Below are 288358 nucleotides of genomic sequence, written 5' to 3'. Positions count from 1 at the left end.
ACAGTTTGTGGTTAAGTTTTATGGTTATCACTAGCTCGCGAGGTTAAATTTCTTCAGTCGTGATCAAACTGCGAGCTAGCAAGCGAAGTGCTAGCGGCAAAAAATTTGCCTTGTCGCCAACTCGCGAGGTCAAGAATTGCTAAGTGTTGTCAGATCGAGAAATGGAGATGTTGTGTCACTGGCACGTGTCTCATCTTTTTTCAATGGACATGCAGATGTTGTGCCACTGCCACGTGTCTCATCTTTTTTTAATGGACATGCAGATGTTGTGCCACTACTCACACATGTTTATGAAGGTAACATAAAACATTGGAGAGTGAGCAACTATCGATTTTTGTTGGTACTCGCTAGGTCGTTGCAGTTAAGAGATAAATAGTTTGAGATTTTATGGTTATCACTAGCTTGCAGGTCCTTTGTCATCAAGCCAATTTAAGTTGTGAGCTTGTAAGTACTAAAAGATTTTAGTTATCACTACCTCGCAAGATGTTCTTCACTTGACCATTTTATGTTGTGAGGTTGCGACTGGGTGTGATTTTATATTATCGCAAGGTCGCGAGGTGTCTGTGGTTAAGTCATTTTAATTTGCGATCATGTGATATGGTTGGTATCGCAACTTAGTTGGTTTGGTCACTTGCTCACAGGTTTTGAACTTGTTTAGCATTTTATGTTGCAATCTGGCGACAGGTAAGTTTGGGTCTGATTTTGTGGTCATCGCATGCTCGCGGGTTTGTAAGTCTTAAGTCAAAAAGTGTTGCGAGCATGCGATTGTGGTTAAGTGTCTTGTTATCGCAGGCTCACAAGGGTTTAAGTCAAGTTAAGTTTTGAGTTGCGAGCTTGCAATGAAATAAGTTGTTTTGTTAGATTTGCAGTGGTCGCCACCTCGCAGGTAAAGAAAGAATATTCCAAATGCTATTGTGAGGTTGCGACTGAAGGGCTTGATGAAGATCAATGGTTGTCGCTCACTCACAAAATTCTTTGAGGATTTATAAAAGGGGTTGCGAACTTGAAATTAAAAGGATTTGGTCTAATTTTGTGGTCATCGCATGCTTGCGAGTTTGTAAGTCTTAAGTCAAAAAGTGTTGCAAGCATGTGATGGCGGTGAAGTGTCTTGTTGTCGCGGGCTCGCAAGGGTTTAAGTCAAGTTAAGTTTTGAGTTGCGAGCTTGCGATGAAATAAGTTATTTTGTTAGATTTGCAGTGGTCGCCAGCTCACAGGTAAAGAAAGAATATTCCAAATGTTGTTGCAAGGTTGCAACTGAAGGGCTTGATGAAGATCAATGATTGTCGCTCACTCGCGAGATTCTTTGAGGATTTGTAAAAGGGGTTGCGATCTTGCGATTAAGAGGACTTGGTCTGATTTTGTGGTCATCGCATGCTTGTGGGTTTGTGAGTCTTAAGTCAAAAAGTGTTGCGAGCATGCAATGGTGGTTAAGTGTCTTGTTGTCGTAGGCTCACAAGGGTTTAAGTCAAGTTAAGTTTTGAGTTGCGAGCTTGCAATGAAATAAGTTGTTTTGTTAGATTTGTAGTGGTCGCCAACTCGCAGGTAAAGAATGAAAATTCTAAATGTTGTTGTGAGGTTGTGATTGAAGGGCTTGATGAAGATCAACAACTATCGCTCTCTCGTGAGATTCTTTGAGGAATTGTAAAAGGGGTTGCAAGCTTGCGATTAAGAGGTGATGCCTTCCTAAATGGGCAAGGTTAGCAAATGACAAACAACACACAAAAATCAAAAGATCGTTAGTGTTAGTCAATCAAAAACTAATCTAAAAAGACATACCAAGAGAGACACTAAAAACATGCTAATATATCTAACTAAAGAAACAAAGATAATGAGACATCTCCAAATGCCTCTTAGCATGGTCTTGGCTCCTTTCTCCCTTGTTCCTCTCCTCTCCAAGTTCCAAAATAGTGTAGCTCTCAGCAGCTTTTTGCACTATGGATGCTTATGGAGGATTGAGATTGTAGTATTGTGCTTCAAATGTGAAATGAAAAGCTAATACTATGCTATTGATGCTAAAATGATTTATTTTATCAAAAAGACAAGATATTAGATAATTATGCTAAAATGCTCTCTAAAAATGCCTATAGCTTAAATGCATACAAGTTTTCAGGATCTGGATTATGAAGAAATGGGCTCTATTTATAGGAAAAATGGAGCAATGGATGGTTGAGATTGAGTAATCTCAACAAGGGTCAGGATTGAATGATTTCAAATCCATGTGAGGGCTTTCAACCCAATCCCAGCATGACAAGTGTCAATGTGAGATAGGTTGAGAGGGGAGGGAATAAGCATTAAATGCCTGATATGACCTTGGGATTCTAGAGTCAAGGTTGGTTGAATGAATAAACTCTTTATTCAAAGAATAAAGCTTTTATCCAATGGATAAACTCTTGTGCAAATGTGAAATGGATGAATATGGTCAAAACAATAAATGTTTGGGGGGACAAGTTTGAAATAACCATAAATGGTTATGTAAGAGCCATAAATGGTTATGTAAGAGCCATTAGTGGTCTTGGAAGACTTTGGGGGTTAATTTGTTGAACACACAAAGCATTAAATGCTTTTCAAAGACTTTGGAGTCTTTGAGAAGTGACTCCATTTTGCTTAGGAATGTGACAATAATTAGGGGATGGATTAGGCTAATTAGGAAGGGGTTAGAAGAATCTAGAAGGGGATTAGATTTTTGCAAGTGGATTTGGTGGGTGAGGGAAAATAGGATTTTATTAAAATAAAAATTCATTTATTTCAATAAATGTGTGCAAGTTGCATTTGTAGGAAAATGCAAGTGGGGGGGGATAAATGATTTAAATAAATGTTTAATTTAATTTATTTAAAAGAGGAATAGGGGATTTTAATTAAATAAATAGATTTTATTTATTTAATTGATTTGACTTTGATTTAATGAATTAATTAAAATAAATTGAATAATTTATTTAATTAATAGAAGAATGTTTGGGGATGAATTAATTAAATATTTAATTAATTAATTGATGGCTAGTAGATTTTTAATCAAATAAATAGCGAATATTTATTTAATTAAGTTGGACAGATTTGTGTGACTACAAGAGGATTTGGTAGCATTGTCACTAACTCACCAGTTACTTTCTAAATTGTTATAACAGGTTGTGAGTGTGTGATTAAATATGGGGAATGGTTTGGTCACTATCTCACGAAGGAGATTGAAGGAAGTGTAGTTCATCATGCGAGATTGTGAGTTGTTGCCACATGCCTGAGTGACACTCCAAAAACTAACTGATATAAAAAAGAGAAAAAGGGGTGCTAAGCAATCAGGGATTGACACGTGGACTTGTTTGTCAAGTTTTGTAAAAGTTTTGAATGACAATAAGATAGAAGGACATGAATTCAAATTTCGCACCAGTACTTCAAATTTAAATTAATGCCATAGTAGCTAGTTCATGCAAGTGTGCCAATTAATGAGAGAAGTGACAGCGCCCAAATACCATAAATTGCATGATTGAGCAGAGATTTTGTATAATTACATTCTATCTTCGAGGTAATCCAGTGAATTGAGCTTTGTAGCAATGTTGGAGAATTCAGAGTGTTGGGTGGGGGAAAATTTCAGAAAACTGGTGAAAGGGGTGAAAACAGGATCATTTGTGACCATGACCAGTTGAAAACGAGAGCTCTGATAGTGACGTTTAGAGGAGCGAGCAGCAGCTAGAATGCCGATTCCGATCACCGAGCATAGATTCGAGCGAGTGCGACAGTTCCAGCGCCCAGATGACTACAGACCAACGGTACGCAAATTCAAAAACTTAATTTTTGTGCATTTTTGATAGGTTTTTAGCTGAGTCCAAGTCAAGTTGGAGCAAGAGCGTTGGAACTATGTTTTTGGTGCTTTTGCTCCATAAACTAGTGCTATTGTGCCGCAATAGCGCTATTGTCCCCTGGTTTGAGCGCTTTTGGTCGATATTAGCGCTATTGTGTGCAAGTTTTAGCGCTTTTGCAGTTTGAGCGCTTTTGTATAGCTGATTGAGCGCTGTTGTTAGGGTTGTAGCGCTATTGTTAGGAAACTAGCGTTGTTGATGGTAAAGTAGCGCTTTTGTCTTAGGATAAAAAGATGCCCCAGTTTGGATGAAGAAAAATCTCCCGATGCCAATGATTGATGGATGGCGAGGTGAAGTGGGAGTTGTTTTGAACCATAGCAGCCTAATGAGACTTAGGTCATTTGTTAGGATAAATGCCCGTTGAAGTCTAGGTGGCCATGATTGCTTACCTGTTGAGACCCGAAGATACTTGATCAAAGTATCTGTTGATAGTCTAGGTTTAAACTTAAGAAAGTTTGAAAACAAAACAACTGATGGTGATTGATGAATGTCCATGTGCAGGAGGACCTGCACGTGTTGCAGTTACACGAGTGCCATCCTGTGACACAGGGGTTGTGGGACCGATTGACTCAGGCGGAGATAGACTGTATTGCCGCGACTGGTTTATACGAGGTGATGCACATGCTCGTGATTCGTATGAATCACGGATTGATCACAACACTAGCAGAGCAGTGGCACAGTGAGACGTGCACCTTCCATTTGGCACAGGGGGAGATGACCATGACCTTAGAGGACGTGTGGCGCATCCTGTAGATTCCGATTCGAGGAGAGCTAGTCACATACGATAGATCCTAGGGGACTGTGGCAGTGCAGAGGATTTTTGATGAGGATGTATATATTGATGATGGCTCGATCGCGTGGGAGGATATAGCGGCACTATATGAGCCTCTTCTAGTAGTTTTGTCAGGGACTATGGGAGGTCTGCTGTGTCCAGACAGGCGGTCACATGGGTTGGCGGTGGGATGGGGGCAGGTTATCGAGATGATGATGATCGAGGGGACCCGATTTGCATGGGGGTCATGCGTGCTAGCGCACATGTATCAGGAGCTCCATGAGGTGGTTTACCAGGGGAGGGGTTCCTTAGCAGTGGGCATGACGCTGCTACATATTTGGGCGTGGGAGCATCTACCAGTGGCTCGACCGGTGAGTCTTAGATTCCATGCGGTGGATCAGCCATACATGTTTATGTACAATGGCATGATGAGTCAGCCCCACTTGGGGAAGTTAGAGTAGTGGCGGTGGGCATTGGACGACCTGGATGTAGTGATATGGCGGCCATACTTGGAGTGTGAGCCATGGGATGATGACGCAGAGGCACTGCCTTATGTGTTTATGACTCGATTTCTCATTGGGAGGACCTCCTACCATGTGGAGAGACAGGTGCCTGGGCGAGTGATGAGACAGTTTGGACGGCAGCAGGGACTGCCCAGTGGATCAGGAGAGTATGCTCGAGTTATTCGGGAGCGGTATGCATGGGGTCCAGTGCTACCATATGATCAGGCACTGGTAGAGTTCCGGAAACTACAGGTGAGGCCATGGGACATACGACTGAGGGTCATGGATGCAGGGGTGACAGATGAGTACACGCAGTACCGGGTGGCGCACCCGATCCCACGGATACCAGATCCAGCAGAGCCAATCCCAGCTTTTGAGGATGAGAGGGGACGGAGACGGAGGAGGGTAGGAGGTCAAGGAGATGGAGGAGGAGGAGGTGGAGGTGGAGGAGGTGGAGGAGATGGAGGAGGAGGAGGTCGTAGAGGAGATGGAGGAGGTGGAGGAGATGGAGGAGGAGGTGGAGGAGGATTGGGGATGCAGAGTTAGCGGAGAGGGAGAGGTGGACTGCCTTTACAGATATCACAGGGACCATTGATACCGAGAGGAGTTCAACTGAGTGGGAGGGGGATGGAGAGGGAGATCCCGATGGACAGAGGGGAGGGGACTACTGGAGAGGGTGGTGCAGGGGAGGCAGGTATGGATACCGGGGAGGGAGCCACTGGAGATCTGCGGGATCACATCATAGTGCGCTTGCAGACGTGGATAGAGGATTTGGAGGCAGAGGTGGCAGATAGGGATGTGCAGCTATTTGCACGGGAGTCAGAGCTGACGGTGGTGCTGTGGGAGAGAGATACTACAGTGGAGAGATTGGCGGAGCTGCAGGAGAGAGTCCGGGTTGGAGTAGGAGCACAGGGGCCTACAGGGGAGGTGATGAGGTAGTTTGGTCGAGCACAGGCTGAGATAGAGTACTGGCGGGGTTTATATGAGCAGGTGGTGCCAGTTAGTCAGCAAGCTCTCAGTTATACTCAGATGCGGCAGACTAGATCAGAGCGATCGCAGAGGATGCAGAGCAGTGGAGGAGTGATGGGTCCTTTGAGGTGGGAGAGATCAGGGGATGCAGGAGGGAGTGGTGGTTCGATGAGGCCTCCACGGAGAGATGGATCAGGTGGTGCAGGCACCAGTGGTGGAGCAGGTGGAGGTGTTGGGACAGCATCGGGCCAGAGTGGCATTTGAGAGAGCATTCATGCATAGATGTATTTGTATCATTGTTTATTTTTTGGACTATATCTTGGATGGCTCTTGGTAGCCGATTTTGTAGACTTCATTGTACTCTGATATATGAGATGAGATATATGAGGAGATCCCATATTTTGATGATATGCCTTTTGATTATGTATGGATGTTTATGTAGGATGATGAGTTTTTATGAGTTTATGCTTAGATGGATACGTGTATATGTATGCATTTATGAGATGATTCCTATATGCGTGTTTTTATGATGATTTATGATAATGGATATTGACATATGAATGCAGGTTTATACATGTGTGCTTTGTTTGATTTTTTTGATGTAATGCTTTATGTATGTAATGCCTACGATGATGATGTATACTTATGATAATTTATGAACAGGATTTTGGTGTTTCCTATTTTGATATAATGATGAGATGATTTATTGTGATGATGTTAATGCTATGGTCGAATGAATGATGTTATGTATGGATATGCATCTAGATGTTTTTTAGATGAATGTAACAAAATGTAAAGTACAAATGTTTATATGAGAATGTTTAAATGAATGCATATATAAATGGATATAAAAATGTTAAAAACCAATGTTTTATAAACAAGTGGATTTATGATTCTAAAATGCTTTAAATGTGATGTTTAAGTAAAAATGATAATGTGATGATATAATAACTAATGTTTTGAATAACTGCACCTTAATGCAATTAAAAAGAGGATAAATGAATGCAATGTGAATGAATCCTAAAATGAGCATAATATGATACTTAGTTAACGGATGACTGAATGCACTTTTTAAGTATAAATGAATGTATGCAATAATAAATGATAAAAGATGATAAAAATGATGATGGATAATTGATACTATGTGAATGCCTATTAAATGATTTAAAACGATCAAAGACAATTTGATCCCATGAATGAATCTAATTATTTATGATTGATGCAATGATGCAAATGTTTTAATGAAAACTAATGTCAAAAATGAACTATATGCCACGTTAAGTTTAAAAATGTCATGAATGTACTTAATGCAAGATGCAACTAAATGCGATGATGATATGACCATGAGGAATGCAAGGTTTTTAAGACTTTGCATGATGCATTGATGATGTATCAGAGTACTCAGTCGGGATTGTATCCAAGACCAGCTTTTATTTTCACATTTCGCATATAAAGCCTATATATGAATGCGTGAATGGATGGGTGATATGCAATGGAATGCAATTTATAAATAGATGAGATGAAGTGATGATCTATAGTGCTCTATTTTCATCATTGAGCTTTAAAATGTTGGAAGAGAATACAAGCATCTTGACATAATGATTCAAGATGACCTGAGTATTCCTTTCATGGATTTTATATAGCAAGTTAATACAAACGACTTGATATAAGGGTCAAGTCGGCCTGAGTATTGCTTGCGGAATAGACAAGGATTATCTTTGTTCATGCATGACTTGGATCGTCCTCCTTGATCTTAGGCTGATCATATCCTGAGACAAGTACATACCGTACTAAGAGATAAAAACCTTTATCTAGTTTGGATGAGGTAGGAGGAACCAAAGGAAGAGCATTGTACCTGCAAACAAACAGTATATACATAAAGAATAAAGAATATGGATCCTTGGTAATGGTTCATGCCCATATGGTCGAGGTATACGTTGTAGTCAGCAAGCTGTAGTGATCTATGACTGCATTTTGCATAAGATTACGTAGCTTGGTGAACTTCCCACGTAGACACCATTAGCACATGCCTCAGAACTTCATCGGAAATAATGCGCAAACGATACAAAACAATGCTGAAAGATCCCGATACAGATAAACGAATGATTGTACTCACAAATCAACCAAGTATTTGATAGCTTAACATAATTTTCTTGTCAAAGAAAACGTCACTTTTGTCTTTGTTTTGGTAAGGAAGGATGCATCCTTGTTGAAGACAGTTTTTGAGTGTTAATGTGGATTGTGTGGTCAATTGGTAAATGGTCATTGTGTGAGTATTTTGTCAATGCTTGTTTTGGTATCTGCATGGATGAGTATGTACAAGGTATTGCCATGTTTTTGTGTGATTTTTGATGTTTTGTCAATGTTTTTGGATTTTGAATTGTTTTGAATGTTTTTTTTGGATTTTGTGTTGAGACATTTTTGAATGTTTTTGGCATTTTGATGATTGCTTGAATGAAGAACTTAATGAATCATGAGACAATGTAGAATCCACTTCCATCAATAGTTTAAAGGCATTGCCCCTAGTTTTAGACATGACTATGAAAAAGCGGGATGCAAGACGCATGACGTATTATCACAATTGCAGACAAATAACAAGCCATGGTTTTGGATGGATGGATGTATGTATGAAGTAGATGTGATCACAAAAAGTCTGAAAGACAATGGAGCCATAGCCTTTACGAGTGGCACCTATTTGCCAGGTTTTCACCATCGTACTTACCCAAGGTGCCACCGGAGTGTTTGTTCACCGTTTGGATGCATGATTTTTCTTTACTTTTTTTTTTAATGTTTTTGTATTTTCTTCAGGACATTTTTCCGAATGTTTTTAGTATTTTCTGGTATGTAGGGGAGCCTGATGCTCTGTACAGCTTAGGTATAAAACCGTTTGAGGTGCATGTTGTTGATTGGATCTGCAAGTGGTTCTCCTTCTGATGTAGCCAACTGATATGCCCCGGACGCGAACACAACAGTGACAACATATGGGCCCAGCCAGTTTGATTCAAACTTGCCCTGATGTTCTCTGTTTGGTTGGTTGCGAGGATTCTCTCGTAGAACAAGATCACCTACCTCAAATGTGCGAGGTCTAACTCGGTGATTGTAGCTTATGCTCATGCACTGCTGATAGGCTTTGAGATGGTTGTATGCAGCTTGTCGCTTCTCATCAAGTAACTCTAAGTCCTGAAGACGGGATACTTTGTAGGCTTCGTCATCTATCAGATTATGCAAGGAAACTCGTAGTGATGGTATCTCGACCTCAATAGGCAAGATAGCTTCTGCACCATAGACCAATGAGTAAGGAGTTGCACCTGTAGGGGTTCGGATGCTAGTTCGATATGCCCATAGTGCTGGATTCAGTTGAACATGCCAATCACGACCGGCATCATTGACTGTCTTCTTGAGGATTCTTAATATATTTTTATTTGATACTTCGGCCTGACCATTGCCTTGTGGGTAATAGGGGGTGGAAAAGCGGTGTTGGATGTGAAATTTTTCACAAAGTTCACGGACATCCTGATTTTTGAAAGGAAGACCGTTATCTGTGATGATGGACATGGGTACACCATACCGGCAGATGATGTAGTTGAGGATGAATGAGGCGATCTTCTTGCCGGTGACTTGTGTAAGTGGAACAGCTTCAATCCACTTTGTGAAATATTCGGTGGCGATAATAATGAACTTATGGCCATTAGATGAAGATGGATGAATTTTACCCACAAGGTCAAGACCCCATTGACAAAAAGGCCATGGTGTCATGATTGGTTGTAGTTCCTGGGCTGGTGCATTTATCAGGTCGCCATGAACTTGACATTTCTTGCATTTTCTGACAAAGTAGTAGGAATCCTTTTCCATAGATGGCCAATAATATCCAGCTCGCAGGAGTTTCTTAGCTAGTGATGGACCACTTGAATGAGTCCCGCAAATTCCTTCATGGACTTCTTCCAAAGCCTTTGTTATCTCACCTTGTTCCAGACATCGAAGGAGAGTACCATTAAGACCGTATCGGTATAGGGTTTCGGCAATAATAGTATATCGAGCAGTTTGGCGAATGAAGGTTTTACATTGGTTATTTGATTGGTTGGGAGGAAGGGTGTGATCGCGGAGGTAGGTGTAGAATTCACCATACCATGGGGAGTCAGAACCGACAAGGCGACATATCATTTCGGATTCGAGGATATCATAAGCGGGAATCCAAAGTTGTTCGACCAAGAACTCGTAGCATGTTAAATTCTGTGGAAGATCTAGGAGAGATGCGATGGTAGCCATAGCGTCAACAGCTCGATTCTGATCTCTTGGTATCTGCTCAAAGGTGATAGTAGTAAATGATGTCTTTAGAGTGTCCACCATTTGCTTATATGGCATGAGTTTATCATCTTTGGTCTGATATTCATCTGTTGCTTGTCGAATGACTAGTTGGGAGTCGCCATATACTTGTAGTTCTTGTAATTTCCATTGTACGGCTAACCTGAGTCCTGTGATCAAGGCCTCATACTCTGCGATGTTGTTGGTGCATGGAAATGTGAGCCTGTAAGACTTCGGGATGCTGTCACCTTGAGGTGTGATAAACAGAATGCCTGCCCCCGAGCCATGCCTAGTGTATGAACCATCAAAGTAAAGTTTCCATGGTTGTGTTGTTGTGATCATGAATATCTCTTCATCTGGAAAATTGGAAATGAGAGGATGATCACCTATGAGAGGTGCATCGGCCAACTGATCTGCAATAACTTGCCCTTTGATAGATTTACGATCTACATACTCAATGTCAAATTCACTTAGAATCATTACCCATTTGGCCAAGCGACCTGTCAATGCTGCTTTGCTGAGTAAATACTTGAGTGGATCGATCTTTGCAATGAGTTGTACCTTGTGTGTTAATAGATAGTGCCTCAGTTTAGTAGCTGCTAAGATTACTGCTAGGCAAGCTCGCTCAATAGGTGTATAATTGAGTTCATAGCCCACCAGTGTGCGAGAGATGTAGTAAACAGCACACTCTTTTCCTTCTACATTATGTTGTGCCAGTAGTACACCCAATGCTGTACTTGTTGCTGAGATATAGAGTAACAATGATCTACTTGGATCTGGTGGCATCAGCAATGGTAGATTCATGAGATAGTCTTTAAGCATCTGAAATGCTTGCTGGCATTGGGCATCCCATTGAAAGCGAATGTTCTTGTGTAGCAAGTGTGTGAATGGGTGACACTTATCAGCCAATTGTGCAATGAATCTTCGGATGGATTGAAGTCGCCCTTGTAGTGTCCTTAGCTGACTGATATTCTTTGGAGGTGGCATGTCCATGATTGCCCTAACCTTTGCTGGATCGACCTCAATGCCTTTACTTGAGACAATGTATCCTAGAAGCTTCCTGGAGGTCACTCCAAAGACACATTTCTTGGGGTTGAGTCGAACATGGTATTGTTCCAGTCTATCAAAGATTTTATCTAAGATGTGGAGATGCCCTTCTCTGGTGAGTGATTTGGCTAGTAAGTCATCCACATAATCTTCCATCATGGTATGCATCATGTCATGGAAGATGGTGGTCATTGCTCTTTGATAGGTTACTCCTACATTCTTTAGACCGAAGGGCATTACATTCCAGCAATATGTGCCCCATGGACATGTGAAGGTTGTCTTATGTTGATCTTCTGGTGCGATCTTTATCTGATTGTATCCTGAAAAGCCATCCATGAGTGAAAGCATGGCATGTCCGGCTGTCAGATCCACTACGATGTCAATATTGGGAAGGGGGAAGTCATCCTTAGGACAGGCCTTATTCAGATCTCTGAAGTCAGTACAAATGCGGATGCCCCCTTTTGGTTTGCCGACAGGTACAATGTTGGAGATCCATTCTGCATAATCTATTGGCCTAATGAAACCAACATCTAGGAGTTTCTTGAGTTCTGTTTTGACTAGCACTGCAATCTGAGGATGCATCTTACAAAGCTTCTGCTTGACAGGTTTGGCTCCTTCTGCTACAGTGAGGTGATGAATGACTAAATCAGGATCAAGCCCAGGCATGTCTGCATATGACCATGCAAAGTTGATCTGACGCTTCTGGAAGAAGTCTATAAACTTAGGCTATTCCTTTGGAGTGAGAAGAGATTCTAGATGTATGAGATGAGGATTTTCAAGAGTTCCCACATTGTATTCTTTGGTTTCCTCGATGAGAATCGTTGATCATTCCTATTGTGTACTATCAGGGAGAATGTCAAACCCTTCATCCTCAGGCACCTCAGAGAGGTTTTCACCATTGGATACACTCTTTCTTTTTACTTTTGTTGGATCAAACAGTGCCACAGTGTGTTTTTCACTGGAAGATCCATGTTTTATTGTTATATTTTTGCAGCTGAAAGGTTTGGCATTCGCCCCGAAGTATGCTGTGCTATTAAGTTCTATGGCGAATCCAGCTTTGTGATCCCCACTTGGTAGGTTATCCCTTAATTCCAAAAAGTCAATGATGGCCTCATCATTTTGGAAAAAGTCAAGGCATGGGGGATTTGATTGGTTCCATTCAATGAGTTCAAGGTACATAATGGGCATTACTTCATCGATTAGGTTAAGTGCGTTAGATGTATCAGTGAGGGTTAAGACGTTATGGTGAAGGTCGTTAATGGTACTCTCCCTGTCAGAATCAGACATAGGATGAGATGTAGGGTCTGTGGAAGATGTTTCCAGCTCAGGAACCCAAGTGGTCTTTATCTATGCTTCTCCATAAACAGGGATGTCTTTGCGTGGTAGAGGTGGTGATGTGTCTTCCTCATCTGAAGTATTAAGCTGTACCGAATCAAATTCCCATTCATGTGAGTCGGTCTCTGAGTCACTTTCCAGCATCTGATTACTATACCATACTGGGATATCTTTTGAGTTAAATACTACAGGTGTGATTGGTTGATGTACCTTTGTAGTTATCGGTGTTGCAGGGCGGTTGATGGGGATCAAGGAATCTGGTATAGGGAGTATCGGTAATATTGACTCAGTGGTTTCTGCTGGAACTGTTGGTGCCATAGATGCTGCTGCGGGTTCTGATACAGTTGTTGCTGCTAATGGTGCTGCTGGTGGGTTTACGGGTTCATTTGGTGGAATAAATGGCTTTGGTGATGGTTGTGTTGGGGTTGTGAGCCTTGATGGGGCAGTTGGGATGGTGCTTGAGGCTGCTTTAATGATGAAAGGCGTCCTTTTTGCCGTAGGCAGACAAAATGGTTTGCTGGGTTTTCCTTTGAACCTGAGTTTAGGAAAGATCTCTTTTTCAAAGCCTAGGCCTGTATTACCTTTGGGCTTTAATCCTGGTAGAAGAGGTTCATGTCGTCCTTGTTTGCAATATCCCAAAGCACTCTGACCATCATACCCCATTCATTGCATAATGAGGAGACCTTTTCCATACTGATCCGTAGGAAGTGTAACTCGCGGTATATCAGTGGTGATGGGATCTTTATAGATCCATTTCGCTAGGTCCTCATCTTGTGTTTCTTCCTCTTGACTCTTTCCAAGGATGAAAGGCGTCAAAGCACATGCTGGTATGTTTAGTGTTTGTTGGAGTACCTGCTGTGGTTTACCATGTGTTCTAGGAGAAGTGGGCATTTGTCCCACACAAAAGAGTTGACTCAAGTTGTATTCCCCAGGACCTTCCTTTGCTATCTTCATTTTAAGATTTTCTTGCTTTGGTATAGTGGTGTTTGAACTGGCAAGAGAGGCGGGACTTATATATGATGTGGAAGAAATGGCTTCTCTATTATTAGGAACGGTAATCTCTGGTTGATGGCTAATATTATGGCAATATGCAAAGGGATTTGCATCGCCCAGGATTGTGATCTCTACACCGTTATGTGGGAACTTGATACATTGATGGTAGGTAGATGGAACGGCTTGCATGGCATGTATCCAAGGTCTTCCTAACAATAGATTATATGGCAGAGGAAGGTCCAGAACCTGACAGATGATGTGCTTTACCACAGGGCCCACTCGGATTGGTAGTACCACAGCTCCTTTGGATGACCGCTTTGCATCGTCATAGGCTTTGATTGTGATCTTCTTACGAGGATCCACTGATTCTACCGCATATCCCAATGTTGTGACCAACTGCAGTGTACAAATATTTAGGCCTGCTCCATTATCGATCAAGACTCGCTTGATCCTATGCTAGTTAATAAATCCTTCGATGTGGAGTGAGGCATTATGTGGTTGCTGGAAGGAAGAGTTGTCACTTTCAGAAAAAGTGAGACAAGGTGATGACTTTAGACTTCCAACCATGGCTTGAAATTGGTCTATATTCAGATTTGCAGGGACCGACGCCTCTTGGAGTGCTTGATCCAAGATAGTTTTATGAGATGGTGATAGACGCAAAAGCTCTAAAATGGATATAAGTGCAGGGGTTTTGTCTAATTGTTCCACAAGATTGTACTGCTTTGGGATGGAGGTGGTGCCTTGTGGAGCTGCCTTGATGGTAACTTTGCCGCGATGCGTAACAACATTGCAATTTGAGTTGGGATTTTTGAAGGTTATGGTTGCAACTTGTTCACTGGCATCATACAGATGATTTACAGTGTAATTATACGCAGCCTACGTATAATCAATAGTATCAGTGCCTCGCCTGGAAGTGGAAGGACCCCTTTGATCTTGTGATGGAAGTGGATTTTTGAACATCAGATGATCATTATTTGTTGTTTTTGGGTCATGTCCTTCAATTTCAATTTCTCCTCGATCAATAAGATCCTGAATGAGATCTTTCAATTGGTGACAATTACTTGTCTTGTGTCCTCTTCCTTGATGGAATTCACAGTGTTCAGTATCTCTCCACCATGCCGGTTTGACCTGAGGCTCATAGTTTGATAGTTTAGGTAGAGTGACCAAATTTTGAGAAATGAGTTGTCGCAATACTATTTCAATGGGTTCCCCTAAGGGAGTGTATGTTCGTTTCTGTTTTTGCTGACGAGGTCTAGGTTCATCATGAGATGTGATAAGACCTTGATTAGAAGGAACATTTGTGTTGTTTTGAGGTGGAGGATTTTGTCTTGCAAACCGAACCACAGGTTGTGCGTTTTGGATAGTCCGGGCATCCACAACCCCATCGTTGACGATATTCTTGTTTTTATTCCAGAAGTTTGGTTTATTGCTATTGAAGCGTGGGTGAGGACCATCTTTTGGTTCATTAAAGATTTTGATGAGTCCTTTCTTGATGAGTGCCCGTTCACATTTTAAACCCTTGGTGATCATATCATTAAAAGAGTCTGTGTCTTTGACATCCAGGTGAAATTCCATTTCTTCGTTTAAGTTGGAAATGAATATTTCCACTAGTTCTCGTTCAGGTAACTGAAAAGAATGTCTGCTAGACATTTGGCGCCATCGTTGTAGGAATACTAAGAATAGTTCACCTGGTTTTTGTTTGGTGTTGCACAGATCAGCCATGGTGATGTCGCGTTCAATGTTATGAGAGTAATGAACTAGGAACTTCTGGATGAGTTCCTCAAATGTTCTAATGCCACCTGATAGTCGGGAAAACCATGATGTGGTTGGTCCTCCCAAGCTTTGGGGAAAAGGGCGCATTAGGTAGGTGTCTTCATATGCCACTTCGAGGCAAGCAGAATGAAATTCTCTGACATGATCATGAGGATCTCCCTTTCCCCTATATTTTTCAAATTTGGGTGTTTCGAATCCTCTTGGAAAGGGTGGCATATAAAGATTCCTATCAAAAGGATAGGGACAGATGTCATTGAGTGAGAATTGGTTAGTCTTGACACCACTATGAAGTTGTTGGGCGAGATTTTCGACTTGTTGCCGCAACATCTCCATTTCATTTGGAGGAGGAGGTGGTGGGTTACCTCGAGGAATGTTATATCTGATGGGATCTCTACCTCTTTCTTCTTCATGGCGACTTTGTCTTTCTGATGCCTGTCTTAATTGGGCAAGATCAAAGTCTGAGGGGAGTTTGGCTCCTTCTTGAGCGAGTTTTAAGAAGTGAGCATCCACATTGCTCCTGAGTATTTCGTCAAACAATCTGTTAAAGAGAGGGTTATGCTGAGCCCTTTCTATTGTTGCAGGAGTAGGAGTACTTGGGTTTTCATCATTCGCATTTCCTCCAAGTGCTTCTTGGAATTCATTGAGATTTTCCTCTTCTTCTTCTTCTATTTCTATTTCTCGTTGCCGTGACTGTGATCGGGTTTGAGCCATTTTGTTTATGAGTCTTTGTTGAAATTGCATGAAAATGATGATGAGTTTTTGATGAAATGAGAGATTGATGGTTGGTGAATTGTGTTGCATGTGGATCTTTAGCACTTTTAAGGTGGATGTAACCGAAATTCCTTCTTTGAATTGCTTGTTTGTTTGATAAGTTTTGATGTGATAAGGTGTAGAGAAATCTGAGATGTGTTACAGATTTAACTACCTAGTAATGAGAGGATTCACTCATGAACTAGTTTTAACCTGCGTAGATGTGTCTCTTAGGATGAGCTTATCCTAGATGTAGAAACAATCTAAAAAAAGTGATGTGATGTGTTTGATTTCAAGCAATATCTGAAAGAGAACTTGGGACAAGAACCTCTTAATGTTTTGAGAGTTGGGATGGATTGATGATGAAGTGATGATGTATGAGTGATATGATGGATGAAAATGTTTTCAATTTCAATAAAAACTTTGTGTTACAAATGGAACAAACTCTATCTCTTCCCTTTCAGGTGTTGATGGTATTTCTCGAGCTGTGTTGTAGGTGATACAGACGTTTGGGAAGAATTTTGGATTAATCTTTCCTCCTTGATTTTTGTGATAACTCAAAGCTCTATATTGCATAAAAGCTCTGCGGTTCAATGATTATGAATCAAATTCATTTGTTTTGCCTTGAAGGTAGAGACGCATACGATGTAGAAAGACTCTATGTGAGACAAAGATTTGTCTATTAATATAGAAGAATTTCCCCCTTTTGATCAAAGCCTTTGAGCTCAATGGTCTTCTTTTCAAGTTGATATTCTGATGACGCTTCTTCTTTCGCAAGATGTGAAGAATGGTCATAAAAATTTTGATTCTTTGTTGTTTGTACTTTTTTTTTGATGTGTTTGTTTGTTTTTGGTAAGATGTTGGATGAATACTTTGTTTTTGATGCGTTTGTTTGTTTTTGGTAAGATGTTGGATGAATACTTTGTTTTTGGGGATTGATTTTCTAATTTGATGTTTCTTTGACCAGAAAACAAAGCAAGCACACAAACACAAGAATGTTGCCTAAAAGGCACAAATGAGTATGGGTCTAGATCAACCCAATCCTTGGACTTGTATATGACCCTTCCTTTAGATGTATTTTAAGGTGTATTTCCAAAGCCTGAAGTCGGCTCAATTTGCACTTGGTCTTTAAAATGAATGCACTTCAAACACTTCTTATCCCTAAGGTCGAATGGCCAGTTGTGATAAATTTAGCCCACATCTTGATATTTCTTCGACTTTGGTACTACATACCTTATGAATCTCGCCGTGGCAGGTAAGGATGTGATATACTAAGTCTTGCACGAGCATAACAAATAGATGATCCCTATGATGGGGGAGTCACCACTTTTATCAAGCCACAAGTGACTTTTTCAAAAAGCTATGTTTCTACTCAAGGAAATATGTATGGTGAGTATCTTGGGAGCAAAACCATCTATGCTCTTGCACTAAATTATATCGCAAATATTCTCAATCAATAGAATGGGTGGGCTACTACTTAAAGGTGTTTAGTCATGTTCGATGTTTTTGGACATAAGTTCATTCTGCAGTGACTCACTTAAGAGCCTTGTAACTGGTGGTGGGGCCCATTTTTCTTTTCGGCCAGTTACACTGTAGGAACAGCTATACCCAAGGCTACAGCTTTCGTTCTCACCTGATTTTTATAGCGGCTCGAAAGATTTACCGCTCGAGGTCGTTCCCAAGAGTATCGATCCCTTGGCAGGCCTCTCTTAAAAAGATAAAATTTTAAGTGTTACTAATACTTTTCTCTTGCACCTAGGACCACGAAAGCCAAGGGAGAGGATAGTGTGTGTTAGAGGTAGGACCACTCGACCAACTTTTTGCATAGGCGTGCTAAACACGTAAAACACTTGTTCTTTTTAATCCATCATTTCAAAATGTGGTCTAACTATTTGGAGATGTTGCTCCAACAGCCATGGTGTTCTTTTTAACTTCAAAGGCAATGTGTTTTGTAATCTAGAATTCGAAAATCCTGGTCAACTTAATGAAAAACACGTTTGCTTGAAGTAAAATTTGTTTTGCAAAAATCTAAAACAAATGGATTGTGCTTTTTATTTGCCCAAAAATTGAAGTGTGGCTTGTGATTTTTAAGTTTGATGCAAGGAAAGCAAATTTGTTTGTTGATTTTAAGCACCAAAATGAAGATGAATCCTAACTTGCAATGGAAATAAATGTTTGTTTTCAAGTGTTTTAAAAGCACCAAAGGAAAATTTGTGTTTTTTTTTTTTTTTTTAGTGATGAGTTTTTTTTTAAACCTGCAAAAACAATGAATAGTTAGTAAAATCTATGTCAAAGGGGGGGCTTCCACAAGCCTAAGATTTTCAATTTTTTGGTTACAAGGCAAGTTTTACAACATTCTGTTGCAATAGCGCTAGTCTGCGTTTAAACAGAAGCGCTATTTCACACAGAAGTGCTGAAATAACAGGAATGACAGAGAGTCAAAAGCGCTAAAAGAGTTTCAACAGCGCCAAAAGAAAGACAAAAGCGCCAAAACAAATCCAAAAGCGCTGAAACTTGGACAATAGCACTATTGTAAAAACAATAGCGCTAAAAGAAAAAGTGTCAGTAGCGCTAGAACGTGTTCAATAGCGCTAAAGCGCAACCTGTGTGACACTTTCAATAATCAAACATGTTAGTTTAAAAAAAAAAATGATATGTTTTTGGTGCTTGGATTCACGTCCGGTTCACCAAATGATGCCTTCCTAAATGGGCAAGGTTAGCAAATGACAAACAACACACAAAAACCAAAAGATCGCTAGTGTTAGTCAATCAAAAACTAATCTAAAAAGACATACCAAGAGAGACACTAAAAACATGATAATATATCTAACTAAAGAAACAAAGATAATGAGACATCTAAAAATGCCTCTTAGCATGGTCTTGGATCCTTTCTCCCTTGTTCCTCTCCTCTCCAAGTTCCAAAATAGTGTAGCTCTCAGCAGCTTTTTGCACTATGGATGCTTATGGAGGATTGAGATTGTAGTATTGTGCTTCAAATGTGAAATGAAAAGCTAATACTATGCTATTGATGCTAAAATGATTTATTTTATCAAAAAGACAAGATATTAGATAATTATGCTAAAATGCTCTCTAAAAATGCCTATAGCTTAAATGCATACAAGTTTTCAGGATCTGGATTATGAAGAAATGGGTTCTATTTATAGGAAAAATGGAGCAATGGATGGTTGAGATTGAGTAATCTCAACAAGGGTCAGGATTGAATGATTTCAAATCCATGTGAGGGCTTTCAACCCAATCCCAGCATGACAAGTGTCAATGTGAGATAGGTTGAGAGGGGAGGGAATAAGCATTAAATGCCTGATATGACCTTGGGATTCTAGAGTCAAGGTTGGTTGAATGAATAAACTCTTTATTCAAAGAATAAAGCTTTTATCCAATGGATAAACTCTTGTGCAAATGTGAAATGGATGAATATGGTCAAAACAATAAATGTTTGGGGGGACAAGTTGGAAATAACCATAAATGGTTATGTAAGAGCCATAAATGGTTATGTAAGAGCCGTTAGTGGTCTTGAAAGACTTTGGGGGTTAATTTGTTGAACACACAAAGCATTAAATGTTTTTCAAAGACTTTGGAGTCTTTGAGAAGTGACTCCATTTTGCTTAGGAATGTGACAATAATTAGGGGATGGATTAGGCTAATTAGGAAGGGGTTAGAAGAATCTAGAAGGGGATTAGATTTTTGCAAGTGGATTTGGTGGGTGAGGGAAAATAGGATTTTATTAAAATAAAAATTCATTTATTTCAATAAATGTGTGCAAGTTGCATTTGTAGGAAAATGCAAGTGGGGGGGGGTAAATGATTTAAATAAATGTTTAATTTAATTTATTTAAAAGAGGAATAGGGGATTTTAATTAAATAAATAGATTTTATTTATTTAATTGATTTGACTTTGATTTAATGTATTAATTAAAATAAATTGAATAATTTATTTAATTAATAGAAGAATGTTTGGGGATGAATTAATTAAATATTAATTTAATTAATTGATGGCTAGTGGATTTTTAATCAAATAAATAGCGAATATTTATTTAATTAAGCTGGACAGATTTGTGTGACTACAAGAGGATTTGGTAGCATTGTCACTAACTCACCAGTTACTTTCTAAATTGTTATAACAGGTTGTGAGTGTGTGATTAAATATGGGGAATGGTTTGGTCACTAGCTCACGAAGGAGATTGAAGGAAGTGTAGTTCATCATGCGAGATTGTGAGTTGTTGCCACGTGCCTGAGTGACACTCCAAAAACTAACTGATATAAAAAAGAGAAAAAGGGGTGCTAAGCAATCAGGGATTGACACATGGACTTGTTTGTCAAGTTTTGTAAAAGTTTTGAATGACAATAAGATAGAAGGACATGAATTCAAATTTCGCACCAGTACTTCAGATTTGAATTAATGCCATAGTAGCTAGTTCATGCAAGTGTGCCAATTAATGAGAGAAGTGACAGTGCCCAAATACCATAAATTGCATGATCGAGCAGAGATTTTGTATAATTACATTCTATCTTCAAGGTAATCCAGTGAATTGAGCTTTGTAGCAATGTTGAAGAATTCAGAGTGTTGGGTGGGGGAAAATTTCAAAAAATTGGTTAAGTTTTTCTCCTGCAGCTAAAATGAGCAAGGCGATGACAAGTGGAGGTTCCAAGCCCAAGGCCATTGAGGAAAAGAAGGATAAGAAATACAAAGAAGAATTTATAGATTTGCTATCAGGGACTTCCATTGCTTTCAATACAAATGAAATGGCATGGAAAGATTTATGGAGCCAATGCAGAAACCTGACCATGCTTTATATGTATGGTACTTCTTTGTTTCATTATTTCTGGAATAATAGGGTTAAGGGTGTGCTCATATCAAACCGTTGGGATTTAAATATGGCAAAGTTAATTTTGTCAGATGTGTACATTGATGTGGATTTGATCAAAGAGTTGGCCAAACGCTATTGCCTAGTATCTAGGGTAATCAGAAGAAAGAACCAGTATGCCCTAGTTTCAATTAACAGAGCTAGCTTTGTTGAACCTTTCCAGATTACTGGTGTTGTATGTACAGATATAGATTTGGAGTGGATTGCAGAGGATTATGACAAATACAATGGTGTTATCAAGAAGCATGCAATGCCTAGATACATGCCTAGGATGGATGGGAAACCAGTTAGAATTCCAGATAGTATCGAGCCACCATTTGACATCACACCTTTCCACCATTATATGCATTGCACAATCTATGGATTATGCAGAGTGTTGGGTTTTGATAGAGATTCCACAGTGTCATAATAGCTATGGAAATTCAACACCTAGAGGTTAACAAAGATTATGATTATGTGGGCTATGTGGTTGAACACATTCATAATTCTCTAGTTGAAATTCATAGTGGTGCACCCTGCCCTACATTTAAGCATTATTCATTGCTGATGCATTTAATCTTGTTCTATAATGTTGAGTTCATGGATAAAGAATTGGAATTATTCAAAGAAGAATTTGGTGTCTTAATGTCAATACAAAGATGGACCCAAGTTTGGGACAGTAGTTCTCCCCATTCTTCTTTCCTTTACTTTGAAAATTGGATTGTTTTTCCAATTATGGAAATGCTAGGTATAAATAGGCAAAGATTGTCAATTAATGTTAGGAGAGTTTTGAGACCTTACCAATTTGTTCCAAACTGGTCTATTTCACATAAATGGGGGGACTTTTTCTTTTTTGATAACTTTATTGTGATCAAATTCTATGGGTGTCCTTAGCCTCCCCATATTTTACCCAAAAAAATTCCAGTTAGGATTTCTTTTATGGAGTTTATTTGGCAATTGACCCTAGTTGAAAAAGAATTCCTTGAGAAACACAAGAAGGGTTCTTTTCTTCCTAGGCTTTGGGTTGTGTCTGAATTTACCATTGGTAGGAATTCCTTTGATGAAGTAAACAATTTCCTTAAACAGTATAGGCTGGTTAATGTTGTGTCTAGATTATGTGATCCTGAACAATTTATTAGACATGCATTGGCAAAAATGACACCTTGGGCCACATAAAGGACCATGAACCATTGGACGATGAAGATGTGGTTAGAAATTTGCTGAGAAAAGAGGAAGTACAAGAAAGGAAAATAAAATGGAATATGTGTGAGCTTGAATTTCATTCTCAGAATGCTACATGTAATAAATTAGTTTCACAAAATACAATGGAAATGCATACAGGAAATCCAAAATCCACCAATGAAACTACATGAAATATATATTAAAATAAAATATTATTTTACCTTCATGACTTATGTCTCATTGTGTCCTAACTCCATTGTTCCTGGTTGCAGATGGTGTGCTCTCAGACAATGCACTATTGGCTTCCAAGATGGCATATGAAGAATGGACTAATAACTTGTAGTTAACTAATAGTATGATATGCAAAGCTACATGAATATGCTAAAATTATACTATATGATAATATTGCTAAAATGATATTTGCTAATTGCTAATTGCTTCAAAAACTCACGGATGCATATGATTGATTGAAAACTATTTTGAAGACTAACTTCCTCTCAACTGAAGCTCTTGGTTTTATAGACTTTGAGAGGATAAGATGATGTGGCTCAGATCAATGGTCATGATCAGATCTGCAAATTTGAATGGTTGTGAGCAAAAGTGAAGGTTGAGAGAAAGGGGGAAGGAGAAGACAAGTGTCACTCATCTCACCTTGACTGGGTTGTTGACTGAGGGAATCTAGGGATGGTTGGAGAAAATTTAGGAATGGTAGGACAAGTGGACTCAAGTCCTTCCCAAGATGTAAGGGGGTGTTGGAGAGAATATAGGAAATGGTTATGAAATATGTGTATGTACACAATTTTCATTAAGTTTAGAAGTTGGAGATAAATGGTAAATTAATATTAAGGAATATTAATTTCTTTAGCCACATGTTTGATGAGTTGGCAAAGGGAAGATGAAGTGGAGATGGAGGGTGAGTTGGATAAGGGATTAAATAATTTAAGAATTATTTAATATTTGAGACTATAGGATAGGAGAATAACTATTAAATATTGGATATTTAATTGATTGGAGAAGATAATTAAATATTAGATATTTAAGTAACTTGGTTAAAAGGAATAATTAAATATTAGATATTTAATTAATTAGAGGAATAAGATAGATGAATTAATTAGTAAAATATTAATTAATAGAATGATATGAAAATGAATTAAATTAATTAATCTTTTCAAATTAACTATTTAATAGACGAATAATTATTAAATAAATATAAAATATTTATTTAATTACTCATAGCCAATTTTTAGGTGTATACATTTTGCCCCTCTTTGAAATGATGTCGAGACAACATTATTTCAAAGATTAAATCAAGTCTCGATAATGCTTGATAGAAATTGAAAATCCAGATTGTGTGCCCCCTCAAGAGATTGATCATGAAATTGTTGAAAATTTTGAATGATTAATCTCATGATTAATGTGATAAAACTTCAGTCAATTAAATTCATTTGTTAAAAACAAATTAAATTGCCCCATATTTGAAATTACTCTTGAAATAGTAAATATAAAATTAACGAAGGCTAATTTTAACTTCATTATTATCCTTGTCAGCTTTTGGAGAGAATATTCTTGCTGAAGTGACCAAAATGGTGATTCCCGTGGAGAACCATCGATTCGAGCGAGTTCGGCGATATCAGCAGCCAGCGGAGTATGGGTATCCGGTATGTATCTTAGCCCGAGCTTTGTTTTCAAGTTTTCGTTCAAATTTTCATGTTTTAGTCGCCTTTTTTTGAATTTTTGAAAATTTTGAATTTTTCATTTTTTAGTTTAGCGCATTTGCAGTTTAGGTTAGCGCATATGCAATTTTGGTTAGCGCATATGTTTGATTTAGCGCATATACTCTGTATGTTAGCGCATATGTTCAATAGGATAGCGCAAATGCATAAAGTAGCGCTTTTGTTTTATTTGTTAGCGCTTTTGTTTTATTTGTTAGCGCTTATGCATAGAATGTTAGCGCAAATGCTTAGAATAGCGCTTTTGTTTTATTTGTTAGCGCTTATGCATAGAATGTTAGCGCAAATGCATAAAGCAGCACATATGCATGGTCGATTAGTGCATATGATAAAAAAAGATAGCGTTTTTGCTTAAATTAGCGCATATGCATGGTCGATTAGCGCATATGCTCAAAAAGATAGCGCTTTTGCTTAAATTTGAGATTGTTGATTGATAAAAAAGCTAAATATCATTTTGATTTTTAAATTTAACATGTTTGATACGCATGTATGATGAAATAGAGTCATGATTAAGTGATTTGTATGATTGATAGATCGATAGATAGCTTTGATTACTGGATTAAGTAGCTCTGATTAGCTTGATTGATAAATTTGATGATTAGGTAGCTTTGTTTAGCTTGATTGATAGAGTAGCCCTAATTAGCTTGATTGATAGAGTTGAGAAACTGATTTAGTTTCTGATGCAAAGGCTTAGCAGAGTTTTTGATCAAACTCACTGATTGATAATAAACCATGATTGATAGGTTTAAAATGATTTGATAGCTTAAGTTGTTTCAATTTGATTTGATTGATTGAATTGATTGGTCGATAGCTTGATTGATTTGATTCTGTTTTATTTGATTTATTGGTAGATGATTGAGTTAGTTTGATTTGATTGATTGTTTTCTCTTGACAAACAGGAGAAACTTGATGTTCTCCAATGTCGGGAGAAATTACCAGCCATACATCATTTAGTTCCAGAGTTATCCCAGGCCGAGATTAGACACATAGATGCTTGTGGTTTACGTCATTTATTGTTTATGCCAGAGATTACACATAACAGAGGTTTGTTGACCGCATTAGCCGAGAGATGGCATAGTGAGCATAACACTTTCCACCTACCAACGGGTGAGATTAGTGTTACACTAGAGGATGTCTATAGGATTCTGCATATCCCGGTGACTGGTGAGCTAGTGCAGTATGATTATTAGGATCATGTTGGGACCGAGGCTTGCAAAGTCATTTTTGCTGATGAGAGTATTAGTAGAGGAGAGATCTGATGGACATGGTGATGTACTATGAGACTCTTCCTGTGATTCTTGTTGGTTTGATTGGTGGTTTTATATGTCTGGATAGGCGATCTCGAGGCTTTTCGGTTGGATGGGGTGAGGTGCTACTGAGCATGATGCAGCATCGAACGCGATATGCTTGGGGTGTTTGTATGCTAGCACATTTATATCATGATCTACACCAGGTTGTGTATGATGAGAGTGCGAGTTTATCGACAGGATGTACTTTATTACACATCTGGTGTTGGGAGCACATTGCTATTACACGGCCTATCCATCATAGAGTTCATGGAGAGAGGCAGCCATATGTTTATTTTTATGCAGGTGTTCTTACTCAGCCCAAGCTGGGTAAGATGGAGTATTGGCATTGGGTTCTTGATTCTTTGGATAGTATTATTTGGAAACCATATGTTGTTTGTGAGCCATGGATGGATGATGCACAGACATTACCATTTATCATGCAGAGTAGATATCTCATTGGTCATACCCCCTTCATTGTTGAGTGATAGTTGATTGGTCGGATTTTTAGACAGTTTGGTATCATTCAGCCTATGCCTACTGGTGTGACTATTTATGCTCAGCGATACAGAGATAGGTGGGATTGGGGACCATCTTTGTCATTTGAGATTGCTCGTGCAAAGTTTGTTGCTACTCCGAGAGTGGCTTATGATATGAGATTACACATTCTTGATCCTGGGGTTAATGCAGAGTATGCTCAGTATTAATTAGCTCATCCATTTCCTTGGATTACGGATCCAGTAGATCCTCCTCCTAGCTCGGGAGATGACGATGATGATCCAGATGATCCTGTTAGCAGGAGACGGAGATGGAGACGAGAGCTTAGAGCTACGCATGAGGCTAGAAGAGGTAGAGATGATGGTGGGGATGGTGGTGGTGGTGGTGGACCTGGACGGAGAGGACGTCGATTGAGAGTCCATGGAGGACCATTTGGACCAGCTAGCAGGATTGATATACCTCATCCTATGGGTGGGAGAGATGGTGGACGGATTGGGAGGGATACTGGCAGGGTAGGGATGAGATCACCTAGAGGATTGACAGTGACAAGGGGTAGGGTGACTAGACTAGATGGGGGTTGCGGGAGAGGTATTGATTTTGGACAAATTCAGCCAGATCCTAGAGTTATTACAGCTCATGGTGGTGATGATGAGGATCCAGAGGATCATATTCCCCTGATTAGATGACAGGTTCGGAGAGTTACTCGGACTGAGGTTCTAGCAGTTGGACAGGTGGGTGGTGAGGGGATTGGGATTCATGCACTATAGCAGGATCTACCAGAGCAGGTTGCACTAGTGCAGGATATGCCAGATATGGTTATACCAGAGCATGATGTGCCAGGGCATGATACTATTGACAGTCTGAGAGCACAGATTGATCAGCTTTGAGCACAGATACAGACTCTTATGACTGAGAGAGACACAACTGTTAGGAGACAACAGGATACTCAGGGTCTTCTAGATCATATTCAACAGGTTGGGACAGGTACTCTCTCAGCAGACACTGTTAGAGCATTATTTTGGGCCGGGAAGGAGACTTCCTACTAGCAACGACGATATGAGGAGGCAGTTGCAGAGAGCCAGAGAGTAGGTAGTTATCAGACCACTGTGTTGATGGATACTAGCAGTGGTGGGGTCATGGGACCTCCTCAGAGGAGTGGTGAGCATGGTAGACAGGCATCTAGAGGATCTTCTCGCCCACAGCCACAGAGATGGATAGATTCAGGTGGTAGTGGTACAGGAGAGTCATGACTTTGATTTGAGGCACTTGTATTGTTGTATTTGATATCATTATATACTTGGACTTTTATTGTTTTATGATGATCTATATATGTAGATATGGTTTCTATATGATGATGCTTTTATTTATGCATGTTACTTTATATGATGATGTTTTATATGCTTATATGTTTTAATTTTATGGATGCAAGTGAGTAGATGAATAATGATATGATGCAAATGATAAAATGTTTTTGATTTTTATGTTATGATGACCTTAGATGGAAATGCAAATGATTACTTAACTTAAATGATGCAAATGCAAATGATCTATATGAAAATGCAAATGAAATGATTACTTAATGCTTAGGATGATGTATATACAAATGAAATGTTTTTTTGGATTTTTTATGTATGCCACTAAATGATAAATGGAATGATAATGCAGATAATAATTATACACTATATGAAATGTACTTAATTGAATGCAATTAACGCCATGATTTATATAGATTTACACATGAATGATTTGTTTTTGATTTATATGTTATGCTTATAATGATTATGAATCTAAGTGAAATAGATGCAACTAAATGATTTTTATGAAATGATAATGTAGATAATAATGATTATACACTACATGAAATGCACTTAATTGAATGTAATGCAATGATAAAATGCAACTAAATTAAATGGACAATGATTAAAATGATTCTAAGAATGAATGCTCCTAATATGATAAAATGTAATTGTTTTTGTTGTCCAAGTATACTCAATCTTTATTTATGACCGTTGATCTGCTAATGAAATGATATGCTTATAATGCAACTGACAAATGAATGCTTATAATGCAACTGAATAATGAGCTAATGAAATGATCTAACTAGAATTTGTATTGCCATTCTTCATATGCGATCTTGTAACAGTGCTTGATTTCATCATTGAGCTTTAAAATGTTGTAAGAAAATACAAGCAACTTGACATAATGATTCAAGATGACCTGAGTATTTCTTACATGGATTTTGATATAGCAAGTTAATATAAGCAGCTTGATATAATGGATCAAGTTGACCTGAGTATTGCTTGCAGAACAGACAAGGAGTATCTCCTTTCATGCATGAATTGGAACGACCTCCTTGATCTTTTGTTGATCATATCCTGAGACAAGTTCATACCGTAGTAAGAGATAAACCACAGACAGCAATCAAAGAAAATAATCATGCCCCATCATAGCTCCTCTAGTCATGGACATCCTTGAGTTGCATAGAGTACATGATTAGCAATAAAATCGAGAAATAATCACCGAATCTTGTATGTCATTCACATGTTCTAATGGTCATTAACTGATATAATCATCTTGATGAATGATCTTTGATAATCCTTTTTATAGCTTTGCTAGTTGATTGATTCTTTATTTTCTAAGTTTCATGATTCAGTTGTTTATGAAATGCCTTGATTTTCGTTTCTTTGTTGCTTGTTATCTGTTTCAAAATCCTAGGTGTTTTTTGTTTTTCTAAGTTTTTCGAATGTTTTTGGATTTTCTAAATTTCAAAAGATCACCTTAGCAAAAGGAATTTAGGATTTTTCCCCCAGTGGAAACAAAAAGATTTTATTATGGATATATGAATTGATCAAGATCCAAACCATAGTGGGATACAAATGCAGATTGATTGATGCTGATAAAATCTTAGACAGTAACTACGACAAGTATGTCAAAGATTGATAATTGTTGGTAAGCTGCATATTTTTTTTGCTAAATGGTTCAGAGCAATGGATGCGAAAGATGGAATGGATAAGCTAAGATAGATGGAAATGATAAATGCAAGAGGATGGAGTGGATAGGTGCACAAAGCGATCTCATGGATGGAGGAACTCACTTTTTAGATAGTGCATGTTTACCAGGTTTTCACCATTTAAATTTATTGCATTTTTGTTGCTTTATATATTTTTAGGGATTTTTAGGGATTTTTACTGATTTCTTCAAGACTTTATATGTCTTTTTATTGATTTTTCCAGGACTTTAAATCTCAAGCATAGAATTTCTTGAGGTGGATAGAATTGATAGGTTCATCAAACCAATCACCTTCTGGGGTAGATAATTTGTATGCTTCTGATCCATATGTTGCTACTATGACAAAAGGTCCTAGCCAATTTGGTTCAAATTTGCCCTTTGTTTCCCAATCTTGCTGATTTCTCGGATTCTCCCTTAGAACTATGTCTCCAATCCGAAAAATGCGCGGCTTGACTCTGTGGTTATAGCTTCTTGCCATTCTTTGTTGATATACTTTTAAATGATCTGTTGCATTTTGGTGACGTTCCTGAATCAATTCTAGTTCCTGGAGTCAAGAGACTCTTTGTTCTTCTTCTGGTATAAGACCATGCAAGGATACTCGTAGAGAAGGTATCTCTACTTCTATAGGTAATATCGCTTCTGATCCATAGACCAAACAATATGGAGTTGCCCCTGTTGGAGTGCAAACACTAGTTCGATATGCCCAAAGAGCAGGATTCAGTTGAATGTGCCAATCTTTTCCAGCTTCATTGATTGTTTTCTTCAAGATTTTTAAGATAGTTTTATTTGATGCCTCAGCTTGACCATTACCTTGTGGATAATATGGAGTAGAGAACCTATGTTGGATATGAAATTTTTCACATAGCTCTTTTACATCTTGATTTTTGAATGGTCTTCCATTATCAGTGATAATGGTCATAGGAACTCCATAGCGACAAATTATGTAATTCAAGATGAATGATGATATTTGTTTTCCTGTCACTATTGTTAAAGGAACTACTTCAATCCACTTAGTAAAATATTTAGTAGCAACTAGAATGAATTTATGGCCATTAGAAGATGAGGGATTGATTTTTCCTACCAAATCCAAGCCCCATTGTGAAAATGGCCATGACCCTGTCATATGATATAACTCTTGTGCTGGTGCATGAATTAGATTTCCATGAATTTGACATTGTTTACACTTTTTAGCATAGGTGAATGAGTCTCTTTCCATAGTAGGCCAAAAGTAACCCATGCGAATAAGTTTCTTAGCCAATGTTAAACCACTTGAGTGTGTACCACAAATACCTGCATGAATGTCATTAAGAACTCGTTTAGATTCATCTTTTTCCAGACATCTCAATAATGTACCATCTAGACCATGCCTATATAGGATATAAGCAATAATGGTATAGCGAGAGGACTGACGGATAAATTTTCTGCATTGATTACGAGATAATTCCATAGGAAGGATATGATCTTTTAAATATTGGTAGGTTTGACCATATAAGGATTGACTGGTTCCTGATATATGGCAAATTCGATAGGTATACTGGGATTGAATGGTAGGGGTTAAGATATCTTCCACAAGAAACTCATAACATTGTTGATTCTCTTTATCTTGCAAGAGAGATGCTATTGTAGCCATTGCATCTGCTGCTTTATTTTCATTTCTAGGAATCTGGGTGAATATGATTTCTTTAAAATGTCCTTTAAATTCTTCCACTAGCTGTTTGTATGGCATGAGCTTATCATCCTTTGTTTGATATTCATCATTTATTTGATTAATGACAAGTTGTGAATCACCATAGACATGTAGTTCTTTGACATTCCATTCAATGGCCATTTTGAGCCCTATAGCCAATGCTTCATACTCTGCAGTATTATTGGTGCATGGAAATCTTAGTCTATATGATTTCAGAATTGTATGTCCTTGAGGTGTGATAAAAAATATTCCTGCACCTGATCCAAATTGAGTATAAGAACCATCAAAGTATAATTCCCAAAAGTTTTTACTTATTGTCAAGATATCTACATCAGGAAATTCGATATGCAAAGGCATGTCATTTTGTAGAGGTGCATCAGCTAATTGATCAGCAATGACTTGTCCCTTGATGGCTTTCTGGTCAACATATTCTATGTTGAATTCACTTAGTATCATAACCCATTTGGCTAGTCTCCCTGTTAATGTTGACTTACTCAATAAATATTTGAGAGGATCTATCTTTGCCATTAATTTTACATAATGAATCAACATATAATGTCATAGCTTCTGAGTTGCAAATACAACTGCCAGACATATCTTTTCAATTGATGAATAATTTAACTCATATCCAACAAGTGTTCTGCTGATATAATAAACTGCTCTTTCTTTTCCTTCATCATCGTGCTGAGCTAGGAGAGTGCCTAATGAGACACTTGTTGCTGAGACATAGAGTAACAAGGGTTTCCCTTTGGTTGGTGATATCATTACTGGAGGACTCATAAGATATTCTTTTATTTGCAAGAAATCTTCTTCACATGTTAGATCCCATTTGAATGGAACATTTTTACGTAGAAGATGGCTAAAGGGAAGACATCTATCAACCAGTTGGGACACAAATCTCCTGATTGATTGCAACCTTCCTTGCAAAGATCGCAACTGACTTATGTTCTTAGGTGATTCCATCTCCATGATAGCTTTAACTTTTCCAGGATCAACTTCAATGCCACAAGCTAATATAATGTACCCAAGGAGTTTTCCAAAGGTTACCCCGAATGCACATTTCTTTGGATTCAATCTCAATTGATATCTTTCCAGCTTGTCAAAAATCTTGCTTAAAATGTTCAAATGTTCTTTTCTTGTGTGAGATTTTGCAAGTATGTCATCGACATAATCTTCCATAAATGTATGCATCATGTCATGGAAAATTGTCATCATAGCCCTTTGATAAGTCGCTCTTGCATTCTTAAGCCCAAATGGCATAACATTCCAGCAGTATGTTCCCCATGCACAGGTGAAATTTGTCTTCTCTTGATCTTCAAGTGCGATTCTTATTTGATTATATCCTGAGAAGCCATCCATTAATGAAAACATCTCATGCCCTACTGACAAGTCTACTATGATATCAATGTTTGGTAGTGGGAAATCATCTTTTGGACATGCTTTATTTAGATCTTTGAAATCTATGCAGATTCTTATGCTCTTATCTGGTTTTGATACTAGTACAATACTTGAAACCCATTTTGGATAAGCGACTGGTCTTATGAATCCCACTTCTAATAATTTCTTGAGCTCAGTTTTGACAAGAAGAGCAATATGTGGGTGCATCTTTCTTAGCTTCTTCTTAACAAGTTTTGCTTTTAAATCCACATTGAGATGGTGCATGATAAGATCTAGGTTTAGCCCTGGCATATCTGCATAAGACCAAGCAAAATTTATTTGTCATTGTTTAAAGAATTCCATGTATTCTTTCCTCTCTTTTTCTGATAATGAGGCAGCAAAATGAAGTATTTTAAGATCCTTTGATGTATCAATGTTTACTGCTTCTGTTGGTTCTATCAGGATAGCAGATCTTTCTTGAAAATATGCAGGAAAAATGTCAAACTTTCCATCTTCTGACGCCTCAAGGAGGTTTTCATCATCAGATACGCCCTTTATTTTCTCTTTTGATTGATCTAATGTTGCCATGAAATGGTTTTCAACAATAGGTCTCTTTCATTGTTTTGTTTCACTTTTTCGACTGAAAAGTTTGGCATTTTCCTGAGTATGAAAAACTTTACTTGAATCTGTAGTAGAAGATATCTTAGGTGGGATGGGTTCAATAGCGTTAAGGTACATAGCTAAGTCATGATCATTGGAAAAGACATTTAGTTCGGGGTTGTCTAAATTATCCCAATCAATTAGTTCAGGATGAAGAAGGGGTAAATCATAATTACTGTCATTGTTAGGTGTTTCAACGTTCATGACATAATGATCACAATTTCTCATAGAATAGGTATTGTCATAGATTGAAAATTTTTGAGGATTGTCTTTCTCAAGAATTTTCGAATTAGTCTTAACAAGATTAATATTAGCATTTTGTAGTTCACACTCAAGTGGTTCTTCAATTGATGTTTGTCCCTTAAATGAATGGATTATATCAACACACGTCTTTGGTATTGCAAATTTCTTCCTGATTGACTCCATTTGCAGTTTTGAGTTTATAGACTTGTGGACATGTTAAATAGGATTCTTTTAACAGATTTTGTCTCCTTTCAAACTCATCTTCTTCTAGACTAATAGTTAATCCAACTTGACTATCTCTTATTTCTTCTATAGTTCTTGCATATCTGATTCTTGTATGCACTTCTTGAGGCATTGTATCACTGTTTTTGTCATTCTCTTTTCTTTTTGCATATGCCTCTTTTCTCTGAATTCTGAGTTTCTCTTGTCTCTTTTCTAATTTTATCTTTTGTTTTGTAATGGACAAGTCTTCTTTTGTAATGGCTGCTTGATCTTCATTGTGTTCATTACTTGATGTAGTAGATAAATTATCTGGTCCCCATTCATACTCATTGGAATCTGTTTCTGAATTATGATCTAAGATTACTCCACTATACCATACTGGAATGTCGTATGGTGCAAACAGTTCTCTGATTTCTGTCATTTCTATTTTTACTGCTTCTGGAATATTCTGTTCAGATTTTTCTTTTGTTTGTATTTTCAGAACTTGTTGACAAGATTTTTCTTCACCTTTGATAGTAGTCTCTTCTTCTTTCTTTTCATGATCTTCTTGCTTCTTTTTCTTATTGGCTACTGTTTTGGTTGCTTGATGTAGCTTTTCTTGCCAATTGTGTCCTTAAGAAACTGATTTCTTTCTCCATTTTTGCTATTGAGTATTGTGTTGCTTTTGATTAGACTTCAGATATTCTAACCCAGATTTATCTTCTGTTGATTGTGAATGTGGACAAATAGGTTCTGAAATACCTTGATGTTGCTTACCAATTGGTCCTTTCCCTTCATATCCCATCTTTTGCATGATTTCATATCCTTTGCCATATTGTTTTATGGGAATATTGACTTCTACTACTATTGCTATAGTTTTATCTTCATCTTTGTATAACCAACCAAGAATGTCCTTGTCTTCATTTTCTTCCTCAAGAGTTCCAGCACTAACAAAGGTTCCCTTAAACATACGTTTTGATTTTTCTGATGATTTTGATTGAATATCTGTAGGTTTTCCATATGACTTAGGGGAAAGAGGAAAATTATTCAAAGAATATTTTCCCATTCCTTCATCATTTAACTTGAGCTTTTCTTCAAAAGTTTCCCATAACTTTGCTTGAATTTCCTTGGTAGGATATATTGATTCTCTGTTATGTGGAACTGTGGTATCTTGTGTTGGCTTCAAATTATTGCAATATTGACTGGAATCTGTAATTATAGTGATTTATTTTCCTTTATGAGGAAATTTTACACATTGATGGTATGTAGAAGGAACTGCTTGCATCTTGTGAATCCAGGGTCTTCCCAGAAGAATGTTGTAGGAGAGATTCAAGTCTAAAACTTGACACAATGTATCCTTTTCCATAGGTCCTATCCTTATTGGTAGCATAACAGTTCCTTTAGAAGAACGTTCTGCTTCATCGTAAGCCTTGATGGTTATTTTCTTTTTCGGGTCCATTGCATTCTCTGAATACCCCAAAGCTTTTATCAAACTTAATGCACAAATGTTTAAACTAGCTCCTCCATCTATGAGTACATGTTTGACATGAGTTTTATTAATGGAGACTTCAACATGTAAAGGAGCATTGTGAGGATGTTGTAAGGAGGCATCATCATTTTTAGAAAATGATAAGCAATGAGGAGCTATAAGATGTCCCACCATGTTTTGGAAATGATCTATATCCAAATCCTTTGATATCGTTGTTTCCACTAAAGCTTTTTCCAAAATTTCCTTATGTATAGGTGAAATCTTGAGAAGTTCCAAAATTGACATTTGAGCTGGTATTCGTTGTAATTGCTCTACTAAATTGTATTGTTGTGATGTGGATGTTGAATCTTTTACTATACCTGGAAAGGTAACTTTTGCTTTGCTTCTTGTGATAACGTTGATTGGTTCTGAAGATGGATCATCGTATGTATAAGCGTAATTCACTTTGGCTTTCCCTTTGTCATTTTCCAATTGGGATGATTCACCTTTATCATAGTTTGGAAGTGGAGTTTTAAAAGCCAAGTGTGATTCATTTGTCTTATGGCTATCCACCATAATGGTTCCATTATCAATTAGATCTTGGATAATGTGTTTCAATCTTTGGCAATCATTTGTTAGGTGTCCTTTATTCCGATGATAATTGCAAAAATGATTGTCATTCCACCAGTTTGGCTTAACTAGTGGTTCATAAATTCTTGCTTCGGGTAAAACAATCAATTTGTTAGCAAGCAAAGTTTTTAGAGCCGATTCTAAAGATTCTCCAATATTTGTGAACTTTCTCCGAGGATTAGAGAAAAAGGACTTGACTTTCTTGTTTTCCAAATTGTCGTTGCTTGGGATTTGACTTGATAGATTGAAAATTGGTTGTTGTTGTTTTGTAGTATTGTTATCAACATTTCCTTCATTGCTAACATTCCTATTCTTTTACCAAAACTTGGGTTTATCATTGTTGTTGTTGTTGTTGTTGTTGTTGTTGTTGTTGTTGTTGTTGTTGTATGAATTATTGTAAAGTTTTAGTTCTCCTTTCTTTACCATTGCGTTCTCTATTTTCAGACCATTTTCGATCATTTTGGCAAAAGAGGGAGGACATTACATCCTTAGTCGATAACTCATTTCACTGATAAGATTATCAATGAATATGTCCATTTTTTCTTGATCAGGTACATCCCGGGGATACCTATTAAACATGCATTTCCATCGTTGTAAAAAGATCATAAAGGATTCTCCATTCTTTTGTTTAACATTGCAAAGATCTAGCATTGTTATTTCATTCCTTATATTGTAGGAATATTGTGAAATAAACCTATTCACAAGTTCTTCAAAGGATTTGATTCCAGATGGTAATCTTGAAAACCATTCCATTGATTGTCCATTTAAACTCCTAGGAAAAAGACGCATAAGGTAAGTCTCATCATGAGAAAATTCCATGCTCATAGTACAAAACTCCATAATGTGATCTTGAGGATCAGATCTTCCATCGTATTTGTCATAATTAGGAATCTTGCAATGTTGCGGAAATGGTATCATATTTAACTTTTTATCAAAGCGATATGGACATATGTCTTCTAATGAATACTTCTTGGAACTTGTCCCATTTTGCATGTCTTGTATCTGTTGTTGTAGAGTTTGTATTTGTTGAGTAAAGTTTGAAAATGGATTATCTGCATAGTCTCTCCTTGTTTCGTCATGAGTCTTTTTGTCACTACGCTCTTTTCTTTTATCATCCCTTTCTTTCCTTGTTTCTTCGTTGTTCATATCTTTGTTATTTTGCTCATCTGTGTTTTGGGTGTTACTTGTCTCCGCGTCTTGTTTTAAGCTTTCTATGTTAAAGTCTTGTGGTAGTTTAGCTCCAGATTTTGCCAATATCAAGAGATATTTCTCTTTTTGTTTTGTCAATAATTTTTCCATTAGCCTATCAAATTTGAAATCTTGTTCAAGGTCTCTAATCATGCTATTGATGGCTTCTTCATCGACAACGGTAAATCCAAAAGTAGTATCTTCTTCCTCCATTTGTTGTTTTCTAAGTTGTTCGTATTGGGCTCTAGTCCAAACTGGCATGTGTTTATCTCAAAGTTGTCGAAAAATTCCCAAGGACAAGATCAATAAGTAATTATTGGTTTAGGAAGATATGCTTTATTGATCTTACCACTATTGTTTGTTTGTTGGGATAAAGCGTCTCTTTGTTGAAAAGCACGTCTTTGTAGAGTTTCACCGTCAAATTTGGTACCGCAACCACGTAAGTAGTGACGAAAATGGTGTAGGAATGTCCTATGTTTCAGTAAGATCTTACGATTGATATACAAGAATCTTATTCTCTTTTGAGTAGCTTTGGAACTGGGTTTTCTTTTCTTAAGGTGACACTTAAAATTCATATAAGCATTTGACAGTTTACAAGTTTGATTCCAATGTTGGTGCAATTTTGGTTTTGATGTAACGTAAGTTCAAAATAGGAAAGATATATCCAAGATTAGGAACCTAGTATAGATTGATCAAGCTTCGTGATAGAGGATTTGATTATCCTGATGAGAGTCTTGAAAAGGATGTTGATTTTTGCACTTAAGATGTTTGAATCAATAGTTTGCTGAATGTGGATGTTTATAGAACCTTTTGGAAATAACCTATAGGATTAGCAACCTAGTTGTTTTGATCTATCTTGAAAATATGTGATGGTTTAGAGACAAACCTACTTCAAGGATTATTTTGATATCTTGATGTTTTGATACTTTGATTTTGAGTTGGTGCTTCAAGTGTTGGAATGCTTTTTGTTTTATCCCCTTGATCACACTTTTCAGAAATTTGTTGATTTTTTTTATCGCTTGTAGATGATAATATTCTTCAATTTTTGACCATTTGGAACATGTTACAGACATAGAAGACACAATGTTTAATAAATAAAATGCACAAGCAAGTACAAATCCATATGGCAGGCTGAGACAATAGTTGTTGAATCTCACATGGAGTTTCCCTCGAGGCTATGCTATTCAAAGTGGATATTTAGATGCTTGACCCCACTGGCTCCACCCTCGACACTCACTTCTTCGGGGCAGCCAAGCACCAGTTTCCATGAAATCTCCCCATGGCAAACTTTATATCTCTACTAGGAACTGTATGTGTGTGAGCTGCTTTAGAGGTCCAACCTCCTGCGCCAATAACTAGAAGGATTTTGACAACTAGTACAAGTGGTTTTTAGTAAAGGCTTCCGGTCATGTGGCACTTTCAGCTCTGTAAATATAGAAGGTTCCCAGCCTATAGAGGTTACGCTCCATAGGGTGTATGGGGAAACATAGTGTCAGTATGAACTTATCAACACATGTTGTTTGAACTTTCATCACAAACATGATTTATTTATAGTGGATTGGAAGGACTCAGTATTAGCCCGTTTCCACTTTAGGTCGTTCCCCTCTCATTGGCCCCCTCAAGGCAGCTCGGGAAGGCAGGCCCTCTACTGGATTAATTGCTTGAAAGTAAAGAAAGCGTAAAAGAGTGGGTTTGGCTTTTTGATCACCCAATTAAGGGGAGAGCATATACTTACCACTTTCGAGACACAGAATACAAGCGTTCTTTTTAACTTTTTCAAAGCAATTTGTTGGCTAAGTCCTATTTGGAGATGTTGCTCCAACAAGCATGGTATTTATTTTAGCTCCACATAACAAATGATTTTCTAAACTAGGAATTGAAAATCTTGGTCAACAAAATGAAAATCGTTGCAAAAAGTAACTTGCTTTGTAAGAATGGACAAGTTGATTGTTTTTTTTAACTTGCAAAATATAAGATTGATTGTGCTTTTTACCTTTGCAAGAAAATAAAAGATTGTTGTTCTTTTTAGAGCCCAAAATGTGAGGTGTGAATCCTAACTTTTCAAGAAAGTAAATGTTTGATTTGTTGTTCTTTTTACCTTGCAAATGTGATTATTTTTAGAGCCCAAAAATAAGCGAGGTACTTTTTAGAACACCAAATTAAAAATGAAGTTTTTTTTACCCAAAAGGAAATATGAGTTCTTTTTAACCAACTTTGAAAAAGCTAGGAAAGAAATCACTAAATCCTAAATTAACTTCTCCAAACCTGCAGAAAACTGTTAGAAACCTGCAAAATAGTAAAAAGTTAGTGAAAAACCTTAGGTGGGCTTCCACAAGCCTAATTTCAAATCGGTTACAAGCTTTTTGTCAAGTGCGCTATCCTACGATTCAAAAGCGCTAACCTGCGTTACACACGCGCTAACCTTCATTACAAAAGCGCTAATCTTTAGATAAAAGCGCTAACCTGCATGACATATACGCTAACCAATTGTGCAAAAGTGCTGATTTTCTGACAAAAGCGCTAACCTGCATGACATATGCGCTAACCTATTGTGCAAAAGCGCTGATTTTCTTACAAAAGCGCTAACCTATATGACACATGCGCTAACCTACAATGCAAAAGCGCTAACCTATAATGCAAAAGCGCTATCAAAATTGGCATATGCGTGAATCTGTTATTTTATTTTATTTTTTTGAGATTTTTAAAAGTATATGCGAGGTCCAGCCCCACGGTAAGCACCAAAATGTGTGAGTTTGAATTTCATCCTCAAAATGTTACCTTTAATAAGTTAGTTTCACAAAATACAATGGAAATGCATACAGGAAATCTAAAATCCACCAATGAAACTACATGAAATACATATTAAAATAAAATATTATTTTACCTTCATGACTTATGTCTCATTGTGTCCTAACTCCACTATTCCTGGTTGCAGATGGTGTGCTCTCAGACAATGCACTGTTGACTTCCAAGATGGCATATGAAGAATGGACTGATAACTTGTAGTTAACTGATAGTATGATATGCAAAGCTACATGATTATGCTAAAATGATACTATATGATAATATTGCTAAAATGATATTTGCTAATTGTTAATTGCTTCAAAAACTCATGGATGCATATGATTGATTGAAAACTATTTTGAAGACTAACTTCCTCTCAACTGAAGCTCTTGGTTTTCTAGACTTTGAGAGAATAAGATGATGTGGCTCAGATCAATGGTCATGATCAGATCTGAAGATTTGAATGGCTGTGAGCAAAAGTGAAGGTTGAGAGAAAGGGGGAAGGAGAAGACAAGTGTCACTCATCTCACCTTGACTGGGTTGCTGACTGAGGGAATCTAGGGATGGTTGGAGGAAATTTAGGCATGGTAGGACAAGTGGACTCAAGTCCTTCCCAAGATGTAGGGGGGTGTTGGAGAGAATATAGGAAATGGTTATGAAATGTGTACGTACACAATTTTCATTAAGTTTGGAAGTTGGAGATAAATGATAAATTAATATTAAGGAATATTAATTTCTTTAGCCACATGTTTGATGAGTTGGCAAAGGGAAGATGAAGTGGATATGGAGGGTGAGTTGGATAAGGAATTAAATAATTTAAGAATTATTTAATATTTGAGACTATAGGATAGGAGAATAACTATTAAATATTGGATATTTAATTGATTGGAGAAGATAATTAAATATTAGATATTTAATTAACTTGTGTAGAAGGAATAATTAAATATTAGATATTTAATTAATTAGAGGAATAAGATAGATGAATTAATTAATAGAAAGATATGAAAATGAATTAAATTAATTAATCTTTTCAAATTAACTATTTAATAGATGAATAATTATTAAATAAATATAAAATATTTATTTAATTGCTCATAGCCAATTTTTAGGTGTATACAGAACAATTTGATGAGAGTTGAAGCAGAATTGAAGGATGTTGACCCTATTTTCTCAGGTTTTTGCCCTGATAACCTGTACCTAGAGAGGATTAACATAATGTTGAATTTATATGAAACTCTAATGGATCAAATGCCTCGAATTCTAGAAGTGGTTGCTCAGTGGAAAGACCCCCAAGATGGACAATCTTCACATGGAAAAAGGCCACATATTGTGTCTGCTGATGATGTAGAGAGTGGGGATGAAGTTCAATCTGCCCAAGTGCCACCTGCAAAGAAACAAAAAACCAAAGAAGTGGGTGCAATTGTGAGGAGAGACCTTGCTAGAGCAATTGTTATAGAACAAGGACACTACTTTCGTCAAATAAGGACACATCTCAGAGAAGAAGGGCAGAATGAAGAACAGGGAGAAACAAATGAAGCCCTTTCTCAAGGCTTTGATGAGCGTGTGATGTTGTCAAATGAGTTCATGAAATATGATGACTTTATTAAGTCAGATGAATTTTAAAGTTTTTTAAGAAGGTTGAAACAAAATCAATTAAGACAAAATTTGATCATAGAGGAAGGAAATGTACAAAAGAATGAGGATATTGTCAAGGCAATGCAGGAATATCATCATGACAAGGAGCAAATAACTATGGATCAAGCAAGATAATTGGTTAAGAGTACTTGTATGATTGTGATGCCTGACTGGGATATCCAATCTATTTTTATTATTGATCAGATTAGGAAGCAAGAGGACCCATTTTCTAAAACTGAATTTGAAATTGGAGATGTAATAAAAGGATCAAGATTTAATCCTAAGTCAAAGACACTTGCTACTTGGTCTTTGGCCCCTTCCACTCAAAATCCCCACCTTGGAAATATCCAAGTAGAAAAGAAAGATGACAAAATGATCTAGAATTTGCAGAACACAAGTGACATGAAGATTGCCTCATTTTTTACTCAAGTTTCTTTCCTGAATTTATCAAAAATAGAGGATTTGTCAAGAAGATACAAATAAACATATAACCAATTGATTGCATTGGCTAAAAAATATGAAGAGACATTGATGAAGAAGTCTGTTCTGGAGGAAGGGTTAGTGGAGTTGAAAGAAAAAATTGCAAATGAGCCCCCTCCAATATAGATTACAGAACAAGTATAAGAAATACCAGCTGATGTGACAACAAAAATGGAGGAATACTCAAAGAAAATTGAAAAGCTTGAAAATGAACAAAATGGCAAGGCGATCTTTGTTGTGTCAGAAATTATGAAACACATGATTAATGTATTGAAAGGAAAATTGATGGTAGTGCATGAATTGCACATTTCTTTGAAAGAGGCAAGTAAAAAATCCTCTGAGGTTGTCGCTTTTCTTGGACCTTTGTTCAATGTTTGGTCAAGAAGAAGCAGATTAATGGATAAGCTAGATATTGCAATATTATATAGTGATGATTTCTCTCGCAAGATCGGGACACTAAAGACATGGTGGAGGTAATCAGTGCAACTTATGCATTTTTCACAAGGAAGGATATGCTTATAAATGAAAAATTGCAGACATTTGGGGAAGGTTATAGTACATTGGTGCGTTCAATTTATGGTAGTAATGGAGAATTGAAATCAGTTTCTGATTGGACCAACGAATTTGATTTGATTTTGGAGGGAGAAGAAATTATCAAGCATATAGATGATCAGGTTGATGTTGATTTCCTTAATAGTATGCTTGATTTGTTGTTCAAGGTTGAGGTTGACCATACAAAGTTTATTGTTGAGGCCAGGGCAGTTATAGATGCCAGATGGACAGAGTCAGTTGCAAAGTTGGAAAAGGTAAAGGCATTCAGTTGGCCAACAGACAAAGAGGTGGACAGGTGGCAAGCCATGCTAAAGCAAAAGAAGACATGCCAGGTTGTTACCCAAGATTCCTCAAAGTAATCCAAAGCTTGTTGCATCCTCATCTTATAAAAGGATTCCAAGATTAATTTGAGAGGGATGGCCACTTTTTTTTTTTTTTGATCGGTAGAGAGGGATGGCCACTTTTATTGATGTTGAAAACTCTGAAATAGATCAAGAGTTTGATAAGTGCATAGTTGAATCACATTTTGAATCTACTTTCTGATATCAATATGAATATAATATCATTTGCAGTTTGAAATCTTCACATAATTGTCTTTGTGTTGAATTTATGTTTTCACTATGAATTGAAAGATCAAGGGTTTTTTAATTTATGTGTCTACGAGGAAGATTATGGAATTGTTCCAGGATTTCTTTCAAGGAAATAATTAAAGTTCTTGGGGCAGTTTCAGTGAAATAATTTTATTTAATACAAATCTGATGATTATATCATTTGTATGAATCTGGGTTGTGTATGTAATGGCATATTCATTCTTGTTTATCTACAAATGAATATTATTGAATTTTATTATCAGGTTGTCTTTGAATTGTAAGTGACTCTATGCCCTAGAATAAGGCACTAGTTTGTTGTCTTGATGTTGTCTTGATGAAGTGACCTTCCAATTATAATAGTTGATTCATTGTGGGTAAATATGTTTTCTTGTTTGCCTTTGATTTATATTAGATTTGATTAGATTTTGGATCTGCCCTCATTTGTGTTTTATTATTACATGATACATCTTGTTTAGGGTTCATTCAATTTACTTGTCCATGAGCATTATACTGATCATACCTCTCTTATGGCTTGTGATAGTGATGATCATGCACCTAGTAAGGCTTTACCTTATGTCATTGAAAACTTCTCTTAATAAGGCTTTACCTTATGTCATGAATTGATTTAAAATTCTTCAATCAACTTTTCATTCCATGTCTGTAATGTTAGTGTGATAGTTTATCTCATGCTCCACTTTAAGTTGCAAATCAATGAATGATTTAATTCACCCACAAAATTAATTTAATGCTTTGAAAATTATTTTTATTTGCCAATATATATTTTTTACGTTTTCAAAGAAGGTTGAAATCGCCAATATTTTTTTTACGTTTTGAAAAAAGGTTGAAATCGCCAATATTTTTTTATGGTTTGAAAATAGGTTGAAATCACCAATATTTTTTTTTATGGTTTGAAAATAGGTTGAAATCGCCAATATATCTTTTTTATGGTTTGAAAATAGGTTGAAATCTCCAATGCAATTATTTTTTTGGTTTTAAAAACATTACAATTCGCCCATGCAAATATTTTTTTTTGTTTTAAAAACATTACAATTCACCAAGATTTTTCACAAACTTTGAGTGATCACAAATGATTCGCCAATGGAGATTATTATTTTTTCTTTGTAAACAATAAACTTTCGCCAGTAAAATTAATATTTTCCTCGGCAATTATACACCTTTCACCAGGTTTTTACACCTTGTCTGAAGGGGGGGGGGGGGGTTCTTAAAGTTTTCCCTGATTTGTACACTTTGCCCGCTTCTACAACACAGTCTCTCATATCCTCAATGTATTCTGATAATCTCTTTTGAGAATAGGCACACTTATTTTCCATGTCATCTTGAACTTAATATATTTGCAATAGATGCCTCAAGAGGTTGCTTCAAGTGATTTTTAAATACTTCACACAGAACATCCGACAAGATGTCTGCAAGATTACTTAGAGAAATATTGTTCTAGACCAATTAGTCAACTAGAACTTCTTCAATCTGATCCTGATCATAAGAGGGTCGCTCAAGCCACAAAAATCCAATCTTCTTCATTCCATCGACTTCCTTAAGCATACTCAAAATGTTCTCAACACTGCAGGGGTCATCTTCCTCTTTACTACCTTCAACTAAAGCCAATTTTCCCTTCTAGGGAAATAATCTCTTTTTTTTCTTCATCTTTCATCTTCTTCATCGGTTCTGAAGAAGACACAACAATTCTTCTTTTCTAACTTCTACTACTGGAGGAGGGACTAATAATTCTAGGAACCAGACCAAATTACAACTTCTTCTAATGGTTTATGAAGTGATTCTTACATGCCTGATCTTTATTAGCCAAACAAACTAGATATCTGTAAATTTGTTTTCCAACATAGACATTTGATTTCCATACTAAATTCTCCTTCAAGGGTAAAGATCTTGTGAAATAAAACATCAAGCACATAATCAAAAAACCAAACCGAAATGAATATCCCTAATCTTTTGTCATGTTAATATTTTCTACTAATTATTTTTGCAACAACTCACAAAGATCAAAGTTTTTGCCTTCGTTCACCATTTGATGAGTAATGTACACTGCAATTGTCGAAGTAGATCCTTCTTTGTTTCTGAAATATATTTTGTAAGAATTTTCATATGCAACATGTTGGTACCTTCAAATTCGAGAGAAATTTGAAGAGCCAATGTTGAAAATTCAATTGCAACACTCAAGGCACCTCTGAAAACATACCCAAGTAGCTCATTTTGGAGAGCTATATTTTGATGCCCGATGAATTTCATGCAAAATACCTTTGGGAATGGGTTCATCACCTTTCAATAAGCATATTAATCAAGTTGCAGCTTTCGAAAATCAGATTGGAAACATTTTTCAAGCACTTGATTTAAGGGGTTAACAAATCACTGTGTGTGCAATTTCAAAAAGGACTGAGTAGCCTACTTTGAAGGCTTGCATCTCGCACCCAGTTGACTATAATGTTAAGCCATTTCTTCCCCTATGTTCCCTGCAATTTTGTGTACCCCTATGCCCATTCTTATATTCCCAAGATCTCATTTGACATGTTTTCCAAGGTTAAATCATTTGCAATTTGTCAATTTCTGCACTTTGCACAGTGAAATGCTTTTCAGCAGAGCTCACTTTGAGCATTTATATCTTGCACCCAAATGATTATTTCATCAAGCCAACTAGTTCCTATGATTGTTTTTAACTAAATGAGATCGTATGCAGGATTCCAAACCCTCATGATCTCATTAGCTATTTTTTTCAAAATGGATTTGAAATAGGGTTTGAAGAGGGTTCTGGCATGTTTTAATGTAGAAGCAGCCAAGTTGTCATCTTTGGCGATTAAAATCTTGTAACCTAGGAAGAGTTAAGAGAATTATCTTCATAGAGTTGTTCCAAATATATCAGATTACACGCTGCTCAAGTTTCATGGCCTAACAAGGTCATTTGATTAGTTTTTGAAGGCAGTTTACACATGTTTGGAGCTTGTTTTGACCATTTTGCAAAGTGGTTAAAAATCAATTTTCAGTGATTGGATTTTGCATTTTTTTTATCCTGATGCATGCTGGAGTGATTTCAGATTAATTTCATGGGTTCAATGGTCTGAAAATGAAAAAAAATTAAGCCAGGCCCACGAGGGACCCAACTTGCCTCATCAAAATACTAGTTGTGTTTGCAAAGTTAATATTGATAATTTATTATTTAAGTCAAATTCACGATTTAAATAATAATGCATATATGAAAAATTAAGACATTATTTTTATATGGGGCCAACCTCTCATGAGAAAGGAAAGTTCGTTGAGTGTCGAGTTAATATAGTAATGTTAAGTAAATTCCAAGTCTTATGGAGCCCGTCGTGCTTTCACAAAGAAAAGGAATACTCGGGGGCCTGGGGCTTGACAAGATATAGAAAAGGTTTTCAATGAGCCCAGAGTAGGAGGTTACATTAGCAAAGGGAAAAAATCAAATCATGTCTTAGAGAATGTATATAACTTGGGCACTCGATAAAAATGAAAAATAGGCTTGGACGAGGCCCAAGTAGCTGAATGCTTGCCCTAATTCATATGTGCAAAACAAAATTGGGGTTTTGAGAATGCTTGAGGTGAAAATCATTTTTACTGGCAACAAAACATAAAGAAATAGAATAATAGATTTATCACCTGGGTGGAAATAGGTAAGAATACTCTACAAGGGAGGCAAAATGTGTAAAAGGGTAAAAATTTAAGTAGTCTCATGAGTAAATAATAGCTAGTTTGATCATTAGATAGATAACATTTTCAGAATTGCCTCCATGATTGTAAATTCAGTCTCATTTGAATACAATGCATTAAGGATTCTTTGGATTCATCCTTTCAAAATTCTTGATTTGTGTTAGTTGTTTTTTGCTTCCTTCCAAGAGAGGAACTAGATTGCTTTGAGCAACTTGCAGTGAGGTTGAGTGAGTAATATGGATCTGTAAAAAGAGTTTTGTGATAGCAAGAGAAGGTTTGTTAATGTCAAGCATTAACATAATAAAATCTAGTAGTTATAATGTGTTTACTAATGGGATTCCATTTTCCTCCTCTTGTTTGTCTCTTTGCCCTAGGATAGGAATTGTACTATTTATGGCTTAATTTATTTTTAGAATATATTCATTATCAAAATCATTTTTATTTTCATGTTTGTATGAGTAGAATTGGAATAAAGTCTTTACTCTTAGATATGTATAGATGAATCGTAACCAAAATAGAGCCAATTCTGGGAAATTCTTTATGTGTTCTGGGCAAACAAACTGAGAGTTATCTATTATATGCAACATTTGCCTTAATTTGTGTCAGATTTATAAATGTTGCTAGAGGTCTACCCACCTAGGTTTTATAGAGCCTGAAGTGTAGAAGGGTTCATTAGTTCATAGGAAACCTTTGTCAATTGGCCAATGAGCTCAAAATTCTATTGAAGGAAGAAGGCTAATTCTGAGGTAATTTTGAGATATCACTAGGAGAAACCAACATACCATACCTCACAATAGGGTTGATGATAGTATTAATTATTAATGTCCATTGATCACCTATGATGCCAGATAGCGTTTTTTGCTCTTAATTGATTTCTTCACTAGAATGGGTCCATTATCACACAGACCAGAAACAACAAGTATTGCTTCCTTCAAAATCTGGTAAGGCTTATCCAACATCACATGATCATCAACAATATAGTTCAAAATACATTTGATCGTATCCTCATCTGCAAACCACAGAAATTTGTTTGAAACATCCAAACCCTTATGCCTTAATTCACTGATTTTCTACGAATCAACATCTGACAAAGAACTTCCCAAATTTTTTATTTTCTCATGGTTATATTCCTCTAATTGCACATTTTCAATTTTTTGAATAATCTTATTACTAGATTCTCTTGTAACTAACTTCATAGGATCCATAGAAAAAATATGTAAAAATACCTTTTGTGCAAACTCTGCTCGGAAATTCCTTCTACTCTTTAACTGCTCTTCTCTTCAAATTCTTCAATGCACGATGCAAAAATGATCAAAAGATTAAATATTTACCTTGTTCGATGTGCCTAGGGTTTTGCCATCAAAAATTATCTTATCATAGTGACATCAATCGAACTTTGTACTTCAGCATATGCAATCAATCAAAGCATATAATAATAACAATACCAACAAAAAATCAACACGAGCCACCACATGCATTTCTTTCATGAAGGGGGGGACATATAGATCTTTCTTTGAAGCTCCCCCTAAGCCAAAGCTACCAGATTAATTTTCGGAGGAAGAAGCACCAACACCAGACTCAGGTGCAACAGACTCAACTATTTCTTTCTTTCTCGATACCATATAATTCTTCTTCTTAAGTTCACTAGATTTCACCAGGTCATTCACATTCCTGCATTTGTTAGCAAAATGTTCGTACTTGTTGCAATTGTAATGTTTTAAATTCCTCTGTCCTGAATTCACCGAATTTGTTCTAGAGTTGCACTGATTAGCTCTATGACCAAATTTATAGCATATGTGCCAATAACCTTGAAAGGGCTTATTCATGAGTGATCCATTTACTCTATTCACAAACCATCTATAACTTCTATTCATGACTTGATTACTACAATTATTAGCCTTGTGTCCAAAACTTCTACATGTAAAGCATTGAATATTCTGATTTACATTGCACCTGCAATCTATAGCTTTATGTCTAAAATAATTGCATTGAAAACAATAGCCATTAAATGATGAGTACCTTTGAGAATTAGTTTGTTGAACTGGAGGTAGATGTTTACAATAGGTCTGGGATTATGGACTTTGTTTGAATCTTCAAGTTTCTTCTCAACTTCTATTTTTTCTTTCCCTTTACTTTTGTTATTCGAACATTCACCGGAAAACCCTAATCCTTCCTTATCCTTGTGAGATTTCTGCATAGTTAATAGTTTGTCCAATAATGCACTACTTTCACTGACTTTTGCTTCTGACTTCAGCTTCAATAATTCTTGCTCCATATTCCCATTTTCTTTTGTCTTTAGATTGATTGTATCCTTCAAGTTTTCTTCAACTTTACTGCTTTTTTCAATATGCAACTTCAAATTCACAATAGTCTCATTCACTTTCTTCAATTCCTTGTTAACTTCTTCATGCCTTGCTTTCAACTTTTGGATCTGATCTCTTAGCTTCTTCACACATTTGTTTGCTACATTAACATTCTCTTTCAAGTCTTCATTCTCAGATTCCACACTTTCAAGATCTTCAAGGGTTGTCTTCAATTCTTCATCTAAATGATATTCTTCATCCATATCCATAGGATCCATCTATTCAAATCAAGATCTCCCTCAAGTGGTTAATGTTGGCATAGTGTTTTCATTGATATCAACATGCTCAGTGGGAGAAGAAATGGTTGCAAAGATAGAAGAGATGAGGTGCATATGACTTGGAATCATATGGTTCATAATCAGCTTCATAGTGTGTTTGGTGCCCTCACCGCTTTATTTTTCTATCGGGTCTTGTCGGTTTTGTTTCAAAAATGTGTTGTTGAAAATCCGCAGAGTTGAAGCATTTCGGTGTGTCACTTCATGTCTTGTCGACAACCTTTGAATGTAGTAGTGACCCTACACTTTGGTGTGAATTCTTTTGGGCTATGCAGTTCCTTTGTGTTATACCGATATCCCCCAATTTCATTGTGACACTTGGTAGGTCTTGCCAATATAGCTCCTTGTTCAGTGTGACTATGCCTTTCGGTAAGACTCTTTTTGCTTTCTACTGACCTTTGATGTTATTCTGATATGGTCCCTTTTTCGCTGTTGTGACATGTAAGATGTCTTGTCGATAATGTCTCTTTTTTGGAGTGACTCTACACTTTGGTAAGACACTTTTTCCTTCCTACCAACCCTTTAAGATATATCGACATGGAATTTTTTTGTTGTGACAAGTACCCTGTCTTGCCAATGATAATTCTATTTTGGCATGACTTAGTGTTTCGGCAAAACCAAAAATGCTTCTTGCAGGCCAGTTGATGCTATAGGGATAGGGTTTTGTAAGGAAGTTAAGTAGCAAAACAACTTCCTACACTAACCTTGAGAAGAGAGTAATGCAAAAAAATTGACAGATTGTTATATTGAACATCAATGTGCTTGGTCTGGGCATGAAATGTCGAGTTCTTAGCTAGGAAGATCGCCTCTAACTATCACAATAAATTGTCACTATACCTTTTTTTATTCCAATATCTAAACACAGTATCTTAAGCCAAATGGGTTCTTTACAAGCATGAGTAGCTGCCATATACTCTGCTTTTGTAGTGGACAAAGCAACCATGACCTGTTGCTTACTCAGCCAGCTAATTGTACAACCAAATAAAGTAAACACATAAGCACTGGTGTATCTTCTGCTATCAATATCACCTGCCCAATCTAAATCCACATAACCATGAATATCAAGGGAAATTACATCTCCAAGCAAATTACCATGATAACACAAAGAATACTCTAAGATACCCTTCAAATATTTGAAGACTCTTTTGATTGCATCCTAATGAACTCTACCAGGATTAGACATATATTTGGAAACAAATCCTACTACTTGGGCAATGGCTGGTCTAGTACAAACCATAGCATATATCAAACTTCCAACTGGACTATGGTAAGGCACTCTGCTCATGTATTTCATCTCTAATGGAGATGTAGGACAATCGGAAACAGGTAATTTCGTTCCAACTATAAAAGGGAACACCTAATGGTCTACAATCATGCATGTTGAACCTCCGTAAAACTGAATTCACATACTTACTCTAGCCTATCCATAGCTTTAGGTTCACTCTATATCTTTTAATTTCCATCCCAAGAATGTGTTTCGGTGCACCAAGATCTTTCATTTCAAATTTAGCAACAAGTTGAGACTTTAGTTCTAAAATCATACCTTTCCCTTTACCAATGAATAACATATCATCAACATATAATGCAATGTACAGGAAATGATCACCATCAAATTTATAATAAATAGAGTGATCTAATTTAGAATGCTCAAATCCCAAACTCAACACATATGTAACAATTTTTTGATATTACATCCTAGGACTCTGTTTGAGGGCATACAAATATTTCTTCAATTTATAGACCATATTACTTTTACCTTTCACCACATAGTGCTCTGGCTATGTCATATAGATATCCTCCTCCAAATCACCATGAAGGAAAGCATTTTTTACATCCATTTTCTCAACCTCTAAATCATAAGCAACAACAATAGAAAGCAAAAATCTAATGGATGTTATTTTTGCAATGGGAGAAAATATCTCACCATAATCAACACCCTAAACCTGAGAGTAGCCTTTTGCAACCAACCTTGCTTTATACTTCTCAATGCTTCTATTTGAACCAATCTTTTTCTTGAACACCCATTTGCAACCAACATGCTTCTATCCTTCAAGAAATGGTACAAGATTCCATGTATTATTCTTTTTCAAAGCTTCCATTTCTTCTTCCATAGCAATCTTCCAGGATTCTGCATCATTCATACCTAATGCCTCTTCTACAGATTTAGGTTCATCCAAATTAGTATTCAAAGAAAAAATACATCTCCAATCATCAAGTGAATACCTTTTAGGTGGCTATCTATGTCTTGTAGACCTTTGAACAAGCTGAGTTGGAGGTTCTTCCTCCTCTTCTTATGATTTAGAGCTAGATGAGCACTCCTCACCTTCTTGCCTATCAAGTGGTATTGATTCAACTCTTCAGGCGTAGAAGGGAATTGAATCATATCTTCATGTTTAGTCTATTCTGGATGCAATGTAATAGAAGGAGACTTTATTTCTCTAAAAACAACACTTCTACTATGAATTACCTTTTGTGCAACGGGATCTCAAAGCTTGTATCCTTTCATACCATAACTAAAACCGATGAAGATACATTTCACGGCCTTCTTCTCTAACTTTGTTCACTTCTCCTTTGGCACATGTGCATATGCCTCACAACAAAAAACTCTAAGACGTCTCAATGAAGGCTTGTGGCCTGACCATTCTTCCATAGGTGTTTTATCAACAAAAGTTGATGTAGGAAACCTATTAATCAGGTAGCAAGCAATGGCAACAACTTCAACCCAAAACTTTTGTTCTAGACCAGCACCATTCATCATACTCCTAGCCTTCTCCATCAGTGTCTTGTTCATTCTTTCTGCAACTCCTTTCAATTTTGGAGAATACAGAGTTGTCTTTAGTCTATTAATGCCACAATCTTTACATAATATATCAAAATCATTAGAGCAAAATTCACCACAATTATCAATCCTCAAAAATTTAATTTTCTTTCCAAACTGCAACTCAACCATTGCTTTAAATTCTTCAAAATTGCTAAAAACTTCAGATTTACTCTTTCAAAAATATACTCATGTCCTTCTACTAAAATCATCAATAAATGAAACATAATATGTGGATTTTCCAATCGAAGGAACATCTACAAGACCAAACACATCAGAACGAATAAGATCCAAAACACCACAAGATTTATGAGAACTCGAGTAAAACTGAACGTGGCTTTGTTTTCCATAAATGCAATTCTCACAAAAATCAAAGTGAAGATTACAATCATTCAAACCTTTAACAATGTTTTTTTATTTTTCAAGGTCCTTAGACCCTTTTCTCCAATGTGGCCAAGTCTCGAGTGCCATAACATAATCTTCTTTGCAAGTAACTTTTCTTTAGAAGAAAGAGCTCCCTTAGGTACCCAAAATCCATGTCCATCCGCTGAAGGTGAAACCCTCGAATCTTTCGATGAAGTATCCACAAATTTACTTTTTACAGAAGTTCTATTACACTCAATAGTGTATGCCTCTAGCTTATACAAAATGTCAAACCTAACACCTCTAGAAATCATCATAGCACCCTTAATCATCTTACATCCTATATTAGAAAAGACTACCTACACACCCACATCTATCAATTTGCTCACAGATAATAAATTTGGTTTTAATCCAGGGATATGCAAAACCCCGCTAATCCTTTTTATTCTACCACCAGAAAATCTGATCATACTTTTACCTCAACCAACAATGTCTAAATTTAAATCATCACCTAAGTACACCTTGCCTCCATTAAATTCTTCATATTCATAAAACCAATCTTTATTGGAAGCAATATGAAAAGATGCACTTGAGTCAATTAACCATGAATCATTACCTGCATGAGTAGCCAAAGCTGCAATGAATGCATCATTGTCTTCCTTCTCAAACTTAGAATCAGAATCAAACTTAATCTTTTTCTTCTTCTTTTCTTATTTGCAGTCCTTATAGATGTGACCTGAATTACCACAATTCAAGCAAATGGTTTGGACTTTCCAGGATATTTCGATCTCCCTTTGGATTTGGACTTGTTGCGCTTCTCATTCATCTTGCCTTTTTCCTTAGGTCTTCCATGAATAGTTAGGGCTTCCTTTGAACTAATGGATACCTTCGTTCACATCTCTTCACCAATTAGGGCACCCACCACATCTTCAGACTTCAAAACAACAAAAGTACTACCGATAGCCATAGTAAGAGAATCCCACGAACTAGGAAAAGAACAAAGTAAGATCTGGCATTTCTCCTCTTCATCCATCTTAACACCAACAGATACCAATCGAACCACCAACATATTAAATGCTTCCAAGTGGTCTGCAATTCGTCCGTCCTCTTCCATCTTCAAGGAATACAATTTCTTCCTCAAAAAAATCCGATTTAATAAAGATTTGGCTTGATACATCTCACCAAGCTTAATCCATAACTTGTTTGCAGAGTTCTCTTCATGGACATTGATTAGAACAGAGTCTATCAGGCACAATCTAATTAGACCCTTGGCTTTATGGTCCATAACATCATATTGAGTAGCCGCAATAGGATCTAAGGGTCTTTAGACATTTGGATCAATAACATCCAACAGATCTCGATCTATTAGCAAATCTTCCATCTTCAGCTCCCTCATCTCAAGATTACTTCCATTAACTTTCTCCACCTCTATTCTCCTTGATGAACATGCAATCTAAAAATTCCTACAACAAGATTAAAAAGTTTCTTATGCACAAGCTCCCCCTCAAATCTGGATTAGTTCAAAAAACCCAACAACCCACAACTGAAACCAAAGATGATCAAGCTCTGATACCACTTGTAAGGAAGTTAAGTAGTGGAAAAACTTCCTACACTAACCTTGAGAGGAGGGTAATGCAAAAAAAATTAAAGATCATTATAGCAATTATAAAAACTTAAGAGAAATAAATAAAATATCATGCATACCACAACTCGGCAACACAATGATTTACGTGGCGAAAACCCTTTCAGGAGAAAAACCCCACACTCCAAAAGCAACTAAATACATTATTCAACAATCAATAACAAATTATAATATACTTGTAGAGAAAGATCTTCACATGAGTACCACTAATGAGAGACTCAGAGGTAACTCAATAGCCATAAGACTCTTACACACAACCTCTATCTCACACACCTCATATATAGGAGATGCAATACAAGAAACCGTCAAACAATATCACAAAACCATGGACTAAAACCACCCAATAAAGTAGATTTGACTGCCCAATGACATGTCAAAACACACATCAATAGGTGTTCCTCCCTTTTACAGCTCATTTATGTGTCTGATGCAATTTATATTTCCTATTTCAAGAGTCCAAACTTCCAGAGGCCATAACTTGTGAATCATGTGTTAGATTGATGAACCGTTTGAAGCACTAGAAAACTCGCGAAGTGCTCTTTCACCTCGTAAACTGCTACGTTGTTTATGCCCACTTTTTTGGGCAATTTGAAGCCTCTAAAGTCTTCGAAATTAATTTTAAACCTTTTATCGCACCCTCCAAAAATGGAAACTTTAATATCTTTAAAACTAGCTATGATCTTGCGACAAAAAATTGCCGACATGCTCATCTAGTCAACCAGAGGCTTCGACGAGAATTTTGCACCATTTCATGCAAAAACGAAAACTTACTATAAATAGTAACCTCATATAAATGCAAGGTTGAGACACCATTTTCCCCACATGTTTCTTATCGTTGTGACGCATGCAATGTCTTGGCGAAATGTCTCAAATGTCGAGATAGACCAAAAATGACATGTTTTTCTTCCTGTCAATGCATGTCGATATGTGAGTGGTCCACGTGGGTGGTTGACTGAGATTGATTAGATGACATAGATGGAGATCTTGAGAATGTGGAGCATGCAAAATGAATATGTGTCCATTTGGATGAAAAAAGATTTTGCTTGTAGAGATAGTTTACACGAACACACCAAACATGGTAGGTTGAAGTCTAATATGATCTAATTGTATGTAGGAATGTGAGGTAGCTTCATTTAATGTAATATAAGTTACTAGTTGTTGAGTGGCTCTAGAAGATCCGATCCCACAACCATGAGAAAATTATAATATCTTTAGTTGACAAGACATCAAATCACAAAGCAGGTGAAGATTACTAAATGCAGAAATCTGATCTTAGAGGCTGATCTAAGAATGGAAGGAGATACAATTAATGAAATCAACCAATCTTCCTGTGAGGTAGATCTATTGGAAGCTCGAGAAGACTTATTTTTGAATTCATTTTGGAGGGAAATCCTGAGTGTACAGATATGACCAAAAATTGTAGATTGATGTGATGCGAATGGGGAATTGAGGTAGAGTGCAAAAGTGGAGAGAAAGAGAGAAGAGACAAGGGTCTGAATTATTAACTAAGAGAAGGTGTAGAGGAGAAAAGAAAAGTTTAGAAACCAAAGACAAGAGAATAGATAGAAGAGGCAGATATCACAGAAGGATAGTCATAGAGTGTGCCAGATATAGAGTATTATATCAAACATAGATCAATTAGTGTCATGCAAAGATAGGTAGGAGACAGAGAGAAGAAGATTGAGTTGAATAGCAAAGGATAGAGGGAAAAGAAGAAACCTTAGAGAGTCAACATAATAGAACAACAGGGTATGCATTGCAATTAGTTTTAAAGGGTTACAAAATCTGATTTGTAGCAAGGTGTCTCATTGTATTTGAAATTAAATCATCAATTCAATAAATGTCATCTGAGTGAGTGCTAAGATTAGGGGTAGGTTCTCCTTTGGGTTGTGCCCATAAAAATTGTAATGAAATACTTTTCACTATGAGGTTGGATTAGAGCAATAGACTCTAGCAGCATTTCTCACCAAGGTTTTTCCCCACTATGGGTTTTCCTCATACAATTGGTGTTATGTGTTTGTTCCATGTGTGAATGTGTCTTTGATCTTTTTGTATTTCTAATATTAGTGTTTTAATTGAGTAATAAGTTAAATTTTTATTACCATTGATTCACCCCACTCTCAGTGGTCATTTGTGTTCCTTCAATTGGTATCAGAGCCTTAGGTTCCCTATTAGATAAGCTTTCTCCGGCTTGGGTGGATTTTTGTTTGTGAACACAATGGATAGGAATGAATCCTCCTCTGCTAAAGCACCAATGTTTTATGGTACAGACTATGCATTTTGGAGTAGAATAATGGAAACCTATTTATCCTCCTTAGGCTTTGATGTCTGGATGCCAGTAAAAAATGGCTACACTGTTCCTCAAGTTCCTCCTACAAACCCTGATGCTAAAAGAAAATATGAGTACAATGCCAATGCTAAGAATGTAATTTTGAGTGGGCTATCTGATACAAAATTTGTCAAATTTATGCACTGCACATATGCAAAAGAAACATGGGACAAGCTACAAAGAATCTATGAAGGAGATGTAAAGGTAAAGGAGGCTAAATTGCAAAATCTTAGAGGATATTTTGAAGGACTGAAGATGAAGAAAGAAGAGAAGATTGTTGATTATCTTCAAAGAGTGGATGAAATAGTTAATAGTATAATAGGACTTGGAGAGGATGTTTCAGATGAAGTAATTGTCAAGAAGGTGCTAAGATAATTGACAATAAAGTATGACACAAAAGTCTTTGCCATTGAAGAATCCAAAGACTTAAAAACCTTCTCCACTGATGAATTATTTGGTTCATTATCAGCTTATGAAATGAGGAATGTCAGTGGTGAAACATCAAAAAGAGAGGTTACTTTCAACACAACTAAGACAGGGAAAGAAGTAGCTATAGGTGTAGAGGAAGATGACTCCGACACTACTGAAGAAAACTTTGTTAGGAAGTTAAAGAAAGGATCAGGAAAATACAAAGGTAAGTTTTCATTCAAATGTTTCAACTATGGAAAGATAGGACATTTTGTTGCAAGTGTCCATATGAAGAGAAGGGAGATGATGAGAGTCAAACTATGAAAAGCAATAGAAAAAAATCTTTTAGACCAAGAAGAATAAATTTCCATAAGAAGAAAAGTTTCTTTACCCTGGATAGTGATGCCACTAATGAGGAAAGTGAGTTAGATGTGGGCAACAGTGAGAAAGAAAGAGAAGTCAACCTTTTCATGGCACAAGAGGAATTAGATGAAGGACAAGCATAAAGAAGAAATCACAGGAATCAATCTAAAGATCACAACTCATATGGTAGCGATGAAGAAGATGAGATTGATGTTGAATTTGACTTAGAAGGAGAGTTAGTGTGTGCACTTGAAGAGATTAAGAGGTTGAGGAAGGAAAATAAAAAGTATAAGATTGCAGCTACAGAGGAACAAAATCGGTTAAATAAAAAAATTGAAGAGTCAAAGAAAAATATTATTAATCTAAAAACACAATTGGAAGATGCCAAAAGGATGAGTGAAGTAATAAAACCAGAATTGGAAGCCAAAGAAAAGGAGTGTCAAAAGTTAGATCAAGAAGTTGTGAATCTTAGGAAAGAACTTGAGAATTTCAAGGATGATCTCAAGCTGAGGATACAATATGAGGACAACACCAATGCACTGAATGATATGTTGAATAAGAAAAAATATTTAAAAGATTCTATAGGTGTGGGATATGAAGCTAGACAATGTTCTACCAAAGCTGAGTCATCAAAAGGAGATATAAAATTTGTATCTTCTACTGAAAATGATAATGAGAAAACTTTTACAGTTAGCAATGATCCAAGAAAAGAGATAAACTCAAATTTTGTTGCTTCATAGAAGGAAAAAGCTACTGCTACAAAACATCATCATGTTTTGATCACAAAGGAAAGACCAAAATGGACAATGATGGTTTCACCAATGTCAAGGACACAAGGAGGAGTTCTAAAAGACCAAGACATGTTGCTACAAGGAGGTCAACATGGAACTATTCCTTCAACAATGAATAATGTGTGCACAAAAGTGTGATCAGTCAATTAAACATAAAGTAAGTGACACACCAATGAAATATTATATTGAAGGATGTATTTAAGAAAAACAAATTAAACAAACAATCCTTCAAAAGAATTATGTTGTTCTCTATCTAAAAGGATTCTCAAAGTTATGGTTTTGCTCTCAGATCATTGAGCACTTAACTTTTAGAATGACAACCTAAAGAACAAGTGCTATGATGAAATGATCTACATTATATGCAATTAAGATCTTATATGATTATAACCATGCTACTAAAATTGATCTATTATAATGGAAATATTATGCTTATGATAATGAAAATTCTAAGCTAACATGGATAATTGCTATGCTAATGAAACTACTATTCTATGCTAAAATGCTTGAGTGAGAGAGACTTGTATGGCTTGATAATGAAAGAACCTTGATAATGAGAGCACAATGTGTGTAGAACCTTGATAATGAGAGCACAGTGTATGTAGCACCTTGATAATGAGAAAATGAGCCCTATTTATAGAAGAAATAAGCAATTGGATGGCTAAGATGGATTTGGGTTAGCAAGGGATAGGATTGCATGAGGAGGGCTTGATCCTCAATCCATGTTTAAAACTTCTATCAATCCCATGGTGACAGGTGACATCATGAGGAGGCTTGAGAGGAGAGGGAAGAGACATTAAATGTCCAAAGAGACATGATGGTTACCCTAGGTGGTTTGGTTAGGGTTAGGTTAATGGATAAAGCTTTTATCCAAGGGATAAATGAATGTGTGAGGGTTAAAGGGTTACCTTAGTCAAAGCATTAAATTCTTGAAGAGACTTGAGGGTTAGATGGATGGCTGAGTTAGAGAAAAAGTCTATAACCAAGGGTCAAAGGGGGGTTAGTTTGGTCAAGGACCCATGTGGGTTAACTTGTTGAAGGGATAAGGCCTTTAACGCTTTATAAGAGCCTTAGATATTTTGGAAAGTGACTATCAGCTAATCCCTTCATTAGGAATGTGCAAACACTTAGAAGAGGATTAAGGTAATTTAGAAGGGTTTAGAAGAAATTAGAAGAAAGGTTAGTGTGCAAGTGGGAATTGTAGGAGAATGCAAGTGTGTGAGGATAAATAGGATTTTAATAAAAATAAAATGGATTTATTTCAATTAAATGTGCAACTTGCATTGGATGGATATTTTAAATAAATATTCATTTATTTAAATGTGTGAGGGGGATTTAATTAAATGTTAGTTTAATTAATTGTGAAAGAGGGATTTAATTAAACAAATATGATTTATTTAATTAATGGTTTGAATTTGGCTAGGTGAATTAAATCAAATAAATTGAATAATTTATTTAATTAATAGTATAAGGGTGTTGGGATGAATTAATTAAATATTGATTTAATTAATAGTTGAAAAGGGGGAAAGGATTAATTAAATGTGAATTTAATTAATACTTAGATGAATGATTATTAAACAAATAAAAAATTCATTTAATTTGGTGGACAAAAATAGGTGTCTACAACTAGTATGCTCCTAAATTTCATGGTTATTGCTATAAATATAATGCATATGGACATAGAAACTTAGATTATATATTTATGCATAGACCTCTTCCTAGTTATGAAAGAAAGAATCCTTTTACTACTCTAACTTGGATATTAATGTTGTATGCTATTACTACAATGAGTTTGGTCATAAAAGATATGATTTGTCTCATCATTTAATAAAAATGTAAAGTGCTACTATTGTCAAAACTACGGCCATATAGCAAAACACTACAATTCAAGGGCTGCTAAACATAAAAAGACAACAAATGTGGAACCAAAAAGAACATCAATAAGATAGCTACAATAGTGAAGAGAAAAGAAACCAAGCAAGTGTGGGCAGAAAAAGAAAAGGACAAAAATGAATCAAGTTTGATTGTGCAAACAACTTTGCATGCAAAGAGAAGGAATCTTTGGGTTGTTGACAATGGATGCTCCAATCATATGATAGGAGACAAGATTTTTTTTATCAAATTTAAATATTGGAATGGAGACTCAATTAGATTTGGTGACAACTCTTCTATCAAAATAAAAGGCAAAGGAAAATTGAAAATTGATGGCAAGTTGAAAGCACATAGTGTATACTATGTGGAAGGATTAAAACACAATCTACTTAGTGTAAGTTAGATGTGTGACAAAGGCTACAAGTTTACATTTGACTCCAAAGGATGTGAAATCTGAAAAAGAAAGCAATGGTAAACTAGTTGCAGAAGGTAAGAGAACTTATGGAAATGTGTATAATTTGAAGGAGTTCTTTGAGTCACAATGCATGATGGGACAAGTAGATGAGAGTTGTGTTGGCATTGTGCAGAAATGTGATGACATGTTGATATTGTATGTTGTCATTGATGTCAATATGTTGAAGTATGAAGCGGTATATTGAAGTAAGCAACCTGGCAAGTGAACCGGTATGATGATACAAGTAAACCGGTATGATGGTATAAGTGAAGCGGTATGATGAAGTGTGAACCGGTATGATGGAATGAACCAGTATATGCAGAAAGTGAACCGGTATGTGAACTAGTATATGGAAAGTTTGTATCGCGTTTTCTCGTTGACACATTCCAAGTCTGTGTGACTCGACCGATGACATCCTGTGATGGGTTAGCATTGAAAAGAAGATCAAATCGTGTTGCCACATCAGCCTTGTGCGTGTGAAGGATTTTCTAGAGGATCTTGCATGAAGAAGATTGACCCTATCTACCTCGGGAATGTGTGAAGTCTCAGTAAATGGTGAAGAGCGCATGATGGGTTACTAGCTTCCAGAAGCAACAAAGAACAAATGATGGAGAACATCTTGAGATATGTTCAAGACTATTTTATTCAATGCAATGTGTTTGAACGGTCAGGATTGGACCGATTGTATTGATAACCTAAATGTTTAGGGTTTAGGGTTTATGCTACTGGCCTATCTATTTCCTGTAAGGTCGATGATGATTTGCATTGTGAAGTTGTTGGCAAATGTTGTGTATGTATCCAAGTGAAGAGATACTTGATTCTTGCCAGACAGGAGAAGTGTGTTGATACCTGCAGAGTGTGATTGCAAAAGTAAAGGAACTAAAATGGATCTATCTTGGCATTGAGTGTTGTTATCAGATCAGTGTATTACCTGTTGACTTCTAACCATTTCAGTAGTTGGAAAATCCCTTAACCGGCTAGCTTTAATAGGCTTTTTGTAAATCCTTTAATAGGGTGACTCAAATTCATTGAGCTCTTCAAATCCTCTTGCAAGGTAACCTTTAGCAGGGTTCTAACCTTTAACCGAGTATTTAGCCATCCCTTAACCGGGTGACTCCTAGCAAGATCGGTTCCTAGCAGAACCTATTGTAAAGTCCTTAACCGGACTAAGCTCCTAATAGAGCAGACTTTAGAAGAGTTCAAAGAACAACTTGTGGGTATTCATCCCCACCGCGGTTTTTCCCAGTTGGGTTTCCATGTGAAAAATCAGTGTGTCATGTGTGATATTTTTTCATGTGATGATTAGTGTTTTCTGTTAAGTGGTAATGCATGTTGATCCAATGGTATTTATATTTCTGATGTATTACTTGTTTATGCATATGGGTGAAGTGGAAAGGAGAGATTAGGTTTTGTGAAGATCTAAGTGTTACTGGTTTATGTGTTTCACAGTCTCACTGTGTTTTACCGGTAGTGCCCTATTTTAGATCGGTGACTTTGTTTACCAGTTTGTGTAGTCTTTACAGTCAAAGTGGTTTTAGAAAGTTTTTGTCTATATTGATTCACCCCCCCATCAGTATCTGTTGAGTACTTACTGCTCATCATTATTCATCAAGTTGGTTGTGGCATAGAAGGTTAGGTCACATAAACTTTGACAACCTTGTTAAGGTAAGCAGAAAAGGTTATGTTGAAGGCACTTTCCTCAGATTATCAAGCCAAAAAACACTATATGTGATGAGTGTCAAAGAGGTAAGAAAACTAGGGTAACCTGCAAGACAAAGGAATACTCAACTACAAGGCCATTGAAACTAGTGCATATTGATTTATGTGGTCCTACTAGGACAAGATCTCTCAATGGTGAAAAGTATTTCATGCTGCTCATAGATGACTTCTCAAGGATGACATGGGTTACCTTCTTGCGGGATAAGTCACGAGAATTTGAAAGGCTCAATTTTTTCAACAAAATGGTTGAGAAAGAAAGTGGATACAAGCTGAAATGTTTGAGATCAAACCGAGGAGGTGAGTTCACATCAAATGAATCTGAAGATTACTATGAGCTACATGGAATTAAAAGATAATATTCTGCACCTAGAACACCATAACAAAATGGTGTTGTGGAAAGAAAGAATAGGACAGTCAAAGAGATGGCTAGAACAATGCTAAATGAGTCAAATCTTCCTGATGTTTATTGGAAGTAGGTAGTCCACATAGTTGTATACACACTTAACAAGGTACAATTGAGAGTGAACAACAAAATGACTCCATATGAGCTATGGTATGACAAGAAACCCTTAGTCTAGTACTTCAAAGTATTTGGTAGTAAATGTTTCAACAAAAGAGATGAGGATGGATTAGGAAGCTTTGATACAAGGTGCAATGAAGGCATATTTATAGATTACTCAACTCACAACAAGGCATATGGGTGTTTCAACACACGGCTTAAGAAAGTTGTTGAAAGCATAAATGTAAGAGCTGATGAATACTTGCATAAAAGAAAGAAAAATATGGTAAATCAAATTGAAGAACCATGAAATGAAGAGGGAGAACAATCTAAAAGTGAAGAAGTTACTAACAATGCTCACAATAGATAGCTGCAAAGAACCATCCTGAAGATCATATCATTGGAAACAAGAATGAAGGTGTACAAACAAGGAGAAGACATACAAGGAATAATGAACAAGTAAATTTTTGTCTCATGGATGAAATGGAACCAAGGAACTACAATGAAGCCAACAAGAGTGAGAAATGGGTGAATGCAATGGAGGAAGAGTTGCAACAGATTGAAAAGAATAAGACTCGATATTTAGTACCAAGGCTAGCTGATAAGAATGTCATTGGAATAAAGTGGGTTTATAGGAGTAAAGTAAATGAAGAGGGAAAGCTGATAAGGAACAAGGCTAGGATTGTATGCAAAGGTTACTCACAAGTTGAGGGCATAGACTTCGAAGAAACATTTGCCCCTGTTGCTAGACTTGAGGCCATTAGAATGTTCTTGGCATTTTCAGCATACAAAGGTTACAAAGTGTATCAAATGGATGTAAAATCCGCATTTCTAAATGGAAAAATTGAAGAAGAGGTGTACATTGAGAAATCTAAATGATTTTAGTTGCATGAGAACAAAGACTTTGTTTGCAGATTAAGGAAAGCTTTGTATGGTTTGAAACAGGCACCTAGAGCATGGTACTCCAGGATGGACAAGTATTTACATTAGTAAGGATTCAAAAAGGGATGTGTTGGAAACAACTTATATATCAAAACATATGGTAATCCCATGATCATAGTTGTTATGTATGTAGATGATATTATCTTTGTTGGAAATAAGGATGTCCTGTGTAAAGAGTTTGTTGATCAAATACAATCGAAATTTGAAATGTCATTGTTGGGAGAGCTATCCTACTTTCTTGGTTTGCAAATATCTCAATTAGGTAAAGGTATATTCATCTCACAAAAAAAGTATGTTAAGGACATGTTGAAGAAGTTCCAAATAGGAGATAGTAAGTCGGTTAGTACACCCATGGTGACTAGATGAAAACTAAGAAAAGATGATGAGTAACCTAATGTTGATCAGAACTTGTATAGATCAATGATTGGAAGCTTGCTATACCTAATTGCCTCTAGGCCTGATATAGTGCAAGTAATGTGCATGGTAGCTAGATTTCAAGCTACCCCAAAGCAATCTCATGTAAATGTCATGAGAAGAATCTTTAAATATTTGTAGGGTACACTTGATTATGGTTTATGGTATCCAAATAATGATGAATTCACTTTGCAAGCATATATAGATGCAAATTGGGCAGGTTGTGTGGATGACAAGAAGAGCACTAGTGATGAAGCTTTCTTCCTTGGTGACAAATTGGTTTCATGGCACAACAAGAAATAAGTCTATATATTTATCTAGTGTTGAGGTTGAATATATAGCTGCTTCTACCTATTGCTCACAATTTCTTTGGATGAAAAAGACGCTCAGGGCATCCAAGTAGAATATGTTGATCCAATCTCCATAAAGTGTGACAATTCCAGTGCAATCAACATCTCAAAGAAACCAATCATGCACTCAAGAACCAAACATATAGCTATCAAGTATAATTTCTCGAGGGAGAAAGAAGTTGAAAAGGAAGTCAAAGTTGAATATGTTTTTTACTGGTGAGAAAGTGGTTGATATTTTCACGAAACCCCTACCTAAGAGCACCTTTGAATATCTCAGACTAAGGTTGGGAGTGGTCCCTCCTTCTCTCAGTACTTAGTGGATTTAGTGGGTAGTGGTGCAGGGGGAGCTTAGAGATTCACATTCTACTTCCTTGAACCCATGTGTGCTCAGGCATAGTGATTTTGGTTCTCAAGGGGAGACTATCACAGCATAACAGGTTCAACAAAATGTGTTTCAAGATTGTGTTTCCAAGTTCATAGCTTTGACATAGTAGATGTGTTTCCATCTCATTATCACTACAGATGTGTCACAAGGAGAGTATTTCCAACTAAGAAAAGAGATGACATGAGAAAGGTAGACAACCCCTTTTCCATTATTGTCAAAGGGGGAGAAGAGGCCTGAGTGTGAGTGTTGACATAAATGCCAAAGGGGGAGATTGTTGGCATAGTGTTGTCATTGATGTCAACATGCTTAGTGGGAGAAGAAATGGAAAAGAAATGGTTGTAGAAGATAGAAGAGATGAGGTGCAGATGAGTTGGATTCATATGGTTTAGAATCGGCTCCATAGTGTGTTTGATACCCTAAGTGCTTTATTGCTCCATTGGGTCTTGTCGATCTTGTTTCAAAAATATGTTGTTGAAAATTCACAAAGCTGAAGCATTTTGATGTGAGTCATGTCACGTCTCATCAACAATCTTTGCACAGCGTTGTGACCTACCACTTCAATGTGAATGCTTTCGGGCTATGTATTTCCTTTGTATTATACTGATATCCCCCAGTTTCTTTGTGACACTTGTCGGGTCTTGCTGATATAGCTCCTTGTTCAGTGTGACTATGCCTTTTGGTAAGACTCTTTTTGCTTTCTATCGACCTTTGATGCTATGTCGTATGGTCCCTTTTTCGTTGTGACATGTAAGATGTCTTGCCGATAATGTCTCTTTTTAAGTGAGTCTACACTTCAGTAAGACTCTTTTTGCTTCTTGTCGGTCCTTTAAGCTACATCGACATGGAATTTTTTCACTATGATGGGTAACCTATCTTGCCAATGACAATTTTTTTTAGTGCGACTTAGTGTTTCAAAAAAACCAAAAATGCTTCTTGCAGGCCAGTTGATGCTATAGCGATAGGGTTTCTTGTCGATGTGACGCATGTGGTGTCTTTGCGAAATGTCTTAAATGCCAAGATAGACCAAAATGACATGTTTTTCTTTCTACCAGTGCATGTCGATGTGTGAGTGGTTCACATGGGTAGTTGACTAAGGTTGACCAGATGACATAGATGGAGATCCTAAGAACATGGAGCATGCAGAATGAATTTGTGTCCATCTGGATGAAAGAAGATTTTGCTTACAAAGATAGTTTACATGAACACATTAAACATGGTAGGTTGAAGTCTAATCTAGTCTAATCACAGGTAGAAATGTGAGGTAGCTGCTTTTAATGGAATACAAGTTGCTAGTTGTTGAGCGGCTTTAGAAGATCTAATCCCACAACCATGAGAATATTAGAATATCTTCAATTGACAAGACATCAAGCCACAAAGCAGATGAAGATTACTAAATACAAAAATATGATCTCAGAGGTCGATCTAAGAATGGAAGGAGATGCAATTAATGAGAGCAACAAATCTACCTATAGTGCAAAAGTAAAGAGAAAGAGAGAAGAGACATGAGTGTGAATTCTAAACTGAGAGAAGGTGTAGAGGAGAAAAGAAAAGTTCAAAAACCAGAGACAAGAGAACATACATAAGAACCTTAGATATCACAAAAGGATAGTCACAGAGTGTGCTAGATAGAGAGCACTGTATCAAATAGAGATCAATTAGTGTCATACAGAGATAGACAAAAAACAGAGAGAAGAAGATTGAGTTGAATAGTAGAGGATAGAGGGCAAAGAAGAAACCTTAGAGAGTAAACATAACAGAACAATAGGGTATGCATTGCAATCAGTTTCAAAGGGTTACACAATATCATTTGTAACAAGGTGTCTCATTGTGTTCAAAATTAGATCATCAATTTAGTGTATGTCATCTGAGGGGGTGCTCAAATTAGGGGTAGGTGCTCCTTTGAGTTGGTGCTCATAAAATCAAGGGTTGGTTCTCCTTTGGGTTGGTTCCCATAAGCATTGTAATGAAATACTTTTCACTTTGAGGCTGGATTAGAGCAGTAGACTCTAGTAGCATTTCTCACCAAGGTTTTTCCTCACTGTGGGTTTTCCTCGTACAATCGGTGTTATGTGTTTGTTCCATGTGTGAATGTGTCTTTGATCTTTCTGTATTTTTGATATTAGTGTTTTGATTGAGTAATAAGTTAAATTTTTATTACTGCTGATTCGTCCCCCCTTCTCAGTGGTCAATTATGTTCGTTCAATTAAGCTAGCAACAAGGGACCAAGCTCTGATACCAATTGTTGAATAGATCAGAATACTGAGGGGGGGGGGGTGAATCAATATTCCCAAAATAAAATTATATGATAATCTGAAACTCAATTTGATCTTAGATATCCTTAGCATGTAATGAAGTATGTAATAGAAGTGAAATGCACAACATACACAACCATAAGAGACACTAGATTTTTATACGTGGAAACCCAAATGGGAAAAACCATAGAGAGGGTTAACTCTCAAGATAATATAACTAGTTATATGGGATTGCAAATGAGGCTCATTATTTGAGGGCTCACTACCCATATTACAACAACTTGTTGTCGGAGAGGCTCACAGCCAAAAAATAAAGGAATGAACTGAGAAAAATTGCATCTACATATGCATGGGATCAGTTCAGGATGTTAAGCTCAAACAACACACCAATTTTTTGAAGTAGATCTAGTTAAGAAACTCTACAAATCACTTCGCTATCTGTCTACTCCAAAATATTTCCACACTAGATTTGTCCTTCTCCTTTTCTCATTCAGCAACAACTTCCTCACTTTATCATTTACTACCTTATTCTTTGCTTACTTCATCACAATTTTTCTATCTCATATCTCAAGTATAATGTGATCATTTATGTGTGTGTGTGTATCATAGGAATATACATCAAGTCAACCTTAATAATATTTTCCCATATGATATTTCAATGGTCAAATCACATGCTACAATCACCAGAGCAAAACAACAACATAATTCTTTCAAGGTCGGTCTGACCCGGAATGAGCATATCCTCAAATTTTCACAATAACATGCTACCAGAGCACAAAGAACACAATCCAACTCAGCGTTATGAGGTTAAAGACATGAAAAATGAATCATTATCATTAGAAATCAAGAAATTGAAGGAAACCAGAGCACATAGAACTGCTCAACACTATATAACTGAATACATTTCTGGAGCATGATTGTCGGAGCATCAAAAACATGAATACAACAATCTCAAACAATGAAAATAATCATATCAAAAATTGCACTACCATATATGTATCAAGACACAAATGCAGAGGACTACACCTCTAAAATAATTCAATTACATACTGTCAGATTGCATGAATGACTGGAGCATGAAACCAATTACCACAACCAACACCAAATCTCTCATATCAAGATAAACATATCCTCATACTAAGAATACATATTTCTGGAGCAATAAACATGTCTGCAATACATTAGCAACAACTAGGATCTGTAATTTGTATCAATTTTCCATTGTTCTATATCATACATACCTATCTTCCACTGTTCTACATCATATCCGGACCACCAGATCACTGAGTTTGACATCAATGACAACTAAGACATGTATTTCTAATGGATAGGTCATGGATAAAGTGCATAACATCATATTGCATATAAATATGTTGGTAATTAAGATAAGCCCTCATAGAATAAGGAGGATGTAGAGAGATTGATATACATATTATCACTAAGGTTTGCACCCTAGCTAAGCCTAGACTTAGCTAACCTATGAAACATGGGACTAATTTCAAGTTGTGGGTACCCTATAAAAAAAGTAAACCTCCAAAGGGATAGTTCCCTTATAATACCTCCTAGAAACTAGTAGATTTGCTTGGGAAAACAAATAGGAATATTGCTTGTAAACTAAGCGCTAAACTAGGAGGTGATGCATCAATGATTTAATTCTAAAAATGATAGCTTTTCTTTCCTACAACTTAACTTAATTAGGACATTGTTATGTTCACAACTCAATTAAGACTATGTTGATCATAAACCTTTCATATGAAGGTTTTGTTATCTCAGTTTTGTTTGAAGGTGAATGATATCACACAACAACAATCAACTAAAATAAAAATAAGAACAACACATAACCTGATCTAAGCATGACATTTCTTGTTTAACATTATGTATATGAAGAAGAAAACATAGGACTTAATCAAAATCACAATGTAATCTCATAAAGTGAATACAACCATAATGAAACAACAAGAAAAAAACATTAGTAGGAACAATAGATCTTTATTGACTTTCAATAAAGAGGCTGATTACAATGCTTGAAAATGATTGATAAAACTCAAAAATTTTGAGTTACACGGCTAACTTTCTGTTGTGTGAATAAGAAAGAAGAAAGAGCCAATTTCAAAGAAGACATGTGACTATATTTTATTGGAAGAAAAATCATGATTTCAAATTGAAATCTTTGGCTCCCTTTGGACTGAAGATGACTAGATGAGTGAACTCCAAGAGGAGATGAGGTGGATCTGAGATCTCCTTCAAATTAGGTGCTTGGCTGAAATAAACTCCTTAAAAGGAGGATCAAGTGACTTTTGAATTTCAAAATCAGCTTCAAGGGTCAAGCAAGTTTGAAAATACCACAAAATGGTGTTAAAACTGGAGATATCATGCTAATTATGCCCTCTAGATTTCCCTTGATAGATGTCCAACTCATGTGGGGTACTAGATTGAAGGTTGAAGTACTGGATTGAACATAGAGCTCCACTTTTCATGCCTCCAATGGATGATATTTCAAAATTTAAAATTCAAACTCCCAAGCTTCTTGGATCAAACATTCTCATCCACTTATCATGACACTTGTCAAGCTTCATACTGCTTCGACTTTGAATGCTCAAACTTCCGTCATGATATTATCTTTATGGTCCTGACTATACATGCTTCTCTATTCATTCATGACTACTCTTGTATTATGATTGATCTCTTTTACAATTATATCATTGGTTAGGCTCTCTATCTTCATTGTCTAGGATAGTCATCTCTATCCCTTGGACTATGATTGTCCTAGTGCAGGTCTAAGACACTTTTTCCTAGTGTTTGTTTCCTCTTGAAAGCTGTCATAAGACTTCTAATGACTGTCCATATACCTCCTCTAATTATTGCTCATTATCATGACATGCACTATTCCTTTAATGGTAGGGTCTAATGTTCAAAACACCTTACTGATATTGCTTTTTTTCTGGCTATCACTATTCATCCTTGATTTGGACTATCTTCGGGAAGCTTGACTACTCTGTTCTATCCTCTTAGACTATTTTAAACCTATGCATTTGATTCATTCACTATGTTTGTTGCTTACGACAATGTCTTTCTTCATTTTGTCATTGTATCCTTTAATGACATTCTTATCTTCTTCAATCCTTTATTGTCCTTGAAGATTTGATTCTAAGATTTGCTCTCCATTTCTTATGTAAATGTTGCTTTTCCACTCCTTGTATCTTCATTCTGCTATTTCCTTTTCATAAAACTTATTCTTGTGGATATTGTTGAAAAGATTTCTCTGAATGCCATTGCTTCACTGCTCATTTGTTATTTGATCTTACACTATTTTGAAAGCAATGTCCTTTGTTATCTATCCTCTATTTCTTGATGGATATAATAATAACAATATCCACTTTATTTAGCTTATTTTTTGTTCATGACCGTGGATCATTTGCTTCTTTAAGTTCATCTCATAATTGTGGGTAACCAAATTATGAGATGTTGTTGTGTTTTCAGATGGAGGTTTGAAAATATTGGAGGAGGAAAAATCAACTCTACAACTCCCAAAGATCACCTGCATGCAAACCTGTCACAAAAAGAGAGAAGCAAGAAAACTATGGAGGCCAGAATTCAAAGATCCAGAAAAGAGGAGTCATATTGATTGTGCAACAAGAATGCAATTCAATAATTACAGTTGTTATGAAAATAAAAAGAGAGAATCCTTATAAAAGGATACTCGAAACCCTAAAGGAGAAAACCCTAAAGAATTATAAGATTTCTAAGTTTATCTTAAACATAGAGTATAATAGACTAATAATTAAATAAATAATTATTAGCTAATAAAAGATTACTCTAACACCCCCCATTAAGATGAACTTAGGGAGTAGCTTAAAAACAACTAAGGACTGAAAAACATGTAAAAAATGTAGGAAAGCAACAATGGGTCCCGGCAACTAGGCTTGATGAGGTACCCAAGTACAATAAAATCTCTGTAAAGTGGAGAAAAAAGGAGAAATCCTTGTGTGAACAAAACTCATCTCCAAGAAAAGATGAAAGCTCAAGTGAAGGACTAAGAAGCCTCCAAACAAGAGTGTTCCAGAAGATAGGAACAAAAAAAAGAGCAAGAAGAACACCACTGAAGCATGAAATAGTTGCAAACATTGTCGAAGAGTAACTGTTGATCTGAAGAACCTCCACTGAAATAGAACATGACCAGGTAGAGAAGACTATAATTTGCATGAGTTCCCTCAAATGACACTACTCAAATCAGATGGCAAACAAAGGCAAACAACTGAACTCGAAGATACAGATGGCATGAAACACCAAAGCCTGAAGAGTTGATCAATCGAACCAAGGAAGCATTAGAACAATAGGACAAACCTCCCCATAATGTTGAAAAGGGAGAGGGACAGGTACACTGAAAAGAACGACCAACAAGAACTGCATGACGAAGAACCAGGAACATCGAAGGTGCAGAGAAAGTACATAGTGTCATGGAAGGAACACTCACTTGACACACATCATGAGGCTAATGTCGTGGAAGGACCACTCACTTGACAGAGGTAGATGGCAAACAAAAGGAAAACATCAACCCCCCCATGGCACTTTATAAGTAGTGCATGTACAATAAGGCATTGCAAGATCCCAAGTATACAATGTATGGTGGCACTTTATCTCAGTGTGTTTGCATAAATAAAATGCTACAATGATAAGAAGAGACAAAAGATTGGAAATAGAAAGAACAACCAAAGATGAGACATACTGCTCAAAGAAAGAGATCCCAGGACCTGAAACATCCAAGATCATTAGCCTCTTTTTTTACGCATTTGCAGGTACAATCGTACGGATTTTCATGCCTCGAAAAACATGCCAATAAAAAATCATGCCCCAGATGCCCCTATCACCAAAAATAGGCAAATTATATATTAAAAATCACGGAATCAACCTCCTGAATCCAATCGAGAGGTCCTTTTGGCACCAAAATGTACCAAAAAATCAGCTACACCCATAAATAGAAAAAAACAACTGCACAAACCCCCATATACATAGATCTGAAGAACAAGACCCAGAATCTCTCATTAAGAGAACAGGGTCATGCAGATCTGGAGCTCTAATACCATATTGGAGTTGAGGAAAAATCAACTCTATAGCTCTCAAAGATCACCTGCATGCAAACCTATCACAGAAGGAGAGAAGCAAAAAAGCTATGGAGGCTAGAATTCAGAGATCCAGAAAAGAGGAGTCATATTGATTGTACAATAAGAATGCAATTCAATAATTACAGTTGTTATGAAAATAAACAGAGAGAATCCTTATAAAAGGATACTCAAAACCCTAAAGGAGAAAACCTTAAAGAATTATTAGATTCCTAAGTTTAGCTTAAGCATAGAGTATAATAGACTAATAATTAAATAAATAATTATTAGATAATAAAAGATTACTCTAACAGAAAATGTTACTATGCTACTAAGAATGTCACTAAGATAGTAACCTTATTTGCATCATTGTGGTTGTTAATAACCATGCATTTGGTGCCTTCAATACCACTGCTATGGCATCTTGTTACATTAGTCCTTGTATTGGTGTTTTGCTACTTTCTAGGGTCCTTTTGTTTCTTAAGTCTATTTTTGAAGACTTCTCTATCAATACTTCAAACCAATATTTTCCTTGTTCACTAATTTTATCGCTCCCATTGATTGTGGATTGTAAGATCTTATAGTATTTTGCCTTTGTTTTTTTTTCATATGATAGCTCTTTATATTCCTTTCTATGATTGTCTCTAATGTTGCATCATGAAGCACTTCTTTCATACGCATTTAGGACTATATTTTGACTAAGATTGTTAATGAATCTTCCCTCTCTTCATGATTGATTTCAAAACCCTGTTATGATGTTATTGTGTATACACTTTGATGAAGTTTGTCCTCTAGTTTTCTCTATTATGTTTTATTAGGTCCACTCTTTAATCCTTGTCTCCCATGACAATGATCAAGATCTTCTCATTGTTTGTATTTTATAATGCTCTTTATCTTATTCACATTGACATGTGATTGATAGGAGCCTTTGATGACCTCCTATCTGGGAACACTACTTATTTTAACCTTTGAGTTTTCTCATCTCTTTGAGCTATTCATGCTTACTATTTTTGTATTAATCAAGATCGATCCTCTTGAAATATTTGCTCCATGTCAAGGGTTAGGGTTTTATATAATCCTTCTTGAAGCTCAACATACACAAGACTGGTCTATGTAACTCTTACCTCTATCAACCCCATCTAGCACTAACAATGTTGTTGGATTAATCATGCTAACTATCATCCATTTTATTTGCTTCATTTGGATTTGTTTAGGAATTTCTTTTTATTATGTGACTATCTCAAGGGTGTGTCTTTGGCTATAACCTCATAAATCACTATTCTTGTGCATTCACAAACTCTTTTCCCTCTACTTGGCCTACAAAATACTCACTTCTATCTTTGTGAGAGGATGCTAACTTTGTCTTTATTGTTAGTGTTGCTCCAACCTATTTGTCTCTATTTTCCACTAGCAGGGTCCCTGCTCATTAGGGTTTGATAATGCCTTTAACCATTTAAATGGCTAATGATCTCCTCTATGACTATTTCCCAATAGCCGATGTGTCCTTACTAGGCATTATTCACTATCTTCTTTACTAAAAAAGGGGTTCTTCTAGTCCTCTAAATGATACCAAATCTGTGTTTTCTATTGATGTATTCACATGCCTTTCGATTTCTACTTTTATTGTTCCATGCGCTCTGGGATTGACTGTCTTGTGATAAGTGATTTTTTTGGCTGCATATCTTGACATGTTGTGCTATAGTCTCTCTAGCTGCCTTTTTGAAGATTTTTAAGGCTTTTATTTCTTACTACTTCACACTTTGGTTCATCCTTTTGAGCGATATCAGTATGGGAAACAAGAACAAATTTCACTTGATACAATTGTTAGACTTGTGTGAATATTATTGTCATTAATGTCAAACCAGTTATTTGGTTTGGTTCGGATGGTATATGTAATATATTGATGGAAAGTTAGTTATTTGATTTGGTCTAGATGTTGTGTCTATTATGTAGTTGTTGTGTATAGTCTTACTATGAATAGGTGATGGGAGTTTTGGTATTGCTTCGAGATGCGATGCAGTAAGATATAGTTGATCTATTGGAGTTATTTCTGAAAGATCCTTACACGAAATTATGAGTTGTGTTTACATTGGTCCCAGTATCTATTATCAACTATTTTTGGTTATGGAAGATGTATCTTTTCATGTCTCATGGTTCGGTATCCATGGTATGCATATTCTTAGAGTTTGGAGATGTTATGTTTGGAGTTTTGAGTCTTATGGGTCAGTTTTTATGGGTCTGGATGACCCCTGTCCCATTCCAGTAATTAAGGTATATATATCAATGAATTAATTATGTAAAAGGAAGCATATAGGGATCTTGTGGAGGTCAACTTGGTTATCATGCTTATATTCAAGGCTTTATTGGATAATGTGTTGAGCTAGGCCAACACATTATCCCGGTGTGTTAATATTTTGGTATGTATATGGAAGTATGTGATATGAGTGTGACATGGTTATGAGATAGAAGACAAGAAAGTATCAGAGTGCAAAGTTTGATCTACGGACATCAAAGGCAGTTGGTGCAGAATCAGAGTGTGGACAATATTGTAGTAATCCTTCACCGAATTTGTTGCAGGTGCTTAAGGACAATTGTACAAAGATCTATCACTGAATCTTCTGTAGGGTTTGTGAATTGTGATTTGAGATTAACTTGGAAATCATCTCATACATTTGGAGATGCAACTTTGTTCAGTTTAACCATACCTATTGCAGTGAGCATTCCGACAGTAATCCACTTTTGTAATCTTGCAGTGACAAATCCAGTATTGAACCATTTCTTGTAATTTTGGTAGTGATCCACCCTTTGTAAACACCATATAACTAGTTATATTCTCTTGAGAGCCAACACTCTCCGTGGTTTTTCCCATTTGGGTTTTCCACGTATAAAAGCTGGTGTTCCTTTGTGGCTATGTTTCATGTTTATTTTGTATTTTATATTTCATGTTTGATATGCTTAATTGATGAAGTTTGATATATCAACAAAGGTTCAAGTTTTGAAAAAAGTTTTAGAATTTGTGGGAATACTAATTCACCCCCCTCTCAGTATTTTGGTCCTTCAACCTATGCAACAATTGGTATTAGAGCTTTGGTCCCTTGCTTGGAAGCTTAACCGCTTGAGGGAGATCCATGTTGGTTGATTCATGGCACCTATGTGCATGGCCAAATATTTTTAGTTGGATGAAGACTTGCAGACAACTCTTGAAGATTTGGAAAGTGTTGAATCAGAAAATGAGGAATTCGAAGAGAATGTGAAGGTAGAAAATGAATGTGTACTGAAGATAAGAGAGTGTATCCAGAAATTCAAGCTGAGGCATAAGAAATTTAACAATCAGTTGAAGCAAAGGAATGAGACAGTTAAAGATCTAATGTAGAAGATTGAGGAAAAGGATGAGATAGAGGAAACCTTGAAAGAAATAATCAAGCTAAAGACTGAGGAATGTGGGAAGCTAGAAGAAGAAGTGAAGAAGCTGAAGGCAGAAAGTAAGGTTCTTGACAGCAGTAAGCTCTTGGAAGAGTTGATCAACATGCAAAAAACTAATTCAGACAAGACAAGACTTGGATATTAGTCCGGAGAATGTTCAATTCAAATTGACAAAGAAAAAAGTAAAGAGGTCAAAAAAAAAGATGAGAAGAAATTAGAAGATGAAGGAAGCATCCTACAAGCAGAGTACTAATACAAGAAATCCACTGGTTCATCAACCTAATGCATAAAGATACCCATATTTTAATGGTTATTGTTTTCAATGCAATAAATTTAGCTATAACACTGCAAATTGTAGAAGCATTCAATGTTATAGTTGCAAGAGGTTTGGTCATAAAGAACATCATTGTAAAAACCATGCTATGAGTGAGAATCATAATCCGATTGGAGAAAATAAGATGAATGACAACTTTCATGGATATTGTTATACTTGCAATGGCTATGGTCATAAAGCTAATCAATGCAGATATAGATCTCATCAGGTAAATTCTGAAAGAAAAGTTATCAATTATTTCAAGTGTAAGTAGTTTGGACATTATGCTAATCAATGTGGTAATGGAAATGTGGAAAAATCTAATGAGAAGAATGCAATGAAGAATGATGGATCAAAGAAGAAGGAAAATTTGGTCTGGAAGAAGAAGGAAGTGAACAAAGGAAGTGAGCCTGATATACTGGAATCTAGTGTAGGCATCTCTTCCTCTAGTAACTGAGCATATTGCTTTGGCTCAAGGGGAGTTCTCTTTTGAAAGAAAAATATTTTATTATCCCTTGTCCAAGTGGATCACGTCATTGATCCAGCATGATTGAGTTTAGAGACTATCTGGTAATCGAAGGTTGTTGCTGACATCATTGACAAGATATTTCTTGGTGGCAAAATCCTAGAGGAAATTTTTGGCAAGATAAGTATCGACATTTTGGATTCGTTCTTTCATTATCATATCATTTGTGCTTAAGAATATTGTGGACAGTAGAAGAGCACTAGAGAAAGAGAGCAGAGCAAGTAATCATGGAAAGCAATATGATCATTAGAGAGTCAAGCAGTGTAGAGTTTTAAGTTTTGGAAAGAGTTTTCTTGGATGAATTCGACCCAAAGAAAATCAAAAATGTAGAAACCAATCTAAGTAATGCTAAGTTATAGAGAGTTAAGGAATTGGAACACAAAGGCCTAAATCTATGGATTGAATTCCCTTGGTTTGATGATGTAGAGATTATTAGAGTGATCCTTAGCCATGTGCGGAATGACATCATCATGTTGGATAAACCCTATCCAATTAAGAAGGAGATCTTCTCGGTTATCACCAACTTATGCAACAATGGAGAGGTTTCGGCTAAGAAGTCGATTAAGAACAAAGAAGTGGAAACCCTAACCGGTGTAAAGGATGATCAATGAGCACTAATCATTGACAAGATCATCAACCTTGTTGTGAGGAATGTCGCTTACGACATTTCTTATAAGGTTTATTTCAGAAATAGAGAAGGTGCCACTTCAGCAATTGTTGTGTATATGGCACACATGCTTGTGATCGAAGACAAATCATTCAACTTGTGTGAATTGATGAGAGAATTGTTAATGAAAAATATCAAGATGACAAAAGAACAAAATTATCCCTTCCAGTTTGGTTTGTTGGTTTTTGCTTCTGTTTTTTGTCATGTATTGTTTGGGATCCCTTCCGGAGAAAGAATGTAATATGGGAATCTCATGTCCCGGTTGCAAGGCAAATATTCAGATATTTGAATAATTTAGACAGTAAATATGAAGCATGCAATGCAAATTTTAGAACTTTTCTGAACATGTGGAGGGTTTGTCTGGTATCCCCTGTTACCTATTCTAGAGGTTCCTCCTTCGAAAAGAAGAAAAGAAGATAATTTGTTCCTATGAGTGTTTCAGAATCAAAGAAAATCAAGAAGGATTTGAAAGAAGATGATATTATTGTAAATGAGGATCTGGAGTCTCCTGTAGCTGAAGGAGAATTCCTTGTCGCAGAGTAGGAAGCTAAAGAATCGGATGGTGAATCAAATTTGTTGGAGTTGGTTGGCAACATAGATGGAATCAGGAAAATCTATGAGATATGGCTGACTTTTGTTGAGTTAGATAGAATTGAAATTTTTTTGATGAATCATCTAGTCTAGAATGGTATCAATATTAAAGATATCAGTAATTTGCTCCCATAGTCTCTTTGTGAGATTCTTAAGGAGAAGTTATCTAAGAAATCCGTTGAGGCTGGAGTTTTAGAGGAGAAATAAATTGATATGCATAATCTGTTAAATGAATGTGATGATCTGAAGAAATATTTATCAACATGCATTGAAGAACTAAGAGATTGTGTCTATAGTTTTAGCAAAGTCTACATGTATTGTATCTCTTGGTTGGTAGTTGTAGTGAAGAACAAATCTAAAATTGATACTATTGAACATGAATTTTGTTCATTAGGTAGATCTTTTGATTTTCTAGATGACAAGGATGGTGAGTAGAGAAAAAGAATAAACTCTCTTCAAGATGAACTTTTATATTTGTAGAGGTAGAGAGGATTTTTTAAGTATGTTTTGGAAGGTAAAAGAGATTGTTGAGGCAAAGTTAGAGCACTTTTATGCATTGCTTGGCAATGTAGCTAAGTATGAGCAGAATCCATCTGCTCTAGACAGTTTTTCCCATTTTGTTGATGTTGCAAGGTGTGTGCCCTTGGTCTCCTTGTGATGTGCAATGCAGTGCTCGGGTTTGTAACATGGCTTAACCGCCTCCTGTGGATTCTATAAGTCTAGTTGTTGTATCAGGCATTAACAAGTCAATCTTTTGGTGCAACGACAACTGCACTTGTAACAAGTGGTATCAAAGCTTGGTCACAGGTTCAAACCCCTCGCTTGCGCTGGGGGGGATTGTTGCAAGGTGTGTCCCCTTGGTCTCCTTGTGTTGTGCAACACAACGCTCGGGTTTGTGACATGGCTTAACCGCCTCCTATGAATTTTATAAGTCTAGTGGTTGTATCAGGCATTAACAGGTCAATCTTTTGGTGTAATGGCAACCGCACTTGTAATAGTTGATTTTCTAGTGGAGTGCAAGAGTCTTTCAATTAACATTAAATTGATTGTGCATTCTTGGGAGGTTCTTCTTCTAGAACTGAAGGAGAAATACAAGCGTATCTTTTTGAAGAAAACCAATTGAAGTTTCTTTGGTTTGGTACTTAGTTTTTGACATTTTGTGGTTGTATATTCCTCCTCTTTCTTTTTCTTCCTTTTCATAAAAGGAACCCTTTGTCCTTGATGTCAAAAAGGGGAAAAAATCATTTGGAGAAAGGATTGTAGATTTTGGAATTAAGGAAATGTATGAGTTAGGGGGAGTTGAATTGTATGCAGATATATTTTTGAGATGTTTTGTTTTGCCATCAATGACAAAGGGAGAGATTGTTAGACTTGTGTGAATATTGTTGTCATTGGTTTCAAACTAGTTATCTGGTTTGGTTTGGATGGTATATGCAATATATTGATGTCAAGTCAATTATCCAGTAGTACGGAGTTGTGTGTAGTATGCAATTGTATGTGCAGTCCTACTATGAGAAGGTGATGTGAGTTCTAGTATTACTTTGGGATATGATGAAGTAAGATGTAGTTGATCTGTTGGAGTTATTTTTGGAAGATCCTTACCCATAATTCTAAGTTGTGTTTACATTGGTTCCGATATCTATTATCAGCTATTTTTGGTTATGGCATATGTATCTTTTCATGTCTCATGGTTCGGTATCCATGGTATGGATATTCTTAGAGTTTGGAGATGTTATGTTTGAAGTTTTGAGTCTTATGGGTCAGTTTTTATGGGTCTAGATGACTCTTGTCCCATTCTAGTAATTAAAGTATATGTATCAATGAATGAATTATGTAAAAGGAAGCATATAGAGATCTTGTGGAGGTCAAATTGGTTATCATGCTTATATTCAAGGCTTTATTGGATAGTGTGTTGAGCTAGGCCGACGCATTATCCCCGTGTGTGAATCTTTTGGTATATATATGGAAGTATGTGATATGAGTGTGACATGGTTATAAGATAGCAGAAAAACAAGTATCATAATGTGAAGTGCATGTTATGAACAAAAAAGGCAGTTGGTATAGAATTAAAGTGCAGATAGTACTACATTAATCCTTATTCGGATCTACTATAGGTGCTTAAGGACAGTTGTACAAAGATCTCTCACCGGATCTTCTGTAGGGTTTGTGAATTATGATCTGAGATTAACTTGGAATTGATCTCATGTATTTGGAGATGCAACTTTCTTCAGTTCAACCATACCTATTGCAGTGAGCATTCTGACAGTAAGCTGCTTTTGTAATCTTGCAGTGAACAGTCCGGCAGTGAGCCATTTTTGTAATTTTGGCAGTGAGCCACTCGACAATGAGCCACCCTTTGTAAACACCATATAACTAGTTATATTATCTTGAGAGATAACACTCTCTGTGGTTTTTCCCATTTGGGTTTTCCATGTATAAAATTTGATGTTCTTTTGTGGTTGTGTTTCATGTTTATTCTACATTTTCTATTTCATGTTTGATATGCTTAATTGATGAAGTTCGGTACATCAGCAAATGTTCAAGTTTTGGAAAAAAAAAATAGAATCTATGGGAATACTAATTCACCCCCCTCATAGTATTTCGGTCCTTCAACCTATCCAAAAAACACAATAATGAATCTTGATAGTCATCCAGTTATAATTAAAGGGAATTAGAGAGATACATGCATGAGGATAACAAAATATTCAATACCTATTATAAAAACTCATACAAGAATATTAAGTGATTCTAATACTTGAGCAGAGATAAGGATTAAGAATATATAACCTTTACACAATATCATGAAAAAAACCTGACAACTAATAGACTCAAACTTCTTCTTCATAATTCAAAACTTCAACAAGCTCTTATGGATGCATTTATCCCATAAATGGTTAAGAATAACTCTTTGTAATAGTGATTTCTTTTAGAGGGAAGAGACAAACCTTTTCTAGAGATATTTATGTGCATGAACTTTGCATGGGCAATGATATGAATTTTGAATGCTTATCCCAAGTGTCTCTTGTTGTTTTAGTCTTCTTTTTACATCAACAATTTTTGGAACAACTCCTCTACTTCTTAGAAGTGAAAGTATACTCGATAGAATACTCATATTTGAAGATGCATAGAGATGCATATCTGAAAATTATTTCTTGAAGTCTTTGTTATGGATTTTAAGTGCCATTATATGACTTGTGAAAGATGATCTTGCAAGAAAGCCTTTTTCTCTTTTACAACAACTGAAACTTCCTTTCAAAACCCTAAGTCTATCTTATCCTGCATGGAAGGGGACCTAGAAAAAGCAACACTGTGTGGCTAAGACAAGACTTAACTCTTCATGTAGCATAAAAGCAATGTGGAATTGTTCTTTTCCTTTTCAAGATTTTAAATTTCCCTCCCAAACATTAAAAAAAAAAAACAAAACTTAACTTTGGCTAAATCTATGTGGAGAATATCCTTTATTAGAGTCTTTTTTAAAACTATCTAATTTTTAACAACTCAAAGGATCTTGAAATGAAATTTAACCCCCTTAAACCATTAAATTTCCTCAAAAAATTTTACCATAAAGACCTAAAACTCTTTAATGAGCCATTTTTTACCTAATAGGGAGAAAATTGGTAATAATACCAAATGCTTAACTTGCCCCCCTTGCACTAAAGATCTTTATGAGAAGAGAATTGTGTCATGTTGCTCTTCAATGCTTCCTCTCCATTAAAGAGATAATTAGTAGGAGTATTTACTCTTTCCTCATGAATAAAGGTATTTTAAGAGGGGTACAAGAACTCATTGATGCTTCATCTCTAGGAGGAATACCATGTATGAAGGGTAAGGTGACATTAAGGACGGTGTTTATGATATCATCCTCATTGTTAGATCCTTATAATGCCCTACTAATAAAGACTCATTTTCTCGACCAAAGGGGTTCAATTCTCTGTTATCAATGGACTACTAACTCATTAATAAGGAATTCATTCAATCGTCAACCCAAGAATGTATACTTGAAATAGGTCTGCACTATATGTGCACCAAAAGACTCATGAAGAATACTAACCCAAACTTGAAGCAACTAAACAAGGAATTAATGGAAATCATTAAATTCTAATATTGGTTCTACTATCATCAATTTAACCTACTTAACATGAAGCTTGTAATTTTATGCAGGAATTAAACTAACCAGCTAGTAACTATAAATTATGTTTTTCCTTTGGTTGCAGGAACAGTCACAGAATGAAGTTTCTATGGCTACAGGATAGTCAACAAAAAGGATTCTAAACAACAAACATAAGCTCGATAATAAAATTACTTAGCAAAACATGGAAGTGAATGAACATGGATGCTCCCCAAGTGGGCCCCCTTGGTTGAGCCTCCAAAACCCTAACTAAATCTAAAGATTATGACAACATCACATACACATTGAAATTCTGATATACAAAGATGGCAGAACTGAAATATTTTTTATTATTAAAATGTGAAAGTAGAGTACATTGGATACTTGAAAAGATAAAAACTGCATTACATACTCCATCCTTAATTGATGAATTTATAATAAATTTAACAACTAGCTACAAAGTCGATCCACTCCCAACAAACTAGGAGGACGATTTTTATTAGAAATAAAAGCATAGAAGGGTGAATCATTCCAGGACTTAGTCTAATGCACAAATATAGGCTATGGCATCCTCTAGATCTCCTCAGCAAACCGAGACATGTTCTAAAACAATAATTGCATCAACTGCAACTAGGAGCTCTGTCAGAGCCATCAACTGCCGGCTGGACTGGTTCAATAGTCCTATTTGAGTAGGACTGTAACTCTTTGAAACAACAACCAATATCTCTGTGTTGATTTAGTCTCTCCTCTAGCTGCATATATATAAGTTAATACATACAACACATATTCGAACAATATTACTTCTAACCAACATTTGATAAAGCATTTCCATGTCATTAAAAGAGATTTATCATATTATTTATAAGGTTGTTTAATAGGTGACAAAGTTCATAGTTTTAAAAACAAAAGGGCTTATATCCATCACAACCAGAATGTCTAAGTCACAAAATGACAAATATAGCATAACATAAGTCCATATAAAACAACCAAAAAGGCTACTCATCATTTCCCCCCAACCTAACTAACACTTGTCCTCAAGCATTTGCATGTTCCTCAAATACTTCATTTCTAAAATTAGTCACTTTTGTCTCCCCTGTAGCCAAAACATATGGATCCCAATGAAAACCATGACTTCCTTCTATTTCTTTCCAATAGGAATCCTTGGCTTCTTTATCATATGCCTGGAGGTTATTCCAATCTAGAATAGGATTTAGTAAAAGTGAAGGGTGAAATGTGAGAGGAATCCACCTTTCCTGCAATGATCTTCCCAACTAGATGTACCTGATTGCCCTTTTTAATATTGCATCATAGTTTTGCAAAGAGTGTGGTTCTCGTTGCTTTAACTCATCTGGTAACCCATTCCATTGTTGAGCAGGGTATCTAAACACTAGACGTGTTGAAGTCTTAGCCACTGCTTCATACTCTTTTTACACCTATTCCCTTTTTGTCAAAACAAGGTCTATGTTCTTGTTGTCACTTAAAATCTAATTCCATTGGTATAATACATGATCTAACAAGGATGTCTCAACTCTTAATTCCAATGGAAAAGTTAATTCTAGATCCTTATATTGCCTAAATTGTTGCCCCCAATTATTCTAATTCTAGATGTAAGACGTGAATGCCTTGAGTTGAACATCACCGATGTATAATAGAGGGTTCCAATGAGTGTCAATTGGAACTGCATAATTATGCAGATATAACTCATAAAGCAAGTTTTTGAAATCAAAATGTGAAGTCTCATATGCACATAGAAACTCTCTTGGGGTTAGTAGAGAAGAACATAAACTAGAAAACTCTCTTGATAACTGATAAGAAAGATATAATTCTTTCAAGTACAGAGAATATACTCTAGGAGGGGGTTGATATTGCACAATTTGGGGAAATAACTCCATGACCTTCCCCATACTAGTTTTCAATTTCAATATTTCCTTATCTCTCTTATCAATTTCCTTTTGTAACCTTCCCTTTTATTGTTTCCAGGTTTCTCATTCTTCTTGAATGGTTTGGTAAATTTGATACAACAATTCTGGCCACATGAATGTTGGAGGAATTGGTAAGTGCATCTTTATTTTTTCTTGACTGGCAGAAGCCATCCTCTCTACAACGTCTGCAAGCTTATCCAAACTAATCATTCCTTTAGTTCCTACTTGACTACCATCTTGCAACGTTACATTCAGATTAATAGTTAGGTTTATCCCCCCTTCCCCTTCCATACCTATATTCTCTAGTGAAAAATCATGAGATGGGGATGAAGGAGTTTGAACTCTGGAAGGTGATTTTCTATACATCAACCTTACCAGTTTTTCTACTGAGTTATTACCCGACTCGGTGTCACTTTCTATAATCACCTATTGAGGAACTACCTTGGCTTTTCCTTTGGCGTTTCCCTGATTCTGGTTACTACTCCTCAAAGGGAAATCATAGGGTTTAGAGAACATTATTTTTGATTTGGCTACAGGAGGAACTACAGGCGAGAGTTTTGCTTTCTTCACTTTAGGCCTTGAAGGATTGTCTTCTTCAACACCAGACACCCTTTGCATAGGAATTTCTTTCTGTTCCTTGGGTACATCTTTTAATGGTATTATGTACTTCATAGGCTTCTTCTTCTTCTTTTTAGAAGCAAGGGTTGAGGATACTAGGGTTTCTGCTTCCATTCTATTATCAGGTTTTGAAGAGGAGGCTTCTGCGACAGGCTTCCTCGACTTTTTCTTTCTAGAAGAAGAAGGTTCAAACACAAAACCTACATTTTGAACTTGTTCCCCTTGAAGAAAATTATCCCAAGACAGCCTAGGGTTTGTTTCCTGAACTCTTCTTTCTACTAATAACTTGATTAAACAATGGCAAGACACATAATTCTCCCTACCTTTTTGTGTCTCTAAAGACATCTTCTTTAGCATGTGGTACAAAATACTCAGAATGTTCACGCGCCTTCCATGGAAAAGATGACAAAGAAGCTTGAAATGCACAACATGTAGAAGAGACCATCGACCTTCATAGGTAATGCATTTGATAATATACACCACTACAGGAGCCTAGTCTAGATGCAAAGATCTCCTACTTGTCCCCTGCTTGGAAATAACTAATGGAAGATCCCTAGGAAGTGTAAATTTAGCTCTGGCTGATCTTGCATCAAAAGTGTCCAAACATTTTTCCCCAACTATAGGAAGACCAGTTACCTAGACGATACGTTCTTCCATGGATATTATCTTAACCCCTCTTATCATGGCTTCCCCTTCTCGAAATGTGGATACAAACTCATGAGCTACAACATAATCAAGACTGTTGAGCTTCAAAAAAATATTCCAACTATCCACAAGCTTGAAATACTAGCGTACAGTCTACATCTGAAAGAATAAGCTCATGGTCTACTGGTTCATGCCTAGTTGGTGGTCCTCCCATTTTCTGCAAACTCTACCACTTTTTCTACATAGAGCAATTCCCTTTCTTCTAAAGTTCTAGCAATTTTCTAACTTGTTACCCACAACCTTCACATTTTTTGGAGCTAATTATAGCACCATCATCTTCACATGTTCAAACTGACGAAGACAGGGTGACAAGAAAGATAGTTCAAAGGGAAAATCATAACTCAAGGCTTAGGATAATTTAAAATCAAGCTTTGTAGAAGGTGACCAATATGTGAATTCCATAATTTGACTTCGTATTTGCAAAATAAAACACACATCCAACCCTCCCCCTAATCAAAATGTCACATGGGTCCACACATGGGAAGGGATAGGAATATAAACAAAATGGGAAAGAAATGATAAGTTGCAATGATAAGGAAATAACTCGAATAAAATGCAATTAAGAGCAATACGTATAAAATATGTGAATGTGTACCTAAAGGTTGATGCATAATAAGTAATAATTATTGGTGTTGATGTAATGGATGAGATATGTGCAATGTAACAACAAAGTTAAAGAATGCGAGTACAGATGGAGAGGTGTCAGATAGAGAGATGAGGTGAAATGACAGCGGAAGATAAGAAGAAATCATTTCCATGTGGACATGGAAACTTTATTAAGAAGGTGGAAAAGTAAACCTTAGTCAATATGTGGAGAATCAGAAAGACCCCCAAATGTTCCTATAGCAAATTTAAAATTTGGACTACCCACAAATTGTTGCAGAAACTCTTGTTTAGAACTGGGCCTGTGATAAAGGCGAATTCTATGGCCATTTACCAACAATTTGAAATGGATTGGATCAATTGTTGTGAGTCAAACAACCCTATTGTCAAATACTTTGGCCACCTCATATGGTCCCATCCAACGTGTCTGCAGCTTGCCTTAGTTATCCTAATATCTGAAGTCGTATAGCAATGCCCAATCTCTAGGGGCAAATTCTTTTTTTTGATATGCTTATCATGCCATCAAACATGTTTTTATTTTATGAGTTATGTATGATGGAGGACTTACTTCTTGTATTCATCTTGAGTATTAAGCTACATGATGCGGTCTTGTTGTGCTTTAAAAATATTCATATCCAGGTCTAGTGTTGTCAGTAGCATTTTGTATTTAAATTCTATGGGAAGGACAGTTGTTTTGCCATAGAGAAAATCAAACGAGGTGAAGCCGGTGGTTGTTTTCCATGAGATCCTATAAGCCCATACTGCCTCAGTCAATGTAGAGCCCCAATCCTTCTTGTGGAGACTCATAGTTTTTGTGAGAATGGCTTCAATTTCCCTATTCATGACCTCTACCTGGCCATTGGCCTGGGGATGATAGGCATTGGAATTTTTATGAAAAATACTATATTCATTCATGAGAGCTATTACTAAGGTGGAGGAAAATTGTGGCCCTTGCTCAGTTACCAACTCCCTAGGGACTCCATATCTAGTAAAGATTTCCTCATAAAGAAACTCTGCAACTTTGTTGTCCCGGGCATGTGTCATAGCTCTGACTTCCACCCATTTAGTAACATAATCGATGCAAAAAAGTATATAAGACTTACCATTAGAGGGAGGATCAATAGAACCAATAAAGTCCATTCCCCACTTATCAAATGGAGTAACAACTACCTTTGTTTGCAGGGGCATCTCATTAGATTTAGTTGGCCTTCCCATCCTTTGGAAGTGATCACACTTCCTAGTATATTTAATGGCATCCTTATGAAGGGTTGGCCAATAATACCCAGTGTTGAGAATCTTCATGGAGGTTCTTTTGGTAGAAAAATGGCCTCCACATGGTTCATCATGGGAAGCATGTAGAATATCATAGGTTTCATATTCTCTAACACATCTATGCATCACATGGTTTGGTCTAGTATAGTATAAACAACCTACAACCCAAGAATAGGGAAAACTCTTCTCAACTAGCAACCTCTTCTCTTTTGGGGAGAAATAAGGAGGAACTTTGTTTGAAGCCAGATATTTTTCTATGTTAGCATACCATGGTGTATAAGTACTGATAGAAAATAGGTTCTCATCCGGGAATGAATCATCAATGATAGTGTTAGAGCCAGGTGTGGTAAGCCTTGAAAGAAAATCTGCTACTACATTGGCTTTCCCTAGTTTATCTACTATTGTAATCTCAAAATATTGCAGCAATAACAACCACCTAGCTAACTTGCCTACTACCAAAGGTTTATTCATTAGGTACTTGATGGCTGCATGATCAGTATGGACAAACATTGGATACCCAGTGATATAATGCTTGAATTTGTTTAAGGCATAAACCACTGCTAGTATTTCCTTTTCTGTCACTATGTAATTCAATTTAGCTCCTTGTAGGTTCTTACTAATGAAATAGATGTCATGCTCACTGGCTCCTTCCTTTTGACCCCAGACAATTCCAACTGCATAGTCAGAGGCATTTGTATGAACATGAAAAGGAAGTTCATAGTTAGGTCCTCAGGGAACAGGTGTTCTAGTCAGGGCATCTTTAAGTGTAGAGAATGCATGATCACAAGAATATGTCCAATTGAATTCAACATCCTTTGTTAAGAGCCCATACAATGACACTGCTATTTTGTTGAAGTCTTGGATAAATCTCTTGTAATATCCTGCATGACCCAGGAAGCTCCTTACATCTTTTTGCTTTGTGGGTATTGCTATATTTTTTTATCACTTCTATCTTGGTAGGGTCCACCTTAATGCCTGTTTTAGATATATGATGGCCTAAAACTATACCTTATGTCATCATCATGAAACACTTCTCATTGTTTAGGGATAACTGATGATCTTCACACCTTTGCAAAACCTTGTCCAAATTGGATAGGGCTTCATCAAATGTTTCTCCATAGGTTGTAAAATCATCCATGTAGATTTCCATTCTATTGAGAGAGATGACAGAGAATATATTGATAACTTTCCTCTGGAATGTTGCAGGGGCATTGCATATAAGCCAAAAGGAAGGACTGAATAAGCATATGTGCCCCAAGGTCATGTGAAGGTAGTCTTCTCCTGATCTTCATGAGCAATTTTGATCTGGTTATATCCACTGAACCCATCCAAGAAGGAGAAATATTGCTTCCCTGCTAAATTGTCCAATACCTGATCAATAAAAGGTAATGGAAAGTGATCTTTCTTAGTGGCTGCATTTAGCTCTCTGTAGTCAACACACACTCTCCCCTTACCCTCCTTTATTAGGTACAATGACCAAAGGAGATACCCACTGACTATCAGAGATGGGATAAATGAATCCTACATCTAACAACTTTTGTAATTCTTGCTTAACAATTTCTCTTACTACAGGGTTCACTCTCCTTTGTGGTTGTTGGATTGGTTTTCATTCTTTATTGATATAAATTCTATGTGTATAGAGCATAGGATCCAATCCCTTTATGTCATTATAGTCCCAAGCAAATGCATGTTGGTGGATTTTTAGGAGTGTGGCTAAAGATTCATGTTGGATTATGAACAACTTATTGTTGATATTGAGGAATCTTCCTGGAGAGACCTCTAGTTTTTTAGTCAGTTCTATTATGGATGTTGGACTAACAGTGGGGGTCTTGACTTCATGTGGGAGCAACGCATGTGGCAGGTGTGATTGATCTTGTAATTCTGGGGTAAAAGGCGATGGTAATAGAATTTGCAAAGAGCATAAAGGATGATTATCTATTTTATAATTATTCTAGATATGATGAGATAAAATCTCATCCTCATCTTGCAATTGCAAGATAGAACTCCTCCCTATCATCATTAATGATTGTGGTGAATTAACATTCTCAACATCATCACCCAAGTTAGGCCATATTGCAGTATCATTTTCTTCATTAGGCTTAGCTAGTGGAAAAAGAACAAGCTTCTTTGTGGTAGTACCATTTGAAATGGTCATATCTATAGACCTACATCCTATGCAAGCATCTACAGTAGCCAGCCATGGTCTTCCCAATATAATAGAATACCCCCCAACATGGCTTTAGGAGATAGAATCATAAAGTCTGCTAGATATTCCCATGAATCTTGCATGAAAATAATGTCTTCAAAAATCCCTTCCAGTGTGATAGTGGAATTGTTAGCTAGTTGCAACATAGTAGGGGTGTGTCTTAGAGTTGTAATATTTAAATTCTGCATTAGCATTTTGGTCATTACATTTATGGAACACCCAAATCTATTAGAGCATTTTTAACCAAAACCCCATTAATGGTTATTTCTACCACTGGACTACCAGGATCAGAAAACTTAGGATTGATAGCTTTTCCCAACATAATATTTGTCAATTGGCCTATAACATGGACAGTTTTTGGGTCGTTTCTTTTCCTACCTGGTTTCTTGAGACATATGTTGGGGGGGGAGATATTTTAATGCAAACGTACTTGATCTGGTCTAGGAAGTCAAAGGTTGGATATGCTTCTAGTTCTTTGACTACTAGCCTATTAGGAAATGGAGGGTCTGTCTCACCTGTTTGTGCTTGCTCAACTTGTCCTCTAGAATTAAATTGTGTGGCTTGAGGGTGATCATTTTCTAACTATTCCTCTTGTTCTAGAGGAAGTTCGGTGATAGTTGGTGAATGAAGAACCCTCAAGTCCTTTCCTGAATGGAGTTGCATGTTATTGATATTCACAACACAAGTAGGGTATTTGATAGGGTCCATAATTAACGCCTATTGATGTGGTTTATAGTTAGGATTTGGTGTAGACTGTGCTATAAATTGAGTGGGCCTAGGTGCATTGGCATTTGGGCTATCTTGAGGTAATAGGGCTTGTTGAGGAGGACGAATAGGTGGTTGCATATAGCCAACAAACTGATTTTGCCATTGCTATCCTCCTCTCCTTGGAGGTGCTAACTACCAGTTCCGGTGAGGAAGTTGCCAATTACCTTGTGGTTGCTACATGTTCATTTTAGGGTTATTTGGCCAGGAAGGATGTTGGTTTTCCCAATAGTTTTTCTCATAATTAGACCAATTAGGAGGATTTGAATACTGCCAATTATTATTAGTGCATTGGGATTTGCATAAGAATGATTGAAAGAAATAGGGTCTTGAGGCATACCTTGTCTTGGTACCCATGGTCTCCTCTCTGCAACAAAGAATACATGTCCTTCCTCATCCTCAAGTGGTCTGAATTCTGGATACCCCCGCTTGCTCTCAATGCTTGAAATGTTTCTGTATCTGCAATCCCTTTTCTTGTTTCTGCAATGGGGGCAGTATTGTGACAACATTGCTTCTGCTTAAACATGTTTCTTGTTGGCCTAAAGTGTGTCTAGTTGTGTTTCCATGTTGTTGATAATGTCTTCCTTGAAATCCTTTAACAGATGAGTTATCTCCATCCTAGAGATTGTTGAAGATGCTTTTGTTGATGTAGATCTAGGCCTATAGTATCTGCCCTTCTTGGGAGAATCTCTAGAGCATTTCTGACAAATCTTCCTAATGTCATCCCATTCAACTTGAGTAATGTCTCCTCCTTTGATAAGGTCGAGTGCTTCAATACAGTCCTCATTGATTCCCCTTAGAAAATCAATTTTAGGGATTCTTGACTCAAGGTGCTATGCTTGGACTTCTTGATACTAAATCAAAACCTCTCAAGATAATCTTCCAAAATTTCATCTTCTTTTTGTGCCATTCAGAAGATATCATCATCATGTAAATCAATTCCTCTGCAATATTCTTTATACTTCTCCAAGAATTTTTCCTTCATTTCATTCTAGGTAGCTATTGCATCTCTACCTAAACTCATAAACCACCTAAGAGAAGCTTCTTTTAGGGTAGCAGGAATGATGCAAAGCCCTCCTTGTATCTTTTAAAACACTTCAGGATGTATGACACTGATCCCTCAAAACACCAATAGGATCCTACAAAGCAAGGCTCTACAATCTTAGTTCCAACTCCTCATTTCACTCCAAGATTCATACTACTCAAATTGGGTAACTTGCTCCATTATGCATCATGAAGCCTCCTAAGGTTCCTGACCTTCACAACACCTATTTTAGATCATACAACACTCACATGGACCAGACCAAACACTAGTTCAAGGATTTAACCCAATTCCCTATGACACCTTCACAATTAGGCATATTTGCTTGTAGCCCTTGGAGATGGGTAATGGGACCTTAAGTGCAAACTTTTCCAAACACCCTAGCAGGAAAATCATTGATTTAGATACCCTTTATGGTCTTAAACAATCCCCCAAAAGGAGAAGTCAAGATCTGACAAGGAAAGGTCTGAACCCAGTGATGACCAACTATCCTAAAGGGCTAATTAGGCCTCCACTTGTGAAGCAACTATATCAAAATGGACACACCTTAAAACCAAAACCCCATGATCATGTGGGAAACCATAAACCATTATAGATTATAGGGTTACACACCTGAAATCATCGCCAATTGTCTTCTAGGGTAACTATTGCAGTCTAAGGGCTAGGTAGCTACATAGAGTTGTCTACCTAGGACCTGATCAAACACACATCTCCCTTGCTCCTCCTGCAAAATTATTTTGGAAACATAGATTACATAGGACAAAATTGAATTCCACCCAATTCCATGAAATTTAGATGGACAGGTTGCAAGTTATGGCCATGGAAAGGCAAAACCCTAGGTAAACCCTGGTTTTCCGAGTACCTACAACAAAACTTGGATATCTGGAGAAAAAACAAATGATCAAGACCTCAAATCAATACCAAATCATTGGTAACTCACTACACTAACAAAATCACAACATTGGGGATTGGTCCCAATCCATATAACTCCGTACCTCGTGCCAAAACTTCACATTTGCACGAAAAACTCAGAATTTCTTTTTGTTTGCAATCATAAAATCTTTCTTCATACACTCTCACCTTGGTAATTGTGTCCTCAAGGTGTTTATACCCCTCTAAAAATTCTCTCAACCAAAAACAAGAGGTTAGAGCCATTGGAGGAGTTAGACCAACAAGAATTCAAAAAATGTACAAAAGTTGTCAAAAATGTCATTTCTTGCACCCAAATGACTTGGGTCAAGACTAACACCTCTAAACACCCTAGAAGCACATAAAACAACTAAAACCACTAGGAAAAATAGATCCTAAGCATACTTAGTCCCCTTTTGTCCAAAATTCCTAATTGGCTTATCAAGATGCCAAAATAGGAGTTTGGCTCACAAGATGGGGTCCTTTATTACAAACACAAAATGCATGATTGAAACACAAGGAAAACATCCTAAGACATGTTTAAGGTCTTGTCCTTCCTCCTCTGAGCCTGAATGATCATGTTGAAGGGGTGCCCCTGCACCAAGGGAATAGCTTGAGTTTATGGGCATCCGTAGTATAATCATAACTTCTACAGAGAATATCAAACTCAAACAAAAAGGTGTTTGGATCTTTTGTGACCAAGCCATGGAACTTTGGAAGAGAGGAGGCTGGTACATTATTCAAATTTAAATTATCATGCTAGTCAGGAATAGGGAATTCAAAAGTGGTATTAGGAGGTGGAGGACCTCCTCCACCAGGAGCCGCCATTTGTGGTTGATAAAGAACCAGCGGTAAAATATTCTCTTCTAGGGGTTCATTTAAGAAATCAAGGTCTCCCTCTAATAAATAAAAAATACCTCGGTTTCTAGATTCCACAAAAGCTTTATGCAAAAGGATTTATATCTAGAGCTTGATAAGGATGTATTTCAAGGTTAGACTAAGAGGGAATAAATATTTGTAATGCATCCCTTCTTCTTTCCCTATGCATGCAAATTTTGTCTTAATTGCCGATATGCCTACACAAAATGTTAGGTAATGGGTTTGTGTTGTGTTTCTCAAGTGATTCAAAGTTTTTTCTAACTCTAATGACATGAAATAAAGGCTTAAAGATTTTAAATTCTATATTACCAATAAGTTCTTGGTTTGACACCATCCCTACCAACAACGCCAAAAATGTTAGTTCCTTATAATTCCCTAGTAATAAAGACCCATTTCCTTGACTAAAGGGGTTCTATTCTTTGTTATCAATGGACTACTAACTCATTAATAAGGAGTTCATTCAATTGTCAATCCAAGAACGTATACTTGAAACAGGTCTGCACTATATGTGCACCAAGAGGCTCATGAAGAATACTAACTCAAACTTGAAGCAACTAAACAAGGAATTAATGGAAAGTATTAGATTCTAACATTGGTTCTACTAACATAAATTTAACCTACTTAACATGAAGCTTGTAACTTTATGCAGGAAATAAACTAACCAGTCTGTATCTATAAATTTGTTTTTCCTTTGGCTACAGGAACAATCATGGAATGAAGTTTTTGTGGTTGCAGGATTGTCAACAAAAAGGATTCTAAATAGTAAACATAAGCTCGATAATAAACTTTCTTAGAAAAACATGGAAGTGAATTAATGTGGATGCTCCCCAAGTGGGGCCCCTTGGTTGATCCTCCAAAACCTTAACCAAATCTAAAGATTATGACAACATCACATACACATTGAAATTATGAACAACAAAGATGGCAGAACTGAAATCTCTTGTATTATTAGACTGTGAAATCAGAGTACACTAAATACTTGAAAAGATAAAAACTGCATTACATACTCCATCCTTAACTGATGGATTTATAAGAAATTTAACTACTAACTAACTACACAGTCAATCCACTCCCAACAAACTAGGAGGATAACTTTTATTAGAAATAAAAGCATAGAAGGGTGAATCATCCTAGGAATTAGTCTAATGCACAAATATATGCCATGGCATCCTCTAGATCTCCTCAATAGACTGAAACATTTTCTGAAACAATAACTACATCAACGACAACTAGGAGCTCTATCAGAGTCATCAACTGTCGGCTTGATTGGTTCGACAATCCTATTTGAGTAGGACTGTAACTCTCTAAAACAACAACCAATGTCTGTGTGTTGACTTAGTCTCTCCTCTAGCTACATACATAGAAGTTAATATGCACAACACAAATTCGAACAATATTACTTCTAACCAACATTTAATCAAGCATTTCCATATCATTAAAAGAGATTTATCATATCATTTATAAGGTTGTTTCATAGATGGCAAAGTTCATAGTTTTAGACACAAAGGGGCTTATATCCATCACAATTGGAATGCCTAAGTCACGAAATGACAAATCTAACATAACATAAGTCCATATAAAACAACCAAAAAGGCTACTCATCACTCTTCCTCTAGGATATCCTTAAGAGAGGAAAATTTTAGGAGAAAGATCAACATCATTACTCAAGACTACACTCTTAGGAGAGGGAGGTTTAAAAGAAGTGTTAATAATCTCTTCTTGTTCTAAAGTGTCTTTAGAGGTACGAGGATCCTAGTAATAGGGTAAATCATAGCTATGGATGAAAGAAAAACACGAGTTATCATCATATGCACAAAAGAGAATATCATGGAGATCTTGAATTAAATTTGAAATTAAATTAGCAAAGCAAGATAGCAACTCCATCTATCAAATCTAATTATGATATGAAATAACCAAATAAATATTCACTCAATGTATGCAATGAAATTATGAAAATTTAGATCTGAAAACACCAAATCAGAAATATGCAAAATGTAAGAAACATCGTGTTCACCAAAATGTAATGGTGATAAAATTAGGGCTTTACCAATTAAGATAATAAAAATACTAATATTACATTACATTAAAAATAGGGAGTAAATGTTACAAATGTGAAGTTGATGATGTGTCAATATGGTTATCATTAATGTCAACATACTGATTTTATGTTTCAGTGATTGATTTGGTGCTCCAGAAGTTGTTCTTTGGAAGTATACTCAATGATGATGGCATTTGACAGTATTTGCAGTGCTCCACATTTCTGGTTTTGTTGATGATATCTTGGATTTATGTTGTTCATGTCTTTATCTTTGTTATTTTGATTTAGTACATGATGATGCACTTGTTCTCCGAAGTCGTGGTTACAAATACGTTCATTCCAAGTTTGGTTGATCTTGAATGTTTTTTTCTTTTTTTTGGTGATTGTGGCATATGGATAACGTGTTGTTTTGATCAATGCAGTGCATTGTGGTGTGGTCCACTTCTCATTCTTTTCAACCGTGGGAATGTTTAGTGTAGACCTATTTCAAATTGTGTTTTGCCAATTTCTTTGGCCAACTTGGGAAACTTCTTATTTAAGAGATTAGTATAAATAAATGATTATTTTAGTATGAAATATATAGAAGCAAGTGGATTGAAAAAGAAAATCTATTTTCTATTGGTGAGAATTTGTGTGAGGTTATATGAAGTTGTGGTTGTGCAATATGGTAGTGTGATGTTGTTGTTTGGTCTCGAAGGTAGTGAGCCAAAGGTTTCTTCGAGCATTGTATCGTTGTGGCAAGTGTGCTTTAGTGGTGGATTCTTAATTTTTATTTCTTCTTCTTCTGGAAAGTGAGCCCTTTTCTGGCGACTTTAGTCAGGCAGTGAGCCCACTTGCAATGAGCATTCTAGCAATGATCCACCCTTTGTAAATATCACCTTAACCTATGTCACCCTGACAGGTGTTTTATACATGATAATTAACATTCTTCATGGTCTTTCCCTTCTTGGATTTTCCACATAAAATGTGGTGCTTCATGTGTATGTTTCATGTGTGTGATTTCTCATTCTTATATCTATTTATGATTAAGTAATTAGGAATTAATTTGTTGGATTTTTTTTTGTGGAATAAGTAAAAGATTTAAATTGATAATTGATTCACCCCCCTCTTAGTTGTCCAACATATTCAACAATTGGTATCAGAGCTTTGGTTCCTAGAAAGTGAGACTAACCACTCGAGGAAGATTCGATGGCACATAAATTGACTATTCCTACCTTTGAAGGAACCAACTATAGTTTTTGGAGAGTGAATATGAGAGTATATTTGATTTTTCTGAGTTACAAGACTTGGAAAGTTGTGGAGACTAAGTATGTGATGTCAACAAAGGGTCCTACTATCCCGGATGAGATTGAAGCCTATGAAGAAAATGAACAAGCAAGGTATGCTATCTTTAGTGCCCTATCTAAAACTGAATTGGTGAAGGTTGTTGCATTAGATACTTCTTATGAAGTCTGGGAAAGATTGAAAAACATCTATGAAGGAAATGATAGAGTTAAGCTAGCTAATGTGCAGATTACTAAAGACAGATATGAGGACTTGAGGATGGAAGAAGGTGAAGACGTAACAAGGTATTTTCAGAAGGTTGACAATGCACTGAATGAGATCAAAGATCTTGGTAGCACCTTGGATGATAAGGATGTGATAAAAATATCATGAGGACTTTACTCAAATCTTATAGTGAGACGATTTCAACTATTGAAGAAACTTATGATCCGTCCAAATTCACCAGAGAACAATTGTATGGCACCTTGACTACATTTGAGATGATGAAGTTTGGTAAAGACAAAGCAAGAAATGAGACAACATTTGAAGCTACAAAAGCTTTAGATGAAGATTCAAATGATGAGAGCTTGGATGAAATGGAAGCAAACTTTTAAGAAAGATGAAGAGAGGAATCAACAAGTATAAAGGTATGTTACATATTAAATATTTTAAGTGTGGAAAGATTGGTCATTATGCATCTAGATGCCCAGAGAGAGAAAAAAAATAAAAGTTTAAAGAAAACAAAGAAAATTTCAATAAGAAAGACTACTATGTTAAAGATTTTGCTGGTATTTCAGACGATGAATCAGATTATGAAGATGGCGACTGTTTATTCTTGGTAGAAAAAGATGAATCTAAACCTAAAAAACAATAAGGAGATATATAAGATTGTAGAAATTGTTGCATCGACATTTCATGTTAGAAGAGATAGAAATGAATGGTTAATTGATAGTGGATGTTCAAATCATATGACTGGTGACAAAAGTAAGTTTTTAAAACTTGAAAAGTATGATGGTGGTTCTGTTAGATTTGGAGATGATCAGAAAACATAGATTGTTGGAATAGATTTTATTACTTTTGATGAAAAATATAGCACTGGCAATGTATACTATGTGAAAGGATTACATCATAATCTCTTAAAGTGTTGGACAAATGTGTGAGAATGGTTACAATGTTGTTTTTCAGGATGGTGGTTGTGAGATCCAAAATTGTTATTGTTGTAGGACAAGGACAAGTGGAAACATGTATCAATTAGAGGTTGTTATAGGACATTGCTTGTTATCTCAGATCAATGAAACTTGGCTATGACACTGAAGGATGTGTCACATCAATTTTGACAATTTGGTGAAGATTAGTTTGACAAGAGCCATGAGAGAATTATTGAGATTGACTAAACCAGATAACAGTGTTTGCAAAGAATGTCAAGTGGGAAAACAAACAAAGGGAACATTAAGAGGAAAGGAACAATCTTCTTCCAGAATGTTATATATGGTGCACATAGACTTATGTGGTCCAACCAAAACAAGGAGTTTACAAGGTGAGAGGTATTTCATGCTCTTAATTGATGATAATTCTAGAATGACTTGTGTTGCATTTTTAAGAGAAAAATTAGAGGTATTAGAAAAGTTTAAGATATTCAAAGCTAGAGTTGAAAATGAATTTGATACAAGAATCAAATGCTTAAGATCTGACAGAGGAGAGTTTGTTTCTGAAGAATTTGACACTTTTTGTGAGAAATATGGGATTAGGAGACATCTGTCTACCCCTAGGACACCTCAGCAGAATGGTGTAGTGGAAAGAATGAACATGACTATACAAGAGGTAGCTAGAACTATGATCAAAGAAGAAAACCTACTAGAAGTTTACTAGAGAGAAGCAATACATATTGCAGTATACACTCTCAATATAATTCTATTTCAGAAGAAATATGAGAAGATTTCATATGAATTATGGTATGGAAGAATTCCATTATTGAAGTATTTCAAAGTATTTGGAAGTAAATGCTACATTCAGAGAGATGAAGGAAATCTTGCAAAGTTTGTTAGTAGAGCAGATGAAGGTATATTCCTAGGATATTGCTGCAACAAGAGATTGAATAAAATTGTTTAAAGTGCAAATGTGAAGGGTGATGAAAACATTTCCAAAGACTTTGGTATACAAGCATGATATGAATTTGATGAGTTTGCAAGCAGAGAAGAGGAAGAAAAGAGCAGAAAGAAACTCAGGTTGCTCTGACAACTGTATCTAAAACTATGAGGTATGTACAAAAGAATCACTATGAGAACCAAATTATAGGAGGTAAGAAAAGAGGTGTTATTACAAGAAGTAAAGCTATTGAAGAACAAGTTCTTCTATGTTTACTTTTTGAAGTTGAATCTAAGACAATTGAAGAAGCTTGTAGAGATCGTAATTGAATGAAAGCTATGAAGGAAGAGTTAGATCAAATCGAGAAGAATCAAACTTGGGAACTAGTCCCTAGACCGGCAGATAAGAATGTCATTGGAACAAAGTGGGTGTTCCAGAATAAGCTGGATGAAGATGGACGTGTTGTAAGAAACAAGGCAAGACTGGTATGCAAAGGTTACACTCAAGTTGAAGGCATTGATTTTGAAGAGACTTATACTCCTATTGCCAGAATGGAAGCTATTAGGATGTTTTTGGCTTTTGCAACATGTAAAGATTTCAAAGTTTATCAAATGGATGTGAAGTCAACATTTTTGAATGGGTAACTAAAAGAAGAAGTCTACATTGAGCAACTAGAAGGATTTAAGTTGTTAGATGATTTAGACATTGTCTGCAGATTAAAGAAGGCATTGTATGGGTTCAAGCAAGCACCTAGAAATTGGTATGGAAGGCTAGACAAGTACTTATTGAGTCAAGGTTTACAAAAAGAGTATGTCGACAACAATCTTTACTTTAAATTTGAATCAAATAAGATCCTAATTTATGTATATGTGGATGTCATAATATTTGGAGGAGATGATGACACATGCAAGAAGTTTGTTGGTGAAATGCAAAAGGAATTTGAAATGTCTATGATTGGTGAGTTGAATTTCTTTCTTGGATTGCAAGTGAATCAAATTAGTAAAGGTATTTTATTTCTTAGTCATAGTATGTTAGAGAGTTATTGATTTTTTTTGGATTGGAGGATTCTAAATTGGTATGTACTCCTATGACAACCAGATGCAAGTTGACTAATGATGATAAATCTCCTAAGCTTGATGCAAGAAAGTACAAATCAATGATTGGAGGACTATTATACTTGATTGCTACTAGATTGGATATCATGTATGTTGTTTGCCTTGCAGCTAGATTTCAACAAGATCCAAAAGAGTCACATGTTGTTGCAGGAAAGAGAATTTTTCAAATATCTAAAAGGTATATAAGATTTTGGATTGTGGTATCCCAAAGGATCAAATTTTACTCTGAAATCTTATCCTGATGTAGATTGGGCAGGAAGTGTTGATGACAAAAAGAGTACCAGTGGTGGAGCATTTTTCTTTGGGTCTCGGTTAGTTGCATGGTTAAGTAAAAAGAAAGACTCCGCGTATTTATCAATCACATAAGCTAAATACATTGCAGCTGCGTTATGTTGCACTAAGATAATTATATCTAAGAATTCAATACTGCATTTCAGAACAAAACATATCTCTATTCGGTATCACTTCTTAAGGGAGAAGGTGTTGGATAATTAAGTAAAACTTGAGTATGTTCCTACAAAAGATTCGGTTGCAAATATCTTTACAAAGGCTTTGTGGAAAGATAGTTTTGAGTATCTTCAAAAGAAGTTGGTGGTATTACCCCTTCCTAGTTTGAACTAGTGCATTTAGCAGTGCATTAGTTTAGGGAACTTCATATATATATTTCAATTTGGACTAATGATTAGGGCTTCCTCTTAAGGGGAGCTATGTGGAATCTGAAGATGGTTGAGTTGTTTCCCACCTTTTTCTTTGATGTCAAAGGGGGAGAGATTGGAGAGATTGGAGATGTTTGGGGGAGAGATGAGTTATGATTCTGAATTTGTGTTTGTCATTGATGAATTTGTTTCCATCAATGACAAAGGGGGAGATTGTTGCAAATGTGAAGTTGATGATGTGTCAGTATGGTTGTCATTGATGTCAACATATCGATTCTGCGTTTCAATAATTAATTTGGTGCTTTGGAAGTTATGCTATGAAAGTATACTCAATGATGATGATGTTTGATAGTATTTGTCATGCTCCACATTTCCCTACATTTCTGGTTTTGTTGATGATATCTTGGATTTATGTTGTTCATGTCTTTATCTTTGTTATTTTGATTTGGGATGTGATGATGTGTTATGGAGTTGTGGTTTACAGATATGTTCATTCCAAGTCTAGTTGAACTTGAATGGTTTTGCTTTTTCTCTGGTGTTTGTGGCATATGGATAACGTGTTGTTTTGATCGATGTAGTGCATTGTGGTGTGGTCCACTTCTCATTCCTTTCCACCATGGGAATGCTTAGTGTAGACCTATTTCAAATTGTGTTCCAAAAATTTCTTTGGTCGACTTGGGAAACTTCTTATTCAAGAGATTAGTATAAATAAAGGATGGTTGTAATGTGAAATATATAGAATCAAGTGGATTGAAAAAGAATATCTATTTTCTGTTGGTGCAAATTTGTGCGAGGTTATGTAAAGTTGTGGTTATGTAGTGTGGTAGTGTGTTGCTGTTGTTTGCTACCAGAGGCAGCGAGCCAAATGTTTCTTTTGACATTGTAGCGTTGTGGCAGTTGTGCTTCAATGGTGGATTCTTTCTTTTTCTTTCTTCTTCTTGTGGGCAGTGAGCCCTTTTCTAGTAGTCTTAGCTGCGTAGTGAGCTCACCTACAATGAGCATTTTGGCAACGAGCCACCCTTTGTAAAAATCACCTTAATCGGTGTTACCCTAATAGGTGTTTTATACTTGAGAATTAACATTCTCCATGTTTTTTCCCTTCTTGGTTTTCCACAGAAAATCTAGTGTTTCATGTGTGTGCTCTCTCATGCTTATATCTATTTATGGTTAAGTAATTAGGAATTAGTTTACTAGATCTATTTCTATGGAATAAGTAAAAGATTTTAATTGGCAAATGATTCAACCCCCCTCTCATTTGTTTGAGATATTCAACAGTAAATTCAATAGATCTATCCATAATTCATTTAGGAAAAGGGCTAAAACACTAATTAAATTTACCAATTGTTGTGTCCCCCTTTTAGTTGAGATTGGATGTAAATTATGAAGTTTAGGGTAAATAAATGAATAATTGGGACAAATTTTAGTAATAAAATAATTCTATAGATGTCAAATAGAGCTCCATACAAGGATCTGAGTAGAAGGAGAAGATTAGAACCTGCTGCTAAAAGTTCAAGCTGAATTGTTGAGGCAGTAGTGCTAGGTCACCTTGGTCTTATAACTCTGAAACATGCAAGTGTGAGCTTTTCTAGATTAGGGAGATACATTGGATTCACTATTAGAATCTCGGGCAGAATTTTTAGGACTGTGGTGTTGGATTGCCCTGGTCCTCTGCTTTTCACTTTGGTAAAATATGAGCCTATTCATCGTCATCAACTTCATAAAAATCTTCAATCATAACCCCTGAATTAGTTTCCTACACATAGAATGTGAGGAAAAGGGTTATGGATAGGGGTTTGCCTTGGGTCAAAACCCAATTTAAGAATTAACCTTGAATTGAATAATATAAATACTAAAGTAAATACAGTAAGATATACCTTAGAATTGTAATGGTTGATGAGAAGATTGATGATGCAATGCTCTTTAGATATAATCACAAATGTTGGATGTAATAGCATGACAAACACATGAACAGAAAGACCTAATCAAACACACATGCTTGCATGAATATTTATGTGACTTTGCTCCATGATGCTTGAAGGATGAAATGTTACCTTGAATTCTTGATGATGAACACATGAATGATGGGGTATGATAGTTATAGAGTCTTAGCTCTAAAATGAATTGATAGGATGTCCTTATATAGGGTTTCTTAGGTAAATTTCCAATTAGACTAACCTCCAATGGTCACATTGAAGCATGGGGACAAAAATCCATTGAGGAAGGGTGGAGCCCACCTAAATTTGAATATGGTCCTTTTTAAGGGGGACCAAGGGACCACCACAATTTGGTACTTCAAAAATAGGACCAACAAATCAACAACTAGGGGAAGACAGTTGCGGGATGGGGTCCACTTAGTAGTACAAATAAGTGACATCATATTTGGAGTAAGAAGGAGCCAAAACATGCCTAGGGGAATGAAAATAAGACAAACTAAACTAGGAGCACAAATATGAAGTGTGAATTGTATTGGTTACAATTTATGACACTACAATAATTAATTCCTTATTTTATGTGGGGATGAAACTATATACATATTCTCGAATGTGTTGTTGATCACCTTCGAAACCTCCTATGATCAAAACTCATTTAAGAGCTTGTACATCTTGGTCAATAAGGGTGTTTTTTTTATAAATTCCTTTGTTAGGTCAAATGTGACAATTCAAACCTATATATACGTCCACACATTTCCTATGAAACTACAAACTTTCATTTAGCACTTTGTGATTATCATCCTTGGTCTAGAAATTTATTTACAAGAACCCTAAAGCAAGAAGATTGACGAATGGTTAGTGATAGTCTAACTAGTGTTCATCCATCCAATTAATAATCTAGTCTAGAGTAGGCCAAATACCAATTAACTTTGCAATGATCACCTTCTATTTTAACTCTTCTACCAGTGAACTTAGAAGATTATCTCTGAATATGAATGGTTGGATTATATGAGTTGATGTCTTAAAAAAATTAAAGATTGAGATCTTCTTCCAATGAAGCATTCCAAGGCTTCTAGTGGAAAGAGAGGTCCCCAAATACTCCACTAGTAAATATCCAACCTTGAAATGAAGAATATTTATAATCTTGCATTGGATCTGATTTTAGATTTCTTCTAAGTAATCACTTGACCCAAATCAACTAAGTATATATTAAAGCCCTAAAATTAATAAATTCTTCAACTCTAGCCAACCTCATCAAGATAGTATCATCAACAAATTGAAAGTGAGATTGGGGAATAAAATTATCAACCCAAGACCAACCACAAATAGATCCTTTGAATTGAAATCCCTTAAGAAACCTACCTAGATCCTCAACCATTAAGATACATAGATAAGGAGACAATGGATCTGGTTGTCTAAGGCCTCTAAAAGAAAAGAAAAGAAAAGAGAGGAAGGTATCTTATTGATTAACATTGCAAAGGAAGTGAATTCACACAACTCATAACCCATCCAATCCAATCTGTAGAAAAACCAAAATCTTGAAGAATACTTTGAGGAAAAGACCAATTAATCTTGTCATAAGCCTTTGCCATATCTAATTAATTGAACATGGTTTTTTACTTTGAATTAGACATAAAGTGAATATATTAAATTGTTACCACAATACCATTCACCTTACAAATCCACCTTATTCATGGGAAATAAGCATGTTGAAGATCTTCTTCAAACATTACACAATAATCTTGGCAATGGTTTTATAAGTGACATTGCAAAGAGTAACTGGACAATATGAATCCAAAGAGATAGAATCTTTTTCATTTTAGGAATCAAAGCAAGAAAGGTGGTATTAATTTCCTTTAGCATATGCTTATTAACCTGGGATTCTCAAATCACCTCAAGTAGATCAAAACTTAAATTTCCCCAAATTATTGAAGAATTCAATAAGAAAACTATCCGACCTAGATGAATTACCTTTCTTCATTTGAAAGAAAACCAACTTAAGACCCCCCATCAAAATAGGAATTAAAAGAGGCTTTTTCATATCATTAGAGATCAAATGAGGAATACACTCTAGAACAAGTCTCTCATTATTCACATCTGGTGGTCCTTACTCATTAAATTAAAAGAGAAGTGTCTAAAAACTTCACTAGAAATATCTTGAAATGAAGAGAGTGTTAGACTTGTGTGAATATTGTTGTCATTGATGTCAAACCAGTTATCCAGTTTGGTTCAGATGGTATATGCAGTTCACTGATGTCAAACCAGTTATCCGGTTTGGTTTGAATGTTGTATACAGTTGGTATGAGAAATTTTGCTATGAGAAGGTGATGCACATTTTGGTATAGCTATGGGATGTGATGCAATGAGATATACTTGATCTAATGGAGTTATTTCTAGAAGTTCCCTGTCAGTTATGTGTTCCAAAATTCTGAGTTGTGCCTACATTGGTCCTAGGATCAGCTACGTGTTCTGGTATCAATTATTTTGGTCATGCCAGTTGTATCTCTTCAAGTTTCATATTATGGTATTCTTGGTATGCATGGAATTTGTATCTTTAGAGTTTGGAGATGTTGTGCTTGAGTTTTGTGATTTTGGGTCAGTCTCTATGGGCCTGGATGACCCTGTCCCATTTCGGTAATCATGGTATATGCATCGACAAATGAATTATGAAAAAGGAAGTGTGTAAATATCTTGTAGAGCTGATGTGGTTGACATGTTTATGTTTAAAGCTTTATTAAATAATGTGTTGAACTAGGTTGACACATTATCTTCGTGTATGAGCCCTCTAGTACGTGTGTGTGTGTGTGTGTGTGTGTGTGTGTGTGTGTGTGTGTGTGTGTGTGTGTGTGTGTGTGTGTGTGTGTGCGTGTGTGTGTGTGTGTGATGTATATGTGTGCATGAAATACGTATGTGTGTGTGTGTGAGTGAGTGGCAGTGAAGATAGCAGAGAAGCAGAGTGTGAAGTGTGAGTTGCAAACAACGAAGGCAATTAGTATAGAATCAGAGTGCAGATAGTATTACAGTGTTGCAATAGTCCTTTACCGGACCTGCTGCAAGTGCTTAAGGATAGTTGTACAAAGATCTTTCACCAGATCTGCTATAAGGTTTGAGAATTATGATCTAAGCTTAATCTTGGAACTGATCTCATGCATTTGGAGATGCAATCCTTTTCAGTTCAATCATACCTATTGTAGTGAGCCATTTTGTATTTAGGCAATGAGCCAACCGATAGTAAGCCACCTCTTTTGTAAAACACTATATAACTAGTTATATTCTCTTGAGAGCTAACACTCTCTATATTTTTTCCCATTTGGGTTTTCCATGTATAAAATTTGGTGTTCCTTTTGTGGCTGTGTTTTTCATATTTATTCTGCATTTGTTGTTTCATGTGTGTCAAGCATAATTGAAGAGTTTGATTTTATTAGAAGAAGGTTTAAGTTTGGTAAAAGTTTTAAGATATGTGAGAACACTGATTCACCCTCCCTCTCAGTATTCTGATCCCTTCAACCAATCCACAATTGGTATCAGAGCTTTGGTTCCTTGCTTGAAAGCTTAACTACTTGAGGGAGATCCGTGTTGGTTGCATCATGGCACCTATGTGCATGACTAGAGAATTTTAGTTGGATGAAGAATTACATACAACTCTTGAAGATTTGGAAAGTGTTGAATCAAAGAATGAGGAATTGAAAGAGAATGTGAAGGTAGCAAATGGATGTGTGCAAAAGATGAGAGAACAAATTTAAAAATTCAAACTGAGGCATAAGGAGGTTAATAATCAGTTGAAGCAGGTGAATGAGACTATTAAAGATCTGATGCAGAAGATTGAGGAGAAAGACAAGATAGAGCAATCTCTGAAAGAATCAATAAAGCCGAAATATGAAGAATGTGGAAAGCTAGAGCAAGACGCTGAAGACAAAAAATAAGGTCCTTGACAGTAGCAAGCTTTTGGAAGATTTGATCAGCATGTAGAGAGCTCATTCAAACAAGACCGGACTTGGATCTCAACCTGGTAGGTGTTCAGATCAGAATGATAAAGACAAAAATAAATAAGTTAAAGTTGAAGTTGAGAAGAAATCAGAAGAGGTAGGAAAGGGCTAGAATCATAATACTAATGCACGAAGACCACATGCTTGTCAACCTAATGCACAAAGGTACCATATTTTAATGGTTATTGTGTTCAATGCAATAAATTTGGACAGAAGGCTGCAAATTGTAGAAGCATTCAATGTTATAGTTGCAAGAGGTTTGGTCATAAAGCAAATCACTGTAGAAACCATATTGTGAGTTAGAATCATAATTCAATTGAAGAAAACAAGATGAATTATAACTTTCATGGATATTGTTATACTTTCAATGGCTATGGTCATAAAGCTAATCAATGCAGATATAGATCTCATCCGGTAAACTCTACAAGGAAGGTCATCAGTTGTTTCAAGTGCAAGTAATCCATACATTATGCTAATCAATGTGGAAAAGGAAATGTGGAGAAATACACTAAGAAGAGTGTGATGAATAATGATGAATCAAAGAAGGAAAATTTGGTTTGGAGAAAGAAGGAAGAAAACAAAGGAAGCGAGCTCGATATACTGGAATCCAGTGCAGGCACCTTTTCCTCTGATAACTAAGTATATTGCTTTGGCTCAGGGGGGGTTCTCTTTAAAAGGATAAATATTTCACTCTCCCCTGTCTGAGTGGATCATGTCGTTGATTTGGCAAGACTATTTTTAGAGGCTATTCGGTAATCTCATAACTTTTGCTGACACCATTGAGAAGATATTTCTTGGTGGCAAAACCCTAAAAGGAGATTTTGGCAAGATAAGTATCAGCTTTTTGAATTCATTCTTTCATTCCCAATCATTTGTGCTTAAGAATATTGTGAACAATAGAGGAGAAGAAAAGCAAGAGGGAAGAGCACACAATCATGGAAGGCAAGATAATCGTCGAAGAATCTAGCAGCGAGTTTCAGGTTTTGGACAAGGTGTTCCTAGATTAATTCAACCCAGAGAAAATTAGAAATGCTGAAGCTGGTCTAAGTGATGTTGAGTTGTAGAGAATTAAGAAATTGGAGAGAAAAGATCTAAACCTGTGGACAAAATTCCCTTGGTTTGATAATGCAGAGGTTATCGGAGTGATCCTTAGCCATGTGTGGGATGACAACATCATGTTGGATAAACCCGATGTTGTCATCTCGCACACGCTTAAAAAGTCAATTAAGACCAAAGAAGTGGAAACCCTAACCGACGTAAAGGGTGATTAGCGGGCATTGATCATTGGTAAGATTATCAACCATGTGGCGAGGTATGTTGCCTATAACATTTCCTATAAGATCTATTTCAGGAATAGAGAAGGTGTCACTTCGATAATTGTAGTGTATATGGCACATATGCTTGTAGTAGAAAATAAATCATTCACTTGTGTGAATTGTTGAGAGAATTGTTTCTGAAAAATGTTAAAATATCAAAAGAGAAGAATTATCCCTTCCAGTTTGGTTCATTTCTTGTGTGCTTGGTCATGTACATTGTCTAGGATTCCTTCAGGCAAAAGAGAAAGTTATATGGGAATTGGGTGTCCTAGTAGCAAGGCAGATATTCAGATATTTGAACAGTTTGAATAGTAAAGAGGAATCTTGTAATGCATATTTTAAATATTTTGTGAACATATGGAGTGTTGGCCTGGTATCCTCTGTTTTCGGTTCTAGAGGTTCTTCCTCTGGAAAGAGAAAAAGAAGACAATATTTTTCTGTTAGTGTTTAAGAGTCAAAGAAAAGAAAGAAGGATCTAAAAGAGGAAGATATTGTTGTGATTGAGGATCTGGAGTCTCTTGTAGCTAAAGGAGATTCGACGGTTGCAGAGTAGGAAGCTAGAGAATCAGATGATGAATTGAATTTGCCAAAGTTAGTTGGTAGCATGAATGGAATCAAGAAAATTGGCAAGATGTGGTTGACTTCAGTTGAGTTAGATAGAATTGAAGGTGTTTTGTTGAATCACTTGGTTCGAAATAGCATGAGCATTGAGGATATCAATAATTTTCTTTTGAAATCTCTAAATGAAGCTCTTAAGGAGAAATTATCTGAGCAATCTAATGAGGTTGTAATATCTGATGAAAAAGAAATTGATGTGCAAAATCTGTTGAATGAGTGTGTTGATGCACAAAAAGCTTTATCAGTGTCCATTGAGGAATTGAGAGATTGTATCCAGAATTCCAACAGTCTATAGGTACTGTATCCTTGGTTGGTAGCAACAGTGAAGCACAAAGCCAAAATTGATGCCATTGAAGATGAATTGAGTGATTTAGGCAAATCTTTTGATTTTTTGGAAGATAAGGATGGTGAGCAAAGGAAAAGAATAAACTCTCTTTAGGTTGAACTCTTATTCTTGCAAAGATAGAGAGAAAACTTTATAAGTATGTTTTGGAAGGTGAAAGAGATCATTGAAGCAAAGTTGGAGCACTTTTTAACATTGCTTGGTAGTGCAGTTGAGTATGAGTAGAACCCATTTGCTCCAGATAGTTTCTCCCATACCGTTGATCTGTTAGTGGAATGCAAAAGTCTTTCAGTTAGCATTAAATTGGCCATAAATTCTTGGGAAGTTCTTCTTCCGGATCTGAAGGAGAAATACAAGATTATCTTTCTGAAGAAGAGCAGCTGAAGGATCTATCTGGTTTAGTATTCAATTTTTAAATTGTTTGTAGTTGTGTATATACTCTGCTTTTCTTTCTTTTATTTTTCATCAAAGGCATCCTTTGTCCTTGATGTCAAAGGGGGAGAAAGGATTGAGGTTTTTGGAGATGTACGAGTTAGGGGGAGTTGAGTTATATGTAGATATGTTTTGGATATGTTTTACCATCAATGATAAAGGGGGAAATTGTTAGACTTGTGTGAATATTGTTGTCATTGATGTCAAACCAGTTATTCGGTTTGGTTTGGATGGTATATGCAGTTATATCGAACCAGTTATCTAGTTTGGCCTGAATGTTGTATATAGTTTATATGAGCAGTTTTGCTATGAGCAGATGATGCACGTTTTGGTATAGCTATGGGATGTGATGCAACGAGATATAGTTAATTTAATGGAGTGATTTTTGGAAGTTCCTTGTTAGTTATTTGTTCTAGAATTTTGAGTTGTGCCTACATTGGTCCCAATATCGGCTATTTTGGTCATGTCAGTTGTATCTCTTCAATATTCATGTTGTGGTATTCCTAGTATGCATGGAATTTGTATCTTTGGAGTTTGGAGATGTTGTGCTTGAGTTTTGTGATAATGGGTTAGTCTCTATGGGTCTAGATGACCTTGTCCCAATCCGATAATCATGGTATATGCATTGACAAATGAATTATGAAAAAGGAAGTGTGTAAAGATCTTGTGGAGGCCACCGTGGTTGTCATGTTTATGTCAAGCTTTATTGGATAATATGTTGAGCTAGGATGACACATTATCCCGGTGTATGAGTCCTCCCGTATATATATATATATATATATATATATATATATATATATATATATATATATATATATATATATATATATATATATATATATACGTATATATATATATATATATATATATATATATATATATATATATATATATATATATATATATATATATATATATATATATATATCTGTGTGTGTGTGTGTGTGTGTGTGTGTGTGTGTGTGTGTGTGTGTGTGTAGCAGCGAAGATAACAGAGAAGCAGAGTGTGAAGTGTGAGTTGCAGACAACGAAGGCAGTTGGTACAAAATCGAAGTGCAGATAGTATTGTAGTGTTGCAGTAGTCCTTTACCAGACATGTTGCAAGTGCTTAAGGATAGTTGTACATAGATCTTTCATCGGATCTGTTGTAAGGTTTGAGAATTAGGATTTGAGCTTAATATTGGAATTGATCTCATGCATTTGGAGATGCAATCCTTTTTAGTTCAATCATACTTGTTGCAGTGAGCATTCTGACAATGAGCCGTTTTCGTATTTAGGCAGTGAGCTAGCCGACAATGAACCACCTCTTTTGTAAAACACTGTATAACTAGTTATATTCTCTTGAGAGGTAACACTCTCTGTGTTTTTTCCCATTTGGGTTTTCCACGTATAAAATCCAGTGTTCCTTTTGTGGTTGTATTTTTCATGTTTATTCTGCATTTGCTATTTCATGTGTGTCAAGCATAATTGAAGAGTTTGATTTTATCAGAAGAAGGTTTAAGTTTGGTAAAAGTTTTAAAATATGTGGGAATACATATTCACCCCCCCTCCTCTTAGTATTCTGGTCCCTTCAACCAATCCAATTGAGAGAACTTCCCCTTCTCTAGAGGTGAGGGAGACTATATCATTATCATTTCTACACTCTTATTTGAGTTGCAAAAAAAGTATTTTCATCTCCTTGCGACTAGCCAATCTGAGATTTCTGTTTCCAAAAGGTCTCCTCTTGAAGGTATTTTTACTATTGGATTTAGAAGATTATTTAGAATAAAGATGGTAGGAATATCTAAGTTGATGTCCATATTAACATTGAACATTGAGATCCTATATACCTCAAAAGTCTCATTGCATATTGCCACCTTTTTTGGCTCTTCTGTGATCTTACCCAAGTCTTCACTATTTTATTCATTGAGTTCCTACCTGTTGACATTAGCCTTTATCTTTGAAACCTCACCACCTTGATTACCAATTTCTCCTTTTGCTTTCCTTTCCATATGTGTATGTTTTTATTTTACTTCTATACTCCTTTCTCACACCATGTTGTTTTATTTTACTCTATTTTATTATTTTTTGACTTTTCAAAAAAATAAATAAAGAAGAGATTTGATTTATTTTAGAATTCAATTTGTTTTAATTTAAAATTTAAAAACAAATCATTTTTAGTAAATTATATATATTAAATTTTAAAATTTAGAAATAACAATGGTGAAAATTTGATTTTTCTTTTTAAAGTTTATTAACAATAATTAGTTATAAGTGGTATATTCTTATAAAAAATTGACTAATGGTATTATACACCTTGATCTCTTTTTATTATTGATTTTCAAATACTTGATCCTGATCCTTGAACATGTTATTCATTGTCCCGATCAAATTCATGATGTAATTTATAAGTCTTATGTCTTATATGTCAAAGTGTTATTAGGTTGACACTTGTCTACAAAAACATTGAATTATGTAATTAACCTTGAGAATCATTGTATCATAGATTATTTGTATATGTTTCTTCAAATTATTTATCTACAATTGAAAGTTTGAAAATATAAACTATAACTTAACACCATTATTATGCTATTTCAATGCATTGTCATTATTTTTTTCCATTGCAAAGCAAATATTATCATTACAATACTTCAAAATAGAATAACTTGTCTCTTTATATATTCATGTATATGTCTTGTTAGTTTAAATAGATATTAAAATTTAATGATCATATAAGTAAATAGAATAATTCAAAGTTAAAATAAAACTTTAATTAATTATAAATGTTCTAATATAAATATCTTAAAAATGCATCTTTTAAATAAATTTATTGAATATGTCTATACTAATTATCTCTTCAATCATATAATTTAACAATTTGAAAGATTGTTAATATCCCCATTCTTAAACAAAGGTACATTTATGCTCATCAAAAGTCTTCATGCACTTTGAAAGTTTAACAAAGCTAAGCAAGATGTAGATTTGGAGGAGGGGAGTCATTATTATGTGAGCTAGTTTGTCTCGTGTGTCAAGGTCATCTACTTGTTGAACTGAGCCCAAACATGCTATAGAGGTTTGAACTTTGATGGATAGTTTTTATCATATAGCTATTGTGTTCAACCAATTGAACCACAACCTTTTGAGAGCATTTCAAATTTGAACATCTCAACCTTTGATAGATTAGCTATTGTATTCAACTAATCGAGCCACAACTTTTTGAGAGCATTTCAAATTTGAACATCTCAACCTTTGTTAGATTAGCTATTGTGTTCAACTAATTGAGCCACAACCTTTTGAAACCATTTCAACTACATTTGTACAAAAATTGTATTCTTTTATTTATTTATTGAAGTAATGCAAAAGAATTACAAAAAAGAAGACAATTAGAAGACTCAAGAAAATATCATAACAACCCTTATTAATCAGCCAATAACACTAAATTGCAGTCAATTTATAAGACACACAGCCCTTACAACAGCCTAAATGCAGCAAAAAAATAAGACACTCAAAAATTATATTCTTATATAAAATTTTTAAACAAAGTTTTACCTCCTCCACTAACATTTTCTTGCCTACCCATCCATCATCCATTACAACTTCAAACCACATTAAAAATACTCAACTATTTCTCATATTAAATTTTTGAACGATGTTTTACCTCCTCCACCACTAACATTTTCTTGACTTCCCACCCATCACCCATTACAACTCCAAACCAGATTAAAAACCCTCAAACTTCTTATATTAAATTTTTGGACTCTTACCACTGTAACATTTTCTTGCCTTCCCATCCAGTACCCATTGCAAACTCCAAGCCACATTTAAAACAGTCAACAATTTCTGTTAGATGGTCTATTTTTCTCATTAATCACCACAATCGGATTCATAGTCAAAGTCTATAAGTCTGCGCAAGAAAAAATCTCCTTATCAACCCAAATTCCATCTTCCATATTTGCGGACGATGTTGTACAAGCAACGCGTTGAAGAGGAGCAGGAGCAGCAACAATGAAGGGAGTTTCATTATCTCGGCCATTGACTACAATTCAGGCCTCTTCCGCCCTCTGTCAAAAGCCGCTTGGCCATGCGGATACTTTTCTATCCTGTAGGCCTCTTGGCACCAATTCCGGATTCATTGGCAGAAGAATTTTTTCATCCCATTTAAAATCGAATCCAATTGGGCATGTGGGTGTTGGATATCAACACGCGAAAAAGAGCACGGTAGTTACTAAAGCCTCTGCGACAGCTACTAAAGAAGCAGACATTCTTGCCCCCATCACCATCTTCACTGCCAGTGGGCAGCCTGTAGACCTCAAAGACCTCTGGGATCAAAATAATGTAAGTTAATTTATTATTTATTTTTTTGGCTAATTGGTATTGGCTACTACAATTTAGTGACAATAGTTTTCAAGAAGTTTTATCTACTACATGTAGCCACCAATTACTTTCAGTGGTATTGTGGGGCAGACATTAGAGGCATTAAAAAGCTCCATATCAGAGTAAAATCAGATACAACTTCTGATACCACGATGATACTTAGCAAGTACCTACTTTGAGAAATGGGTTAGAATCAATTGAATTTCAATTTGGTCAATTTGGCTCTGACATATCAAAATTGTGAGAAAGCAGGTTTCACTGCCCATCTATGCATGTTTAACATGTCCATGCGGTTGTGATAATGCAGACCACCCAAGAGGAGGCGAGGTGCAATAACCAAGTGAATTTGATAGAATAGTCACCCCTAGTGGCAAGTCCCAAATGCATTTTGATAGAATAGATATACACAGTGGGCGGTTCCAAGTGAGTTTTGATAGGATAGATACGTCTAATGCCGAGTACCAAGCGAATTTCAACGGCATAGGTGTCCTTACCCTTGGATGTGGCTTGTAAGCCGATTGATATTCTTAGATTTTTGGCAGAGATAAATATGATCTTTATTAATTTTAAAGATGTTATAGATTGAATATTAATTGGGTTACCCTGAGTTCATATGTGAATGGAAACTAGGCCTCAGAACCCAGGTTTATCATTAGCCTTTTGGGTTGCATGTGTACAATTTTTCATCTAGTAAGATAACAGTGAGTGGCAGGACAGTCCAACTATTAGTTACATTATATGTTATTGCAGCACTGCTCCACATACGGTTTTTTTGACATGTGATGAAACTTCGACGTGTAACATATTGCTTTTATGAATACCAGTACCAACGACCTTCAGGTTGGTTTCTGTTGAAAATATTATACAGATAGAAAGCAACAACAAGCAAATAGAATCTGAGAAGAAAGTGGTAGGTTAAGCATTTGTTTACATCGAATGCTATCCAGCATGACAGTGGTTCTGATATAATATATAGGTAACCAAAATGAAAATTATCAATCAGCATAATGCAAATTGATTTTCGCATTTGAAATATAGTATATACTTTGCCCACGTCAAAGGAAACAAGCTTTACCATTAAGCAGCCGGAGAAAAAGGGTAATAAAAACCTGAATGCTGTTTTTGACGAACAGAATTCGATTTCTTGGTTATACATTCAATTAATAAGATTTGTGCTTGTTATCGCAGCTAAACAGGCTTTTCTCATATTAAGTTAGGCAGAAGCCTTCTTGGTTTGGATTTGTGAATTGAAGGGCAACAGTGTTCATATTTGCATTGAATGTCACTTGATGGTCATCTTAGGGCCTTATCCCATTCAGAAGGTTGTAGGGTTGGAGCTTAGGCGTAGTTTTGAAAGGATTTATGTTCACACACAGTTAAACAAGGGTAAGACAGTTACAAAATGAGTTTTACCCATAGAAACTGAAAGTGATCCAAAACTGTACATGACACTAGGATCTTTGTTTTGATTGGGGGGGGTGGGGACTAACTTTAGCAGCTAGAGTTTAAATGAAAGGGCTCTGAGTCTAGTTTTATTTGCTTCAAGTTTGGTTTGATTCCATAAAGAAATAAGCAAGATATAAGTGTTTTTCTGCAAACCGCTTGAAAACCCTAGGTGATAAGGGTTTGTGAACAAAATGTGACAAAATTTCCATTCCACCGTATGAGAATTTGGCCAAACTCGGTGGAATGGAAGGTTTTGATTGCGTTTTAATGTTTTTGTTCAGTTTTGTAGCAGAGGATGGAGTTGGAGGGGGTTTTGTTCAAACCCTAGTCTAACATCTCTATGTGTTAGACTAGACAAGTAGGCGTATGGTGTGAACAGCAAAGGAGAGAGAGATTCCAAGGGAATTAATGGTGGATTGTGAACCTTTATGGTGTGCCAAGTACCTACAAGTGGATAAGAGAAATTTGGAAACTAGTTTGTTGGTGGTTGCTTTGTAAAAGTGGGCTAATTGAGTCCCAGTGCAGCGAGAAAAACTCAATTTTGATTGACATGTTCCAAAGGACAACATAGCTGCTTTGAGATATTATTTAGATCTCCCAAAAGGGTGTCTGAAACTGTTCTCTGTTTTTGAAGGAAGGGCTGGAGTAAGAAGATCTTTTCACCAGTCCTAAAATGGAGGGCTACTAGATTCTAGGAGTGATATAGGGTGTAGACCTTGAAGGGTGCCATCAAACCATTTGGGTGACAAAGTTGGGCTGAACACATCATATCCATATGAGGACAGCCTTTGGTAAGGCTGTAGAACAGTTGGGAAGCCATTTGTTAGATGCTGCCCTTAGGAAGCCTAATTCTACAGACACCGTGGTTGTATCTTTCCATAGAGGATCAGACCTTAGTCAAGGTTGAGGGTGTCTTGGTTGTTTAAGGTGTGAGAGGAGCCTGAGTTAGGAGTATTCATCATTGCCTAACGTAATTCCCAAGGTTGAATAGGTGAGTTGGGAGAAAGATCTCCCTTAACAACAAAGAGGTGACACTACAAGTGGTGATTGAGATTGGTTTGGAACCATACTCCACCTTTGTTGCATTACATGGTGAATAAATATTGATGAAGACTTGAATATTGCTGATTTATCCTTGATTTTGCAGATCTGGAATTTCACATAAGGCAGATGTTTCACATCATAAGGATATCTCCAATTTGCATAATTGATCCATATCACAAATGAGGAAAATCACATGCTCATATATGAAATCCTAAATTTAAATTGATAAAAGTCCGACTTAATTATTTTTTTCGCATTGAAGATAGTTTTGGAAATGGCAAGATTGATTCTTTAACCTCCCAAAATTTTGGCCAAAAAACATTGGTCAATGATGCTAGACAGCATTGACTCGACAAAATAGGCCCAAAATTTTAGGGTTGTGAGATAATAGGATACAAATTTCAGAACTATAATTTATATAAAAGTTATGATATTCAAGCAGGGGAAAAGTTGTTTTGAAATTTGAAATAGGATAGGACTTATAATGAATTAAGATAATAAAAGATAAAGTGCACACCTAAAATTAATGGCCCAAATAAGAGTGTGATGAGGTTTAAATTAAGAAAGGACTCATGTTCTTGAGTTAATCATTAATTAAATGCTCTAGAGGGTCCTATAATGCATAAAAGAGTGAGGCACACTAAAATGAGTGCTAGGAGAGTGTGAAATTGGACTCCCTAATCAATGAAATGGGAAATGTGTGGTCTATTAATGAATAGAAATGAATTACATATAGGCATTTACATTACGATTTTTCTAAATGAAACAATCGATAACAGAAAAATGCTAAGTTACCGGGTTTCTTGCCTGGACCCCTCGGGTCTCGGTCCGGTTCCCCTCGGGTCTTGGTCCTAGGCTGGTTCTTCTTGGGTCCAAATACGAGTGCGATTGACACTTTAACCTCCCAAAATTTTGGCTAAAAAGCGTTGGTCAATGATGCTAGACAGCATTGACTCGACAAAATAGGCCCAAAATTTTAGGGTTGTGAGATAATAGGATACAAATTTCAGAACTATAATTTATATAAAAGTTATGATATTCAAGCGGGGGAAAAGTTGTTTTGAAATTTGAAATAGGATAGGACTTATAATGAATTAAGTGTCCCATAATGCTGTTCTGAAATTTGCCATAAAGAAATAAGCAAGATATAAGTGTTTTTCTGCAAACAGCTTGAAAACCCTAGGTGATAAGGGTTTGTGAACAAAATGTGACAAAATCTCCATTCCACCGTATGAGAATTTGGCCAAACTCGGTAGAATGGAAGGTTTTGATTGTGTTTTAATGTTATTGTTCAGTTTTGTAGCAGAGGATGGAGTTGGAGGGGGTTTTGTTCAAACTTTAGTCTAACATCTCTATGTGTTAGACTAGACAAGTAGGTGTATGGTGTGAAAAGCAAAGGAGAGAGAGATTCCAATGGAATTAATGGTGGATTGTGAACCTTTATGGTGTGCCAAGTACCTACAAGTGGATAAGAGAAATTTGGGAACTAGTTTGTTGGTGGTTGCTTTGTAAAAGTGGGCTAATAGAGTCATAGTGCAGCGAGAAAAACTCAATTTTGATTGACATGTTCCAAAGGACAACATAAATGCTTTGAGATATTATTTAGAACTCCCAAAGGGTGTATGAAACTGTTCTTTGTTTTTGGAGGAAGGGCTGGAGTAAGAAGATCTTTTCACCAGTCCTAAAATGGAGGGCTACTAGATTCTAGGAGTGATATAGGGTGTAGACCTTGAAGGGTGCCATCGAACCATTTGGGTGACAAAGTTGGGCTGAACACATCATATCCACATGAGGTAAGCCTTTGGTAAGGCTGTAGAACATATATTTCCTCAAGAACGTGAGTCCTTTCTTAATTTAAACCTCATCACACTCTTATTTGGACCCAGGAAGAACCGGCCTAGGACCAAGACCCCCGCTTGAATATAATTCATTCCACGTCAAAGGAAACAAGCTTTAGCATCTAGAGTTTAAATGAAAGGGTTCTGAAAGGGCTATATGTAATTATAGGACCAAGACCTATAATGAATTTTGGGACACTTAATTACATATAGGTCCTGTAATTACATATAGGCCCAAGCCTTGTGGGTTTGTCCCTGCCGAACCCAGAAGAACCTGTTGACGTGTCTAAGGTCGCAGAACTACGACTTCATCCGGCCAACGCAGAATAGAATACTAAGAATCCTATCCTCTCTTGAGATAAGGAAATCCCTAATGCTGTCTGAATTTGATCAATGGGGATGACCTCAATGTTTCGGTTGTCAGGTCTTGACTGCAGGATAACTTAGTAGTTGATGTGTTTTGCTGGAAACACAAAGGGGACTTACGGTTAGACGGAATTGGTTTTGTACGGGTTCCCTAAAGTTTTATAGTCCTATGTCATCTGATTTGCTTCTAATTGATGTTATTTCAGCTTGACTGGAGGGTTTCTTTAATAAAAAAAAGGAAAAAAGGAGGGATAAGGATAAAGAGTGAATAAGAACAGCTAATTAATTTAACTAAGACAACATATTTCAACACATAGACGGAAGTCTCAAAATAACTAGAAATTACTTTGCCAGCTAATTAGCACAACTAGGTAAAAACTAGTGCAATCATCTAAGGATTCTGAATTTTCAAGCTATTAGATACGAATGATAGACTCTTACACCCATTCATCCAAATTTAATAACCGAACTTAGCACAAAAGGGGCTCAGACTAACCATGCAGAGTAAACAATAATCAACTATTTCCTAATGGTATGAACCAAGATTTTCCATCAAATACATGCATAAATAACTGTCTGAAAGTAAATACAGTTGCAAAAATAGGAAATAAATGGAGAAGAGTGTTGATTTTATACTTCCAGATTAATGTAAAACTTAGAAATCAGAATTTAGTTTCTAAATAAATTGTTTGTTGTAAAATTTAGAGATTTCTAGATCTAGGCATAGCATAGAAATGAACAAATAAGAACAAAACACAATTACCCTGGGAAAACCTCCTAGGAGGAAAAGCCCAGCCAGAAAAGATCCTCAGATCTGATTATGGATTATATTCATATAATGATTACAACACTTATCTCAAGTACTTGAAGATGTCTGAAATGTTTGCTCTTAGGGCTGATGAAATCAACAACAGGTCTGCATTTTCATGAGCATCAGGTCTGCACCTTAAACACATCAACCAGCACTCAGGCTCATACTCTAGATCTGCACTTTTAGTGCATCTTAAGTCTGCACTTTTGCTTGAGACTGGACTGCAACTTCAGCACCTTGGACCTAGATCAGTTCGCCCTCCTTATGATGGTATTTGCACTTGAAATTCGCACCTTTAATGACAAATATAATTCGCTAATATTGCTTCTTCAAACTTCGCATTTAGCAGATGTATATTTCGCATGGAGAGATTTGTTAGTTAATCGAAGTCTTAGTTAGGTCGGCTTTACTTAATAATTAACTTTTTATTTATTATTTTCCCTTTTAGTGAATTGCCTTGATTGAATAGGGTCGGCCCTATTTAGGAACACGTTGAGTGTGCGATGTGAGGTTTAAGTAGTGCCGTGAGGTATAGGGCCCAGCCCTACACGTTGAAGAAAGGGGCCAGCCCTTTGGGCGGATTCCAATGTTGCCCAAGGCAATTGGAATCCGCCATTCCCTAATTACAATCAACAAAGAGGACCATGCACTCACAGTAAAACAAGCACAACTTTAACATCCATTAAATCCTGTATATATTTCGCCAGAGTTTTTGCAACAATCTTTGTTTTCTGCCTACAACAAAGGAGGAACAAACTCCTTTATATAGGATTCCCCAAAAATGGATGAATGGCCAAGATTTAAACTTTAAACAAGTGGGCCAGATTCATCCTTTATCAAAACTGCCCATACCCATAAATGGGAGGCAACATATCAGCAACAACAAAAAGAGAAACAATAACTACCCAAAAGGTAATCAATAACTACCCAAACAGCTGCTCCAAAAAGTGCACATGCACGGAGCTCAAGATTTATAACTGTTTTGGTAGTTAGGAATAAACTTTATGTCTGAAAAGTGCTTTTTAAGATTTAAAAAGAAACTTGCACTTTCAGGAAAGCACTTTCTCCTTTCCTGCTGTGGACTCCTTTTCAATAAATTCAACCTCGTCGCGCAAGTATTCTCCCCAGATATCCCTATCGGCCGTACGCTCTACCCGGACGTAGTCTTGGAATCTTAGGCACAACTTGAACAGTTCGGTTGTAGGAGGCATAGGAGGATTAAATATTTTATAATGAATACCCTCTAGGAGGCTATCTACATTCTCCAGCTCTTCTCTCCAATATGATTTGTGATTTTCAATGCATGATATATCTGCCTGTAGCCCACAAGCAAAATCTAGGTCCTCCATGGAGTAGGTGACCCTGGTTTTAAGCCTGTCCTCTCACTGTGGTTGTGCCATACTACTTTTCCAACTAGGAACCATTGATCTGAGGATCTTTTCACCAAGGTCCTTCACATTTGACAAAGCGTCATCGCACTTATCTTGCATTTTATTGTTATTATCCTTCATGTCGTTCTTCATGCTGAGAATCCAATACCATTCCTTGAAGGTATTGACATTATAAGGATCCAGGACAATATCAATTGTGGGGATTTGAGAGCAGGTTCAAAATAGAGCCCTTATGAGGGGCAATGCCTTGGCAATCACCTCATGAGTGTTATAACATTCTTTCCTTAGCTTACACATTTTGATAAGAGTGGATTCCCTATGGAGAGCCATTTCTCGCAGATCTTTGAAGATTTGCTCTCCCTTTTCCTTATTGCCTTGAATCCATTCCTTGACGGCTTTGGCGGTATCACGCACTCCGTCAAATTCAGCTGTGGTTCTTAATTCAGCTGTGGTTCTTTGTGTTAATGCTAATGGGGGATCATGGGATTCAGTGGCATGTTGCAGCGGCCTCAGCAGGTGATCAATATACCCTTCATCATGCTCAGCATGAGCTCGGTACATGTCTCTCTCAGTGGTCATTTCGTCGAGCTGTTTGAGCATATTCTGCACAAAATCCTTGAATTCTTCCCTTTCTTGCTCTTTGGTGGCTTGCCCGATTGGGATGGTTGCAATATTATAATCGGCCAATGCAATCTGATCAGCTGGGTAGCAATATGAATGGTGCGGTTCCTCTGCTCATCCTTAGTGATCCAGGAGTACGTCTTGGGCTTTTTCTTACCTTTGGATTTTATCTCTCCTATGCGAGAGAAGATATCCTCGAAGTTGATAGGTGGCTTGACATCTGCTTTCTGCTGTGCACGAGCAATCAACCAGTCTTGAGGGATGGTCTGTCCGGATGTTATTGCCAAATTCCCACTCTGTTCATTGGAGGTCTCAGCTGGCTCATTGCCTATTTGCAATTGATCGGTCATAGAAGGAACGGACGCAATATCCAATCCCTTACTTATGGCTGAGTTTTCCCCTACCTCGCTGAGCAACTGCCAAGTATCCCCTTGTGATGGTTGTTCTTCAGTTTTGTCGGGCCCCTGGGTCTCATCCTCCTTTTGTTCTCCCTCAACGGTGGTGTCATCTTTGCCGACGCTATTCAATTGTAATTCATGTCGACTTCCCATTGTGAGCTCACGCTTACCAGCCTCTTGATTAGGTGGAATTTCTCCCTCCTCAACTTGGTTCTCAGGTTCATCGGAGCCAACGATCCCGACCTCTGCATCTATCTCACTTTGTGCCGGAGGATTATTAGCCTCGAACACATCAACATCACTCTGGGAAGGCGGAGCAGGTAGATAGTCAAGTTCAACTACATCATCCTTCGAACTGAGGTCCCTGGATGATGAACTAACTTCCGGCCTCCTAATAGGGATCTTTTCTCTTCTGGTTCTTTTTGATGTCCGAGTCCCTCTATTGGCTTTGGCTTTCTTCCTCTTCTTTCCAGGTTTCTCAACCTCTTCTTTTGGTGCACTTGAGGTTCCCTCATCTTCTGATGACTAGGAATTGAGACTGCCCATCATATTGTATGTAAATTGAATCCCTTTCATGGGTTAGTTTCTCAATTTGTTGGGATAACCAGTGATTGGTATACCTCCCTGGAGCTTCCATAACTGCCTCAAAATTAGTAATTGGATCCCGAGTCCAATCAATGCTTGGCAAGAGGTATTTAACTGCCTCAAATTCTTGGACTTGCTAGCAATTGCCATAATCTGTTACCTGATTTGAGACCCGATGGTACTCATAAAGCCGCATTTGCTGCACACTTAGCCTAGAATACTCACGCCGTCGAACCTCATAGTCATTGGAACAGTTGCTCCAATAATCCTCAATTGATGCCTTTGCTCTGTAGCGCCTGCCATAGGCTCTCTTTGCCAAATTGTCATGATCGAAACACTTCCTGGGGAAATGTTCTTGTAGGCCATAGGATGCTAATTCAGCAAATGATTCATCAACTTGCACCGAATTTTTGAAATGTATATCGAGGGCACCCAAGATCATGGGGAAGGTGAATCTGGACTGTTTCTTATCTCTGAGTAGGCTGCCTGTTGGGTGTGCCTGTCTTGTGACTTCCATAAGGACTATTTTGTCTTTCGGATAGCGTGGAAGACGGAATGGTGCTCCCTCAAAGCCTGCTATCCTAATATAAGTGAATCTAGGGAATTGGATAAACCATGCACCATATTTTTGTATCAAAATGGTAGCTTGCTCTGAAAGCCTTATGTGCAATCCTCCTTGCATCAGTCTGACTAGGCGCATTGTAAAGCCGTCATTGACATGCTCATACTAACCAATTGCGTAAGCAATGTTGTTCTTTTCTCTTTGAGCTATGTCATAGTAATGCAGTTGAGGGTAGCATTCATACACCTTTACCTGATTCGGCTCGTTCTCGATCTCACCTTTCTTGATTAACCCTGTCAGTGGCTGGTGTCGGGCAAACATGTAAATCAGGTAGGAAGTCATGGCGAAGTACTTCTTTTCTTCAAGTTTGACCAGCTGTGTATGGATATTATCGCTGATGATCTGAGCCAAGTCGAACTTGGACTTCCCGGCAAAGACCTGTTTAGTAAAGTAGAACATCCATTCCTCAAAAAAATTGGATTGAGGAAGTCCCATAACCTGGCTGAGTAAGGCGACCATGTCGCCATACTCATTATAAAAATCACTTCTGGGGGTCTTTTTACTGATCCTAATGCTTGGGGGCCTCCTTTCCTTGTACCATTCTTCGTTTATCAATGTCTTGCATTTAGCAGGATTCATGTCATAAGCAACCTGCGCCTCATCAATAGTTGTAGGAATAGGATTATTGGGAAACGGGATATCAAATGCCTCCCCAATGGCCTCAAGTGTGAAATCAGCTAGCACCATATTTCCTAGGACCACTAATCTGGTCTCTGGCTGATAATGTTTGGCAGCCTCAACCACTAGTTCATAATTTTGCACGGACGGAGGGAAACCTGCTGCCTGAGCAATACCACTCTCCATCATTCACCTAGGCTTGCCATATGCATTTGGAGAGTATACCCTATTCCTGAAATCTTGAATGTCTATGTGGCCCAAATCAGTATCCCCTATGTTCTCCTATATGCTCTGGACTTTTGACTCCCTAACTCCTCCCTTTTGGTATTGGTACTTCATTTTCTCGCCTCTGCGGGGAATGTCAGACTTGGAAACCCGAGATGTTTGGGTTGCACGAGGTGTCTTCAAGGATTCTACTGCCGATTTAGGCATTTATCCTGCACAACCGGAGACGGATTACGAGACGAGATGGAGGAAGCGAACGGGTTAGTCAAACGGAGGATGATGTTAGCGCATTGTAAAACCAATGATCAAATCAAATTCAAAAAAGCGTGACGCTTCAATAAAAGAGCTTGATTAATTGGAAATGAAATGCCATGCAACAAGAAATTAAGCTGGTTCCGCTTAAAATTTGCCACTTGGAGCGGGTTCCAAAAAGTGCCACTTCCGACCAATTACGACGGTACGGGCAAATGTTCAATTTTGCAACTCAGGGCTCGGATGTTTTAATGATTGCCAATTTTCGCACTTGGAAAAGAGTTTTGCCTAAGTTCAGTTTTAGATATTTAAAATTTCTCTGTCTGAATTTTATTTCAATGGTCAATTTTCCTAGCCGGTTTTGTTTTGGCATGCTCTGCTTGATATTTTCAAAAATTACAACCTACAAAACTTCACTATGTGACGACTTTTTATCATCTGCTTAAGCATCATGACCGATTTGAATAATTTAATGATTGGAAGGAGAGAATCGAATCCTACCTGGCGGACTGCCCAATGCGGGATGACCTTCGACCAAAAATGACCTTCCGCATAGTGTGATTCCTGAAATCTTAGAGACTTGGGCGATTTTGCAAAGTGTAACGCCTTTCTAATTTTTCCCTTTTGGTGCGACTTTGGACAGCAAGGGTTTTTGCAAACTTGAAAGATCAACGCCGCCTTTCCATTCTCTCTAACTCACGTTTTCAGCCAAGAGAGGCATTTTGAAAAGTTTGAGATAAAACCCTATCACGCGATTTTCGGCTGGAGAGAGGCTCTTGCCAAGTTCGAAGCCAACAACGCCCTATTAGGAAAAATCGCGATGATCTATTTTCGGCTGAGAGAGTGTTTTTTGCAAAAAGTGTTATAATGCCCTCACCATGACTCGCGATTTCCACTTCCTTGCCGATTTTCGGGTTGGAACCATTGAAATGCAAACTCGATGGGTTAAACGCCTTCCTCATGTATTGCGCGATTCTCCTTTCCTGGCGATTTTCGAGCTGGGAAGACAAAATGTAAATGTTAAAACGCCTTTCCACCTCTTGCAACTTTCACCGTTTGACAATTTTTAGGCTGGAGGCATAAAATGTAAATACCTTAAAGCTTAACGCCTTTTAGACTATTCTCGCGTTTTCCATTTGCTTGCCCATTTTCGGGCTGGAAGCATAAAATGCCAACTTTTAAAAATGCCTTCTATACATTTCGCGATTTTCAGACAAGAGGGGCGTTTTGAAAAGTTTATCAGTTTTCGATTTTGGATGCTTGCCCAATTTCGGGCTAAGACGACTTTTGCAAACTTTGCGATTTTACTTAACTCGCGTTTTTTTGGATTTGCCCATTTTCGGGCTAAAAGCAACTTTTGCAAACTTTTCAAAAATCAACGCATTTCTTATAACTTGCAATTTTCGGCCAAGAGGGGCCTTTTGCAAAATAATGCTTTTTCACTTGTCATTTTCGGGTTAAAAGGCTATTTTGCAAAGTTTTAAAAAAAGTTTACTTTGAGCGATTTTAACTCTTGCCCAGTTTCGGGGTGAAGAGACCCTTTGAAAAGTGTTAAAAAATTAACGCCCTTTTTCCTATTAGTATTCGGGGTTTAGAGACTTTTGCAAGTTCAATAAAAAGACGCCCCTCTATACATTTTGTGATTTTCGAGTTGATTGCCCATTTTCGGGCTGGGAGGACAAAACGCAAATGCTTAAAAATGACGCCTTTTATCATTTTCGAGGTTTCGGCCTGAAGGCATCTTAGAAAAGTTTAACGTTAAAGCCAAATTCAGCCTAAAAGGCCATTTTGCAAACCCATGGACAACTGACATTCTTGCCCACCTAGCCGATTTTTGGACTCACGCGAAAATTAGTCTCCTTTGGATTGATTTTGAATATTTTAAAAAATACGAGACTCTCAGCAAATCTACCCCTTGGCCCTGCAACTTAAATTAATAGGCGCCTCTGTACTTAATGGTTGCATAGCTCATGATTCAATCCCCTCATCTCGGAGGGGATCATTGTTGACCTCTTATGAACTCCTCAGGACTGGAGGAAACGAGCGGGCTTACTCTCCTGCAAGATCATTGCTTCACTACTACCTGCTACACCTTAAAATGGTGGATAAAAATCAAGATCCTACACTGGGCGAGACGAAAACAAGTCAAAAAGGGAAAGGGGGACCCTGTCGGCGACGGGGAGTGTGTGCAACGCACAACAGAACCCAAGTAGAATTTTGCCCCATTTTGCAAAACTTGGGCAGAATTTGATGGAAAAGTGTTTTTTTAATTTTTTTAAATTGTTGTGTGATGCCAAAAAGGCATATTTGAGCCCCAACCCTATTTTGATGACTTAATACACTAAAAGGTAAAATCTACTCCATTTTTGCCCAATAGAATGAAAAACATAACTACTTTGCTCCATCGCTGAACTTTGTAGTTTGCTTCTCATTTCTCAAGAAGAGTTGAAGATTGATTATTGCATGTTCTTAGCTAGTTCTTCTAATCTACCACAGCATATGGAGGATGATGATGATATTTTTGATGACCCATATGATATTTGATCAGTGATGGCTGATTGTTGTAGCTTGACATTATTTTTTTTGAACTAAAACATTAATGCTAAGTTGCTGAATCGGAATCAGAATCAGGTGCGTGGGTACGATACGTTGGTACGGCAAAAAAGAAATTGAAGGCTTGGGTATGTTTGGGTACTTCTAGACAAAAAATATAAAAAATTGTAAATATATAGTAATAATTATTATTTTATTTATACTTAGTTAATAATGTTGTATAATATTAAATCTATAACTACAATTTTTAAATTATCTATATCAATTTATAATTTTATCATATAATTATGAATATATAGTTTAATAAACACTATGTTAATATAGTATATAATAATTTAAATTTTAAAACTATTATATAAAATTATAATCAATTGTTAAACTATTTAAAACTATATGTTAAATATATAATAAGTATAAATGAAACTATTACGGGTGGGGAGGGATTATAATTATCGCCAATAGAATAGGATTAGATGAAAATATTTCCGGACCATACCACATCAACTGAGTGTGCATTTACCGCTGGCTTTCCCAGACTTAACAAACACGGAGGGCTACCGGCGTTGCTTATTATGATTCCCGTCATAATTTTTTTTCAGACATAACAAACACGGAGCGTTTAATTATTTTGATTCCCGACATTGGTTTTCAATTCATATATTTTATTAAATATAAACGAAATGCCGACAATTTAAATACTATATTTGCAATAGTGGATTTCGTTTGTAACAAAGCAAGGGTTTTATTTGTAGTGCAGACCGCAAGAGATAGAAGTGTTTTTAAGGTTTTCCAAAGGTCGGGTTGGCACAATAAGCGAAAAAAAACCCTCGTATTCCGATGTCCGACATGGATTCGTCAAAAAAAATGTGACGAAATCGCTACATCATTCCAAATTCGTCAAGATTCTTGGTTGGAAAAGTGGATGCGTTTCCAAGGCTAAATGAAGGAACCCTTTTGGATTCCACAAGGATTCCAGGACGATTCAGATTCAGAAACGAATCGTACCTGGAATCTGTAGGAAAAATGGAAGTACCGGTAACTTAGCATTAATGTGGTGGTGTATTTACTGTTTTGCTATGTTATTTGAACTAAAACTTTAACATATGGTGTATTTTGCTATGTTTTGACTATTAGCATAGTGGCGTATTTCGAATTTAACTAGTGCTACATATATGTATATATTTTTTATTTTTATATGTTTTTGTACTAACGAACCCAAAACCCCAAATTTTTTTTTGCCGAACTCATGAATGCGAATCTCGAATCCTAACCCAAGCCCGAACCGAAATCGACAACTTAGGAAAAATGTATTAGAAACTATCTAACTAAACTAGCTAATAACTAATTACCATTAAATAACAATTAATTACTCTAATATTCTCCCTTAATGGTCATCCTATCAACTACACCAAGTTGCACCCTAAATTTTACAAACTTGTCTGGGCTTAGATATTTGGTGAGAATGTCTGGAGTCTGGTCTATAGTTGGAACATACCACAAGACCACAGTTCCATCTTTAACAAGCTAGTGAATGAAATGACAATGAAGCTCAACATGTTTTGTTCGCTCGTGGAAGATTGGATTCTTGACAAGTTTCAACACCCCTCGATTGTCATAGTAGAAGGGTGAAGGTCCTACTTGAGACTTTTTCATGTCAGAAAGCATCCTTCGAAGCCAAATTGCCTCACATGCTGCCTTAACAATTCCCCGATACCCTGCTTCTGTCAAGGAAAGAGCTACTACTTGCTGCTTCTTACTGGTCCATGCGACTACACTTGTGCCAAGACTGAAGACATGCCCAGAAATAGACTTCGTGTCATCAATAAAACCTGCCCAATCTGAGTCTATAAAACCAATCAGCCGAGGATCTTTGCTTTTGTTGTACATAATGCAAAAGTCAAGTGTCCCTTTCACATATCTCAGTACACGCTTCGTTGCAACCCAATGTTCTGCTTTAGGGGCTGTCATGAAATGACATATTTAGCTCACAACATAACTAAGATTAAGTCTAGTGGCCGTAAGGTAGATAAAGCTGCCAACTAGTTGCTTGAATGTTGACTCATTCACCTCAGGTGAATTTGATTTGGCTGATAGTTTCAACCCTTTCTCCACAGGTGTAGATGAAGGTTTGCAATCTTGCATTTTGAACTTCTCCAACAAACTCTTGGCATACTTTGATTGAGAGATGAAAATGTTGCCACCCTGTCTGCCAAACATCTACATTGAGACAATAATGCAGAAGTCCCAAATTTGTCATATCAAACGCTTGACACAAGTTTTGTTTGATTTGCTCAAGCAAGTGTTCTCCGCTACCAGTAATGATGATATCATCAACGTAGATGACAAGAAAAATGGTGTCATTACTAGCACACTTGACGTACAAAGTGGTATCAGAGCGGGTCTGGGCCTAACTCCCTCACAGGAGGGCCCAAGATTATCAAGATTATGAGTGTGATCTTTTGAGACTCTGCTGGGTGTGTATGTGAGATCAAATTGTGGATTTAGCTCATTTAGACAAGTTGTCTCTGTGTTTGGAGATTGCAAAAGTTAAGTTTGTTGATGGCAGTTGAGCTTGTTTTGGATTTGTGTAAGGGGAATGGAAGATCTTAGCCTCACAAGAGTAGGTTGCTAATGTTTGTTGGTGTTTAATTGTTGCACAAAGAGGTTCATGTAAGGAACCTGTGTGAGCAGTTTAATAACTGCATTAAACAAAATTATTGGAAGTGTGAAGGATGAGAACAAGAAAGTGTAAAGAGTGTTGAGGAAAGGTGATGCAGGAGCATCCCCTTTTCCTTTCATGTTTTTGGTGTTTTGTTTCTTTCAATTTTGGTTTTGCTTTTGTTTAACTTTGTTCTCTTCTGTCGTACTTTCTTCTTGTTCTTGTTGCTGGTTGTTTGTCCATGTTTTTGTTCTTGTCTTAATTGTGACAGGAAGATATGTTCACTTCAGAATTCAAGTCCTGAGTAACGATTGATAGTTGCACATGTTGGCAGTCGGTTACACGGGCTTGAGGTGGTAGTTGGTTGCCAAGGTCATTGGCAGCCGTTAGCCAACCTAACAAAAACAATTTTTTCCCCTTTATTTGTAAAGCGAGTGCGGTGTATTGGGGGTTGGTCGCGTTGGGGATGAGAGGGTCGAATTCCACTCACTAGAGAAAGTTATGGAGCGTATTGGAAATCAGACCCGTTGAAGATTGGCAGAATAAATAAGAGGCAACAATAATTAATTAAGAAAGTTGGTCGATCGGGTCTGTCTGGGAGAAGGCTTTTGTTGCCAGTGACTAATTTGGGTGTGAATCATCAGTTAGACCGACTCCATCAAGAGTCGATTAGCATTATAAACATTGTGGACATGGTGAAAGAAGATAGTTTCTGATCAATGTGTTTTGTTACCTGTTGTAATCAGAACAGATTGTTAATGAAATGGTTTCACTGTTTTGATTCCTGAACTTCCTATCATTATTGCCTGTCAATTACTTGTAGACCCCTGTGTGTGTTTTATTGATTTAGTGACCAGCAAGGCGTACCATCATAGTGGTATCAGAGCGTAAAGAGATTGGGCTTAAATTGTGTTAGGATAACCGATGAACAACTGAGAGGTGGGGGGGGGGCTGAATCAATTGTTAACAGATTATAACTTTTAACCTGATTAAGGACCGGTAAAGCAGAAACAGATACTGGTAAACAATACAACTTAACAATTAAACAGATAATCAATGCAAAGCAACCATACCACATAACACCATGATTTGTACGTGGAAAACCCAGAAAGGGAAAAACCACGGTGGGAAGCCCACCCACAGTCAGATGATACTTCTGTAGAAAGTATGTGATACAATGAGGGGCCTGCACATGCAGGAAGGCACACTGCCTAGAGCGTACTGCTCATTACAAAAGAGCCTCATTGACTACAGAGAGGCAACAACCATCTCAAGATAAATGGACAACAATCCAATAGAGTGAACTGCTAGAGATAGCATCTACCATGCCTGATTACAGCCCCGGTTAAGCTCAATACCAGAGGCCTTTGACCTCTTCCTTAATCCTAATTCGATCACCTATGATTGACCAAATCTCCGTCGCATATGATATTGCATTCCAAGACCACGAACTTTTATTTTGTTCCCATCCCATGATCTACAATGAGATCTTACATCATTTTATACAAACCCTAAGGCCTAAACCAATTAGGTCGGCCACCTAAAAGATATTACACTAAGATCATTACATAAATCCATATTACAATGATATGTCATGTCGGCTTAAGACCAAAACAACAATAACCAATCCATAAAACATCCCGAAACATCCCGGTAATGTGTAGAGTACACATTAGCATGATATCGGTCCATAACCTAGATAGGTACCGGACCTATTCTGGGTCCACCACGCCAAAGCAATGTCTTAAAGCAATTAAAGCACGATCAAAGAACATCTTCAACATCCTAAAATCCATGTAGAAGCTGCACCGATACCAATTATGCATCCTGTCAAGATTCCTCAGTGAGAGCTCTACCGGTAAAGCCTTAAACTAGTGTCGATAAGGGTTTACTAGAGTGTATGATAGCATTCGATTACCAAGACAATACCATCTGACCAAGACATGCTCCAGAAGCACGTACCACATGTAACCAATCACATTCCATAGATCCAAACATGTCGGAAGTGTCCAACAGATAGTCTCTTCTGCCGGTAACACTAGATCTTCTACCGGTAACCAAAACCTGTTTGCCGGTAAACAACCATAACAACTAGTGCTGTCTGCCGGTAAACAACCATAACAACTAGTGTTGACATCAATGACAAAACATCAATGCAACACATAATCGATTCATCCAATAGTGCCAACAAATTGTGCGGACATAATGCCTCCAAGGAGAATGGGCTGAGGTGGAGCTTGAGGAAGAGGCATAAGGGTTTCTGGTGAGGGAATTCAAGAAATGTTGCAAAATTTGATGGCCTGAATGGATGACTTGGAAAGGGCACAAAGAAGGGGAACCCTTGAAGATGATGTGAGTGAGAATGAAGAGGAAGAGCAAGAACAGGAAGGGGATGAGGAAGCACATGAAGAACCTGAAAGGTTTGAGGAGAGACTGTTGAGGACAGTATTGAATGTGGGTTGCAAACCCAAGATAGATGTTCCTACATATTTGGGAAGCCTCAATGGTGACGATTTAATTGACTGGATCAATGATCTGGATAATCACTTCGAGTATGAGGGAGTGGCAGAAGAAAGGAGAGTTCAATTTGCCTACACTAGATTGAAAGGCCACGTTGCTATGTGGTGGGACTTTGTCCAATTGGAGAGAAGGAAGAACAAAGAGAAGATTAGTTTGTGGGATCGAATGGTTGCAAAATTGAAGGCCAAGTTCCCTCTCGGAGACTATCAAGGAAACCTTTTCAAAAGATTGCAGAATTTGAAGCAGAAGGACACGATAGTCAAAGACTACACTAAAGAATTTTATAAGTTGGTGATTCGGTCTGGCCATACCGAGGAAGATATGGAGAAAATAGCCGGATATATGAATGGCCTGAAGTATAGTTTGCGAGATGAACTAACTCTCATGTCCCTTAGGAGCCTTGAAAAGGCTTATCAATTTGCCTTAAAGGCAAAGGAGAAATTGCAGCGAAAGCAAAGCCAACAAGAGAAGAAGAGAGGAAGAGAGGAAGGGGTTTTAGAGGAAGGGAACAACAATTTGGTAGAGGACAACAACACCATCAAGGAGAAGAGGCTGGAAGTAGTAGTGGAACAGCCAACAATGATAGGGGGGTTATCAAAACAAAGGTGGAAGATCCTATGGAAGAGGAGGTTCACAAGGTAGAGGAAGAGGATTCGTTGGAAAATGCTTCAAGTGCAACCAAGTTGGGCACAAGAGTTGGGAATGCTCTAAGTCTTCTCAAGAAGGACATATGAAATTTGAAAGGAGTAATCAAATTGTTCATCTTGATCAAGAAAGTGTGGGGTCACCTGTTCACCATAAAGAGGAGCTAGAATTAGGAGAGTCATTATTGTTGAAGAGGGTATTGTTGAAGCCCCAAAATGAAAGTCAAGAACCTGTTCAAAGGAGAGCATTATTCAAAACCAAATGTAAGTCCAAAGGTAAATGTTGTAGATTGATTATTGATAGTGGTAGTATGGATAACATTGTTGCAGTAGAGATGGTAGATAAGTTAGACCTTAAAAGAATCAAGCATCCATCACCGTATAAGGTGTCATGGTTGCAAAAAGGTCATCAATTGTTGGTAAATGAGCAGGTTTATGTTGATTTTCAGATTGGAAGTTTTAAAGATAGTGTTATGTGATATAATGCCCATGGATGTTTGCCATGTATTGCTTGGAAGACCGTGGCAATTTGACAGGAAAGCGGTGCAACACCTATACAATTGAGAAAGATGGAGTGAAACATACTTTGATGCCTATGAAGGAACAAGAAGCGGACAGTAGCAGTAGTGGCAGCAGTAAGGTAATGTTGGTAAGTGGTAAGGAATTCATCTATGAAATGAAGAATGAAGAAGTAGGATTTGCTTTGGTTCTTAAACCTAGGCATGTGCTTACCACCATGAAACTTGATGATTTGCCTCCTGAAGTGCAAGATATTTTGAATCAACATTGGGATATTGTTGCATCTGATTTGCCTAGTGAGTTGCCACCTATGAGAAGCATTAGCCACCATGTGGATTTGATTCCAGGAGCTAGCTTTCCAAACAAGGCAGCCTATAGGTTGACACCTATGGAAAATGAAGAGATAAGAAAGCAAGTGGAGGACCTTTTGAAGAAGGGTTTAATAAGGGAAATCCTAAGTCTTTGTGCTGTTCCTACAGTACTTGTGCCAAAGAAGGGAGGGGAATGGTGTGTGTGCACTGATTCAAGGGCTATAAATAAAATTACCATAAGATATCGGTTTCCCAATCCTAGAATTGAAGACACAATGGACTGTTTGACTGGTTCTAAGTATTTTTCTAAGATAGACTTGAAAAGTGGCTACCACCAAATAAGAATTAGACCAGGTGATGAATGGAAGACAACTTTTAAGACTAGTGATGGTTTGTATGAATGGCTGGTTATGCCTTTCGGATTGTCTAATGCACCCAACATTTTTATGAGACTAATGAATGAGGTTTTGAAACCATTCCTTGGTAAATTTGTGATTTATATTTGGATGACATTTTGGTGTTTAGCAGGTCTAAAGAAGAGCATCTAGAGCATTTGAGACAAGTATTCAGGAGGCTATATGAAGAGAAGTTGCAGATAAATCTCAAGAAGTGTGTCTTTTTGTAGACCAAACTGATCTACTTGGGCTTTGTGGTGTCCAAAGGATGGACTAAAGATGGACAAGGAAAAGGTACAAGCCATACTTGATTGGCCCACACCAAAAAGTGTAATGGAGGTAAGGAGTTTTCATGGGTTACCAAGTTTTTACAGAAAATTTATAAGAAATTTCAGTCATGTTGTTGCTCCTATCCTTGAAACTATTAAGGGGAATAAGAGACATTTTGAATGGACTAGGAAGTTTGAAGAAAGTTTTAGGATTCTTAAGCAAAAGGTAAGCGAGCAGCCCATTTTTGCTTTGCCTGATTTTGATAAGGTGTTTCAAGTGGAGTGTGATGCTAGTGAATTGGCTATTGGGGCAGTCCTGAGTCAAGAAGGTAAATCTGTAGCATACTTTAGTGAGAAACTAAATGAGGCTAAAAGGAAGTATTCTTCTTATGATTTGGAATTTTATGCTTTGGTTCAATCCTTAAAGAAATGGAGACATTATTTGCTTCCAAAAGAATTCATTGTGTATACAGATAATCATGCTCTACAGTTTATAAATTGCCAACTCAAGTTGAATCAAAGACATGCCAAATGGGTTGAGTATCGCCAAAGTTTTAACTTTATTTTGAAACATAAAAGTGGGCAAATGAATAGAGTTGCTGATGCTTTGAGTAGAAAGAATTTGTTGCTTTGTGAAATACAAGCTAATAGTGTGGGTTTTGGAACTTTGAAGGAATTGTATGTAGAGGATGCAGATTTTAAAGAGGCCTTTGAAGCTTGCAGTGATCCAATTGCTAGGAATAGAGAGCCATGGGTGGACTTCATGATTCAGGATGGTTTGTTGTTCAAGGGGAATAAGTTGTGTATTCTTAAAGGATCCATATGAAACAATTTGTTGCAGGAAAACATTGTGGTAGTCTTGCTGGTCACTTTGGACAGGATAAGACTTATATGCAGTTGAGAACTCATTATTATTGGCCAAAGATGCATGCGGATGTGAGAAGATATGTAGAAAGGTGTAGCATTTGTCAATATGCCAAAGGGAGAAGCCAAAATGTTGGGCTATATCAGCCACTTCTAGTTCCAACTCGGCCTTGGGACTCAGTGAGTATGGATTTTGTATTGGGTTTGCCTCACACTCAAAGGGGCAATGATTCCATATTTGTTGTGGTAGACAAATTTTCTAAAATGGTGCATTTCATACCTTGTAAGAAAACTACTAATGCCACTAACATTGCAAATTTATTCTTCAAGGAAGTAGTACGGTTACATGGAATTCCAAAAAGTATTATCTTTGACAGGGATACTAAGTTTATGGGTCATTTTTGGAGGACCCTATGGAAGAAATTGGGCACAAATCTGAGTTTTAGTTCTTCTTACCACCCCCAAACGGATGGTCAAACAGAGGTTGTCAATCGAAGCCTTGGTAATATGTTGAGATGTCTTGTTGGCAAAACACCAGGTACTTGGGATCTAGCTTTGGCTCAAGCTGAGTTTGCATTTAATGATTCTCCTAATTGGAGTACTGGTTTTAGTCCATTCTATGTTGTATATGGTATGCATCCAAGGGGGGTGTTTGAGTTGAGAGATCTTGGTAGTATGGAAAGGCGTAGTGTAGCAGGTGAAGTCATACATGATCTCCATGATGAGGTCAAGATGAACATTGAATCTAGCAATCAACAGTATAAACAACATGCTGATAAGAAACAAAGGGAACTTCATTTTCAGGTTGGAGACCTTGTCTTGGCCCATCTCAGAAAAGAGAGGTTTCCTACTGGTGTTTGTTAAGGAATTTAGATCAGAGATAGAGAAAACAATAGTCTAATATTATATATAGAAGAACAGACTTTTGATGAGATTACTGATACGAATATATTGACCACCGATGTATGTATATATTTTTGTCAATTAATCTTTCATATTATCGACTGCTTACTGGATCATGAAATTTCCATTGTAATTGATTTCAATCACCAACAAGTATTGAAGTCGGAGTATACGTATGGAGGTGAAAAGTCATGTCCATGTAGAGGCATGACTTCTACGTCCCTACGTGAACATGACTCTTCGTATGCAATAGTCACCGTTTTAGTTATGCATCAAAACATTTAACGGTGCTTGATGTTACCGGGTTTAATGATACTTTGACTTCGACTTCGACAATCACTATATATATATATTTCGACTTCGACAATCCTCGGTTTAATCTGCCGTAAACAATCGGTTACTATTAATCAATATATAATGTGATATATATATATATATATATATATATATATATATATATATATGTTTGCTTCAATCCGAATGAGGCTACATCCTTAACACTCCCTCTTAGCAAAAGAGGATTGAATTTCATAATTAAGTTTAAGGAACAACATTCTAGATATATATATTCATTCGGCATGATCATATGCATTCAATCAGTAATGTTTACTAGTGAAATACTTCATATCTCAGAGAGATATGGATTATCTGATATCCAACACTCTGGGACAACAACTACATGAAGTCTTATCATATAACAATCTTGATCCTAGTGACAACTGTAAAATTGTCATTATCACAGATGCAATAATTTTAGTATCATGATATCTGGCACATTCCGGGACAACAAATTAATGTAGTCAATCATGATATGATTGTTATCATAATTTCCGACACATTTCGGAACAACACTTAATGACAACAAATCAATAACTCAACATAACAAATTTAGTATCAAGATTTCCGGCACATTTTGGGACAGCAACTTAATGTAGTCAATCTTGATTATAGATCAGGCTATTGTGGAGGTCGTCACCTTACAATAGCGATCTTACACATACATCTCATGGAAGATCGTCACCTTTCATGACATAACACATACATGCAATATTGCATCCAAGATATTCATGAATATATCAAATTACATATGATTAAGATTCAATTTCAATTATAACTTAGTCATACCAAGTTTACCTCTAAAGTACTCCACTTTCAACTTTGCAAGAGGTTTGGTGAATATGTCGGCACTTTGCTCTTCAGTGCTGATGTAGGTCAATTTGATAACATCTCTTTCTACCATATCTCTTATGTAATGGTAAGGGATTTCTGTATGCTTGGATCGATTGTGAAAAACTGGATTTACAGAAAGTTTGATGCAACTTTGATTATCACAGTGAATCACAGTGGGGTTCAGGGGCTTCCCAAATAGTCCAACTAGCAATTTCCTTAACCACATTGCTTCACGAGCTCCCATGGAGGCAGCCATATATTCGGCTTCAGTGGAACTCTGAGCAACTGCTGACTGTTTTCTGCTAAACCAGGATATCATAGCCGATCCAAGACTAAAACAACACCTCGGTGTACTTTTACGATCAATGGAACTGCCTGCCCAGTCGGAATCAGAATACCCTTGGAGTTGTATCTCAACAATTTTATACTTCAGGCCAAGTCCAATAGTACCATGCAAGCTTAGCAGCCATTAGGTGAATCTTCTTGGGTTTTTACATGAAATGACTTAACACATTAGTAGCATAACAAATACTAGGGCGAGTGTTTACCAGTTACATAAGGGATCCAATAATTTGTCTATAGTATGTAGGATATGTAGGTTCTGAATCTACTGCTTCACTTTTGAGCTTATGAAGATTTGTTTCCATTGGAATAGATAGAGGTTTACAATCTATCATACCAAATTTAGTCAGGATATCAGTGGTGTATTTTCCTTGATTTAGGAAAATATAATTCTCTTTTTGCCATACTTCTAGACCCAAAAAATAGTGCAATAGACTTAGATCCTTCATATCGAATTCAGCCACAAGATCTTGTTTGCATTTTGCAATAAGATGATCTTCTCCTATTATCAACAAGTCATCAACATAGAGAACAAGTATTAACATGTCACCATTCGATATTTTGAAGTATATGTTAGAATCTGCTTCATTTTTGGAATATCCTAGCTTGGAGAGATAACTATCTATCCTTTCGTACCATGCCCTAGGAGCTTGCTTAAGGCCGTAGAGGGTTTTTTTCAGTCTGCACACATAGAGATTTCTATCATGTGTAGAAAAGCCTTTAGGTTGGTCTATATATACTTCTTCCTCAATAACACCATTCAAAAATGCGGTCTTTACGTCCATTTGATGTATCTTCCACCCTTTAGACGTTGCAATGGCAATAATGGTTCTTACAGAAGTATATCGGGCAACTGGAGCAAGTGTCTCTTCGTAATCAATTCCAGCCTTTTGAGAAAACCCCCTGGCAACGAATCTGGCTTTGTGTTTTTCAATACTACCATCTGGTGCATATTTGATTTTGAATAATCACTTTGAAGAGACAACTGATTTGTCTTTTGGTCTAGGTACAATGTCCCAGACATCATTTTTAAAGATAGATTGGTATTCCTCAATTATTGCATCTTTCCAAGTTTGACATGTTAAAGCCTCTTCAACATTTGATGGTTCAGATTTTGTAAGCTCGGTCATGAGTGCAACATAGCATGATTGACTTCTTGTTTTCTTATTCACTTTGAAGATTTCATCAGGTTCACCATTAGTTTCATCAATCATCTTTCTTGCCCATAGTGGTCTTTTCTTGTTGTTAGGATTTTCAACATTCTCAAAATTAGATGATTGAGGTTCACGATCTTCTATGCTATTCTCCCTCTGATTCTCAATTGTAAGATTTTCATCTGATTCTGTGGTTTGATCATCTTCTGCACTTAGAGAGAGTTTATCAGCAACATCTTCTTCAAATTTGACATCTCTACTGATTTCAATAGATCTTCGTCTTGGAATATAGACTCTGTAGCCTTTAGTGGTTTCACTGTAGCGAACAAATATGCCTTTCTTCCCAGAGGGTTCTAGTCTGGTTCTCTTTTCTTTAGGAACATGAATATACACGTGGCAACCAAAGATTCTTAGATGGCTTAAATCTGGTTTATTCTCTGTAAAGGCTTCTTCGGGTGTTATATTCTCTAGGATTGAATGAGGGCATCTATTTTGAATGTACACAACTGTATTTGATGCTTCAGCCCAGAATAAGATCTGTAGATTTTGATTATGCATCATGGCTTTAGCCGCTTCGATGATGGTTTTGTTTTTCCTTTCTGCAGCTCCATTCTGTTGAGGATTATAAGGTACTGTACACTCCCTCTTAATCCCAACAGAAATGCAGAATTCTTTAAAATTTTTAGAGATATATTCACCCCCATTATCTAATCTTAGAGTCTTTATTTTCTTCCCAGTTTGATTTTCCACGAAGGCTTTAGATTCTTTGAATTTTAATAACACTTCATTTGATTCTTTGAGTTTTATGAAATAGATCCAAGTTTTCCTAGAGTAGTCATCAACAAATATCACGTGATACAAAAATCCCCCCAGTGATGGTAATGAATTGGACCACACAAATCAGTGTGGACAAGTTCGAGTACAACTTTTGATTTGTGTTCACTTGATGGAAAAGACCCTTTTGAGTTCTTCCCTAGAGTGCATCCTTTACAAGTTCCAACATGATCAGATTTTAGATTGGGTAATCCTGTGGTGATCTTTCCTATAGAAGGTAGGGCACTAAATCGAAGATGCCCTAATCTTCTATGCCAAATTTCATTAGAATTTGATACTTCATGATTTAATGCTTGTTTTTGAGTATTACATAGTTTGTATAAACTACCATCTCTAGATCCTATAGGAATAGCATTCTTTATGTTAGAATTTTTAAGCCAGAGTAGAACTTTATCTTCATGGAAGGTGACATGATATCCTTGATCAGCTAGTCCTGATATAGAGACCAAATTCCTTTTGATACCTGGTACAAAAAAAACATCTTTCAATTGTAATGTAACTCCTGTTCTTAATTGAATTGAGTAGGTCCCAATTCCTTTCACTGGATAGGTAGAATTGTCTCCTATTGTAACTTCTTCACTTGAGTGCCCTTCAAAGGTTTCGAATTGATCTCTAAATCCGGTTATGTGTCGTGACACTCCACTATCGATTATCCACATATGTTTGTTTGAGTTTAGTTCGCTTGATAAGGCTAAGAAGAATAGAGGATTCTCTACTTAACTTCAGCTATGGTTGCTTGAGTTTTCTTTCTTTCTGGACAAAACCTGTGAGTGTGTCCAAATTTGTAGCATTGAATCTTAGAGAAGTCTCTGCTTTTGTGATTATTTCCTCTCTTCCGTTTGAACTTCCTTTTCTTCCCTTTGTTGCTTGAGTTAGCATTTAGTGCTTGAATTTCTCCTTCTTTGTTTGGACCCATCCCTCTTGTAATTAGTCAAGATTCTTCTTGAGTGCAATCATTCTTGAGTTGATCGAATTTCGGTAGTGTAGGTCGAGCATTGATATCTTGAATAAAGGATTTCCAACTGGATGGTAATCCCTTAAGTGCTATTAGAGATAGCTCCATATCATCTACATTATTCCCAATAGTTGACAATTGGTCTTTCAACTTTGAAATCCTCATGAAATAGGATTGTAATTGTTTCTCCTTTGTTCCTGTAGATATGCATTAATTGCTGTTTTAAGGTGAGCAATCTGCTTGCATTTTTTTTTTTATATGAATTTTGAATGGTCTTGAACATATCATAAGCTGTAGTTAGTTTTGATATGGTTGGAAGAATGTGATCTTTAACAGCATCAATTATTATTTTCTTAGCCTTGTTGTCGTGTCTTTTCCAGGTTGTTTTCTTTGGTTCGTCTTCGGGCATCTTTGTATCTTCTTCTATGTATGTATCTAGTTCGAGTTCTTGAAGAAGTGCTATTATTCGGATTCTCCATGAGACAAAGTTGGATGCGCCTTCGAGTCTATCCTCCACTCTAACACTGTTCACCATGATTGTTCTTCCTTTGATTCTGAATGCAAGTCTGAATTTTAATTTAAAAGTGTCACTATCTTTTGTTTATTTCTCTACCAACTTGGCTCTGATACCATGTTAAGGAATTTAGATCAGATATAGAGAAAACAATAGTCTAATATTATATATAGAAGAACAAAATTTTGATGAGATTACTGATATGAATATATTGACCACTGATGTATGTATATATTTCTGTCAATTAATCTTTCATATTATCGACTGCTTACTGGATCATGAAATTTCCACTGTACTTGATTTCAATCACTAGCAAGTATCGAAGTCGGAGTATATGTATGGAGGTGAAAAGTCATGTCCACGTAGAGGCATGACTTCTACGTGGCTTATGCCACGTAGAGTCACGACCCTACGTGAACATGACTCTTCGTATGCAATAGTCACCGTTTTAGTTATGCATCAAAACATTTAACGGTGCTTGATGTTACCGGGTTTAATGATACTTTGACTTCGACTTCGACAGTCACTATATATATATATTTCAATTCGACAGTCCTCGGTTTAATCTGCCGTAAACAATTGGTTACTATTAATCAATATATAATGTGATATATATATATATATATATATATATATATATATATGTTGTTTGCTTCAATCCGAATGAGGCTACATCCTTAACAATGTTTACAACTAAGTTACCGGATTCGGCTATATAGGCCCCCGTATTGCCGAAATACGGTTCTTGTTTGGGTTCGTATACGGTTCCAATTCGGTTCGGAACTTCGGTGACTTTGTTCGGCGAAATTTATCTAATGTTTTGGCCTCTTGTTGCTGACATGCTGCAGCCCTAGGTTATCGGGTTCGCCGAATTTCCGCTATGATGTTCGAAATTCGGCGAACTGAAAAAGAAGACCTAAAATATTCGCTGTATTTCGCCCAAATATTCGTACGGAGTAGTGCTTAGGGTTTTTAATTAAAATATATTTAAAAATAACAGTCTCCGAGTCCAACATGGTGTGTGAGGTTGCAAGTTCAGACATTTCGGGAGAGCTCGGGGTTGCATGAAATTTTGAGATCCCGTTTTGGCTTTTTAACGAAATTCGATGAGATTATTTTCCCAACTTTCTACGCCTGGGGCATTCCTCAATCTGGAGCCTATGCCTTTTGTTCGATGCTTGAGCCTTAAGCGTGGGAAATCCTTCACTATCGTTCCAACGCAGCTCTATTAAAACTTAATATATTTGAGGGATAGACGTCTTTATTTTTTTATCTTTTGGGAATCATTATTTATAAGATATTTATTATTTATTGTATGAAACTTAATATATTATAATATAATATAATATATTATATTATATATTATATATTGGAGTTGAGGAAAAATCAACTCTACATCTCCCAAAGATCACCTGCATGCAAACCTGTCACAGAAGAAGAGAAGCAAAAAAGCTATGGAGGCCAAAATTCAGAGATCCAGAAAAGAGGAGTCATATTGATTGTGCAACAAGAATGCAATTCAATAATTACAGTTGTGATGAAAATACAAAGAGAGAATCCTTATAAAAGGATACTCGAAATCCTAAAGGTGAAAACCCTAAAGAATTATAAGATTCCTAAGTTTAGCTTAAGCATAGAGTATAATAGACTAATAGTTAAATAAATAATTATTAGCTAATAAAAGATTACTCTAACACCCCCCCTTAAGATGAACTTAGGGAGTAGCTAAAAAACAACTAAGGACTAAAAAACATGTAAAAAATGCAAGAAAGCAACAATGGGTCTCGACAACTGGGCCTGATGAGGTATCCAAGTACAATAAAATCTTTGTAAAGTGGAGAAAAAGGAGAAAACCCAGTGGGAACAAAACTCCTCTCTAAGAAGAAATGAAAGCTCAAGTGAAGGACTAAGAAGCCTCCAAACAAGAGTGTTCCATAAGATAGGAACAAAAAGAAGAGAATCAAGAACACCACTGAAGCATGAAATAGCTGCAAACACTGTCTAAGAGTAATTGCTGATCTGAAGAACCTCCATTGAAATAGAACATGACTAGGTAGAGAAGACTGTAATTTGCATGAGTGCCCTCAAATGATTCTACTCGAATCAGATGGCAAACAAAGGCAAACAACTAAACTCGAAGATACAAATGGAATGAAACACCAAAGCTTGAAGAGCTAATCAATCGAACCAAAGAAGCATTAAAACCAACAGGACAAACCTCCCCATAATGCTGAAAAGGGAGAGGGACAGGTACACTGAAAAGAACGGCCAACAAGAGCTGCATGACGAAGAACCAGGAACATCGAAGGTGTAGAGAAAGTACATAGTGTCGTGGAAGGAACACTCACTTGACACACATCATGAGGCTAATGTTGTGGAAGGAACACTCACGTGACAAAGGTAGATGGCAAACAAAGGCAAACATCAACCCCCCCATGACACTTTAGTGCATGTACAATAAGGCACAAGATGTGCAAGATCCCAAGTATACAATGCATGGTGGCACTTTATCTCAGTGCGTTTGCATAAATAAAATGCTAGGATGATCAAAAGAGACAAAAGACTGGAAACAGAAAGAACAACCAAAGATGAGACATCTTATCAAAGAAAGAGATCCCAAGACCTGAAACATCCAAGATATTCACTAGAGTGCTGAAAAGCAAAAAAGTGAATAAAATATACCTGGAGCAGAATCTGGAAAGAAAAACTCATATGACTGGAAAGTACACAGAACAATCTTTCCAACAATATAAAGTTTTTGGTAAACGGAGTTTGGATGCTCAAGTTATGTCTCCTGGAGTGCAAAAATGAACCTTTGGCTTTGACAGCAAAAAATGCCATCAAAAAAGCAAAATCAAAAGTTCAAACCTCTAGATCTGGATAGAGCTCGGAAAAAGCTTTCCGATGATATAAGGTTTTTGAAAAAGCGCCTCCGTATGACCAAGTTATGACCAAAAGAAAAAAAAACCCCTCTTTTAGGGCATAATAAGGGTAAAAAAAATAATTTTTTTTTTTTTACGAAAATTATTTGACGCATTTGTAGGTACAGGCATACGGATTTTCATGCCTCGAAAAATGTGCCAATAAAAAATCATGTCCCAGATGCCCCTATTACCGGAAATAGGCAAATTATATATCAAAATTCATGGAATCAACTTTCTGAATCCAACCGTGAGGTCCTTTTGGCACCAAAATGTACCAAAAAATCAGCTACCCCCAGAAATGGAAAAAAAAACAACTGCACAAACCCCCGAATACACAGATCTGAAGAACAAGGCCCAAAATCTCTCATGAAGAGAACAGGGGCATGCAGATCTAGAGCTCTGATACCATATTGGAGTTGGGGAAAAATCAACTCTACAACTCCCAAAGATCACCTGCATGCAAACCTGTCACAGAAGGAGAGAAGCAAAAAAGCTATGGAGGCCAAAATTCAGAGATCCAGAAAATAGGAGTCATATTCATTGTGCAACAAGAATGCAATTCAATAATTACAGTTATGAAAATACAAAGAGAGAATCCTTATAAAAGGATACTCGAAACCCTAAAGAATTATAAGATTCCTAAGTTTAGCTTAAGCATAGAGTATAATAGACTAATAATTAAATAAATAATTATTAGCTAATAAAAGATTACTCTAACATTATATTATATCATAATATAGTATATATATATATATATATATATATATATATAAGTTTTAATTGTTTTTGTACTAATGAACCCAAATCCCTTTTCAAAATTTTGCCGTACCGACGTATCGATTCTTTGAACCTGAACCTGAACCGGAACCGGAACTGGCAACTTAGGTTTACAACAAACTTCAGATGAAGAAAGTGGGTCCTTGTAAGGTTCTCAGAAAATTCTTTACCAATGCATATGAAATAGCCGCGCCTTCAGATTTGGGCATCTCTCCTATCTTTAATGTGGCAGATCTTTATCCATATAGGGGTGATGAACAAGAAGGTGTAGTTGAGCAGAGGTCCCAGGCAATCTGGAACAATAAGGTATTCCTTCCACTCCGTCCATAATAGAATGCATTCTTGATATACAATTGGTGAAGAAAACCCTAGGCAATCTTGGCCAGTGGAGGATTCTTCTTGGTTCTCTGAACCAGAGATCAATAAATTGGGGAATAATGTGATCGATATCATGAGCCGGAGTTCATGATTTTTTTCTCTGCCTGGGGAGTTTGATGCAAGAGCATCCCCTTTTCCTTTCATGCTTTTGGTGTTTGATTTCTTTTAGATTTGGTTTTGGTTATGTTTAACTCTGTTCTCTTCTGTCGAAGTTTCTTCCTGTTCCTGTCATAGGTTGTTTATCCATGTTTTTGTTCCTGTCTTAATTGTGATAGGAAGATATGTTCCCTTCAAAATTCAAGTCTCGAGTAACGACCGACAATTGCACATGTTGGCAATCGGTTACACTGGCTTGAGGTGGCAGTCGGTGGCCAAGGCCATGTTGGCAGTTGTTAGCCAACCAAACAAAAAACAATTTTTTTCCCTTTATTTGTAAAGCGACCGTGGTGTATTGGGGGTTGGTCGCGTTGGGGATGAGAGGGAAGAATTCCACTCAGCAGAGAAAGACATTGAGTGTCCTAGAAATTGGACCCATTGAAGATTGGCAGAATAAATAAGAGGCGACAATAATCAATTAAGAAAGTTGGTTGATCGGATCTGTCTGGGAGAAGGCCTTTGTGGCCAATGACTAATTTGGGTTTGAATCTTTAGTCAGATTGACTCCATCATTGTAAACATTATGGACATGGTGAAAGAAGATAGTTTCTGATCAGTGTGTTTTGTAATGTCTTGTGTTCTATTACTTCTTGTAATCGGAACAGATTGTTAATGAAATGGTTTCCTTGTTTTGATTCTTGAACTTCCTATCATTATTGCCTGTCAATTACTTGTAGACCCCTGTGTGTGTTTTATTTATTTATTGACTAGCAAGGCGTACCATCAAAAGGGATGCATAAGACATGGTTAGGAGCCATGCTCCAATCTGTGCGAGAGGTGATTGAAGACGAGGTGTTATGAGACCTTGCCCACATCAGAAATGTGGTTTGCATATGGCAAAAGTCTACATATGAGGTAGACAGTGCTGCAAAAAATGCAACTTGAGATGAGACCCTTTCGGCAAATTAATGGCAACCAACAAAAAAATGATTGTCAAATTGAGATTGAAGCCCAATTTTGTTTAACATTGGTATAGATCCTTTGGCAGTGTGCAATGACAACTGATAAAAACAATTGCATGCAGATGAAGTGTCATGAGTTTTCTTTTTGTTAGAGAAAGGAGGCGAAAACCTTGCGATCTCTCATGAAGGAGAGAGATGAGTACTTCCACAAGAAGTGTATCTTGTGGGTCTATACGACCTAGTACAATAGTGATGGCAATTTTGCATAGTGAGTTGCAGAGATTCAATTTGTGAGTCCGCTTAGCATCAAGGGGGAGTATGTTGGATAGTGATGCAAGCGTACAACTTGAAATGGAATTAGTCATTTCAATCATGTAGCTAGAATTTTTAGGTAGAGCTTCTAAATCAATTTTTAGTGGTTTTGGTAAAGTTTCCTAGATAGAAATTATACCACATTTTAAAAGTTTCCTTATTTGTGATGTAGTGGTCTGTTGTGTTTTTAGAGGCTACAACCTCAATAAAATAGTGCCTTCTTGTATTGTTTATGCAGATCAAAATGTAACCTCTATTTAGAGGTAAATCATGATGTAATAGATATTGAATAAATAAAAGTTTTTTGTGTGTTGAATTCAATTTGTTTTGTGTTGGATCTTGTCGTAGAAGAAAGAGAGCAAATGCTAGAAGAAACGACTCCAGGTCGCAGAAAACGATGCAGGCAAAAAACGACACATATTAGAAAACGGGAATAAAAACCCTTCTTGCGATGCCCAACATGAACAAAATCGCCACAAACAGAAGTCGTGCAGTCACAAAATACCAACATAAGAACCCTTGATCACAAACCACCCATGAATTTCAGAAATATACCCTCAATTCATGCACTCAAAGACAAACACAATTTTCAAAAGAGTGAAATGCGATTTCTTGAAGAGTAGAAAACTTAAACTAGAGTAGCCGGAAACTCCTTTGTCCCTCCTTGGGAACACGTATCTCCGTATCCATTCCCGTCTCCGAAATGGATATGTATCCGATGCAACTTGGATACATGTTGAATACTGTACCCACGCATGCCCAAAAAACCTTGATTTCCAACCATGCTAGATTCTATGTGATTTGATTTTTTTAAAATTTGACATAAATCTTCCTAAAATTAATTTTAAAAAACTTCATTGGTGCATTTTTAAACAAAACTTACACAAAATGAGAAAGACAAATGAAATGTTTTTCTATTTCAGTGACCCATTTTTTGGGTTATCTTCCATTGTAGTTTACTATTTCTGCATATTGTAAATTGTTACATCAATTTATCGTTACTTATGTAGCAATTATCATTATTTATGTAGCAATTATGTGTCTAGACTCTATATTGCTTTTGAAGTAATGAACATCTCCTTGAATAACTTAGAAAATTGTGTTAGATATATGTGTATGTGTTTTTTATGAATGACGTATCCAGCCGTATCCATATTTGGGGTCTTAAAAAATGGCCGTATCTGTATCCGATACCGTATCTTTATTTGTATCCGTATTTGTGTCCATGCAACTTTGGCTTTAACAATTTTTGTTATTAAAAAAACAATAAAAACATCTAAAATATTTTTTAGGAAAGAACATGGATTTTGTTTGTAAAAAAATAAAAAATAAATTTAATTGGGCTCTGATACCATGAAATGGTAAATGCATGATCTTTTAATGAATAGAAATGAATTAAATATAGGCATTTACATTACGATGTTTCTAAACGAAACAATCGATAACAAAAAATTGGAATAGAAACTATCTAACTAAACTAGCTAATAACTAATGACCATTAAATAACAACTGTATGTCAAAAATGTGGTATCAACTTGCAAGAGGAGAAAACAATTCAAACACACACATGAAACATTGCATTAGAGGTTAGAAATCCAAACAAAGCAAGTTAAAAAGAATCTAAACTCTTTAATATCGTTCCATGCTCCTCTATCTCCAAGGATCTTCAAGATTCAAGGTGGCTCTCAGCTTGATTCTTTAAGATGACAACCTAAAGAACGAGATTAAAATGATTCTAAGATCTAAATGGAATGCAACCAAGATCCTAGTGGTGATTTAGATATGAAACTAGATGATGATAGGATGCAAGATATTGATATGAAGCTTGAACTAGTATGAAAATGATACTAAGATGAAGCTAACACGATATATCTAAGATTGGAATGCTATCAAAATGATCTAACATGCTATTCTATCAAAGAGAGATAATATGCTTAATATTATGAGACTATAAGTTTGATGCACAAAGACTTGATTTTTTTGAAAAAGGAATGGGCTCTATTTATAGGAAAAACAGGGCAATGGATGGTCAATATTGGATAATCTTATCAAGGGCCAAGATTGAAAGTTGGGAATCCATGTTTGCAATTTGGCACTGTTGACGTGTATTTTGTACACAATCATACACAGAATAAAATACCCAAAGGCATCTTATCCTCTCTTGAATAAAGTCGCTAACTGCTGAAGATTTCGCAAGAAGGATCAGTTAGGATGACTCCAATGTTCTTTTAGTAGGGTCTCTACGCGTGGATAAGCACCAGTGGTCGTTGTGATTGCTGTGTCATCAAGGGGCCTTACGTTGCCGAAGATTTTGCTAAACTAAACAAGCTTTTCAAAAAATATCAAAAGGATAGGGTTTGCAAGAGGTCTAATCTAGTCTAACCCTAAGAATGACTCAATGTGGACAAGACTTGGTGAGATTCTACCAACTTCAATATTGCCATAAATTAACAACTCAATTGAAATTGATGCGATCTTCTAAGGTAACAAATGATTTTTCAATACATCAAAGATCAAAGACACTACCACGAAGGTACATATCCAAGATACAACAATGATTGAAGGTTTGAGTGATTCCAATATCTCCAGTCGACCACGCAAGGCGTTCCTACAATCAGCAAGAAGCTAGTGGTTTGGAAAGCGAATCCTACCAAAGATCAAGTCCAACACTTTGTCCTCCGAACTAAAACACTACTTTGATCGAGAATGATTCAAGAAAATTGAACAACCATGAAGATAACTAAGAGAATTGCAACAAAACACCATAACTTCAATATTTCATTGTTCTCAAAGCCATCATGTACAACAATTGTTTGAATTCCTTTCTCAAAACTCAATCTTGCTACAAAAGTAAATTGCTTCTAAACTCTAATATCTCTAATACATCAATAATCTAATCTTCTTCTAATATCTCCTTACAAAATGAAATGAAATGAGGGTATAAATAGCATCCTCAATTTACAAAGAACGGTCCAGATCAAAAGCAGATCAATGGTCAAGATTATGACACCTAAACCCTAATTAGGGTTTGTTACAAATAGCCTCCTTTTTACTGAACAATATTAAATGCATAGCCAAATATTAAATTTGGCACAAAAACCTAAGAGACATAGACCAATGACAATTAAGATGCCATGTCATCTATAACAACCTTTCATCTAGAATCTTATTCCCTTTCCAATGCTCCTTTTTAGCATATGCAATGAATCTTGATACGATTCCTTCGATCTCAGCAATTGGAATCTCGGGAAGATTCTTCATTCTTTCTTCCAAGTGGATGACCTGATCAAATGCCTCGAGAAGAGCAGCGTCCCATCCAGGTTCAAGTTCCCTAGTCTTTTCAATCAAGAGCATGGTAGCAAACATCTGGTCCTGTTGCTCATCTGTGATATTAGCGTCCTTGCAAAAGATGACCTTGATTCTATCTTCTAATTCCTGCAAATCCACATCTGTCTCAACTTCGATCCTCCTGTCAAGAATAGTACGCAGTACCTCAAATACTCTGTCCTGGATCGGGTGGATAACCCCCTCAACATGGCTACATCTAGTACTGATGTCCTCGAAGAGAACTTCCTTCATCTGGAGTAAGGTTGACCACTGAAGTAAACTGTGAGGTCCTCCATCCATGTTCTTTTCCTGCGCTAAGACCTTCCTTGATGTTTGTCTGATTACTCGCAAGACAGGAATGATAACATCTTTGGTATGAGCAAAAGCGGCTACTGTTATCATCAAGTTGTGGATGATCTCAAGAACTTGGATAGCCCTATGAATAGTCTTCATCATCCTTGTTGCAAATTCTATGGCAACTGTATGAGATTTGTCCATCCAAGTACTCATACGCTGGACCATACTCCTGAATCTCTCTGCCTCACCAATTGATTGAAGGGGAAGTGCCTGTATGGGTGATCTTGCTGGATCCTGACGTCCTAAAGGCTGATTGAGATGACTGAAATATGCTCTCCATGCACCGACCTCTCTCTCAAGCTTTCTATTCTTCTCCATTTCCTCTCTAAGCTTGTCTTTCAAGGCCTCAAATGAATCGGTGGCATCATCCATCGTCTGTTCAGCTGTGGATGGACCTAGCTCAAATGTCTCTATATCATATTCCTCTGCTAGGATCTCACCTTCATACTTGTCCACGGCCGGTGTAGCTATCTGTAATTTTCTGGATCCAGTCTCATCTCTAATCATCTTGGACATCTTGGTAGCCTTCCTCTTCTCTGTCACTTCCTGGGAATGTCCAACAAGGCTTTCTAAATCAATTACATTGTCTTCGTCCTCAATCACGATCACCTTAGTTAATCTTTCCTTCAACCAATCCGGGATGGCCGATCTGGTCTCTTTAACCTGTATCTCCTTATGCAATATTTCTTCTTCTCTAGGAGGAGATGTTACCTCGTCATTGTTCTTGTCTTCATGTAACTCATAATCTTGGAGAGATCCACTTGGTGACCCTTGAGGTGCCTGTCCTTCTTTATCATTCTGTACCATTGACTCCATAGACTCTTCTACTTCAAGTGTCCTATTCTCTTGTCGAGAAGATGTGCCGGATGAGCGATCTCGGTTGGCCCCTTGCTTCTTCTTGGAAGATTCTTTCTTCTCAGGTCTCTCTTTTCTCTTCGAGCCTCTTGGATGGAGATTGCCTTCACTTGCACATCGAAGGTTGCCTTCACTTGTATTCCTGGGATTAGGATTACCTTCGCTTACACTAGCTCCACCTTCGGCTGGTTTCTCTTCCAAAGTGAAAGTCATAGCTATGCCTTGTTCTCTCAACTTCTGATGCTGCATATCAACCCATCTGCGAGTACAAGACAAGACTGGAGCCATCAAAGCATCTAGATCCACAACCTCGGGCTCATTCCAATCTAACCTTACTGATTTGCTTTCTCGATCATAGGATGACTGGAGATGTCTGCCACTGTCCTGAGCTTGGTCGGCCACTCTGTAAATCTTGCATTTCCTGATGAAATCCAAAGGCAATCTAGAATGCATCTTTCTTTTCACTTCAAGATCGTCTAAGAGATTCATCATAAAATCTTCTATCTGAAACTCATGCTTAAACTTCCTACCGACTGTCTCTTCTATATATCCATGTGGATCAAAGCTTTCTCTCAAAGCAAAGAATGAAAAAGAATACAAAGCTAACTCCTTCTCTGCGTCATCCATGGCTAAAGCATTAGGACATACCTCAACTGAATTGCCCAATATGATAGGTACCGGAACTCCATTCCCATGTCTGTGTCTGAATGCCTTCGCATAAGCTGCCAACTGTCTTGTTACCTCAAGTAACACAATTCTATCTGTCGGATATCTCGGCAACATGTATGGAGGTGAAGGACATCCATGAACTCTGATATAAGTAAACTTCGGAAATTGGATAAACCAAGCACCGTACCTCTTTACTAGTTCCTGTGCATCCTGAGATAATCTGTTGTGAATCCCGCCGTGCAACGTCCTTGTGATGTTCATCGTGAAGGTATCATTAACTAACTTGTAGTTACTTCCTGGCGGATGATGCAAGTGGACATAGGAATCACAAACTCTGACCTCGCCGGGTCCTCTTCCAATCACTCCTCTGTGAGGTAGTCCTGCGTACTCGAAGCTCCGGATCAAGGCATAGATGACGTATGAACTCATGTGGAAGGACTTGGTAGCCTTGAGTCTCCTCAACTGTACGTCCAAGCAATGGCTAATCATTCTAGCCCAATTTATTGTTCCTTTTCCCTGAACTATCACCTAGATAAAGTAGAACATCCACTTCTCAAAGTAGAAGGCTTGAGGTGCTCCTGTGACTCGGTTGAGCATTGTAATCAAATCTCTGTACTCCTCCTGGAAATCAATCCTATGCGGTGTGTTCGGTATCTTGCTCAGGCGAGGACGACTTTTAAGCAACCAGTTCTTGTTGATGATGCTTAGGCAAGCATCTGGATCATCTTCGTACATGGACCTGGCTCCTTCTATGCTCTTGTAGACCATATCTCTGTGTTTTGGAAGATGGAAGGCCTCACTTATAGCTTCCTCTGAAAGATAAGCTAAAGTGTTTCCTTCCTTGGACACGATCGTTCTGGATTGAGGATCATAATGACGAGCGCACTCGATCATCAACTCATGACACTGTACTGCTGGAGGGAAGCCGGCCGCCTTAATGATGCCGCTTTCAATTATCCTCCGGGCGACAGGTGATGGCTTGCCAATGTAAGGGACCTCTCGAAACTTCTTCGTACTGAAGTTGCCCAAGTTGGTATCTCCAATGTTGCTCCATTTAGACACGATCTTGGTCTCCACTTCTTCGGTCTTTTGATCGTCCTTCATGAGAGCTGGACGACTGGTGGATGCTCCCGCCTTCGGGGTCGCCATACCTACACAACATTTCATAATAAGAACTAGATTTTGCAATGTATAACATAGATTAGATTAATTTTAGGAAACTTCATGATAAGTCCTTGAGTTATCATTTCCTAAATGACGATTGAGCTACTGAGATTCAAAATTTCAAAATTCAAAAATTTCAAGCTATGACGATCAAAAATTTAAAACAAAACAAGAAGAAAACGCCATACCTCACTTGAGAGTTTAACTCTAAAATGCAAAATAAAGAGAATCGCCTAGGCAAAAATCGATGCTTGAAGCTTTTCCACGCGATCTCTCTTCAAATGAACGTCCACTTAGCAATTCGCCACCTTTGGGGGGGGTCTTTAACGTGATCTTTGACAAGTTCGCTCAACTTTAATCAAACTCGCACTCCTTTGGATGATGTTCGCACCACTTCCTTTGCTAAATTCGCACACTCCTTTGTCTTCTCCAAATCGCATGTGAAGGATGTTGAATGATGGTTTGAAAATGAAATAAACCACTCCCCTTTATAGGCGCTCACCCTCTTCATTAACTCTAGGCCGACTTGGTAATTAAAAACAAATTTAAAATAAATTTAAAGGCCGACTTTTGTAAAAACAAGAGATTCAAGCGCTCCATTTAATTTTTTATTTGAATTAATAATTAATTAATTAATGCCTTCGTTTTTAATTAATAAATTCGATTTTTTAAAAGGCAAAAAAAAATTAATTAATAAATGCTTTGCGCTATTTTTAAATGCTATCTTTAATTAAATTTATCGATTTTTAGCATTTAATAAAATTCAAAAAATGTTTTAGCGCCAAAACTTGGAGAGGTGGAAAGATACAAACCATATCGCTCTGGTCCCTGACTGAGGGACAGGAGCGAACTTATCATTTTAGCCTGGATTCTCGCCTTCGACGTTCAAAATCACAATCTTCACGTTGAAACTGGCATGTTTACTAGGAATCTCGAGCTTGATCGACTTGATTTTGTGGATGAGTGCCTCCTAAGGCTGATATCGCCCTGGTCCCTTAGTGAGGGACAGGAGCGAACCTTATGTTTTCTCCTTGACCTTAGCTTCTTCGATCACCAATTTTCATCATGAGGAAGAAACAACGTTAGTCTTTCGCTCCACGCTTGCTTCACTTGGCTTTTACGAGGCACATTTGAAGTTTGAAGGATTTTCGCCCTGGTCCCTTGGTGAGGGACAGGAGCGAACCTGGTGCTCTAGTCTAAATTTGCCGTCCTTCAACCTTTGCTTCTTGTTCATTGCCTTCCAAATGATATCTTCGACCTAATATAATCTTGCTTTGACATGATCTTCGAAGGAAAATGAGTGTTTTAATGAAAATCGCCCTGGTCCTTGCCTGAAGGACAGGAGCGATTTAGCTTCTTGGCTCAATTTGATCACCTTTTGATGTTTAACTTCCTCGCATATTATCTTCCTAAGGACACTTTGACCCTGTGCAACCTTGTACGTTCTTTACTTAGCGTGATTTTTGGAAGAACTGGCCGATATAATGAATATCGCCTTGGTCCCTGACTGAGGGACAGGAGCGAACTTTGACATCTTGAGCTCATCTTAGTTTCCATCAATTTGCAATCGCCTTCACAATGTAAAACGGTGTCATTTGATCCCTCCTGAACGTATGAAATGTGATTAACATTCAAAATTTAAGCCTCCATAGAAATTTCGCTTTGGTCTCTGACTGAGGGACAGGAGCGAACTTGAAGATTTAGTGCAAATCGTTCATCATATTAACTTGTAATTGTCTTCAAAGTGCAAAACGATGTCCCTTACTTCCTTTCAAACATTTAAAATGTGAATGGCAACTTAAATTTGGCCTCATTTGAACATTTCGCTCTGGTCCCTGACTGAGGGACAGGAGCGAACTTGGGCATTTTAGTGCAAATCCTTCATCTTTGTCAATCTTTGTAACTCCGTTCTTCGTCGAGACACCTCAAAATGTCCTTGCCACCTTATACTTTGACTAGGAGTGATCTTAAACTTGGAAGAAAGGCAACATAACTAACATTTCGCCCTGGTCCCTGGCTGAGGGACAGGAGCGAATTTTCACTTATAGGCTCTATCACACTTTGCTAACTTCCAAAATTATCTTCAATGGTCTTGTAGTACCCCCTTTCATTCATCTTTGCCTTGGAGTTCATTCTAACTTGGTGAGAAATTGGTCTAAGGCAAAAATCGCTCTGGTCCCTGGGAGAGGGACAGGAGCGCCTAGGCCAATATGGGCCTCACTTTGGTGTCTTGTAATCTTCAATTTGTCTTCAATAAGTTCGTTACACCTTCTTTGTTTGCCTCAAACTCAAAATTTACTTGATCTTTGCCCGAATTTTGCCCTATGAGGAATTTCGCTCTGGTCCCTGGGAGAGGGACGAGAGCTACCACTGAATTTCGCCCTGGTCCCTGGTTGAGGGACAGGAGCGATTTAGCTTCAAAGTCATGTTTTCCTCATGTTTGCGCTTCCAACCTATACTCAACTGATGAAACATATTTCCTTTGATCTTCTCAAATCGTCAAATTGTTCAAATCCACCAAGGACAAGGCAATGCTTGATTTTGAGCTCCGGTCCTCCACTGAGGGACAGGAGCGATTTTTGCTCCTGGCACATTCCCGTGTTTGTGAAATTCCTCAAATTATATTCAACGGAAAGATCATGCCTCCCTTTATCATTTCCAGTCAAAAATTTGTCTTGATCCTGCAGAGACAGTAAAATCTTGAGAAACAAGCTCCGGTCCTTCACTGAGGGACAGGAGCGATTTTGCTCCTACAGGCCAAAATATCAAGATTTTGAGAGTTTAATCACTTCACAAGGCGAAAACAAGTCATTTCCAATGCCCGGGATCAATTATCAAAATTTTCAAAATTTGGTCAAAATTACTCAATCGGACAAAAAATCAAAATCTCATCATTCACACTTAGACAAATTTGGACTCTGCATTCAAAATTCCAATTGAAACTAGACCAACTTACTCAGCCTCTGGCGAATTCACTTTATTCAAAATTGCATTCCACGAGAGGAAGCTCAAAAAGCTCAAAATTGGATTGGACTCTGGCCTGAAAACACAGTAACGGAAACCCTAAGGCTTGACCCTGGTCCAGACAACTAACAAACTAAACCAAAACCCTAAAAAAGCAAAGCGAAAGGCGAGCAAGAAAACGAGCAAAAAGAGAGGGTCCCCATTTTAATGGGGCGATGTGTGAAATGGTCACAACAGGCACCAATGAAATGGTGACAAATGTCAACATAAGATTGGTTGAGAAAAGGGGTTGGAGACATTAAATGCCTGAGAAGACCTCATGGTTATCTAGAGGGTAAGGGTCAAGCTTAAGTTAAGATTACCCATTGGATTAAGAGTTAATCCAAGGATAAACTCTTGTGCAAATGATTAAGAGATAATCATGGTCAAAGCATTAAAGGCTTGATGAGACCCTTGGGTTGGATGAAGGTTAAGTTAGGCGAAAAGTCTCTAACCATGTAAGAGAGTTGAATTAACCATTAATGGTTTGGGAGACTTCGGGGATATTAAGTGGTTGAAGACTTGAAGCCTTTAATGGTTATCAAAGACTTTAAGGGTTTGAGAAGTGACTTCCCTTTGTCTAGGAATGTGACAAAGTTTAGAAGATGGGTTAGGTTAATTTAGAAGTGATTAGAAGGGTCTAGAAGAAATTAGGAATAGGATTTAGGATGCAAGTGGGAGATGTAGGAAAATGCAAGTGGGTGAGGGAAAATAGAATTAATTAAAATAAATTGCTTTATTTTAATTTGGTTGCAACTTGCATTTGTAGGATTTTGCAAGTGGGGGGATTTATAAATAAATTTAGATTTATTTAAATGCAAATGAGATTTTAATTAAATGTAGATTTAATTAAAATGGGAAAGGGGATAAATTGATATCTTTAATTAAATGTAAATTTAATTAAAATGGCTAGAGGGAGGGTATTTAGTTAAATGGCTTAGATAGAAAAAGGGTATATTAATTAAATCTTAATTTAATTAATAGGAAGAATTAAGAATAATTAAATGAATAAAATTCACTTAATTCATTGTGCAACTTTTAGGTGTCTACAACAACTAATTACTCTAATAATCAAAGGAGTACAATTTACGACATTATAGTAACTTTCTGCAAACAATAAGCAGAATATGAAGGGTTAATGTGTTTCAAATTCTCTTTTGCACATTTGTCTTTCATAATTGGGTGTTTGGGAAATTATAAGGGAGCCATAGGATTCTTAGTTAGGTAGTGGATGCTTGTTGGAGAGAGAGGAATTTCAAAAATTCATGTGTAAGCCTTCTTGAGTTTGTATTTCTAGATTGCATTGTAAAACAAGTTGTCAAAGTTACTAAGGCTGATTGCAAGTGTTAGGAGCTGTTGTAGACCATCTTGAGCTTTATATATGGCAACATGCCCTTTGAGGCATTGTATGACTTGTAAGCGACTAGCAATTAGTGAAATGAGGAGATTCACTCACTCTTCATGGAGTTTTCTCCCTACATTAGGGTTTCTCCAATAGTAAGTTGTTTCAGTCGTGTTATCCTTATTTGAATATCTATTTCTACGTTCTTAAATTTCTGTTGCAATTCTGATTGTAATGGAGAACATTATGAGATTACCATTGTTAGTGATATAGTCAATGTTTTGAAGGTTGTTTTCAAGGTTTTTTGTAATAGGATCTATTGCCAGTGAACTTGTGTGAGAAATATCCTCTTGATATATACATCATATTGGTATCAAAGCAAGTTAGAATATTTTGATTTTGAAGAATTTATTATTTGATTGTTTATTCTTTGGTTTATATGCTCTACTAGAGTGAGTGGGAATGGTGTTTTTTTGCCTTTTGAACCTAAAATTGGAACAAGAGAATGGTTAAGGACAATTAGGATTGCAAGAGATATTGAGGATGATGGGGAGACACAATTTAGAAAGTTGGAAATGGATGTAGAAAAAATCTCCAACACTAAAGAGAAGCATGATAGGCTTGAGAGCATGATGTTAGGCTTGATACGGAAGTCGGGAGTCCCAAAAGAGCATTCAAAAAGATGAATCTAGGAAGATTGATCATAAGCAATGAGAGTTTTCATCAAACAGGTTCTTTAAAGCTGAAGTGAATATATATTCAGTCCTATGATGGAGAAATTAGTGCAAACGAGCTCAATCAATGGGTTTTTGTTTGACAAATGGAGGTTGACTTTAACCTTCACAGAATGTGTTTGAATCGATTGATTTCTTTTGTTAGGTTGAATTTGTTAGAACGTGCTTTGACATGGTATGAGAGCTATGCAAACTCCTTAGAAATTCAAAAAATGCCACCACTCTCTAAGTGTGATAATTTAAGGGGCCGCTTTTTAAGCAATTCTACTGACTTGTTATGAGGAAGAAAGGGTAATGGAATGACATTATTTGAGGCAAATGCAAGGATAAAGTGTTCAATCTTATGAAAGTGAATTTTAAGGAGAGTAGTGCAGCTTGGGAAATATGTCATGGAATGTGAGGTCTTAATGAGGTACATTGGAGGGTTATTTGAACACCTCAAGGGAGTTATCCTTATGGAAAAACCCCAAGATATTGATGAAGCATGTGCTCAAGCCCATTATATTTAGTTGGATAAAAAGAGCAGCTCTTCCTACAAGCATAAGCAACACAATGACATGTAGAAGCAAGGTGGTAAAAAACATGAGTTCATTACAAAAGCAAGAACAAGGTCAATGCTACTTCTATAAAGGGAAAAGGTAAGTAGAATCTTCATTGTACCCATTGTGATAAGGATGGGCACTTAGATGATAGGTTTTGGAAATTGCACATAGAGTTAGTCCCATTTTAGGCTAAGATAGGGAAGCAAAAGAGCACTATGTATGGTGGCAAAGACAAAGAGGTTGAGTGCATCTCCATAGTTGATGATAGGTTGTCTTGTGCTACTTTTGGCAAGGCTGTTACCAAGGTTGACGATAGCTGACATGTTGGAAAGGAGCATACTCAATTTTTCCACATCAAAGTTAAAGCGAGAAGTAAGAAGGTTGCTGCCATGTTTCATACATGTTCGCAAGTACATGCACTCAAAAAATTTGAAGGTTGATAAGTGCAAATGGAAGGGTTTTCCTTAATAAGGATCCTAAGGTTGGGAATGAAAGGAGATTTCATTCTCAGAATGAGCAGCAGGGAGGACAGCAGATGCATCACATCAGCTAGAAACTGAAAACTGCCAAGTTTTGGTTGATGTTCATCTTATGGTGTAAGGTATGATTGCATCTTTGTAGGAAGAAGGGTCAATCGATCCTTTTCCATTGAATCTCTATAGCTTATGGGGATCAAAAACCTCCTAAAGAGGGAAGTGAAATTTAAAAATTCAGGTCAAGTTGAAGTACAATAGGGTCTTGCTTGCCATTTTCAGTCTTTGGATTAGGTTCATGCATTAACATCATGGAGTTCGACTTGTTTAGTGGGTTTCATGATGTAAGGGGATGTGATGAAGTTAAGAGAGCATCAGGGATGGAATGGGACATCTTCAAGAGTTGTCAAAACAAAGTTGCAGTTCTCAAATCCACCTGGAAAGCCAATTTTGGTGAGTTTACCAAATCTACAGGTTACTAACCTGCATTTGCCCCAGTGAAGTCAAGAAATGCTTTCATAGGCAGCAAACCAGTGTTCACCCCTACAAACTCAAGAAATGTTGCAGTAAACATCCATTTGCCCTAGCAAATGCATCAAAAATCAATGAACTTCTTCCATGGTAAAGCAGTGAACTTGTTTCTTACCAGTAGTAAGTGGAATGTGAAGGGTTAAAGTGTTTCAAATTCTTTTTTCGTATATGATCTTCCATTCTTGGGTGTTTGGGAGGTTATTGGGGAACAATAGGCTTCATGACCAGCTAGTGAATGCTTGTTGGAGAAAGAGAGTTGGAAAAATTAATGTGTAAGCATTCTTGGGTTCATTATTCTACTAGGTTACTGGTTTGTTTAGCAGAGGCCCGAGATCCTGTTTGGTTTGAGATCCGATTTGAGAACCCATATGAACATTGACAAATCTATGGGTTCATCTTAGACAAATGTAGGAGAACCTGAATAGAGCCCAAGTGAACATCAACAAATCTGTGTGAACTTGAAGAGATAAAAATGGCATTTAAAATTCTTTTTTTTTGCCCAAATAATATTTATTTAACCTGCATATTTTTTCTTTGGGAAGAATATTTTATTCATCACATTTGATGCCTCATTGTTTGGCATAAGAAGAGGGGTGGGCACATGGATGGAGGTGGAGATAAAAAGCATTTGCCACTTTCTGAACATTATCCCTTTTCTCCATTTTACATGATCCAAAAGACATTTTGGTCATCATTTCATATGTATAAAAATAACCCATTTTTTATTTCGCTAATTTTTAATCTATGCATCATTTCATATTTTTTTGATAAGGAAAATAACACTAGTATTTTTATTTAATGCATGAGATGGTATGATTAATTTTAGTAGTTTAAACCAGGCTTGCAAAACTCGGCGAGCAATTCAAAAACTCGCGAGTAATCGCGATCCATAATGCCGCGCGAGTTAATCGCGGAAATACTCGGGCCGATTTTTTTATATACTCGCCGCGATTTTTTTGGCAAATAATCGCCGTTAATGGCCAAAACCCGCCCGAAACGCGGCACAAAATGCGAGAAAAACGCGACTTAAGTCGCAGGCAAAAAAAAAAACCGAAGTCTTTATTCCATTTCGCGGCTCGCGCGACTCCGGAAGGCAAAAAACGCCACGCGATTTGCATAGGGTTTGCATTTGCACGCACGACCAGGTATCTTTTTGTATTGTTTTATTTCGAATACACAGTCATTTTGACTGTGTAATACACAGTCATTTGAAATGACTGTGTATTACACAGTCAAAATGACTGTATTGTTTGCATTTGCACGCACGACTAGGTATCTTTTTGTATTGTTTTATTTCGAATACACAGTCATTTTGACTGTGTAATACACAGTCATTTGAAATGACTGTGTATTACACAGTCAAAATGACTGTATTGTTTGCATTTGCACGCACGACCAGGTATCTTTTTGTATTGTTTTATTTCGAATGACTAAGACTGTGTAATACACAGTCATTTGAAAATGACTGTGTATTACACAGTCTTAGTCATTTCAAATGACTGTGTATTACACAGTCACAGTCATTTCAAATGACTGTGTAATACACAATCATTAGTAATTACAATTTACAGTCATTTCAAATGACTGTGTATTACACAGTCATCAGTCATTTGAAATGACTGTGTAATACATAGTCATTTGAAAATGACTGAAATGACTGTGTAATACACAGTCATTTCAAAATGACTGTGTAATACACAGTCATTTCAAAATGACTGTTTATTACACAGTCACAGTCATTTCAAATTTTCAAATGACTGTGTATTACACAGTCATCATTACACAATCATAGTCATTTCAATTTTCAAATGACTGTGTAATACACAGTCATTTCAAATTTTCAAATGACTGTGTATTACACAATCATCATTCACAGTCACAGTCATTTCAAATGACTGTGTATTACACAGTCACAGTCATTTCAATTTTCAAATGACTGTGTAATACACAGTCATTTCAAATTTTCAAATGACTGTGTATTACACAGTCATCATTACACAGTCACAGTCATTTCAAATGACTGTGTATTACACAGTCATCATTACACAGTCACAGTCATTTCAAATGACTGTGTAATACACATTCATTTTCAAATGACTGTGTATTACACAGTCATCAGTCATTTGAAATGATTGTGTAATACACAGTCATTACAGTCATTTCAAATGAGAAATGACTGTGTATTACACAGTCATTTTCAAATGACTGTGTAATACACAGTCATTACAGTCATTTCAAAATTTCAAATGACTGATGACTGTGTAATACAGAGTCATTTTCAAATGACTGATGACTGTGTAATACATAGTCATTTTCAAATGACTGATGACTGTGTAATACATTAATCATTAATGTACATTGTAATTAATGACTGTGTATTACACAGTCAATTGTGAAATACTCATAGTCATTTGAAATGACTGTCAACTGTGTAATGTCAATGTGTATTAAAGTATTTCATTTAAATTTAAATTTGAAGTTAAAAACTTAAAAAAATACACAACCAATTAAAAATTTTAATTTTAGAGAGTCATCTATTAATAGATGACTGTAAATAAAATACAGTTATACAGTCATTGTAATTTTTGGATGTTTGTGATTTTTTTTGGTAACAATGTTATTTATCTCTAAATGTTGCCTCTCTTTTGCTAGGTTCTTTTCCACATCTTTTTGAAAGAAAATGAATTCAGCTTCTACAGTTAAAGTTGGTGGCAAAAAGAGAGACCCTTGTTGGAAACATGGGAGACCAGGTCCAAAACGAGGAGATGTTTTTTGCAACCATTGCAAAAAAATTGTAAAAGGTGGCATTAATAGGTTCAAATATCACCTTGCAAAAATTCAATGCCGAGATACCACAAGCTGTACGGAATGTACTGAAGAGGCTACGAGAGATGCAATAGCAACGCTTGAAGCATATGATCAAAGGAAGGCAACAAAAAAGAGAACAGCAGAGGCAATGGCAGCCCCAAGGGCAGATTTGAGTTCCATGGGGTCACATACAGATGTGCGGACATCTGGTTCTTCCCTTGGGCCACGGATACGAGCAAAGGGAACTTTGGACAGCAACATGGAAAACTTCTTTATTCCACGTAACACTCCTGGTGCACAACCTGGATTGCTTGGCACTGCATGGAATAAAGAGGCTCACCAACAAGCCAAGGTGGCGTGTGCTAGATTTTTTATCTACAACGATGTTCCGTTCAATGCTATTTCTAGTCCATCTTGGGACCAATTGGTCACCGCGTTGACTGTGGCAGGTAAGGGGTTCAAATCCCCAAGCCGTTATGAGGTAAGTGGACCGTTATTGCAGGATGAGGTCCAAAACACTCATGCATTAGTGGAAGAGCAAAGGACTATTTGGGAAAAGAATGGCTGCACCATTCTTTCTGATGGATGGACAGATGGTAGGAACAGGACACTCATCAACTTTCTAGTTGCTTCAGGAGGACAGTTAGTATTTTTAAAATCAATTGATGCCTCCAATGAAGTGAAGAATGCGGAGACCTTGTGCAACATGTTGGATGAAGTGGTGATGGATGTGGGAGTGCAGAATGTCATCCAAGTTGTGACTGATAATGCAGCTGCATATGTGGCAGCCGGCAAACTTCTAATGGCTAGACATCCGACATTATTTTGGAGCCCTTGTGCTGCCCATTGTCTTGACTTGCTCCTTGAGGACATAGGGAAACTAAGTTGGGTAAAGAAAGTGGTTGAAGATGGAAGGAATATCACCAAATACATCTACAATCACACATGGGTCCTGAATCTTATGAGAGAGCACACTGAAGGTAAGGATCTTGTGCAGTCGGGGGTCACACGCTTTGCTACCAATTTCCTCACCTTGCAGAGCATACTTGCTACATTGCCCAACCTGAAGCGGATGTTCGTGAGTGAAAGATGGTTGGGGAGTCCTTATGCTACAAAGCCTGAAGCAGAGAAGGTTGTGATTGCCATTTTTGATACTAATTTTGCCAAGATAGTGGAGGAGATCATCAATGTAAGTTTTGAAACTTTAATTGATGATTTATTATTTAATTTTCTAATATTTCAATCTGCTGATTTTGTTAGATTTTTTATATCTAGGTGTCGGAACCGTTGGTGAGGGTGCTACGAATGGTGGATGGGGATCATAACTCCATGGGGTATCTATATGAGGCCATGGATAAGGCCAAAGAGGCGATTCAACACTTGTATGGGTCAAACAAGACCAAGTATGAACCCATATGGCACATAATTGATCGGAGGTGGAACCATCAACTCCACCAACATATTCATGCTGCTGCCTACTTCTTGAATCCCAAGTTTTTTTACTCTCCGAGTTTCAGAGCAGATGCAGAGGTTAGAATTGGCCTTGACACATGCATTCGGAGATTAGTTGATGATGAGATCCTTCGAGACCTGATACTTGATGAGTTGCAGAGTTATAAGAAGGCCTTAGGGGAATTGTTTTCCTCACCTGATTGCAAACGTAGGAGAGCCACCTTACGACCAGGTAAAAAAAAACATATGTTTAATTTTTACCATTTATTTCTCTCTTTAAGATTATTGAAATCTTTACAAGTTATAAATCACATTTTGTATCCTTGCAGATTTGTGGTGGGAAGATTATGGTGCCACAACGCCTAATCTTCAAAAGCTTGCCATCTGCATATTATCACAGCCTTGTAGTGCTTCTGGTTGTGAGCGCAACTGGAGTGTTTTTGAGAACATCCACACAAAAAAGCGCAATAGGTTGACTCAACAATGCTTGAATGATCTTGTCTATGTGCGGTACAACATTCGATTACATGAGAAGAAGGTGCTAGGGCAAGATTCACATGAAGCACTTGACTTGGATGACATTGATCCATATGCAGCAGAATGGGTTGCTTCTCCTGATGATGTTGATAATGATTTGGATCCATTCCTTACTAATGAGCAGCTGAGTGAGTTGGAGAGGGCAGGAGAGGAATGGGATGCGGAAGTGGCAGCACGTGAGGAGGAGCAGGAGGTTGATCATGCAGCAGAGGCACCTGTTAGTGTTGAGGATGTTGCCACTACTTCAGCACCACCCATCCAGCGGCCACAATCTGTTTTGAGCTTTAGTCGTAGACGCAATTTATGATTTCTTATTTTCATTGATACCAAACTTTGAACTTGATATGTAATCAGAATTTCAGAGGTTCTTATTTTGTGGTCTATGACTCTATAACTCTATGAGACTGTCACTATGATACGTTGATATGTATTGAACTCTTATACATATGTTGCACTTGGTTTTTGGTTTATGCTATGATACTTGCATTTGTTGCTATGTATTACCAAAAAAATTTGATTTATATATCATGGAAATCATATATGTTATACAAATTTGGTGTAAATGTGTGTTTTTGAATTATATATAAAAAAAAAATGTATTTTCAAATGTTCGATAAAGTTGCCGAGTTTTGCCGAGTTTTGGCGAGTCCCGAGTTTTTAAAATTTTTTGGCCTTGCCGAGTTATTGCAAAATCCGAGTTTTTCATCTATGGTTTAAACGGTTCAGATGATATTGTTTTGGGTAATTTTATGTTATGTGGTAATTGATATATTTTTTAATATTATTAATATATAAATGTTTACTAAATTAATTTTATGTTTAATTTTATTATTGTACTAAATATAAATTTTATTAATATTTTATAAGACTCATAAATTTTTGTGTATATAAGAAGTGTTAGGAATTATGTATATTGTTTCTATTATTCTTGTTTTTAAATTTTAAGCTTTAAATATGTATATTTTTTGGTTTTTTAAATGTTTCTATATGGACGAACCAAAACAAATCTAATCCCTTAATTTTTTTGACTAAATCCATGAGTCCAACTGTTGAACTCAAAGCCAAATCAGTACCACAATTAGTAACTAGTATTTCTAGATTGCATTGTACTAGAGCAGGTTGTTGAAATGGCCAAGGCTGATTGCAAGTGTCAGGAGCTGGTTTAGGCCATCGTTGAGTTCTGTATACACCCATTGAGGCGTTGTATCACCTTTTAAGTGCGTGAAAATCAGTGGCATGAGGAGGTTTGCTCACTCTTCCTGGAGTTTTCTCCATGTTCTAGGGCTTCTCTAGCTGTAAATTGTTTCAGTTGTGTTATGCTTCCTTGCATCTTCATTTACTCTGTTATGCACTTTTACTCATGTTGCAAGTCTGATTGAACTATAATACATTATGAGATTACCATTGTTAGAACTTAGTGGAATGTTTTATGTTTTAAAGGTTGTTTTCAGGAATTCCACAAGAGGATCCATTGCTAGTAAACTTGAGTGAGGAATATCCTCTCTGTTTATGGATCAAGCCTTAATCCTCAACTAAAAATTTCCAGTCTTTGTGTGCTTTAATATTTCTGCTCCTAAGTGGAAAATGAGCTGAAGCAAAGATTGGTTTACATAAAAGCATTTCAGGACTACTGTTTGAAAAACTTGGGAAATGGCATGACAAATGTGTGGTTTGCAATTATGTAATATCCCTTGCTAATGTATATAAGAAATGAGGGTTTATGGTTCAAGGAATATTGTCAAACAATTCACATACAGTCTGCAACTTATCATTAATTGATTGCAAGCTTCTAAAAATCACATGCTAAACTAAAATAACTCAAATATGCATCAAATAGGAAGTTGACATTTTGTCAAATAATTGCCATACATGTTCTCAGAAGTAAGGAGTCTGAAATATGCTACTGCTGTAACTGATGTTCTGATTTTATTTTAGACTTCATTAAATAAACAATAACATTTGTTGATGCAAGTACAAGAAGTTATTGACTCTAATGACTGACTTCCATTTTCTGAACACTAGTACTCAGAAATAATGACATTACATAAGCAAATACTGATCAAGAACCTGGTTTAATGATGCCAAGAGGAAGGATGAATCTCAACGATCATGTAGGAGTTGTCACCATATTTTTTGAAGGCTCCAAGTAAGAAATTGCTCCACTAGGAGCTGGCCGCCAAATACCCTAAGTTGCAGATGTAATAACAAATAAATGCAGCCCTTCCTCTGCTCCAATAAATGATGAAAATGATTGCCAAGGCCAGCCAAGTTGAATGAACAAGTGCCCAAAAAAACCTGCTCCCTCAATCTCAAGTGTTGAGTAAAAATGTGTGTCTCAGTAGGTCTGATCAACCCCTATGGCAGACTGCGAATAGGACTGTGAATCACCTCCAACTCCTCAAAAAAGCACCACCAAATTACTTTCAAGAGATCGCCTATCTTCCCTTGTGGTGTAGTTGTATTTTGGATGTCAATTAATCCATATTGCTGAAGCATTCTCCCAATTCGACCTCCATGAATGCTGATGCCAAACACACTAAGCTCAGATATGAAGGACTGAAGTATCCCTCACTCTTTAATGCAACCCTTCGGAGGATCTTTCACCACCTTAGTTATGCCAATCAAAGAGAGTTATCGTTCTCAATGACTGAAATGTTCTGCAGAAACCCTAGGCTCCACAAAGCACAATCAGATGTCAAATATTCGATGCCAAAACAATGAGCCTCATCCCCTATTTATTATTTTTCTCACATGGATGGGCCCCCTTCTAGAAGATTCTCTTTTAATAAAATAATATTTAACTGCACCTTAAAATAATATTTAATTGCACTTTAAGTAATATTATAATATCATTATAAAGTGCAATTGACTTCATACGTGACATCATACGTGAGAATACATTATCTCACCAAAATCATATAAAAATGAAATGTGAAGCCACAAGCAACTGCCCAAACAACCCTCTCATCAACTCCTTGGCCTACGAGGCTCAAGTAATAGACCAAACTCCACGAGTGTCTGCGAACTAGTGAGAAGGGGACATTACAAATTATTCGGGATTAATCACAAGTTTTGGGAGTGTAATGCTGCTATTGTATGAATTATAGACATGTTTCCACATGGTCATTTCTACAAATTTATTTTGCATCAGTTATAGAAGACATTGATTCTAATTTATAAGCTAAATTCATGCTCTTTTATTGTACTCCAGCAGTGCTGGTGCATCATTTTTTTCCCGGTGAAACTTATCTGAATGACCTTTATGTTCTCTTTCAGGGAATGGCTGTGGTGGCACTTCTCAGGCATTTTGGGTGTCCATGCTGGTAAGTCTAGAGCAATTATCTGTCTGCTAATACTGGTAAGACATAAATTTTATTAGAACCAAAGGAATTGAATTGAAGTGTAATGGAAGGGTACTGGGAATCCTAGTAATTTCAATGTTGTGTTCTCTCTAACAATGCCAGTGTATATACATACCTAGGGTTAAAGGACCCTTGACCCAAATTTGATGGCAAGATGCCAATTCCTAGTTGTACTGTTAGTATATTTTGGGATTCACTGCTATATAAAATTGGTTTCTTATTAATTACTAGAAGCAGTTGAGGTTTTTAAAATTTACTAGTCTTGCTAGATTTTACAATATTCCAGGGTGCATTCGTCAAATTATATTTATTGTGTTAATCTCATTGAAGTTGGGAGTTGGCATTGAATTTGAAAGCTGTGAAACCAAAGTTTGACTCAGCAGGAGTGAAACTTATAGCAATTGGTGTAGGCACTCCTGACAAAGCTCGTATTCTTGCTGAAAGGGTAATTACTGTATTCATTTGGTTGAAGTTTAGTCTTATGTTGAGAAGGCCAGTGTAATTTGCATGCATTTGAGGTGGATAATTTGTCCATAGTTGGGACCTCAAAATTAACAATTTACATTTATTTGTTTTATCCAGCTACCATTCCCATCCGATTCTCTCTATGCAGATCCAGATCGCAAGGTAATATTTCAGCTTTCTGGTCTTATCTAGTTGCAATTGCTTTAGTAGCTTGATGTTTAGCATCTCAATAAGGATTTCATTGCAACATTATATTTTCAGGCATATAATGCTCTTGGATTATATTATGGCTTCAACCGGACATTCTTCAATCCTGCTAGTGTAAGCCTTCTCTTCCTTCATCGAAAGTTTGTATGGATGAATACAAAGGAAAAAAATAAAAAAAAGTTACTCGTAAAGTTAAAATAAGAGAGACAATCAATTTAATGCCCCTATATCTATCACAGGCTACAGCATTTGAATTGTCATAATTTTGATAACTTGATATAAATTGTTTATTTCATGTTAGTGTTCATATTCATGCTTTTTGTGTTTTGCTAGGTAAAAATTAATATTAAAAGGCAGTGTAGCCAAATGTATGTTGAGGAACACAGTATCTGAGCATGGTTAGCATGAACAAGGCTCAAAATTAAAGTGCCAAAAAAACTGCCTTGGGCTATTATCACCTTTTAGAAATACTTTCAAGTTTCAACCCATTTTTTGGCATTGATGTTTGCCAGCCCAGATGGTATGTTTCCTTTAAATTCATTGTACCCAGAAGGACATATTAGACATTTTTTCATGATTTAACCAAGGATGAGTTTTGTCTCACTGAGTTAGACTACTAGGATCTGTATTGAAGAGAGTGTCGGCCAATAGGGGGAATCCAGTCCTGACTTATGCAAGGCACCATCATGGTTCTCATTATTCTTAATAGAATCCATTACATTCTAGAGTAAAGCAGATTTACTTGGTTGGTTCCTTAATAGTGGGGATCCTACTGTGATTGATTGTGTCCTTGTTAAGAGGTCATTCATTTCTAATATTAGGACTTCAGGTGGCAATTCCATTTTTCATACCAACTCTGGCCCCCCCATTTTTGTTTATGTATTCAGAGATCACTTAGATGGCTGATATTTTGATTCTTTTTCAATTAGACTCTTAGATTATGTTTGACTATTATTCCTTGTCTATGGTGACAGATAATTTTTTCATATCCCATGACCTTTTTGGAAACTACCCTTTTGTATTAAGCACTTCATCATTCAAAGTCAACCGTTCTTCCATTTCTCCACATAGAGAGAATATTACCTTCTCTAGTGAAAGAAACATAAATTTCTTGAATCCAGGGGATAGAAATCCTCGTGCCCCCCAAATCTCTCTAAGACCTTTTGCTGTATTCTCCTCCAAAGAAAGGCCCACTCTTTTAAAATGGACAATTAAACTTAGGTTTTCTATGTCGATTCTCTGTACGATCTTAGCTTGTTTTTTAAGTTAAGTCTCCCCATTCTTCATGTCTTTTATTTTTTCATACATTAAGAGAGCCATTTGGATGTCATGAATTAGCACACTTCAAATTGAGAGTATGGTATTCAATTACTTGTTTTTTCCCGTTGAAGTTTTTTCTCTAGTGGGATTGTTTTCTCAATGTTAAAATTAGTCTCAGTCGTAACTCTAAACAAAATCGTAATCTGATTATTAGCACCCAGAAATTTGATTTTATGTTACTTGCGATTTATTGGGATTTAACTAAGTTAGTATTAAACTAACATATTAAGTTTGCTAAATGTGATGTTTGGTTTAAAGTAATTCTGCCGGTGTAGAAGGATTGTGGCTCCACACAGGGGTCACGACCCTATGTGGAACCACGTGGTTCCACATAGGATCGCGACCCCCTATGGAACCACGATCCAATGAAGACAAAAGATATATATCCGCCTCCCATTATTGAATAATACAACAAGTACGATACATGCGGTGAAAAGGGAGAATACATATAATTGCTTGGTCTTCGTATCTACAGAGGCAAACTGATAAGACATAAAAATCAGTTTTATATTTCTTCATATCAAACAATAATAGTATAAATTCATTGTCTCAGAATTCTGATTGTTCTGAAAGTCATCACAGTCTATTTACATTTACATGGTATCAGAGCCTAACTACTTAAAGATCCGAATAGACTGAAAGCGAAGTTTACAAAATTGAAGAGTTCTAAAATGGCGAACACAATCAGATTCGAGGACAGACTCGAAAGAGCAGCAAATTTTTTGGCTTGGAAAGTCAGAATTATGATAGTGTTAAAAGAGAACAAAGTAATCAAATTCATAAAAGAAGACAAGCCCGAACCTGTAGACGAACCTGAGAAAACTGTATGGAATGAAGGAAATGATAAAGCTGTAAAAATCGTGATAGATGCAGTAAGGGATCACATAATACCACTTATATTAAAATATGACAACGCATATGAAATGTTCAAAACCCTTGAAAGGACGTATGAAATAAACAATCCGAGCAAAACCCTAGCTCTAAAAAGATAGTTGAACCACATAAGTATAAATAAAGGTGAAACAATAAACTCATACTTCATGAGGATAGGTTCACTCAGAGATCAACTGCAAAAACTTGATTATCATGTCAAGAAGCAAGGACTATCAATGATTACCCTAGACGGATTACCTGAATCCTGGGAATCATTCAAACAAGGCATAAATGCAAGGGATAAATTCATAGAATTTGATCGACTAAGGGATGACTGTCTCCTTGAAGAATCAAGGCAAATGAAAGGGGGAAATCACAAGACTAAAGATGAAGACCTCCACATTCTGAATACCGACTCCCGTAAGAAAGGCAAGAAGAGAAAATCCCATCATGGGAAAAGTTTTCAGAAGAAAGACATGTCAAAAATCCAATGTCATAGATGTGATCAGTACGGACATATGTCATTTAACTGTCCTGATAAAGTAAAACAGCAGGCATCATTCGCCAAAGTAGAGAGGAACACAGAACTTGAATCTGAGAAGTTTGTATTATATTCAGCACTATTAAGTCAAGCTTCAAACAAGTCTAACACTTGGGTGATAGACAGTGGATCGTCAAGACATGTCACCGGATTCAGAGAATTACTAGACTCAATGGAAAAGGGATCAAATGAAGAGGTAACAATAGGGGATGACTCTGCACATCCTGTAAAGGGTGTCGGGACATGTACAATCAGACTAAAGTCTAGAATCTCAATCCAACTCACCGGGGTACTATTTGTACCAGACATCAAAAGGAACTTAGTCTCTATCTCTACACTTGAGGACGACGGATATAGAGTCTCATTCATAGAAGGAAAGGTAATGGCATGGCCAAAAACAGTCACCTTCAAAAGAGCACAAGTGATTGGTTACAGACAAGGGCACCTATATGAATTGTGTAATGAGCCTAATCAAATCTTACTTCATGAAGTCGTAGATCAAGCAGAAATTTGGCATAGAAGACTAGGGCACTTACATTTTCGTGCTCTACCCTCTATGGAGAAATTAGTCACAGGACTACCTAAACTAAAGCCAATTCATTCAGATGCTTGTAAAGGATGTGCACTAGGGAAAAACACTAAAAGCTCTTTTCCTTGCAGTTCTAGAAAAACTAAAGGGGTACTAGAACTAGTTCACTCTGACTTATGTGGGCCTATGTCTGAACCATCACTAGGAAACGCATTATACTATGTAATCTTTGTAGACGATTTTTCTAGGAAAACTTGGATTTATTTCCTTAAAAGTAAAGAATTTGAAGATATTCTTAGGAAATTTAAAGAGTTCAAATCTATTACAGAAAATCACTCTGGTAGGAAAATCAACACTCTTTGGACTGACAATGGTAGGGAATACACATCAGAAGTGTTTAAAGAGTTTTGTAAAGATGCTAGGATTAAGAGGGAGTTCACTGTACCTTACAATCCTCAACAAAACGGGGTTGCTGAAAGAAAAAATAGAACAATAGTAGAAGCGGCAAGAGCTATGTTGTTAGATCAAAACCTAGAAACTGCACTTTGGGGAGAAGCCACTAATACCGCTGTATACATTCAAAACAGATGTCCTCACTCTCATATTGGTGACAAAACTCCTGAAGAAGTCTTTACTGGAATTAAACCTGATATTAGCCATCTCAAAATATTTGGATGTCCTGTTTATATTCATGTACCTAAGGAGAAAATAACTAAATTAGAACCTACTAGACAGAAAGGGATTTTTGTAGGATATAGTGAAACATCTAAAGCTTACCGAATATTCATTCCTGGTCAAAGACAAATAGAATTAAGCAGAGATGTCATATTTGAGGAAGATATAGCTATTAACAAAACGAGGAGTTCCATCACACCTGAAATCCCAACTAATTCCATTAATTTGGAAGAAGATTCTCTTTTTGAAACTCAGAGGGAGCATCCTGAGGATAACACCTTGGAACTTGAGAACACTACAACAGAGAATCCCAGGAAGAGACCACTATGGGCCACTAAAACAGTACAGGAAGCAGAATCCTTTGCAACACCTAGAGGAACAGTTAGAGAAAGCAAAAGACCTTCAAAGTTTTCTAGCTATGTTACTCTAATGACAGACCTCATAAATGCTGAACCTTCAAGTGCCGGAGAGGCTCTTAAACAACAAGTATGGAAGGATGCCATGATAGAGGAATATCAATCTATCTTAAAGAATGATGTGTGGAAAATTGTGCCTAGACCTAAAGGAAAATCAGTTGTATCTTCTAAATGGCTCTTTAAAACTAAGCATGTTGTTGATGGCAGTATAGAAAAACATAAGGCAAGATTTGTTGCTCGAGGCTTCTCACAGAAGGAAGGAATTGACTATGAAGAAACATTTGTACCTGTTGCACGATACACTTCTGTCAGAACAATCCTGGCTATAGCAGCATCTAAAGGATGGAAAGTTCATCAAATGGATGTAAAAACTGCATTTTTGAATGGAACAATTGAAGAAGAAGTATATCTAGAGCAACCTGAGGGATTTGAGGTAAACAATGCTAAAACACATGTATGCAAGTTAGAGAAAGCACTGTATGGATTAAAACAAGCTCCCAGAGCATGGTACGAAAGAATTGATAGTTACTTATTAGAGATAGGTTTCTCTAAGAACATTGCTGGTCCAAATCTGTATTTCAAAATAATCAAAGGTGAAATGTTGATACTCATATTATATGTAGATGACTTATTAATTACAGGCGAAGATCATCTCATTGCAAAATGCAAACAGGAACTAGCTTCAGAGTTTGAGATGAAGGATTTAGGTCTACTCCATTATTTCTTTGGATTAGAAGTATGGCAAAAACTAGATGGTATTTATCTAAATCAAGGTAAATATACCATTGACATTCTGAAGAGATTTGGAATGATGAATTGTAAGCCAATGTCATCTCCTATGGAAACAAACCTACATAAACTAAAAGAAGCTATAGCAGATTCCAAATTTGCAGATTCAACATTATACAGACAGATTATTGGATCATTAATGTACCTAGTCAATACGAGACCTGATATATGTTATGCAGTAAATGCACTCAGCCAACACATGGTTGAACCCAAAGAAATACATTTGGTTGAAGTAAAGCATATATTGAGATATCTACAAGGTACCTTGGACTATGGACTGCATTATGAACACACTGCATTGAACCTACATGGATACTCTGATTTAGACTGGGCTGGAAGCGTGATAGACAGGAAGAACACTTCAGGATGTTGTTTCAGCTTAGGATCAGCTATGGTATCTTGGATCTGCAGAAAACAATCATCTGTAGCTCAGAGCTCCACAGAAGTTGAATATATAGCTGCATCCATGGCAGCTAAGGAAGCCATATGGTTGAGAAAATTGATAGTAGGACTGTTTGGTGAAAGTCTGAAGCCTACTATCATTCATTGTGACAATCAGAGCTGCATTAAATTTCAGTGAATCCAGTTTTTCATGATAGATCCAAGCACATTGAGATCCCATATCATTATGTAAGAGACATGACATAGAGAAAGGTAATAAGACTGGAATATGTCAATACAGGAGATCAGACAGCTGACATTCTCACCAAACCCCTAGCAAGAGTGAAAATTGATCACTTCAGGAGGTATCTTGGTATGGTTAAAATGTAATTGATGTCTAAAATTATGTAAACTTCTTGGTCATATATTTGAGTATATGAAGTATGTAACCTTTCCCTGTGTTCATTCCTAAAGGATGACGATTCTTTAGTTAATGAACACCTGTATTTTAACATTGTAAGGTGACGATCTTATAAATGTTTGGAAGATCATATAAACTGAAAATCAGACAATTTGAATATTAGTAATATGATAAGTTATAGTAGACATTATGTAAGCGGATTAATGGCAGTGCACATACTATAACAAAGATATCAAAGTGAGTATATCCTTAGTATCACAGGCTGATACTTAAAATTGGATATCAAAGTGAGTATATCCTTAGAATCACAGGATGATTCTTCACACCTAGGTGATGTAATTATCATGAGATTAGTGTTGAGCTAAATTAAGTTTTAGATCTATACTCCTAAGACTAAGAGGGAGTGTTAAAATTAGTCTCAGTCGTAACTCTAAACAAAATTGTAATCTGATTATTAGCACCCAGAAATTCGATTTTATGTTACTTGCGATTTATTGGGATTTAATTAAGTTAGTATTAAACTAACATATTGAGTTTGCTAAATGTGATGTTTGGTTTAAAGTAATTCCGCCGGTGTAGAAGGATCGTGGCTCCACACAGGGGTCACGACCCTATGTGGAACCACGTGGTTCCACATAGGATCGCAACCCCCTGTGGAGGCACGATCCAATGAAGACAAAAGATATATATCCGCCTCCCATTATTAAATAAGACAACAAGTACGATACATGCGGTGAAAAGGGAGAATACATATAATTGCTTGGTCTTCGTATCTACAGAGGCAAACTGATAAGACATAAAAATCAGTTTTATATTTCTTCATATCAAACAATAACAGTATAAATTCATTGTCTCAGAATTCTGATTGTTCTGAAAGTCATCACAGTCTATTTACATTTACACTCAAGATACCCTTCTTGGTCACAACACATTATCCATCAGTATAAAACATAGAGCCAGATAACTACATAACTATCATGGTTGGACACACATTTGGCTAATTTTTGCTACAATAGTGGATGTTAGATTTTTTTAATTGTTGGAGGGTGTTAAATTTAGAGTAAAAGAGAAATTAGGGTTCAAGAGAGATCCTGAGACCTTTGATCACATTTATTTGCTTTCTGGGCTATCACTGAGTAGTCTCATCAGTGGTCCTATAATATATTTTGCTGCTTTGTAGACTTATAAAGGCATTAAACTTTATTCCCGGGCATTAGTTATTTTAGAGGTTATCTGTTATTGATATCTTAGAGCTATTTACGATCACCATCATGAGGTTCTGTGAGAATTGTTGGTTGGTTTCAAATCTCCCTTGAATTCTTTGATTTTTTTGAGAGTGTAAGTGGAGTCAAACAAGGGTGCTCTCTCTTTGGGATGTATGTAGGTAATCAATATGAATTTCTTGGACAGGAAGAATCATGCTGATTATCTCTATCCCCTGTGGGCCTGCATCCTGTGTTAATCGCTAGATTTCCTTTTTACCAATCATGTGAACCTCCTTTCTTTTTTACTTGAAGAATTGCAAAGGTAAATGGTTTTTGTTGCTTTTGTGAGCTTTACCAGCTAGTGGATAACCATAGTAAAATTAATTTTATTATTGTAAATACCTTGAGAGGTTCTATATCCAAGTTTCAAATTTTCAATAAATTTTACTGGAGGTCACAGCATTTTATGCCTACTTAAGAATCTAGCATACAAGAAAATCTCAATCTAAAATTTTCTTTCATTCAGCACAATCATTCAATTGATTCTTTTATAATATTATATGGATCAGAACTTCGGGTCCCATGATCCATAATTAGTATAGACATTCTTAACTGATTCTTTCTATCTGGTTGAGTTTCTCCCAGAATCTCATGTTGAGCATTAATCTATGCTATTTAAATTCTTGCATGCAAGTATCTACATGTATTTCAGCACTTGAAAGTTTAAACAATTCTTTTCCATATTTTAAAGAAAACATAGAAAGACAACAAGAAACCAACTAAGATATTTCATATTTAGTATAGATATTTCATAATCTACATCTTAGTTGATTGGTTGTTACCTCTCTATGCTTTCTTAATAAAAGGGAAATGAATTGTTTTAAGTGCTGAAATAGATGTAGATAGTTGCATGCCAGAACTGAAATAACATTGACTAATGCTCAACATGAGTTTCTGGGAAGAAACTCTAGAAGAGTAAGGCAGTTTGTCTCCTGTTGCCTTTATTTCTGCTGCAATTATAATTGTTATGCTTTCTTAAGTCTTCAAGGGCACTACTCATCTTCACAACAGTATTCAACGGTATCTATACTCATTAACTTGCTTAGGTGCACGCTACACTCAACTTCCTATGCCTTAAAACCAAAAGAATTGACTGGAAAGAAGAATAAGATTCCTTTACCATCCTGAGTATGTGTTTTAGCAATTGTAACAAGTTTAAACAAGAAGCCCAATAGACAAGAATTAGAAGAGACATTATTTGAAACTGTTACCCTGCTTGTGTGTTTCTCCCTAAGAAAATTGCCACAGGAGATAGGGAGGAACCACCACTTGCAGCCAAAACTACTATCGTGGTAATGTGACCTTAATGCTGCTGTAATTTGTGTTTATGCGACCACTACCCTACAGAATGTGGTGGTTTTGTCATAGGGGAAATAACATCCTGTTTTTCTTTATTTTCTTAGGAACAAGCTTCAATTGTGTTTGACCACAAGATGTTTCTGTAAGATTTGGCTATGGAGGTAGCCACCCAAGATCTAGAGGCCTTATGGAAAGCACAATAACAAGAAAGAGTCAATATGACAAGAATAAACTGTATTCCTTCAAGAATACAATAGAATCAATGAAAGTACATAGGAGACTCCTTGGTTAAATAGGCCAAGGTGAAACATAGGAAGGCATAAGCTAATGACAAGTGTTTTAATTTTATGACATGATACATAAAATGATAACTCATCACCCACCTAAGGTGAAAAAGTGATAGTGTGATACGTCCACTAAAAGTGGATCACCCACCTAAGGTGGAAAAGTGATAATATGATTAAACCACTAAAGGTGGAGACACCACATAAAGTGGGAATGCTCCTAAATGCTCCTATATGCTCCCTAAGTAAGCTTAAGTGATGTGTAAGTAGAACCTAGGTGAAGAACTAACAAAATACAACACCTTAATTACACCAATAGTTCCAGTCACCTAAGAACAATCTGAAACCTCTCTAGGAACCTGTAATTCTCTTATACTTCATTTTTTATTGAGATATATTATTTTATGTGTGTTAGTTTTTTAATTTTTCTAGTTATACACTAGTTAGTTGACTAATTAAATGGGAATAGTGGCTTAGCTAGTTAATTTTACTAACTTTCATGTTCCAGTTTAGATAATATCTCCCTACTTGGGAGGATCATGGTCCCCAAAAGCTTATAAAGTCACTGCCATCTCCTTGGGATACCAATTGGCTTTGGTTGTCCTTTACAATTTGCTAACTTCCCAACTTCCCTCTCCTTAATGTTTTCACCTTCTTTTACATAATATCCTTGTCCAATTCTTTTTGAGGTCCTTGGAATGCATCACAATATTTTTGTTATGTACCTAAGATGTAATACTATGACATGTATAGATTGATGGAGATGTTGATATGTGGCATACATCCCTTAAGTTAGTTATATTGGATCATTAATAATTAGTATGCCTACATGGGTTTAGTGGTTTACCCCTCCAATATGTTAGTAGGAGGAGGTCTATATAAAGGGGTGAATATCATTAGGAGAACATGTGAGGAGTGTGATATGTGCTTGGGAACTTTTGGAGATAGTGTTGAGCAACTTCTTCTATAAGGAGCAGTATATGTTGTTACCCTACCTTAAGGATTTATTCTATTTTTGCATATATTGGATAGTAGGGCATCTTGCCCCATGAACATCATGTTATCGTATTGCCATTATTATATTGGGGGATCTTATCAATTTTCTTCATCATCTTGCATGGAAGGCTCAAAGATGCGTAAGTCTTTTACAATGATAACAGAATAGATTTTTATATTGGGAAAAAGTGTGCAAATATGGTTCATATGAGCAATTGGAAAACAAAATCTAAGGAAGAAACCAGCTCTAAAAGAGCATTAGATCCAGTGTAACCTTAAGAACAGAGAAGCTCATAAGTAGCTAGAGAATCCAAACTGCTAAAAGGTTCCGACATAGATATGAAGCGCCCAATATAAAAGTAACATCAAAAAAGGGTCAAATCTGTTTTCCTTTTCTTTTGTTTTTAAACTTTTCTTTATAATGCAAAGCATACAGGAACTCAAGTACTTTATCTGCAGTGGATTTCAACTTGAAATCAATATGCTCTCTGAACCACCATTTTGGGTAAGTGCTGATAAGAACTTCTGTATAAGGCTACAAGCATCATCCTCTCCATCAGCTGAAGAATCAACTGCTATATTGTGCTGATCTTCAGCTTTATCATGACCCCCTGCAGACTCAAGAACCTGCTTCAGTCAGCCATCTTTATTTTATTGCATTTCCTCAGTACCATCTCCAGCTACCCAATTAGGATCCTTATCATCCAAAATGTTTTGATCACTTGAGAACGGAATGCCTTAAGCTGCAAATTTCTTGACTTCATCTGGGAATTTGTCAATTGGAAACTAGCCTGCATAGAAATTAGAGAGATTGTGACTTCTTTGGAGAAGCCAGTGAGATCCCTCTTCACCATGGAAAACTTTATTTCTTGCAAGCCATAGGAACCAGAAAATTTCAAAATAAAAAATTAACTGTAGCTTGGATAAAAACTTAGTTCATATAACATTGCAAGAGATTGTACCAAACAAAATGTTCCACCATTCTATATCACTTTTTTCAAAGGACGAAATTCAAGTTGGTAAAAAACAATTCCAAATTACCCAGTGAAAGGACAATTGAACAATAGATTCACAATAGATTCAACACCACCACACATTAAAAAAATACATTATATATATATATATAGTTGGTAGACTTGGACTCAAAGAGTACTTGACAAGCCTAAAATTTTTGACTCGGCAACATAGAATGTACTAAAATTAAAAGTTTCTTTAAAAAACATATATTTTTGGCAAAATTCAATTAAAAAATCTATTAAATTAAAAATTGATGTCTCAAAAGAGAAAATGCATGGGTTTATAGGCAAAAAACATGCAAAAAATGTGTTTTAACCAGCGTTTTATCCATGTTGGCATTTTTACCCATGTTTTTCTTGTGTCTATTAAAACTTATGGGTTAAACTTGCAAAAACTCATGGAGCAAAAAAAAATAGAGTACTTGGCAACTTTGAGAGTACTCATAGAGTTTGCAAACCATGTATAGAGATATAGTCATACTCGTACCTAGGGGAAATTTATTTTTGCTGCACTGGTGTACCCAAACTTTGAGCATGTTCCTATATGTAAACCAACAACTTAACTCTTCTCCTAAGGGAGCCCATTCGACCTCACATACCTTGTGCATTGTACAATCTATATTGAGCCTTGTCAGGCTGTCTCAATTTCCAATGACTTAGATGTGCAAATATACACATTAAAAAATTATTGTTTCCAAAGTGATTCTTTTAGCCTATGGGTAGCAATAAGACATCTTGTGTTCCCTACTTGCTAGAGTTGTTTCTTTTTTTTTCTTAGCTAGAGTAAGGCAATTTGCCTCTTGTTGTCTTTATTTCTGCTGCAATTATAAGTTGATTGCTTTCTTAAGCCTTCAAGGGCACTACCCATCTTCATAATAGTATTCAACATATCTTAGCATTTGCAATACTCATTAACTTGCTTAGGTGCTTAGGTGTAGCTTGGATAAAAACATAGTTCATATAATGTTGCAAGAGATCATACCAAACAAAATGTACCACCATTCTATATCACTTTTTTCAAAGGAAGAAATTCAAGTTGGCAAAAAACAATTTTAAACTACCTAGTGAAAGGATAGTGGGATAATAGACGAGCAATAGATTCAATGCCACTACACATTAAAAAAGATGGCTAGGGCATGCCCTTTCTACCTTGGGTACCCTATGGGTACATCCAAGTTGCATGACCTATGATGTTGGAGAGAGTTCTTCTCTTATGTTACTGGAAATGGCATGAACCAATGTTGTCTTGGGACCAAATGGGAGTGGGAACAAGAGTGCATATGGGATAGCCAATGCACATTACCTTGTGTTTGGTCTCAATTTGGCATTTGTTCTTGTCAACATTATACTTAGTGCTCACCAACATCAAAGGTCTTGCAACTTTTGAAGTATGAGACTCTCTCATTAGTTTAAGTCTTCCCAATTTAGACACAAAGTTTCCCTACCTTGTAGAGAAAAGCTCCTCAAAGACAGTCTCCTTGGGCTCAAAATAAAAATAAAAAATCCCCATGAAGACATTGTAATATATGCTTACAATTTGCGTATATTCGTATCCTTGACTAGATGTCTCATGAATAATACTTAGATATTGGATTTGTGGCTTAGGGTTTGGGTGTGGGGCCAGATTCAAGCCGGGTTCGGTTCTAGTCCCAGTTCAACCCTGGGTCCATTGTGGCTTCATCCCTACCTACTTAGTGTGTTCTACTTATCGCTACTTTAGTGCTCATTTTTTGTGCTCTTTTCAGTGTTTGGTCAGATTATCATATATCGTATGGTTTTGTTTATTAGTTTATAAGTTTTTTAATAATTTCATATATATATAATATTATTATATACAATAAGTCTATATAATATATATATTATATATAATAATAATAATATAATCATTTGTAATGTCCCCTTCCTAACTAGTTGAGTTGGTGGACCTTTAGCCTATTCAGTTGGTTCTCGCAGGCTATTGAGCTTGGGTTAGGGAACCTTGGAGGCAGTTTATCCCTCATTTTGACAGTATTTGATGGTTAGTTGAGCTCCCATTGGAATTATGAGGGGAATGCCCTTTTCTGGGGTGATGTTGGTTTAGTCTTCCAATACTTACTATTTTTAGTTAGTTTTGAGCATTGACTTGGCCAGCTATCAAGGTTACTATTTTTAGTATTGTTGGTGGGTTCAATTTTGATGACTATCTTAGCATTTTATAGAGTCCATTGGTTTCAAATAAAATAACAATTAGTTATTAATTAATAAAGTTAAAATAAAGATTTAACTTTATTGTTATTTTAATTTATTTAATGAAGGGATTATAGAGGCCAATTATTAAATTAAAGGTGATTTATTTTAATGGATGAGCCATTATTATTTAATGCTACATTGGGAGATTAAAAAAGAAAGTGACTTTTATTAAATATAAGAAAAAGGCATATTTCCAAACAAGTAGCGAAAAAGAGATAAAGCACATTTCCAAAAAATAGGGAAAAAACACAAAAGTGCTTTATTGAAAAAATAGTTAAAATTGTTTTCTTTGAAAAAGCATCCAAAAAAGAGAAAATGCTTTCTCCTAAAATAGCTCTCAAAAGTTATAAAAGAAGGATTGGGGCTCTCATTCGAGAATATGCTAAATTTTGATATTGAAAATTGTTATTTCTTCTGGGAAGGATTGCTTTCTTAGTTTGTAAGGACGAAAAACCTTGCAAACAACATTCTCTATGGAGTTGGAAGACACTACTGTCACATCCCTCGTGGTCAACTAACAGGAGAAGAATTAAGCAATAAAATAAAGTAAATTATTGGCTTTTGAAATAGAAAAAGGATGAAGGTATGGGCGTGTAGGTGGAGAGGGAGAGCTTCCATGCCATGTACAAACAATTTTTTGTTCCTCTCCCCATTCATGGCCTCGTCCTAGAAGTATTGATAATTAGCGCAAAGCAGAAGACATTTTTGGTAGTTGTAAAAGAGGCAGATTCCCATAGTCGATGGACACATCATCTCCAGGTCTGATGAAATGGGAGCTTTGAAATAGGAATAAACCCACGTGAAGGCACCAAGGAGAAGAGGGAGAGTGTTGAATGGTAGTGCTCGATTAACCACGGGCAATGATTTGCCCTCCCAACCATAGACAATACCCGATTGTCTCCCTCGAGCACCTCTCATATGTTTCAGTCTGCTGTAGGATTGTGTGTATATTCGATAGAATGAGTGGAGATTCGATCTCCTTTAAATATGTTGCAAGTGACCCTTCACCAAGGGTCGACCCTTCTCCTAATCAACACGTTTCAAGGCAATGAGGTGGCGGACTTCCCAGTTGGCCTTTGCCTTGATAAATATAAATCATATTTACAAAAGCAAGTCGGCTCACATATGATTGATATATTGGTGCAAATGAGTGTCTATAAATCAGACCTATAATTGTCTAAGGCCGACATGCCAATTAGACAATTAAGTTATCTCTGTCGGCCCAAAAAGAGTCTGACCATAGCTATCATATCATCAACACTCCCTCTTAGCTAGGGAGGAGTCCTTCTCAATATCTACAAGTCACATCACCTCATCGTGATGACTAACACAATGACTACACTCGTGTGAATGAAGGAAGCTTATCACCTCATCGTGATGTTTGACCACTATGGCTACTCCCATATGTGGAAAGGAAAGATATCATCTCATCGTGATGTTTGACCACTATGGCTACTCCCATATGTGGAAAGGAAAGATATCACCTCACCGTGATGTCAACCATCATGGCTTCTCCCATGGATGGTGAAAGAATAGATATCACCTCACCGTGATATCAACCATTATTGTGAGATCGTCACCTCACAATGATGGTAAAATGCACAAGTGTTCATCATTTTGAGATCGTCACCTCACAATGAGATTCACCATGGCTCATCCTAGAGGGTGAACACACAAGTACAAGCAAATCATCACGGACTCTCTCACGTGATGTTGTCATGGCATCACACACATGACATCCACCATGACTCATCCCAGAGGGTGGAAATAAGGCTTTCACCTTAAATCTCTCTCAAAGAGAAATGCATTAACAAGAGCTTGCACCTCAAACTTCTCCCTCACAGAGAATAATGCATTAACAAGGGCTTGCATCTCAAACTTCTCCCTCACAGAGAAGAATGCATTAACAAGGCTTTCACCTCAAACTTCTCCCTTACAGAGAAGAATGCATTAACACAAACCTTCATAATGATGTGACTCCCTTTGAATCTCCAACCTCCTTTCTTGTCCAAGTTTGCCTCTAGTAGTTTGTCAGACTCCCTCTGAATGTTAATTCCTCTATGAAGAACCTGATCACAATGACAAACTGAATAGGTTCTTCCTTTTCGAGAGATGTCTTCAGTTATTTGCCACCAACTCAGTCTCATGGCAGCAAGCTGTGTCTCCATTCTTGAGCCTGCGTGACTTCCTCATTGGATGCGTCAAGCTATGCAATCTCTCATCATCCTTATGCTTCTCGATCTATCTTGGAAGCATTTAGAGAGATTACTAATAGTTTATAGAACTAAACCATCCCGAAGAGAAATACCAATGCTAGAAGCATGCATGATTCTCTAATCCAATGTAATTGCATGAATTAATGGCTACATATGAAATTCATGAACATTATGAAATACTTATCTCTTTCTTGATTTTGTTGCAGCCATTTTACTTTTCCTGAAAAACGCAATGGAAATCTGCTCCAAGGATGCACTCAGGTCTGAATTGTCTCCAATGAGTCTAATGACGGGTGAATCAGGCCTGCTCCGCTGCTGTTGCAGATCTCTGGTATTGCTGATTTTAGGACTGCCCTTCTTGACCTTATCCCATATCACTCTATTCTGAATAGGTTTGTGGAGCTACCAATGTCAAATTCAGATTGACTATCTTGTGCAATTCTATTTTCTGCAGTTGAAGAGGTCTTTCAAGGACTTAGCCTTGCAACACTGCAACCCACTTAGTTGACACCTTCACTTCTCCTCAGTGAGTCACTCTAGTTCCTCAAGACATAGGACTCCATTTTGCTGAATACATAACTCCCTCTTGATCCCTGCTTCAATGGAGAGATAACAAAAAAAAAATAAAAAATCTTCTGGAGGTGAACTCCATTGAAAATTTTTAGAAACTTAGTCCTCTTCTCGGACATGTCATTGTTTTACTCAACTCACTCCTTTAGCATGATTTCTCCAATGATCTGCAACAATGGCTACTATTGGACTCTGCATAACTGTATGCACATATGATTTGACAACCCAACCACTGGATGATATATACTTGAACCCTGCATCCTCCACCTGATCACGGTTAGAATGCAATACACCTAGAAGAACATTGGAATCTATCCATGTCATATGTCTAAGGTTGCCAAACTCTATTTGAAGACTTATTATCAATAATTGCAATATTGTATACAACATCTTCCAATTCATGCCAAATACTCATTTCTGGAAATTTCACGATATTCAAATTTCCATCTGAGAGTCCTACAACTAAATGAGCCTCGAAACCTCTAGAAGTAAAAGTAGCACTCTAAATAGCAGACTGAAACTTGATCTAGAAAAGAGACATGGAAGGAGGCACAACAGACAAAGATAGAGGCGTAACAAGCAAGTTCATGCCATCAATCACCAAGGTTGTAGAGTCGTCACAGACAACACTGTTCCAGCAGAGATGTAAATGGTGGACTAACCCACAGGAAGTCCAATAAATAAACTGCATGGGTCTTTCAGGATCCCAGATGAACTTCAACTTGTTCTTGCCCATGCACCTCCACTCTTGCTTCAGATACTAGTGATAATTGTTGAAACTCCAAACTTGAATGCTAGAGCACTCTTCAATTAAATAACTTTGAACTCGAAACAATAGTCGGATACATTATACATTGCTTCCAATAGAAATATCGCTTACGCCTTAGTCACGAACTTGAGGTCAGCCTGTATATTGATCAAAGCCGAAGACAATACATTAGACAAAGTTTTAATGCCGTGACCAAATGCTCTAAGCCTCAAACTCAAAATGCCTGGACCAATAAACATGATATGGCTAACTCGGTCATCAATAACAATGTGGATTTCGGATGCAAATTATAACACCGAATGCCACCAAGTTGAAATCGACCTCCACAATTAAACGATTTTGCCTCGGACAGTGTTGAAAATTGGTGTCAAAGAAATTACAGCCTCAACAATAATAAAAGGCTTTGGTATGGAAATGCAATCACCGATAAATTTCAGCCACTGATCAATTACGACTACCAGAAACAAATATCGAACCTAAATAAAAGCCTCCGCTAAGGAAGTGCTGCACCAAATTGATGAAAAGGTACGATTTCAATGCTGCTAGAAAATAAAGATCGGACTGAAATATGGTGAATGTGAATGCAGGGGCTCGGATAGGGCACACAAAGGTTGGACACAACGTCCACCAATATTAGATGCTTTGAATTAGAAATGCCATGACTAAACCAATCGAACTCCACAGCATAAATATGCGCCTCCAATATAAAAAAAATGCCTCAAAAGTCAAATAAGAAAATTCAAACTTTCGGATGACAAATAAAAAAACCACGGAGATCTCCTCGGTGAAATAGTATGAGCCGCATCACAAGTATGCACATGAAACCAGACACAAATTTCATTCTTTTCTCTTCATGTTCGGCATGTTTGCCCTCCTCCACTAAATATATCACCAACTGATATATTGATCTCATTTTAACATATCACCAGTACGAACATTGTTGCATAATTTGATAATTGAAACTGCAAGTCATTGATTGTGCTTTTTTTTTCTTTTGATCTCCCTTACCGATACCTCTCAAGTATTCATAGTATCAAATGGTTGTATCCTTCCATCGCACCTCGAATAACTTTGATTGCTTCTTAATTATTTGCTAACCATAATCTTTTGTTTTCCCCCTTCATCGAATGGTACCTTCAGGTGGCGGCAATTCAAAGTTGACAATAATACTTAAACGGCTCTAAGAGAATATCCCTGTTAGATGGTTATCGTTATTTGAAGATTATCAATATTAGGGTAATATTATCAATATCGGTCACTACCCAGGAGGTTCAAATTGTTATTTGTGTTTACATCCTCAGGATGAAACACTCACAGCAGCAGAAGATTCCTTTTGCTTCAAAGTCTAGCTTTGAATCAGGTTATCACGGTGCCCAAGCTCTCTTCCATCGCTTCAAAGAGTTTTGTGATAGTCTGTAGGTTGTCTTTTAAATCAGCAAAGAGTGATCTGATTGTTGTCCGAATTGCAAAATTTGGTGCAGCACTCTTCACATCTCCTGGCCACTGGCGTGCTACAATGTTGACTTGCACTATATTGACATTCAGAGTCTCGACACTCCATTGTCACAGGCACATTACCGAGTCACGACAGTGCAATTTGATAGTCAAGTTCAACATCATTGATACAGAAGATACCACAGATTGACACCACATAGTTTGTCATCTCTATAATCAGCCCTTCAATAGCATATTGACTTGAACCGCTCAGCACTAGAAAGATCCCTAAGACCGACCTGCTCTGATACCATGTTGAATGGTAGTGCTCGATTAACCACAGGCAATGATTTTCCCTCCCAATCATAGACAATACCCGATTGTCTCCCCCGATCACCTCTGATATGTTTCAGTCTGTTGTAGGATTGTGTGTATATTAGATAGAATGAGTGGAGATTCGATATCCTTTAAATATGTTGCAATTGACCCTTCGCCAAGGGTCAGCCCTTCTCCTAATCAACACGTTTCAAGGCGATGAGGTGGTGGACCTCCAAGTCAGCCTTTGCCTTGATAAATATAAATCATATTTACAAAAGCAAGTCGGCTCACATATGATTGATATATCGGTGCATATGAGTGTCTATAAATCAGACCTATAATTGTCTAAGGCCGACATGCCAATTAGACAATTAAAGTATCTCTGTCGGCCCAGAAGGAGTCCAACCATAGCTATCATATCATCAACAAAGAGAACACAGAAGGAAGGGAGTAGAGATGATCAAGTTTGAGTTAGTTGGAACAGAAGAAAATGCGTAGAGAAAGGGCGTGGAAGGAGGTGTGACTACAAGAAAGAAATCTTGCCAAATGTGGTAGTTGCAATTGCTTTGGTAGATCTATATGCAGAATTTAGAAGCATAGACAAGGCACATGAACTATACAAAATGTTTGAAAGAAGTCGGGTTTCATAGAATGCAATTGATCACAGGTAATGCACAATTTGGAGTTGTTGAGAAGGCTTTAGAAACTTTCAAGCAGTGTAAATTGGTATATAACAACAAAATGCCACAATCGTTGCCAACACCTTTCCTACCTATGCTGAAATGAGAGCCTGCAAACGGACTGTGGATGGCATCTAATCATAAGCCCTAGAGTGGAAGAAAATGTAAGAGGAAAGGGTGAAAGGAAAAGTAGAGGAGGGTTTGCTGTTTAGGCAGATAAGTATTTTTCTTCTTATGTATTTACATTTGTATTCAATGGTAATAAGAGTTTTATACAAAATTGTGGCATTTGTATGCATTGCATAGTTACTAGCAAATTGAAATTAGATAGACTAGATACAAAGATAAATGGAGAATACAAGGATGGTTGGTGAAACTAAGAGATTCTAATAGTTACGATGAGGGAATTTAATTTAATGATAATGATATTATGACAAGGGATACATATAATGTATAGCACATGTATGATGAAATCTTTATTTTCGTTCAAATGAATTATGGAATACATGACATCTTTATGCTTCCTAATATTAATACATAAAGGCATATGTAAATCAAGAAGAAACTCTTTTATATTAAACAACATAAATGTATAGGTCACTGTTTTGAAAGTATCCTTGTTAATAACAAGAATAATTGCTAAATGGTTTTGTCAACACCTTGTCCTTGATTCAGTTGAGAATAAGGCCATTTTAAAATGACATAATTTGCTTAGTTATGATTTTTATTGCAAATACATGTCCATTTGTGATTTTAGTAAAAGTTCACGAACCCTTAAATAGCATATTGTGCACATGGTCTTTAAGTTTGTAGGACTAAGATTTAGCTGGTGGAAGTGTACTGGAAAACTTTATCAGTAGGCTTCATGGTTTTTCTACAACTTATGGATCATAGATTAGGATGTGGTTGGATATGAGTAATGGTCCAAATTGAAGTTGTCCCTACGTTTCAAGATTCTTGTTCTAAATTACTAATAGACCTTGGATGTGTTAGCGTATTAATTATTTATGCGTTTAGAATTTATCCTTGGAAGTGATAACAAAATGTTTCATCACTATGCATTAATAGTAAAGATACTACTTGACATTATTAACATTAGTAGTAGACGAAGCAAGATTTAAGAAAATAAGGGATTTAATTATGCTGCTATATTATTTAAGTGACACAACTATTATAATCTATTTGGCCTAGACAAGTGTGGGTATCATTGTAGAATCCCTCGATTACTTCTATTGGAAGTTTGTATATGCTTCTTAGAATGCTATACCCTTTCAACCTCTTATTGGAATTGTTGTACTTGCTCAATAGTTACTTAATCGAGCCTTGACGATCAAAAACTTATTAATATAGTTTACAAGGAACTCATTAATATAACCAAATTTATATTCTTGCATCGAAATATCGCATGAGTAAAATAAGGAAACTGTCTTTTAATTTAATGGTGTAGTTGAGATCGGGTTAAGAGACATTATAAGTAATCTTTTTTTATTATAGCAATTCACAATATCTTATTACTGATCATGAAGATCATAATCAAATGTGAGTGGAGAATGTGAATATTATATGGTCCAGAAACTATACTAACACAAGGATATGAAGTTGCACCGAAGGATAAACGAAATAAAAGATTAGGATATTATTAGTATCATTGGGTGTGATCTTGATATGAAGATGATTTGACAAATATGATATTGCAATTATCATAAGGATGTCTTAGGTATCAATCATGCTTAAGTAGGTTTATAACTAGGATATTAAGAATATCCTTACCCCTAATAGTATGAAGTGTACACCTTTACATGAAGATATGGTGAGCCCATAAATATTGCCCATTATCTTGACTATAGGATTCAAATATTGATCATGCTAAATGCAAGTTTGTAAACATTGATAGATGTCTTTCAAGGTTCAAAAAGATTATATGTTATTTTGTTAGGATGATGTTATATATTATTATGATACACGATATTATCAAACCATGTAGAAGTGGAACCCAACTAAGAGCCTTATTGAGACCTTTGCATTATTTTTGCATCATTTTGATATTATGATTACATAATGTTTATTGACCTCTTACTTGTACCATACCCTTGATAAGATAACTACCAGGCAAACTAAGGAAGTGTAGTATAGTTGAGTTGGTTGATGGTATATTATGTAGGAATCATGGATAAGGCAAGATACACCTATATTGTAAGTCCTATGAGGTTTCAAATGCTTGTGATATTGGAAACAATAGATATAATGTTATATTGAGTCTATAAGATGTATATATTGACCTCTTGAGTTGAAGAACCTCCATACGAAACCTATTAGGTGAATTTTGATTGGTAGTGTTTTCATGTGGGTTGGTGTGAACTAAAGTTATTTCAAGTTGAGTAATAAGGTAGCCCTAGGTTGATAAAACAAACCTTGGGTCATTCAAGTTGGTTTATGAATAATAATGGAGGACTCTAGATCAAACCTTGATATCTTTAAAGAGGAAGCATTATAGTACCAGTTACTAAATTATGAACTTATTTATGACTATCTATCTAATGCTAATTGTTATTAAGGGAAAGGAAATATTGATGAAACATTGATTATGGGGAACTTGAGCATAGGCATCCATTGAGAGAAATCTTGGAGGAGAACTATGTGTGACTTTGACCCGTTTGGAAGCGGGAACTTAGGCGGTCCTTGGGTGAAGGATACCTTAGTGACCTCAAGTCTGTAGGAGTAGGGTCTAGGGAGGATAACTCCAAGGTTCGGGGTTGTTCCTAACTTGTCGATCTTTCATCTTTAGTAGGCTTCAGATGAGGTTGAATAGACATTACAAGATTATGGAAGAGTTAAGAAAGCCTTAACTCGTACTTAATATATATCATGTTTTTGAGTGATGAGTTGATAAAGTGAAATGGTAGACCATAGTCAATTTGTTTATCTATTGAGCAAAGACCATCTTCTGTTGGATCCAAGTGAAATTTAATCCTAGCCCAATACGACTTTATACATATACTCCTAGACCTATCTTGATTATGATCTACTTGTTTTGGATTAGGAACCTCTCTTCCAGTTATAGTGCTAAGACAAGTACAAGTGCTGACTTTTACGACAATGGATAGAGTTTGGACCCTACAAGGGCATAGGTAGAGGATTGTGTTCCTCTAGCACATAGACTAGTCCTCTCTATCTGAGGTGATCACCAAAGAATAAATCGTATGTCCCGCATAAGATAAGCTTATCTACTCTAGATTGACAGTAGTAAAGGAGCATACTATGTTGGTAGACTGTCAGTCGTACCACCTAGTTAGCGGATGGTTACCACCAGTTGCATGCAGGTGAGGGATACCCCATATTGATCTAGGGTATTGGGCAAATTCCGTCGGGAGCATGTAGGCCCGGGGGGCAGTTGCATACTGGCGATGGATGCCCTTGTTGCTTAGCCGTTCGATGGACTGTAGCGAAGAGAATTTCTAATGAAGAATAGGTAGATAATAATTGGATCAATCTCATTGTATAATTTTGGGCATATCTTGATGTGGAAATGGTATACTTGGCTTGTTAGGATGAGGATAGACACTTGGTGTAGTATGGGATACATCGAACCTTGTTCCCACTTGCTTGTTGGTGCAAAAGACTGAACAAAAGAATGTGTCCCATAGTGTAGTGCGCAATGCACTGACATTTCTTTTATCTGGGATGCACTATGGGCAAGTGGTAGCTAGTTGTTATGGATGTGTGAGATCCTCACTATGTAAATATTAGTCACTATATACGAGAGATGTATATTGAAGCTAGTCCCTATGAATATGTGACATATGCTAGAGCTAGTCACTTTGTATATGCGACGTAAGCCAGAGCTAGTTATCATGTGTGTGATGTGTATGAGCTAGTCACCATGTGTTAATGGGAAGTGTGCTCAAATCACTCTTTATGGAATTGGAAATTTTGGAAGGGTATTGTTGTGACCTTTTCACACATCGCCCCATTGCTAACAGGGACCCCCTTTTTTCCTACTTTCTGCGTTGTTAGGTTAGGGTTTTGGCTGCTTAGTGGGCAATTTTGTGTTTCCCATCCCCGAGTCTCGGAGTTTTGATCATGCCTAGTACCGTTTAGGGTTTTTGAAGTTATAGGATCAAGTTGCAAACGTTGATATTTTAATGATCCTAAATTTTGTCTAAGTGTTGATCTTTTGAGTGTTAACGTGTTTTTAAACACGCGCATCAGTGATTTTAAAGTGCCAAGGTATTCCCAGACCTTTTGGAGTTGTTTTCTCGCTCCTAAGGTATTATTTAAATTGATCTCGCACTTTATCCCGATAATTTTCTAGCGTTTCGCTCAATTTTTTGGAAAATTTACCTAAGTCCAGTCTGATTTTGAAGTTTCTAAGTGATTTTGAGTGGTTAAAATGCAAAATTCCCAAGGGAAATCCATATTTCAAGGGTTAGAAGGTCAAAATCCATGCTAGAGGTGCTTTTCCCCTCATATTCCAGACTACCCACCCTTTTCCCCCACTCAAAATCCACACTACACATGGGTTTCCCCTGAAATCCATACTGGCTATGATTTTCCACCACTGTTTATCCATGCCTGGATCGATTTCCCCATGGAAGTGCTAAAATTTGGCTAAGTGTCAGGATTTTTCCAGACTGCCATCGATTTTCCACCAGGAGTGCGGACTATAGTGCGGACAATGTTAAGGATGATTTCATGCCTGGATCGATTATCCACCAGGTTGTTTTGTGACAAGTTAATGCAGATTTTTGTGCAGACTCTCAATCTATACCCAAGTCGATTTTCCACTGAGCATTTTGATGAGTTTTAAGTCTGGATTTTCATCCAGACTGAAAACTCATATTTCCACCAGAGAGTGTTTTTTTGCAAATGAAGTGAATTTGGAGTGTGGATTCCTTGTCCAGACTGCCATCGATTTTCCCCTGGAGTGTTTTATGTGCATTTTGATGAAATTTTGCATGGATTTTTATCCAAGCTAAGATCAGTTTTCCCTTGTGGGGAATTTTTGACGTTTTAAATGATTTTTAATGGGATTTTTTAATCCCAACCCATATCAATTTTCCCCTGGAGGCTCAATTTTGATTTAAATTGAAATATTTAATAAGTGAGCCCCATTTTAATTGTTTTTAAATGATGATTAATGATTATTTAAAGTTTTAAAAACAAAATTAAATAACTTGCGATAAGCATTTAATGATTTTACCCTTCTAGAAGCAAGTTGGTTTTTACCAAACAAGTATATAAGCAAGTGTTTTATGCCACATTGCTTGTGTGGTGAAAGTGAGAGGCAAAAGCAAGTATAAGAGAGGAGTCTCCAGCAATATTTTATTATTAAATCTGCCAGGTGTCTCCATGAAAGGCGATTTTTCTCTCTTATTGGCGAATTTTGGCAAAGTGCTGAAGTGAAGTGTTGGATTGAGGATATCTTTCTTCCGTTTTTTCCAGCTTGGCAATCCTTCCCATTGCTGCCATTGAAGACCATTTTCAGATTTTTTCGATTTTTCCAAGTTTGGCGATTTTTGGTAAAGATGGCGATTTTTGGTGTTTGGTGACTTTGGCAATTTTCTCCTCCATTGCTGCTTGCTGTTTCAGACCTCCATTGTTGCAGATTTGAGCTACATTGAAGACATTTTCAGAATTTCAAAAATTGCGCTATAGCTGGGAAAATTCGATTTTTATTTTGCAAGTACTGGGATCTTACTTTGGTGAATTCCACGCATGTTTGATGCTACCTTTGCCTCCCTACTTGCTGTCATTTGCTTCAGATTTAGACCACCATTGTTGGCTGTACATTCAATTTTCAGACTTAACTTTATTGTCCAGCCAGCTGCAACTTTAGCGATTTACGTTTGGAGAGTATTTGGAGGCATTTTGGAATCATTTTCAGACCATTAGAAGGCTGTCTTAAGGTCTGCAACTGTGTTAATGGCTGCTTGTCCTCAAAAATTTATCTTTTACCAGCCATAACTATGTTTCCAAAATTAATTATTTTCATCATCAAGACTGATTTTTATCAAGTTTGTGCATATTTTTGAAGGATTGCAACATGTTTTTTGAAGTTAATTTATTAGTTGCAGGTTGTCTTCAGATTTGTTGACCTCCATTGTTGACTACGGAAGGTGTCCTTAGACATACCTTGTGTGAAAACACAACCTTTCACACCTTTCCTTAGTCATCGTTGATCCGATATACCCCTTTGCATTTTAGTTTGCATAATTTCTAAGCATAAGGAGGTATTAATGAATTTTATAGAGGGTTTCCATGCCCTAGCGCTAAGTCACCAGGTTCGGCCGAATTTCAACCTTGAAGTTCGAAATTTGCCGAACTTGAAACATTTTATAAAATCCGTAAAAAATTCGATTAAATTCGTATAAAAAATTAGGGATGATGTGTTTGGCGAAAAGTGTTTTTTCCCATGCACTTTTTAGGGTTTCGTCGCGTTTTGTTAATAAATATGGCGGCAAACAAGCAAAGTTTATGTTGAGGCTTGATTTGCAGTTGTGGACGCACCAGTTCCAGTTGCTCGACCTTCAACCACCATTGCAGACCAGTTCCAGTCGCTCGAACTTCGACTGTAGACCGTCGTTGAGACCGATGTTGCCGGCCGCCAAAGCTCGGTTGTTGTAGAGCGACCTTCGACTGCAGACAACCATTGCTACCCGACGTCGCCCACCAGACCGCCATTGCAGACTGACGTTGCTTGCCTCTCCCGAGTCCCGACCTGCACAGGTAGGCTTCTTGTGTTGTTTTTTTAAAATTTTTTTTAGGTTTAATAATATATTAATATTATTATTATATTATACAATATAATATTACAAAAACACATAATACACATTTATTCCTTTATAATATTTATTTATAATGTTTAATAGTTTATAATGTTTAATAGTTTATAATGTTTATAATGTTGTTTAATATTATTATTATATAATTTATAATTTTATATTAAGAGTTTTTATTATATTGTTTAATATTATATTATTTTATTTTAGTTTTTTAGTTGTTTGGTAAAGTTAAAAAAAATTAATACATTTTTATATATATATTTTTTAAAATGGTAGTGTAGTAATTTTATAAAATTTAATAACCAAAAATAAAAACTAGCATTTTTATTTTTTTGTTAAAAAATGAATATATTAAATTATTAATAAATGTTTTATTAAACTTCAATATTTTTTATTTTGAAATAAATGTAATGTTTATTTAGTTTTTTTATTTAAAACTAAAAATGTATTAAATTTTTGTTTTTATGTTTATTAAACAAGAATAGTATTTATTTTGTTTTTGAAAGGTTCAAGCCGAATTTTATACTCTATTTTTAAGAGGTCATTTGTGAAATTGTTAAAACTTAAAAGTATTTCTATTTTGAAAGGTTGAAATAAATGTAGTGTTTATTTTTTTTTTAATTTTTCTTTCCAAACATGCAGAATTTCATTTAATGGCTCCTCCTAAATCAACTTCTGAGGCATGGAAGCATGTGACCCGAAATGGAACTCACTACAAATGTAACCTATGTGAGGGAACTATAATTGGAACTTTAACAAGGCTTAGGGACCACTTCCTTGCTAATATAGGGGGTCTAGGTGGAGGTGTTCAAGCATGTATAGGTGCGACTCTTGAACTTAAAGCTATTCTAGAGAAAGAGTTGGCTGCTTCAACGGTAGGCAAAATGAAGAAGGTACAAAAGAAATAGAGAATTGAAGGAGATATATCTAGATTCACATCTATCATGTCTTCCTCTTCTGTGCAATCCAAACTGATGAGCGTATCAAAACAGAGTGGAACACTGAACAACTTTTGGAAACCAGTAGAGAAACAACAGGTGGATGATGCAATTGCTGATTTGTTTTACACAAGTGCTATTCCATTCAATGTTGCGAGAAATCCACATTTCCGTAATGCAGTTCAAAAAATTGTAGAGTTTGGCAAAGGGTACACACCCCCAGGTTTAGAGGCTATCAGGACAACTCTTTTGCAGAGGTCAAAAGATAGAGTGACTGAAAAATTAGCTGATGTCAAAGCCACTTGGAAGGAAACAGGTTGCACTATATAGAGTGATGGATGGTCAGATATGTGTCAAAGGCCATTGATTAATGTTTTGGTGTCTTGTCCTGAAGGTGTTGTGTTTTTGAAAGTCATTGACACCATGAACCACAAGAAAACTTCAGAGTATATTTTTCAAATATTAGAGGAAGCCATTCTTGAAGTAGGGGTGGAAAATGTGGTTCAAGTGGTAACTGATAGTGCAAAAAATTGTGTGGGTGCTGGGAGGTTGATTGTAGAGAAGTACCCACAGATATAGTGGAGCCCATGTGCAACCCATTGTCTCGATTTGTTGCTTCATGACTTGGCTAAATTCCCATGGGTAAATGAAGCTATTCATAGAGGGAGAGCAATTGCAAATTTCATACGGAATCATCGTCTCACATTGAGTATTTATAGGCAGCATGCATCAAAGGAATTGTTGAGGCCTCGTGAAACAAGATTTGCTTCATATTATATCACTTTGAAAATAGTGGTTGAAGAAAAACCAGCTTTGAGATCTGTTATTTGTTCCAATCAGTGGGAAAGTTTAGTGCTTTCTAAAGGCCCTAAGGGGAAGAACATAGAGCAAATAATCCTAAACAACGATTTCTAGGAAAGTGCAGCAAAAGTTTTGCTTGTATGTGAACCAATTGTTGATGTGCTTCGTATGGTTGATGGTGACACTCCTTGCCTTGGCATGCTTTATGGAAGCATGGACCGGTGTAAGGAATCTATTCAAAAAGCACTAAATAATGAAGAAGCAGAATATATGCAGATATGGGAGACAGTTGATTGCAGATAGAAAATGATGCACACACCTTTACATGCAACAACTTGCTTTTTGGAGCCTAAGTTGTTTTCTATTGATAGAAGGGGTGATAATGAAATCATGGCAGGGCTTTACCAAGCCATTAGCAGGTATGTATCAGATCCAGAAATTGTAGCACTAATCAGAGATCAAAGTTGGCAATACAAGAGAGGAGAAGGGATGTTTGGAGGGGCAGAAGCCAAATATGACTCGCCACGTATGCCTGGATATAGATGGTGGATCGCTTATGGATCATCAGCTCCTGAACTGCAAGAGTTTTTTATTCGAATTTTGAGTCAGGGAGCAAGTTCATCAGCTTGTGAGAGGAACTGGAGTTGCTTTGACCACATCCATTCCAAAAAGAGGAACAAATTGTTGACTGGAAAGTTGGGAGATCTTGTCTGTGTTCGCAGCAATTCGAAATTGCTGATGAACAAATCAGCAAAGAACACTTCTTTAGAACAAACTCTTGAAGGCATAGCAATGCCAGATGCAGATGAGCCTGACATTGCAGATGATGAACTGAGTAGTGATACAGATGATGATGATTTGGCATCCTGTTGACGTGTATTTTGTACACTATCAAACACAGAATAAAATACCCAAGGGTACCTTATCCTCTCTTGAATAAAGCCTCTGATTGCTAAAGATATCGCGGAAAAGGATCAATCAGGATGACTCCAAGGTTCTTCGTTGTAGGATCTCTACGTGTGGATAAGCTCTCTGTGGTATGATGTGATTTGCTGGAATCACAAGGGGACTTACATTTGATGATTGAACGTCTGATCTGCTTTGAATATTGCTGGAACACAGGCTCTTACTAGCTTTGATTTAAAAAAAAAGGAAAAAATATGAGGGCGAGGAAAGGATCTAATCCTAACACTAAGAATGTAAGAGCAATGAATGATCTTTGATGAAATTCTAACTAAGTCTTGTTTTGACATCACAGGAACATCTCCACAAGGTTAGTGCGATCTTCCAAGGAAAGCTTTATGATGTTCAAATCATCACTGCAGGCATAGACACCATCAGGTTGATGCATATCAATGAAGAAGCGATAATTGAAGTTAGGCTTAAGCTGAACGATTCCAGTTGACTACGCAAGGCAAGTCTGCAATCAACAAACTGCTAGTAGTATGGATATACGAATTCCACCATCAATCAAGCACATTTCTTCCACTCATCTAATAACATGAAATCAAATATGAGAAGTATAAAGACCATGCAAATTGTCGAATCGACCCATAAATTTCACCATTTCTTCAATGAAGTTACAAGTCTTTTACAACAACATCTTGGCAACAATCTTTGCCTTCTCTCTCTACTCTACTCTAATTGCTATTCTATCAACTGCTAATCACCTTCTAACTACTCTCTATTCACTAACTCTATTCTATTGCTTTCTATCTATTATCCTTTACAAATGAAGAGCCGAGGCTTATATAGTGCCCTCAATACAATTGGATGGCTTAGATCAATTCGAGATCAATGGCCAAGATTCAATAATGAAAACCCTAATTAGGGTTTGTTACAACCATTACATAACATTTAATGCTCGACCAATGAAATAATTGTATTAATTGGACACATGTCCTCTTTGGAAAAATCGACCAATGGATAGCCGGGGTAGGTACATCGGAGTCTGTGCCATCTCCCATGAGTTAGGTACATTGAATCTGGACATGCTGAGGTGGACCACATTGACTGGAGAAGTGATGACTAGGATGCCACCTCGTCTGACACTTGCATCTTGGTAGATATTCATCTTGATGTTGTTGAGAAGCTAGCTTTAATTAATTCTTCTGAAACTATCTGCTTCTTCAACGAACCCTTTGCTCTGACTCCTTTTGTCTTTGATGTGCAGGATGTTGATGTACCTCGCCTTGGAATGCTGGATTGGAGAAGTCGCCCTTGATGACGCTTGATTGAAGAAGGCCGTCCTTGTCAATGCTAGACTGAAGAAGGTCGCCCTTGTCCTTGCTTGATCTTCTTGGAGGAGACCGTCCTTGATCTGGCTTGATTTTCCCTAAGGAGAGCCTTCTGACTTGTAGATCTTTCGAGCTTGGGAGTCGCCATCTTGATACCTACACAACATTTCACAATTAATAATATATCTTGAAGTGTAGAAATTAGGATTCAAAAGGAAGATTTAAGATTTTAATTAGGAAACTTCATGATAAATCTTGAGTTATCATTTCCTAATTAACTATGCCAAACTTAAAATTTTCAAAATAAAAGTTCAAAATTCAAATCTTCAATAATGGTGTCAAGATGATTTCGCCATACCTCCCCTTGAGTATTAAACTCTAAGAAATGATGCAAAAATAGATGAAATTCGCTAGGCAAAATGTAGATCAAAGCCTTCTCTTGAACAAATTGTGCCTCCTCTAGCTTGGAAAAGAATTCCACCTTCCACTAGCTTCCTCAAGATCTGGAAATTCGCCTTAAAATGTCTTCAAAAAATCTGGAAATTATCCTCCAAACTAGCAAGAAATTCGCCTCTCCAATGGCCTTCAATATGAATTTCGCCCACCTTAGTCTCCACACTTGGTAGAAATTCGCTCCACTCCAACTAGATTTCGCACCTTCAATTAGCTCTCCAAACTGGCACTTGAAAGGATGATTGAATGATTTAAATTGTGAAAAAACACCTCCAATATATAGACCGCTCACCTTCTACTTACCCATGAGGCCGACTTAGCAAATAAAAGGTGAAATAATAAATAAAACCTCAAAAGGAGTAGGCCGACTTGTCAAATAAAGGCAAAATAATGCCTTGTGCGCTCAACTTTTAATTTTTAATTTCACAAAAATTAATTTTAAATGCCTTTATAATAGAAATTTGATTTTTTGAGGCCCAAAATTAATTTATTAAATGCCAATTTAATTAATTTTTTCAAATATTCCAAAGTTAGCAATTTGGCAGCTAATGCGATTTGGAGAATATTAACGCCCAAATATGGTAAAAAATAATGAATGCCCTTAACTTCGCTCTGGTCCCTTGGAGAGGGACAGGAGCACTTTTCTCAATCTAGGCCTTGCATTCCTCATTTTCGCGTTCAAAACTTCATCTAGGCATTTAAAATGGCATTTTTGATTGGAGTCTTGCGTTTAATTCACTTGATCTTTAGAAGGAACATGCCTTAGGACATTTTCCCCCTGGTCCCTCAGTGAGGGACAAGAGCACTTTTTCACTTTTGTCGTTAATCCTTCACCTTTCATTTGTCGATTCTCGTTGTGGAGTAAGCAATGATCTTTTTTGTCCACTCTATGCATGCTTAACTTGTTTTTGCGAGGCAAAATTGATTTTCCAAAGATTTTCGCCTTGGTCCCTTGGAGAGGGACAGGAGCACTTTTAGTATTTTAGGCTAGGATTCTCAAATTTTGAAGTCAAGTCTTTGTTCACCATGCTTTAGAAGATCCTTCCTATCTTGCACAACCTTGCCTTAGCATAATTTCGGAGGGAAATTGTTGATTTCATAAAAATCGCCTTGGTCCTTTAGTGAGGGATAGGAGCACTTTTGAGTCCATTGCACAAATTCTTGATCACATCAACCTTCAAATTACCCTCCAGGCGTAGAATATCATTCCCCACTCCTTCTTGAGTCCTGGAAACAAAAATAGCATTTCAAAATGTAAGGTAAATGGGCACATTTGGAAATTTCGCCCTGGTCCCTTGGAGAGGGACAGGAGCACTTTTGCCAATTGTCATCAAATTTTGCAAATCTTGCATCTCAATTCCACCTCGAAGCATCTTAAACATCATTTCAAACTTGCGCCTTGGCCAGACTTGTCCAAATTTGGAGAGAAAAGCTAGATAGCATGTTTTTTGCCCTGGTCCCTTGGAGAGGGACAGGAGCACTTTTGCAATTTCAAGCTTATCCGTCCTTTGCTAGCTTTCCAAATTATCTTCAATGGGCTAATCATGTTTTCTTCCATTCATTTCAATCACAAACTTGCCTTGTCTTTGCAAGAAATTTGCACTTTTTAGAAAATCACTCTCGACCCTTGGAGAGGGACAGGAGCACTTTTTGGAAAATCGCTTTGGACCCTTGGAGAGGGATAGGAGCACTTTTTCCATCTTGGCATACTTCTTTGTTCTTTAAACCTCTCAATTGCGTCTAAGGCATAAAACATCATTCGTCCTTCCCATCCAAGTCCAGTTTTGCCATAAAATATCAAACAAAGAGGAGAAACTTGAAAAAGACGCCATGGTCCTTCAGTGAGGGACCAGAGCACTTTTTGTCACTTGGGTTGATTTACTCCTTTGTAGACCACTTAAATTATATTCAATGGACAAAACATGCCTCCCTTGACCTCTTCAAATCGTAAAATTGTCTTGATTGTGCAAAAATAGTGCAAATTTGAAAATCAAGCTCCGGTCCTTCAGTGAGGGACAGGAGCACTTTTTGCCTTCTAAGCCAAATTGTCTCACTTTTCATCTCGAAATTTTTTTTGCTAGGGAAGATTTCATCTTACTTCACGCTATGAATAAAAGTTAATGTCCAAAAAAGGTCTAAAATTGTGCATATAAAGAAAATTGCTCTGGTCCTTCAGCGAGGGACCAGAGCACTTTTGACCTTCTAGGCAAAAACTTCATCATTTCTTTGTTTTTAATCAAGTCAGGATGCTTTATCATGTTCATTTTGCCGTCCACCATGCCTTTGATGTTTCAATTTGACCAAACATGGCCAGGAATGACTTAAATAAGCTTTTTCGCCCTGGACCCTTGGTGAGGGACAGGAGCGCTTCGCCTTGGTCCCTTGGAGAGGGACAGGAGCGAAATGCGCTCTGGATCCTCAGTGAAGGACAGGAGCGCTTTTTGACTTTTTGAACTCTCTGACAGGATAATTTTTATGGAATATAACATTTAAGTATAAGAAAGTTATATTCCATATATACTTTCAGGATGTTTGAGAGTGGTTTCAGACCTCCAGGAGTTATATTGCAAAATCTAATTTTTGGAGGTTTTTCAGTCTCCAGACTTAGTCAAATTTCAGGATTAGGACATTCCAGACTTAGTCAAATTTCAGGATCAGGACTTCACTCCAGCAGGACCTGCTATCCTATTGATCTCCCCGACAGCACTCAAAAATGCAAAGGCCAACTGACAAAACCCTAAAAGACCTAAAAACAAACCCTAAAAAGCAAAAAAGCAAGGGTCTACATTTGCAATGGGGCGATTTGTGAAAACGTCACAACACATCCCAGCCAAGTGCTCTTGACGACTTAGAGTTATTTTAAAGTTCTAAAGTCTTTGACTGTTATTGTACCTTTTTGACAAAAGAACATCTTTGCAATCGTGAAAGCATATGTTTCCTATGGTTTATATTTTATAAATGTGTCATCTTTTTGTAATGATTTCAAATCTATTTATCAATGTTAAACTATTTAGGCAATTTTATAGATATATTACATATATTTATTAAAAATTTAAAAAAATTACATATGGCGAATTTAATTCGAATTTTATTCATTTCAAATTTTTTCCTCATCGAACTTCATTCGAATTTCAAAGTTGTCGAACTTTGAATTCGAATTCGAACCTGGTAACTTAGCCCTAGCATTGTCATACTTTGAATCTAATTGTCAAATTCTACAAAGAGTATGGATTATTTTCCTGACTTCATGCTCTGATTAGCTAAAATCTTTAGAAAGCCAGGAATTTTATCAAGAGCATTATTTATTTCCCTAAGTCTAACTTCAAGCTTTGTACAGGTACGATGTCGAAGTCCGGATTTAAGGAAAGGAAGGAACTACTGAAGATGTTGGAGACTGGATTCTGTCCAGAACTCAAGATTTCATCCAGATGGAAGGAGATCACAGATACAAACATGCATTTCCTAGACTTGGATCAGATTCGACAGTGGATGTTCGGAGTCGGAAATCAAGTTCCTTCCCCAGCATATGCGAACATTATGAAGAGTGGTATTTTCATGCTACTGGATTTCCACAGTCCATACAGTGCAGTGAGCTTATCCTGGAGTGTGCACGATGTTATGATCCGCTCACACGAATGATCAAAACTCCTAAGGGCGTTGTCATTGCCTACCTTGCTGAGGATGCTATTGCTGAGGTGTTCGGAATTCCACGCGGAACAAATATGAAGGATGTGACCAAGGATGAATATACAGAAAGATACAAAAGAAGATGGGTGTATGCAAGAATATGATAAACAAAGAGTGGATGATTGAACCTAGGTCTCATCATTCCAAGGCTCCCAAGAAACTCATGTGCATAGACTTCAAAGAGGAGTATAGCGACTTAATATTTCTACTCAACAGAGTGATGGGGATGCCACAAAGAGCAATATTCGATGGATGGATGTTCTATTTCATCCAGGATTGTCTTAGAGGAACATTAGTAAATTGGTCTAAGATTATAAGTGACAATCTGGACTTTCAGCTGAGGAATGTAGAGTGGTCCAAGTCATTTGCCATGACTTCTTACCTAGTATACCTGCTTGCACAGTTTGTTTCATATAGAGGATTGATATGCAAAGGTGAAGTCGGGAATGGGCAAGGACAATTCAGGAGTCATGAATGCTACCCCCAGCTGAGCATGTATAGAATTGAAGACTATAATAGGGTGAATGATGCATTCACTATGTACATCACACGGATGCTACAAGGCGGAATCCACAGAAGATTGTCCAAGGAGGCAACAAAGCTAATAGAAAAATATGGATTGTGGTATATTCAGTTTCCCACTTTCACGTACCTTAGGATTCATGGGTTTCAATCTGAACCCTACAGACTTCCTAGGTATTCGACTGACAGAATGATCTTGTTGGAAGTGGTGAGACAACTTCTAGAGTTTGATGCCATTCAAAGAGAGAAGCATAGGACAGGCATGACATTCCCTATTTCAGTTGGGAAGACGTCAGAGGTTTGTCAGTCTGCCATAGCCGCTAGCACTGCGAGTGAGGAGCTTGCATTCTATCGATTTGCTACATATAAGAAAAGAGAAAGATTTGATCCAAATAAGAAAGTAGGAAGGATCAGGGGAGAGAAGTTCATTCACAAAGTTGACATAGAAGATTATTGGGCCAACCTGATGGATGAGCAAGCAGTGAAGAGAAGAATGTGGTTCAGAATGTTAGTGGATTTCATGAGGAAGTGTGGACTTTTCCTCATTCCTGATCAAGTGTTAGATAACAGAGATCACATGCATCCATAGTATGAGAGTGAAATGAAGAAGGCAATCCTATTGCCTAATTGGTCAGAGTCAAAAGAGATTGACTTGAATGTATTGATGAGAGAGGTCTTGAGTTTCTCTCGTGCATGGGTAGATATACAAATGAATAAGTTAGTTGATATGGGTGTTCCCTTCACTTATGAAAGTATGAAGCTGGAAGAGTCTACTTCCGAGGATGATCAAAGTACTATCAGTGATGTCAGGATTCATGTAGACGAAGAGAGTCAAGCTCCCAAGAGAAGGAAGAACACGCCAGGAGAAGTCAAGGCTAGAGGGAAGAAGACTGAGGAGGTGAAAAAGAAACAAAAGACTATCATTCCTCCACCTATCATTCCTTCACAAGGAGAGTCAGCAATGTTCCAACACAGTGATACTACCAGGGAATATTCAGGAGTTACATGGCATAGAGACATCTACACCTCCAAATGAGAATGATGATTAGTCGGGATCCCCTACTGTCCTTTTGGAAGTTAGTTTGGGAAATGAGGTATACGATTGGACCAGGAATAATCCTGATGATGATGATGTTATCTTGGCATTGAGAGGACTTGATCGAGAAATGTGTCTCGCTGATGGTATGGAGATGGCCGCTATTCCTGAATGGCTGATGAGAAGTATGGAGAAAAGTAAACAAATGATAGAGGTACAACCTATTGATGACATTGATGACTACCTAGCTAGGAGTGCTAAGGAGAAGGAACCCAAGAGAGCAAAGATTCTGTCGCACATAGCTAGAGATGAGACAAGAATGCGGATTGCGCAGATTGTTGTTCCTATTTGTTGATGCGTCTTTTGTACACGACCAAACACAGAATCAAATACTTAAAGGTACCTTATCCTCTCTTGAATAAAGCTTCCCCGAATAGAGAAGATTTCGTAGAAGGATCAATCGGAGCTACTCCAAGGTTCTTATATGTAGGTCCTCTACTTGTGGATAAGCACCAGTGTTCATTGTGTTTGCTGTTTTATCAAGGGGCCTTATGTACTTTCTAAGAAAGCTAGTTCTTGCAACTACTTTTCAATGAGGAAACTGGATTTTCCTAATACTAACTGATATTTCAAAAAAGGCAAAAGATAGGGGATTCGAGAGGGCTATGTTAAACTAGGCCTAAGAATGACTAAATGGAGAGTGATCTTGGTGAAACTCTACCAATCTCAATATTGCCAAAAAAACAACTCTACTGAAATTGATGCGATCTTCTAAGGGAATTCAATGATTTTTGAATCATTAATGAACATAGATACGATCAATTGGATACATATCGATATTCAAATAATGATTGAACTCTATACAATTTCAATATCTCCAGTTGACCACACAGGGCACACTTACAATCAGTGAGAGGCTAGTGGTTTGGACTATGAGCTTCACTAAATGATCAACCACAACATTTATCACTCAATATAACTCTAACATCTAAATACTATCTTCAATAAGAGCGATTCAAGAAGATGAACAACCATGTAAGAAGCCACAAAGATTGCAATAAACTACCATAACTTCAATATTTCATTGATCTCATAGCAAAATAAAACAACAATTGTTCAACTTTCTCTCTTCACCAAATTTGTATAACTACTCTTCTTCTCTGCTGCTAATAAACTTATTCCTCTGAACTCTTTTTCTAACTCCTAAAAATGAATTGAGTGAGGGCTTATATAACCTTCTCAAATACAATGAATGGCCTAGATTTAAAGAAGATCAAGGGTTGAGATTTTGACACCTAAACCCTAATTAGGGTTTGCCACAAAATAACCCTAATCAGATAAGCATTATCATAACATAGCCAATAGAAATTGGCACAAATAACGAGGAAACATGGTCCAATAGGAATTGAATTGCCACATCATTTCATAACAACTTTTCATCTAGAATTTTGTTCCCTTTTCCATGTTCTTTTCTGGCATATTCAATGAATCTAGATGTAATCCCTTCGATCTCTGCAATGGGAATCTTAGGCAGGTTCTTCATTCGCTCTTCCAAGTGAAGGACCTCATCAAAGGCCGAAAGAAGAGTCATCTCCCATCCATGCTCCAACTCTTTTGTCTTCTCAATCAGGAACACAGTAGTATACATCTGATCTCGTTGCTCTTCTGTGATTATGTCTTCCTCTCTACAAGAGATGACTTTGATCCTGTCCTCCAATTCTTGGACGTCCACATCTGTTTCAATCTCTATCCTTCTATCAAGGATTGCACATAATACATCAAACACCTTATCCTGAATAGGATGGATAGTGTCCTCAATTTGGCTGCACCTACTATTGATGTCCTTGAATTGAACTTCTTTCATTTGGAGCAAAGTTGACCATTGTAGGATATTATGGGTTTCACCATCAATTATCCTCTCTTGTGCTAAAACCTGTCTTGATGTCCTTCTTACCACTTGCAATACTGGGATGACAATGTCTCTAGTGTGAGTGAATGCATCAACAGTTACCACTAGATTATGAATGATCTCAAGGACTTGGATAGCTTTGTGGACTGTCTTCATCATTCTTGCTACAAATTCCTTGGCTACCTTGTAAGATCCATCAATCCACGTATTCATGAGTTGGGCCAAATTCTTCATCTTGTCTGCTTGATTTATTGACTCAGGAGGGAGTGCCTGGAAGGGTGAGACTGCTGGATCCTGTCGCCTTAACGACTGATTAAGATGGCTAAAATAATTCCTCCAAGCGTTAACCTCCTTTTCCAACCTTTTATTCTTTTCCATTTCTTCCTTTAGTTTATCATTAAATGCTCTCATTGAATCGGTCGCTTCTTCCATGGCTTGCTCGGAGGTAAGTGGACCAAGATCAAATGTCTCTAAATCATATTCTTCTGCCATAATCTCATCATCGTACTTGTCCACTGCTGGTGTAGCTATCTGTATTTTCCTGGATCCTGCATCATCTCTAATTACCTTTGACATCTTTGTAGCCTTCTTCCTTTTAATCTCTTCTTGAGACTTTCCTAGAAGAATTTCCAAATCAAATACTTGCTCTTCATCTTCAACCACGACTACCTTTGTAAGTCTTTCTCTAAGCCAATCTGGAATGGAAGATTTTTTCTCCCTTGTATTTCCTCAGGCAAAGGCCACTCGGCTCTGAAAGGAGATGTTGCTTCATCATCATTCTTTTCTTCTTGTTGCTCATTAGCACCAACTTGGAGAGGAAGAGACTGACTTGATGAGTTCTGAGGTGTTTGTCCTTTGCCTTGTTTATTATTCTGCACTATGGATTCCATAGACTCATCTACTTCATACACCTCTCTTTGATCCTCTCCTTGGCCTATCTCCTTCTCATGTCTAGAAGAAGTACTCGATGGATGATCAGGATTCACCTTTTGTTTTTTCTTGGATGGTTCTCTCTTTTCAGGTCCCTCCTTTCTCTTTGACCCCTTGGAATGAGAAGTGTTCTCACTTACACTCACTTCTCCTTCTTCTGTTCTTGCTTCTAGGCTGAATGTCATGGCTATATTTTGTTCCTTCAATTTTTGATGTTGGACATCTACCCATCTGCGAGTACAACTCAGGACTGGAACCATTAATGCCCTTAAGTCTGCGACTTCTTGCTCATCCCAATCTATCTTCACTTCCTTGTCTTCCTTCTCATAGGAGGAGTGGAGATATCTACCACTGTCCTGTGCTTGATCAGCTACTCTATAAACCTTACATTTCCTGATAAGATCCAAAGGTAATCTAGAGTGCATCTTCCTTTTTACCTCCACATCATCCTGAACATTCATCCAAAAGTCCTCTACTTGAAACACATGCTTGTACTTCTTCCCAACTGTCTCTTCCATATGACCATTAGGATCGAAATTCTCTCTCGAGGCGAAGGATGTGAATGAATACAAAGATAGTTCTTTTTCTGCATCTTCGGCTGCTTGAGAATTAGGACATACTTCAATTGAATTTCCCAGTGAAATAGGTATGGAGATACCATTCCCATGCTTATGTCTTGATGCTTTAGCACAAGCTGCCAACTGTCTAGTCAATTCAAGTAGTATTATTCTATCCGTAGGATACCTTGGCAACATATAAGGAGGTGAAGGACATCCATGGACCCTGATGTAGGTGAATTTAGGAAATTGAATGAACCATGCACCATGTTTCTTCACGAGTTCTTGTGCTTCTAGAGATAGTCTATGGTGGATCCCTCCTTGTAATGTCCTGGTGATATGCATTGTGAAAGTATCGTTGACTAGCTTGTAGTAATTCTTAGGTGGATGATGCAATTGAGCATAAGAATCACATACTCTTATCTCTCCGGGTCCTCTCCCAACAACTCCTCTGTGTGGTAATCCTACATATTCAAAACATCTGGCTAAAGAATATGTAACATATGAACTCATGTGGAATGACTTAGTAGGGACTAGCCTCCTCAACTGCACATCTAGGTTATTGCTAATAATCCTGGCCCAGTTGAACATTCCTTTCCCTTGAACGATCACTTGTATAAAGAAGAACATCCATTTGTCGAAAAAGAAGGCTTGGGAAGCACCTACAATTCGATTGAGCATGGTTATCAAGTCCCTGAATTCCTCTTGGAAATCAATTCTGTGAGGCGTATTGGGTATCTTATTCAAGCGAGGCCTACTCTTGTGTAACCAATTCTTATTGATGAAGTTCAGACAGGTATCAAGGTCATCTTCGTAGATAGACTTGGCTCCTTCTAAGCTTTTGTAGATCATATCCCTCTGTTTTGGAAGATGAAAAGCTTCACTTATAGCTCCTTCTGAGAGATAGGCGAGGACAGTTCCATCTTTGGCTACAATTGCCCTTGAATGTGAATCATAGTGCCTGGTGCATTCGATCATTAGCTCATGACATCTGACTGTGGGAGGGAAGCCTGCGGCCTTGATGATGCCACTCTCAATTATCTTCTTGGCTATGGGTGATGGCTTGCCGATGTAGGGTGCTTCTTGAAAATTCCTCACATTGAAGTTTCCTAAGTTGGTGTCTCCAATACTGCTCCATTTGGATACGATCCTTGTCTCCAAGTCGTCACTCTTTTGATCTTCTTTAATGAGAGCTTGCCGGGTAGCAGATCCACTTGTCTTGGGGACCGCCATTTGCTACCTACAAAAAGGCCTAAGTTAGGTTTAGGTATAGTACCCTAGATAGGTGATTTGAGACCTTTAAAGAAATAATTGAACCTTAATTTGAAAATAAAATGATAAACCCTTAAAATTATGAAATTTCAAATTGGTACTATGAATCAAACCAGATTATTGAAGACTTAACCTCAAAAAGATTGATATAGAAATTTGAATCAGATCTTCAATACACCTTCAAAAATCTGATTGTACATACCTTATCCTTGATTTCTAGCTATCAACCTGAAAAGATGGGTAAAAAAGGGAGATTGCTGTTGAATTCGCCTTCTTTCCAAGTGATGTTCAAAGGAGTTCAAAAGCTTCAGGTCTGCACCTCAGGTTTGCCCTTGCTGATTCAGACCTTGACCAGCCTTCCTAAATCAGAAATTCGCCTATACCTGCTGCAATTTGCTTCTTCAATTCTGCTCCTCAAATTCGCTTAGGAAGAATGAATGAATGAATGATTAAAGATTCCAAAATACATCTTCCTTTATAGGGCGCTTTCACCCTTTTCCCAAGAGGCCGACTTCTTAAATAAATAAATAAATAAATAAAAATCCATCCCCAAGCTGGCCAACTTACTAATAAAGCTAAAAAGAAATACTTGGGTGCCAAAGAGTGAATGTTTTTTAATTTTAAAGCTCATAGGCCAACTTAGCCAATTTGACAAGTGTTTAATCAAGGTGAATTTGCATTATTTATTCAAAAATGAGGTTTGATGAGCGATTTAAGAGAGGGATAATGTGTCTTGAAGAAATTCACTTGTGAATCCTTTGAAGAGACATAGGTAAACCTAGGAGATGTTGAAGTTTCTTCAAGATTTGATGAAGGCACACTTAGTCTTCATAGTCAATAGAATGTTCATGATGCGAGAAAGGTTTAAACCACCCTCAAGGAGGCTTGCTTGGACATCTCAACTAGCAAAACACTTCTCTTCAAGGAATTTCGCTCTGGACCCTTTGGAAGGGTTAGGAGCGATTTTTGCCATTTTACTACATTTACTTCATCTTTCCATCATTTCACAATCTTGATCTTTAACTTTTCCATGCTCTTGCCATCATGACCTTGCGATTTGCCTTTTACCTAGCTCAAACAAGGTGAAAAAACGAGATTTCAAATGATTTCGCCCTAGACCCTTTGGAAGGGTCAGGAGCGATTTTCATGATTAAGACATCAATCCACCATTTCCTTGCTCCAAATTGCATCCCAAGGCAAAAATATATTAGTCTTCTCTCCACCAAGGCCTAGGAATCCATATCTTGATTTCAAACATGAGCAAATTAGAGGATTTTGAGAATTTCGCTCTGGACCCTTTGGAAGGGTCAGGAGCGAAATTCATACTTTGCTTGTTTTCCTTCACTTTGCTTTATCCTTCTTACTTCATTTTCCCTTGATTCTCACCTTTGGATCCCTCTCTCATGAAGGTAACACTTGTTTGACCCTCAAGAGGGCCTAAAAGGAGAAATTCGCTCCAAACCATGGCCAAGGACAGGACCTATTTAGAATTTTGCTTTGGACCCTTTGGAAGGGTTAGGAGCGAAATTCATGTTCTAGCTCAGAATCTTCACTTCTAGTGATCACAACTCATCCAAATGCATGCTTAGGGACATCTTCAAGCTCAATTCACCTTGGTCAACGTTTGGCCCAACACTAAATTCGAAGAAAAAGGAGATTTTGAGAATTTCGCTCTGGACCCTTTGGAAGGGTCAGGAGCGAAAGTCAAGATTTAGGCTTGATTCTTCATTTCTTTAACTCCAATCTTCATTGCAAGGCAAATATACATCACTCCACGTCCATCTATGCTATAGGAACCAAGGCTTTGACCTCATCCAAGGAGAAAATAGGTGCTTTGAAGAATTTTGCTCTGGACCCTTTGGAAGGGTTAGGAGCAAAATTCATATTTTTGGACAAAATCCTTCATCTCCTTCACTTTCAATCCCTTCCTAAGGCAAGAGTACATTAGTCTACCCCCCACTATGTCCAAGGAACAAGGATTTTGGTCTAAACAAGGAAGAAAATAGTGTCTAGGGAGAATTTCGCTCTGGACCCTTTGGAAGGGTTAGGAGCGAAATTCTTCTTTTAGGGTGATTTCACACTTCTTCTATTCAATTCACCTTCAAACTTGATCAAACCCATCTCTCCTCACCACAATCAAGTGAATTTGCCATCCACTTAGCTCAAAACAAGGTCTTTTCAATGTCTTAGGCAAAATAGAGGGTCAAGTTGAGGATTTCGCTCTGGACCCTTTGGAAGGGTCAGGAGCGAAATTCCTATTTTGGGTTGATTTTCACCACTCCATTGCCTCAATCCACCTTTCAAAAGCAAAACACATCAAAATCTTTCCAAGCATGCCTTAGAAGTAAAAAACTTGGCTATAACAAGGAGGAAGATAGAGGTTATGGGAATTTCGCTCTGGACCCTTTGGAAGGGTCGGGAGCGAAATTCACCCTTAGGCTTAAATCTTGACTTCATCTCACACATTTCCTTCTCCAAACAAGTGCTTTGCCTTCAATAATGCCTGGGAATGAGTTAGTTCCTAGTTTGGGTCAAGGTAGAATGTCTTATGGAGGAATTCGCTTTGGACCCTTTGGAAGGGTCAGGAGTGAAATTCCTATTCTAGGCTTAATTCACCTTGAAATTGACTTGACTCCGCCTTAGACTCAACCTTTTGATGCATTTCCTTCCATATCCTTGCAAATCAATCCAACCAACCAATGACTTAGGTGAAATCTTAGGTCCTTTGTGAAATTTCGCTCTGGACCCTTTGTAAGGGTCAGGAGAGAAATTCATGATTAGCTCAAGTTTCTTGACCTTTTCCACTCATCATGCTTTAGACTTATCTTCTTGAATCCTCTCCTTGCCATTCAAGTCCATTATTTGATGTCCTTAATGAAGAAATAAGCAATAAGGAGGATTTCGCTCTAGACCCTTTGGAAGGGTTAGGAGCGAAATTTGCAATCATGTCCAAATTCCTCACTTTTCATCACTTCTCCTTGTTGCAAACATCAATGCTCTTTTCATACCACCATAAGGACAAGGTTCTTATGCAAATTAGGACCAGGAAAGAAGATCCAAGGAAATTCGCTCTGGACCCTTTGGAAGGGTCAGAACCGAAATTGGTGAATTTGCCTTAGACACTACTCAAACATTGAAAGTTTTCCCTCAATCTCATTGATCATACCTCTAATAAACCACCTTGAAGAGTTCCTGGCTCAAAATCTTGGATTACAAAGACATCTTAGCCATTTCGCCCAAGTACCCTTGCAAGGACAGGACCTATCCTAGAATTTCGCTCTAGACCCTTTGGAAGGGTTAGGAGCGAAATTCAAGTTTTGGCTTACATCCTTAACCTTTTCTTCAAATTTTCAAGCCAACTCCTTATAATTACATCTCTCCAAGCTTGCTCATGCTAGCATTCGCCTTTCAAGCCTATACTTTGATCACTGGCTTCATTCAATTGACTCCGACTCGACAAAAGACAAGACTCAGGCCTAAAAACTTACAACCTTGACCCATCTTGACTCAAACCTTTCAACCTCTTCGCAAAATATATACACTTTCCATCTTTCAAAGGCAAGATCCCTCGAAAATTACATTAGGGCTCTAGGCATAAAACAAATTACTTTCCCAAGCCGAGGTCTATTTGGCTTCCAAAGGAACCCTAGGCAGGCTCTGCGAGCCAAACCTTAACCTACCTAGCCTAGGCGACCACCAACTCACTCAAAACACCTAGCAAGCAGAGAAAACTAAGCTAAGAGAAAGCAATACACTTAAAAGAGAGGGGGGCCCCATTTTGATGGTGCGATGTGTGAAATGGTCACAACACTATTGGAGGCGTGACAACGGACATTGCTACTCCTATGGATTTCCAGATCACTTCAGTTGCCCTTGGTCGTACATCCAGAGAGCAAGAATTTCAGGAGTTTGGTGAAAACCTCAAGGCAATCAATGCAAGGTTAGACAGAGAGATTGCGGAGAAAGAAAGGTACAGAGAAGAAAATATCAGACTTAGAGAGTATATTGCAGGGATAAGGCGTGAAAATCCCACCCTTATTTCCCCTATTGCAGTTGACCATGGAATACATTCACACTGCGAGGCAGCGAGAGATACACTCTCGGAGGTGGAAAAGTGGATTGAGAGTACAAGAAAGGAGGCAGATGATTTCCTTGCTCAGTTTGTCCATGAATATGATAGGACAACAGGGCTCGTATTTAGAATCTAGTATTTGGAGGGAGTTTGGGAAGAATTCTGGCCTATTCAAGAGAAGACTATTCCACGCCTCCAGGCTTTGAAGAAGATTCCTAATTCCACCTTGGTCAGCGAGAACATTGTGCACAGTGGAGACAGATACAATTTCCATGGCTGGTATTGTTCATTAGCCGTGAAGAAATCAACTTATGAGAATGCCTAGTCGAGTTGTATGGAGATGGAGGAATTGATTCAGGACATTCAAATGAAGATCCTTGCCTCGATTGAGGAATTATTGGGTGTTGATGTTAGTGATGCTAGTGGTTTACACTTAGCCGAATTAAGAGACAAGATGAAATTTATGTATTTTTGCCAGTTGGACTCTTTGAAGAAGAGTCAGATAGATGACTTGGTCTCTTTGTTGATTCATGTTCATAGTTCACAGAAGCTCATGCCAGATTGGGAGAACACTTTGGATGCTTGCTCGAATTCACTGGACGTGATTGATTTACAACAGGATACCTTACCTAGCATTTCCATGGAGGAGTTAGATTCAGTATTGGCTAGATTCTTGGAGTATGCTAGGAGAGAGAGAGATGCAGGGAAGAATTTTCTAGAAGATTCCCTATTTGATGACTAGGTATCTTTTTATTGGGCCATATGTAGGTGGCGCCATTTTTGATGTAAACCCTAATTAGGGCAATTCTAGGGTTTTGTTGGCATGATCTCGGCCGTTGATCTTGGATCAATCTGGGCCATCCATTTTGTAAGAGACTCTATATATGCCTCCTTGTCTCTCATTTGTAAGAGTTTTTGTAGAATTGTTGGTATATGCTGCAGCTATTTGAATCTAAATCATTGTTCAATTGTTGGTGATTTTTCTCTTCAAGTGTTGTGTTTGCATTCATGGTTCTCAATTCCTCCAAGTTAGATTAGAATTTATTTTCATGTATGTTAGATTGAGTGAAAGATTTGTTGAATTTATTTGTGTGGAATCCTTAATCCATACCACTAGCCTCTTGCCGTTGGTAAGTGCGCTTTGTGTGGTCAACTAGAAATTTGAGTAAACTTAACTTCAACTATTACGCATCCCTTGACAAGCATCAACTTGGATGGTGTCAACGTTTGATGGTAATAGCCTGAAAATCCTTAAGTATACCTTAGACGATTGCACTAAGCTTGTGTCAATACCTGTTTGTGAGACCTTGCCTAGTTTGATTCCACTAGATTTATTCATCATTTCCTACATTCCTAGGCTTAGAATAGATTTCCTGAACCCTATTCCTTTTGCCCATTTTTCAGTAAGAAGTAAATTCAGAGCCATATTGATAAATCTTAAGTTGTCAGCACACCTGCTCCGCATCTTCATGATAATCCAAACATTTGCGTAAGTCCCCAAGTGAACACATCAATTCACATCGACCATTCAGTTACCCACTTGTCAAGACCTGACATGTAGAAACCTTGGAATCATTTTAGTTGATCTCATTCTTAGCATCTAAGGTGATTTTGTTCAAGAGAGGGTAAATTACCTTGGTATTTTATTGTGAAATGTTATGTGCATAAAAAACACATCAACAGGTATGACCCCAATGCAATTGTGTATGTATGCACACTATTTGAACGCAAGTAGATATTGCTTTATTATTGTTGGGCAAATTTTCAATAAATGGTCTTGGTTTAAGGATAGATAAAAGATCTCGTACGAGAGGAGAGAATGAACTCCCTCTAAACTTCAAGGGAGAATTGTAAAGCCTTTGACTTCCCTCGAAGGGATACGTAGGTAGGGTCATTGAGAATGAATCCTCAAGGCTTAGGTCTAGGTCTAATAGGGATCTTGACTTTAAGAGCTTACCACTTTTAAGTGAAAGCATAAGTGGTGGTGTAGAATTGTCATCACTAAGGTGATTGAAGAAATTATGAAGTCAACACTTCTATGATAGAACAAGAAGCTTGGTTGATTAAGTTAGTACTTGTGAAATTAAAAAAAAAATAGTAGCAACCAAGGGGGGGGTTTTACAACTACCTGGAGAATTTCTTGGTGATTTCATTCAGAGGCCATAGTTGTGCTCATTGGAGAAGATCTACATTTCATTTTGCAAAGTTTATTGAATATCTAATTGGTAGAGGTCGATGTGGAAGTTGATTTGGAGGATTTTGCTGTTGTTTATTGCTGGCTACACCTCTTTAATGCTGGTCGTACTTTCTCATGCCAACCACACCATTTCAAGAGCTTGGACGTGAGCGTTTTATGGCAGAAGATTGGTCTTTGAGGGTTTAAATCTGCATTCTTGGTGTTTATTATTTGCTATTAATTAGTTTAACACCCAGTCATACCATTTGTGAATCATTTGGTGAAGTTCCTAGGGTTTCTAGACATTGTATTTGTTGATCATTGCTGTAGCAGACCTTTATTTCATCAAATCAGCAAGTGGTTATGTTATTTTTAGATATGTAATATCATTTTATGATCTAGGTTGCTCTCACATTTGATAAATTTTGTAAAATTAGATCAGAAATTAACTCTGGAATTTTCAGCTACTTGTATTTTTGAGTTTCTTTAATTTTCTGAGTAGTTCACCTATTATAAAATACTTCATTATCTGCACTTTAATTGGCAACTCAAATCAGTGCAAAATCACTCAAATACTCAAAAAAAAAACAAAAAAACAAAGGCAAAACATGGTTGTATATTACAGTGGTACCAAAGCAATGTATCTTGGCATGTTGGAGGGTACGTATGAAAAAATAGTGATATGTTAGGGTTTGATTAGCCACCTTTTACACACCATTGTAACACACATAGAAATAGGTCACCGTCAAACACAATTTTGGTTGCAGAAGAACAGAGGGCAGAAGAAGAATAGAGAGCAACAAATGTATAAACTACATAAAATATGGGTGATAAGAATACTATAAATCAGGGAGAAGAGAGGTTTTTGAATTTGCTAGATGCATTGGTTAGTGGGCAACAAGCGGCGGAACAAAGGATCCAACAAAATAATCAGCGTTTGGAGTTATTAAGAGAAATGGTGACTTGTCAAATGGGGATTAATATTGGTGCAAACACTAATGGAGGCAACAATGGAGGCAATAATGGCTAGGGAGAGAACTCAATACATGGTGGAGTCCCAAATCAGCAAACTAGAACCATCAGTTCAAGGCCTCTTATGCGACCATTCCACCTATGTCACCAACACTAGTTGATAATGAGCCTGAGATAACAGATTTGTAGGATCAATTTAGACATGATTGGGAGAGTGGAGATCTCGAGTTGCAAGCTGCTATATCATTGAGGGACTGACTACATTGATGTCAGAATGAAACATAGACCCCGCACTAGTGATAGAACACAAAACTTTGATCTATGGAAGAAGGTGGGGAAATTGATTCTTCATTATTATGATTGTTTGAGGAAGACTACAACTAGAGCTTGGGTCCAAAAGGTAGATACCTATTTTCAGCTTAATCCTATGCTAGAGGAAGAGGCCATTAAATATGCAGCTATACATCTTGATGGCATTGCACATGAGTGGTGGCATCATGGGATGATCATCACAGGGCATGATAAGATTCCTTATGCAAATTTTACAAAGAGGTTGATTGAAAGATCTGATAAGAAGGATCCAGAGCCACATTTCAAAGAGTTGGCACGATTGAAACAGAGGCTTGTAGTGCTAGTCACTGATATTTCAGAAAGAAGACTCATGGTACTTTTTATGGATGGGTTGACAGATCCATTGGGAGGTTGGATTAAGGCTCTCAATCCACCTACTCTACAAGAAGCCATCAAAAAGGCTAGAGACATGGAGGCTTCTACTTCTAAGAGTAAATTTCAGTATAAGGGATTCCCTCATAAGAGGATAGGGACAAGAAACAATTCCAAAGGGAATCATATCAGCCTAAGAATGATTCAAACAAGTTGGATAGTGAGCAACTAAATGACCTTGGAAGGAGGAAATTATGCTTCCATCGTAGGGAGCCTTGGGATCTCTCACATAAATGTAGTATGAAGGCAAAGGCTAAGTAGTTGGAGTATTTTTTGTTGAGGAATCTGCATCTTAAAAATCAGATCAGCAATCTGATTCAAAGAGTAGTGAAGAAGAAAATACACTAGATGAAGAGTCCAAGGATGATAGGACCATTGCACAACTTATTAGTGCCCAAAAGGTAGTCACTTTCAAAGTAAGAGGTGTAATACAAGGGCAGTGAGTAGTTTCTTTGATAGATAAAGGAGCGACACATAATTTCATTGATGAAAGGTATATAGCTAAGAGGGGATTGCAAACTGAAGAACACAATGGATTTAGGGTGATAGTAGCTAGTGGGCACAAGCTTCCTTGCACTCGTAAGATTACCAATCTAAGGATGCGGTTTGGTGATTATGAGTTGAATGATGAATTCTATGTGGTGGACATGGGAGACAATGATGTTACTCTTGGCATGACTTGGATGTTGTCACTTGTAGAGTTCTCTTTCAACTTGTAGAAGTTGGAAATGAGGTTCATGCATTGAGTTAGGAAAGTGGTGCTTAGAGGACTTTCAGATGGAGGACCTAGAGTGGTGTCACTTGTTGGCGGCAATATTGTACAGGGAAATAAAACTAGTTAATTAAGTTGTAATTGTGTTGGTTAGTTGGCAACTGAGGGGTGGCAGTTGCGGTGCGACGGTTGGCGCTCGCACCCCCTCGGCATCTTTATATACTTCCAAATGTAACTTGTGGACAACAACGAATTATGAATAGAATAATATATCTGATACTTGTCTGATATTTATGGCATTGTTCTGCATTACGTACTTTATGCTTTAAGTATTCACCCGAGAGGGGAAACATTTGGCACCGTTGCCTAGACGTACTCGGGAACGGAAGACGCGGATGGTGCACGGACACGATGGGCCTACCCGTTGGTGAAATAAACCCAGAGGCCGACGACGTGCGAACAGAACTTTACACAGGAGAAGACACGGCAACGAGAGAATTTTCAATTTTGCTCCCGGTAGCCATCCAGACCTACGTCCGATGAGAGGCGATGGAGGCGGAAATCCCACCAAGTGCCGTGTGGACAGCATTGGAGGTGCGGGATGGCGCCAGACCAAGAAGGAATTGAACCTTGAATCTTCTATATTCAAATAAAAGTGTCATTGAGACGAGTTGTATCTAAGGAAATGTATTGCGAATTATGGAAATGTACGGCAATTAATGCCCAATCTATTGAATAAAGATAGAAAAAAAAAACAAAAACAGAAACGAACGAGTGGGAGGTCGCGCAAAGGGCCTTGATTCTGGAGCAGCAAGTAGAATGAAGGCATAGGCTAAGGCAGCTTGCCGAGGGATGACCGGCCGAGGGGTTGCTCGAAGGGAACCCAAGAGGTGTCACGGAGGTTGCGGAGGCAAAGATAGACGGAGAGAAGTACACTCTCTAAATTGTCGTAGGGTTGCCCGAAGGGAACCTAGGAGTCACGGAGGGTGCCGAAGGCGACCTCTACAGTTCGCCTGAATACCACCACCGTAGGGTAAGAAGTCGCGAAGAGTTGGTGGAATAAACAAGGCGAAATCTAAACTTGATCGACGCTACCAGAGACCTACTAAAGAATTTGTCCATTTCGGAGGACAACCGGAGGGAGACGATCGAAGGTGACGGTACGGCCGACGGTGCCGAGGGAGCACAAGGGTACCGTACGAGAGGCAATTTGTTCGGTTCGGGGTCAACAACCTTCTCTGGAGGACCCACGAGTGGAGGGTTAGGTGCAGGAGGCGGAGGCGGACCAGGTACAAGCACACAAGGCACTAGAGGAGCGAGACCGAGCGGTGGGATGGCCAATAAACAGAAGTTGCCGAAGTTCAACGGCGAGGGGAAGGAAGATCCTGTCCGCCATTGTCGAACGTGCGAAACCATATGGTCAGCGAACGGTGTTACTGACCAAAATGAATGGCTAACACAGTTCCCAGCCACGTTACGTGGAGTTGCCATAGATTGGTACTCCAATGTGGACAAGCAAAAAGTGGCCACGTGGGCCAACCTACAGAAGGAATTCACGGAGGAGTTTCGGTTGCTCCGTGATGACAATGAAATTGTAACGGAGATATACAGTACCAAACGAGGTACCAAGGAGACAATACGGGCATTCAGCAGGAGGCTCAAGGAATTGCTGGGTAAAATGGAAAGCCAACTGGCAGAGGGATTGAAGAAATGATGGTTCGTTGAAGGATTGAAATCCTCCCTACGAAAAAAGATGAAAATTGTACCCCCGACGTCATATGATGACGCCTATAATAGGGCGATGGACCTAGAGAGCGAATACAAAACGTCAAAGAAGAAGAAAAGTAATAAATATTCATCTGACGATGATGAAGACTCTGACGGGGAAAGCAGCAGTAGTGGCGAATCGAGTAAAAAGGTGCACGCTCTCCAAAAGGACATGGAACGAATGCCGAAAGAATTCAAAGCCATGAAGGGGAGTACAAGTAAGACTGAAGAAAACGACGTGTGGTGTACCGACTGTAGGAGTGACAGACACACCAAGGGGTCCTGCCCCAAGAAGGCTTTCTGCGACATTTGTCAGATTGCGGGACATTTGACAAAGGAATGTCCCTACAATATGAAAACCAGGAGCCAACAAGTTCTCTTCACGCAAGAGCAGCCAGCCGTCGGAACCCAGCAAACCAACACAACGGTATCATCTGGAGGTTACCGGGACAACAAACACGGTGGCGGAAGGAATAGCAACAATAACAATAACGGAAGCCGTATCCAGTATGATGCCAAGGGCCGGCCAATTATCCAATGATCCAGTGCCGAGCCTGCAATCAATGGGGCCACTTTGCCAGGGAATGCACCTCAGAAGAAACTCCACAAAAACTATGCAAATGGTGTGGGCCTGGAGACCACGATGATGGAACTTGCCCAAAGTCAGGAGTGAACCTGCTCAACATTGACAGGGCGGAGGAACGGGTATTGGCAATCACACGGTCGCAGGCGAAGAAGGCCACATACCCGGACCTTCTCACAGAGAAGCAGCGGGCGCTGGAGGCTAAGGCTGAAGTGGCAAAGGAAATGTTGGCACAAGGGAGCACCCAAGAAGCCGTAAGTACTTTCCGCTCTGAGGCGGAGGAAAATATCCTGAAGTAAATGCTGCAGATTGAAGTACCGGTGAAGATGAAGGACCTCCTGGAAACGATGCCGCAATTACGTACGACACTCCTACGTACGGTCCAAGTAACCCCGCATAGTCAGGCGACCCAGAATACAGATGGTTCCGGCAGAACACCTACAGACCCATTGGTCCTGACACTATACAGTGGCCGACACCCGACGGTGGTAGAAATGGGAATAATGGGCACCATTCTGACTGACACTATTGTTGACGGCGGGTCCGGAGTGAATGTGCTTCCGGAAGAAACCTGGAGGCAGCTTGGCAAGCCGACACTATGGCCATCAACCTTCAACTTACTGGGAGTGGATCAACATGGTATCAAACCCCTTGGAACGCTCATGGCGCAACAAGTGACCATCGAGACACAACCATTTGTCCTCGACTTCGTGGTGATTCCGCTCGCCAAGAAAGGATACGACGCCATTCTGGGCAGAGGGTGGTTGGTGGCAGCCAGAGCGAATCACAACTGGAAGCGTAACACGTTGTCAATGGAGAAAACCGGGAGAAAATTTATTATCGACTTGAAAACACAACTTGTGAGTGAAGAACTCGTGTCAGAGTCGGAATCAGACGGCGAGGGCGGAGTTGACGGAGGAAAGTACGAAAGGGAACTGAACGAGGAAGGCGTCCTGGGAATCCAAGGATGTTCTGAGGACGAGACCGATTCCCTTAATGGGCTCTTCCACTGACAAATGGAGGACTACGAGCTGTTGTATGGGTGCAACATGTTGCAGGTTGACGAGGATCGGGACGAGAACGAATTTCCGCCAGCGTACGGGGAATACACCGAAGGGGATGCCCCGGTCAACGAAGTACCAGCACACAGGTTTGACATGACAAAACCAATCCAGTACGAAGAGTCCGTAAAACCTACAAACCTCGGCACGGAAGCAGAGCCAAGGAACATCCTAGTTGGCGACGACTGGAATCCAGTCCTAAAAGCTGCCAACATCACTCAAGAGGATAGAGCGGCTGATTGGGCATGATCAAGTAGAGTGGGTATTGGAGTGTCTCGTCATGCCAACGGTTCTTGAAATTCCAAATCAGCAAAAGAGTAGTTATCATCCAGATGTTCAAAGGTTGCTATCGAAGCATAACAAGGTGTTTGGGAGTATCCCTCATGGAGTTCCTCTTGAGAGGGGAATAGAGCATATCATTGAGTTGGAGGAGGGAGCCAATAATCACCACTCCATATTGACATCCTAAGAGGCATAAGGATGAAATAGAAAACACATTTAAGGAGTTATTGGAGATGGAGCACATAAGACCCAACAAGAGCCCATTCACATAATCAGTAGTTTTGGTGAAGAAAATAGATGGAACAATGCAAATGTGTATTGATTATAGGGCCCTGAATAGAAAAACAATTAAGAACAAGTATCCAATTCCTAGAATAGATGAATTTATTGATGAGTTGCATGGGGCTCGATATTTTTCTAAAATAGATTTTAGGTCAGGGTATCACTAGATTCAAATGAGGAAAGAGGATATCGAGAAGACAACTTTTAGGTTTCATTTTGGGCATTTTGAGTTTTTGGTAATTCCCTTTGGATTGACAAATGCTCTAGCCACTTTCCAAAGTTGTATGAATCAGGTGTTCAAGAAATAGTTGAGAAAATTTGACATCCGGATTTTTAGTAAGACTTTGGAGGAGCACATGCAACATCTTGAGGAGGTATTGAGTATCTTAGAGAGTCAATCTCTATATGTTAAGGAGCCTAAGTGTGACTTTGGGATGACAAAACTTCTCTATATGGGTCACATCATTAGTGCAGAGGGAGTAAGAGTGGACCATGAGAAGATCAAGGCTATTGCTGAATGGCCTACACCTACAAATCTCACACAGCTTAAGGGATTCTATAGAAGCTTTGTCAAAGGCTTTTCACAGACTGCAACACCACTTACAAATTTGACTAAGAAAGGAGCCTTTGAATGGTCTGATTTTGTACAAAATTGTTTTGAGCATTTCAAGCAAGTAATGCATACATGTCTAGTCTTGGCAATACCTAATTTTTCCAAACCTTTTGAATCGGAGTGTGATGCTTCACAAGAGGGTATAGGAGCAATTTTGATGCTAGAGAAGCACCCGATTGCATTTGAGAGAAGTTTAGAGATATGGACAAGAGCTACTGTGTTAGAGAGATGTTGGCCATTATGCATTCCTTGGCCAAATTTAGACCATACCTAGTTGCGGGACAGGTCATCATCAAAATAGACCACAAGAGCATCAAATACTTCATGAACCAAAAGGATCTCAATGATAGGTAGCATAAGTGGGTCAACAGATTGCATGCATATGATTTTGACATTGTTTGTGTCAAGGGAAAAAAAAAAATTGCTAATGCACTTTCTAGAAGACCTCACATATGTTCTTTGACAAAGATTTATGCTAATTGGAGAGAGCTAATTGCAGAAGAGTATGCCAAAGATTCATGGGCAGCAAGAGTTACAGAGGGTGTAACAGCACAAACAAACGAGTACCCTTTCACCGGTTACAAATAATAACATCATACTACAATACGTCAACAATCATAAGGAGAGTTTTTCCAAGATTAAAGATCTACTCATTGTAATCATGGCACAAGTTCATGTATCCTACAAGCAATAACATCTTGAAAGAATATGTACCACTGTATCCTCTACAAGTGCTAACAACATAATACATTTGTCATCAAAGATAAAGAAAAACTAAACACCATCTGAATTTTGATAAGTTCTCAATTCCATTATGAAGGATAGAGAGATTTAGAACAACCAAAGGCTAGCATATGAAGGTACTATCAATGCTACCAAGTCATGCATATCTTAAGAGCACAACAATAAACAAAGTAAAGAAAAATTTGATCTGAAATAAAAGCCATTCACCATTTGGCTAATAAAATTTTCAATTTAACATAACAAGAAATCCAAACCTCTTTTGTCCTTTCTCCATAATTTGAGCAAAGAGAGGGGATTGAGAGAGAGAGAGAGAGCATCACTGGAACAATTTTCCACCCTACCACGAAGCTTTAGGCTTCCCCGTGCTACCCCATGAAGGGAGCCCGACCCATCATGAGGAGTCTAGCATTCCGTGGCCAACATGTGTGAAAACTGTGCATTATGGTGCAACTGACACATGCATCCTATTAATGCCCAAGCAGAAATATCTATGCATATGCCCCTTTACCCATAAAGTGACTCAATTTTAACCCAACAATTCTTGACTAATTATTAGAGTTACTCGCTTTGGCCAAAGCATTTATTTCATTGTTTCTCTCAGGTCTAACCCGGTAGTCACTTAGCACCTTTACACATGTTGTCAATGATTATGTATACTTTGGTTAGCATATCGCCCTAGAATTCAGGGTTTACCCTGAAGTTAATGGGTTCATAGGGTTTCCCTTGTTCAATTTTATCCATTTCCTTATTAATAACAAAGGTACAACCATTAATCACTTAGGTAGGTTCCTTTTTAGTGTTGCTGGAAATTCAAGCTACCGTGTGGAAGATATAGTGCCAAAGATATTACTTTGTATGAAGTTGATCAAGTTCTACATACAAAATTGTTGGTCATTGTTCGTGTTGGAAATAAGCCACACCCTGACCGACGATGGATTGGTCCAAGAGGGGCCAGTAGCTTAGTGGTAGAGCACTCCAGCAGCGTATGGAAGGTCCTAGGTTCGAGTCCTAGCTGGTCCATGTCTCAACATGGTATCAAAGCCAGGTCTAGGCTAGGAGCCCCAAGCACACGAGAGGTGTGGCTTAAGGTGGGGTGTTGGTGTTGGAAATAAGCCACACCTGGACCGACAATGGACTGGTCCAAGAGGGGCCAGTAGCTCAGCGGTAGAGCACTCCAGCAGCGTATGGAAGGTCCTAGGTTCGAGTCCTAGCTGGTCCATGTCTCAACCTGGTATCTGAGCTAGGTCTAGGCTAGGAGCCCCAAGCACACGAGAGGTGTGGCTTAAGGGGGGGTGTTGGTGTTGGAAATAAGCCACACCTGGACCGACGATGGACTCGTCCAAGAGGGGCCAGTAGCTCAGTGGTAGAGAACTCCAACAACGTATGGAAGGTCCTAGGTTCGAGTCCTACCTGGTCCATGTCTCAACATGGATGCAAGCAAGGGGATCAAGTAATACCTTGACCGGTCATGGCTATAGTAAAATCGAACCTGCGGCTTTTCAATTTTGTGTAAAATTCAAGTCAAGAATATATTCAACATCACATTTCTCCAAATGGCCATCACTATTAGATTCGAAGATAGACTCGGAGGAGGCGATGATTTCTCAGCATGGAAGTTCAGAATTAAGATGATTCTAAGAGAAAATAAAGTTGAATCATTTGTAAAAGATGAAACTACAGAACTTGAGACTGAACCTGACAAAGCGACATAGATAGAGGGAAATGAAAAAGCCATCAAAATCATAGTTGATGGGGTTAGGAATAATATTATGCCCATCATAAGGAAACATGAAACGGCCTACAACATGTTCAAAGCACTTGAAGATGCATTCGAGATATCCAATGCAAGTAGAACCTTGGCTTTAAAGAGAGAAATAAATCATATAGCTATGATCAAAGGGGAGTCAGTCAATGCCTACTTCATGCGGATATCAGCCCTAAGGGATGAGCTAGCAACCCTTGGATATGAGATCCAAAGCAAAGAATTAACACTCATTGCTCTAGATGGGTTGCCTATATATGGGAAACGTTTGTCCAAGGCATCAGTGCAAGGGCTAAATATCCAAAGTTTGAAAGGCTAAGGGCAGACTGTCTCCAAGAAGAATCAAGGTTATATAAGAAAGGGATCAAACAAAATAATATAGATGAAGATCTCCAAGTCCTAAATACAAACTCCAATAAGAAAAGCAAGAAGAAACAATTTAGGAAGAGGAAAGGTCGTCAAGGCAAGAATACCTCCCAGAAGGTTCTCTCTCATATTCAATGTTATAGGTGCGACAAATTCGGGCACTATGTTGCTAAATGTCCGGAAAGAGCTAAACAACAAGCCACATTTGCCAAAACTGGAAAATCAAAAGGAGGAGATGACTCCGAGAAGTATGTACTCTACTCGACACTTACAAACCAAGCATCAAACAAGGCTAACTCATGGGTGATCGACAGTGGCTCATCTAGACACATTACATGGTTTAGAGAAGTGCTAGACTCCATGATAGAGGAGAATGATGAGGAAGTGACTATCAGAGATGACTCTACACATCCAGTCAGAGGAATTGGAACCTGCACCATCAAACTGAAGTCAGGCGTATCATTGCAGCTTAAAGGAGTACTATATGTACCAAGCATCAAGAGAAACCTAGTCTCCATCTCAGCACTAGAGGATAATGGGTACAGAGTGACCTTCATGGACAACAGAGTGTTGGCTTGGCCAAGGAATTCATCCGTTAAGAAAGCTAAAACCATTGGTCAAAGACAAGGCTACTTATATGAGCTGTGCACAGAGCCCAACCTAGCGTTAATCCATGAAGTTGCAGATGCTAATGAAGTTTGGCATAGAAGACTAGGTCACTTGAATTTTAGAGCTTTATCATCAATGGGAAACCTTGTCACAGGTCTACCCAAGTTAAAGCAGTATCATTCAGGGGCATGAAAGGGATGTGCCCTAGGTAAAAATACTAAGGGTTCTTTTCAAAATAGTACTAGGAAAACAAGTAATGTTTTAGAATTAGTCCACTCTGATGTATGTGGACCTATGTCTGTACCCTCTTTAGGGGGATTCTTGTATTATGTAATATTTGTTGATGACTACTCTAGGAAAACTTGGATCTACTTTCTGAAATGTAAAGAATTAGAAGAGATCCTTAATAGGTTTAAAGAATTTAAATCACTAATAGAAAACTCCTCAGGAAATAAAGTTAAAACCTTAAGAACTAACAATGGGGGGGAATACACCTCAGATTTGTTTAAAGATTTTTTTTAAAATGTTGGGATTAAGAGGGAGCTTACTATACCTTATAATCCTCAACAAAATGGGGTAGCTGAGAGGAAAAATAGGACAATTGTAGAAGCTGCCAAAGCTATGATCCTATATCAGAACCTCAATACCAATCTTTGGGCAGAAGCAACCAGCACTGCCGTGTATATACAAAATAGATGTCCTCACTCTCATCTTGAAGATAAAACTCCTGAGGAAGCTTTTATTAAAGTAAAGCCAGATATCAGCCGTCTTAGGATATTTGGGTGCCCTGTTTATTTTCATGTACCTAAGGAGAAAAGATCAAAACTAGAGCCTTCTGGAAAAAGGGGAATACTTGTTGGGTATAGTGAAACCTCCAAGGCTTACAGAATCTATATACCTGGTTAGAGGCATATTGAACTTAGTAGGGATGTAATTTTTGAGGAAGACAGCCTTCAAAAGAGCCCAAAGTTCCATGGAACCTGAAGTCCATGTTCCTGCCCCTAGCATAGATGAAGATCCTACCCCTGAGCTTCAAAAGAAGAATCTTGAGGAAAATGAAGGTGAAATACAAAACCCACCTAGAGAAAATCTCAAGAAAAGACCACTATGGGCCACCAAATTTGTAGAAGAAGCTCAAAAGTATGCTGCCCCTTCAGGAACCTTCAGAGAAAGCAAAAAGCCTAACAAATTCACCAACTATGTTGCCCTCATGAATGATCTTTCAAAAGCTGAACCTACCAATGTATCAGATGCACTTAAACATCAAGTATGGAAGAATGCCGTGTCTGAGGAATACCAGTCTATTATGAAAAATGATGTTTGGGAGATTGTTCCTAGGCCAGTTGAAAAATCTGTTGTCTCCTCCAAAGGGCTCTTCAAGATCAAACATGCTGCAGATGGCAGCATTGAGAAACACAAGGCTAGATTTGTAGCCAGAGGGTTCTCACAAAAGGAAGGAATTGATTATGAAGAAACCTTTGCACCTATAGCGAGATATACCTCAGTAAGAGCAGTCTTAGCCATTGTAGCAGCAAAAGGATGGAAAATACATCAGATGGATGTAAAGACAACATTTCTTAATGGAAAGATTGCACAAGAAGTATATCTAGTGCAACCTGAAGGGTTTGAGATTCGTGATGTAGAGTCTCATGTGTGTAAACTCAAGAAAACTCTTTATGGGCTTAAACAGGCTCCCAGGGCCTAGTATGAAAGAATTGACACTTATCTCTCAGGGCTAGGCTTCTCAAAGAATGATGCAAATCCAAATCTCTACTATAAGCAAGACAAAGGTGATATGCTGATATTGATTTTATATGTTGATGATTTGTTAATCACAGGAAAAGATCACCTCATAGATCAGTGTAAGAAAGACCTTGCTAAAGAATTTGACATTAAGGACTTGGGACTCCTTCATTACTTCCTAGGTTTGGAAGTATGGCAGAATTTTGATGGCATTATACTAAACCAGGGTAAGTATACCTTGGACATTTTGAAGAGATTTGGAATGCTAAACTGCAAACCCATGACCTCTCCAATGGAAACAAACCTTCATAAACTTAAGGAAGCAGCAGCAGAATCACAACCCTGAGATCCTACTCTATACAGGCAAATGATTGGGTCTCTGATGTATCTGGTAAATACGAGACTAGATATCTATTATGCAGTTAATGCCTTGAGTCAGTTTATGTGTGAACCAAAGGAGATACACTTGGTAGCAGTAAAACATATCATGAGATATCTAGAAGGTACCCTAAACCTTGGTCTCAAATATGAGAGAGTTGAACTAGATTTACACGGATTCACAGATTCAGATTGGGCTAGAAGTGTAACTGACAGGAAAAGCACCTCAGGATGCTGTTTCAGTTTAGGTTCAGCCATGATATCCTGGATCAGCAGAAAACAATCATTGGTAGCACAGGGTTTCACTGAGGCCGAATACATTACAGCTTCCATGGTTGCTCGAGAGGCAATATGGCTTAGGAAGTTGCTTGTGGGGTTATTCGGTGAACCAATGAAACCTACAGTTATTCATTGTGACAACTAGAGTTGTATAAAACTTTCAGTGAATCCGGTGTTTCATGACAGATACAAACATATTGAGATTCCATATCATTATGTGCGAGACATGGTAGACAGGAACATGATCCAGTTGGAATACATTTGTACAGGAGATCAGACAACAAATATTCTTACCAAACCACTTTCCAGGGTGAAAGTTGAGCACTTCAGAAAAGGTCTTGGTATGATTGAAATTTAATTTGCTTTGTATTCCTGTACTTATATTATTAAGATGTTTAATGTGTAAACTTCTTTGTCGTGATATGACTTTTATGGGCTCCACCACCTGTGTACATTTCTAAGAGGTGACGATCTCTCAAATAATGAACACTTGTATGTAGACATTATAAGGTGACGATCTTATAATGATCAAACCAAATATCATGTGTGATTCTTGGTATATCATGGATGTGCCATGATTATGTTGTGGTAAAGACATTTGGAAATGTCAGTGCACATACCACAATTTGGATAAAATGAGAATTTAATTACTCTTATGTATTTATCCTTAGTATTGCTTACTTTGCAATACTGATATCACGTGCTTAGGTGATATCTTGTCATCTTGTCATCACAAGTTGATGTGATGAACTTTTGTATCACGTGTTTAGGTGATACTTGATATCACGTGCTTAGGTGATGTGATTTCTTGTATCATATGATTGATGATACTTCATGTCACATGTCTAGGTGATATGATCCTCTGGAGAGTGAGATTATAAGACTACATAAGGAATACTGACCATCATGAGAAATGTGATGCTAGATATGTTGTCTTTCATTCATCTTCCCTAGCTAAGAGGGAGTGTTGATACATGATAGCTTCGGTAAGATAAATGATTGAATGAGAGATAAATGAAGTCTCTCATTCAATCAGCTATCTCATCGATAGACTATGATAAGACTTCATTTATCATTCCTTTGTCTGATGATTATTATAATTGCTCTTCTATATGTTATTGCATTATCGGTTTTTCTTATACCAATAATGATGATCGTATGCATGATCATTCAAACTTATGTTGATATTTACATATACGATCTTGCTGTGATCGTATTCCTTGATTTGTATATATATAACCATGCAAACAAATCCCGATTAATATCGGGTTCTTAACCAATGCATAAATACCGATTAGCATCGGTCATAATTTGTAATGCACAAACACCGATTAGTATCGGTTGTATTTGTTAAATACATTCACACTGATTGGTATCGGTAAAGTACGATTATGGTTTTGAAAAGGCACGATCAAGTAATATCTTGATCGGCCATGTCTAATAGACATGACTGGTCAAGGTATTACTTGATCCCCTTGCTTGCATATATATATACCGATCAGTGGATGTTTGAGAATCATCAAAATTATTAATGCTCTCTCTCCACCTGCAACATAGAATATAATAATCCGATTTATTATATAGTGAATTGACAATTACATGAAAAATACAATAACATTATATATCTTGCTCATTGAATAGAAAATTGAAAACATCAACATGGTATCAGAGCCAGGTCTAGGCTAGGAGCCCCAAGCACACGAGAGGTGTGGCTTAAGGGGGGGTGTTGGTGTTGGAAATAAGCCACACCCGGACCGACGATGGACTGGTCCAAGAGGGGCCAGTAGCTCAGTGGTAGAGCACTCCAGCAGCGTATGGAAGGTCCTAGGTTCGAGTCCTAGCTGGTCCATGTTTCAACAGTCATAAGTACACAAACTCAGGCTAAGGGTAGTTGTAGGGCTCAAGTAAGGTGCCATTAATAGACTGCAGAACGATAGCATTTTAGGATGCTCTGAGCTGCATAATGTTGTTGTTATTTTGCACATTCTTCCCTTCACTAAGCTGGTATCTAATCAACTAGACTGCACCTTGCTTTACTATGCTGGTAATCCAATAATTAAGCTGTGAAAATAAGTGCAGATAAGTGCAGTCTACAAACTCAAGCTTTATAAGGGTTCTAATGATGGGTAGTATGTGACTGTTGTGAATTACTACAGCAGTCATGTGAAGCCACAGAATACTTGTCTTCCCCATGGCTGATGTATACTCAGGACAGTCACTTTCCACCCATGATTAGACCCTTTCAATTTCTAATGATCAGGCTTCCCTGAATGGTTTTTATTTTTTTTCCTTTTGTTTAACATAATCAGAATTGGCCCTTAGTTTGATTACCAAACAGTTTTTTTTAATAATTTCAGTGCTACCAGCCCTTCTCCCAATTAGGTTTTTAGCAGAATTTATCAAATTATCAGGAGCTCCTTCCATTGTAGTTCTACGCAATCAAAACATCCCTGAATTTTGTGCAACTAAGAGTCACACGCCCGCCCCCACCCCCCGCCCCCACATTACAGGTTCTGGTCTTAAAAGAAAATTACTGATCTGCAAGGTAAACCTGATAAGATTTAACCCAATGCCATATTTCATATGGGAGTAATGATATTAAATGGATTGGGAAAATAGTTAACTCTCCAGACTCAAAACATGTAATGTCCCTACTTTGAAATATAATTTAATAATAAATAATAATAAAATTAAAATACAAAAGAATAAATATAAAAATAAAAATAAAAATATAAAAGAATATAATTAAAATTTGATCAAAGTAATGGAAGGTCAAAAGGCATGAAATGATAAGTTGTGACTCCCTCAAATGTGAGATGTAAAAGGGAGAAGAGAAACTCATTTGAGGGGGGGAGAAAAGTGCAGATCTGATTATGAAAGGTTATGTCCCTTTCAAAGGGCAGAAATAATGAAGAGTTGCACTCTTTCAAAAGGTGCTAATGGTGAAAGGGTGTGTCTCTTGCCAAAGGGCATGCATGATGAAGAGGTGTGACCTCTCCCTCACATTGAGAGATATGAAGGAAAGGAATCAAAGCATTCAATAACATCACCATGGATTGATAAGATCAGAACTGTTATTAAGTTACAGGCAGTAACATCTTTGTTCTTGGTGGTATGCATGGGGATGAGCTGAGAATGTATGCTTCATATATGAAACCTGATAATGTTCTTATGCAGAATTAATAGTAATATTAATATGGACTGCAATATGTATGACAGTCGTACTTAATTTTATATATATTCACAATACATAAGAAATTAGTATATTTATAGTCTAAATCATGTTATTACTGTCATTATTTAAGAAGATGGGAATGAGATGTTCCAAAGAGGGGCAGTCTAAATCCAAGCAATAGGTTAAGTCCCAAGATAGGGTGGGGATCAGCGACCCATAAGCCTTCAGGGTATTGACCCAAGATAGGTAAGGGCTTGGATCTGTAAACTTTGAGGGAACCTATTGTATTTGGTCTCTAAGTGCTTTGGTAACATACATAGATCCTTCTCCCTTAAAACTGAAGTAGTAGCAAGGTCTGATATCTATATTTAAAAACTATGAATATTGAAATTAATCATCTAATAAGGAAAATAAATAAGAACTTGTTAATAACTAATTGAAGAATATCAATCAATTTTAGTATATTGAAATAGATTAATTATGTTAATCAAGTAGGGGACATTACAAAACATAGCTTTATTCTAAAAGAAATAACACCTGGTTAATCCAAGGGCAGCCAGTTTAATGTCATCAGCTAATTCTTATATAGTAAGCATTGGCAATGTAGATAAAACCCATATGACTTACCTGTAAGTGAATGCAGAAAAAATTCCTAACTCAACCAACGTAGCTCCCCTCCTTTCTTTCCCTTGCTGTACTTTTCCTCCAGCCTTCTCCTTTTTGAAATTACCATCTTTTCCTTCTTTTAAGCTCCTACAGCCTTCCTTCCTTGCTACGTGGGAGCAAAGACCTCCTCCCAAGGTGCTAGCTGTTTATTTATTTTTTAAATTAGCTTTTCCCTGAGGGCAGCTGTCTAGGAGGTGCTAGCTGTCAGGTGTTCCCAGTCATATGTCTCTTTTCTCTTTTTTTTTTTCTTTTGCTTTGAGGAACATGGGTTACGTACCTTTTCAAGGTACTTTTTAAGATATTTATTTTATTTATTATTTTTAAATTCTTCTCTCAACTCTTGGGTCCCACCCTTTATAAAGATTGTATAAACTTTTTTGTTTTGTTTATTATTTCTATTACATGTGTATATTATGTGCGTCTATTCTTTTTTGTGTTTTTTTTTTAATTTATTACTTTTTCTTTATTAATGTTATAAATTACTTCCTTTCCCTATTAATAACACATTATTGATTATTGTGAATATGAAGTTTGTTAATAATAGGGAGATTTTAATTCTTTTTTTTTTAATTTAAATAAATAAATATTTAATCATGGCACTTAATTACCCTACCCATTATGAAATGCAATCCTGCTATATGTGGTGTGTGCGGGTTCACACCTAAATTGCCCTCGGATGGCTAGACTCCTCTTCCTGGTGATACTCTCTCTCTTCCACGAGAGTCCATAACTGTCTTGCCACACTCCAATATTAGAAATAAAATTAATCCATCTCATATAAAAGATAAAAAAAAAAAGAAGAAATGACTATCCACAACATTACAATTTCTATATCATTTCAATTCACATGATTTATATATACATTCATTGATCATTTTGCAACTGTCATAACAACCACATAAAGATCCAAATAACCAAACATAGGACACTATTACAAAAATTTAGGGCCAAATGCTATGACGATTAGGTTTCAAATCCATTAAACACACATATATATACATGCATGTCATTACAAAATTAGGGCACAAAATTTAGGGTTGGATCACAATTAGGGTTGTGACAGAGGGCACACTTCATGATGACAGGTACACAGTGGTTATTGAGTTGATCATATACAAGGATAGGATTTTTTGGTGCCTTCTTCACAACTTAAGGTGAAGATAACGAGGACTTTCCATGATGCACCTATGGCTGGTCACTCGGGTTTCTTTAAGACTTATAGGTAGATTTGGGAAAGGTTTACTTGGAAAGGGCTTAAAAATGAAGTACTTAAATATGTTAGAGAGTGCCCCACTTGCCAACAGAATAAGAATGAGCACTTTTACCTAGTTGGTTTACTTTAGCCCTTACCCATTCCAAATCAGAAATGGGAATGTATCTCCATGAACGTCATCACAAGGTTACCTAAGGTGCAAGGCAAAGATTGTATTTATGTGGTGGTTGACAGATTGTCAAAATTTGCACACTTCTTTGCCATTTCAATGACATACATAGCTGGACAAGTAGCTGATTTATTCATCATGGAGATCTTTAGATTGCATGGGTTGCCCAAGGGCATTGTGTGTGATAGGGACAACAAGTTCCTAAGTATCTTTTGGTGGGAGCTCTTTAGATTGAGTGGAACTGAACTCAATCCTAGCACCAACTACCACCCACAGTCAGACATTGCCAACAAATGGGTGGAAGGGTATCTTAGGAACTATGTTTTTGGGCAGCAGAGGACTTGGATCAAATGGCTCCACCTTGGTGAGTATTGTTATAATACTACTTAACACGTCTATTAGGATGTCGCCATTCATGGCTTTATACGGATATGAGGCTCCCAACTTCATGGATCTAATTTTTGGGGATAGTAGAGTGCCTAAGGCAAAGGACTTACTACAAGAGAGTCAGTACATCATGAAGTCACTGAAAGAAAACTTGCAACATGTACAGAATCAGCAAAAGTTGTAGTTTGATCAGCATCAGATAGAGCGCAGTTTTGAGGTTGGGGATATGGTTTATTTGAGATTGCAGCCATGTGGACAGTCCACTCTCAAAAAGAGTGGAGCAAAGAAAATTAAGCCCAAGTTTTATGGACCATTCAGAGCATCTCGACAGGTTGGAGAAGTTGCCCATGAGCTTGAGTTACCAGCCAATAGCAGGGTTAATAATGTATTTCATGTATCCAGGCTCAAGAAGGCACTCGGTTATAATGTGGTCCCTCATCTAAGTTGCCAACATTGGATGAGGAGGGGAAGTTGATATTGATCCTAGAGGCCATCATGATACCAAAGAGTGACTCTTTGGAAGGTCATTAGAGAAGTTTTGGTCAAATGGAAAAATTTGCCAATAGAAAATGCCACATGGGAGAATTTACCAAATTTTGCAGCATCCAAAGTTGAGATCGCTTGAGGACAAGCAATTTTGGGAAAAGCAAACTGTAATATCCCCTTCCTAACGAATTGATTCAGAGGACCTTTAGCCTATTCAGTTGGTTCCTATAGGCTATTGAGTTTGAGTTAGGGAACTTTGTAGGCAATTTATCCCACAATTTGACAGTTTTTTGATGGTTAGTTGAGCTCCCATCGGAATTATGATTGGAATGCCCTTTTCTAGAGTGATGATGGGTTAGTCTTCCAATACTTACTATTTTTAGTAAGTGAGTTTTGAGCACCAACTGGGCCAGCTATTAGAGTTACTATTTTTAGTATTGTCGATGGATTCAGTTTTGATGACTATCTCAACATTTTATATAGTCTGATGGTTTTAAAGAAAATTATGATAAGTTATTAATTAATAATGTTAAATTAAAGATTTAACTTTATTGTTATTTTAAATTATTTAATGAATGGACACTTTGGACAATATTCTCCACCCCAACCTCCTAGATCACTTATTACAACAAATTGCACAAATTCTCGATTTTTTTTACTTTGTGCAAGGCCTCTATGGACTTAAAAATACCAATTTGCCACTCAAATCCACTAAAAAGTTAATGAACATCTTATTCCTACCATTTGTTCATCCATCTAATAAAATGTTGTAGCTGTTTTTCCACCATACTTTCCTTTGATCATCAGCTACAAGTCATCTATTTTTAAGAGCTTCCTCTAGCAATGGGCCACTAAAATCCTTAGCCGTTGGAGTTTTAAACCCTGCATTAAAAAATGCTAATGTCTTTACCAACTCTCTATTGTCATGGTCCCTTTCTAGAACTAAAGAAATTGATTGAAGACTCATAACCTATCTTTATTTCTCATAAGCTAAGGGATAAAATGAGGAAAATAATAATATTTTGTGTGGGCCCAATCACTTTAGTTTCAAGAGGCAATTTAAATATTATAATTGGGTCTATTTAATATTTAAAAAGTATTTTTAATACTAAATTCAATAAGTAATTCAAAAAATGTTTTTTGTAATTTAAAAAATATTTTTATATACTAGGGAAAAGTAGATGCAAATGGGGGGCCCAAAAGGAAACTATAAAATATATTCATTTGTTCAAACTTCAAAGAAAGTCATCCGACTTTATCATTTCACTATTCCTTCATATATTGGAGTTTGAAGCATCCAAAGATGAAAACCCTCTCATCCATTGGAGGTGATTACACCCAGGAATCACGTTGTGCTGATTTGTTGAAAACTAATTGAGGATTAGTCATTTTTAGATGCTACAGTGCTACTACAATATAAAAGGGTTAGATTTGCTGATTTTTCATCTATATGTTGTTGCTGTATATAATTTTATTTGCTGTGAAGGATTCAATATTATTCCAGATTTATTTGAAGGGTTTCAATACATCTTTACTGTTGTGATTATCATTAAACCTGAGTTTGTAACCCTGGTATACAGCGTGTTTCCAATTTATAGTTCAGTGTATTGTTTCACCATGTTCAAGTATTTCAGTTTGCTGTGGTGGTGTGTCTTCAAAATTCAGTACTCTTTGTCATTGGTGTAACCACCTTTGTAATATAGTTTGATATTTATGTAATATTGATTGCTCGCCATGTCAGTTGTTGAAACATTTTAGTATCCATATTACTGTTCACATAAATCTTGTTATTCGTACTCTAATGGCTGCAACACAACAGCATTAGCTATTTTTTCTAAAGATTACCTTAGGCAATTGTACTTTCTGCTTTTTGCTGAACCTCTGTAAGAGCGTCATACTGTGTGAAGGGCGCTGTAGTGAGGATCTTTCACTACCCTCGGACACATTACAGTGCTAGTCTGGCCGGATTTGACATCATTTGCAATCAGGCTTTGCATTACCATTTATTGTGAGCATTTACTCAATACTTCATACTTGGTTCTGCCATAAACATAATAATAAATATTATGGATTGTGAATTCAGTCAACAGTTTTTGTGATGCAATCCTTCATCTCCAATATAGTAATTAACGGTCCTTTCATTGATGCAGTCCTAAAGCTGCAACAACAGTATCAAGGTTTTCCTATTATCTATTTACAATAATTTATTTGGTGAGGTTTCTGTTGATGGTGTTTTTATGCACTATGTAACACAAAATAAAATACTAAGTATTCTATCCTCTCTTAAACAAAGACTCCCAAATGCTAATCTGCGTGGTCAAGTGGGACGACTCCAAGGTTCTCGAATGTCAGGTCTTGACGTGCTCTTGGATAGACTCAGTTCTATATGATGTGATATTGCTGGGATCACAAGGTGGACTTATGTTGAATGCTTGAATGCTTGAATGATGCTGGAATGTGGGATTTCACTTAATTAAAAAAAAGGAAAAAGGATAAGATTTAGGAGGCTATTCTAACTCTAGGAATGTAAGAGCAATAGATAATCTTTGGTGAAATTCAACTAAGCTTTGCTTTGACATGCTATGAACATCTCCACAAGTCTAGTGCAAACTTCTAAGGATAGCTTTATGATTTTCAAATCACCACTACAAGCATAGACATCATCAAGTTGATGCATATCAATGAAGAAGCAATAATTGAAGTTAAGCTTGGCTAAGATGGATCCAGTTGACTACGCAAGGCACTTTACCATCGGCAAGGTGTTAGTAGTATGGATGTAAGAATTTCACCATTGATCATACACAAAGTTCTTCCATTTATCTAAATAACATGAAAATTAAAACGAGAAGTAGAGACCACGCAAATTGTCGAATCAACACATAGAATTCACCATATCTTCAATGAAGTTTACATGCTTCTTGCAACAATGTCTTGGCCATAGTTGAACTACTTGCCAAAACCAAAAACTCGCCAAGCCCCGAAAAAAAACTCAGGAAAAACTTGGCTAATACTTGGCAAAAAACTCGGGAACTTAAAAAATTGCTTAAATTTAATTAGAAATGCATTTTTTTTGCAAAATGCAATGAGAAGATGCATCCCACGAGTCAATAAATGAGAACACAAAAGAAACAAGTTGAGTCTAGATATATTTAAACGCAAAGTGGGTACAAAATGTTGAGACATGGACCAGCTAGGACTCGAACCTAGGACCTTCCATACACTGCTGGATTGCTCTACCACTGAGCTACTGTCTCGTCTTGGAAGTCCATCGTCAGTCCGGGCGTGGCTTATTTCCAACACCAACACCCCCCTTAAGCTACACCTCTCGTGTGCTTGGGGCTCCTAGCCTGGACCTGGCTCTGATACCATGTTGAGACATGGACCAGCTAGGACTTGAACCTAGGACCTTCCATACACTACTAGAGTGCTCTACCACTGAGCTACGGGCCTCTCTTGGACCAGTCCATTGTCGGTCTGGGTGTGGCTTATTTCCAACACCAACACAAAATCGCATCATCATAAGGAATGTTGATGGTTGGAAGCAAAATACTAAATAGTTTTTGTAGAACTAAAAGTAAATAAATCAATACAATTACATCTTCCTCTTCCCAACTCTAGTAAAAACTAGGGGGGAGGTAGAACTAGAGGATCTAGTCCTAGAAGTCTGTTGTGGGCGCGATTGTGCCTCCTCGCTCGGTATGACTGACTCAGGCTATGGCTCATCCTCCATCCTAGATGTAGCTCTGCCTCTAGCTGCACTTGGCACTAGCAATGACTCCTCATCCTCATCCTCCTCAATGTCATCTAGTGTGAAACCAAATCAACCCCCCTCCTCCTTCATAGCCCACCTCTCCAAATCATTGATGTCATCCTCTGTAAACAATGGAGGCTGCTCCTGCAATGTCCAATCACTGTAAGGATCTATATCATCCAAATCAATTGGACTAGCTAGTGCTTCCCCTACCTTCCTTATGCGCAACCGAAGATTAAATTGCACAAAGACAAGGTCGTTGACGTGTTTTTGATGAACTCAAACAAGCTCCAATTGTGCTCACAACTGGATGAACTACAAGGTTAACATAAGATTCTGTGGGCAATTTTTTGAGATTTGGGGTATTTCCACCCCAACTTTGCCACCAAGCATCTGTAAAATAAAATTAGGTTGAGGGTAGCACCTCTCGCGGGGGTCTGGGGGTGAGAAAGAGAGGGGTAGAGATATAGGTCTAGATCTTGGGGGAGAGAGGAGAGAGTGAGATGGAGAGTGGTAGAGAGGGGGATAGAGGAAGAGTGATAGGGAGATAGATAGGTCTAAAATTCGGGGCAGATAAAGTGAGTGAGATCGAGAGAGCGAGAGAATGTTGATTGGAGCATACCGATTACTAAAATTTGACTGTCTGAAAATTTAAAAGATCTTCTAAAACCTAGAATTTGCATTATAACTCCTAGAGATCTAAAACCACTCTCAAACATCATGCCAACATATACATGAAATATAACTTAAAAGTATAAGAAAGGAAAAAGACTTATTGAAATGTACTTAAATGTTATATTTCATGTATATATTCCGATGAAGAGAATGAGACTGACTTGAAAAAAAAAAGATAATTTTTTGACATGGTTGGACCTCTTTTTTTAATGCAGCTGAGTTTTTAATAGAAACTCGCTAAGTTTTTGTGAAAAGCTCGCCAAGAACTCAACAAGTTTTTATGGCGAGTAAAAGTCGTAAAAACTCGCACTGAAGAAAAACTCACGAGTTTTTAACTACTTGCCAAGTTTTTGGCGAGTAGTCCAACTATGGTCTTCGCAACAATCTTTGCCTTCTCTTCCTACTCTAATTGCTTACTATCTAATGTCTATTAATTTTCACAAATGAAGAAGTGGAGCCTTATTTAGTGCTCTCATTACAATTGAATGGCTCAGATTGATTCACAATCAATGGCCAAGATCGAAGGATAGAAACCCATTGCAAAGCATTTAATGCTTGACCAATGATACAATTACATTTGATGAGACACATGTCCTTTGAAAATTCGACCAATGGATAGTGATGGTAGATACATTGAACTTTGTGTCCATGTGTGGTAGTTATCTTCTTTGTAGGATGAGTTAGGTACATTGAATTTGGACGCCTTATCTTGAAATGATTGGATAAATGATGAATAGGCTCCACCTCAAGTGGCTTAATCTTTGTAACTCATCACAAGTTGTAATTGTAAATGAAGAGGCATATCTCTTGATACTCAAAATTATTGAGCTCCTGATGTGATGATGACTTTGCTCAAATTGATCTTCTAACTTTGATTTACTCTTCTGAAACTATTTCTTGTCTTGATCACTTGCATTCTAGAGCTTCCATGATTCCATCTGGTTATACTAGCAATGATTCTTGGATCTTCGGAAATCCAAGATTGTGAAAATTTCCACCCTTGAATGCTTGATGTTGATTGCTATTCCGTGTCTTGTAGTGTTCTCCTTTTGATGCCTCAGTGGTGTGATATTCTTCTTCATTGTGTCTGGAGTCTTCTTGCGCTTTGATGATGATCCTATCAGCTGCCTTGTATGAGCTTGAGACTTGATGTGATGCAATGTCTTCCTTGGTCCTTGTCTTTGCTTAGGTGATGACATCTTGATACTGTATGTGAGTTGGTGTTCCTTCGTCTTGGAGCTGATCCTTATCACATGTTGCAATTGAAGTGTGCTAATGTATCATCATGCCGATCATGTTCTTTGTATTTGCTGCCATCCTTATGTTGATCTTGAAGTCTTTTGCTACATGGCAGTTATGATGAAATCTTCCACGCCTTGAACCCTTGACCTTCCTCACATTCCTTTGCATGCTCATTTCACTTGCACCAAACCTGGAAACAACAAAACTTGAATCAAAACATTGCAAAAAGTACTTAATCATGCTTCCTACTACCTTCTTTAAGTCTGAAAATGAATTTTCTGATCCTGAAACTCCTGATTTTGAATCTGATTTCCCTTCGTTTAATGTGATTCTTCACCAACTTGAGTCTGTTTTTGTGTAAAGATCATGAAATGAGCCCATTTCAGACCTGATTTATGTCTGTTTTCTCACTTTTTATGCCTGATTTGATAAGTTTCAGGTCTGAGACAGGTCTGATCTACATTGATTCCATGTAGCAAAGGAGGTGCTAATCCTTAGACGCTGATTGTCATTGCCCAGGACGGACCCTGTTCTTGTCTAGGACAGAACCTGTTATTCCCTTGGACAGACTTGTTCTTGTCTAGGACGCCTTGTTCTAGCCTAGGATGGACCCTGTCATTGTCTTGGATGCCTTGTTCTTGTCTAGGATGCCCAGGACAGACCCTATTCTTGTCTAGGACGGACCTTGTTATTACCCTATTCTTGTCTAGGACGGACCTTGTTATTCCCTTGGACAGACTTGTTCTTGTCTAGGACACCTTGTTCTAGCCTAGGATGGACCCTGTCATTGTCTTGGACACCTTGTTCTTGTCCAGGACGCCTTGTTCTAGTCTAGGATGCCTTGTTCCTTGATTTCCATGCCTTAGACTTGATCAGAATCGCTCTCTAATTGACTTTGCCCTTGCTTTGTTGTAGATCGCTGCCTATGAAAATTTGCCTTCAAACAATGGTAAAGGCTCGAAAAGAGGATCACATCCTCTCAAAAGTGCCTTGTTATCATCATTAAATGTTTCACAATTACTTCATGAGAGCGGACAACATATATTAAATGCTTTGCAACCAATTACTAAGGTCGTCTTTGGATTGTGAAGCTCATCACAAGACTTACATCTTTAAATGTTTGATAATCATTGTAGATGGAGGAAATTGAATCTGAAATCTTATGAGAGAAGATCCAGATGATTCAACATCAAACAATGAAGTACCTGCAGGAAAACAATACATCCAAAACAAAACAAACAATATGCACACACATGCATTTAACAGGAATTTGCCTCCATTGCACTCCTATCTATCAAGGTCTTGCGTTTGCAATGGATGCTCTCAGAAGCACTACACAAGATGCTATGAAGAACAGAGATCTGAAAGATTAATGTAAATGATATGAAAGCTCTGAAAATCAAAGAGATGATGAACTAGAATGCAAGAAAAATGAATTGAAAATGCAAGCATGCAAAAGAAAAGATTCAAAAATGAAAGTATGCAAATGATAGAGAGATTTGCAAGGCTTAGAAATGAGGAGCAAAGTATTTATAATGTTCTTAGGGTGGAATCCATGTTTCAAGACGAATGTCGGATAAAAGATTAGTGTGAGATGTTTGTCCCACACGTGAGTGTAATTGATAGGAGTGAAAGATGATAAATAGGAGATGAAATAGATATGAAAGAGATTTAGGAAATGGATGGAAAAATGGATTTAATTGAGAATAATGTTATTAAATGGATTTATTTAATATATTAAATAATATGAATATTATGATATAGTGAAGAATAATGGAATAATGAAAAATGAATATCATAAGATAATGGAGAATAATGGGATAATAAGATATTATTTAATTTGAATCCACTTGATAATGATTGGAAAATTGAGATTAAATAAGAGGACATTTAAATGGAAATTTTTATGTGTCTACAATCATCATTCAAAATAAGAAATCAGCTTGGATCATATTTTAATGTATTGCAACTTAAAATTATGTGAAAGGGTTCTTACATCGTTGAAAGATCAAACTTAAAATGGTGCCTTAAATGCATTCCTTTGTTTTTGATCAAACTTTGTTTACCAAATTAAATGCTGTACACATTTTGCTAAGGGCCGTTGTATTTTCTTAAAGCGCTGATTTACTTTGGCTAAGGACAGGTTGCCCTCCTTAAATTTGCTGACTTGTAATAGCAATGATTTAATCCTTGGCCCGTGTTTTGAGGCCCAGCTGGAAGCGCTTGTCTTAGATCGCTGTTTGGAACGATCAAAGGAGATGTTAATTCGTGCCTTAGAATGTCAAAGGGAAGTGCAAGATTTTAATTCGATTTGCTTTTATGACCAAAGAAAGTGCTTATGTCGGTTGGTTGAATGGTCAAGGGAAGAGCTGGCGATATTTAAATAATGCCTTAGAAACTTTCGATCTCCCCTCTAATGTTTTGTGGGGCCCAAGCACGCCACGTTAGAACAAAAGAGTTCTTTAAAAAACTTTTTTAACTCTCCATATTAGAATTTGTGGTAGGGCCCAAGTGAAGGCAATGGCAAGGCATTGAAAAGCCTTTTAAATTTCCATATTCAAGTTCGTGGTGGACCCAAGCAATGCCACGGTGGTAAAAGGGGAGTCAAAGGCAAACCAAGGAAGAGCCACGGAGGTAGGATTAGGATGAGATGCGGAGGGTTATAAAAAGGGCAGTGGGATGTGAGGAACCGCGGAGGTAGGAGTTGGTGGGATACGGGTAGGAGGTAGGTAAGGGGTGACGGTGGGTTAGGATAGGTAGGCTAAGATGGGGTGGCTAAGGGAAGGAAGGTGGGTTAGGATAGGTAAGCTTAGGGGAATAAGGAGGGTAAAGGGTATGAGGTGTGGGTTAGAAAAAAAGTAGTTGGGAGGTATAAGATGTAGAAGATAAATATGAAGTGGGGGTAATTGAAGGTAGGATAGGTGAGGGATGGGTATAGAATATGACGTGTAGGTTAGTTAGAGGATATAGGAAGTGGTAGGTAGGAGGGGTATTAAGGGATGGAAGAAAGGGTGAGAGGAAGGTAGGAAGTGGAGGTGGATGAAATTAGGAAATGGGGAAGGTAAAGTGGAGGGATAGGGAAATGAGATGGAAAGGTGAAGTGGAATGGTAGGAAGTAAAAGATAGAAGGTAAGAAGGTGTGGGGAGTGGAAATGGAGGGAAGCAAGGAAGGTTAAAAAAATGGAGGGGCTATGTGATAAAAATGGAGGGGCTATGTGATGGAGGAGTAGGATGGAAAGATGGAAGGAAATGGAAAATGAAGGGAGATGGAAGGGAAGCAATCAGGCTTGGTGATGCACCTCATTTCATCTTAAAGAGAGAGAGCTTTGTCCTGATTATATTTTAGCCACCTGGAATATTACACTTCTTCCAAATGAAAGGCTAATAGCAAAGACACTACAACTAACCTACAAAGTAGAAAAAAGTGGGGGTCCCATTTACAATGGGGCGATTTGTGAAAACGTCACAACAGTTTCCCATCACTGGCATGCATACGTTTCAGTTTTTTCAATTAGCAGAGTAATTATTATTGATTTGTTGTCAGCAGATATAAAAAAATGATCATTGAGTGTTATTAAGGGTTCCAAGAAACATTAATTTCGAACAGCAGTTTGTGATAATTCCATCTCCATTTAGATTTGGCTGTGATATTCTATTATTGCTGTTTGTATCATGCAGATCTTGGAGGCAGCGTATTGAATAACATTATTGCTTGGCTGTGAGTTAATAGATGTTAGGGTTTGGTTAATAACCTTATTACTTGGCTATGAGTTAATTGATGGGCCATAACATCATATTGGATAAGTTATTACTGGTGTTAGGGTTTCATACTAACCCTCATGTTTATAACAACAATTATATTTGGTTGAATGTATTCCTATTGTTGATCACATAAGAAATTCAGTAGCATGTGTTACATAAGGGTTTCCTCAGTTTGTTATATTGCTGATCAACATTAACTTCAGTAGGGTTTGACATCCACATTTGGTATTTGTTCATCATTTCAGTTTGCACATAGTTGGAAAATTATCTAGTTACTAAGGTTGTTTGGTTGGGGACACTACATTCATAATATGGATTTATTGTTGTATCAAAAGTTTGTTTTCATCCTAGCTTCATGGTGTTTTACTTCGTTCCAAACTCTACCTTAAAACGAGTTTGTTTCTGTAGAACATTGCAAGGAATGAACAACTTTGATGAAGAAAGAAGATGGATATAACATTTTTCAGCAGAGAAATGCTAAATGTGTATGCAAATAAATGAATTTGTGATGATTAAGGGTTGGAACTTATTACTGCCATCATTGCTTCCCTTCTCCTATTCCTTTCCATTTCTTTCATATCTTAATTGGTAAGTAGGGCATCCATTTCTCTCCTCACTTCTTTAGGTTATTGAGAACACACCTTCACATCTTGGCCAAGAATCCCAGCAAGTTAGAATTTTAACCCATTGATTCTTCCTCTCATAGTAAGACCGCAAAATTGTAGGCCACCATGCTCTTGGCCTCACCTAGCATGTCATCCTTCTATGAAAGGTCTTCCCACCACTGCCTTACATTGCCATTTCTGATTTTGTACACATAGAAAATGAAGTGTTCCACAGGGATGTGTCCCCCAAAAAACCTCTCGTCCCTTCTACAGGGATGTTTCTGAGACTTGGGACTTGGGAGAAACGTCCCCTCACAGCACCACCACCTCTGCGACCTCCGCTGGGGATGCCGTTGGGTTGCTTGCTATGGCACATGCCATACATACTGATTGCAACCTTTAACTTTGTGAAAACTAGTTTTCCTTTCATGGGACACTCGCAGAGATGTTACCTTGAAGATTTCAATTCACCTCAATTTGTATATCGGTGCCAACCCCCCATTGCCGCTCCACCGCTGTCCCCTTGCCATCCCTAAATTTATGCCATTGATCCCTCGTTCCCGTGCCCCCATGTCCCCTCATCAGGAAACTCCGTGGAACTATTCTAAAAATCAGAAAATTTCAGTGGGGTTTTGAGTCTTGAAAATAAAATTTTGAAAAAAAAATGAAAAAGGGAACACTAGCAGGGAGGGTTGGGAAATCTGAAAACAAAAAAAAAGGGCAGCATAATAGCAGGGTTTTCAGTGTTGGACCTTTGAAATTCAGAAAAAAAAAACCTTTGTCAAAAGCTCTCCTGTGTTATTTTAATTTTCAAACCTGACCTACAGACACTTGCCAATCACTCCTTTCTGCTTGATTTGTACCTGTTGACCAGAGTGAAAAAATAAAATGAAATGTTCAAGTCCATGTTTTACATTTTTTTTTTGGTGCAGGCAAATCATGCTACAGGACTCGTGGGTCTGGTCATAAGACTTACTGGTTTTGGGACTGAAATCTATGCAAAACTTGTATTTACTTGGTCATGACTTGGTCCAAGTCTTGCATGACTTTTGCAGTTCAGGTGTTTACTTGCAAGTCCACACAAGTCTGCATGAGTTTTCTGTCTATGGCTATAACTCTGAAAAATTAAAATCTAGTAATGTTGTATTTTTTTTTTGCTCGGTAATAATTATAATTTTATTGATATCTAAAAAAGTTCGTACATCAAAACCATCCATCATCCCAAAAAACAGTTCCTACCAAAAAGGCAATACTGCCAAATTTACAAACTCCCAAAAAACCTACCCAAAATGCCTTTTGAAAAGGCCCAAAAACCAACCATCCGCTTACAACACAAACCCCCGAAAAAACATAGTCTAGATCATAAGAGCAGAATAGACATGACATCACAAGAGAAAACAAAAAGGCTACCACTCACTGGCCTTTCCTCAAACGCCCGTTCCTCACCACCCCTGTATCTTGGTCTTCCGCCACCTTTGGCAATCTTGGCCGCAACACCCGCCTCGGTTCACTCTCGGCTGCTGCCTTAGCCTGTGTGATCAGCTCATCCAGCTCCCTTATTTCCACCACCATCTTAAGTGCGTCCCAACCACGCCTTGCTTCCTCTCTGCAATGAACTTTACACATACCCCTCGCCCACCAAAGAAACGGATACAGGCCTGCATTACCACCATTTATGTCTGCCTCCAATCCTTCCCGTGCATCAAAACCTACACCCAGTTCAGCCCATTCTAAAAGGGAGTCCATCCCTACCAGGAAGTCATCATGCACAACTGTCTGCATTACTCTTCTCACTATTGCCGTGGTTTCTCCCAACTCCAAGCCCCACGCCATAATGAGCGAGAAAATATCCGTCTTTGTTTTGTATCTAGATTTGAGCATACTGAAAGCGCCTTACACCACAATTGCAGCACTCTGAGCCAACAATTCATTTGAGAATTTAAACATTCTCTGCAGTTGTCCCATGGTGATCTCCCCATAAAAAGCAAAAATCATCCTCCTATTTTGCATCGAAAAAGTGGCTTCCATCCTCGTCGCTCACTGCCCTGCACCACTTCTCAATTCTATTTTAAAATTCTTCCAAAAAACCCTGCAAAGTTATCGGTTTCCTTCACAATGAAGCCACAAGCGAACTAAGGACAATGTTAAATGCAAACTTGAGTAATTTAAAAGCCATCATTAATATCCTTCCTCGCAAAACACAATCGTCGCCCCTTACTAACACTCCTCTATCAGCTGTACATGAATAACTGCAATGCCATTAATGCCCAATTCCCATATCGTCATCAAAAAACATAAACCTAAAATCCTCCATTCTAAATTCGCCAACTGCTTCTAATGTAAGAGCCCATTTAGAAAGTATATCAGCCTCAACATTCCCTGAACGTTTCACATGACTTAATTGAAAATCCTCAAGTTCTTCAATGATATTATAAATCCAACCTTGTAGATGCCATGCCTCAATCCCCTCCATCATTAATGCCTGAATAATAATTAACGAATCTCCTTCTAAATACAGTTTTTTAGCACCTAACTGTTTACACATCCTAACAGCTAGCAAAGCCGCTGAAGCTTCAACCATGCTATTTGTGCCTTCATCCAATTTCTGAGCTCCTAACGCTTGGACCTCACCTTTCCAATCTCTCACTATGACTCCTGCCCCCGATGGTCCCGGATTGCCTTTCGAGGCTCCATCAAAGTTCACTTTCCACCATCCCTCCATGGGTCTCTCCCACTCCACTTTTGAACATCCTTTGTTGGTTTGAACCCAACTAAGCCCCTTAACGGGCCTAAAACAAATCCCAGGCCATTGTTTTTGCACTTTACTATCTTCAGCAATGTAAGAGACCCTTGGATTAAAGTACTAAGATACTGCAGCTCCAACTATTTCTTCTATGGCATTATTAATTCTGATTTTTAGCCTCTCTAAAGGTTCTAGCTTATCCATGAATATGCGCCTATTCCTCTCCTTCCAGACTTCCAAAATTAAGAGAGGGGCAAACCTTCCAAATATAGGAAAACTGTGTTTTCCACCACTGGGTTGGCCAGCAATCTAGAACTTGTTTCAAAGAAGTTAGCATTGGAGTATGCCAACCCAATAAACTCCTCACCATCTCCCAGCAAGAAGAAGAAATTTTACAATTCACCAAGATATGATCTAGAGTCTCCTCTGCTTCGTCACACATAACACACTTCGAAGGTCCACAAAAGCCCAGCCATTGTCTTCTCTCTCCCATGAGAATTCGACCCCTATAGGCCAGCAAAGCAAAGGTACCCGCTTTGGGCAGAACCTCTTTACCCCAAAACAAATCTACAGGCCAATTTTCTTGTATAGCTCCGGACTCCAAAAATTGGTACCCCAGCTTAACTGAGTACTTACCATTCACAGTCCCACACCACACCACTTTGTCATCTCTATTGACTTTTAAAATACATATGGATCTGTAAATTTCCTCCATGATCACTTTCCACCCGTCACGGATTGCTAGATTCTGAATTGATTTCCATCTCCATCTTTTAACCTTATCTTCTCAGTTGCTTAAAAACCATTCCCTTACATCTACATAATCAGGATTATCCTTTAAAACAGGATAACCATTCCAAGAGTCATCCTAGAATTTAGCTTTTGAGCATGTTCCCACCTGCCATGAAATGTGGTCGACAATAACTCTCCTACAGGAAATGATGAAATTCCAGATAGCTGAACCCTTGGGGGGATTGCGAATGGTGAAAATCCTGCAGTCTTCCATAGAGTCCAAATACTTTGCTTTCAAGATTTTAACCCATAACTGAGAAGGTTGAGAGTACAAGCACCAAACCAATTTAGCACCTAAAGCTTCATTCATAAGATTCCAATCCCTTAAACAAGCACCCCTCCTTTCCTTGGCTAAACATATCTTATCCCATGCCAGCAGAGGTATCTTGTCTTGCTCCTGAGCTCCATACCAAAAAAGCTTTCTCATTCTTTGTCCTATCACCTTGATCATCTTCTTCGGAATTTGTTGCCACATCATAGAGAAAATCGGAATAGCCTACACAATCGATTTCAACATAAGAATCCGACCTGCAGAAGTTAACCATTTACTCTTCCATCCCTCCAACCTTCACATACAATTTTCCACTAACTCCTTCCACACCTCCAACCTACCAGCCCCCCCAAACAAAGGAATACCTAAATACTTCCTTGGCAGGGAGCCCTGCTTCATCCCCGAAATGGAACAAATATCTCTTTGCTTTTGCAGACTAGTGTTAAAGAAAAAAAATTCAGATTTCCTCCAATTGATGCAGTGGCCAGAAGCCCTACTATACTTGTCTATTACATTCTTGATTACCTGGGCCTCCCTAAAAGAAGCCTCACTCATCAACAAAGTGTCATTTGCGAACTGTAGGTGTGATACGTTGTCAACTCCATTCGCCACCTTGACCTCATGCGAGCTACCTTCTTTCCTCTTCCTTGAAATCAAACGCCCCAAGACTTCAACCATAATGATGAACATAAATGGTGATAAAGGATCTCCCTGCCTTAAGCCTTTCTCGGTTTCAAAAAACCCATGGGGGCTACCATTAATTAATATTGAAAAATGGGGGTTTTTAATAGAGCTCTCCATCCAATTCACCCACTCCACACTAAATCCAAATTTTCTCAGAACATCTAGTAGGAAATCCCGGTTCACTTCATCATATGCCTTACGAATGTCCAGCTTAACCAACATCCTATCCACTTATGCCATTCGAATAGAATGAATCACTTCATGAGCTACAATTACTCCTTCGTAAATTGAGCGATTTGGCAAAAACCCACTCTGCTCTTCAGAGATGAGAGAGTCAAGAGTCAGTTTCAATCGATTTGCCATCACTTTAGAAATGATCTTATAAATGGTATTACTCAACGATATAGGTCTAAAATCATTAAACGACTGAACCTCCTCTTTTTTCGGAATGAGAGCAATTAGAGTGTTATTAAAATCTTTTAACACAAAACCACCTATTCGGGATTTTTCCACAACCTCCCAAATATCATTTGCAAGAAAATTCCACATTTACTGAAAGAATAAGGCCGGATTTCCATCCGGCCCTGGGGCCTTTTCTGCCCCCATACTAAAGAAAGCCACTTTAACCTCTTCCAAAGTAACTTTTCCAGTAAGCATAGCGTTCTGAGCCTCTGAAATAATGGATGGAATTACATCCAAGATAGCCACCCTACCATTCACACCATCTTGATTGATAGACACTCTTGAGAAAAACTGAATCGCTTCAGAGCAAATATCTTCCTTCTCTGTGAGAACAACACCATTAGCCTTTTGAATGGAGAAGATTTTATTACTTGCTCTTCGAACCTTGATTGTGCTATGGAAAAACTTAGTGTTACGATCACCTTCCCTCAACCATGTATCCCTAGATTTCTGACGCCAGAAGATTTCTTCCTGTTGTGACCATTTCACACATCGCCCCATTGCAAATGGGGACCCCTTCTTTTTTGCTTTCTAGGGTTTGTTTTTTAGGTCTTTTAGGGTTTTGTCTGTTAGCCTTTGCAAGATGAGTGCTGTCGGGGAGATCAATAGGATAGCAGGTCCTGTTGGAGTGAAGTCCTGATCCTGAAATTTGGCTAAGTCTGAAAGTCCTGATCCTGAAATTTGGCTAAGTTTGGAAACTGAAAAAACCTCCAAAAACTAGATTTTGCAATATAACTCCTGGAGGTCTGAAACCACTCTCAAACATCCTGAAAGTATATATCACTTATACTTAAATGTTATATTCCATAAAATTATCCTGACAGAGAGTTCAAAAAGTCAAATTTCGCTCCTGACCCTCAGAGAGGGCCCATAGCGAGATTTTGATTTCCTTCGTTTTGCAATGAAAAGAGACCAAGTTTTGATCATGAAGGGGAAATGAATAACTTTCTCCACCCGCCTGAGAAAGTTTTGGCTAGAAATGATGAAGGACCTTGTTGAAAACAGAAAAAGCGCTCCTGACCCTCAAAGAGGGCCCACAGCGACAAATCTTGTGGAGGTCATTTTTAGCCTTATTTGGTCGACTTGAGATGTCAAAAGCATGGTGAAGGATAGAATGAGCATAATGAAGTATCTAGACTTGATCAAAGATGATAAATTGAAGGAGTTTTGCCCAGGAAAGGAAAAATCGCTCCTGACCCTCAGAGAGGGCCCACAGCGATTTTCTTTGTGTGCACATTTTTGGACCTTTCTTGGACATGAATTTTTATTCATAGCAAAGAACAAGATGATATCTCCCTTAGCAAAGTGATTTTTAGATGAAAAGTGAAACATTTTGGTCCAGGTAGCAAAAATCGCTCCCGACCCTCAGAGAGGGCCCACAGCGAGATTTTCAAATATGCATTATTCTTGCAGGATCAAAGTGATTTCATGATTGGAGGGGATGGAGGAAAGCATGTTCTATCCGTTGAATATAATTTGGAGGATCAACACAAGGAGAAATCAACCCAAAATGAAAAAATCGCTCCTGACCCTCACTGGAGGCCCACAGCGAGAAACCTAAAATGGGAAGTTTTCATCCAAGTTTGAGGAAGGCTAAGGTTAGGCATGGGTTTGAAACAATGTTTGAAAAGCGTTGAAGTGAAAAGAAATCGTTGAGAATCAAAATTTTGAAGGCAATTACAAAAATCGCTCCAGACCCTCAGAGAGGGCCCATAGCGATTTTCCAGTTTTCTCTCCTTTGTTTGAAGAATTGAGATAAAATCTTGCTTGGACAGGAGGAGAACGTGATGTGTTATGCCTTGGAGGTGATTTGAAGATTAAAAGATGAAGGAATTTGCCTAGAACCAAAAAAATCGCTACGGACCCTCACTGAAGGCCCACAACGATATTTTAAAAAAATGCATGTTTTCTTCAAAATGGTGCTAAGGCAAGGTTAGGATAAGGCGAAGAGACCTCCAACAACATGATGAATATTATTTTGCATTTAAAACTTGATGATTTTGGTCAGAAAATGAAAAATCGCTACGGACCCTCAGTGAAGGCCAATAGCGAAAAATCGCTACGGACCCTCAGAGAGGGCCCATAGCGATATTGTTGAAAATCCTCGTTTTACCTTGCAACAACAAAGTGAATTTGGTTGGAGTGGATTAAGGGAAGGCATTGCCAAATGATGAATGAAATTTTAATGAAAAATGATGAAGAATCAAGCCTAAAATCAAAAAGTTGCTCCGGACCCTCAGAGAGGGCCCATAGCAATTTTCTAGTTTCCTCTCCTTTGTTTGAGGAATTGAGACCAAATCTTGTGTGGATAGAAAGAAGAGATGATATTTTGTGTCTTGGAAGCAATTTGGAATCCAAAAGATGAAGGATTAAGAGCAAGATTGAAAAATCGCTCTTGACCCTCAGTGAGGGTCCAGGGCGAAATTATTTACAAACTTCATCAAGCCTTGTTTTAAAAATTGATATTCTCCAAATTGCATTAGATCGCCAAAATTGCTAAATTGGAGGCATTTGGAAAATTAAAATCAAATTCGCATTAAATTAAAGGCATTTTAATTTAATAAATTAATTTTTAGGCCTTGAAATAATCAAAAATCCACTTTGGAGGCATTAAAATTAATTTTCAAATTTTAAATGAAGGTGAGCGCTCAAATACATTTATTTGCTTTTACAAGCAAGTCGGCCTTCTTTTGAGGGGGATTTTGTTTCATTTTCATTTCCCTTTTGGCAAGTTGGCCTTGGAGGGAATCAAGGTGAGCGCTCTATATATGGGCGATGCTTTGTTCAAGTTTAATCATTCATTCATCCTTTCCTAAGTGCGAAATTGGAGAGCTATTTGTGGGGCGAAATCCAGAGGTTGAAGTGCAAATTGGAGCGAAATCTAGCTACAGTGGAGCGAATTTCTACTAAGTGTTGAAGATCAAAGAGGGTGGAGTCTATTCTTTTTGAAGCTAGAGGAGGCGCAATTCATCCAAGGGAGAATTTTGTTTTAAATTTTGCCTAGCAAAATCCATTTTTTTTGCATCATTTCTTAGAGTTTAATACTCAAGAGGAGGTATGGCAAAATCATCTTGACACCCTTGTTTAAGGTTTGATTTTTGGACATTTGTTTTGGAAAAATCTAAGTATTACATGGTTAATTAGGAAATGATAACTCAAGATTTATCATGAAGTTTCCTAATTAAAATCTTAAGTCTTCCTTTTAAGTTTAATTTCTAGACTTCAAGATATATTACTAATTTTTAAATGTTGTGTAGGTATCAAGATGGCGACTCCAAAGTCCGGAGGATCTACAAGTTGGCAGGTTCTCATCCAAGAAGATCAAGCAAGGACAAGAGCGACCTCCTCCAGTCTAGCATCAACAAGGACAGCCTTCTTCGGTCAAGCATCATCAGGAATAACTTCTTCCAATCCAGCATTCCAAGGCGAGGTACATCAATCGTCCTGCACATCAAAGAAAAAAGAAGTCAGAGCAAGGGTTCGTTGAAGGAGCAGATAGTTCTAGAAGAGTTAATTAAAGCTAGCTTCTCAGCAACATCAAATTGGCATCAACCAAGTGTCAGATGAGGTGGCATCCCGGTCATCACTTATCCAGTCGGTGTGGTCCACCTCAGCGTGTCCAGATTCAATGTACCTAACTCATGGGAGGTGGCACAAACTTCGATGTACCTACCCCATCTATCCATTGGTTGAATTTTCCAGAGAAGACATGTGTCCTAAAGATGTAATTTTATCATTGGTCAAGCATTAAAAGTTATGTAATGGTTGTAACAAACCCTAATTAGGGTTTTTATTGTTGAATCTTGGCCATTGATCTCAAATGGATCTTAGCCATCGAATTGTATTATGGGCACTATATAAGCCCCAACTCTTCATTTTGTAAAGGCAGTTAGAGAGGAATAGAAGATAGAGAGTCAGTAGTTAGAATAGTGAACTAGTCAGTTGATAGAATAGCAATTAGAATAGAGTAGAGAGAGAAGGCAAAGATTGTTGCCAAGGTGTTGTTGTAAAAGACTTGTAAAACTTCATTGAAGAAATGGTGAAATTTATGGGTCGATTCAACAATTTGCATGGTCTCTATACTTCTCATATTTGATTTCATGTTATTAGATGAGTGGAAGAAATGTGCTTGATTGATGGTGAAATTCGTATATCCATTCTACTAGCAGTTTGTTGATTGCAGACTTGCCTTGTGTAGTCAACTAGAATCATTCAGCTTAAGCTTAACTGCAATTGTCGCTTCTTCATTGATATGCATCGGCCTGATGGTGTCTATGCCTGCAGTGATGATTTGAACATCATAAAGCTTTCCTTCGAAGATCGCACTAACCTTGTGGAGATGGTCCTGGGATGTCAAAACAAGACTTAGTTAGAATTTCATCAAAGATCATTCATTGCTCTTACATTCTTAGTATCAGAATTAGATCCTTTCCTCGCCCTCGTCCTTTTTCCCTTTTTTTTCAAATCTAAGCTAGTAAAATCCTGTGTTCCAGCGATATTCAAAGCAAATCAGACGTTCAGTCATCAATTGTAAGTCTCCTTGTGATTCCAGCAAATCACATCATACCACAGAGAGCTTATCCACACGTAGAGATCCTACAACGAAGAACCTTGAAGTCACCTTGATTGATCCTTTTCGCGATATCTTCAGCATTCAAAGGCTTTACTCGAGAGTATAAGGTACCCTTGGGTATTTTATTCTGTGTTTGATAGTGTACAAAATACACGTCAACACTTCCCTGACCAACACCTCTACATATTCTTTATTAAGAACCTTCTCTTTCCTGAACTCATCCTCATCCATTCCACCATCTATCACTTTCTGATGGTGCTCGACAATTTCTTGCTCTAATCTATAAGTTTTTCCGAAAAAATATTTTTGAAAACCTCTCGGTTCCATTGTTTAAGCTTCTCCTTTATGAACTGTAGTTTCTTAAAGAAAATAAAAGCTTTATTACCAAACCTTTGTGTGGCTTCCTTCCACCATCCGGCCACCATATCCAAAAATCTTGCCTCTCTCAGCCACATCTTTTCAAATTTAAAAGGACAACGTTCCGGGACCTCATCTTCATGGATCCTTGCATAGATTGGATAGTGATCCGATCCAGTTATAGGGAGTATTTCAGCCTGCAAGAGCCATGGAAATCTATCCCAATCTCCCCATAATAAAATCCTATCCAATTTCTCCGCAATGTTAGAGAAACCACTACACCTATTGTTCCAAGTGAATTCTCCCCTTTTGAAAGGGACTTCCATAAGACCATTAAAGAAAACAAAATCACTAAAATCCTTTTGTTTTTGGTTATTCCAACCTACACCTCCACTTTTATCTGAGGGTCTCAGGATAGCATTAAAATCTCCTCCAAGAAGAAAGTGCTTACCCACATTACTCTCTAGAATTTCTGATAAGGATTCCCAAACCAACTTCAGCTCTCAAACATTAGTCGGACCATAAACATTAATCGGATTAAAACTGAAGTGCATCTGCTTCGACCACACTTCAACCCATTGCCAAGACCTCTCAGATCTGATCACTTGAATATCTGTAACTATATCCTTCCACAGTACCCCTAGACCCCTTGAAGCTCCATCTGATTCCACAATCGAGCATTTCCAGTCTTTGAAAGATCTGACAAATTTGCTCACACTATCCCCTTCTAATTTTAACTCTTGCAAGATAACAATTTCAGTTCTCGTTTGATCAAGACATCTCTTGATCAAACACACCTTGTCAGGGGCATTACAACCCTTGACATTCCATGATAGTACTCTCATGGCTCCCGAGAAAAGGCTATGCCTTTTCCCGATCTCAGTTTTTTTTTACCAGTAGCACTTCTAGCCATTTCCAATTTCACTCTAACAGACTTCCTTCCCCTCTTTTTCTTTTCACCTACTGAAGGCTTCAATTTATGCACCGATGATTGATCTAGATATCTTTTTTCCATTATGCCCATAGTTGCTGATAAACCCAGTTCATCTCCTTCTTCCATTTCCTCCTTCGATTGGGTCACTTGATCCAAATCCTCTGAAGAGTTATCCTCCTCCGTTTCTTCCTCAAAGGAGCTTTCCAAATTCCTAATAGGAGAAATTTGAATATCCTTAAAAACTGTATCCGAGTCTTCCTCTGTATCTTCAGTAGCAGGCACATGATTTAAACCCGAAGGCCCTGTATTCATCTGAGCACTATTGCAAGTTTCCCCAAGTTTCTCCCCCCTCAATGCCGAATCTAGAGATATATTCTTAGACACAAAACCAGGAATCACCTTTTCAGTTTCATCCAAAAAGAAAAAGTCACCTTCATTCTGGACGCTTTCAACCACCACTTTTGCACCATTCGGGTGACTTTCCTCAACCTGTGCCACTAGAGACTTTATCGTACCTACTGGGACTGTATTAACCCTAACCCATTTCGCTGGATCTAAATCTGAAATATGGTGCTTTGGCATGGACAAAACTTCCTTCCTCCCTGAAGATGGCCAAAAATCAAGACAAGTATAAAAAAAAATCATACTCTAGTTGGCCTGTTAGATCTCTCGACTGTGCCATCATGTACAGAAAATCTGGATCCTCTCCTACAAAAGAATCTTACTTAGTAAGAAGCATATCTACCAATTTCTCTTGTTCCAACCCCTTACCTTTTTTCTGGTGTAAACATTCATTATCTGGGTGACCGAAACCTTTGCAAACTTTACACATTTCTATATGTTCCTCCACTTCCACCGACTGTTTCCAAACTCCTTCATTTGTTCTTAACTCAACTGTTTTCGGTAGAGGGTGCTCCGCTTGCCAAAGAATACACATACGAGCATACATACTATAGTCCTTGGTTGCAATTGCTTCATCTTCTTTTACAAAAATACCCAAAATATTCGCAATCCGTTGAAGGGTTTCCATGTTCCAGTATTCATGAAGCAGATTATATAATCTTATCCATATTGGGGTTTCAATTATTACTTCCTCTTTAGGGTTAAAGTTTGGAGTCTAGTCTTTTAGGTAAAAACCTTTACCCCATATCATGTAAGGTCCGCTATTAAATATCCATTCTTTGTCCTTAGCAGTCGGGCATGTTACCAAATAGAAACCATTCGGCAACGTTTTAAAATCCATCTTTCTCCAATGCTCATTACACCACTCCTCTTCTTCCATTTCCTCCTCCAATTGGGTCACTTGATCCAAATCCTCAGAAGAGTTATCCTCCTCCGTTTCTTCCTCAAAGGAGCTTTCCAAATTCCTAATAGGAGAAATTTGAATATCCTTAAAAACTGTATCCGAGTCTTCCTCTGTATCTTCAATAGCAGGCACATGATTTAAACCCGAAGGCCCTGTATTCATCTGAGCACTATTGCAAGTTTCACCAGGTTTCTCCCCCCTCAATGCTGAATCTAGAGATATACTTAGACACAAAACCAGGGATCACCTTTTCAGTTTCATCCAAAAAGAAAAAGTCACCTTCATTCTAGACGCTTTCAACCACCACTTTTGCACCATTCGGGTGACTTTCCTCAACCTATGCCACTAGAGACTTTATCATACCTACTGGGACTGTATTAACCCTAGCATTAACCCATTTCGTTGGATCTAAATCCGAAATATGGTGCTTTGGCATGGACAAAACTTCCTTCCTCCCTGAAGATGCCCAAAAATCAAGACAAGTATAAAAAAAATCATACTCTAGTTGGCCTGTTAGATCTCTCGATTGTGCCATCATATATAGAAAATTTGGATCCTCGGCTACAAAAGAATCTTCCTTAGTAAGAAGCATATCTACCAGTTTCTCTTGTTCCAACCCCTTACCTTTTTTCTGGTGTAAACATTCATTATTTGGGTGACCGAAACCTTTGCAAACTTTACACATTTCTATATGTTCCTCCACTTCCACTGCCTGTTTCCAAACTCCTTCATTTATTCTTAACTCAACTGTTTTCGGTAGAGGGTGCTCCGCTTGCCAAAGAATACACATACAAGCATACATACTATAGTCCTTGGCTGCAATTGCCTCATCTGCTTTTACAAAAATACCCAAAACATTCTAAATCCGTTGAAGGGTTTCCATGTTCCAGTATTCATGAGGCAGATTATATAATCTAATCCATATTGGGGTTTCAGTTATTACTTCCTCTTTAGGGTTAAAGTTTGGAGTCTAGTCTTTTAGGTAAAAACCTTTACCCCCTATCATGTAAGGTCCGCTATTAAATATCCATTCTTTGTCCTTAGCAGTCGGGCATGTTACCAAATAGAAACCATTCGGCAACGTTTTTAAATCCATCTTCCTCCAGTGCTCATTACACCACTCCCTAACTCGCCTAAAAGCCGGCCAAGGGCCGCTCCACTTCAAAATGAAAGCTTTTTCTTTCAGATTATTAATTGCTTCATTCTAGGCTTGACCATTTACTGATAAAGACACAACTACCGTATGTTCAAAGTTAGGGATTACCTTATCCTGATTTTGCCCCTCAACTAGAGATTTCTTTCTCCAGAACTTCTTTTCAATCTTCTTGAAATCAAAAGGTCCATCTAGTCGCAAATCCGCATAACCCCATCTGTTGCTCTTCACATTCCCATCACACGGAGGATTGACAGGAACGTTCGTCTTAGGGCCTGTTGTATTTCTTCCCGGAGCCTTCCATGCTTGAGAAGGAGGCCTCCACTGCCTATCCTGCCAACGGTTATTCACTCTCATGTTAAGAGGCCAAGCTTTGTTTCCACGCCCCGACCATCGATCCTGAGGCCTGAAAAACCCTAGCTCTCATCTGCGCTCCGCCATTGCATCATCTGGAACTTCTTGCTTTTTTCTAAATTGAATTTTGAAAATAATCTAGTAATGTTGTATTAGTATTACTGTCGAATTTTATTTTTGTTTGTTGTATTACCATAAACTTGTGCAATACAGTTTAATTAGATTATATAATATTACTTTTACTGCATATGGTCACTGTAAGTCTCTCTATAGGCCTGATTTCTCTTTGTAAAAGAAGATAACAGGACTTTCTTACATCGGTTAATTCTCCGTTAATTTTATACTACAAAATTTATATATTAGCACACACCAGGTGTTATGTTGCAGCATGTTACTATATTCATCACAAAAGATGCCATGCCTACCCAACCATTATAAATTAAAATGTCAATTTGCATGAAACTCATTTCTTTTGCCAGATGTTTAAACAAATTTGAAACATTGTTATTCTTTAATACAATAACCAGCCGATACAAGGAGCATGTAGATTACCACTGTTGAGGACATCAGATGTTTCATATTGATTGGATATCTTCTGAATATATGTATCATATTATATGATTCAGGTGAATGTCTTTTCAAGGTTTGACTCCTATCGAGATGTTATGAAGAAGTATACAGTTAAAGCCACACCAGAAGATAAAAGCAGTGTCTTGCAACAGGTTCTTTGCTTCCTTGTTTATTCTACTATTTATCTACCAGCATTTTCATATGTGGTCATTTTTGTTTTCATAAATCTGATTAGGACTCTTTGCTTTTGATGTCCATTCTCAGGGTGGGATGTATGTTTTCAAAGGAAAGGAATTGTTGTATGCAAGGAAAGATGAGGGGACTGGAGATCATGCTCCCCTAGATGATGTCCTAAATGTTTGTTGCACAGTTCCTGTTAGCTAAACTCAAATTGTAGTTATCATAAGTCATTGATCATGACTTTCTGAAGTTGCTTCTCTAAACGCTGTAGATAAAAGAAATAAAGTTTATAGTAGAAATACATACTCCAGGAGTATATTGTTGTTCAAGAGTAGCCAAAGTCAATATGTATATGTTTCACTTAAATTAATTATGAATTCTGTTTCTCAAATTCATATTATAGGGGCAGCATTTTATTCAACTTATATAATCAGCTTATTTCTCAGTTTATAGTTCTGTGATTCTCTCTCCATGGCACATGAATGAATGATTTCAAATCAATTTAAAATTGATTCTATTGTAACAATTATAATATTTTGGCTTGATACAACGAGAATTGAAATTGCTTTCTGTTAGGAAAATCAAATTTTGCTTGTCACCTTGTGAATAACCTTAATTAGTAAAGGTTTCTTCTTAGATGTGATTCTCATTGAAATGTGTGTAAACTCACATCTAAGAGCACAGGAACCTTGGTAAATATTAATAAATCATTGCATTGAGGCCTGTACTCTTTATTTAAAGGAATTTCAATAAGATCTTCATTTTGAAATATTATATCTCACTCTAGTCCCAATTAAAATCGAAGGAACCTTTCTTATGTGGAGAATTTGGAAGGCACAAGCATTCATCAGAAGTATAAAATGAGTTTGAGACTACTTTAGAACAAGCTATATTTCAGTGATCACCATTAATGGTGACCCTCAATTCTTTTCAATCATGTTTGCCATTAGCAAAAGAACCATAGATGAAAGCCCTACACTGTTATAAGAAAGGCATTTATATAGCTAAAGTCCCAGTTTATTTTGCTAATAGACTAAAAGCCTAAAAGAGATTAGTTAATTTTTCATAAGCTACAACAATGTTTTGAGATTAATACATCAAGGTTCTACAACTTTATAGGCGACAACAATGCATTGGGATTAAGCCCTAATACTCTTTTGCATAAAACTTGTCATATGATTTCTAGTTGGTGTTTGGATTGGAGATGGAATCTTGTTACACTTTATAATATACATATAATAACCACCCCAAAATGGCTTATTTTTTTGTTTACATACATCAAGGTAAGAGAAAGTGCAATATGGAACAATGTTGTTGGTGGGCGCGAGTGACACTTAATACCACTAATGTATGATAATAAATTGTTATAATAATGGTGAAGAGATGATGTACAATGTGTCATGTGAATAAGAATAAAATGGAATTTGTATGTAGTCATCAAAAAAAGGGGTTGGGTTTCACAAACCACTATGACAATGCTCAAGTAATAAGTGGAAGGGCACTCAAGTCAATTGACATAGTGACACTATTTATCCATGGCTATAATAGAGTTAGGTTAGTTCACTAGGGATAAGGGATTGTAGGTTGAAGCATTTTATAAAGTGCACGTGCACATATAGTTTTGAGTCATGTTTCTACGGAGATGACCACTCCCATGACTAGTCATCATCTTATCAATTCATTTATTAAGTGTACACATAATTTTAAGTCACGATTTGGGGAGGCGATCACTCTCATGACTTAAGTCATAATATATTAAACACTAATTAAAAGATCATTAACATTTAGCCCAAAAGGATCATTGGATGAGATCAATCTCCACCCTAACATCAAGGAAAACCCATGGGTTTGAAAATCTTAGGATCAACTATAAGAAGGGACCTCGTGTGAGAGCCACCATAATGTCTTGCAAGAAGGAAGTGGGTAGGAGAGTAGAATGGGGAGGAGAGGAGAATAGAGTGGAAGAAGCAGTCTAGGCCTTGACCATCTCCCTCTCTCTCTTATTATCCCCATGAACGTAAAACTAGATCTAGGGTTTTGCTAATTGTAGTTTATTTCCTCCATTTTGTTCATTTGTCATTGTTTATTTAACCTAGATTTACCTTGGGGTTTTTGGTTATAGGTTAAAGGAAGGTAATGGAGGAGAAAAAAATCATGTGTAATAAAATAAAATTGCATCTATAAAAAACCATTTAAAGAGGAGAAAAACATCTAATGTAGATGTATTTTTTCCATGTAAAAGTAATAAAAATAAAACTCATTTTTATTCACTTGTCTATCTGTTCATCTCTAAAGAAAATCATCTACTTTTGGGTCCTTTTTTTGTGTTTGGGGGGGGGGGAGTGGGTTGGTGTTTTCACATTGTTTTCTTGGCCCATGGTTTTGTAAATCTACCTTTTGATGTGTCTATTAATATTCACACATGCACTAAGGGTTGATTGGTAATTCTGATACTTAAAGATAAGTACATATGCCAAGCTAATAAGATTGGGGGGGGGGGGGAGCGGGTGGAGGTGAATCATACAAACTTAATCTTCCATAAAAACATCAGATTCAACCTTGGTAACATATACTTCAGTAATATAACCAAAACTGCTAAACATGCAAACTCAAAAGCATATAAACATCATAACACTCATAACACCAGATTTAACGTGGAAACCCGAATAGGGAAAAACCACTGTGGGATTTCAGACCCACTAAGAAATGTACTCTTCTAGAGTATGCTCGGTTAAAAACAAATCCTATTAAAGATTACAAACACATTGCTAGATGTGACCCGGTTAAGGGATTTCCCTCAGATATGTTAGGATCTTCACCTTGTTAGAAGTTACCTTGTTACAGGATTTCAAACACTCAATCAGAATGTCACCTTGCTAGAGGGTTTTACAAATAAGACTGTTAAGTCCACTCGATTAAGAGATTTTCTGTCACTTTACAAAATAATAGTAATAAAAATCTATCTGCAACTTCACATCTAAAATGCTAAAGCAGATTCTTATTTGCTCAATACAATATAGACATAGAACTAATCTTGTCTATCTGCTGGGCTCTATACTCTGTTATTCAAAACAGGTCTTCAAGCTTCTGTGCTCGGTAATCACTATGTAGCATCCCTGTGCATACACTTGCCCACATACATTGTTTATCAACAGTTCCCTATTTATAAACAATTAGCCAACCGCTTAATCCCCTTGATCACATTTCCCATGATCAATCATAGCCATCAGATGTTCAAACTTTGTCCAGGTTCAATGTATCCTTCGATCTGAAAACGTTTTACCCCACCTTGGAACTTGCATATATTTCTTGGAACTTGTGTTAGGGTATTGCAGTTCAATCTAAGCTGTAGATCTTCCTGCCGATTTTCCTTTGCCATAGATTCTTTAACAAACTTCATTCACGGCATACCAATCATTCAATCATAGTCAGCTCATCAGTTTCCTTCATTAAATAATGCATGTAATCATTTAATGTGTTATGTTATTACTCGGTTGCAACTCGGTAAATACTAAACTTCACTCGGTAGACATTTTGCCTTCATTAACCGATAGCGATAACCTTAGGGTTTACCGACTAGGTTTCTTAGGGTTTACCGACTAGGTTCTTTGCTCGGTAACATAGTATAGTATTAACCTTTCAATCAATAACATATGTAGGATATCAAAACAATATAAATATCATGATCTCATCATTGTCTAACTCGATAATAGTTGCCCATTGAATAACTTATTTCTCCCCTTATTCATCATATTCTTTCTGTGTCTTTTACCGACATCTTTATACTCATCAAATCATACTTCTCAAGATATGGCAACATCATACTGAATTAGAAAATCAATTTCTTGACATCAATGACAAAATAATAATATTAAGACAATAAACAACCTTAATTAGTTATATCCATAATCATCAACAACCTTCTCAATATCCTTTTTGAAATGCCAACAATCTCTCCTTGTTTGTTATAATGCCAAATGCTAACAATCTCCCCTTTTGGCATTGATGGCAAAACCAATTGATTTGACCTAATTGATTCAGATTGCTGTGAGATTCTGAAATGTTGAAATGTTCTCCTTCTGTTATCAGAATTCTCCCCCATACATTAGTCTTCTCCTCTTTTCTTCAGTCTTCTCCAGTCTTCTCCCCCTTTGACAACAATGCCAAAATGTGAAGAACTAAAACATAATTTCTTCCTGTATGAAGTGATTTCCTACTGTTATGTGTCAACTTAGTCTCAGTCAGAGCATTTATGTCTTCAATTCTTGTTCCCTGTATTATTTCCTGTACACCTTTAGAAAACCTCCTAAAGTGTGTAAATCAACATCAACTCCTAAAAAGATATTCGGTAGAGTCATCGAATTGATGCTTTCACCGAACTCGGTCAGTGAGTAGAAGATAGGGGTAGGACCCCTAACTTGCTTCTGAGATACTCAAAAGTGTCCCTTGGCAGTGGCTTGGTGAAGATATCTGCTATTTGTTCCTTTGTGCTAACATACTCCAACACCATTTTCTTCTCTTGAGCTTCTTCTCTAAGATAATGATATTTGATAGAGATGTGCTTTGTCTTAGAGTGCATAACAGGATTCTTTGAAATGTTAATGGCACTAGTATTGTCACAGAATATAGTTACTGGCTCTGTAACTTTCTCATTTATACCTTCCAACAGTTGTTTGATCCATGCTATATTGGTACAATTCAATGCTGCTGCAACGTATTCAGCTTCTGCTGTTGACTGTGAAACACATCCTTGTTTCTTGCTAAGCCAACTCACTAGTCTTTCTCCTAAAAAGAAAGCTCCTCCACTTGTGCTTTTTCTGTCATCAATGTTGCCTGCCCAATCAACATCAGTATAAACTTTTAAATCAAAATTATTTCTTTTCTGATATACTAAGCCATAATCCTGATCTGGGGGATATTTTCACCAAAAAATTGAAGTATCTCCAAAGCTCCAAAAATCAGCATCATGGTAAAGTTCTTGAGATCCTGAATCCAATGCAACTTGAACAGGCAAAAAAGGAGTCCATACGTCAGAGTTATGGCCGGTCAAAGTTTGGTCAAACCAAGTATGGAGGCGGTCAAAAGGTAAAAAATAATCATCCCAAAAGTGATCAACAATGGGTTTCAAATTAAAGAGCTCGTCTAAAGCTTTCCAATGCCATTCGTTTCGTCAAAAACGGAGTCCGTATGAGAAAGTTATGGCAGTTTGAAGGTTGAAGGGAAGAGCGTGCTTTTGATGATGTCAGCATGATGTCATCATGCTAACGTGGTAGTTTGCATGTTATTTTATTAAACAAATAAAATTGGATAATGGGTGGAGAGATTCGAACCCATAACAACTTGAAACTAATTCTCCATCTTCACCACTAAACCTCAACTTGCACATGTTAATTATAGGCGGCAGTTTTATTTTAATCTTTATCCGAATCGCCATTTACTTAAAAAGAAGACGATGGGGTTTGAACCCTTGACCACCGGCCTCCTAAAATTTCGGGCGGCCGTTGTGCTATGTATAGCTTTTGATATTATATTGGCATGTTTTATATTTGAACATTACTTTAAACCGCTAACCTTATTTAAATAAGGTTATTTGTTAAAAACAAATCCCTAATAATGGAGTAAAATCCAAACCATAAAATGGAAAGAGGATATCTACGGGATTATTTTCCCAAGGGGGATTTTTTTTGGTTTTGGTGGTTTTAGCCTAATTGTGGCTAATTTTATGTATAAAAGGGGGTATTAGGCCTTTGAAAATCATCCAGGTGATGAGAAGGAGATTATGAACTTGAAGGCTTATTGATTATTCCTGCACATTGGAGAATAATGTTGCCATTGTGCTTGAAGGGAATATCTTGTAACACTTGTAATTGATTTTGGAGCTAATCGGATCGGTCCCCCTATTGGAGCAGGACCCGGAGACGTAGTTCGACCCGCGGACGAACTCCGTTATCAATTGTGTTTTGTCTTCTATCTTTCTACTTTCTTTCTTTCAGTTCATTACCTTTATTATGCTTTGTTCATTTAAGCATTATTATGTTAATTCGCTCAGATTAAAGCTTTGAATTAGCTTGTGTAATATTGTTAAGCATTTGTCTGTAATTGTCATAGATCCTAATCAGATCAAGTTTGGTATCAGAGCTTTGTTTGACTAGTATTGCAGAATTGAATGCTAACAAGATCTAGGATTCAACGAGGCGAAGGCAAGCTTGAAGAATATAATCCCGAGATCGGAAAACGAAGAACTAATCCACCATCACAGATGGAAGGAAAAGGTGGTGAAGAAGGTTCCGAAGATAAGAGTATTCAGAAGACTCTTCAAAATTTGGAAACCATTGTACAAGTTTTAGTACAAGAGAGAGAGGACAAGATGTGAAGACGTGCAGCTCGTGAGAACAAAGGGAAAAGACCAGGAGGTGACCATGAGCCTCCAAAAACACCCCTATCTCCTTCTTCTCCTTCTTCCCTGTCTTCTCCCTCTTCTACTCATTCTGAGCCTTCTTCTCTTTTCAAGAGTTCACATAAGCCTAAGATTAAATTGGATGTAAAATTTGATCTACCAAAGTATTGTGGGGAATTAAATGCTGAAAAATTAGATGATTGGATTCAACAGGTTGAAGTCTATTGTAGAGTCCAAAACCTCTTAGATGATGCTGATAGGATCCAATTAGCTACTCTTCGGTTAGGAGGTACAACTCTAACCTGGTGGGAGAGTAGAATTCGGGATGGGTCTTCACAACATGGTAAAATCAATTTAACTTGGTCAGACTTTGTTAATGCTCTCAAGAAGCAATTCTATCCCCTAGGCCATATGCAACAGCTAATGATGAGCTGGCAACTTTTTAGGCAAGGGAAAGGTCAGTCTGTCCAGGATTACACCCATGAATTCAGAAAGAAGGCTATTACATTAAATGTTCCATTGTATACCCAAAACACGTTGCTTAAGTACATAGGTGGTCTTCACTCTTATTTGAGACATTCAATTTTGGTCTTGAATCCTAGTAACTTAGAAGAAGTCTGTGTTCAAGCCACACACCTAGAGTCAAGAGGTAAGGGTTCTTTTATTGATAAGTTTGATAAGAAGCCATCTAAGTCTGAGAACAAATCCCAAAACAAAGGGAAGGGGAAAAAGACAGCTACAGTGAAGAAAGAGGGTGAAAAACCCACATACTCACATTGCAAGAAAGAAGGGCATGATGATTCTAGGTGCTGGAAGCTGCACCCTGAAAAGAGGCCAAAGAGATATGGTGGAAACAAAGACAAACAAAAGACTGTTGCTATAGTTCAACAGGATCTTGGATCTGACTTTGGAGATGAGACAAAGATCGTTGCTGCTGGAATCCAAGGTAAAGAAAAAGGTAGATCTCTCTCATCAGCTACAAGTTCTTCTAATATAAGTGCAAGTACAAGTAAAGATTCTACTCCTAAGAATGATAAGCAAAGGAATGAATTATTTCATATTTGGGTTGTTGTCAAACATACTAAAGTTGATACATTATTTGATACAGGTTCTCAAGTTAACTTGATATCTGAAGAAATTGTTAAAAAGCTTAACTTGACTACAACACCTCATCCGAAACCATACCCTCTGGGATGGGTTTGCAATGAGGCACAATTGCAAGTAACTAAACAATGTAAGATAAGATTTGCTATCACTGCAAACTTTGTAGATGAGGTAGAAGCTGATGTAGTCCCTTTAGATATTTGTGGTCTTGTACTTGGGAGTCCCTATTTGTATGATCGACAGGCTATCTTTTATAGAGGGGAGAACAAATACCATCTTTTTAAAGATAAGGTTGAATACATTGTACGGGCACATAAGGTAAAGACTAATCTTGCACTAGTTAATGTTGGTCAGATGAAAAGGTTAGTCAACTCTAGTAAGAACTTTGTATTAATGCTTGTAAAAGCCAAAGAGGAAGAAACATCTAAGGCATTTAAAGGATGTGATCCTAAACATAAGGCTGAAATGGTCAAAGTTGTTTCCGCTTACGATGACTTGTTTCAGGAACCAAAAGGATTGCCTCCTAAGAGAGAGATACAACATGAGATCTAGTTGCAGCAGGATGTGCCACTTCCAAACATTGGCATGTACCGGTTATCAGTCTTGCAAAATGAAGAGATCAAAAAGCAGGTTCAAGAGTTGGTTGAGAAAGGAGTTATTCGTCCTAGTACATCTCCTTGCGGTTCTCCTATTGTGTTGGTTCCAAAGAAAGATGGGACTTGGAGAATGTGCATCGACTACAGGGCTCTGAACAAGATAACGGTAAAGAACAGGTACCCTCTTCCTAGAATTGATGATTTACTTGATCAGTTGAAACATGCAATTTATTTCACTAAGTTAGACTTGCGTAGTGGATATCATCAGATACAAATTGCAGAAAATGATATTTGGAAAACTGCTTTTAAGACAAAACAAGGACTTTATGAGTGGTTGGTTATGCCCTTCGGGCTTTGTAATGCACCGGCTACATTCATGAGAGTCATGAATGATGTCTTTCGTCCTTTTATTGATGATTTTTTCATAGTCTACCTAGATGATATTCTTGTATTTAGCAAGTCTTGGGAAGATCATGTAATTCATGTTAAAAAAATCCTTGATGTATTAAGGAAAGAAAAACTTTTTGTAAAGATGTCTAAATGCGAGTTTGCTAAGACATCCTTAGTGTACCTAGGCTATGTCGTAGGGAATGGTCAACTAAAAGTAGACCCTGCGAAGGTCGATTGTATTGTAAAATGGCCTAAGCTAAGTACAGTCACAGAAGTCAGGAGTTTTTTAGGTGCAGTTCAGTACTGGAGGAAGTTCATTGCAAACTTCTCTTTTATTGCTTCATTATTGCACACATTGACCAGTACGAAGGCAACTTTTCAGTGGGGAGGTCCACAACAGAAGGCTTTTGACACTTTGAAGGAAAAGTTGAGCACCGCACCAGTTCTGGCTTTACCAAATTTACATCAACCATTTGAAATCAAGACAGATGCTAGCAGGTTTGCCATGGGCGTTGTACTCATGCAAGGAGGTAAACCAGTCTGCTACCACTTTGAAATTTTTCGGGAGCAGTAAGTAACTATCCCACTTATGATAAGGAACTTTATCCTTTAGTTCAGAGTGTTAAGAAATGGAAACACTACTTAATGGGCAAAGAGACTGTAATCCACACTGATCATCAGCCACTTCAGTATTTGCACTCACAATCTAAACTGCAACAAAGTAGGCATTTTAGGTGGATGGGTTTTCTTCAACAGTTTCATTTGGTAATTAAGTATAAGAAAGGTGCCCATAACAAAGTAGCAGATATGCTCTCTAGGCCTCCAGTTAAGAATGCTTTGATAATCCTTAAAAATAGTTCCATGGTTCGTGAAAGTTTTCAGGAACAATATGCTAATGATGAGAACTTTAAGGACATATATGCAGCTCTAATCCAGGGTAAACATGTAGAAGAAAAAGATTACTTTGTGCAGGATAACTTGTTATACCACTTGGGTAAATTGTGTATTCCTAAAGATGAACAGGCACAGGTGATTCGAGAAGCACATACCTCTTTGATTGCAGGGGATTTTGGTGTAAGTAAAACATTGGTTCAATTGCAGAAGTATTGTTATTGGCCTCGTATGCAGGAAACTGTTACAAAGTATATAAAAGGATGTGTAATGTGTGCAACCAGTAAACCAAGTAATAGGAAATTGGGTTTGTACACACCATTACCTGTACCATCCCGTCCATGGGAAAGTGTGTCTATGGACTTTGTGGGAGGTTTACCTATGTCTAGGAAGGGACATGATTATTTGTATGTTGTTGTTGATTGGTTTAGCAAAATGTGTATTTTAATGCCATGTAAGAAACAGGTCACTGCTGAACTAACAACTCATATGTACTTCCAATTTGTATGGGTTCATTTTGGGTTACCTACTTCTATTGTATCAAATCGAGATTCTCGATTCTTAGGGGAATTTTGGACATCTTTGTGGGGACTCATGGGCACCAAGTTGAAGAAGAGTACAACCTTCCATCCACAGACTGACGGACAGACATAGGTAGTCAACAGGATAGTTGTTCATCTGCTTAGAGGTTACTGTAGCAAGCATCCTAAGTTGTGGGATGATAATCTTCATTATGTGCAACATGCTTACAACCATGCAGCACATTCTTCTACAAAGAGGTCTCCTTTTGAGACTTGCTTCGGCTACTTGCCAAAGACACCAATGGACTTTGCTTTTGGAAAGGATGATGTTATAGATGGACACCATGATGTAGAAAGGGCTTTAAAGTTCATCCAGAAGGTCCAAGCAATCCATCAGGCAGTAGAAGCATAGTTGGAACATAGCCAAGCAAAATACAAGGCTCGCCATGACAAGCATCGCATAGATCATCATTTTCAGGTTGGTGACCGTGTTTGGTTACATATCAACAAGGAAAGAATGCAAGGTGAAGGAAGGTGTATATGGTGAAAATGGATAACAATAATAACAAGATTGAAAGGCTAAATGAATTCAACCACAAAACCCTAGCCTAACAACAACAAAGATCCACCATAACATATGAAGATTACCTAAGACAATGCAAATCACATGAAATCACAAAGATTATACCATCACATGTCCAATAGGGTTTTGATCTCCATTCTTCCTATCTCCATTGATCTTGCTTGATATATTTGCTCTCAGATTTTATATGCACAAGAGCTCAACAAAGAACGGAATGTGGTTGCAAGTAGGATCGTAGTGTAGTCAATTGATCAAGTAGTTAGCTCATCAGCTCCTTCAGTCATTAGGGTTTGATAATGAAGAAGGCATCTCCTTAAATAGAAGACACTATATGAAATGGAGGGATAAGATTGAGAGGTGTAAAAGGAGGTCGGCTATGATTAGAGGGTAGGTAAAAGAAATAATAAAATAATGAAAGGGGTAGGTAGTGTATGAATTAAGAGATGAATGACATGTGCCATGGGTAGAAAAGGCTAATGAATTAATTAAATAAATAAAGATTTATTTAATTAATAGAAGAAGTGGGATAATTAAATAAATAAGAATATTTATTTAATTTAGGAAAATGATAATTTAAATAAATAAATGTATTTATTTAAATGAGAAATAAGGCTAGAAGAGGATCAATGAATTAATTAAATAAATAAAGATTTATTTAATTAATAGAAGAATTAAGCTTAGATAATTAAATAAATAAAATATTTATTTAATTAGACATGACAATTTTAGGTGTCTACAGAAGGAAGTTGAAGCCAATCAGATATGGTCCTTTTGAGATCTTGGAAAAGATCGATACCAATGCCTTCCGCCTTAATCTTCCTCCATACATGCAGATTTACTCGGTTGCCAATGTTGAGAATCTGAAGTTGTATGAACCTCCAATGATCTTGGATGAAGACACTGACATATAGGTTCCATCAGTTGATGATCTCTCACCAGAGTACATGTTAGAGTTGCCAGAAGATGTTATCCTTGACAAGAATGTCAGAACATCACGAAGAGGACCAATTGAATACCTCCGAGTGGGACTAAAGGGGATGCATCCAAGAAAGGCAAGATGGATGGACATTGGTAAAGTGAGGGAACTTTACCCTCACTTAATTTCCAAGTAATCAAACTTTCGGAGGTCTGAAAGCTCTCCAGTGGGGAGGCTTGATCCGAGGGATATTTTCACCAAAAAATTGAAGTATCTCCAAAGCTCCAAAAATCAGCATCATGGTAAAGTTCTTGAGATCCTGAATCCAATGCAACTTGAACAGGCAAAAAAGGAGTCCATACGTTTGAGTTATGGCCGGTCAAAGTTTGGTCAAACCAAGTATGGAGGTGGTCAAAAGGTAAAAAATAATCATCCCAAAAGTGATCAACAATGGGTTTCAAATTAAAGAGCTCATCTAAAGCTTTCCAACGCCTTTCGTTTCATCAAAAACGGAGTCTGTATGAGAAAGTTATGGCAGTTCGAAGGTTGAAGGGAAGAGCGTGCTTTTGATGACGTCAGAATGATGTCATCATGCTAACGTGGTAGTTTGCATGTTATTTTATTAAAAAAATTGGATAATGGGTGGAGAGATTCGAACCCATAACAACTTGAAACTAATTCTCCATCTTCACTGCTAAACCTCAACTTGCACATGCTAATTATAGGCGACAGTTTTATTTTAATCTTTATCCGAATCGCCATTTACTTAAAAAGAAGACGATGGGGTTTGAACCCTTTACCACCGGCCTCCTAAAATTTCAAGCGGCCATTGTGCTATGTATAGCTTTTGATATTATATTGGCATGTTTTATATTTGAACATTACTTTAAACCGCTAACCTTATTTAAATAAGGTTATTTGTTAAAAACAAACCCCTAATAATGGAGTAAAATCCAAACCATAAAATGGAAAGAGGATATCTACGGGATTATTTTCCCAAGGGGGATTATTTTCTGGTTTTGGTGGTTTTAGCCTAATTATGGCTAATTTTATGTATAAAAGGGGGTATTAGGCCTTTGAAAATCATCCAGGTGATGAGAAGGAGATTATGAACTTGAAGGCTTGTTGATTATTCCTGCACATTGGAGAATAATGTTGCCATTGTGCTTGAAGGGAATATCTTGTAACACTTGTAATTGATTTTGGAGCTAATCGGATCGGTCCCCCTATTGGAGCAGGACCCGGAGACTTAGTCCGACCCGCGGACGAACTCCGTTATCAATTGTGTTTTGTCTTCTATCTTTCTACTTTCTTTCTTTCAGTTCATTACCTTTATTATGCTTTGTTCATTTAAGCATTATTATGTTAATTCGCTCAGATTAAAGCTTTGAATTAGCTTGTGTAATATTGTTAAGCATTTGTCTATAATTGTCATAGATCCTAATCAGATCAAATCCTCAGTGCCTTTCAAATATCTGAAAATTCTTTTGATTGCTGTCATGTGTGTTTCCTTAGGATTTGCAGAGAATCTTGCAACTATACCTACTGCATGTGCTATGTCTGGCCTGCTGTGAACAACATATTGTAGCTTTCCAATCATGGATCGGTAAAGTGTCTCATCAACAGATGCAAATTCATCATTCTTTGATAATTTACAGTTGGTAGTCATAGGAGTACTTACTGGTTTCGAATCCTCCATTCCAAATTTCTTCAAGATTTCCTTTATGTACTTGGATTCAATAATGAAAATCTCATCTTTCAATTGCAGTATCTGTAAACCTATAAAATATTTTATCTCACCGATTAATGACATCTCAAATTCTTTGCTCATTTCATTTCCAAAGTTTTTGCATAAAGAGTCATTTCCACAAAATAGAATGTCATCAACAAATATGGCTGAGATCACTATTCCATTTTCATCATTCTTCATGTACATATTGTTGTTTTCACTTGTTCTTATAAAACCAATCTTGATTAAATAAGAGTGCAATCTTTCATACCATGCTCTATGTGCTTGCTTCAGACCATATAACACTTCGTTCAATTTACATACCTGATCTTTATTATTGTCTTCAACAAATCCTTTAGGTTGTTCAATAAAAACTTCTTCTAATATTCCATTCAGAAATGCAGATTTGACATCCATTTGATATACCTTGAAATTCTTGTAAGCAGCATATGCCAACAATGTTCTTACGCCTTCAAGTCTTGCCACAGGTGCAAAAGTTTCACCATAATCAATTCCTTCTTCTTGGGCATAACCTTTGCAAACTAGTCTTGCTTTATTTCGAATGACCTCTCCTTTTTAATTCAACTTGTTTCTGAAAATCCACTTTGTACCGATTACATTTTTGTCCTTCGGTCTTGGGACCAGTGTCCATGTGTCATTTTTCTTGATTTGATCAATCTCTTCTATCATAGCATTTATCCAATCTTCACTGTTAAATGCCTCTTTCACTATTCTCGGTTCAAATTCAGATATCAAACATGTGTTCTGTCTCAGTTTGTTCCTTGTCATCACTGGATCATCCTTATCTCCTATAATTTGACTTGGTGCATGATCTTCTTCATCACTCGGTAACTGGATATTCTCTTCATTTCCTTCAACATTTTTCTCGGTAAAACTTGTTGGTTGAACATAGACAAATTTATCATAATCTTCTGGTTCTTTGGAGTTTCCTTCATCATTTCTTTCTGCAAATTCATCAATTTTCACATTTGCACTTTCTACTATTTTGTTAGATGATTTGATCAGACATTTAAATGTTTTACTTCTAAAAGAATAACCAAGAAATGTTCCTTCTTCACTTTTCTGATCAAACTTACCATTTCTATCATCCTTGTGTACATAGCATCTACTTCCAAAGATTTTAAAATAACTCACATTAGGTTTCTTGTCATACCAGATTTCATAAGGTGTCTTCAAAGTACCTTTCTTCAGTTGTACTCGGTTCAGGGTGTAAACTGCAGTGCTTATTACTTCTCTCCAAAATGTTTGTGGCACTTTCTTTTCAATCATCAGGGTTCTAGTGCAATCCACAATAGATCTGTTTCTTCTCTCAGCAATTCCATTTTGTTGTGGAGTTCTCGGTGCAGAGACCTGTCTTTTTATACCATGATCATTGCAGAATAAGTTGAACTCATCAGATGTGAACTCTCCTCCTCTATCTGATCTAGGATATTTCAGTTGTCTTCCTATTTCATTTTCAACTTTTGCCTTGTACCATTTAAACATTTGAAAAGCTTCTGATTTTTCTTTTAAAAACATTACTGACATCATCCTTGAGTAATCATCCACAAATAATATGAAATATTTATCACCATAATAACTTTGAACTTTCATAGGACCACAAAGATCAGTGTGCACAAGATCTAAAATTCCCTTAGAAGTGTAAGACTTACTTGTAAAGCTTGATCTTGTCATTTTACCCATCTGGCATCCTCGGCACATAGCATTCTTAGGTTTTTCAAGACTCGGTAGACCTCTTACTCTGTGCTTCTTGCTTATTTTGATCAGATTATCAAAATTTACATGACAAAACCTTTTATACCATAACTAGGTATCATCTATCTTTGCATACAAACATTTATTCCGAGTTGAGTCAAGGTGAAATGTGTTACCTTTTGTTTGTGTCCCGGTAGCAGCTAACTTTCCATGCTTGTCATGAACTTTGACAATTCCTTTCTGAAATTCTATTCGGTATCCTGTATTGTTTAGTTGTGCTACACTCAACAAATTATATTTCAAACCTTCAACCCAATAAACATCATTGCATCTTGCATTATCAAGAAGTGTTATGGATCCTTTACCTCTTAGCAGACATGGTGCATCATTACCAAATCTTACATAACCTCCATCATAGTCTTCTAACATAACAAACTTGTGTTTATCACCTGTCATGTGATGTGAGCATCCACTATCTATGATCCAAGAATCATTAGTATTTATGTGAGATATAAGGGATTTTTCTTCATACCTTTCTTCATCCGATCCATCTTTGATAGCCACATAAACTACTTCCTCTGTATCAGTTTCATCTGATTTATCATCATTGGATTCATCATCGGCTATTAAGCATGACTTTCTATCTCTTCTTCTAAAGTCTCGGTGTCCTCTGTAATGATTATCTTTCTGTCTATCATCTCGGTAATCTCTCTTTTCAATAGAGTCTTTGTCAGGACATTTAGAAGCCATATGTCCTATCTTATCACAATTGAAACATTTCAAAGGTAGTTTTCCTTTATACTTACCTTTGCCTCTCGGTAACCTTCTGGCTAATAGTGTTTCAAACTCTTCTTGCTTTCTGATTTCCTCATACAGTTTGTGTACTTCCTCTACGTTCTTGCGAAATCTTTCACTTGCTCCACTGTGATCCCCTTTAGTGTACTTACTCATTCTATCATTGTAATCATCAGATTCACCAATATGAAAAGAACTAAATGTAGATTCAACTTTATTTACCGATGACCCACTGTTATCAAAGTTACTTAACTCAAATTCATGTAGCTTACCAATAGTAGCATCTAAAGAAACTGGCATAATAGGTACATACCTCAATTCATTGATTGCAGAGACTCGGATTGCATAAGCCGGTAGAAGGGTTCTTAACAACTTACTTGTTATATTCTTTTCTTCAATAGTTCCACTTGCTCCTTTGATTTGATTGACAATCTCCTTTAGTCTTGTATTGTACTGAGTTATGTTCTCACCTTCATTCATCCTCATAGATTCAAGTTGTCCTCTTAGACTATCCACTTTTTCTCTTTGAACATGTTCATCTCCACCATACACTGATATGAGCTTGTCCCACATAGCCTTTGCATCATTGCAGCCTTCTAAATCATTAATCTCTAAATCGGTCAATGCAAATGTTATTTCAATCATTGCTTGAATATGTTCTTGCTTTGCTTTTATCTCTTCCATAGTCAATGGATAGGTGCTCGGTGTAATGAAATCATTCTCCAGATAATATACAACATATTCTCCAACTCCTGATAGGTGCAGCTTCATCCTTTTCTGCCATGTAGAGAAACTTGACTTGTTTAGCTTTGGTGCATCCCTCTTATACATCTTTGGATCTTTTCCTCAAGTACCTTTAAACTTTTTCTTCAGAAGTCCAAAGCTCTGATACCAATTGATAATTCTAATACTTAAAGATAAGTACAGATGCCAAGCTAATAAGATGAGAGGGGGGGGGTGAATCATACAAACTTAATCTTCCATAAAAAACATCAGATTCAACCTTGGTAACATATACTTCAGTAATATAACCAAAACTGCTAAACATGCAAACTCAAAAGCATATAAACATCATAACACTCATAACACTAGATTTAACGTGGAAACCCAAATAGGGAAAAACCACTGTGGGATTTCAGACCCACTAAGAAATGTACTCTTCTAGAGTATGCTTGGTTAAAAACAAATCCTATTAAAGATTACAAACACATTGCTAGATGTGACCTGGTTAAGGGATTTCCCTCAGATCTGTTAGGATCTTCACCTTGTTAGAAGTGACCTTGTTACAGGATTTCAAACACTCAATCAGAATGTCACCTTGCTAGAGGGTTTTACAAATAAGACTGTTAAGTCCACTCGGTTAAGAGATTTTCTGTCACTTTACAAAATAATAGTAATAAAAATCTATCTGCAACTTCACATCTAAAATGCTAAAGCAGATTCTTATTTTCTCAATACAATATAGACACAGAATTAATCTTGTCCATCTGCTGGGCTCTATACTCTGTTATTCAAAACAGGTCTTCAAGCTTCTGTGCTCGGTAATCACTATGTAGCATCCCTGCATACACTTGCCTGCATACATTGTTTATCAACAGTTCCCTATTTATAAACAATTAGCCAACCGCTTAATCTCCTTGATCACATTTCCCATGATCAATCACAGCCATCAGATCTTCAAACTTTGTCCAGGTTCAATGTATCCTTCAATCTGAAAATATTTTACCCCGCCTTGGAACTTGTATATATTTCTTGGAACTTGTGCTAGGGTATTGCAATTCATTCTAAGTTGTAGATCTTCCTACTAATTTTCCTTTGCCATAGATTCTTTAACAAACTTCATTCACGACATACCAATCATTCAATCATAGCCAGCTCATCAGCTTCCTTCATTAAATAATGCATGTAATCATTTAATGTATTATGTTATTACTCGGTTGCAACTCGGTAAATACTAAACTTCACTCGGTAGACATTATGCCTTCATTAACTGATAACGATAACCTTAGGGTTTACCGACTAGGTTCTTTTCTCAGTAACATAGTATAGTATTAACCTTTCAATCAATAACATATGTAGGATATCAAAACAATCTAAACATCATGATCTCATCATTGTCTTAGTCGGTAATAGTTGCCCATTGAATAACTTATTTCTCCCCTTATTCATCATATTCTTTTTGTGTCTTTTACCGACATCTTTATACTCATCAAATCATACTTCTCAAGATATGGCAACATCATACTGAATTAGAAAATCAATTTCTTGACATCAATGATAAAATAATAATATTAAGACAGTAAACATCCTTAATCAGTTATATCCATAATCATCAACAACCTTCTCAATATCCTTTTTGAAATGCCAACAATCTCTCCTTGTTTGTTATAATGCCAAATGCTAACAATTGATATTGTGAATTGTATAAGTATTGTTATGCTACTAGAATTGTTGGTGATGCTCCTATAAATATTTAGACTTCATAGGTTTATTGTTATATTGATTACTAAATAATAAATCAAACTATTCCAGAGTGGGGAGTTTCCCCAATGTAATATTATTTGTGTTTATTTTCTTGTACTTATATGATCAGTTTAATTTTTGCATATACCTCCCATAGATTAATATAGTTAGCATATTTTATACCTCTATTTCCTTTCAATTGCTTAGGTTCAATTATTTTTTGTTGCCCCAAGAAACTAGTTGATGGGACCAGTAATATTGTTTAAGCTCAAGTGATCATCCTAACTTTATGGGCATTGGTTTGTTAGTATTTTAATTATTCTCCCATAGAACAACATATATCATCATCATCATCATCATCATCATCATCATCATCATCATCATTCATCATCATCATATTCATCATCATCATCATCATATTCATCATCATCATCATCATCATCATCATCATCATCATCATCATCATCATAGTCATCATCGTCATGGTCATGGATAGTCATCGTCATCGTCATCGTCATCGTCATCGTCATCGTCATCGTCATCGTCATCATCATCGTCATCGTCATCATCATCATCATCATCATCATCATCATCATCATCATCATCATTGTCGTCGTCGTCGTCGTCGTCGTCGTCATCGTCCTCCTCCTCCTCCTCCTCCTCCTCCTCCTCATCATCGTCCTCCTCATCATCGTCCTCCTCATCATTGTCGTCGTCGTCGTCGTCGTCATCATCATCATCATCATCATCATCATCATCATCGTCGTCGTCGTCGTCGTCATCATCGTTGTCGTCCTCCTCCTCCTCATCATCATCATCATCGTCCTCCTCATCATTGTCCTCCTCATCATCATCGTCCTCCTCATCATTGTCCTCCTCATCGTCGTCATCATCATCATCATCATCATCATCATCATCATCGTCATCATCATCGTCATCCTTGTTGTCATGGTCATCCTCGTCGTCATGGTCATGATCATGGTCATGGTCATGGTCATGGTCATGGTCATGGTCATAGTCATAGTCATAGTCATCGTCATCATCATCATCGCCATCATCATCGTCGTCGTCATCATCATCGTTGTCGTCATCATCATCGTCATTGTCGTCATCATCGTTGTCATCGTGGTCATCATGGTCATCGTCGTCATCGTCATCATCGCCATCATCGTCGTCGTCATCATCATCATCATCATCATCATCATCATCATCATCATCATCATCATCATCATCATCATCATAATAAACATCATTATGATCATTATTATCATTATCATTATCATTATTATTACCGTATCCTTCTGTTACTCTTTTTGCAAGACTGGCAACCTTGAATGCATCTCCTTGGGTATCTTTAATATCCTCTAATCTACGTTGTTGACCTAAGGTAATTGCAGAAAGAACATGATCAATAACCCAAACTCAACCTAGCCACAATATATTATTTATATAGGATATTTCAATAAATTCTATTGTGCATTTGTAATTTTGTTTGAAGCCCTCGTAAAACTCTTTACAGGATTGGGTCAACCAGACACTAGTATCAAGTCTTCACATGTATGTACACTCATGTCACTAATTATATCCAATAATTTTCTTAGTGGTAATTCACTAGAGTAACACATCATGCCCTCCCTTTGTTAACTTTTCTTCTCCTGAATTTAGCTCTTTAGAGTTTATCTTCTCTTTCTCCTTTTGCTTTAAAACCATAATATATGAAAGAGACATGATTACTAATAGGCTAGAATCTTACCTTTATTTAGTGATAATGATAAGTGTCATTATCATGTGCATAGGTATATAAGACACCTCAACAAATGATTTGGTTAAATAAATTCTTAATACGTATGCACTTTTACATTTATATATCTCCTACCTAAATTATTGAAAGGAAGCAAAGTGTAGAATAATGCTTCCAAAATGTTAAATCTGACATGAGAGGCAATACAAAAAATTCTTACAAATCCTTCAGTATTATAGATTAGATAAATGTTGGATTGGTTGAAGGACCAGAATATTGAGACGAGGGGGTGAATTAGTATTCCCACAGATTCAAAAAAAATCTCCAAAACTTAATTCATGTTTATCAATTAAGCATATCAAACATGAAATAGAAAATGCAAAATAAACATGAAACACGACCACAAAGGAACACCAAAATTTATACATGGAAAACCCAAATGGGAAAAAACACAAAGAGTGTTAGCTCTCAAGAGAATATAACTAGTTATATGGTGTTTACAAAAGGGTGGCTCATGGTCGGGTGGCTCACTACTAGAATTACAAAAATGACTCACTGTTGGATTGCTCACTGCAAGATTACAAAAGTAGCTTACTGCCAGAATGCTCACTGCAATAGGTAAGGTTAAACTGAAGAAAATTGCATCTCGAAATGCATGAGATCAGTTCCAAGTTAAGCTCAGATCATAATTCACAAACCCTACAGATGATTCGGTGAAAGATCTTTGTACAATTGTCCTTAATCACTTGCAACAAATCCAGTGAAGGATTACTGCAATACCGTCTACATTCTGATTTTGCACCAACTGCCTTTGTTGTCCACAACTCACACTTTGCACTCTGATACTCACTTGTTTTATATCTTCTCTTGACCCCTTGTTCCACACCTATCACATACTTCCATATATATATATACACACACACCGAGATAATGTGTTGGCCTAGCTCAACACATTATCTAATAAAGCCATGAATATAAACATGATAACCAAGTTGGCCTCCACAAGATCTCTATATGCTTCCTTTTACATAATTCATTCATCAATGCACATACCTTAATTACCAGAATGAGATGAGCATCATCCAGACCCATAGAAACTGACCCATAAACTCAAAATTCCAAACATGGCATCTCCAAACTCCAAGGATATGCATACCATAGATATCGAACCACAAGACATGAAAAAGATACATATGCCATAACCAAAAGTAGCTAGTAATGGGACATATAACGAATATTAGGACCAATGTAAGCACAACTCAAAATTTTGGATAAGGATCTTCGGGAAATAGCTCCAATAGATCAACTACATCTTATGGCATCACATCTCGAAGCAATACATCATCTGCTCATAGCACAACTGCACATACCAACTGCATACTACACACAACATCTGGACCAATCTAGATAACTGACTTGACATCAATTGTAGTGTCCCTCCTAGATTTACATTTTGATTCATGATTCGATAGACTTATCTAGACTTATGATGATGATTATGGGTTTATTTCTATGCAGTAGACATTTATGATGCTATATGGACATGTGTTATATTGATGACTTTTGATGATCTATGTGATGGATGATTTGCTATGATTATTCGATGGACTTATATGTATTCAATATTCTTATGTGATTTATATGATTTGATGATATATGACGATGATACTAACCCTACTCCACGATGATGATTTTAAAAGATGTGTTTGTATTGGGTGACTGTCTTCATGAAAGAGGCGATGCCTTATCACTCATCGTGAGCATGATAAGGTGTTGTGAATCTCTTTCACTTGCCTACTACTATGATGTTGTATATATATTCTTTTGTGTTTATCGGTGGATGTAGGATTGCAAGTACTGGACATTGACTCCACCTGGTCTCACAGGTCTGAGTGTGTCCGAATCCCAATGTCAATTATTGGAGATGACTTGGTTTTCCCTCACATACTCATGGTCTACTATGTTCACCTTGTCAGTCTTGTCGGGTGTAAGTGTTGTCCAGTCCTGAGTCGGTATCTTGTTCTATCTATGTGCAGTTGGTTATGTGTGTTTGTATGGTTTATCATGGCTTGGATTAATTATCCTATGGTCGAATTAATTAATTAATGTTGAGTAATAGTTATTAAAGTTATAATTAATCAATTAATTAATGGATATTTAATTTATTGTTATTGAATTTATTAATGTTTTATTAAATAATTAACTGGTTTTATTTTGGATTTAATTGATTATTATTTATTTAATTGATTGTTTTATTTAATTAATTTTATCCTTTTGATTTTATTTATTGTTGATTGATTTATTTGAATTTATTTTAGATATAGTTGTTAAGTTGATTTTGATTAATTAATAATTATAAAAGTATAAAGCCTATTTCTATTTCTACACTCTTAAAAAGTAATAATGTTATTATTTTTCTTTTACTATGCATGGGAAGTGTAAAAATAAAATAAAGTTGATTTTACCTACCCACCTAATTGATTGGGTGAATTTGGAATAATAGGTAAGAAATATAATAAAATAGTCCTACCTTGGAACTATACAAGATAGGTAAGAAATATTGATTTTTGGATTATTTTGATTGGTTGGGATTTTTGCATAGTTTGTTATGTATTTTCTATTTATTTGAAATTTCTGGATGGTTGTCAGGTTACCAGTCGACATGATTTTTTATTGAAGCTTTGATATTTTGGCTTGGGTCTTGGTTTGCATTTGGATTTTGGAAGCTCTTCTTCAGTTTTCATCCTTGGATTTGTGATCTCCAGGTTGGAGCTCTTCCATTTTTAGATTTTCTGAAATTCTGTCTTCTCTATGTCTTCTCGTGAAAATGATTTATTTGTGATTGTTGAATGGATGGGGAAAACAAAGACATTATAGTTTAAATCCTTTGGAATTAAATGAATGAAATGGGGAAATTGTAGATTGCTCCTTATGTTTGAGTGAGAATCTTGAGTTGTTTTGTTTGTGTAAGTGAATGGTGGATAAGTGCATATATGTATTTACTTTTTCTATGTGTTTATAGAATGTTCTTATTGTTATTGAATGCTCATTTGGGTATTGTACTCCTTGTGAATTCCTGGTTGTAATAGGGGCTATTTTTCTATGTCTTGAGTGCTTCTGTAACTATGTAAGAGCTCATGAAGTTCCCTGCGGCTATCTATGGCATATTTCACTGTATTGTAATCATGTTTCAAGTGTTTTTGGGTGTTTGGAGTTTCATTTGTTAAGTCCATTTGGCCTATGAAGAATTAGAGTTATCTCCCATGCACCTAGACTGCCAAACTGCAGTTTTGGCCAAGTTGCTTATCTACTAAGTTGCAAACTCATTCCTGTGAGTTGCATTTGATGTATAAACCATGTGTATACACTTTCTGATTCTCATCCTACCTCTTAGTTATGCCCTTGAGGTCATTTTTGTCTCCTAAGTCAATCTGGGTAGTCACCTTACCTTTACAATCCTTCAAACTTGAGATTTGGCACACTTTACCAGAAACACCACCAAAACTACCAGAAACACCACCATAATAACCAAGAACGCTACCATATCAACCAGGAACGCCACTATGCATACTAGAAACTCTATTGTATAGACCCGGAGAGCTGACAAACTGACCAGGAGAGCTAACCCACAGACTGAGAAAGTTGACCTATGTACCCAAAACATTGACCAATGGACCCAAAACGCTATGGAATGAACCAAAAATGCCACCCTACAAACCAAGAATGCCATTGTGCATACCAAGAGAGCTAAACTGCTCTAGAAGGCCCAAAAAGGTCAATTTTAGTGTTGTAAAGTCCTAGTATGGACTGTGTGAGTTCCCCGAGGCATGTAAAGTTTGTGTTGAGAAATTTTGATTAGTTCATGATGTTCTATGATGTTTCATGATGTATTTTATGCTCCGGTAAGTGGTATTATGGCCTACCATTGAGGAGTTTTCTTATGCAGAAGTTGCTCTAGCAAGAGGTTGTTGCCTTGTTGTTTGAGGATTGCTTCTATGACTCCAGTGGGATGTTTTATACCTTGTTGTTGAGAGTTTTCAGTAGTGTATGATGTGATTGTATTTCATGTTCTTTCTTTGGTAGTATGCCTATGAGGCATTTGTAAAGAGCCTATGCTTGTAATGGCTCATATGTATGCTCTATGTGCAGTATGTGCTCAATGATGTTATGTGTTCTTGAAGGCCTTCTTGTGAACATTCTTTCATGTGTTGTGATGTCATTTTATGTGTTACCCTATGGCTTGGTATATGATTAGGGGGAGTGGGCTTCCTTGTGATGATAGGGGTCACGTGAGTTAGGTAGCTAGGAACCTAGACTGCCAGGGCACAATGAAAGTTTTCCTTTTTGTAATTCAGTGATAACATTTAATAATTGATTGGGTTGGGTTTCACCTAGGAAGATAATTCTATTTGGTTGGGCCATGTTAGATGGCAATTCAATCTCCCTTGTACTCATGTACATGTCTGTTAAGGGATTGTTTTTACCCTTCTTTTGTGAGGGTAGCATGTATGACTATTAGGAATATGGATTGCTCTTCTTTGTGAGGATAACACACATGTCTACTATGGGTGCATATTTACCTTCTTTGTGAGGCTAGCACGTAGGAGCGTGACTAGTAAGGATGGCCATATTTACTTCTATATGAGGACAACATGTGATGACACTCCATTCCTACATGTGACCATGTCCATATGCCATGATTTATTGTACGCCTCTAGAAGAGTTTACTGTTGATTTCAGCCTTGTGTTGTCATGTGATTATTGTTGGGTTGAGTTCATTATGTGTCCCATGGTCGTTAGGTATCAACTTAGGTCTTGAGTGAGTGTTGGAACCCCATGTCATCTCCTAGCATGGGGGGTGGTTCCTATTTGGTTCCACATGGTCAAGTGGTTTGATGCCTTCTCTCATTGGGATGTTCTTCATTGGATGTTGCGTGCGTGGACTTGGATTTCTATTACCTCTTCTTGTGGATGTATATTGGAACTTAATCTATGTAATTATGATTGTTATCATGCGGTGTGTAAATCGAAAGGATGTAACTGTAAAGGAAGCCATGTGTAGTGTCATAAATTGTACACCCTTGCTAGGATGGTACACTTTCACACTTAGGTTAGCACCCACCTTAGTGTGTCTTGCATCTTGCATTTCTAATTTCCCTTTAAGAATTTAATTAATTAAATTAATTAAATATAAGGTCATGTTTCATCATTTTACATATTATAAAGTTGGGCCCTTTACCCTAAGTGTACCCCTTTTCATCTTATTCCTCCAATGAGCCATTTAATCATAAACCCTAATTATGTCTTATTTTGATTGTTTAGGCCCGATTTCACATATAAAAACATCTCAAATCAGCTGTAACTTTGGGATGCGCTCTAATATCATCATATCTAACGACCCCAAAATTTTGGTGAAAAGTTGGTCGGACTGTGGCAGGAATGCACATGGTCCACGACTTTTTCCCCGAAATTTCAGGAGCACAATCCTATGATATAATAATGCTTAACCCCAAAATATCAGTGGGAAATTCAAATCCTAGGTCATCCTAAACATGAAATTAAGATCTAGGGTTTCATACTTAAGAGCTCTCTTTCTTCATTTGAAGGGGTCTTCTTCTAAGAATAGGTTTTTGGAGCATTAGAGCCTTCTTTGCAGCGAAAGAGTAGATCTTTGAAGTCTTCAAAAAAATTCAATATTCATCCATCAAACATTCATCAAGCATCATTTTATCAATTGGGGGCTTTTTGAAGATGTAGAAGAACAATAGGAGATCATCGATGGACGATTGACTTGTACCTCTCTCTTAGGGTTGGGTATGGTTTCATGTTGTTTTCATATCTTTGCATAAGCTTCATTTTGATTGAAATTCATGCTTTAGATCACTTTGCATTATGGATTTAGAGCATTTACTTTGTCAATTATAAGCAATTAGGGTTTACTCTTTAGGGTTGCTCTAAGTTGTTTGCTTTCATTCTTAGGATCTTGCACACACATTTTTTAGTACATTATCGGCTATTCGTGGAGGTGGAAATCACCAAAATGAGGGTTTGATTAAGAAAAAACCCTATATAGCCACCCTAAACCCTCTTTTTCAGTTTCAGGTATATGTTTCGATCCAAGCGTCGCTTGAGGTTTCGGGACCAAAAGAGAACATAGGGACAGTTCTGGGTTGTAGATCTTGGCAAAAACCCCAAGGACAGGGGCAAGGCACCCTGTTCTTACCTAGGACAAGGGCGTGGCACCATGGTCCTACCCTCTGTCAGCAAGACTTGGCATAACAATACTTTGTAGGTCTCAGAATCCCTCTCGTCAGTTGCAGAATCAGGATAGTGGTGTGGCACCCTGGTTCCAGACATTTCTGCTCAAATTTTAGACACAGGTGCACTTCTAATTTTTTCTTTTGATCTCTACTTTGTAGCAGTGTCTCAGTGGTTATTTTATATGCATTCTTAAATTAGGGTTTGCTTGCTTACTTGCTTTCTAGGTTAGATTGCATTTTGCATCATACCTCTCTCTCATTTACAAAAAAGGAATAGAAAACCTAAGAGGTAATCCACGACTCTCTCTTTCTCATAAGAAGTAGCCTAAGTGCGTTACCTCCCTAGGGTCTTTCGTATTCCATGAGTGTGTATGAGAGTGAGATTAGGGTTTCCATACTTAGTCTCACTTTTTCCCCTACACATCTTTGGTGAGCCCAACGTGAATCCAATTTCATTTTCATTGCATCGCATTGTTAGATCTAGATCTACTTTATTTCATTTGCTTTCAAAAAAAAAAAAAGAGAAAAAAGAAGAAGATAGATTTCTTTCATTTTCCTTGCACTGTGTGTTTAAGTTTCATGCAATTTTCATTTCAAAATGTCAGATTTCTATTTGCAAGATGTTCATGATTTTGATGATGCATGCAATTTTGTTGATTATGAGTTTAGTAAGGATGAATTAGATGAATCTCTAGATGAGTTTGTTGAACCCTAAGCCTTCTAAACCCTCATTTTTCCAAAAATTAATTAACCTTGTTACTGTGCCATTTCGTGGTGATGAGAAAGATAAGTTGAATGATCCCTCTCATGGGTACATTCCTATCAACTCCTCCACTAGATATAGAAACATAGTTGACTCCCATGATTCCCTCTATGATGTTATGTCTCCTTTTGAGCCCAAAGATAAGCCTTTCAATCACTATAACCATGCTTTATTGGATGATGCCCTTGATGATTTTATGTCTTTGCCTAAACTTTCAAACAAGAATAATGCATCTAAAAGGTTAATCAATATGATCAATGAAGAGGGGAAAAACAAACCATTTATACATTGCAAGTCTATACCTTCTCCTTTGGATTGGACCTTCGGTGAAGCGAAGAATGCGGCCCTTCCTCACTTGAGTGGAGTGGTCCTTGATGGATGTGTGGAATGCTCTCCAAGTGCTCAACAAGATATGTTGGATTTTGATAGGATTTTGGGATGAATTAGAATTGGAAGATTGAAGGCGGAAGAGAGAGGAGAAATAGACAACATGAGGATGCTATGAGAAGAAGTGGATCCTTTGTGAGGAAATGATCATCCAACTTATAGATTGGAGGAGGCCAGGGAAGGGCCAAGATTGATTTCCTTATGGAGGGTCGAGGTTGATTTGAGATAGAAGGCATGGATCAAGGGTGCCTTGGGAAAATAAATAGGAATATAAAATTCCTTGGGGAAAGGGGAAAGAAATTTGAATTTCAAACATGAGGAATTAAAATTTCCAAAATAAGGATGCATTGAGGGATTCAAATAAGTTTGAATTTCTTTGAGAGACTCAATGTCGATGTGACATGAGTGGGAATTAAAAATTGAGGGATAATGATAAGCATGATTATGAGAGTTTCTAGAAGGATTAATTAGGTTGAGTGGGATTGTGAAAAAGTGATTTGTAGGAATCAAATTAAATAATTAGAATTAATTAACTAAGTGGGTTTAGATGAAATAATTGTTGGAAGGATATTAGAAGAATAGGGGAATAATTAATTTATTTGATAAATTAATTATTGGGCAATAGTGACATGATTAATTAAATTGGATTTAATTAAAACTGGGAAGAATAAGGATAACACAATTAAGTCAATTAATTATGTTGATAGGCTTAAAATAATTAAATATTAATTTTAGGTGTCTACATTTTTCCCCTCTTTGATATAGCATCGTGAAATGATGTTATATCAAAGAAGAATAAAACATAGCGGAAGAAAAGGATAAGGACTAGTATCATGATGCCCCAGTCATAAGATGAGGAAGAATGACAAGGAGGAAGGATGATGATGAAGTAGTTGTATGCCCCCTCGAGAGGATAGGTGAGTTTCGAAGAACATGGGTGTGCTCTCGAAATGGCTTAGAAGAGTAGGTGATGAAAGGATGAAGATAATGAAAGAGGGAACATGGATGGGTAGGAGTGTTGTGAATGAAATGAGACAAGGAAATGATAAATGGATTGGATTTCTTGTTGAGAAAGTATAGAGAGAAAACCTAGATTTGATATTGCCATGGATAATCTACACCACTGATTATAAGAATCAGGATGATATGAAGATCTGAGGCATGGACAGACGCTTAGTCAGACAGGAATGCCTTGCACACAATCATGCAAATGTTGATAAACACTAATGCAGGGTTGTTGGTTTGTACAAGGAAGACCTTTAAACACATCATGCCATGAAAAATATGCCCTATTATACACCAAACAAGACATACCAAGATATAGGATGATCGAGGCAGTCCTGAACAAGTATAGTCCTGGGACACAAGATGAAAAATAAAGTGGAAAGCTCAAGCATGCAAACAACATGCACATGACCAACTGACATCTCTTGCCAAGAGTAGGACATGGATTTGGATAGACTGTCGGACTAGGGAAGGATGCATCCCGATGGGCAAGTGATAGATTTGGATGGACTGTCAGACATGGGAAGGATTTATCTCAATGGGCAGGGTGTGAATAGATTGATGGATGAGAAAAGACAACTTAGATGTGCAAGGTCTACAGATGAGAGGATTGCCACTCGGATTTGATTAGAAAGGTATGGATGGGTGCTTGGATTAGATACAAGTCAATGTAAGCTTGGGTAGATGAGAAGAGCTCATTTTGATAGATTGGATAGGATGGAAGAAGGATAAATGATTAGATAGGATAAAAAAGTGGGATGGATGATTGAGTAGGATTGGATTGAGGAAGGGATTAATGATTGAATTGGAAGAGATGGAGAATATGATTGGATGGGATAGGATTGGATTAGAAATTGGATAAGATGGGGTGGATTGGTGGATTGGTGGATAGGATTTGATTGAATGGAACCAATGACAAGGGAGAACCAAGGATTTGTAAGAGAATGGATGGATGAAAGGAGGGAGATATTGTTTAGATAGGAGACAAATGGATTGAGGAGATGTATATGTATAGGATATAGAGGAGTGGAGGGTAGGGTGATGGAGACCCAAGGACTATGTTGCAAAGGCGTGCAATGCCCCACACTAGAGGTAGTGGAATTAAGGATGTGAGGATGGTGGATAAAGATGTATGAGTTTGAAGGATAATATGTAATGGATATGGATGGATGGAGGAATTAAGGCTTGTGTTTTTCAAAGCATGCATTCATATACATTATTTTGCCTCTATATGATCAAGACCAAAAGATAAGAATGGAGGATTCATTTTTTATGGGGTGAGGGATATGAAATGGAGGATATGGATATGATAGTCAAGATCAAAGATAGGAAAGGAGGATGAACTTAGATAGGATGAAGATGATTGGGCCGATTGCTTGGATAAAGCTGGCCTCTAAGTGTGGAGTACAAGAGGATGAGGGAATTACATAGATGCTTGTTTTCCAAGTTTTCATCATGGTACTTACCCAAGGCGCCACAAGAAATGGTTTTCACCATTGGATGAAATGATTTTTCTTTACTTTTTCTGATTTATTTTTTGTATTTTTCTTGATTTTTTGAATTTTTGGAATAGTTTGGATGGATGAGGATGAGGATGAGTGGATAGTGGATGCGTGAAGGAGGAATGGAGGACTCAAGCATCTAGCTCCATGGATAGTATCCTTTACGGATGTGTTTCATTGCACCCAAATAGCTAGAGCTATGCTCATAGATGTTGGTAACCATAATTGGGGAGAAGAAATGGACAGGGGATGGAAGATAAGGATTTGGAAAGGATTGAACTAACATAATGGGATTGTGAAAAGTGGATGGTGGATAATGGATAGAGTTTTGAAAAATTTGTGGAAGATCAACATTGGCACACACCTTGAAGGGTGGTGGAGTAGTGGAGGAGAGGATTTTGGATTAGCTGGGGGATAAAGTGCGGGTTTGGGGAAAAGTGGACCCAAAATAGAAGAGGGGGATGATGGAGTTGGGATTGTGGATTTTGGGACATAAGGACCCAAAATAGATTTTGAAGATGGAGGAGTGTTGGATGGAGGATTGGAGGACTTATGAATGGATGGAACTTTTGGATTAGCAAGTTTGGATGCCAATTTTGATTTTACTTTGAGATGCATTACTTCTTTGAGTAGTTTGGGGAACCACATAGTTTTTGATTTTTTATTTTGGGGCCTTTGTGGCCTTTTTTATTTTTCTTTCTTTTGGATCATATTTTTCTTTTGAGCATGTCATTTTGAGGGGACATATTGATCCTTTGATTTTTGTGGATTTTGAGCTTTATGCTTTTTAGATTGGGCATCCAAATTGCTTCCAATAGCAATGGGATGGGTGAATGAGGATGAATAACGTAAGGATTTTATGGATGGTAGGATGATGGAAGGAGAGTGTTGGGAGGCATTCAGTGATGTGTGCCTTTGTTGATCTTGCTTAGGAATTATTTGAGGTGATAGGGTAGCAAATGGAGGGTTGTAAGGACCCAAAATGGATGGAAGGAATGGGGGATTTAGCTTTGGAGTATAGGGTCCCAAAATGGATGTGGATGATAGGGGATAATGAGATTTTGATTTGTATGAAGGAATTTTGGATTTAAGAGGAATAGAGGATGTACCAACATCTTGAGCATTAGCTTGAGGACACCTATTATTTCAGAAACAAGGTGCGAGTCTATTTTGAGGGGGATGGGATTTGGAAGCAGGATTAGCATCTTTAGATGGATTGGTATCATGACATTGAGGTAGGGGAATATTTTGATCTTGACTAGGGATGGCATCATGAGATAGAGTAAGAGGGGTGATTGGATCATGAGATGGAAGAGGATCATGTGATGATGGGAGAGAATTGGATGTAGGGATCATATGATCGTGAGAGGAAGTGGAAGGGATGATATCATTAGATGGAGTAGAGGGAGATGTATTATGAGATGGAGAGGATTCTATGCTAGCATGCTTTGGCACAATCTTTTGGCATGTTTGTAATTATGGGGCTTGTGTGATGGAGGAGGATATGGAAGCTTCGATGTGAGTAGATGGAGGAATGAGGGTATCATGAAGTGTGGGGGATTGGGATTTGTTTTGAGGTGGAGGTGATTGGGGTGGATGGAGGGCTTGACGAGACTTGGCCACTTTGCTCCAAGGTGGGGATTTTGTCTCCTTTGCTAGAATGTCTTGGATAAGATTATGGATGATGGACTTAGAGGATGTGGACAATACAAATTTTGGAGGATTAGGATTAAATGGAGGATCAGGATTATATGGAGGATTGTGATTGGATGAAGGATTAGGATAATGGATTAGGGAGTTAGGATTAATGATTGGAGGACTATGGAGTAAAGGATTTGGATGGGGAGGAGAGGTAATGAATGTGTTGTAAAAGGATGGGGATTGAGATGTATATGGGGGGAGATAAAGGTATACATATTGGATTAGAGGAGTATGTGGGTGAGGGATAATATGGAGATATGGATGGGGAATAAGATAGATTTCACTTGTCAAAGGTAGAGGAAGGATAAGAGATATGGTATAGGTTGGGATTGGGTGTAATGTGTTGAGATGGGATGGATGAAGGTATGATAGGCGGGTGGGGGATTATGGGATTGACTTGGTAGGCAGGTTCGTGAACTTCCATGAGCATATTCTTATACCAAGCTTTGAAATTATGTGTAGCCATGTTGAGAGTGAAGGATTAGAATGGAATTGGATAAATATGTTTTGGAGATGAGAGATGATGAAGATGATGTTAAATGAAGATGAGGATTAGGATTAGACTTGGATTGGATTTGATTTGATTGGATTGGTCCTTGGATTAGGAATTGATTTGATTGGGTTGGATTGGATTAGGATTTGAATTGGATTGGATTAGATTGGATTGGAATTTGAATTGAATTAGATGATTGATTGATGAAGGATTGGATAACCGGATTAGAAAGATGGATTGATTTGATTGATTGGAATTTTGGAGATTTGATTGGATTAGAGGAAGAATGAATATTGGTTGAGGAAGAATGATTGTTTGAATGGATGAAAGTGGATTGGGGATTGGAGAATTATTTGGATAGATAGAAATGGACTAAAGACTTGATGATGACAAGATGGAATTTTTGGAGAGAATGAGGATTGATTGGTTGGAGGAATGATTGACTTGGCAAGAGATATCA

At 37.2% G+C, this 288358-nt stretch overlaps 1 protein-coding gene across 1 annotated transcript; it reads left to right on the top strand.

Moving 5' to 3' along the window:
- Window positions 1–111379: 111379 nt before the first annotated feature.
- LOC131052388 (thioredoxin-like protein AAED1, chloroplastic) lies at window positions 111380–256401 on the top strand. Its single transcript, XM_057987031.2, has 7 exons — window positions 111380–112027; window positions 165409–165455; window positions 165825–165939; window positions 166077–166121; window positions 166221–166280; window positions 255822–255917; window positions 256030–256401. The coding sequence occupies exons 1-7, from the start codon at window positions 111698–111700 to the stop codon at window positions 256147–256149; spliced, it is 813 nt and encodes a 270-aa protein (XP_057843014.2). The 5' UTR covers window positions 111380–111697; the 3' UTR covers window positions 256150–256401.
- The last annotated feature ends 31957 nt before the right edge of the window (window positions 256402–288358 follow it).

The sequence above is a fragment of the Cryptomeria japonica genome, chromosome 9, assembly GCF_030272615.1.
Source record: "Cryptomeria japonica chromosome 9, Sugi_1.0, whole genome shotgun sequence".
NCBI lineage: Eukaryota > Viridiplantae > Streptophyta > Pinopsida > Cupressales > Cupressaceae > Cryptomeria > Cryptomeria japonica.
The sequence above is the reverse complement of the archived record's forward strand: the minus strand, read 5'-3'. Positions and strand labels throughout refer to the sequence as shown.

Excerpts from the sequence above, each read along its gene's own strand:
- LOC131052388 (XM_057987031.2), top strand. The coding sequence starts at position 111,698 with ATGAAGGGAGTTTCATTATCTCGGCCATTGACTACAATTCAGGCCTCT. Across the intron at positions 166,122-166,220 it reads ATGCAGATCCAGATCGCAAG|GCATATAATGCTCTTGGATT; the intron begins GTAATATTTCAG and ends TTATATTTTCAG. Across the intron at positions 166,281-255,821 it reads CATTCTTCAATCCTGCTAGT|GTGAATGTCTTTTCAAGGTT; the intron begins GTAAGCCTTCTC and ends TATATGATTCAG.